The sequence below is a fragment of the Panthera tigris genome, chromosome F2 (genome assembly GCF_018350195.1).
Source record: "Panthera tigris isolate Pti1 chromosome F2, P.tigris_Pti1_mat1.1, whole genome shotgun sequence".
In the NCBI taxonomy this organism is placed as follows: domain Eukaryota; kingdom Metazoa; phylum Chordata; class Mammalia; order Carnivora; family Felidae; genus Panthera; species Panthera tigris.
Window position 1 is genome coordinate 81,781,463 of NC_056676.1, and position 256,786 is coordinate 82,038,248.

The following is a 256,786-nucleotide window of genomic DNA, read 5'->3' on the forward strand; positions in this document are numbered from 1 at the left end:
ATGGAAAAACATTCCATGCTCATAGATTGGAAGAAGAAATATTATTAAAATGTCGACACTACCCAAAGCAATCTACATATTCATGCAATCCTTATCAAAATAACACCAGCATTCTTCATGGAGCTAGAACAAACTATCCTAAGATTTGTATGGAACCACAAAAGACCCCGAAGAGCCAAAGCAATCCTGAAAAAGAAAACCAAAGCTGGAGGCGTCACAATCCCGGACTTCGAGCTGTACTACAAAACTGTCATCTTCAACACAGTATGGTACCGGCACAAGAACAGACACTCAGATCAATGGAACAGAATAGAGAACCCAGAGATGGACCCACAAACGTATGGCCAACTGATTTTGACAAAGCAGGAAAGACTATCCGATGGAATAAAGACAGTCTCTTCAGCAAGCGGTGCTGGGGAAACTGGACAGCGACACACAGAAGAACGAACCTGGACCACGTTCTTACACCAGACACAAAAATAAACTCAAAATGGATGAAAGACCTAAACGTAAGACAGGAAGCCGTCAAAATCCTCGAGGAGAAAGCAGGCAAAAACCTCTCTGACCTCGGCCGCAGCAACTTCTTACTCAACAGCAGCAGAGGAAAGGGTCTCTATCTAAGGCAGCCTGACCTAGAATGAGGCAAAGCATTCCTAAGCTCATGCTTGTCTGGAAAAGCAAAGGACTGTCCACAGGTGCTTTGAAGTGACGGAAAATACACTAGTTCCAGTGGTGGGCACCTTCCAGCATTCTGAAAAATCACTGATTTCTGTCAACCACTGCAGCCTGAGACCGAGCATCCAAGCATGGGCCACAATTGCACAGAGAGAGAGAGAGAGAGAGAGAGAGAGAGAGAGAGAGAGAAGAGAACCATTGGCTCAGTTATGATCATGTGACATTCAGCATCACATACTACTTGTATTGCAAGACGTCGTTCGTTTGTCAAGTTAAAATTTATTTGAAATGTTTGCTTGTCTTGCGGAACACTTGCAGAACAAGTTCCTTGCAACCCAAGGTTTTCCGTACTTTAACCTTGTTCTGGCATCTGCTTTGGAGGCTCTGAACAAATACACCAAACCACACATGGCCTTGGCCTGACCCTGCCTGGCCCTAGAAATGCTCTAAAGAGAGACCCCACCTCCTTCCTGCCTGAGCTCCCAAACTCGCTTTTTTTTCCTTTTAATTTTTTACTTTAATGTTTATTCATTTTGAGAAACAGACAGAGCGTAAGACAGGGAGGGGCAGAGAGAGAGGGAGACGTAGAATCCGAAGCAGGCTCCAGGCTCTGAGCTGTCAGCACAGAGCCCGACGTGGGGCTCAAACTCACAAACCGCGAGATCGTGACCTGAGCCGAAGTCAGATGCTCAACCAACTGAGCCACCCAGGCATCCCTCAAACTTGCTCTTTGACTCAAGGTAAGCCCTGAGTCACAAGCCTGGACCCTGAACCTGGCTGACCCTCATTCCTGGCTACACGCTGCCTTATCTATAACCCCAGCCTGAGCGCAATGTTGGACCAGGCCACGGTCATCAGAACTTCATCCTTGGCTCAGACCCGGTCTCCAGAAAGACGCCAGACTTTTTAAATCCACCTGTGTTTATTTTAAACACTTTCCGTAGTGGGTGGACAGGACCCCAAGGGGTCTCCAGTCTGGGGGGACTGCTCCCAGCCCCTCCAAAAGGCTGTGTGAGCCAAGGCCTCTCTGAAGTGGCTAGGTGGAGGGCCTTGAACGGCCCAGAGAGGCTCAGTCACAACAGAGGGGCTGTTTCTCTGCATGTTCGGTCACGCTCTCCTCATTCGAGCCCACACAGGGCACGGGGGAGCGTCTTGAGGGCTCAGTCTAGTGGGGTGCAGATGTCGGCACCCCACACCTGAGCCCACAGGTACCATCCCAAGCCTGTGGTGTCCCGTGGGGCGGTCAGGAGAACCTCCTGGAGAAGGTTCAGGTGAGGTCTGGCAGGCTAGCAGGGGTGAGGGTGTGGGGATGTGGGGACAGGCCGGTGATGAGTGGACACACGATGGAGGCTGATGGGCTGCCGGGCAGGGGTGCCAAGGAAGGCAGAGGAGCCCGAGCCAGGCTGTGCGCAGAGACAGACACCTGGAGAGCAGGCAGCCTGCCAGGGCACCAGCTCCCCGGGCTGGGCTAGTTTCACAGTGTCCCCAACCAGACCCCAGCTCGGGAGCCCAGGTGCCATCCAGGCTGAGGTTGGCGGAGGTGGGGGCACACTCCTGGGCGCTTGGAGAGCAACAGGTCTGGCCTGAGTGGGGACGGATTCACCCAAGCTGAAACGGTACTCGGACAGGAGGCGTCTCCATCCCAGCTCACGTGGCCGTCGTGGCCCTGGGCCTGGAGGATTTGTGTGCAGGAGAGGGGGAGGGGGCTTGCTCACAGCATCTGGTACCGGGCCCAGGGGCCCCTGGAGCGGAGCCTCTTCTGCGGATCGCTCCCCCCACCCCCCACCCAGGATGAACCACAGAGCAGTGCGGTGCCTGCCTCAGACCCAGGTACCCTGCGGGCTGGCTTGGGGTCAGGCACAGCCGGATCCCAAGCAGCCCCAGCGCCCCACGACGCTCCGGGGCTGGAATGGACTGCTCGCGTAGACTGGTGGGGGTCGGTGGGGACCCGCGCGGCGCCAGAGGCCCAGGCGGAGGAGACGCGGGAGGCGGGGCCCCGGCTGTGCGCGGGCCAACAGCGCCACCTGTTGGGCGGACACTTGAGCCGCGGCGACGACGGCTGGCTCTGGATCATTCTGCAGCTGCCCCAGGTCTGCAGGGACAGGGCGGCTCGGGCAGGGATGCAAGACTCTCAGAACCGCTAAGTACCCCAGACTCCTGGCCCTCCACCCATCCATTCCCCTCCACTCCGTCCTAGCACCCACAGCCTCTCTAGGACCCCAACCTGGCCAGCGAGCTGGGTCCTTACCCTGGAACAGGGAGTCCAGCAGGTCCTGGTTGACCCGGCTGGGGCTTGTGTGATGGACGAGGAAGCCTGGACCAAGGCAAACCAGTGAGTGCCGGCCCCAGGCCCCACCGGGGAGGGGCCGGTCCAGCTCCCAGAACTCTGAGTTCAAGAGACAGCGTGACTCCAGTCCTGCCTCACCTAGGAGCACAGCAGCTGCCCAGCGCAAGGGGTCCTGCGGGCTCCGCAGGTAGCCCTGGGTCTGGCTCAGGAAGCTGGGTATGTGACTCGGGTACTGCTGAACCTGGGGACAGACAGGCTTATGGCAGTATGGAAGGGGCAATCCCATATGGAGAGAAGGTGGCAAAGGTGAGCCCAGGAGCTGGGACCCCCTGGCAAACCCAACGCACGGCATCAGGGCCTGAGGTCTTAGACCTGCCACCACCTTGGCTGGGAGAGTGGCCCTGGGGTACACGGGACCGAGTGGGTGCTCCCCCTACTGACCAGGCAGTGGCAGATGCGGCTTAGGGCCTCAGGGCTGTCGTAGTGGGCCACGGTGACCATCTCCTCCAGCAGGCCCCAACGGAGGGCGTGATCACAGCGGGCCAGGGTCCACTCTGAACTCTAGGACGGGCGAAGGGAGCAGGGGTAGGGGTCCAGGGAGAGGCAAGAGGTGGCTGGGGTGTAGCTAGGACGAGGGGTGGAGGAGCCCAGGGCAGGTGGTCCAGGAAAGACCAGGAAGCTAGGAGCCCTTGACACCTGCACCTGACGTCCTTGTAGAACTCTTTGGAGTTGCGCAGGGTGGGGATGCAGAAGGCTGGATGGGGACAGCAGCGGGACAGTCTTGGGGGGCAGCTGACCTCAGCGGCGTCCCTGCTGGGATCTTGCAGGCGCAAGAGCAGCGGCACGAGGCTCTGCAGCACCAGCTTCCGCAGGGGGCCGCGGAGCCCCACCTGGAGCCCGCCCCGGCCCCGCCGCACCAGCGTCCCGAGAAGTCCGACAGCCGAGGCGCGGACCGAGTCCCGGGCCTGCGTGGGAGGAAGGGGTCAGGGCACACCGGGAACCCAGGTCCAGGGAGAAGGGCGGTCTGGCAGGGGGTCCGGAGAGGCCTGAGGCCGGGCGGGCTGGAGGGGCGGGGAGGCAGCCTGGCGGGGCGGGGCTTACGTCGTCCAGCAGCGGCGGGAGGCGCGGCCCCAGCTCGGCGCTCAGCAGCCGCACGGGCGCCCGAGGCCGCAGCAGGAGCCGCCGCAGCGCGCCCAGCGCGGCGTCCACGAGCCGCGCGTCGCCCTCGCCCAGCGCGCCCAGTAGCGCGGGCAGCAGCTTGCTCACGTGCCGCACCTGCCGGGGGGGGGGGGGGGGGGGGGCTCGTGGGCGGCCCCTCGCGGGCCCCGCCCAGGCCCCGCCCCGGCCCCGCCCGGGCCCCGCCCTTCACCTTCCCGCGGCTCAGCGCCAGGTGGCCTAGGCCGAGCAGGCCCAGCCAGCGCACGGTGGGCTCGGGGTCGCCCTGCCAGGCGCGGAGCCGCTCCAGGATGACCTCTTCCCGCAGAAGCCCTGCCGTGGGCCGACTCTGCAGCAGCTGAGCGGGGACGCGGGGTCAGCATGCTCGAGGTCCCCAGGCACCGCCCAGAGGCCGGGTCTACGGTCACCCCTCACCGCCCGTGTGGACGCAGGCTCACCCCGGTGAAGAAGGCCATAGCCGTGAGGCGCCGCGTGTCGTCGGCGCTGCGCAGCCGGGGCAACAAGTTCCCGAACAGGCCTCGCAGGTGGTGGTCCGCGTGGGCCACCATGGCACTGGGAATGGGGCGGAAACGGGCGTTCTCCCTCCTCTGGGCGCCTCACCCCGGGAGACGTCTCTGCCCGACCCCCCTCCTGCCCCTGCCTCTTCCCCCCCCCCCACCCCCTCCCCAGCACCTGGCCAGCAGCAGGACGCCTTCGAGGTGGGTGTGGGCTCCCACCAGCCTCCTCCAGCCTCCAGCCTGTTCCATGCACGTGACCACCATGCGGCCGCCGTCCCCGGTGAGCAAGGCCTTCAGGGCCTCCACAGCGCAGCTGGAGGTGGGGGCAGGCAGCGAGGGGGGCGGGGGGTGAGGGCCGGGAGGGCACCGGCCCAGGCCTCACTCCGCTCTGGTGTGTGCCCTCACCTGGCGTGGCTGTGTGGCGGCCCTCGGTCCGATGGGGTCCAAGCTTTGGGGGTGTCAGGGGAGGACGCGCGCCGCGCCAGCTGGTGCAGCTGGGTGACCAGCACGAGCAGGAGGTGTGGGTAGAAGCCCCGAGTGGCGCCTACGCAGCCGGACACAGCCAGCATCTCCCCAAGGGCACGAGTGGCCTGTGGAACAAGCAGCCCATCTCAGGCTCTGGTGCAGGGAGCAGGGACCAGGACAAGGGGCTGATGCTTGAGGAACATCATGCATGCGCTGGGCGCCCCCCGGGGCCCCAAGGGAGTCACCTACCGCCAGTGCCTCCGGCTCGGGCCCGGCTCCGCCCTTCAGTGCCCACAGCAGCTGTACCAGCACCTGCCCATTCACGCGCTGGTTTCGGCTCAGGCTGCGCCACAGCTCAGCAGCCACCCTGGGGGTGCGGAGCGCCCGAGACTCGGTCTGATGTGGGGGGGTCCCCGGGGCCGGGTGGGAGGTGGCCACTGGGACTCCCGCGTGGGAGAGTAGGTAAACCCCCGCCCCCCGACACTCCACCCCCAAATCCCAGAGAAGCAAGATAACCAGCATCTGTGCAGAAATAGCCTGCAACCTTAACTGCCTGGCAGGGACCGTTCAGAACCTGGTCGGGCCAGCAACCCCAAACAGACCCGATAGTGGAGACGATCACTGTGGAGAGTAAAACCAGAGAGAACTTCTCCTGGGGCAGGGTAACCACAGAGCCAGGGGCTCCAGGCTTGCTGACCCCACCTGGGAGCTTACCCCCAGGCTGGGCTCCTAGTGTGACCCGGAGGGAGAAGGCAGGCCCCCGAGGTTTTTTTTTTTGGGGGGGGGTAGGTGGAGGGCGGGAGTCACACGGAGGGAATTGAGGCCCTCTCCACAGCCTGCCCCTCCAGGACCAGACTGCTGCCAATTTGGAAGAGGGAAGGAAGCTGCGTGGTGCCTCGGGGCACGGGGCTGGCCTGGGCCAGGCGGCTTACCGGTCCGGGGGCAGCGAGCTGGGCAACAGCGCACACACCACCTCCCGAGCATGCTCCAGGGCCAGCGCACTCAGTACCCGGAGGGCCGCCTGCCGGGGCCTCCCCTCGGCCAGGCTGGGCACCTGTGCCAGCAGCCCGCGCACCAGGGCATACACCTGGCGTGAGGGAGCCCGCGTCAGTGGGAGACTTTCTGGACCCCCCTGGGCAGGTGCCACCCGAAGGGAGCGAGCTTGACAGGCTGCTCACTGGGATCCCCCAACCTGGGGACTCCACGGCAGGAGCCTGGGGGCAGGGAGGGGGTGCTGGCTCACCTGCTCCTCCAGACGCTCCCCCCGGGCCTCCAGGGCTGAGGACAGTGTGAGGGCTGTTGCCTGGGTCCCCGCAAAGCCAGCCTCTTCCAGGCAGGCAGCCGCATACAATGCCAGGTCAGCCAGGGCCCCCTCCTCCCAGGAATTTGGGGGGTCCTAGGGCAGGGTGGGTGGGATGTACGAAGTCCCCTTGCCTCTCCCAATTCTCTTCCCCAGCACCTCCCCAGCCTCCTCCCTGTGGTCCCCTCGGCCCCCCTTCCCTTACCACTCACCTGATAGAGCCCCTTGGGGGCTGGCTCTTGCACCCTGGGCAGAGAGCAGGGCACAGGGCGGGCTGTGGGGATGGCAGTGACACCCGTAGGCTCTGCCTCAGGTTCAAGTTCAGGTTCAGGCTGAGGGTCGATGGAAGAGGGTCCTGGGGGCTGCCCCTGGTTGGCCCGGATCTCTTCAGCCAGAGCTGTCAGGGTTAGGGCCCCCACAGGGCCCCCCCGAGCCCTGCCCCATACCCCCCAAGCCATGGCTGCCGCACACCCCAAGCTCCTCAGCTGGACCCAGCCTATGGCACCTGCCACTGGTTCTCCCCGGAAGTCATGCGCGGGCCTGACCTAGAAGCTGGCCCTGGGCAGACAGGACCCGGGACAGGCGTGGTGGCGCATGCCTGTGAGCTCATGCTCTGTGCGTGTGGGGGGTTGGGGAGCCGCGCTGAGGCGTCCCCGGGTGTGGCACACAGCAGGGGCTTGTGAAGGGCCCTCCTGCCCTTGCTGCTGGCAGCGAGTAGCCAGCCTGATACCTGAGCGTCTGGGATCTGGCTCAGCCCACCAGGGCCTTGGGGAACGGATAAGAGCCCTGGCATGCGGATCTGCAAGGAGAGGGGGAGAAGGGCCCTTTACCCCTGACCTCCAGCCCCTCTGGGCGGGGAGACCTCGTGGAAGTGTGCCCAGCCCTGAAGAAGCCCCAGCAGGGACCAGAAGTCTGGGCCCAACCCTAAGTTAAAGCCTTGCCTGATTCAGCCCTAAAGAAGCAGATGTGTCCAGGCAGGGCCTGGGGTCAGGGACTGGGCTGTCCCCATTGCATTCCCACGGAGCCAGACATCTGGGGGATGAGGAAGGTTGGGAGAGCCATCACCACCTCCCGGCTCAGGCAACCTCGGGGTGGAGCAGAGGCCGCCTCCCAGGTGCCCTTGCTGGTGACTGCCATTGTTGAGGTGGGTCCCCCGGGTCCTGGCGCCTGGGAAGTGCGCATCTGAGAAGTGTTGACCTGGGGAACCTGGGGCGGGTGTGTTCTGCCATGTGGGTGTTCGTGAGTCTGTCTCTCTCGAAGCCTCTTGCTCCCCAGGGCCTCTGCCCTAAATTCTGTCATCCTCACCCAGTGACATAGGCACTGCCCTAAGCTTAGGGATCCAGAAAAGCCAGTCTGGTCAGATACCTGGAGAGGCGGAAGTGTTCTAGGAAGCACCCCCGGGAAGCCCGCTCCCCTCCACACGCCCTTATCTGCCTTTGCCACCTTGTGCCGGACCAATCAGAGGCGCCCGGCACCCCTGCCCTACATCCCCCAGACCTAGAACGTCTCTCGTGAGTGGTTTCTCCGGAACGCAAGTTGCCAAAGCTGCCAGAAGCCTGACCAGCTTCGTGTGCATGAGGCAAGGCCAGCCCAGCACCCTGAATCTCTTCACGGGGTCTCATGTGCACCCCTGAGCCTTTCTCTCTGCAAGGCTGCTGCATCAGGAGACGGCTCCCCTGGGGCCCAGGCCCTGCTGACCCTGTGACAGATGCCAGGGCCTGGAGAGAGCCGGCTGGGTGCAGCCCGTGAGCCCAGCGTCCCCAGTGGCAGAGTCCTGCAGGCCTGGCCACAGCGGTGGCCTGGGACACCTGCACTTCTTTGGCTTTGGAAGCTGGGGTGCCCTGCTGACTTCTCCGGGGTGGGGACCTTGGTTGGCAGGGGAGTCTGGGGCCGTGCCTGGATACAAGACCCTCTTTCTGGCACCCGTCCCTGCCCTGTGGCTCCCCCTCCCTAGTTGCCTGCAGCAACTCCAACAACTCTTGGGTGGGCACCAAAGCCTCCCTTTCCCCATAGCCTTGTCCCCCCCACAGTCCAGCTTCCCAAGCCCTGGACACTCCCCAGCCTTGGCCTAACTCCTTGCGACCTTCAGACCTCAGCACAGGACAGCCTCCCCACCCTGGCAGAGCCTGGGCCTCCCCTGGGAGCATGAACCCGTGCTCTGACCCGACTCCAACCCACCCTTGGAGGCCCTGGGGGTCAAGTGAGTGGCAGGCTGAGTGAAGAAATGACACGGGACAAGTTGTGCAGGACGGTGAGTGACTCATGTTGATTCCAGGCAGTCTCCACCACAGTTCTCACGAGGACCCTCCTGTACTCAGTCGGTGCACCAGGGCCTGTAGCCCATCAGACAGCGCCACCTACAGGGAAAAGAGAGAATGGACGGGTGGCTGTAGGGACAGAGGGCACACAAGGCAAAGGGACAATGATGTGGGGGGGCGGGCATCTATCTACCTGGTATGGTGCGGGCTGTTCCAGCCGCTTGTGCTCAGGGTTCAGGCGACCCAGGGACAGCTGGGCAAAGGCTCTAGATTCAGCCAGAGATGGGAGAGGCCCACACAGCTGCGGGGAGAGGGAAGGGGAGAGGTGAGAGAGGCCCATGAAGCTGGGGGAGCGGGAAGGGAGAGGCTGGGGCAGGAGCAGGTGCCAGGGCTCAGTTCAGGCTCATCGTGCAGACTGAGGGAGCAGGTAGAGGCAGTTACCTGTCCCTGCTGAATGCAGAGTCTCAGCAGGGGCTCCACGTGGGCAGGCCTCACAATACAGGCTTCCTGGGCCCCTCGAGGCCAGACCCTCAGCTCCTGGCCAGGCTGGGGGGGTGGTTCCTCTGCCAGCTGCAGCACATCCATCAGCAGAGACCCTGTGTGTGCAGCAGGAATAAAGTGGGGGGCCTGGGGACTCGAGGAGGAGGGCCGTGGGGAGTGGGAGGGGCCTCACCATCGGAGCCCAGGAGCCGGAAAGCGGCCTTGCTCCCAGGCAGTGTCTGTTTCTCGGGGTCCTCGGTCAGCTTCATTCGGGGCTGACCTCCCACAGACACCAGCTGCAGAGACAAGTGCTGGGACCATGGGAATCTCCCCCCAAACCCATGACCCCTCTGGCCCACTCCACTGGACCCCAGACCCTGTCTTGACCTTATAGACGCAGCCCAGGGAAGGCTGGCGGGGGCAGGTGACCACGGTCGTGCCGATGCCAATGACGTTCACCTCGCTGCCCTGGAGGAGGAGGGACAAGGTGGCACTGAGCTTGGTTGACATCTGCAGGCCCAGAGCCCTCCTAACCACCCCTGCCCCTGCTCCCCACTGCCCGCCACCTCCTGGGCCAGCCGGGCCAGCTCTTCCTCGTCAATGTTGTTGCTGACGGCGATGGGGACTGATTCCAACCAGGGCATCTGGAACCTGTGACGGGTGGACGGCCCTCAGGTGCTCCTGCCTCACCTGGTCATTCTCCACTCTCAGTTATGCACCTCCCCCCACCCTCCCCACCTGAGAATTTGGCCTCAGCCACATGGGCTCTCCCTTCTGCTTACAAGCCCCTGGGTGAACCACTCCCCCGACCTCCCCCCAGAGCCCCGATGTCTCCACTGTGGTAGCCGCCAGATCAGAGCTCCTCAATTTGGGAGGAGCAAATCCCTCCCTCCCTCTGCCCCATCCCAACACTCCTGCCCCCAACAGGGTCTCTCGGCAGGCACAACCCCTCCCAGGGGACTCACTGGGCCGAAACGGTCCTGAAGACCCTACGAATCTCCTGGGCCTGCTGCAGAAGGTCACCGCTGTCCAATCTTATGCCCACGGCTCGGTAGCCCAGCTCCCCCAAGGCTAAGGCTACTGCCAGAAAGTTAGGAAGACCACTCCTGCCAGCAAGATGAGAAGGGTTGGTGGAGGGGCCATAGGTGTTCAGGCAGAGCCCACCCAGGGGGGTGCCTGGGCCTCACCTCTGCACACTGTAGGTGTCCAGCAGGCCCTGGAAGGCCCGGGGGAAAGCCAGGGCATAGGCCACGAAGGCTGCCCGCTCCCCCCGGTGGGGCTCCTGCACCCCTAGCCCCAGATGGGCACACACGCGTTCCAGCCATGCCTCCACACGTGCAGCCAGGTCCACCCTGGGGCCCTGACTGGCAGCTGGAGCCAACATCTATGGAAACGGGTCGGCGAAGGATGGACAACCCTTAGTGCATGAGCAGGGTGAGGGCTGGTTCCCCCAGGCTGAGGTCTAAGCAGGGGTAATGCCTGCCACCATCTGCCAGCTTCTGAGCGCAGGACTGCAGCTACCTGCTAGGGTGGCTCAGATGGGCGGGGCATGGCAGTCCCTCCTTCCCCTGGGCAAGGACTGGCTTCGGGGACTGCCCTCTGGAGGGCAGCGGAGGAGAGAGGGATGCTAACCGGGTCAGGGGGCACCTCAGCGCCCGAAAACGAAGTGACGAAAGAGTGAGCCAAGGTTCCAGCCAGGGGCACGCCCCGCAGCTGTCCTGCGAGCACGTTGCTGCTGCCATCGAAGCCTGCATCAGGGGCCAGGAGGGCGGGGGCGTCAGTCGGGCGTCAGACTTGGCTAGAGGGCTTCTGGCAGGCCTCCTCCTTCCCTGATCCCTGTCTCCCTCCTTGGGCTCTTACCGCCCAGGTAACTGTAGGTGGAGGCCGTAAGACCTCCATCGGGGCCCTGAGCTCGCCGCAGCCCCATCTCCAACAACCGCTTCGCCGGACCCGCGATCAGGCGAAGCCGCGCAGCGTTGGTGGCGATGAGGCTGTGGGGGGCAAAGGAGCAGGGGACCTGCGGTGAGGGTCCGGAAGTCACCGCGAACCCCGGCCCTCTTTGAGGCCCTCCACAGTGGGAGCCGGAAGCCGCTCTCCAGGGCCCTGCGCTCCACCCACAGAGCCTAGGGGCCCCACCCCACCCACGGAGCCACGCCCCTCCCAAAGGCCCGCCCCCCCGGAAGTCGCCGCTCTTTCTCCCGGGGCCCTGCCTTCCCCGGGCTCCTCCGGCCGGCGGGCCCCCCCCCCCACCTGGCGTAGCTGACGAGGCAGAGAAGTGGCGTCTCCAGCAGTTGCACCACCAGGAGTGGCCCTGACACCTGTAGCAACGGCACCTGCGGGGAGGGTGGTCAGCTGGGCGCCGCCCGGCCCGCTCGGTCCCGCGCCCCTCTGCCCCCGCTCACCCTGCACTCACGCTGGGGAAGGCGAGGGAGCCTTCGGGCAGGGCCCGCACCGTCACACCGGAGCAGTCGAGGGTACGAAGGTGCTCGAAGAATGCGGGATCCGTGTCGGAGGGCAGCACCGAGGCCAGAAACTGCACGTCTGGGGGTGACAGAGGCCCTCGTGGGCTGGAGCCAGCGCAGGCCGTGGGGACTCGTCGGGGCTGGGACCGCGGTAAAGAAAGGGGCCTGTAGGGGGTCTTGGGGGGCCTTTGTTGGGCCATGGAAGACTCTCGTCAGGCGAGAGTCTTGTCCGGGACTCATCAGGCCTGGGGCGGGGCGGGGGGAGCTGGCTTAGGCGGCAGGTGGCCTGGAGGGGTCGGGAACTCGCCAGGTCGGGAGTTGGGGGTGGGGTGGGGTGGGAAACTGTCCTGGCGGGGTTGGTCTATCTAGGTGGCAGGTGTCCTGGGGGTGTGGGGGCTCGCCTGGCCGGGGTGGGGTGTCCTGGCAAGGGCGGGTCATCTAGGTAGCAGGTGGCCCTGCGGGTCGTGGGGGGCTCGCTGGGGCCGAGGAGGTGGGATGTCCTGGCGGGGACAGCTCATCAAGTGGGGGGCGTCCTGGCGGGGTCGTGGGGGCGCGGCCGGGAACGGCGGGGCTACTACCTGCGTCCCGCAGGCGGAAGGTTCGCAGGAAGCGCACGCAGTCGCGCAGCCCCGCGGCCAGGGCGAAGGCGCCGCCGAAGGGGCAGCGGCGGAAGTAGAGCTCGAACTCGGCCTGGTCCCGCGCCCGGCCCGCGCGCCAGTAGCCCAGCGCCATGGTGGCTTGGTAGAGGTCGGTGAGCAGCGGCCGGGCCGCCGCGCTCGCCTCGGGGTCCCGCTCCGCCGCCATTCCGCCCCCGCGCCCGGACTCTGGCCGCGCCCCGCCTGGCCCACGTGACGCCGCTCCCCACGCCCGGAGCCTCCCCTCCCCCGCCGCGGAAAGGGGCGGGGCGGGTCAGCGGAGGGGCCCCTCCTCCCCTTGGGGCCTGGTCTGATCTGGGGTTCCCCCCACCCCATCCCACCCCACCAGCCCGCGGAGGGGTAAGTGGCGGTGTTAACTGCGCACCAGCCCAGGCCCAGAGCAGGGCAGCAGGTAGAGGGGATTCTAGAATTTGCTCCAATTGGGCACGTACGTGGTGCCACACCATATGGCTTAGGGAACCAGTGGGGTGCTGACAAAGAGCAAGGGGGTGAACGGGTAGCCTGCCGGGTCCCCACCATCAAGGGGGCCAGTCCATTCCCCTTGTGGCTCCGCACCCTGGAGGACAGCAGCCGTGACAGGCCACAGCCCACACCATTCATTTCTCCCCAACTGTGAGGATGGTGGTCTCTCCAGCCACACTGGCCAGCAGTCCTGGAGAGAAGCCACTAGTGGCCCAAATACTGCCCACGCAGGACAGTGGGCACGAATTAACCATGGGCCTGTCCAGGGTCCAGGTCTCCAGCGAGGGAGGGATCGGCCGCATCTAAGGAAAGCAGCCCAGCTTGTCCCTGGATGTGGTGGGAGGCCTGGCAGGTTTCACGCAGGTCAGACCTGGGGGGCCCATGTAGTCACAGCAGCAGGGCCCGGTCAGCCACTGGGACCTTTGTTCCTGGACAGTTTCAGGCAGACACTTTAGCCCCCATGGGGACAGCTTGGCTGGGAATGGAACCCAGAGAAGGCAGAGTAGAGATGCCTCGGGGGCCTCGGAGGGCCAGCAATCCATACAAGGAAGGAGCCACGCATGCTGTTTCTGCCTCAATAGCTTGAACCGTTCGCGGCGGCACTTGTAAGCGAGGGGAGAGGGCAGGCAGGGTTCAGTCACACACCAAAATGCGGCAGAGACGGGGCACCTGGGAGACTCAGTTGGTTAAGTGTCCAACTTTTGATGTCAGCTCAGGTCATGATCTATCAGGTTCTTGGGTTTGGACTCCATGCTGACAGCACGGAACCTGATTGGGATTCTCTGCCTCCCTCTGTCCCTCCCCTACTCAGCCCCACTCACTCAAAATAAACACACTTGAAAAAAGAAAAGAGTGCCGTGGAGAAACCGAAGAGGGGGAAGACGGCACTGGCGCCGTGGGCTCCTGGGTGTAGGGGCCTGCGTGGGACACAACCGAGGTGTGGGCCACGTCTGAGGCCTGGGGTGTAGCAGTGCTGCTCCCTGAATGTGCCCACCCACCGGGCCCAGACCAGGACAGGAGCCAGAGTGGAATCTCAGTCTTTAATGGCTGAGGGCCCCACACCCCACGGCCGGATGCTGGGGCTCAGATCTTGTTGAAAGCAGCAATGTCCACACTCTGCACCTGAGGAGGAGGAGGAGGAGGAGGGAGGCCCGCGGTCACGTGGGGCCTTGGTTCCCGAAGACCCAGCCACCCACTCCAGCACCCTGCCAGGCCAGGGGTTCCCTTGGGGGCCTGCCACTCACGTGCTCCTCGAACTTGGTGATCTCCTCCTCCAGCAGGTCCGTCCCCACCTTGTCGTCCTCTACCACACACTGAATCTGCAGCTTGCGGATGCCATAGCCCACGGGCACCAGCTTGGAGCCCCCCCAGGTCAGCCCGTCTAACTGGATGGAGCGCACGCAGGCCTCCAGCTGGGCCATGTCTGTCTCGTCATCCCACTGGGAGATCAAGGGGTGGAGGGGCTGGGTCAGGAGGCTGCAGACCCCAGGGAGTGCCCCCCCCCCCCTCACCGGCCCCTGCCCTCGCCCTCGCCCCCCAGGGCACAGAGGGCAGGCAGCTCTCCTCTCGGCTGAACCCGGCCAGCTCGCTGAGCCCACCGCGAGCCCGGGGGCGGGGTCACTCACAGGCTTGACGTCCAAGAGGATGGAAGATTTGGCCACCAGCGCGGGCCGCCCCGCCTTCTTCTCCGCGTACTGCCGCAGCCTCTCCTCACGAAGCCGGGCTGCCTCCTTGTCCTCCTCGTCATCGCTGCCAAACAGGTCGATGGCATCGTCCTCGTCATCCTCTGCGGCGGTGGCCGCCTTGCCGGCAGGGGGCTCCACTTGGCGCATAGGGGACACGTGCTGCCGAGGGAGAGGGAGGCTGAGGGCCCGCCCCCGGGGCCCCAGCTCTGCACCCTGGTTAAGAGGCTGCGGCGGGGAGGGGGACAGGAACACCCCCCCCCACACCCCCTCCCCAAAGGGCCCGAGAAGGGCGCGCACCTGGGTCTGTGGGGCTGCAGCCCGGTGGGTGGGTGAGCTCTTCTCCAGTGCGCTCAGCCGGGCCTCCAGCTTGGAGACAGCCTGCTGCAGACCTTGCACCACTGCAGGAGCAAAGGGGCCGCTGGTCAGACGGCGGGGACTGGGTGCGGTGCCCCACCCGTTAGGCCCAGGGCCTCACCGCCTCGCAGGCTCTGATTCTCCGCTTCCAGGCTGGCGATCCGGGTGGCGAGCTCACTGTGATCTCCGCCCGGCCCGCTGGAGGCCCCAGGGCCTGAGCTCTGCAAGGCAGGGGGAGAGTGAGACTCTGCACCCCTGCCTGCTTCCAGGGTTCCCCCCAGTCACAGCTACTGAGAATCAGGGCCCCGAGAAAGGTGGGAAAACTGCTGGACACTAGGAAGCAGCTCCTGTCAGCCCACTGGGTCCACCTGTGACACTGCACCCGAGGGTGGGAGGAGGCCCTGTAAGCAGGAGAGCAGTGAGTGACGTCCTTGGCCAAGCGGAAGGCACAGGGCCCAGGGCAGCCCCAGCACGGAGCTACTGCGGAGCCCACAGCCACAGTCGGGTGGGAGGAAGCACCAGGGGCGGCCTGGGCCACAAAGCAGGGCCCAGCAGCGCAGCCGGGAACTGGAAGCAGGCTGGGAGAGCAGCCGAGGAGCCACTGGGAGTCCGGAGTGCTCGTTACAGGGGGCGGCCACTCCGTGCACAGTACCCTGCCTCCCCCAGGCCACGCACCTGCCATTTGGCTCACCAAGCCTGCCCTTGAAAGGCTTGAGTGACCCGGGGTCCCATCCTGCCTGCCAGCCTCCCTCTGGTCCCTCCCTGACCGGGAATCCCTATCACCCAACTCCAGCGGTGCCACCCAGGGAGCCCCTCAGCACAGCGCCGCAGCCCACGCCCGAGTTACACACCCTGATAGAATGGTCTAGGAGGACGGAGTGTACCTGGCCCTTCCCTGAGGGCCGCTGTCCCTACCCTCCCTCCCTGTGTCCAATTATGAAGACCTTGGACCCGGAGCCCACCTGCCAAGCAGCCACAGAACGAGCCCCGTGGCTTCCTCTGTTCTATGTACCCCCGGAGCCCAGACAAGCTAAAAACCCCCAGGAAGTACAGGCAGACAGGTGCCTGGCTTCCTTGCCCCAGGGATCGGAGAGCAATGCTACCCGTTGTGACCCAGCAGCTCCCTTGTCTGGCTCCTAGTAGAGCTGGCCAAAGGTGGAACGGGATGCTGCTGTGCAGCTGGGGTCAGAGCACTGGAACCAGGGGTGGCTGGCACCACTCCCCTCCTTTCAGCTCAACTTGAGTGTCCACACCCAACCAGCCCCCCCACCTCCCTGCCAAAGGAGACCCGTGCTGGACTCGCCCGACCCTTGGCTGCGGCCACATGGCCTCCTCTCCACCTATTTCCTCAGCACCCCAGCTTGCAATGCCGTTCTCACTAGGATTTTCCAAAAGTTTCCATCAGACAGGGATGAAATCCAGACCTTCTTGTTCCCTCGAGGCCCTGACCATCCTCCTCCTGTTCACCAGGGAGTCTAGGCACCCCCTCCCAACCCCAACCTCAATAAGGCAGACCTAGGCTACCCTAATCCTAGCCTGTGACGGTGGGTCACAAGGAGCCAGCCACGTAGTAGCCTCAGAGGACAGTGCCACATGCCAGGGTTTGGAATCCAGACCTTTCCAACCCCATCTCCGACCCTGTCCCTGGCAGCATGCACGGTTCCCAGGAACCCCTTGGTTCTAAAGGCCCAGTGTCTGCTGAGCCCTATCAAGCCCAAACCCAAGCGTTGGGGCTGGGTCAGCAAGGTCCCTGGGTCAGCAAGGTCCTTCCCCGGTCCATTAGCAGTTGAACGATACTCCTCTGAATTTCGTGCCGCTCTCAGAACAGGGGCTTTTGTTTGGAAACTGGGTCTTTATGGTGCTAATCCAGTTACAACAAAGTCGGGAGAGTGGCCCGAATTCTGACTGGTGTTCTTATAAAACGAAGTTTGGATACAGACAACACACAAAAAACAATGTAAAGGCAAAGGAAAACCAGGAGAGGCCTCAGAACCTACCCACACCTGACTTTGGACTTCTAGCCTGCAGACTGAGAAAGGAATCCATTTAAGCTCTTGGTCTGTGATGCTTTGGCCTCCAGTGGTGCCACCCCCAGCACACAGGGGCTCCCCCAAGTCCTCCCAGCGGGCCTACATGGTTTCCCCAAGACCCGGAGCCAGAGGTCGACCCCAACACATCCAGGGCCCCCTGAGGGCCAGAGGGGGGGCTCCTGTGGCCCAGAAACCTCAGTGCCACTGGGCACCCTGGCCTTCTGGGGGTTGGCACCCCACGCACCTGGCGCCAGCTCCTCCCCACGGCTGCCTGGCCCAAGCAGGGACCCTCCCCCCCACAGCTGTCCAGCCTATGGCCCAAGAGCCAGTATAGCCAAAGTAGCTGGGCAGGCAGGGGTGCCCACGTAGTCGTCCCCAAGCCCGTAAAAAGGTGACCTAAATGGCAAAAAGGACTTTGCACGTGATGAAGCGGAGGCTCTGGAGGTGGGGAAATCCTCCTGGATTATGTGGGTGGGCTCAGCGTCGTCACCAGGCTCCGTGTACCCAAGAGAGAGAGGAGAAGGAAACCTAACAGAAACAGCCATCAATCAGGACTCTCTGATGGCTAGAAACCACAGGCCAAGGAATGTGGGCGGCTTCTCAAAATTGGAAAAGCCAAGGAAAGGATTCTCTCCTGAAGTCTCTAGGAGCAGAACTCTGCTTGATCCTCGACCCTCAAGGACAGGACACCATGTGTCCTAGAGAGAAGACAAGGTCTCGACTTCGCTAAGAAGGCAGAGCAGCGGTTCTGTCTCCTCCTGGGGACATCTGCCCACCCAGGCTGGGGACAAAGCTAAACATGGACCTGCTTTCCTCTCTTGTGACCCAATCTGGGACCTGGGGGCCAAACGCAGCTGGACGGCCCCTCTCTGGGCCTCAAATTTTATCATTTGGACTCCCATCCTGTGAACCCATCCCTCCAGGGAGGCAAGGCCTAGGAAGCAAGAGAAAAAGGCCTCTCCCACTCCTCCCCACACAGAGTGCAGAGCAGGGGAGGAGGCCTCCAGGCCCAGCCTGGGGATGGCGCCACAGCAACAGGCAGAGTGAGGGCAGGTGGGAGTCCTGGGTGACCACCGGGCAGCAGCACGGATGCCATCAGCTCCTGTGGCAGTCTGAGTCACCGAAGCCCGCTGGGGCGGGAACACCGTGCTGGACGACCCGCCCCAACCGTGCTCCTAAGGCCCAAATGAGCGCAGCGGTACCGGGATACTGGGGCGGCTGGGAGGCATGCAGCCAGGCCGGAGGGCAGCAGTGCCGATGCGGGCCTGCAGGTACTCACCCCAGCCAGGGATTTCTGGATGTTCTCTCTGGCTCTGGCAATGTCACGGAGGATCACACTGGCACCGTTCTCCTATAGACAGTGCAGAAAGAACCGCTTTTTTCTTTTCGTTAGAACAATTTTAGCGGAAAAAAAGGAACGAACCCTCACAGACAGCAAGAGCTGCACAGAACCGAAGGCTCAGTGGGATGGCAAGGAGCTATGACAACGGCCCCGAGGCCCACACCCCATCCTGATGGGCACCGGTGTGCCTGCTGGTCTGACACGGCGGAGGTGCCCCGTCCCATCTCGAGCAGATCCAGGGACGCGCCCGCAAAGACCCCACCACCGGCGCCTGGAGCAGAGCCGCTGGGGCCGAACGTGCCTCTGCCCGCCCCCACCCCGTGCTGGCACAGTCCCCCGGTGCCCCGAGGGCAGCCCCCACCTGGCGCGAGGAGCCAGCCACGGGCCCGTTCATCCGCTCATAGAACTGCCTCTCTGCATCATCGTATTTGAACTTGTCGAACCAGATCTTCTCGTGCGCTAGGAAGTTTGTAGCCATTTTCCTGTTGGGAAGGGAAGGCGAGACTGAGACAGCCTGGCTGGGAGGAGAGGGTACGTGCCCTAAGGCCCCAGGCCTGGCCTGCGTGAGTGCCCCACAACGGCCCAGACACCAAGGGTGCAAGGTGACGAGGGGTCCAGGTCGGAGCACAGGTGCCTTGGCACTGCCCGAACCAAATCTGTAATCCGCACCCCCCCAACTCCCGGCTCCCGCCCCTTTGGTTCTCAAAGTGTGGTGAGGAGCCCCTTAGGGTCCCTGGGGTCCTCCCTGTCCAACCACACGTTTGTGCCAGGCACAATTATGTCCATCGGACAATACACACCAACAGACTGAGTGCAGAAGAAAGTGTGACAAACCGGGTGCCTCCTGGTTAAACAAGCCACTAAGATTTGCAAAAATGTCGAATAAGGCCGCTCTGCTCACTGCATTTTTTTGTCTTGGGAACACTGCTGCTCATAGGAACAAGTCGTTATGTTAACGCGTGATCGACTTCTTATTCAACGACTGAAGAACTACCGCGTTTCTATTTTAATTGCTAACGTGACAAAAATCAACAGCACAAAAACCGTGTGAGGTCCAGAGACCTGAAGTTTGAGACCTGCTGCTCTAGAGCGGGAGCCGCATGGCTGTGCCCACCGCCCTCCACCTGGCATGGCCCCTCCCGTTCCTGAGCAACGGTGACAGAAACGGACCCGATCTTACCAATCCTCTGTGCCAAGGGCCCCAGGCTATCACTGGACCACACCGAGTGCGCCCCTGGTGTCAGGAAAGGAGCCGGGCCCCGTGACTCTCCTCCACCCACCCCCACACAGCCATCAGGTGCAGCCAGGCCACCGTGAACAGTTTTGGCTCCACACTCACCCTAGGCTGCTGACGGGGACGCTCCTGCACACGGGTTCCCACACCCCGCCGCTCACACCGAGCTAACAGGCTGCTGATGGGCATGTGGGGCCCAGGGTGGCACCGCTCCCTCGGGCCCGGCCTTCCGCACGGCCACCCACGCCCTGGACCCTCCCGCTGCCACGCTTGCAGCTTGCCCGGCCGCCTGCCTCTCCCCCTGCCCTTCTCCAGATCCTGGCGTCCAGACACCGGTGTTGCATGGAAGCATCCTGGGGCCGGAGGCAAGTGAGCCTCATGCAGTAGGTGTCCCTCAGACATAGGCCACTCGACTGACAACACGCTGGTGTGCCTGAGACACTCACCGCTCCCTGGAGGTGACTGTGGAACGGGAGGTAGGGGAGGACGGACAGAAGGGGCAGGAGGGACGGGCCAGCTCCCGCGTCTTCCCCAGCAGGGCTCGGGCCAGAAGCCTCTAACACTGGCCCTGCCCTGCCCTGCGACAGCCAGGGGCACCGGGAGTTGCCCGGCAGAAAGGGAAACCCTACCCAAGCACAGTCTGCTCTGTGCTAACCCCTTTCCTCCCTCGACAGCCCCAAACCTTGTGATCCCCAAGGGGTGGCCCTGGAGGCTGCACTGCCCCAGGAACAGAAAGCTACCTCTGCCCAACCCACTCCTGCATCCAACTTAGCCGGGTCCAGGAGTGCTGGGGAGAGAGCCGTGCCAGGGCGAGGGGGGGTGGGGAGAAGAGCAGCCAGGGCCCCAGCCCAGGGAAGCCCGGGCCGGGAACCCACGCGGCAGGTTTCTCCTACTTGGGTCTCAGGCTGGACACGGTCGGGCCAGACCGGGCACCAGGTCGGTGAGCCAGGGATGCAGCTTCGAGGCGCCAGGCCACTCGCAGGGCCTCTGCGGCATGATGGCGGCACTCTGCGCTGTCATAGGTGGGCTTGCTGAGCCAGGGGGCCTCAGCATCTTTGTGCAGGAGATACCAGTAGGGCAGGGCAGAGGAGGCCTCCCCGTCAACCCGCCGAGGCCCGACCCGTTTGCTTCCCACGGCGTTTCGGCCTCGCCGGTCTCTGCGGCCCCGCCTGGCCCCCTCAGCCTGGCCGGCTCGCTCCTGCAGGCGCACCTTCCCGGGAGGGTGGCCGTCGAACATGGCCTCGTAGAAGCCCCTCTCTGCCGCGTCGTACTGGGGCTTCTCCAGCCACACCTCCTGCACCAGCGCCTGCAGACTGCCCAGCGGGGGTTGGCCGTTGGTCAGCGGGCCAGGCTGGCGGGCGAGAGCCAGATCGGGGGCAGCTGCCTGCTGGCCCGTGTCAGAAGCCCCCCGCCTGCCACTCCCCTCCGCGGCCAACAGCGAGGCCTGCGACCGCTCCACGAACGCCCGCTCGGCCTGGTCAAAGGACGACTTATTGACCCAGATGCCCCAGGTCACATGGTGGCAGGCCACCTGGCTTCCGTGGGTGCAGGGGCCTCGGGGGACCAGGGCAACCCGCTGGGCCGCCTGGGCAGCCGCATCCGCCAGCCTCTGGCGATAGGAGCTCTCTGCCTGGTCGAACATTGGCTTGTCCAGCCACACGTGGTCGGCCGAGAGGCCCACGAGGGCCAGGTCCGCCTGGCCGAACCAGCTCTTTGGTGAGCGCTTCCTTTTCTTCTGCAGAGGCTTCTTTCCGTCGTGGCTCCTCCTGGGGTCGCTCCTGCTGCCGCTGTCAGGGGCGTCTGCCTCCTCGGCGTCCTCCCGCCCAGGCCCGTTCACGGCTGGCGCTTCAGCCAGGAGCTGCTGGGTGGCGGCGGCTCGTGTGGCCTCGTGCTCGTAGAAACGCCGCTCGGCTTCCCCATACTTCTGCTTGTCCTCCCAGACGGTCTCCAGGGCACAGGCGGCTCTCCCGCTCCTCATCTTCCGCACAGCGTTAAAAAGCAAGCACAAGAAGGCAGTTGCAACACCGCGGGCCATGGGGATGGCGCCCCGCCCCCCTCCTCAGCCTGACTTTCAGGGCTGGCCGGGCCTGGGAGTGCTCCCCGATGGGGGTGCCAGGAAGACACAAGCAAGGACCCGAAGTCAAGTCCACGGGAAGCTCAGTAAAGCAATAAGCAATTACGTGCATGCATGTGCGTACGTATGCGTTCTTTTAGCTGTAAAGCTAATCTTTCCTAATGCGCCCGGGCTCTCCAGAGGGGTCTAGAGAACGGTTTCCAAACTTCTTCAACCACAGAAGCCTTCTCCCATAGAGCCTCCACAGGGGGTTGCCAAATGAAATACACACCACACCCAGGTAACTTGACTGATACATAAACAACAAATAACTCTTAGAATAAACACGTCCCACGAAATATTTAAGACGTTTACACTGAAGGGTTATTCGTCGTTCATCTAGGATTTTAAGAGGACGTCCTTTGACTTTGCTGAATCTGGCCACCTTGCCTGAGGCACTGGTGCTTCCGCTCTCTAGAAGTATACGCGGCAGTCTCCCAGGCCAGCCCCATCACGGCCAGGCCACCCCGGGGACCTTGCCCCGTGGCGGCATACCCCTGCCGCAGCCACACCACCGCCTGCAGCGGCGCATGCTCCGAGGGGAGCTGGCAAGGGTCTCAGACAAGGGTTAGTGTCTCGGGGAGCAGCTGGGAGCACAGGGTGGAGGGCCCGGCCCTGCAGGGGCCACGCTGGGGGAGACACAGGGAGGATGCTAGTGACCATCCGGAAGAGAAGGAGCCTGGCGGCTCAGGCAGCAAGTGAGAAGCAGGCTCCGGGTCAGCCACAGCCACCTCTGGGCGCACCCGCAATACAGGAGGGACCACGTGGGAAACTCTGGGCCCCGGGGTCATTAGGGCACCCGCCTCTAGTCACAGAACCATTTGATGTGAGGGGCCCCATCCCTAGAACAGAGGGAGGCAGGTGGGGAACTGTGTGTCCCATCTGCCACTGTGGACAAACCCTTGCCGAGAACCTCAGCCTCTTCAATAGAGGTGGTGTCCCCTCCAGTCTGGAGACCACGGTCATCTGAATAGAGGAGTCTGGGCCACCACTGCCACCGCCTCTGCAGCCTCTGGCCAGAAATGGCTCAAGCCCAGAAAGCCCCAGTAGCCAGTCTGCTCTTAAGACGTGCCCAGTGGTCTGAGCTCACACTCCACAGGCCTGTTCTAGAGGAATGGCTGTAGCTGGCAGAGATCCTGTCCGGACACAGGCTGGACTCTGGCCCCTGCTCCCCAAAGCAGAAGCGCACACGCCAGATGACCAACACCCAGGACCATCCCAGCTTCTGCGGGGTCAGTCAGTAGCCTACGTGGGGGGACGCACCTGCTGGGCCCTGTCTCCAGGAGACCAGGTCTCCAGAGGGAAGGCGGCAAACCTTTCCCGTCACCTGCAGCAGCATCGACATCCCTTTCCTGACACCCCGAAACAAAACTGAAACCTGATTCTAATGACCCCGTGGGACATGCCGGCTGTGTAAGCGCCGCGTCCACTCAAGACGTGGGGGAAGATTCTCCCTTGAACTGTGAAGGGACGTGTTGGGGGCCTCTAATGGCACAAGCCACAGGACGGAAGCCCCAGGCCTGGAGAGACCCCTGGGACGCCCCCTTGTGCCTTCCTCCCCAGGCCGGCAGCAGTCCTTACCAAGGCCAGGCTGACAACAGAGGCAGTGGTGAGAGGCGGGGAGCGTGTGCTCAAGAGGCAAGGCATTGTGACATCACCCACTGTCCCCGAGGGGACTGCAGGCCAATCAGGCAGGGCTTGTCCGCCCTTCAAACTTTCTGGCAACGAGCCCCCAGCAGACCCTCAGCAGAGGAGCCCAGGGCTCGCTTGGTTCAGCCCCTTGAGCTCCACTAGGCTGACGCCCCACTGGTGAAGTCCTGTTGGAACCTACTGGCCTAAAGGCTGTCCTTGTCTCCTGACATCAGATCAGGCCCTGCTCAGAGCTCTGGGGGCCACACCTGGGGGGAGGCGGGGAGAGACTGCTTCTGAAGATTTCTCAAGAACAGGGGCGTGGCCTGTGGCAGGGGGTGTCCCCGGTGTCCTCTGCCCAGAGGGGAGGGCCAGCACGCCAGCCCCGGCCTGCTCGGGGAGTGCCCCCCACCACAGGCACAACCTGGCTCAACCCAGGGATGCACTGAGACACCCACGCGCTGCCCTGCCTGGCAGGATCAAAGCCCAACGACAGCAAAGCCAACTCCTTTGTGTTGCAGACAAGGAAAGTAAGGCCTGGCGGCCTGGCCAAGCCGGGCCCCGCACAGGCGCCGGGATGCCTCGTACGCTGTGGGCCAGGGGCTCCCTGGCTGAGGTGAAGGGAACACCGGGCACGGGACAGGTGGGTACTTACTTTCCCTCTGGTCTCCTAGGATGGCATGAAGAGAAAGCAGCAAGGTTAGAGGCAGTCAGGGCAGCACAGCGGCTGGAAGGTCTTTGCAGAAGGTGCTTGGAAAGGTGGCACGAGGTTTGGCCGAGCAAACTGAAGATGAGCACCAAAGACCCACCACCCAAATCCCCTAAGGCGACCAAGTCCACCCACTCGGGACAGCACCCCCCCCACCCCCCCCGCCCCACAAAATGAGCAGTTCCTACGGTTCGCACTAGCTGGACTGGGCAAGCCCATCTGAGCACCGCTCCCACCCGCTCCACACTCCAGCACGAGCCCTCTGGGGGGAGAGGAGCCAGCACTCAGTGCCCCCACCGCCACGTGCAGCTGTCGACGGGATCCCTACCTGGCCCCGCTGTCGTGCTGCCCTAAGTCCAGGGCTGCCGGACAAGGCACGAGACAACCAGGACCATCCATGGGGCCCAGCAGCCCTGGAGCCCACGCTGGGGCAGGGAGCCGCCACCGCTCCACACGTGAACAAAGACACAAAGCCCCCACGGTGTTCACAAAAGGACAGGGCTTTCAGTCCCTTCACAGATGGGAAAATGGGCCAGAAACACTAAGTGCCCCGCCCCAACTCCGACAGAGGTAGCAGTCCAGGAGCCATCTCTGAGAAAGCCTGCAGGGCACGGCGGACAGCCCTGCCCGCCCTGCACCGGGAGCCCCCCCAGCTGCTCACTCACCGGAACCCAGAGATCTGCCAGCCAGGCCCCTTGGCCCCCGCGTCTGCCCCAGGTCACTGACAGGGACGTCCAAGGTGCCCGCGGGTGCGGCAGACACAAGGACACTGGCGCGAGGACAGGGAGCTGCCCCCCAGGAGCACACAGCAGGCCCCGGGCAGCCGCCCTGCACACATGGCGGTGAGCCGCCCTACTGGCAGTGAAGCCGGTGTGGTGACAGGCCAACAGCACTCCGGGGACACTTGCCACAGGACCAGGCAGCCGGGTTCTCCTGCCCCCGGCCTCTCCATCTCCCAGGACAGGCGGCAGAGTGCCCCCCACCTTTACTGCCTCAATCTCCCCGCTCTCCGAGCGCTCCACGTCCCACGAGGACCTGCTGAACTGAAAACCCCTCTCTCTGGTAGAAAAGCAAATCTGAGTTTAAATGATCCCCGTTGAGAACACGAACATCCGAGCCTCCAGCCAGAGTGGGGACCCTCCTCTCTCTCCCGTGCTCTCTCCACACACACAGCATTGGCTCCATAACAGGGATGCATGAGGAACAAGGCCCCAGAACAGCAGAGCGAAGACCCGGGAGGAGGGGGCCCCAGGTGTCCCTGCCTGCTGCCATCATCTACTTGCTTGCTCACTGCAGGGCCCAGCTGGGCTGCCCGTGACCAAGACGTAGCCCCCGCGCCTCAGGCAGGCTGAGACCTCGCCCACGGGAGGGGGTACTCAGGGGCCATGCCCCACCTAGCCACCAGGGACGGTGGTGAGGTGAGCCATGTAGGAGAGCTGGTCCTGGCCACAGACGACCCCTCCCCTGCAACCGGTCCCAGCACCCCCGTGGAGACGTGCTCCAAAGCACGTGAGCTGGGAGGGCAGGTCTTACAGCGGCCCTGGCAGCGGCCCCCACAGCACACCCCTGGCTGGACGGAAGGCGAGGATGTGGCCCCCGGCACTGTGCCCACAAGGTGCCAGGGCCTGTAAGTCTCTTGGGGCCTAGCGGAATGGGGTAGGTTTCTGGGAGGAACTGGCCCCTCGCCAGACTCTGCCCTCCAACAATACCTTCCCCTGGACACCACCCCATCACAGCCACACCCCCGGACCAGCCCCCCAGTTGTCCACCCAGAGGGCAAAGGTCTGCGCCCCTTCCAGGGGAAGGGGGAACCCACAGAGCTGAATGGGGGGCAGGGTCTGCAGGCCAGCTCCGTCTTCCTCGCGACAAAGCCTGCCGTACCTGCGATGTCTGAGAGCGCTGTGACACCTGGAACCGTGAGTCACGGGGAGAAGGCACACGGAGGGGTAAATTTACCCAACGGCGCGTCTCCACGTGCACGGGGGTGATGCCACCTGACTCTTGCAGGGGGCACTCCACAGCCCCACATGCTTCCCAACCTGACTCCTGATGTCAGCCCCGCTTAGAAGTACCGGCTTGTCCTGGCAGCAGAAAGGGGGCCCCAAGCCCTCAGATTCCAGGCTCACACCACAGCTACCTAGGTCACCCCGGGGCAGGCTCAACGATGTCCGCGCCTCAGATGCCACAGCCTACCAGATCCGTCTAACCTAACCAGCCGGGCCTATGCCCCCTTCCCTCGGGGTGACCCCAAGGACTGCACGTGCTTCCTCAACCCTTCTGTGCACACGGGCCTCACACAGCTGGAGGACTGAGCGGAGAAGGGAGGCCCCCGAGTCAGGGAGGCGAAGAGCCCGGGATCCGTGTCTCCCTCCATCGCCTGCACGGAGCTTCAATGCCATGCTGCCACCTGCTTTGACCACACACCTGTCACCTTAAAATACTGGTGCGGGGCGGAGGCTCAACAAATACGCTCGCCAGCATTTCCTGCCTGCGGAACCCCAAAATACGACACCAACGCACAACCTGCTGGAGGTATTTTTCTGGTCACTCTTCAAACGCGCGCACACACGTCCCTGCAAGGACACTTCTTTCACAGAAACGCTGCTCAAGCACATTTGCCCACTTGTGCCGAACCCTGGCAGCCTCACCCTGCTCCGCAGGGGCAAAGCTGAGGGGGAGGGGGTGGCCCTGCACCAGGATCCTCCAGAGGGCAGTTGTCTCTGGCCGGTAAAAGGCTCTTCCCAGGACTGGCATGAGGCCCAGAACACTGACTGCCCCCATAGAGGTGACGGAAAAAGCCTGCTCCTCAGCTCGGGTGCCAGTCACTCTGCAAGATGACACTTTCTTGGGACTCCCTGTTCACAGGGCAGGGCACAGGAACGCTCGAATCCCATGTGAGCCAGCTCACTGGCGGCTCAGCCAGGCTCAGGGTACCCAGAGAAGGCTGGGGTGTCAGAGCTGCCCATGCAGAAGCGTCCTGAGAGTGTCCCTCCCCGCCCCCGGGCCAAGCCTGAGCCCTCAGAGAAGATACACGCCAGAGTCAATTTGAAGAGGTGTTCCCCTTCTGGCAGGGATCACCCCAAAGCTTAGCCGGACAAATATTTGTCTTGTTGAAGGGTGGCCCTTCATTCACGCAAGCCTCCACCCCACTCCACTCCTTTGGCCCCCTTCTTCCTTCCAATCACGGTGCCCATTTCTCGGGAAGACGTCACCCACCCCTACAGAGACCGGCTTCAACGTCGCCTCCTGCCGGGACCCTTATCCAAGTCAGGACTCCCGAGCACTCCGAGAACCCTAAGGATTTCTTCTGAGTCACTCAACAGTCACTCAGCAGTCACTCCCTTATTCTTTCCCGCGCTCACGAACCCTCAAGGCTCCGCGAGGGCTGGGCCCGAGCCTGTCCCGCTGGCCCAGAACCGGCGTGCAGCAGGTGCTTAACAGACGCGTGCCCGACAAAAGAAGGGCTACAGGACCGGGACCAACCGAGACCGAGGGGCCCACGCGGTCCCCGGCCTCCCGGCCGCCACCTTCCCGCCGGGACCGCAGTCGGGGTCCCGCCGGCCACGTGGCCCGCGCGCCCCGCCCCCCTGCGCCCGCCCCTAGCGCCGCGCTCGTCCCACCGTCCCTACGCCGGCACCCCGGCCGCACTAACGCCCCGGCTCGGGCGCCCGCCCCGCCCCCGCCCCGGCCCCTCCGCGGCGCGTGCCGCTCCTGCGGGCGCGGGCTGCGGTACTCACGCCAGCCAAGGACGCGGCGACCAAGAAGGAGGGCTCGTGGCGTGCGACGGTGGAGGAAAGGGAGAGTCGCCCCGGCCGCGCACGGGAAATGAAGCAGAGGGATGCACCACGCGCCGCGGCAGGGGAAGCGGCTCCCGCGCACGTCCCGCCTGGCCGTCACAGCCCTCCGCGCGACGCGACGCTCCCCGCGGCTGCAAAGACAGAAGCCAGTGGGAGTCACCACGGGGCTCGCAGTTTCCCAGAGAAGCTGGAGCTAGCAGCCGCGAACAGGACGGCAGCTGGTTCGCACCCCTGCGCTACCGGTGCAGTGGGCTCGCCGGGGTGGGGCGGGGCTGCTGAGCCGGCACGCGCCGGACGGCGCGCGGCGCGGCGCGGGGCGGGGCTGGGCGACGCACGGGGCGGGGCTGGGTGGCCGGGCCAGCGCGCCTGCGCCCCCGGAGCTGGCGAGACAAAGGGGAGGGCCCGGCCGGCCCCGCCCCCAGCGCCCCGCCCCGCGCGGCCGGCCGGGCCGGCGTGTGGCCCCCGCGCCCCCGCCTCCGCTGCCGCCGCAGCCGCCATGTACCCCGCGGGCCCCCCGACCGGCCCAGCCCCGCGCCGCGGCCGCCATCCCCTGCCCGGGCGCCCCGCGCAGCCGCCGCGGCTCACCGCACCCACCCCGGCTCCCGCCGTGAGGCCGCCGCCCCCCGCGCCCGGGCCGCGGCCCCGCGTGGCCGTGAAGATGGCCTTCCGCAAGGCCTACTCCATCAAGGACAAGCTCCAGGCCATCGAGCGCGTCAAGGGCGGCGAGCGGCAGGCCAGCGTGTGCCGAGACTTCGGCGTGCCGGGCGGCACGCTGCGCGGCTGGCTCAAGGACGAGCCCAAGCTGCGCTGGTTCCTGGAGCAGCTGGGCGGAGAGGTGGGCACGCAGCGCAAGAAGATGCGGCTGGCCAACGAGGAGGAGATCGACCGCGCCGTCTACTCGTGGTTCCTGGCGCTGCGCCAGCACGGCGTGCCGCTGTCAGGGCCGCTCATCCAGGCTCAGGCCGAGGCCTTCGCGCGCCAGATCTACGGGCCCGAGTGCACCTTCAAGGCCAGCCACGGCTGGTTCTGGCGCTGGCAGAAGCGCCACGGCATCTCCAGCCAGCGCATCTATGGCGAGGCCGAGCCTCTGGCCGCGGGCCCCGCGCCCGGCCCGCCCGTCAAGCAGGAGCCCGCGCAGTCCCCCGGCTCCAGCTCCGGCCCCCTGCCCGAGCGGGCCCCGGCCCCGCCGCCCCCCGCCGAGGGCGGCTACGGAGACGAACAGATCTACAACGCGAACGTCACTGGCCTCTACTGGAAGCTGCTTCCGGAGCAGGCCGCGCCCCTGGGCGCGGGAGACCCCGGCGCGGGGGGCTGCGGCCGCCGCTGGCGGGGCGACCGGGTGACAGTGCTGCTGGCCGCCAACCTGACCGGCAGCCACAAGCTGAAGCCGCTGGTCATCGGGCAGCTGCCAGACCCGCCCAGCCTGCGCCACCACAACCAGGACAAGTTCCCAGCCTCCTACCGCTACAGCCCGGATGCCTGGCTGAGTCGCCCACTGCTGCGGGGCTGGTTCTTCGAGGAGTTCGTCCCTGGCGTGAGGCGCTACCTGCGCCGCAGCTGCCTGCAGCAGAGGGCTGTGCTGCTGGTGGCCCACCCGCCCTGCCCAAGCCCGGCTGCCAGGACGCCCGCCCTGGAGGAGAATGAGGAGGCCCTCAGGCGGTGTCGGCCTGAGCCCCTCAGCTCCCCAGAAGAGCTGCAGACCCCGGATGGTGCCGTGCGGGTGCTGTTCCTGTCCAAGGGCAGCAGCCGGGCACACATCCCTGCTCCCCTGGAGCAGGGAGTGGTGGCTGCCTTCAAGCAGCTGTACAAGCGGGAGCTGTTGAGGCTAGCTGTGTCTTGTGCGGGGGGCTCCCCGTTGGACTTTATGCGCAGCTTCATGCTCAAGGACATGTTGTACCTGGCCGGCCTCTCCTGGGACCTGGTGCAGGCTGGCAGCATTGAGCGGTGCTGGCTTCTCGGCTTGCGGGCGGCCTTCGAGCCTCGGCCCAGCGAGGAGTGTGTTGGGCAGCCAGCGGGCCAGGCCGAGGAGGCCGCGGAGCACAGCCGGGTGCTCAGCGACCTCACGCACCTGGCGGCCCTGGCCTACAAGCGCCTGGCGCCCGAGGAAGTGGCCAAGTGGCTGCATCTGGACGATGACGGGGGGCTGCCGGACAGCTGCAGAGAGGAGGCAGGCCCTGGCCGGCCCCCGGTGCTGGCCCCTGCTGCCCCTCCACCCCCCGCCAGCCTACCCTCTGTCATGGGGGGTGGAGAGGAGGAGGAGGAGGCCGCGGTGCCCACTGCTGGGGAGGCGGTGCGGGGACTAGAGACAGCTCTTCGGTGGCTGGAGAACCAGGACCCCCGGGAGGTGGGGCCACCGAAGCTGGTGCAGCTGCGCTCACTGATCAGCATGGCCCGGAGGCTGGGAGGCATTGGTCCTTCTCCCGCAGTCCCCGAGGACGGGGTGTGACCAAGCCAGCCCAAGTGGCCCCCCAGTGGCTGTTCTCCTGCTGCACTTGGAGGGAGGGGACACACAGTCTTTCCATCTCCTCTCCTCCCCTCCCCAGACGTGGCCCACCCTATGGCTCAGGGGGCTCCAGGGACCCCAGCACGGGCTGGCTTGGAGGGGCTCTGTTGGTGAAGGGTCGTTCTGCTCACTGGTCCCCCATCTCCTGAGGGGGGAGCTAGAAGAGAGGCCTCGGGCTCATACACCTCCCTGGGCAAGCACACTCGTGGGGTCTGTGGTTCTAGCCAGGGTCCTTGCCGCACACACGACACCACGCACTTAACAGGGCAGCTGTCGGCGTTCCCGCCCCAGCCTTTGAGAGCTGAGATCTTCAGCCCTGTGCCTGTCTGTACCTCTGGCCCTCCTCCCCAGGGACCCGTCACGTGCCCTGGACGAGGGTCCAGCACTCCTGTCAGTCTGGAGCCCTGGTGCTTTGTGGCTCCCGGGCTACAGCCATGTGATCGTCTCCATGGGGAAGCACCCCACTCAGTTTTGGTGTTTAGCACATTAAGTCCATTTTTACAGATACCCCTCATGGGAGCCAGGGTGGCGTCTCACCACCCCCCCCCCCCTCCCCCAGCCTGGGGCCGGTCTTGGAGGTTGGCTGTGTCGGCTGGAAAGGGAGGATGGTGCCCGGCACTCGGGGGACCGGACGTTCCGGGTGCAGCAGGGAGTGTAGATTTCTGTTCCACTGGGATTGTTAGTTTTCCTTAGGAAGATTCCATTCCAAAATCACACCTATTCTGTGGGGTTGGCAGCCTTCTAGCCTTTCTGGGCCCTGGTGATTTGACCAATGGCTGAATGAGCTCCCCAGACCAGCCACAGCCCACTCGGTCCAGCCCCAGGGCCCAGAGCCACGCCACCTCCTCGGCACTGGCCTGCGGCACTGACAGCCACACCAGGACAATCCCACAGTGCCTTAGTGCCCTCCAAGGCTTTTCCATCCCTCCAGCACTGCCAGGGGCGTGACGAAGGAGCGGCTTCCCACAGCCCCAGGAATTGGGCTTCCGAGTGGCCCAGCTGGAGAGAGGGAGGCAAGTGTTGGTGTCACTGCCCCGCTCTGGGCTCAGTCCTGCGGGTGGTCTGGGACCCGGAGGCGCCCGGGGCCTTCAGGGACTGTCTGGGGAGCTGCTGCCCAGAGCTCTCGTGGAGGGCGGGGGCTGGGTCTGCGGTCCACACCCCCACCGCCCCGCGTGCTGGCTGGACACTGCAGAGGCTGTACACAGGCAGTGTGCTGGTGGGAGGGAGGGGCAATGCACTGGTGAGGGAGCCCCCGGAGCAGCTCCCCAAGTCTGAGAACATAAACTGCTCCTCGGAGCTGTCCTCAGTCGAGGTGTGTGCGTGTTACATACGTGGGTCTCAAATCCGAGAGCTGAGGGGAGAAGTGGAGAATTTGGAAGCTCGACCAGGCAGGGGCCCAGCTGGCACCTCTGCTCGCTCATCTCAAGCCTGCACCCCTAGAGGAGCTGGTGGCCGGCTGTGGCTGGCCCTGGGACTCTAACCCAAGCAGCTGGCACAGAGCTTCAGGAAGCCTTCCTTCCACCACCTGATGGCAGCTCAGGGATGTAGGGCTGGGAGCCCGTGGGTGCTAGGAGGGGTGCACCTGGGGCTCCAAGAGTGTCTTCAGGAGAACGGCTGAATACTCAAAGCAGCAAAGGTTGTTACTCTTAGGAAGAGGCTGTTGGGCCTGATTGGGGTGTCCGGAGGGCATGGCAGTGGGCTGCAGAAGGGGGCCCTGGGAAGTGGGTGTGTGGGCTCCTATTAAAACCACGCTTAACTTGTGTTTTGGGGAGAGTTGCCCATCCGAGACGCACGGCCTTGCCCAAGGGGGCTACGTGCTTGGGAAGCGACCCCCACACGTGGAGTGGACTGCAGGTGCAACGTCACCATGTGGGGAGGGGAACGGAGCGCCCGTTAGCTGGGGGGACCAGGGACCCCCCAGCCCACGCCTCCACCCAGTGTAGGTCAGGATTGCTATGCGGAGCCCTAGGATGGGCGCTGGGCACTGCTTGTCCCCAGACAGGGGTGTCCCCTGGTGAGGCTCATCTCCAGAGGCGTGTCCTCGAGGGGACCGTGGGCTTATGGGGTGCACGCAGTTGAGCCTTTTCACACCCATCCTTGCCGGAGGTGTTCACCCAGTCAGCCCAATGCGCTTTATAATAAAAGTTCGTGTCAACTTCATATGCATCCCTGTTCTAAAGTCTTCTTTTAATATATTTTTTTGAATTTGGGGTATATTTTATTTTTTTAAGTAACCTCTACATGAAACACGGGGGCTGAACTCCTAACCCCAAGAAACAAGAGTTTCATTCTGTAGGACTGAGCCAGCCAGGTACCTGTAAAGTCTTATTTTTATAATTTTCAATCCAATACTTAGATCTAGAACACCTCATGATGCAAAAAAGTGAGGAAGACAAAGAGACTGATGAAAGGAGAGACTAGACCCACCAGTCTCTTGAAAACCTAACTTTAGCCTTGTGGTATAAGCGGGCTTGGGGCCAGCCAATGATCAGGCTGCCGCCCCGGCCCCCAGAGCCACTCTCATTCCTGTCCTGTCCAGGGCCATCGCCATCTGGGGCGAGGCTGCCCCGCCAGCCAGGCTGGGGGCTCAGGGAGACGCCTCTCGTTCAGCGAGTGGCCTGCTCACGGCAGGGCTGGTCACAGGTTCGTCCCCTGCCCCACAAGCCAACCCGCCCAGGTGCTCGGGGACCGCGTGCGGAGATGCACTGCTGGAGCCCGCCGACACACCGGAGGGTGAGGCTGGGGTGTCGGGAAGCCAGCGACTCCGCCCGACCAGAGCTCTCCGGTGATGGTGACGTACAGCCAGGGCGGGTCGCCTCTGCCCCCACGCCATCTGCGCTCGACCGGCTCCCGGGAGCCCCGCGCCCCAAGCCTCAGCTCTGATGTACCTCTAAGCCCTTGGAATCTGTCTGGCTCTATCAGCCCAAGCATGGTCACTCAGTGCTACAGGACAGCAGCGTCTTTATTCCCATCTCAGAGAAGTCAGGTGTGGAAATGGCCTCAGGCTGACCCTCCTGACAGGCAGGAGGGCCAGTGTGCCAAGATGGAATGGGGCGGCGGGGGGGGTGGAGGGCAGGAGCGAGAGCAGGGTGGGCACTGCTACAGTGGCGGGGGGGGGGGGGGTGCCACCAGGCCACCTACAGACGGGACTGATTTGCTCGTCTCGGCCTGCAGGTGGCACAATCAGCTAGCTCCACCCCGTGACTGGCACGGTGTCGGGAGGCCACTGGGGGAGGGGAGGGGAGCTCCAGCACTCCAGGGCCTGGCCGGGGGAGGCGGGTGGGCAGTGTGGGCAGCCCACCCTCCACCACAGGCCCCACAGCCTCAGTTCGGGACCCGAGTCCCCTGCCCTCCGGGCTGGTTGCTCCATTCAGGGACATGCCGAAGAGCCACGTCCTGCAGTTGAGGCCAGGCCACGAGACCCTCCAGGACAACCCATGGAAGGGTCATCAGGGCAGATCACCCAGATCCCGCCACTTGCCAGGAGCTCCGCAGGGGCAGGGGGCCCACGGCCAGCTGAAGCCAAGTCTCTGTCCCGCAGCTGGCCGGGCCACCCTCCCAGACCGCCCGTGGCCTGCTGCCAGCTGGAGCACTGCGGCCATCCTGCGGGGGCTCTGCTCGAGTGTCCCCAAGGGAAGGACCTGGGTGCAGGTCCTCCTCAGCCAGGGCAAGGACACCCAGCCCCGTTCTCTTCTTGGGGCCTGGCAGGGTCAGGGCCCAGCTCCCTGTGGGCAGCCCCACCTAATGGCAGGTCAACCTGGGGACGAGACGGATGTGGCTGGCTTCACTGCACAGAGCAAGTCTTTGTGCAGTCTCTGCGTCACCCCCCCAGCTGGCGGTGGTTACACGGCTGTCAGAAGCGCCCGCCCAGCTTCTCTGCTCCTGCCTCACGCAGCCAGCCCACCACGTCCCAACACTCAGGCCCCCAGAACCCGGGCCACCCACGAAGGGGGCCCACCGCCACAGTGTTCTCTGCCCCATGGGGGTGGTTCCTACAGGTGAGGGGATTCCCCGCCTGCCAACCCCTCCGGTCCTGTCCTCATTTCCTCACGCAGGGATGGGGCAGCCCTGGGGATTCCTGCCTGGAGGGAGAGCTGCAGTGCCGGGAAGGGGCAGGGAAGGAGGGCCTGGGGGCGGCCACGGCCAGTGCCCGCTCCCTACTTCCCGCTCAGCTCCCTGGCCCGGCAGGTGGCAGCCTCCACGGCGCTCATGGTGGCCGCCCGCAGCCCGCCCCGCTCCAGCGCGTGGAGCCCATAGATGGTGGTACCGCCCGGCGTGCACACGTCTGTCCTCAGCTGAGCCGGGTGCTGCCCCTTCTGCAGCAACAACTTGCCTGTGCCCTGGGGAGAGGGGCACCGGCGGTGACTCGAGGGAGGCTCAGTCCCACTGTGTAGCCTGCTCGGCCTGCCATCCCAGATCCTAACTCAGGCTTCCCGGGCCTGCTGTCTCCCTTCCCGCTGCTCTGCAGACACCCCAGCCTATCCCTCTTCACACAGTCCCTGGGGGCGGCCCTCACTCACCAGCAGGGTCTGGGCAGCAATGCGGTGGGCCAGGCCACTGGGCATGCCCATCTTGATGGCACCTTCGGCCAAGGCCTCGGAGAAGGCACACACCTGCAGCAGTGAGGGGTGGGGACTGACAAAGCTGACGCTCTCCCTGGATGAAGCACCCAGTCTGGAGAAAGCGTAGAACTTTCAGAAACAAGGCCCAGAGCACTGGCCACCAGTGCAGGAACCCGGTCTGAGGCTTGAGCCCAGGGCTCCGACTGGAGGAGTCCTGAGCCTCAAAGGTGGGGGAGAGCAGAGATACAGGCAGCTCGGGGATCAAGCCATGTGATCCCAAAGGCAGGGGTCACTGCAGGGACTTGAAAAGGCTCCGCTCTGTCAAGGGCCGGCCTGGGGGGCGGGGGATGAGACAACACTCACGAAGGCCACGCCGCTGCCACTGAGGCCGGTGTGGATGTCCACGTGGGCCTCAGGCACCTCCTCGCACTGCCCACAGGCCTCCAGCAGGGTCTGCAGGAGCTCGGCGTCGCTGTTTCCAGTGTGGCGGCCGCGGGCCATCACCATAGCGCCCTCTTGAACCACGCAGGGCAGATTGGGGGAGATCCGCAGCACCCGTGTGGCCGGTGGCAGCAGCTGGCCAGAGAGAGGCAGGGGTCAGGGAACGGGTGGGGTCGGCGCTGCCAGGCAGGCCCTCGCCTCCGCCAGCTGTGGGCTCCCCTCCCCGGGTCCTGGGCGCGGTGCCAGGAGGCGCCTGAACCTCAGGCCCCTCGGCCCCCTGGCCCCCTGTTTGGGCTGTCTGGAAGGCCAAGTGTCACATGTCTCGCCCATCCCGCCTCCCTAAAGGGCTAGAGTCAGGCTGGCACCAGTCTCGGATGGCAAGGGGTGGGAAGCAGAGCCTGGCCAGCAGAACTGACTCTGGGGGCAAAGCCTCACCTCCCACATAACCACCACTCACCTCCTCCAGGGTACTCAGAGAGATCCCGGCGGCCACAGACACCAAGATGTGCTCAGTGGTTACCACGGGGGCCACCTCTGCCAGGACAGCTGGCAGGACGTGGGGCTTGGTGGCAAAGAAGACTAACCAGCAGTTCTGCACAACCTCCTGGTTGGAGTGGGTGGTCTGGCAGCCCAGAGCCTACAGTGGGGGCAGAGGGATCATGGCGGGGTGAAGTGCGGCAGCCTCCCAGACCATGGCCCTTCCTGCTAGAGGCCACCCTGCATCCCCAGGGGTCCCCAGGGATCTCTCCTCCCATTGCAAACGCCTGCACCAGCCCCCTCACAATGCCCAAGACTCACCCAGACCACGGGTTCTTGCTCAGGACCCAACCTGCACCTCACGGGCCTTGCTGATGTCAGGACCTCCTCACGCCCTCTGACCCCAGTGAGTGCCCACAACCATCTCTGCCCACCCCAATACACAGATACACGTGCACACACACACACGCCCCGTTACTCCACCCTTGCTCTCCACAACCTTGACTTTCCTTCCAGTCTTTGACCTCCTCTTTCCCCAACCCAGACAGTCTCAAAAGTTCAGCTAACTAAGCAGCATCCCCTTGCCCCCAGGAAGTGTCTCAGAGGAACAGGAGCCAAGAGCCACCATGAGCCCCCTCTCCCCCCCACCAGGATAGCCTCGACTCAGAAGAGCCGGGGACCAGCTCACCCGGAAGCGGCAGAGGTTCCTGTCGCTTGGTGCGCTGGCTAGTACGTGTTGAGCTTCGACTTTTCCTGGAGAGAAAGGCCAAGAGCAGAAGGGTCAGTGAGGAGGTGGGGTGGAAGGAAGGAACAGGGGCCAGCCTGGCCTGCCCCTCACCGAAGGGTCTCTCACACTCAGCCATGCCTGGGCCATCCTGGCCGCTGGCTGCCTGAGACTCTGCAAGAACCGAAGTGCGTGGCAGGGGTGTTCCACTCGGCCGGGACCAGGCAATCACGTCCATCCTGTGGTACTTGTCAGTCTCCACCACCCATCTGTGGCCGCGGCCGCAGGCCCCGCTAGACACAGGGGCCAGGAGCTTGCCTAGTCTCATGAGGACATGGATCTCAGGGGCCTATACCTCGAGGGACAAGAAGGCAGGGGAGGAGGGGTCCGTGGTGGGTAGGGAGGCCAAACAGGGGCAAGCTTCCAGCGGAGCTGGGGGTATATCTGTGCTGGGATGTCCGAGCTGGGGCTAAGCGCCCATTTGGTAGAAATCATCTGCACCTGTCGGGTACAGGGCTGAGGAGATTAAGTTTCTGTAAGGTCTAACAGGAAGACAGAAGTGCACCCCACAACCCAAACACAAGGCCAGTTAGTCAGGACAATGACAAGTGCCATGCATTCCTACCACTACTGTGTTCAACACTGAATCTGCACCACCCTGGAAGGAAGGAGATACTGGCGGTTTTACAGGTAAAACACTTGAGAGTTTTGCAGTAAAGTATTTTCTGATGATTTTGACCCCACTGAACCTTGACTGTGGCTGAAGGGAGAAAGCCAGCCTATAGTCTACACGTAAAGGTTTCTAAATCCCGTGGAGTAAGTTTAGGACAGCATTATCATGCCTTGCTGCAAACCAGTGGTTCACCACCCGGGAAGTCTCTGCCCCTTTCCAACCCCAGGGGACTTGTGGCAACTGCTGGAGACAGTTTTGCCTCTCACAACAGGGGATGCTACTGACATCTAGTGGGAAGAGGCCAAGGACGCGGCTAAACACCCTACAATGTGAAGAATGGAGAATTATCCCACCCCAAATGTCCACAGTGCTGCGGAGGTTGTGAAAACCTGCAGCGCGCCGCCAGAGTAGAGCCGGCAAACAAACAGGAAACAGGAGGCTCAAAGGTCAAGCAACTGGACCCAGGCAGACCAGGTAGTTAGTAGGAGATCCCAGGCTCTAAGCTAGCGCTGTCCAAGAAAAATATCACTGAAGCCACGTAGAGAACTTCACACTTTCTAGTAGTCACATTAAACAAGTAAGGAAAATAGATGAAATCAATCGTAACATATTTGACTTAACACGATATAAAGAAAATGCTATTCTTCCAAAACTTCGTTTCAGTCAGCATTAAAAGTTACCAAAATATGTTACTTTCTCTTTTCTTGTGTGCTAAATCTTCCAAACCCGACGTAGATTTTATGCAATTAACTCACGCCACATCTCAACGCGAACCATCCACATTTCCATGGTGGGCGGTCTATGGCCCCATGTGGCTCCTGGCCAGTGCGGGGACAACCAACTCTAAGCCTCCTACGCGCAGCCGTCACCGCTGTGCTCACAGGGACGCAGGGTCCCCAGGAGCAGAGTCCGCCTTCCGCCCGGGCCCACGCCCGCCGGGCCGGACCCGCCCCGCTCCGCTTCCACGGTGCCCTCGCTCCTCGCCCAGGAGCTCTGCGGGATGCATCCCTCCACGCAGAGAAACCCTTCCCTCGCACAACCGGCCGGTGTCGGACGCCCGCTGGTCCCCAGGCCCAGGGACCCACGCGCCCCCACGCCCGAGGCCCCCACCTGCTCGAATGAAGCCCTGCGCGAGGGCCTCTGCCATACGCCCGGCGCCAACAAAGCCCACGCGTAACTGGTCCAGACCCGGGGCCGCCACCACCGCCATCTCGCCACCGCCCCGCCAGGCCTTGCCCCGCCCCACGCCCTCGGCCCCGCCAATGGGCTACGCCGCCCCGCCCTGTCCTTGTCTATTGGCTGCCTGGACTTCACGCCCCGCCCACTCCCTTCCGGGCTCTGCGCCCTACCGCTCGACTAGCAGTACTGCTCCAGTCCCTCCCCGCGCTGCTCATTGGTCCGGGAGAGCGGGGCGCTGCGGCTCCGGTGGGCGGGGCGCCGCGCCCCGTCTTCCACCGCGCGTTGGAGAGTCTGGCAGAAGCGCCGCGTCTGGCGAGGTGGATGAAGCTTCCGTGGCAGGATTCTGGGGGCCTGGTGTCGACCAGATCCTGATCGGAGCTTGAGAGACTCCGTTCAGTGGCCAAGGGTTGGAAAAGGTGGGGGTTCCTCCGAGTCCTTCCGGAGGTCTGTGCCCTGGAGCGTGCCTGGTTGGGTGTCCCTCGCGTGAACGCCGCAGAGTCCGGGAAACCACTGGCGCTGGGCAGTTTGGCTTCCAGGTGAAAGCATCGTCCTGATTCCGATGAAGGGCCCGGGCGGGCGAGGTCCTGACCCTGGCCAATCATTACGACATGTCAGGAGCTAGGGAGTGGAGCCCTACCAGCCTTAGGCCGCTTTCTCTGGGTGGCAGCCACGTTCTCAGGGGCACCCAGGCTCTCTCTTTGGAACCTGGGAGTGGACTCGGGTGGGGAAGGCAGGGCTGCCTGGCCAGGGCTTGTTGTCAGCCCCTGTCCAAGCTTCAGGTCCAGGTGACAGCATAACATTAGCACTGCCAGTGAAATGTGTGAATAGGGCATGCATTGACTGCATTAACGAAGTTCCTCCAGCCAGCCTCGATCTTGGTTTTCATGGGCCTCGCAGGTTGCTGCGATAAGGCAGGAGAGGTCTTCCTGAGGCCTGGCTCCCCAGCGGAGACCTGGCCCATCTTGCTGTTGGTCCTGGGGGAGATGGGAGTGCTTGGCCACCGCCAGGGCCCATGTTTGAAACTGATGGGAGAGTAGGGGTAGTAGTACTTGTTTTTCGTTTTTCGGTTTATTTATTTTGAGAGAGAGAGAGCGAGTGAGCCTGGGGGAGGGGCAGAGAAGAGAGAATCTCAAGCAGGCTCCATGCTGTCAGCACAAAGCCCAACTCAGGACTCGATCCCATGATCCTGGATCATGACCTGAGCTGAGATCAAGAGCAGGGTTCCTTTTTTTTTTTTTATGTTTATTTTTGAGAGAGAGAACGCAAAAGGGGGAGGGGGAGAGAGAGGGAGACAACAGAATCTGAAGCAGGCTGCAGGCTCTGAGCTGTCAGCACAGAGCCTGACACGTGACTCAAGCTCATGAACCGTGAGATTGTGACCTGAGCCAAAGTCAGACGCTCAACCGACTGAGCCATCCAGGCACCCCTCAAGAGCCGGCCTCTTAACCAACTAAGCCCCCCTGGGTGTCCCAAATGCTTGTAATCTTTAATTGGCATGGGAAAAATAAAGCTTGGAGAGTGAAGATTGTAGTTTTTCTGTTTGAGACTGCATTTTAAAAACGTTTTAGGGCGCCTCACAGTTGGGCATCCAACTCTTGATTTCAGCTTGACTCTTGGTTTTGGCTGGGGTGGTGATCCAAGGCCACGGGATCAGACTCCACACCTAGCGTGGAACCTGCTTGAGATTCTCGCTCTTTCCCTCTGCCCCTCCCCGCACGTATGCTCTCTCTCTCTAAAGTAAGTAAAATTTTAAAAAATGTTTGGTTACTCTAAACTCTACTTTGACACATTCTAAACTCTTCAACAATGAAATCCCCTCATTCACTCAGCACTGCCCCTGCAGGGTGTGAGTCCTGCTCCGAGGAAAGCCATGGAGCAGCAGACTGGGCCGCAGAACCCCTACCTTGAGGACTTGTTCTGGCTGGGGACGCAGCCCCTCTGTGATGCGCATGCACACACACACACACACACACACACACACACAGAACAGTGCGGACGATGGCTCAGGACACACAGCCACTCTTTGTGTCCTGCCAGGTGTGTGCAGGTCTCTGCTCTGCAGGGGCCTCCCTCTGTATGTGCGCACGTGGCTGGCTCAAGCTCCATCTCAGGCCCCACCCCCTCCCTGAACTCCTGAGCAGAGCCTTCTTTGTTCACAAGGGCTGGAGCCCAGGGAATACAGGGCCGACCCACGTCCTAGAGCTCAAGTCCTGGGGGGAGGAGCAGGCTCCCAGGTGCTCCCAGACCAGCACACAGGAGTCCCACAGCAGAGTGAGCACTCAGAGAAAGGAACACCTCAACTGAGGCCTAAAAGGTGGACAGGCACTGACATGAGGGTCCTGGGCCAGCCCCAGCAGAGCCCTGTGGGATAAACACACAGCCTGCTGGAGAAGGGGTGGGGACAAATGCCATGGAAGACCAGCTAGGTACAGGGACAGAGGTGGGAATTTGTGTGCCTGGCACTGAGAAGACAGCCAATACTGCCTGAACAGAGGGAGGAATTAACATGGCAGGCACATCTGGGGTCAGAAGGAAGCTGGGGGCCACCTGCATGAGGATGGCCAAGGGTGACCCAGGAGAGAGGGGACCTGAGAGGAGGCGGGCCCAAAGCCAGGGAAGGTGTCTGGGTCCTGGGCTAGGCAGTACTGAGGGTTTTCAAGTTGGGTACTCCTGGGTCCACACCCCAGCACTGACTGGCTGGCTGGGGGACTCTGCTGTATTCCTGCTGAGAAGGGGGAGGCCTGAGCTGCTCTCCCCTACCCACCTTTGTGACAGGCCCTCCTTTGTGACACCTTTGCTACTGTCCAGGGAGAAGGTCGGGCCAAGCCCCATCACAAGCTGCGACCTGATGGCTAGGGAGATGAGGGGCCAGGCCTGGCTCAGCTCTCTCTTGGGGTCCCAATCACCACCCTCCCCTTGGATCCATCCAGATGCCTACTCAACCTGTCCAACTCCAGAACAACCTCATGCCCCAGGGTCCTGGGGCAAACAGGCAGGCCCCGGGAGTTCAGGCCACCCGGGCCTGCATATGACCTCATGTGGAAAGGCTAAGCGGTGGCCACAGCACCAGCTGGGACCACTAACAGGTGCTCTGCCCTGCACCCCCACCACTCGACTGTCCACTGCCTCCGCCCTGCAGCCTACCCAGGTCCAGCTGGCCACCCTGGCCCAGCAGCTTTCCGAGGAACCAGCAGGTGAATGGTGGGTCCCGGGGCCAGCCAGGCGCAGGGAGGCAGTGCCCATGGTGGGAGGGACACAGCTGGCACAGAGCTGCTGGGGGTAGGCCTGGGAAAATAGACTTTATTGGCTCCCAGGGAATGGGAGAGCAGGATCAGAAGTGGACACACTCAGGACCCAGAGACCGGCATTGGGGAGCAAGGTGCCGGGCCTGGCCAGGCCTTGGTTTCCCTGAGGACAGACACGAATGGTGGCCTCACTGCACAGCTGCTCAGAGCCGCCCTGGCAGAGGGGTGAGAATGTGGCCCCCCGGTGCTGGCAGTGCCCTTGGCTCCCGGCACGGTCTGAGGGTGTCATCTCTGGGGCTTCGGGGGCAGCCGGCACCTGCTCCCACACCGTGCTTCACTTCCGGGCCTGTTCGTAGTTGTGGGTAAACCAGGCACAGGTCTCCTTCACAGCTGCAGAGGTGGGCGGGTGACAGGTGGTGGCAAGTGAGGGCCGAGGCTGCGCTGACCTCCACTGGAGGAGATGCGGAGGGTGGAGACCCCAGGACACCGGCAGTCACCCCTTCTGGGTCCTGCCTCCCCGACAAGGGTTTGGACGCCAAATCTACAGGGTGTCTTCAGCTCCAAGCAAGGAAGCCACTGCTTAAGGAGGGGCAGGAGTGACCCAAAGCCAAGAAGGAGGGGCTGGGAGGTCCCGAGGGATGGGGTAGGAGAGCCACGGGAGGGCCGGGGGCTCACCCTGCTTGAAGGGTGTAAACCGGAAGTCGGGCAAGTAGGTCCGAAGCTTGCCGTTACTGGCCGTCTTCTTGAACTGCCCATCTGACTTGCTTGTATCAAACTAGGTGCCCAGTCAAGGCCACGGCACAAGGGGCACCCACCCCACCAGCCTGCCCTTGAACCTGCCTTTCCCAGGGGAGCTTTGGGGACAGAAGAGCGCCCCTCCTCTCCAGCCGCCAGGCGAGAGCCATTCTGCATGCATCAGCCCCACAGCGTCCTGCCCCAGAGCCAAAGGATACAGTGACCTCCCCGCGGAAGTCCATGGCCTCCACCACGGCTTCGGCTGCCTCCTGGATAGAGACCTCATCCTCCTCGCCCACTGTGGGGAGCGGGGGGGACCAACAGCCAGGTGAGGCCTCCTCCACCCGGCCTTGCAGCTACCCAGCCCCCCGCCATACTCCCATTCCCAGCCCCAGCTGCCCTCGGCACAGACGTGGGTTCTGCCCCGGGGCAGGGGCAGTGGGGCCACAGGGTGCCCACCTGACAGGATGATGGGTTCCACCTCATCGTACTCCCGCAGGACCCAGATGAAGAGCCGAGCCAGGTCCTGGAAGTCAGACAGGGTCAAAGGACACAAGTCACGGCCACCTGGAGCCACAGGCCACCTCTCTCGGGTGGCCCTGTTCGGTGAGGGCACAGCCTGGGCTCCCCGGGGGGGAAGTCTCTCCCTTTGGGCAGCTTAGCCACCCCAGCCTACCTGACAGAGAGAGTCTTATCTTTCACTGAGCTCAGAGCTGCACCCAGCGACTCCCATGGGGCCAGGCACCTATAGGGACCCAGCGAGGACCAGTGGCTGCTGCTCCAGAGGCTCAGCCTGGACCCTCACTCCTTTCTGGGGCTCCCTCACACTATGGCCTTCCCACAGCCAGCATGGCAGGCCAGGGAACGTTCTAGTAGAGAGCGAGGCCCAGTCCTGCACAAACCAGTGAGTAGATGAACTGCCTCCGTGGCTTGCCAGTGCCCCACACCGTCAGGGCTGAGCCGCTGCCTGCAGATTCAGGGAGGGGGCAGGTGTCAGAGGGGACTCCACCAGCACCCCCCCAGCCCCCCCCCCCCCCCCCAGACCTCACCAAGCAGGCACTCACTCTTAGCCAGGTGCACCTTGTGGATGAGGCCGGGCAGCACGTGGCCGTCCTCGATGTTGAAGTTGTCGTGGGGCCCGAAGACGTTGGTTGGGATGACGGCGGTAAAAGTGCAGCCGTGCTGCTGGAAGTAGGCCCTGCAGGGTCACAGCGTCTCTTGCGGCGCTCGCCTGGGACCGCTGACCCCACCACACCCGCCCTGGCCTCTGAGCGGGGGGAAGCCGAGGCCCGCAAAGAGAGGGCACGATGCTTGGGAGCTGTGCCAAGGTACCCACTGGGCCCTCCTCCCTTTTCCTGTCCGGCCTCAGCCGGGCCAGCGGGCGGACGACCTGTTCTGCACGTCGATCATCCTCTTGGCGTAGGAGTAGCCAAAATTGCTGTTGTGCGGAGGCCCATTGTGGATCTAGGGGAGCAGAGGCAGGCTTTGCTTTCCTGGCCCCGCCCCCACTGGCCCCGCCCCCCCACTGGCCCCGCCCCTCACCATAGTCTCGTCAATAGGGTAGGTGGTCTTGTCCGGGAAGATGCAGGTAGACAGGCAGGAGACCACCTTGCGCACACCCACCTCGAAGGCCGAGTGCAGGACGTTGTCGTTGATGTGAATGTTTTTCCTCTGGCGTGGGGGTGAGGGGGGTGGGCAGGGCAGATTCAAGCCCCTCTGAATCTGCTGGCAGGACCCCAGCCCTTACCTGCTCCTCCAGGGACAGAAGCAGGACACACCCTGGCCCCTCCCACGAGGGCAGCACCTGAGCCAGTTTATCCTAACTGCTCATGGGGACAAGGCTAGACCTCCCAGCGTAGACCTCCCAGCAACCATGCCCCCTCTGGGCCTGTTACATCCTAGGCAGGCAGTCCTTTGACCCCCCCCCCCCTCCCCACCCTTGGGGCCGTGGGGCGGGGCCGGCTGGAGGAGAGGACCACATTCCCTAGCTCAGGGCTGGGCCTCACCCTCACAGGCTGCTGAGGGCAGGCCCGATCTAGCCCCCAACAAGGGTGGAGACAAGGGGCCCCTCCACTCCCCTAGCCCAAGGAGACTACCCAACTTTATCAGCCGGTAGCAGTGAAGCTTTGAGCAGCCCCACCCCTCCCCAGACCCCACTTTCCCCAGACCCTGAGATGAGACCGGGCATGAGATGGCCCAGACATTTGGAGGTGGAGAGGCTTCGACCAGGCGGCTTTCTTGGATGACTGGCCTGAGACAAGGAAAGCCCTGGGGTGGGGCGCCCCGGGGCAGAATCTGATCTGAGCCTCTGCCATCCCTGCGCCATAAAGACCAGATGCCCAGCAATGGTGGGTCCAAGCCTCAGGGGCGCAGCCTGGCAGGAGCAGGGCTATAGGCAGAACCTTGCTCCCCTCCTGCCCCTTCCACCACATCCCAGGCCCCCAGGTCAGACACCTCAGACCCTGAGCCCAGCTCACACCTCTGTGCCCCAGAATGCATAGTGGGCCTGGTTCAGCGCAGCTGGACCAGAGATCCTGGGAGCAGAAGGGTCTAGAGACCTGGGGGGGCTCAGCGGGTAGAAACCAACCCTAAGCCAGCGAAGGCTGGCTACTCTCAGTTCCTCCAACCCACAGTCAACTCCATGGCTTTTCCCGTGGGGCCAAATGCCCCCACCCACCTGTACGCCCATCTGCCTCCAAAGCGAGTGTGGGTCACCGGGGACCCCATGGGGACTTGCCCCCACCAGGCTGTGCCAAGCCCTGACCCTCAGGGACTTCCTGGGGCCGACAAATGAGCATGAAAAGCCAACAAGAAGTTCCCAGTGCTCCACGGGGCCCTCTCACTTACCCAGAAGTCCAAGTTGTATTTGATATTCCGGAACAGGCCCCCCACCATTGCAGCAAGGTGGATGACATGTGTGGGCCGGACCTTTTCAAACAGGGCTCGGGTCTGTGCAGCATCCCTGGGAGGAGCCGGGGAAGGAACTAGCACCCTGGGGGTGGGGTAACGGGGGCAGGAGTAGACAGGGCTGATGGCAGGAAAGGCTGCCACAAAGGAAAGTGGCCCGTGCAGGCGCTGGCCGGTATGAGGGTGTGGACCTCCAGAAGAGATAGGAGGATGTTTGCCTAGGAACAGAGCTGCACACACCCGAGCCAGGCCAGACACCCGGCAGGGAGGACCCGGACCGGAGGCTACCAGGCTCAGGGACAGGCCTGGCCTGGAGCTCTGGGTCTAGAGAGGGTGTGGGTGAGTGTGCTCCAGGGATGGGTCCACTTACGTGAGGTCAGCATCCTTGGAGGAGACGAACACCCAGTCCTCTCCAGGCAGCCCAGCTCCATCTGCTACCACCTCTTGGATGGCTCTGCCCACCAGCCCAGAGCCACCTGTCACTAGGATTCGCACTGACCCCCCAGGCTCACTCATGTCGGCTGCACCTGTGGGGGCAAATGGTGGGAGGCATATGGAGCCCCACTCCCTGGAGATGTCCCTGCGTGGGGCACTGCCCTTGGTTAGCACTGGGCCCCAGGGCAACTGTCCAAAGGCTAGACCGGGGTTTCCTGGGGCCACTGGGACAGGATGAGACCCGCAGGGGAGGAGAGAGAGCCTGCTGGGGACCACCCGAGTCTCCCCCTCCCCGCCCCATTCCCTAGGAAGCCTTCTGCCTAGAAGCTCACAGGCCATAGACAAGGAAGAGGAGAGCCCGTGTTTGCAGTCCGGTGCCCAGTGGCAGCCAGCTGCTCCAGGAGAGCCTCTGCCAGCCTAGTTCCTCCTAGGCAGGTGGCACTTCCGGCTCAGAACTGGACAAGCCTCGGGGCGCCACCACCCTCAAGAACCCTAGCCTAGGGGCTGGAAATCTGCTCGGACCCCTACAGGACGGCTCTGACCCAGCTGCAGGGCCTGATGGCCGGCATCAACCGGAGGGGATACTGCCGCGACATCGGCTGCTCCCGACCGCGCCTACAGTCCAGCAGCAGGTCGGTGGGGAAACACCACCGCGGCCGGGACTCCTCCCACGCCCCGTTCCTCTCCCAGATCCCCGGGACACCTCCACGCCCTCGGAGTCCCCACACCCCTCAGGGTTCTGCGGCTGTCACGGAACATCGAGAGCCGGAGCCGCAGCTCGCCACGCCGGGTCCCCGCCGGGATCCTCGGCGCCGCCGCGCGGCGTCTCACCTGTGCACGGCCCCACCTGCCCGTCGCCCGAAGAGCGGCTTCCGGCAGCGGATAGAGCGTCCAGCCGCGTGCAGGGGCCAGGTGGAGGGGGCGGAACCGGGAGGGACCCGGCGGGCACTCCCGCGGCACTCTGGGAAATGCAGTCCCGGGGGCGCCCCGGGCGCTGCCGGGAAGTGGAGTCCGGGAACGCGCAGCCGCCTGGGAAATGTAGTTCTCGGTGCTCCGCCTCCCCGAGGCCTCAGGGGGGTACCGGACAGAGAGACCCCGTTTGCTCCGCCGGGGCGGGTGGGTGGTGGGAGAGCCGCGGAGGCCGCGTGTACGCGGAAACTCCGCAGCATCAGAAAGGGGGAGCGGCAGGCGCCCGGCCGCGGTTGCAGGACAGCGACCGGCCGCGGGCCGGCCTCGGGGGCTGAGGCGCGAGCTGCGGGGTCCGAAGGGCAGACCGCGGCCGGCGCGCTGGCCGGCGCCGTTCTTCGAGCGCCGCGGGGACGGGCGGGTCTCGGACGTCCGGGTATCGGGGTGAGAGGTCGCGTGGAGGCCCTCTCGCTAAATGCAGATATTTAACAGCAACCGACCTTGCTAACACACTGGCAAACAGAATGTGCTGTGCCCTCCGACCTTGACAACATATTATTATGAAAATATATTCCATTTAAAAAACATCCATAAATTTGGGGGCGCTTGGGTGGCTCACTGGGTTAGGCTGGCTCAGGTCATGATCTTATGGTTCCCCGGTTGGAGGCCCACCTCCGGCTCTGCGCTGACAGCGGGGAACCTGCTCCGGATACTCGCGCGCTCTCTCGCTCTCTCTCTCTGCCCCTCCCCTGCTCCTCTCTCTCTGTCTCTCCCTTGCACGTGCTTTTTTTTCTGTCTCTCTCTCAAAATAAATAAACTTTAAAAATAAACAAATTTTATATACCTAGAAGTCAAGAAACTATCAGAGACGGACGAATAATTAGCACTGCTAATGGGGCGCCTGGGTGGCCCAGTCCGTTGAGCTTGGACCCCAGCTCAGGTCACCATCTCCAGGATCGCTCTGCTGTCAGCCTGTCAGTGCAGAGCCGGGAGCCCGTTTCAGATCCTCTGTCTCTCTCTCTGTCCCTCCCCCACTTGCGCTCTCCCAAAAATAAAAAAAATTAAAAAAAAAAAAAACAAAACATACCGCACTTCCCACACTGCTGCATAGTCATCCTATATAATTTAGTTTTCTTGTCTGCATTTCACCAGTTACTAAGCCAGATGTTATAATCAAAATTTGTCACATAATTTGTATTCTTTTGACCACAATGCCACATCAGACGGTCTTTCCTAAGTCTTTGTAGTTTTCTGGTTTTGTTTTTTTGTTTTTTAGTTTGCTTCGATTTGGAGAAACTGCTTTGCTGAGGCCGTAGCAGCTGGAATTGACAAGAAAAATCCATAAAGCAGTACTTAGATTCAGAAATGGACCGAGGGTTTTTACATATCACACTCCCATACTCTAAGAGGGTTGCATATGGTAATGTATTGGTATTGCAGAAAATGCTAGCAAATGCTTTAATTCAGATTTAAAATCGTCCCCCGCTATGGAGTGTCATTTACTATCACAGCAATGCAATATTTCGTAAGCTCTTTCACATTTTCTGATGCTGGAATATTATAAAGAAGACAAAAAATAGCAAATGACATCCAATTTACAATTCTTTAAAAAAAAAAAATGTTTATTCATCGTTGAGACACAGACAGAGACAGAGTGTGAGCGGCCGGGGGGGCAGAGAGAGAAGGAAACGGAATCCGAAGCAGGCTCCAGGCTCTGAGCTGTCAGCACAGAGCCCGATGCAGGGGCTTGAACTCCTGAACCGTGAGATCGTGACCTGAGCTGAAATTGGACGCTCAACTGACTGAGCCTCCCAGGGCACCCCTATTTACAACTCTTCTTGGTAGTATAGTTTCATCTGTAACAATCAGAAAATCATTTCTACTAAAATTACATTTGGGCTTATTTTTGTGAGAATGTTCTCCTTGGTGGTCATGCAAACATTTTTGTTTCTCGTTGTTTCCATTTCACATATTTATTGGAATGTAACTCTTGTGTGTTTCATGTTCTGTTTCTGTCAGTTTAGAAAAACACTTTCTCTAAAAGTAAACAATCCATTTTAAAATTCCGTTTGAAAGTGGAATTATCAACCTTAGATCTCTTTAGGGTTCGGTCAGCTTTACAAATATCAGAAACAACCAATAACAGTTCATATCAAATCGCTGAGGCAGCACGAATTCAAAACTGATCTTTTCTAGGAAAGACAGTCGGTTCTTGTGAGCACCTTTTGTGTGCCTTCTCTCTTAGAGCTTCCACATCTGTTCAACACCAAACCTAATTCCTTTAGTGTTTAGCCCCAGATTCCGGGATGTGTCTTAGGCAGGGAGAGATTCAAGGTCAAAATCGATCCATATTTCATCAAGGTGTTCTATCTCTGGGCTAAATCAAAAAACACCCTGATTTTGAGTTATTTTAAGGAGCATTAACAGCACGACTGAGGCCACACCTCAAGCACAGATAAAACGATGCTCCATAGATGACACAGTAATACATCTAGTTTTCCAGCCTAAGTTCTGGCTGGTTCACCTTTTTCTATACTAACCATTTTATTTCCATTTTCTTAGGTTTGCCTTCAACAATCTTTTAAATCCGTGCATATGATTCAAGGTTTTTTATTTTTATTTTTAATTTTTTTAACATTTATTTTTGAGAACCAGAGAGAGAGCATGAGTGGGGGAAGAACAGAGAGAAAGGGAGATAGAGAATCTGAAGCAGGCTCCAGGCTCTGAGCTGTCAGCACAGAGTCCAACGTGGGGCTCGAACCCGTGAACCCTGAGATCAGGACCTGAGCCAAAGTCAGATGTTTGACTGAGCCCCAGGTGCCCCCAAATTCAAGGTTTAAAAAAAAAAAAAAACTTTTCACTTAAGTCAAAACCTGAGCCACTTCAAAATGAGTAAAATCAGTGAAATACTTACCAAGTTTTCATTTTCATTTTTGGAAGTTCATCATTATAGATAATACACATTGGTTGTTGAGGTGTCTGGGTGGCTCAGTTGGTTAAGTGTCAGACTCTTGATTTCAGTTCAGGTCATGATCTTACAGTTTGTGAGTTCGAGTCCCGAGTTGGGCTCTATGCTGACAGCATGGAGACTGCTTGGATTCTCTCTCTCCCTCTCTCTCTGCCCCTCCCCTGCTTTCTGTCTCTCTGTCTCTCTCTCAAAAATAAAAAAAAAATTTTTTTTTGAAGAGCAGGATATCTGTGGGTTGTACACGGGAAGTTGAATGGTGGAGGCACTTAGGTAAGGAAAAAGGTAAACTAGCGAGTCAGATCTTTCTTGCTTTCCTTCCTGTTCCAATCTGGGATTTTAAGAGTACCCAGAAATTAATGCAGGATTTGCAATAGTGGCTGAGGAATATTTTGCAACATCAATTCATATTTGTCTTAAATCTACATATATGTACGCATAGATGAAACATGCATTTGACTTAAGGAAAGGACTGGGAACAAGCAAAATACGGTTTTAGGGATTGATTTAAAAAATTATTGAGGGCAAGTAGATACCACTGGCACCGATATGGTTGGAGAAAATAAAAGTGAACGAGCCAGAAATGTTGGCCAAAAAAGCAGGAGCATTTTTTGTGCGACATGTCATGTCACAGGGAGACCTGACTTTAACTGTACTGATCATAATGACATTCTCTAGATCAAACACAGTATTTTCTGGATCTGCCCAAAGCTGAAACGTCTTGGAAAACCACATCACATTTGACCTTGTCATCAGCCTTGGACATGTGATAGGAGTGCTGACTATGGGCTTCACATGTATTTAATTTAGATACTGGAAGGCTGAAGACCTAAGCAAGACAGCGGAAAGTTCCCAAAGAGCAAATCATGGTTCCAAGTGGCAAACAGAGTTACTTTTTTTTTTTACTTTTTTTTTATGTTTATTTCTGAGACAGAGCATGAGTGGGGGAGGGGCAGAGACAGAGGGAGACACAGAATCAGAAGCAGGCTCCAGGCTCTGAGCTGTCAGCACAGAGCCTGACACGGGGCTTGAACTCGGGAACGGTGAGATCATGGCCAAAGCCGAAGTCAGACGCCCGACCAACTGAGCCACCCAGGCACCCCAATCTTGTCCATGTTTTAAGAGAGCCAGTCCTGTCTCCACTCAGGCATCTGTGAGGCCTTGTCCTCCAGGAAGCTTTCCTTGCCTTGCTGAGGGGGCCCAGGGGCACAGCCCCTTTTCCAACTTCTGATTGTTACATACAATTCCCTGTGAATCCTCCGCTCCCCGCATCTCACCCCTTGTGAATATCGTCCTTCCTCAACTTCCTTCAGATTTTCTTTTGCTTCCAAAACCTTGCTCTGGCTGGGCTATTATGATAGTCATCACAACCCAGACGTGGGCTTAGGGTCCACCTTGCAATGCAGGGAGGGGGCAGCTGCCAGCCGCTAAGCAGAGGGTGGGTCTCTGAGGCAGCTGACTGGTCCCCTTCCATGGCATTTCTCATCTGCCACTAAGTTCTCATGGCAACGAGGGCTCTGCAGCCAGACTCCAGCATCAGAGAGCTAGTCTGGGGGGGGGGGGGCAGCAGGCAACAGGAATTAACTCCCGCAGGAGCCTGGTGAGCAGAGGCGGGTGGCCCTCCCACAGTGCTAACCCCCCAGGCATCCTCACAGTGTCCTTCCTGGGAGCCGGGCCTGTAAGAGAAGCCATGCAACCCCAGCGAGGTTTTGGATGGAATTGAGATTAAGCATATGCTGTTTCTTGGGCGCCTGTGCTGGGTGAAGGTGGCATTTCTGGAGGCCTCAGCCAGGACAGCCCCCACTGCCCCTGCAGATCCAGGAAAGGCTCTACTCCCAGCCAGCCTCCCTCTCCTCTGCGGGGAGCCCAGGGTCCCACTGACCAGCCCTGCTTCACGGGTCCCCCAGGCCTGTGCTGAAGGTTGGGAGAGGTCTGGCTCTGCTCTGACCCCTTAGCTTCAACATCATCCTATTTCTAAGTCTCTTTGAATTCTTTTGAAGTCATCTCTACCCCCAACGTGGAGCTAGAACTCATGACCCTGAGATCGAGAGCCACATGCTCTATAGAGCAAGCCAGCCAGCCAGGCGCTCCCTAAATCTTTTTTTTGTTTGTTTGTTTTTAAGTTTATTTATTTTGAGAGGGAGGGAGAGAGTTTCAAGCAGGCTCCTTGCTGTCAGCACAGCGCCCAGTGTAGGGGTTGAACCCACGAACTGTGAGATCATGACCTGAGCCAAAATGAGGAGTCAGATGCTGAACTGACTGAGCCACACAGGCGCCCCCCCCCCACCGCCAAGTCTCAAATAGGGATGGGGGGGGTTCTGTGCAGTCCTCCTTTGCTGGCCAGCTGACAACCTGCATCGCGTGATTACATTGTGTGTAACCTCCTATGTATCATGAGGCCATCACTTCAAAGTTTACTCACACACCTCCACTCACTGTGGCTGCAACACTCATTTCTTTTCTTTCTTTTTTTTTTTTTTTTTGAGAGAGAGAGAGAGAGTGCGTGGGGGGAGGGCAAAGGGAGAGAGAGAATTCCATGCGAGCTCCGTGCTCAGCGCAGACCAGGATGTGGGGCTTGATCTCATGACCACAAGGTCGTCACCTGAGCTGAAATCAAGAGTTGGAAGCCCAACCGACTGAGCCCCCCCAGGCGCCCGTCGTGTCTTTTCAATACAATTACTCTCAAGACACTTTTCTCCGACAGGACAGTGTGTACAAGGGCGGGGTGTTTAACTCACTTTATGGGGAAACTGGCTCACCATATGGAAAAGACTCAGATTCCAACATCTCATCATATTCAGAAATAAATTCCAGATGGCTGGAAGACCTAAGCATGGAAAGTAAAAGCGTTAAACCTCCCTGAGAAAAGGGGCACCCAGCCAGCTCAGTCAGTGGAGCCAGCGACTCTTGACCTTGGGTTGTAAGTTCGAGCCCCACGTGTGTGTAGAGAGTACTTCAAAATCTTAAAAAACAAAAACAAAAACAAAAACCCTCTCTGAGAGGAACGGACAGTGAACATCACAAAGGAAAAGAGACCCCAGGGCACCAGGGTTAGTGAAGGGCACACAGAACTGTGGGAAAATAAAGGCAATACGTTTGCAGTACACGTAGCAGGCACACGATTTGTACCCACCCTAAAAAGCTCCTAGTCGCAAGGAAAGAGACAAGCTCAGCGGAAAAGCGGGCCAAGGTCATTTTAGTCCGTTAACAAGAGGCTCAAAGGGCTAATAAGCACGAGGGATTGGCCTGACTAGCAAATCAGTCGGTTCACTGAAGCAGCTGGAGGGGTGAGACCCTGGGGGGAGGAGTGCAGGGGAGCATTGGGAGGATGGAGATGTTCTGTCTGGATCGTGGAGGTCACGTAGGAGGATACATTTGGCAGAGCTATTTATCACATGTATTCATTAAAAACAAATGCATCTGCTGCTAAGTTAGGTCTCACTGAATTTGAGAACAAAAACCAGGATGCTGCTTTTCACCCCTTAGATCGGCCAATTTCAGGCCAGATAAGGGTTGGTGAAGCTGCAGGGAACGGAGTCTCCCACTGCGATAGACGGAGCGAAAGTTAGGACAGCCACTGAAAAGCCAACGTGGCAACACGCTAACACTAAAATCTGCACATTTGGATCCCGTTTCTAGACCTGTCGCCTAGAGAAATCCTTGCTCAGACACGGAAATACCGTACGCGGATGTGCTCTCTTCCATCACTCGCAACAGAGAAGAGTAGAAAACACACGGAACGTTCATCAATAAGGAGGGGTGGGGAGCAGTGTAGACACACGGCGGAATGCGGTGGGAGTGGGTGGACCAGACCCACTGTGTGTGTTAACATGGGGTGATTTTAAAACAATGCCGAGTAAAAGCAGCCAACTGCACAATGACTGGCACGCCGGTTCCGTGAGTGCTCAAAACGCACGCACATAGCGATACCAACAACTGTGCTCCTGCCGCGCCTGCCCACACTTTCAAGCGGCTCCCGGGACCGGCAGGAGATCTGCTCCTGGCTCCTGCGCGCTCCTAACGCTGTGCTCCATTCGCTACCAGGGGTCCTCTGCACCCCCTGCAGGCGGGGCAGGAGCGCCCGCGGCACCGCCGTGGCTTCGGTAGTTCCCGACCGGCCCGCCGCCGCCGCGTGGCCCGGCCCGGCCGTTCGACACCGGCTCTTCCGGGGGGGAGTTGCGGGGGCCGATTCCGCGGGACCGTGTCCGGAGGCTACTTGTGCCCCCGCAGCACGAGCCACACAGCCAGGTAAGAGCGCGACCCCGGCTGCTGCGGCTTCCGTCTCCACCGGTAAGGGCCTTGCGGCGCCGCGGCCGTCGGCTCTCACCACCACCGGCTGCCCCGGAGCGGCCGCGAAGAGAGGCCCCGGGCTCCGCCCGCTGGAGTCGGGATCCGCGCTCCACCCGGCGCCGACGCCAGCGTTTACAGCTCGCCGGCAACGAAATCCCTCGAGCGCATCTACGCTCGGGAACGGGCGGCACTAGGGGTGCGGGAGCGCGGGGACCGGACACCGGCCTCGTCTCGGCGGCGACGCGCGCGCACACACACGAGCCCGGGCGGAAGTGCGCACCAGCGAGAGTCCGTCAGCCCCGCTGCACCTAGAGCGGCCCCGGAAGTTCTCGGGGCTGGGCCTCGGCCAACTTCCGGCCGCGGCGTGCGGGCGGCGCTGCGGGCTTTGTCGGCGGGTCGTGCTTTTACCGCTGGTCGCGGGGTGAGTGGGTCGTGTCCGGCGGAGGGCGGGCGCGGGGGCGGTGGGGTCCGCCAGGCCGGCAGGTGTCGTGGGCGCCGGGCGCGGCCCGCCTCGCGCGGGAGTCCAGGAGCCGGGGCTTCGGTGAGCCCGCCTCCGAGCAGCCGTCGCGGCCTCTCCCGCGCGGCTGCCGGGGCCGCACCTTCTCTCCCTGGGGGCCGTCATGGGAGCAGATATTCGGGTCCCAGGCCGTGGAGCCTCCAGCTTCAGCGCCTTGCGCCGCAGTGCTCAAGTGGCTAGCTCCTCCGGGGTGACCTGGGGGAGGAGGTGAGGGCTGCAGGTAGCGCTGCTGTTGCGCTCTCAGCCTGTCCCCTCTCTCTGGGGCCTCTGTGCTGGTGGGGGTGCAGAGCCGGCACCCCGTGCCCTGGCGGGGGTAGGGTGCAAAGGGAATTGGGCCTGAAGAATTCTCTGGCGTGGAGAAGTGGTTGGCTGCGCTGTTCTAGCTCTTTCCTAAGGGTTCCCATCCCTCTAGAAGTCTATCAATCCCAGTGGCTGACTGCTGATGTCAGGAACGGTTTACCCTCGCCCCCTCCGTCCCCCCCCTCAGAGACTGGTTACTTCATGGTGTCGAGATCCTCGGCCGGGAGCACGCCTGAGGTTTCCCAGGAATGTTAGCGGGAGGCAGGCTTGGACCTCAGCAAGTTTGTGTGTAGAGGTTGTGCTCATAATCGCTCTTTGGCATGTCTTTTTTTCCCCGTGAGCCAGTCCCAGTGAATGATAGAGATAAGTGTCTCTTGCCCGCATGGGATCCGAGATCCTCATCTAACCTAGTCTTCAGGTGATAGCCTGCTCCCTGTCCACAGATATGGAACCTTTGACCCTGTTAGAGATGTAGTATTGTAACTGTGTTCACGACGCCAAGAACCACAGAATCTCTTTTAAGGGAGATGTGGAGAAAAATTAGGGGGAGGGATTGCTCCGTTTTTTCACAAGCCTGCACACGCAGCCCCGGCCTCTCCGGAAGTGATGGGGATGGATGGCTGACTCCTGGAAAGGTCTTGGGGGTGATGTGGAGACAGGACGGAGCTGAAAAGGCCCAGACGACAATCGCGAGCCACAGGTGGAAGGGGCGGTGGGGGAAGCAGCTGACCCAGAGCGGGGCAGTGCCATCGAAGCGGTTCAGGGAGCCGTCAGGCATGTCCACTGCCGCCTCAGGTCGTGGAAGGTGACTGGCGTAAGGTCACTGGACTTGTCGGGAGAGGAGAAGGCCGTCAGTATCCTCGGGCAGAGCCCCGGGAGCAGGAACCAGAGGACTGTGGGGTGGGGTGGGGAGGAGGGGACAGCAGCTAGTTTGGCCTGAAGCCGGTCACCAGCCTGGACCTCCTGGGTAGTTGTGAGGCGAACACGAGGAAACTAGAAACAAGACACCTTGCGGAGTGACCGGCACGTACCAGCTTCTCCGTTTCCTCCCTAATTACAGAGGTGCAGGTTCCCCAGGAGTTGTGCTTCGTGTCTCGGTCAGGTGCCCCTTGCCCCCGTTACTACCAATGGTGAAGCTCGGACAGCATAGTGCTTCCTTTCTTTAGGCTGTAAGCCGCAGACAGCGACTCTGGGAGCCCGGGGCCACGGTACCCTTGACCAGTGCCTGCCTCAGTGCCCCTCTCTTTCCACCCCAGGGCCGTTTGGGATTGCTCACAGGTTCCTGCTCCAGGTTAAGATCCCACTTCTTTTCCAACACCAAGGATTTTCCCTTCTCTCTCAACGTCAAGTGTGTGTTTACACGTGTTACATTTTACCCAGCAGATACTATGTGTTCTAACAGAAAGGTGGGCCATGTTAGCTCAGTGTGTTGTGGGGTCAAAAGCATGCTGTATTTTTACTTCCTTTTGTGCATGTCACTCAGGTTTCTTTAAGTGAAAGTGTATCGGTGTAATTTTGCTTGAATTCACAGAGGAAAACAGCTAAGCAGAAACCGAAAGAAGGCTGATTTTCAGATAAATGTTTATTCAAAGCAAGGTTTAGCTCTCTGATGTTAAGAAAAAAATATGAGGGGCACCTGGGTGGCTCAGGTCATGCTCTCACGGTTTGTGAGTTTGAGCCCCTTGTCAGGCTCTATGCTGACAGCTCAGAGCCTGCTTGGGATTATCTCTTTCCCTCCCTCTCTCTCTGCCCTCCCCCCTGGCATGCACACGCGTGCTCGCACTCTCTTAAAAATAAACGTTAAAAAAATTCTGAACACCATTAAAAAACACTTTTTTTTTTAATGTTTATTTCTGAGACAGAGACAGAGCATGAGTGGGGGAGGGGCAGAGAGAGAGGGAGACACAGAATCCGAAGCAGGCTCCAGGCTCCGAGCTGTCAGCACAGAGCCTGATGCAGGGCTCGAACTCACAAACTGTGAGATCATAACCTGAGCCAAAGTCGGACGCTTAACCAACTGAGCCACCCAGGTGTCCCCCCTTTTTTTTAATTAAAAAAAAAATTTTTTTTGAAATATTTTTATTTTTGAGAGAGAGAGAGCTTGAGCGTGGGAGGGGCACAGAGAGAGGGAGGGACAGATCCAAAGTGGTTCCAGGCTCTCAGCTGTCATCACAGGGTCCCAGGCAAGGCAAAAAACACATTTTTAAAGCTGTGTTTTTGTAGACAGATGAAAGCTTGTTTGCAGGGAGTTCAACAGTCCTTTTAAGCATAAAAATCACAGGACGTTACTTTCAAGACAAACAAAACCCCAACATTTTACTGCCACCTTTGTTAATTAGGATAAGTAAGACTTAATCTATAAGCTTACTTCTGTAATACTCATTCCACGTGATCCGAGCAAAGCATAGCATCCGTAACGGCGACAGATAGCACTTGGGAAAAAAAATCTTTTGCGTTAGGGACATGGGCGCTGGAGGAAGACAGATCGAGATTTGAACCTCAGTGCTGCCTCTTACTAGTTTAGTGACCTTGGGCAATGGACTTTCTCCCTTAGCCTCTGTTTTCTCATCTGTAAACTAGAGTAAATACCCAGGGAACACCTGCCTCATAAGGCTTAGAGGAGCGCGTGACACAGTGGGAGTCAGGTGCTCGGCACTGTGCCTGGTGGGGCTCGAGGGGCCCTAATAAATAGTGCCCCTCCTCCCCTTCTGAGCTCTGAACCAATGAGGCATTTGAGCCCACCGCCGCCTTCCCACTGGCAGAGGCTGGGCCAGAGCAACAGGCAGACTGTGGCGCCCTCTGCCGGGAAGCCCTGGCGGCTCAGAGGGGAGGGGCCCTCGGATCCTGCTGACTCCCTCCATCTCTGGGGGGCAGACAGCCCCAGGCAGGTGGGCAGAATACCTCAGGGAACGTGCTTCCTCGGGACACCAGGGGCGCAGCGTGGCACCCCAGGGGCACGGGGACGGATGTGCCTTTCGTGTCAGATCCGAATAGGGATTCAGTCACTACCTACGGTGGTGAAACCCTTCAGAGAACGAGGTGACATCTGTGTGGATGGACTGGAGCGTCGCAGGATCTGTTGTAAATGGGACGGTTGCAGATGGTGAATTCCGTTCTTATTTTTGAAAATCGTGTGTGCCTGAGTAAGTGGATATGTTTTTGCACAAGTGCACGGCATTTGTGCAAGCAAAGTGTGAGCGAATGCGTATAACCAGAACAGCTAACGGGGGCAACCTGTTGAATTGCTGGGGGTTTTTTCTGTGTCTATATCGCCTACACTTTATTATTTGAAATACTCTCACAGGATGTATCTTACGTTTGCAGTGGCTAAGAATTAAAAGGATGCAAAAGTAGAACAGGATGTAAAACTGAGCCGTATGGTCCTGATTTCATAAAAATACTAGTGCAGAAAAAATATCAGAAAATGCTAACTGGTAATCTTAGGTTTAAAGGTCATTTTATTTTTCTGTTTTCAGTCTTTCCATTGTCTCCGTTTTCTCAGTTGGCATAATTTATCTCGTACCTTTAAAAACTAACTAGTTAAAAGTAATTTTTATGAGCAGGAGCAAGATATTTTTAAATCATGTTAGTGAGCTGGCTCAGGAGAACACGGTCAGTGAGCGCCAGCAGGCCGGCCTCGCGTGGCCCGGGTCCGCGCTGTGCCGAGCGGCGCTGCTGCGGGGAACCGTGTTGGCAGACCTCACGCGGACGTAGTGCCTGACACACACTTGTGCTCAGCTCCTTGGCCTCAGTGCCAGTTATTGGTACGTGGGCTCAGTTTCTTTTTCATCATTGGGAGCACCGCGTCTGAGTTCGGCTTGTTTATTAGCGTTACTTAGGCATTATTCAAGTTGCCATAACAGAGATTCAAAAAACTTGACTTCTCGTGCGTTTCACCTACCTAGGCGGCTCTGGCCCTCAAGGGCTCTGGGAGCCTGGCTGCTTTGCCACATCCACATGTCACCATGGGTGGAGGTAGGGACCCCGCACACATCCGTTCCCTTCCCGTGTCATTGGCTGGAACCCGACCTCGGGCCTCGACCGAGTGCAGTCGTTGGCTGGGCGGCCACGTGCCCGCTCAGATGTTAGGTGGGAAGCAGGGATGCTGGGCAGTCTTCGGTCGGCCATAGCTTACCCTCTCCCCCACTGCTTTGTCCCACACACCAGTCACTTCCTCTGGCCCAGATGGGCGGGCGTGGCTTTCTCCACCAGGCGCCGGTGCAGTCGTTTGTACTCAAAACTCACGCGAGTCCTGGCCTCCCTGAATGCTACGCCTGCACGGGTTCCCAGTGGAATCTGCAAACGTGTCCTGAACAGGCGGCCACTGAAGCAGTTCTAGGACCCGTGAGCCAGCAGTCACACTCCTGGGTGTATACCCGGCAGAAGCGACCTGCATCTCCGGGAGTGTTTTCCGCAGCTTTAATCGTCATCCAGACCACAGACACCTGAGGCGTTCGTGAGAGGTGGAGAAGTGAATTGTGACCTGTTCGTGCAGCGGTATGCTGCGTGTCACTGGAGAGCGTGAGCTGTCGTTGCCTGCCGTGGTGATGACTTTCACGGGCGTGGTACTGAGCCAAAGCAGATACGTTGCTGGGGGAGCGATGGAAATGTTCTGGAGGTAGACAGTGGTGGTGGTTTTGCAATCTGAGGAATATTCTAAAAAACACTTGCTTGTGCACTTCAGGATGGTGAGTTTAGGGGTGCATAGGTGGCCCGGTCAGTTAAGTGTCCAACTCTGGATTTCCCCTCAGTCGTGATTTCATGGTTTGTGGGATCGAACCCTGCATCAGGCTCTACGCTGACAGCAAAGAGCCCGCTTGGGCTTCTCTCTCCTCCCCAACTTGTGCGCATGCGCACTCTTGTGCTGTTTCTCAAAATAACACGTTTAAGATTGTGAGCTATAACTCAAAAAAAATGGGTGTGTGCCGAATAAAAAGCAGACACAAACACGTATGATTTCATTTAAATGAAACGTCGTGTTTGTATTTTTTCATTTTTAAGTAAACTCTGTGCCCAGCATCAGGCTTGAACTCACGTGCCCAAGGTCAAGAGTTGCAGGCTCTGCTGACTGAGCCATTAAATGGGCACAGTTCTCCTTTACTTACAGAAGTGGTTGCCCTTGGAGGGAGAGCCTTTGGGAAAACAGAAACGTTCTGTGTTGGCCCGGTGTCGTTAAACAGGCGTCACAAGGAGTTCGTCGAGATGTGTGCGCTTTGTACAAGTTGCGGTTCGCATCAAAGAGAAAATCGTGTTGAAAAGACGCCCTTCCCGGGCCAGAGAGCACGTGTTGCCTGGTCGCTCCCTCTCCTTCTGCTCCTGTTCCACCCGGCCCCCAGCTTCGCCCTCAGAGGCAGGTCCTTGTCCTTGATGGCCACGTTGAAGATGGGTCTGGAGGGCGTCCCTTCACAGGTTTGCGCAGCAAGGTCTGCTTCCCACTGGTGCAGACTGGGGGCAAGAAGTGATTGTTTGGGGTCACCTTGGGTGGAGCTCCCTGGAAGTGGACTTACTCTGTAGAGTTCTCAGGTGATACATCTGTGAGAGGGGCTGGATCAGGCGGGGGGGTTGAAACTGAGGCTGCGGCCATTCCCAGTGGAGCTGTGGGGTTGGGACCACACTGCAGGTGCCCCAGATGGAGACGAGGACATACGCCCTGGGTTCCCGTGATTGGCCAAGCATTGGCTGTGGCGTGGTAGGCATCTGAGACGGCCGTCCAAGGTCCCTGGCCCCTAAGGGGCACACACCTCCTCCCAGCTGCCTTGGAGGGATTTCGCGGTTGTATTTAAGGTCCCGAGTCAGCTGGTGTCAGGTGGGGAGGCTCTCAAGGTGGACTGACCTAGTCATGCATGCCCTTGGAAAGTAGTTTTCTACAGCTGGTGGCAGAAAAGAAGTCAGGGGTTCTATGCACTGTTCCTGCCTGAAAGATTCAGGTGTCCCTGGGGGCTGACAGCAGCTTCCAGCTGACAGTTGGCAAGGACTCAGGGAAAGTCCTGGGGTTGTAAGGAACTGATTGCTACTGACATCTGAGTGAGTTTGGAAACAGGTTTCCCAGCACTTCCAGATGTGACCTCAGCCTGGCTGACACCTTGTGTGGCCCTGAACCGGGGTCTCAGTCACTCTGGGCTGCGCTCCGACCTTCAGAGGTGTGAGGTGTCAGATGTGCTGTCTTGTGCTGTGTTTGTGGCGCGTTGTCACAAGTGATGGACAGCTAAGAGCGGGCCTTCAGAGGGAGGGTCGTGACCTTGTGGGGAGGCAGAGTCCTGCCTACAGTTGGTTCCCAGTGTGAGAATTTCAAAGCTGGGGACGGGAGTGGGCATGGCACCCTGGCACCCCTGACTGCACAAGCTTTCCCACAGCAACAGACCAGCGGGACGCAGAGCTCCATGTAGGCCATCGGCACCCTGTGCCCCTGCGTCCCCTTCCAGTTCTTACCTTCTCCCTAAAGGTCATCAGGGTCTTAGTTCTCCCACACGGATCACTTTTGTCTGTTGTTTTCTTCTAACTTGATATAAACAGAACCCTACAGTACGAACTCTCTTGTGACCAGCTCCTTCTGCTGAACGTTGCATCTTGAGATTCATCTTTGCTTTTGTATTTAGCAGGTTTCTTTCATTGCTGCGTATCATTCCCTTGTGGGAGTACTCCTCAGTCTATCCATCTCTCTGTTGGTTATTTTGGAGGTTGTGAATGGTGCTGCTGTGAACATTCCAGCTCTAGACTTGTGCAGGGGAGGCTTGGTGTCATTGAGCGGATGAGAGGGGTGGGTTTTAGTGCCCAGGTAGTGCCCAGGATCAAGGGCAGTGTGACCATATAAGAAGGGAGGGCCTGATGTGGGTATAGACAGGTAGGCTGGTAGATGCAGTAGGAGAAAGTTGACACTGTCCTCTCATTGCTTCTGTCTTACTGAAATAAGCAGGGGCATCAGCTGAGAGGGAGGAGGGGGAGTATTGGACATTTGGGAAGAGAGGACAAAAGGGGTGGTCTCGTAGGAGAATAAGGAAAGTAGAGATTGCTGGTGGCTCTCAGGGCCCTGGTAGGCAAGGGGTTGTAAATGTACAGAGAGCTCAGTTGGTGTAGATGCAGACGCAGAACAGGAAGCAAGTGGAATTTAACCCACATCGGGATTTTCCCACGAAAGTGTGGTAGAGGAGGGGCAGGGAGAGTTAGGACTAATATGCAAGAAGATGGTTATAAAATATGACCAAAGAGAAACACGGTACCATAGACCATGTGATCTAAGCTGGGTACAGAGGAGTGGGAGGACAGTGAAGGGGTGGCAAGGTCAATACTTTTGTTTCTTTGGAAATATGTCTTAATTTTTTAATGGATCCAAGCCACATCCCTCCCCATTAGTCTGTCCCCAGAGTTGGGTGTTGGAGGTGGAACCCCAGAGAAGCCTTCTCAAGTGGGTGAGGCAGGTGGCTGAGATGCATGCTGGGATGTCCGCATGTTGGGTGGGGAGTGTGAGCAGGGGAAACATTCCTCCCTCCCACTCTTTGGATGTGTGTTATCGTCCGCTGCTCCAGCAGATTCCTGTCTGTTGATAAAGGGAAAAGATGATCTTTTCTCCTTTATTTCAGATTCTGACCTAGGAACTTGTGACAAAGAAGGTGACTCTGGAGCCCGAATTTCTGAGGATGGAAATCTGCCTAAGACAATGGCAGAAACACTCACAGTGATGGAGCCCCCTGCCACTGAGTCTCAGACACTCCCCGAACCCGGATTAGGGGAGCTGTTAGGAAACCCAGAAGGGCAGAACCTGCGGAGCTGTCCCCCTCAGGAGGGAGGTTTCAGGCAGGTGACAGTTACCCACTGGAAGATCCAAGCAGGAGAGACAGCTCGGGTGGGCAGTAAATCAGGAGAAAGCCCAGTTCTGAGCTCAAACCTCCTCCTCCTCCAGAGAGAGCTTGTGGAACGGGAAGCCCACCAGTGTGAGACTTGCGGCCAGACCTTCCCATTTAACGCAGACCTTGTAGGACATCAGATTGCTCATTCTGGGGAGAAATCTTGCAGGTGTGAGCACTGTGGGAAAAGCTTCAGCCAGAGCTCCCACCTTGCTGAGCATCAGAGAGCTCACACTGGAGAAAGACTCTATGTGTGCAACATGTGTGGGAAGGACTTCATTCACTACGCAGAACTCGCCGAGCACCAGAGGGCACATGTGGGAGGAAAGCCGTTCCGATGCGTGCAGTGTGGGAGAGCCTTCCATCACAGCTCAGACCTGGTTCGGCACCAGCGAGTTCACACCCGGGAGAGGCCTTTCGAGTGTAAGGAGTGTGGGAAAGGCTTCAGTCAGAGCTCCTTGCTTATTCGCCATCAGAGAATTCACACAGGAGAAAGACCCTATGAATGTAACGAATGTGGAAAGTCCTTCATTAGGAGCTCAAGCCTTATTCGACATTATCAGATCCACACAGAGGTGAAACAGTACGAATGTAAGGAGTGTGGGAAGGCTTTCCGTCATCGCTCAGACCTCATTGAACATCAGAGAATTCACACTGGAGAGAGGCCCTTTGAATGTAACGAGTGTGGGAAAGCCTTCATTCGAAGCTCAAAGCTTATTCAGCATCAGCGAATCCATACTGGGGAAAGGCCTTATGTATGCAATGAGTGTGGGAAGCGTTTCAGCCAGACGTCAAACTTTACTCAGCATCAGAGAATTCACACTGGAGAGAAACTCTATGAATGTAATGAATGTGGGAAAGCTTTCTTTCTGAGTTCGTACCTTATTCGACACCAGAAAATCCACACTGGAGAGAGAGTGTATGAATGTAAGGAATGTGGGAAGGCCTTTCTCCAGAAAGCCCATCTCACTGAACATCAGAAAATCCACACTGGGGATAGGCCCTTTGAATGTAAGGACTGTGGGAAGGCTTTCATTCAGAGCTCCAAACTGCTTCTACATCAGATTATTCATACTGGAGAGAAGCCCTATGTATGTAGTTATTGTGGGAAAGGCTTTATTCAGAGGTCAAACTTCCTTCAACACCAGAAAATTCATACTGAAGAGAAACTCTATGAATGTAGTCAGTATGGGAAAGATTTCAGCTCGACCCCAAACTTTAAAAATAATCAAAGTGTTCACCAGGAGGGACTTCCCTTGAATAAGACCACCATACATTTGGGTGAGAAGTCTGCAGGTCACGGGGAATGTACAGCTGACTTATAAAATAGCCATTCTCCAACTCAGTGGGTGATGTTTAGAAGGGAGCGGCACGAGGTCACGTGATTCCGTTCATGTGACTCGGGATGTGTCAGCATTTTCCAAAGTCCTAGGCGGGGCTGCTTTCAGAGTGGGCTGTCCCCTGCTGGCGTGCAGCGGTGCTGGGCTGCTGTCCTCAGCTAGGAATGTGTGACCTCAGGAGAGCCACGAGACTGCACAAGTGACTCTGGGCTGGAACGGTGCTGGGGGAGGAGCTGGGTCTCAGAGAAGGTTCTGTATTTTATTGCACAATTACAGGTCACCCCCGAGTTAAAGCCTTTTTAAGGCAGAATTCTGAATCTAATCTCAATACTTAAGAGAATATTACATAGTAAATTTTGATCTATTAAAAAGGCAAGTTGAGAAAGATCTTTCTTCTTTACAACCACAAATTGGCTCCCTGTCGTCCTTAGGATACTTCCCAAGCTCCCACTCCTGCTTTCTAAGACCTTTTTGCTTCCTGAAGTTGCATCCACTGCGTAACCACCTGCCACGTGACTGGTGTTGTGGCGACGCTAACTGCTCGACGCTCCCACTTGGCCAAGCTGCTCCTCGTCTTTGTCCTTGTTTGAGTGCTCCCTGCCCCACACCTGACCGACTCCTCAGGTATCGCGTCAGGCTCAGCCAGCCACTCTCCCTCTGTGCTTGTGTTGCTGGGAGCACTTCTGTTACTGCCCTTTGTTCTGTCAAAGTTACGTTGTTTATCTACCATCTGTGTCATCCTTACCCTATTGGCTCCTTAAGGACATGACCGTAGCTGACTGACTTATGTGTCCCTGTATCTGGTGCAGGACAATAAAGAGCACACCCCACATCTGCGTGTGATTGGCACCTCTCTTGCTTTGTCCTTTCTGTACTGCTATGTTTGAAATTTTTGGTTCTTGTTTCGTAACAGCATAGTTCACTGGTCTACAGGAAGTATCTTGTCCCTCAGCCCTGTTGATACCTTCTGCTTGTCCTTAGAAGTTGCAAGCAACAGCTAGTGTAAGACTAGCACGCCTCATATTTATTGCCTTTAGAGCTCACCCTTGACTTGTCCACTTGGTTTTGGGGAGTGCTGTCTTCACTTGGTTGCCTGTGTATCTTTCTGATCCGCTCTGATCCGCTCTGATCCAACGCACCGCACGAGGTTTTGTCTCAGTTCCGTGATTGACCTCATCGCTTCTGGTCTCTCCACCTGCTTTGTGGCTCACTTTGTCATTTATTTGAAAATGTAGTGATTTAGAAGGACCAGTGCTGAACCCTAGGAAAACAGATGAAGCTGTTCAGTCTGCTGGGGAAGACAGATCACACACAGCGTTAAGTGTTGAAGTAGAAGTCCCCGGTTGTGTAGGACGCAGGTAAGGAGGGGACTAGTTGGGCATGGAGGGTCTGGGACAGCTTCACAGAAGAGGTGATGCCGGGACTGAAAGAACCATGGCAGCTCGAGAAAGAGAGTGACCTGGAGAGGACCCTGCAGGACAGGGAGGTGGTGGACTCCTCTTTTCGCAGCTTTCGTGGCACGGTAGTTAACAGCGCAGAACTTGACGGTTGTTTGCCTCTGAATTTCTTTTCTCTGACATGAACCAAAACGACCGGTTTTGAAATGACCTAAACCAATTTTGTTTTGCCTGTGAGGGCAGATTTTGAGTTCTTAAATTCCAGCAACCCTAGAAGCCTCCAGGGGTAAGTGATCAAGGGGGGCATACAGCGCTGCATCTTCTGGAAAACTCCTCATCACTAGAGATGTTTCACGTGGTACAGAAGAGAGTACCGGACCACTCGCGTAACCTTTGGTGAGGTCCAGTCTGCAGACAGTAAAACGCCTATTTAAAGTGTACAGGGTTTTGAGAAACCGTATACCTGTGTAACCACCGTTAGAATAAAGAAAACTAACATTTTTATCACACAGCATTGTTCCCTCTTGCCCTTTCCCGGTTAATCCTACCCTGGTCCCAAGTGACCGCTTTCCGTCAGTGTAGATTAGTTTTGCTTGTTGTAGGGCTTCACGTTAAATGGACCCGAACAGTATATAATACTGCGTGTCTTCACTTCCTTTGCTTTAGCATGTTTTAAGGACTCGACCGAGTAGTTATGTGTTTCGGTATCTCTCTGCCGAGTAGTGTTCCGTTGTGTGGACAAACCATTTGTTCTCATCCACATGTTGATAGAAATTTGGGTTTCCAGATTTCTTACGAATAAAACTGCTATGAGCATTTGTGTAAAAGTATTTATTTGGAAATGCCTCTTTATTTCTCTTCAGTGAATGCCTAGGAATTTACTTTCTGAGTTATAAGTGTATTTTTAACTTTATTTATTTTTATTTATTTTTTTAATGTGTGTTTTTGAGAGAGAGAGAGACAGAGCGTGAGTGGGGGAGGGGCAGAGAGAGGGAGACACCGCTCCAAGCGGGCTCCAGGCCCTGAGCCGTCAGCACAGAGCCCGACGCGGGGCTCAAACTCATGAACCGTGAGATCATGACCTGAGCCGAAGTCGGACGCTTCACCGACTGAGCCACCCAGAAGCTCCAGTGTGTTTTTAACTTTATGAGACATTGCCAAAAAGTTCTCAATAGTGATTGTACCATTTCGTACTCCTGCCACACTCCTCTGAAATGTAAGCCATCCTAGTTGTGTGTGATGGTGTATTTGTGTTTCTAACTTGTATTTGTCCGCCAGTGATAGCATTGAGCATCTTTTCGTGTACGTGTTGCCATTACCTGTCGTCTTTTGTGATGTGGCTACACACCTTTTGTCCGTTTTTAAAAACGTCTTTTAATGTTTTATTTATTTTGGGGGGGGGGGGGGAGGGAGGAGCAGAGCGAGAGGAAGACACAGCGTCCAAAGTGGGCTCCAGGCTCTGAACCGTCAGCACAGAGCCGGACACGGGACTCAAACTCACCACGAGATCGTGACCTGAACTGAAGTCACGTGCTTAACCGACTGAGCCACCCAGGTGCCCCACCTTTTGCCCATTTTTTAAATTGGGTAGTTTGTCTTATTACTGACTTGTAAGAGTCTTTTCTATATTGTAGGCAAGAGTCTTTTTTCCAAATATATATTCATTACAAATACTTTTAATCTTTGGCTTGCCTTTTCATTTTCTTAATGGTATCTTTTTTTCTTTTCCTTCAAATTTGTATTTAAATTCTAGTTAGTTAACATGTAGTGTAACAGTTGGTTTCAGGAGTAGAATTTAGTGATTCATTACTCACATGTAACACCCAGTGCTCAAAACAAGTGCCCTCCTTAATCGCCACCACCCATTTAGCCCAAATGGTATCTTTTAAAGATCAGATTTAAAAACCATTTTATTAAGTCTACAGTTTACCAAACTTTTCTAGTTTGTGCTTTTTTTTTTTTTTTTCTTGAGGAGGAGGAGCTTGCTTTATTGGGGGGGAGCACCGCACGTGGCCAACACGTGAAGGCAGCCCAGTAGGCACCCTACATGTCAGCTCAGAAAGGGACACGGGAAGTTCTGCTAAGAAAGATCAGCTGGAACGTGGGTTCCTCCGGGCGGCTTCCCAGCCTCATCCCTCTGAGGAGTCGGGACGCTCCCGACCGTTTCCTTGAAGGCAAATGTGGTCACTACAGGTAGAGCCCCTCGAGGGCCTTTTTTTTTTTTCCTGATTCCTTTTTTAAATTTTTTTTAATGTTTATTTTTGAGAGAGAGAGAGAGAGCACGAGCATGGGAGGGGCAGAGAGAGAGGCAGACACAGAATCTGAAACAGGCTCCAGGCTCTGAGCTGTCAGCCCAGAGCCCAACGCGCGAGGCTTGAACTCACAAACCTGAGCTGAAGTTGGACGCTTAACCGACTGAGCCACCTGGGCGCCCCGGCCTTCTTGTTTTTTATAAAGAGCATTTTCTTTAGACTTTTTGAAGTCTTCATTTGTTACTTCCATTCTGCATTCTCTCTAGGCCATCAGACCAGCCTCCGTGCAGATTGCCTTGATGTCAACCCTGGAGAGGTCATCTTTAGCCATGATCAAGTCGTCCAGGGTCACATCATCGGCCGGCGTCGTCCTGCTCGTGTGGATCTGAAAGATGCACTTCATAGTCTTTTCATGAGGCGAGGGGAACTCAGTTTTCCTGTCAGTGCGGCCTGGTCTGATAAGTGCTGGATCCAAAGTTTCTATTTGCTCTGTGGCCATGATCACTTTCATGTGACCCCTTGAATCAAATGCACCCAATTGGTTCAGCAGTTCCAACATTGTTCGTTGAATTTCTCTTTCACCACCGGAATTTGGGTCCTATCTTTTTGTTCCAGTGGCGTCAATTTCATCAATAAACACGCTGGATGATGCGTGTTGTTCTGCGACTCAAAACAATTCCCGAACGAGTTTGGGCCCATCACCCAGGTGCTCCTGAATAAGTTCAGAGCCAACCACTCTGAGGAAAGTGGCTGAGGTTTGGTTTGCTACTGCTTTGGCCGATAAGGTTTTACCTGTGCCGGGTGGTCCATAGAGAATGACCCCCTTTGGGGGCTTTATACCCATCCCTCCATAATATTCAGGATGAGTGAGAGGAAGCTCCACAGATTCCTTAATTTCCTGAGTTTGGTTGTCCAACCCCCCAGTGTCAGCACAGGTTTCCTGGGGGCCTTTGCTACCTTCATCACTATGACCAAGGGATCTGTGTCATCGATGACCTGTACCTTGTGGTTGAGCAGGACTGAGCAGCCTGGTTCCAGGAGGTCCTTGTCTACAAAGGAAAGAATACTGACACAGTGTTCTGAGCCCACAGATGTGGACACGATGGCACGATTGCCCTTGATGATCTCTTCCAATGTTCCTCCCAACCCTGGGGTCCCCCTCAGGTCGTCCACCTTTGATTTTTTTTCCTCTCGCTTTTCTTCTAAAGGCTTCGTTTGTTCCTGATCTCTAATGAACTCATTCTCCCTGAGAAGAGAGTCATTCTCTCTCTAACCTTGGTAGTTTTAAGCGGCACTGAGTGTGATGTGTCACCGGTGGCAGCTTGCTGGCAGCATCTGGTCCCTTCTTTTTCCCCACTCTAGTTGGCACAGGAGGTTTGTGTTTCTTTTTCTTGTCCCTGTCATCCATCTTGCCACCTCCAGGGCCATGACCACCACTCTGACTGACCTATCTTGCTTTGGCCACTCGAACCGCCACTATGGAAAAAGCATCTCTTGTTTATGTTTCTTGAGTTCTGTCTCGGTTTTGAAAAATCTATTTTCCAATTGTTCTTGTTAGTGTGTGGAAATACATTTGATTTTGCTATGCTGACCTTGCATCCTGCAACCCAGGTGGATTCACGTACTGGTTCCATGAATGATTTTCTAGATTCTCTGGCATTTCTTATGCAGATAATCAAAGAATTTTCCTTCCTCCTGTATAATTTTTATAGACCTTATCCCCCCTGCTTTATTTCGCTGACTACAGCGTCTTGTACGATTTGCGTTAGAAGTGATGAGAAGACATCCTTGTTTGGTCTTGATATCAGGATAATGTTGCTTTCAAAGAGTGGCGAAGCATCCTACCCACATCTATTTTCTGAAGTCGTTTGCATAGTAATTTATTTTTTCCTTAAATGTGTGATAGGTTTCACCAGTGAAACCCTGGGGATTTCTTTCTGAGAAAATTAGAAATTCAATTTTTTTTTTTTTTTTTTTTTTTTTGAGAGAGTGCATGAGCAGGGGAGAGGGGCAGAGGGAGAGAATTAGTTACATTTTAAATGATTTCCCTCCTTCCTGGTATTGGTGATTGGTATCTTCTACTTTTTGACCAATGTGGCTAGATATTTACCAATGTTATTGCTGCTTTCAAAGAAACAGCTTTTGTTTTCCTTGATTTTTCTCTATTGTTTGTCCGTTTTCTGTGTCATCGAAATAGAATCGTTATTTGTTTCCTTCCGCTTTGAACTAATTTCCCTTTTCTAGCTTATGGAAGTGGAAGCTTACGTCATTCGTTTTAGATCGTTCTTCTTTTCTCATGTAAACACCGAGAGCAGTTTTCCTCTAAATACCATACCAGCTGCACTCCGTCAATTTTGATATGTTGTTTTCATCGTCATTCCTAGTTTCCTATTTCTCTTGGGAGTTTTTCTTTGACTATGACTTATGTAGAAGTCTGTTTAACTTCCAAATACTTGGGGCATTTTCCAGTTATTTTTATTACTGATTTCTAGTTTAATTCCATTGTCTAATCAGACAACATGTTCCATGTATTAACTCTTTTCGATTTAATACTTGTCTTGCAGCCCAGATGGTGGCTTATCTTGCTGAGTGCCCCACGTGCCCCTGTGACACACTTGCATCCTGCTGGTGTCAGGTGTTAGGATTCTGTGCACGTCGGGTCAGTCTGTCTGATAGGCTTGTTCATGTGTTCTGTATCTTTCCTGATTTTCTTTCTACTTTTCTGTCACTGAGAGAGGTATGTTGGACTCACCAGTTATAATTGTGGATTTGTCTTTCTCCTTTGATGTTGTCAAATTTTATGTGTTTTGCACCTCTGGTTTCAGTTACATAAACATTTAGATTTGCCGAGTTTTTAAAAATTTTTTAAATCTTTGTTTTTGAGAGAGAGAGAGAGAGAGAGAGAGAACGGGGGAGGGGCAAGGAGAGAGGGAGAGACAGAATCCGAAGCAGGCTTCAGGCTCTGAGCTGTCAGCACAGAGCCCGATGTGGGGCTCAAATTCAAGAACTGTGAGATCATGACCTGAGCCGAAGTCGGTCGCTTAACCGACTGAGCCACCCAGGCGCCCCCAAATTTTTTTTTTTTTAATAAAAAATAAAAAGTATCCATCTTTGGTGTTTTTTAAAAACCCAAAATTTGATGCTAATGCAGCTGTTTTAGGCTTAGGATTAGTGCTTCTAGGATACAGTTGTACTTTTTTCTTTTAATCTATGTATGTCAGTGTATTTAAAGTGTATTTCTTGGAGGGATGCCTGAGTTGCTCAGTTGGTTAAGTGTCCAATGCTTGGTTTTGGCTCAGGTTATGATCTCATGGTTTGTGACTTTGATCCCTGCATTGGGTTCTGCACTGACAGTACAGAGCCTGCTTGGGTTTCTCTCTCTCTCTCTGCCCCTCCCACATGTGTGCTCTCTCTCTCTCTCTCTCTCTCTCTCTCTCTCTCTCTTTCAATAAAGTAATAAACATTTTTTAAAAATACAGTGTATTAAAAAAAATTTTAATGCTTATTTATTTTTGAGACAGAGACAGAGCATGAGTGAGGGAGGGGAAGAGAGAGAGGGAGACACAGAATCCGAAGCAGGCTCCAGGCTCCTAGCTGTCAGCACAGAGCCCAACACGGGTCTCGAACTCACAAACCATGAGGTCATGCCCTGAGCCGAAGTCAGACACTCTGCCAACTGAGCCCCCAGGCGCCCCGGGCTTGCATTATTTCTGATGAAAATGTTGCAGTCGTTCTGCCTTTGTTCTTTTCATAATGTCTTTTTTGCCTCTAAGTGCTTTTAAGTTTTTATCAACGAGGGGCGCCTGGGTGGTTCGGGTGGTTAACTGTCTGACTTTGGCTCAGGTCATGATCTCATGGTTCGTGGGTTCAAGCCCTGGGTCGGGCTCTGCACTGACTGTGCCTTGCCTGCTTGGGATTCCCTCTCTCTCCCTCTCACTCTGCCCCTCCCCAGCTTGGGCTTCTTTCTCAAAATAAATAAACTTAAAAAAGGAAAAAAAAAAAAAAAAGGTTTCATCATGGCTTTCAGCCATTTGGTTATGACGTGCCTTGCTGTGTTTTTGTTACTATCCGGATTGGAGTTTATTGGTTTCGAATTTGTTGGCTTTGGATTTATTATTGTCGTCAAATTTGGAATGTTTTCCGTTACAGGCTCCGTGTGGTGGTGGGTGGGGTTGGGTGGTACAGCAGCTAAGTCTTTCCTGCACTGGGGGGTGGTGGTGGTGGGCACGTGCTATGGACCAAGTTGTTGGGAAGTGGCAGAAGGGGGGAGCTGAGCGCGTGTAGTCCTAGGTGGGAGAGAGGGGGTTGGGGCTAGAGTCTACGGACCCCAGGGTTTACAGGGACTTTGATCAGGACTTGGGCTAAGAGGTCTCCCACTGCGCTGGACCGCTGGAATCCAGTCATTCCTTATGCCACTGTCCCTGCACCAAGGGAAGGAGCCAAAGGCACATGCCTGAGCGTGTGCCCTCCCGGGGAGGGTCTCCCGTCTGTGAACCGGGTCCGCTGTGCTTTCTGTGTGGGGTCTGTACCCTCTCCCAGCTCTTCCTGGGATGGCTCTAGCCCTCTAGGTCAGCCCTCTGGGGGTCCCCCACTCCCCCTTGGTGGGCTAGGTCTCCCCAGCTGCCTGACGTTCGGCAAGTACCGGGATAACGGCAGCTGTGTCCCGTGCAGAGGGAACGAGGTAGAGACCTCAGGAGAAATAAGATTGGCCCTGGCTCTGGTTCAGCATCACCTGGGGGGTTTTAACAGCCCTTGGGGTGGCCCTACTGGAGCCCAGGCTGATGTAATTAGCTCAGGCATCCTCCACAGTCACGTTTTTAATCTTCTACTTTTTGCGGTAACGGTAGATTCATGCCCGTGTGTAAGACGTAATACAGAGTTTCCGTGTTCTGTTTACCCCGATGGCAATGGCAGCATCTTGAAGACCACAGTGCAACAGTACAGCCAGGAGATTGACATGGACATCTTCAAGATACAGAAGAGTTGCTTTCCAGGAAGAACTCTCACTATTTTATATCCGTACTCACTTCCTTTCTGCCTTCAACCCCTCCTTCTCAGCTAGCAACTGTTAAGGTTTTCTGTGTCTATGATTTTGTCATTGCAACAATGTTATATAAATGGAACCATACAGTATTATGGACTTGACCTGTTGGGGCCAGGTTACCTCCAGCTTCCATGGGTATAAAATCTGGTGTAGGTAGTAGCATAAACAGACATTTATTGGAGTAGAGCAAAGCCCAGAAATAAACTCTTCTATATATAGTCAGATGATTTTTACCATGGGTGCCAAGAACATTCCGTGGGGAAAGGACGGTCTTTTCAACAAATGGTGCTGGGAGTACTGGACATCCACATGCCAAAGAAGGGACATTGGGCCCTTATCTAACACTATGTAAAAATTAACTGCGGGTGGGGGCGAAAGCAACGGCTGGCTCGGAGCAGTAGCCTCGCAGTGGCCTCGAGGGGCCCTCCAGCCAGTGTTGCCCCCACCCCAGTCTCCAGCATGGGAAGTATCTTCGCAAACCTCTTCAAGGGCCTTTTTGGCAAAAAGAGAGACGTGCATTCTCATGGTGGGCTTGGACGCTGCAGGGAAGACCACCATCCTGTACAAACTGAAGCTGGGTGAGATGGGGACCACCATTCCCACCACAGGCTTCCACGTGGAGACCGTGGAGTATGAGAACATCAGCTTCACCGTGTGCAACGTGGGCGGCCAGGACAAGATCGGCCCCTGTGGCGCCACTATTTCCGGAACACACAAGGCCTCATCCTCCTGGTGGACAGCAAGGTCAGAGAGGGCGTGAAGGAGGCCCGTGAGGAGCTCGTGACGATGCTGGCGGGGGACGAGCTCAGGGATGCCGTCCGGCTGGTGTTCGCCAGCAAGCAGGTGTGTGCGCCCGTGCGCCCCGGCCATGCGGGGTGGGAGGTGGGGAGGGGTGGTCCCCGTGGACCGCTGACCCGAGGTCGCCGGGCCTCGCCCACCAGGACCTCCCTAAGGCCATGAAGGTGGCCGAGTCTATGGACAAGCTGGGCCTGCACTCACTGTGCCACAGGAACCGGTACATTCGGGCCACCTGTGCCACCAGCAGGGACAGGCTCTATGAGGGACTGGACTGGCTATCCAATCAGCTCCAGAACCAGAAGGCAGCCCCCACCCCCCCCCCCCCCCCCCCCCCCCCCCCCCCCCGTCCACATGTGCTTTCACTCCCTCAGCCTGCAAGGGTCAGGTTTGCCAACAAAACAACAACCTCTACTTTTTTCTCTCTTATTTTGATAAACACTGAAGAAGCTGGAGCCGCTCAACTTTATCTTGGGGAAATCCTCAGAACTGGTTTATTTGGTGTCGTGGAACCTCTTACTGCTTTCAATACACGATTGGTAATCAACTGTTTTGTATACTTATTTCCAGTTTTCATTTCGACAAGCACTGTAATTATAGCTACTAAAGTCTCTTAACTAGTAAAATAAATAATAAAAATAAACATCAAAATTAATTGCAAATGAATCAAACACCTAAACTTAAGAGCTAAAGCCATAAAACTCCTGGAAGACATAGGGGAGAAGCTTGACACTGAATCTGGTGATGATTTCTTGGATACGCCACCAAAAAGCACAGGCAACAAAAACAAAAATAGATCTATGGTACTTCATCAAAACTAAAAACTTGTGCATCAAAGGGCACTATCAACAAATAAAAAGGCAACCGAATGGGAGAAAAATATTTGCACATCACGTATCTAATAAAAGATTAATACCCAGAAATATATAAGGAACTCCTAAAAACAGCAACAACAAAACTGAATTTGAAAACGGGCAAAGGACTTCAACAAACATCTCTCCAAAGAAGATATTTGTGGGGCTTTTTTTAAAGTTTATTTATTTATTTTGAGAAAGCGTGAGTGCCAGCAGAGGAGGGGCAGAGAGGGAGAGAAGAAAATCCCTAGCAGGCTCTGTGCCGTCAGCACCAGAAGCCAATATGGGGCTTGAACTCAAGAAGCCGTGAGATCTTACCGCTTCTCGACCTTTTGGCTAAGATCAAGTGAAGAAGCCCTGAGATGTTGACCTGAGCTGAAATCAAGAGTTGGACACTTACCCAAATGAGCCACCCAAGAGCGCCTCAAAGAAGATACTTGAACGGCCAATAATCACACGAGAAGACATTTGATATCTTTAATCACTATGTGAATGAACATCAAAATCACAATGAGATGCTACCTCACACCCACTGGGATGGCTAGTGTGAAAAATAAGTAACAAGTGCTGGCGAGGATGTGGAGAAATCGGAATCCTCGTGCGCTGCTGGGGGGAATATAAAGGTGCGGCCCCTTTGGAAAACAGTATGGCTGGTCCTCAAAAATGTTTAAATAGAATTACCATTCGACCCAGCAGTTCCACCTCTGGGTACATAAGGAAGCGAAAGGAGGGACGTGCGGAGATACTTGCACACCCAGTCCACAGCACCGTTATTCACAACAGCCGAACGATGGAAGCCATCCAGCTGTCCTCAAGGGATGAGTGGATAAACAAAGGGTGGCTTATCCATACAATGGAACACTACTCAATCTTAACAAAATTCCGGGCACAGGCTGCAACATGAGAGGGGAGGACTTCTGCCAGGTGAAAGAAGCCAGTCACGAAGAGCCCAATATTGCACGATTCCACTTAATGTGAGGCATTTAACCATTAAGACCAGAGGGCGAATAATGGTTGCCAGGGACTGAGTGGGGGGTAGTGGCTGTTTTACGGATACAGAGTTCCTCTTTTGCGAGATCCGGAGTTTGGAGCTTAAATGCAAAACACTGTGACGTACCTAATACTAGTGCACTGTGAAGTCAAAACTAGTTAAGACGGTCAATTCTAAGTTACGTGTGTTTCAGTTAAAAATAAGAAGGCATCGGGGCGCCTGGGTGGCGCAGTCGGTTAAGCGTCCGGCTTCAGCCAGGTCACGATCTCGCGGTCCGTGAGTTCGAGCCCCGCGTCGGGCTCTGGGCTGATGGCTCGGAGCCTGGAGCCTGTTTCCGATTCTGTGTCTCCTTCTCTCTCTGCCCCTCCCCCGTTCATGCTCTGTCTCTCTCTGTCCCAAAAATAAATAAAAAAAAAAAAAAAAAAAAAAAAAAAACGTTGAAAAAAAAAAAAATAAGAAGGCATAACTGGCCCGGCGGGTTGGGAGCGCGCACCGCAGGGCGCGGTGGGCGGCGGAGCGGGCGTCCAGGTGGCCCCAAGGGAGGCGGCCACCTGCCCACCACGAGGGTCCCAGAGGGACTGCGGGCTCTGGAGACGGGCCCCGGGCTCCAGTGGGTGACTGATGGACACCGCAGGACCCAGAGGGAAGGACGCGGCCTGAGCGGCTGGACATGACCGGGGGGGGGGGGGGGGGCGCCCGGTACTGAAAGCTTCGAGAAGCGGCGCCATGGCTGTATGAGTCGCGGGTCCACGCAGCGCCACGCACACCTGGCGAAGGGGCCGGAGACGCCGGAGCGCCAGCCACTGTAGAGACGCGGCGGAGGGCTGCGGCGGGGAGCGAGGCTGGAAGGTGGAGGGGCTCCGCCGGGGGGTGGGGACAGCTGGGGGACGGGGAGGGGGCCCGGGGGACGGTCGCTGCGGCCGACTGAGCGGCCACCTCGCCCGCCTGGCCGCCCGCGCGCACCACCGAGACGCGCTTCCGGGCAGGGCGGGAGCGCCGCTTCCGGCGGCGGGAGGAGCACTTCCGCTGGGGAAGTGGGCGGTGGCCTCGGCGGGGCGGGGCGCTCCTCGGGCGCGGACAGAGGGCGAGCCCGAACGGCTCCGCCGGGACCGCGACTGTCGCGCCAAGGGCGCAGTGTCCCAAGTCCCCGGCTCTCCACGCCCAGCTCTCTGCTCCTCCCCGGCGGCCCCACCGGGAAGGTGGCTGTCCCCAGGTGGGAGCCCTTTCCTCCCGCCCGCGCTCCGCCACCGCAGACGCCTAGTGTCCTCGCGGCTGGCGCGCCCCGTTCCCGCCCTCGGGATCGGCGGCCGGCGCCTCACCGTCTTCCCCACCCGACCCGCTGCCTTCCGAGTTGTCCACCCCGAGGGACCTTTCCGAAATGGAACTTCTCTCGGTGCTCTCCGGGGCTCCTCCCTCTCCGCGCTCCTCGCCACGCCGCGGCCTGGACGGCTGCGGTGCGGGGGCCTTGGCTGCGGTTCCGGCCGTCGTTCGTGCGGTGCATCCCCTTCCCCTCTGTTTTCAGCTCACGGGGTCTCACCGGTGGTGGCGCGCCCTGGGCGCCCTGTTGGTGGGGCTGCGCTCAGTACTTCGCGGGGATGGTCATTAAGCCCCGGGGGGAGCTCAGTGTCTCCTCTAAGCTCTTGGGGACGTGGGCTTGATGCTCTGTGTCGGGCGTTTAGAGACCGTCGTGGGTCTTTTAGTGAAACCTTAAAATATTTTGCTCATCTTAAGCTTTCTTTTTATTTCTGTTATTCACTTGTAGGATTTCTAGTTCTGGATAGGAGCCTTTTCTAAGATACGTGTATTGAGACTATTTTCTCCCAGGCTGCGACTTGCTTTTTCATTGAACTGACTTTTGATAGGCAGAAAATTAAAAAATTTCTTTATTTATTTTTGAGAGAGACAGAGTGCGAACAGGGGACGGGCAGAGAGAGGGAGAAACAGAATCCGAAGCAGGCTCCAGGCTCTGAGCTGTCAGCACAGAGTCAGACATGGGGCTCAGACTCACAGACCACAAGATCATGGCCTGAGCTGAAGTTGGAGGCTTAATCGATTGAGCCACCCAGGCACCCCAAGTGTTGTGTTTTTAAGGGAATTTGTTGGCATACTTTTACTCCTCGTGGCTCTTTATGATACTGTTAATGTCTGTACGATCTATAGTGAGATCTCTTCCTTTCATCCCTGATGGGTAACTAGGCATTTTCCTCCAGGTGGTTTGTCTTTTCTCAGGGCATCTTTGGGATTGGACTCTCCTGCATCTTGGGGCTCTGTCCTTTACTTAGCAAAGACACAGGTGCGCACGGCAGCAGGAAACTCGGTGACTCCGAGGAGGATGGCTCTCAATAGAGCTGGGGGCAGAGGCTGGCACTGAGCAGACCCTGGCTGCACAGCTTAGGGGAGGCTGTGGCTGAGTCCCAAATCCAGTGAGCAACAGACAAGTTCCAGAGGAAGAATAGTGAAGAGTGACAGGCTGCCCCACCCCTGCTTTGGGAGAAGGCAGTGACGGGTCCCTGTCTGTGGGAAGGTGCGTGAGAACATTCACATGTGCAGGGCGCAGGGTTCGAGCTGTCCTGGTCCTGTCTCCGCGTGAGGACAGGGCATCCCATCTGGTTCCCACGCCGGCCACGCGTCCCCATCGGTGTCTTAGAACCCTGTGCTGACGGTGCCGTCGTGCCATGCAACCTCCCCAACTGTATTCACTCATGGGCACCGCGTCGTGCCTTCACTCGTCTACAGTCACACTGTGTGCGCTTTGGGAACGTTTGTTCCCAGTGTTATGTGGCCAGACGCTGGCAGGTGGTCAGAAAGGCCTGTGTGGGCAGGCGCCTGGGTGGCTCCGGCGGGTAAACCTCCAAGTCTTGATCTCAGGTCGTGAGTTCAGACCCCACATTGGGCCCCATACTGGGTGTGGAGCCTACCTAAAAAAAAAAAAAAAAAAAAAAAATCCGTATTAGGGACGCATTTGCATGTTGACCTATTTGTGGGTGAAATGACAAGGTGTTGGGGATTTGCTTTAAAATTCTAACAAAAAGAAGCCAGACAAAACCATATTGGCAGAATGAGCTGTTGAAACTAGTTGTGTCTGAAAAGTTTCTTCTTTTTTCTTCTTTTACCGGATGTTTATATTTTCATTTCATTAGTATGTACTGAAGATGATTGAAAACAGCCATTAAGTCCTTAAGTGACAGTGCTGGGCCATTCGGCTCGGTCAGCGGCCCGAACACAGCACCACAGACCGGGTGCTGTAAGCCACACGTTTGTTTCTCGTGGCTCTGGAGGCTGGGAGTCTGAGAGCGGGGTGTCGGCACGGTCGGGTGCGGGGAAGGCCCCCTTCCTGGTGTGCAGACGGCCGCCTCCCCGCTGTGGGCTCAGGGGGTGGGGGGAGCTCTGGTGTCTGATCTTATGAGGGCACTTAGCCCGTCGGGGGGGGGGCCCACCCTCATGACCTCATCTAATCTAATCACCCCCAAAACCCCACCTCCAAGTACCATCCCATTGGGGTTAGGGCTTCAGTGTAGGAATTTGGCGGGGGGGGGGGGCGTGGGGGACAACTCATTCCATAGCAGAATCTTCCCTGGGTCAGTCCTGGCCCGCAGACCAGCTGGGGAAGGCCTTGCTCCTGCAGGACAGGCGCAGCATGGCTACTGAAGCATAGGGCCTGGGTCCTGAGGCCCCCAGAATGAATGGAAATCCGCCCAGCGGCGTGCGTGGGTGTCTCTTGTTCATAGAATCCAAACGTTTGTAGCAGCGTTTGTATTTCTTTTCCAGTTCAGCGCAGTCGGGCAGGGGAGTGCCTGGTTTCTTGCCCCCGACCTGTGGAGCTGTAAGGGCCTTCACGGGACATCCAAGTGCAGGTTCTACCGGCCCGTTCCCCATCTTTGGGCAGTAAGCGCTAAGGCAGGCGTGCTACGGACTTGAGCTGTATCCTGCAGAAACCGGCTGGCTGTGTGTCGGGGTCACCGGTTTCTGGTTTTTCGTCTTTCACTTCATGATGCGATGGTGTGGAATTAAATACGAACAACGCAGAATTATGCGATTAGCTACAGTCCCTCTGATGACAGCTATGGACCGATCCCAGTGGGCCACCTTGGCGCTTTGTGGCAGTGGGACGGTGGGAGCGTCAGGCTCCCGGTGGCCCCTCGCTCACCTGTGCCAGCTGCCGAGGCCGCAGCTGTGGGGTGAGTCCCAGTCTGTCGTCTGTGCTGCGCTTTGGGGCTGTGGCTGGAGAGGCCCTTGAGGGAGCAGTAACGGGCACGTCGGGGGCTCAGGAGGCTGGTGCTCCTGTGCACGTCCGTGCGTGACTTCCTGAGCAAACCACCCTTCAGCACAGCTTGGGGAGGGAACCGCGGTGGTGAAGCAACGGAAAAGCACCGTGAGGTCTGCATGTCAACATCCCGTCACCGGAACCGCTAACGGTAAAGGGGCGCAAGTCCAGACGGACACAGGAGCGCTTAAACTGAACAAATTTGGGGGGCACCTGGGGGGCTCAGTCAGTTGAGCGTCCGACTCTGGATTTCAGCCCGGGTCATGATCTCGCAGTTTGTGGGATCGCGCCCCTCCTGGGGCTGTGCGCTGACAGTGCGGAGCCTGCTTCGGATTCTCTCTCTCCCTCTCTGCCTCTCTGTCTCAAAATAAACGTTTATAGTGAAGTGAACAAATGTTCTCTTCTTTTTCCTGAAGCCTCCCCCGCTCTTCACTTGTTTTCCCGTGGAACCCTGTGTTCCAGGAACTTGGTATTGATACTTGGTAGGGAGACCCCACCACGGACCCAGCACCGGTCATGACCACCTTGAAGACAGGACAGAGGCAGCTGGCAGGGCCTACCAGAGGCCCGTGGAAACGTGTAAGACCCCTCAGCCACCTACGCTGGGCAGGTGTGCGGGTTCGAAGGCATCGGCCTGTTGCAGCAAAGTCACAAAACTGTCATTCCTCTTTGTCCCCAAAGTCTGTTGTTCGAGTTGTATTTCGGCTCCGGAGCACAGAGGTCGGTTTTCTTTTTTTTTTTTTTATTTTTTATTTTTTTTCAACGTTTATTTATTTTTGGGACAGAGAGAGACAGAGCATGAACGGGGGAGGGACAGAGAGAGAGGGAGACACAGAATCGGAAACAGGCTCCAGGCTCTGAGCCATCAGCCCAGAGCCTGACGCGGGGCTCAAACTCACGGACCGTGAGATCGTGACCTGGCTGAAGTCGGACGCTTAACCGACTGCGCCACCCAGGCGCCCCCAGAGGTCGGTTTTCGATGATCACCACGTCCAGAGTGACGGGGTTCTGGAGGCAGGTGGCCCGTAAGGTGAGCCTGGCCAGCAACATGCCCCTCCCCCACCACACCGCCCCTTCTGCCTGCGCTCGTCTAGGGCAGAGGACACGAGTCCACTCGGGCAGGATAGGTGTGCCACTGGGGGCTGGCGGGTGAGCCGTGCCGGTGACCTGGCCTTCCCTCTCCGTGGGGGCCACTATTCAGAGCCGCCTATAGGTTGTCCGTGTGGAGCACAGGCTTCCCTCTGCACGTGATTCTGTCCTTGGCCCCCTTGGGCAGCGGGCCCACAGAGCCTAGCACCCCAGACCCCCCATTTGGGTCCCAGAAGGCCCAGGCTGGTGTGTTGTGTCTCCTTCATCCCTGTCCTTTGTGACACTTGGAAATCCCTTCAGCCGGAGGCCCCTGGGATCTGACTGTCCAATGTGAAGGTGCAGACGTTCACCCGTCAGGGAGGGTGGAGTGAGCTTCTGGGTCCCTCGACCAACAAATCAGGCAACTTTTGTCTAGAAAAGAGAGCCAAGTGCATGTTGCTTTAGTGAAGTTTTTTCCAAGTTACAGTTCAACATCAGCCTCACCCAATAAAGTATCTCTGTGGGAACCGGACAAAAAGCCAGAGGCCCCCCCCCCCCCAACCACCACCCGGCCCCGGCCCGACGGCTATTTGGTTAGCGGTTCAGCCTGACCCTAGCGCTCGTCCTGTGCCAGGTAAGTAACACATGATCTTGGTTTGTTTTCCTCGCGGTGGTGGACTCGTGCGGCCCATGTCCTTCTCCATGGTTTTGTCCCCATTCTTTGAACAGCCCTCCTTGTCCCCATTCTTTGAACAGCTTCATGGGGTTCCAGGACACACGTCCTGCTGGAGGACATCTCCTGGGAGCCTCCTGTATGCACGTGGGTCGTGTCAGTTTCCTGGGGCGGCTGAAACAACAGAATGTGTTGTCTCCGTTCCGCAGTCACAAGCCCGAGGTCGAGGCGTCGGCAGGGCCACGCTGCCTCAGAAACCTCGAGGGGAGGGTCCTCCCTGCCTCTTCCTGCCTCTGGTGTTCCTTGGCTCATGGATGCGTGGCTCCGGTTTCTGCCTCCGTTGTCATGGGTGTTTCCCTGCGTGTCTGTGTCTTCACGTGGCCATCTTCTTATAAGGACACCGATGCTGTTGGGTTAGGGCCACCTTATCCGGGGGACTGCGTCTGCCAGAGCCCTATTTCCAAATCAGCTCACATCCCGAAGCTAGGACTTTGGGGGACACAGTTCAATCCACACCCTCCATGCAGAATAGGGTCCCAGAATACTGCCGGCTCAGAGTAGGTCTGCTTTAATCTAGTAGATCCAAAGTTTAGATCCACCGCAATCTCTGGCCCAGCGGCCGTGGCCGCCCTCCCCATCCGGGATGAGGACTTTTGTCCTTTGGGCTTCAATGTCACCTGCCTCCCTGACACCTGGCCGGTGCCGCGGTGTTCCTTCCTTATTCTGGTGAGTGGTCGGCCCTTTTCTTTCAGCTCTTCGTAAAGTTATCCTTTTTCTACTTTACTTGTTGTAAACATTGCTGTCTCCTAATCGATGGTGTGTCTTAGCATAACGTCTTTCACGTTAATGTTTCATGTCTTTGCGTGGCGATACTTTATGCCTTGAGGTTTTCTTTCTTGTCAAAAAATGCTTCCTAATCTTCAAGATTCTGGAATGCTTGCACTACTTTGTTTTTACTTTTTGAAAAGAGTTAATGGATTTCCTATTTTTAGAGCATTTTTAGGTTTGCTGAAAAAACTGATCAGAAAGTAGTTCCCATATCCCCCCACCCCCAGTTCCTCCTGTTACTAACATCTTGCATTAGTGTGGTTTACTTGTTATAACTGATGAGCCAATACTGATACGTTCCATAGTTAACCTCAGGGCTCACTCTAGGCCCGTATAGTCTGCGGGTTTGGACAGACGTGTAATCCGTGTGCCCGATACTGAGAGTCACCCGGAGTAGCTTCACTGCCCCGAATCCTCTGTCCCTCCCGTCCCCCCGACCCCCGGCCCCCACTCGTCTTTTACCGTCTCCACGGTTTTGCCTTTTCCAGAATGTCACAGACTTGGAATCGTACCGCGCGTAGCCTTTTCGGACTGGCTTCTTTTACCTCGTAATATGCATCTAGGGTCCCTCCGGGTCTTTTCACGGCTCGACAGCCCGTTCCTACTTAGTGCCGACCCACATCCCGTTGTCTGGATGGACCGCAGGTTGTCCGTTCACCTGCTGACGGACACCTCGGCTGTTCCAGGGTTTGGGGGCTCTGAATGAAGCCGCTGTGAACACCCGTGTGCAGGTTGTCGTGTGGACCCAAGTTTTCAACTCTTTAGGTAAATACCAAGGAACGTGATTCCAGGATCACGTGGTAAGAGTGTTTAGTTTGTAAGAAACCGCCAAACTGGTCTTCCGAAGTGGCTGCCACATTTTGTGGCCCCTCCAGCCATGAGTGAGTGTTGCTGCTGCTTTATACCCTCACCTGCATGTGGTGGTGTTAGTGTTTTGGATTTTAGCCATTCTAACAAATGTGTGTTTACTTTTTTTTAATGTTTGGATCTTTAGTCACAAAGAACAACTTTCCAGACTAGCTGAAGCAGCCACATCAATAACAGACAGGCTGTAGGCAGAGGCAAGGAAGAACACAGCAAGGAAGGCAGGGTGATAAAAGGTCCCGTTTACGGGGAAGAGCTAGTGATCTAAACTTGTACGCAATTAATAATTGCTTCAAAAATACATAAAATAAAAGTGACAGAACTACAAAGAGAAATGGACAAATGCCTACTCTGATGTGTCTCATTATTTCATGGAAATCAGTGGGCTAGAGGGTCTTGAGGACGGGGTGTCTGGGCAGAAGGGACATTGGAACGTCAGTTGCCAGAAGGAATGCCCAGGACGAGGAAGTGTGGGGCATGCCACTGCTTGTTAGCTTCATAATTGCCAAGAAACTCTATCTTGATGTAACACTTCAAACTAGAATAGGGGTTTGAACGAGGTCTATATGTTGCATTTAGTGGAAATGCGTCTTAAGTCTGCTAATCCATATCAATGTCCCCTTCCTCTTTAAAAAAAGAATTACTTCCCACTTATTTCTTGGGAAAAAGCAGTCATTTGCCCTGTGGGGGTTTGGATGACTACATCCCTACTCTCTCTTTTAATATGTTCCTCTTTCCCCTGTATTTTGTGTGCATTAGTAGTCACGTCCAGAAACTTGATCAGATCAGTTTGTTTCTCATCAAGAGTGCTCTGTGTTGCATTGTGCAGGATTCAATGGCTTCACACCAGGAGGCACTTAATATCTCTTAGCAAAGTTTGGGTCGCTCATGGGTTCAGAGGGTCAGCTGAATTCTCCATTATTTTCATCAGTCTTCTACCAATCGGCTTTCACTACCATTATGATATTGCCGATTATTTCTTCTGCATTTATTAGATGGAATTCGATACATAACTTCCCTCCACCAATTTGTTTATCCTGAAATACAGTTCATAGGGGAAAGGCAGAATGGATGTATTTTTAGAATAATGGGTTATGGTACTAGCAACCTTCAAGATGACCCATGGAATGGGTGTTCATCCTGTTTTAAGCTCATGCATTTTATTATATTTGATATGTTTCTATTCAGTGCAGCCATTATTCTTTTTGATGTTGAAATTGTTGACTTGTTGGCCATTCAGAGCCTTTCACTTTTGTCACCCTGTCCCTCTGGCAGGTGTCTCTCTGGGAGCAGCCTTGCTTTGTGGCACAGGAAATCCCAAACTCATTTTGTATTGCCTCCTTCCCCAAATCTCAAAGGAGCCCTAGTTCCTTTTAAACAGAAATGGTGTACTCTTCCAAGAGTGTGTTTCCTGCTGGGAGGGGCCCAAGAGCACTGCCCACCCGGGTCCAGAACATTTAAAGTTTCATGGCGGGGGTGGGGGGCGGGAGAGCTGGCCAAAGCATACAGCTGGGCGAGGCGGGGTTTCCGCCCGCTTCCTCCGAGTGGTTCACCCTCATCGTGCACAGCCCGCGACGACTGAGAACTCCGTCTTAAAACCTGTGATCTGGGGGCGCCTGGGTGGCTCAGTTGGTTAAGAGGCCGACTTCGGCTCAGGTCATGATCTCGCGGTGCGTGAGTTCGAGTCCCGCGTCGGGCTCTGTGCCGACAGCTCAGAGCCTGGAGCCTGTTTCGGATTCTGTGTCCCCCTCTCTCTCTGACCCTCCCCTGTTCACGCTCTATCTCTCCCTGTCTCAAAAATAAATAAAATGTTAAAAAAAAAATTTTTTTTTTAAATAAATAAATAAAACCTGTGATCTGAACTCCTGCCTCCACCGGGCCCAGGTCCAGCCTGCTTCCACCCGCCCTCTCCATCCCTAGGGCCCTCCCATGCGGGCTGTGAAAATTCACAAAGGGAAACCTCGTTTCGAACGGAGCCGAATGGAGCCGGGAGGCCAGCAGGGGGAGCTCCCGCTGCCCCACCATCTTGTCAATTGCAGACCCAAGTGGGACCTGGCCGGTCACTACTTCCCAGCCCACCAGGGGCCGCCCTGCGGGGGGCTCAGCCAAAGCGCAGCCACTACGCTTTCAGCTCTGTTTACTCCAAAGGACTTTCTGTTTACAGCACCGCCCAGCTCCCCCTTTCCTCTATAAAAGAGTGTTCAGCTCCTTTGTTCTGAGGCCGCACCTGTGGTCTAGCCCTCCCCTGCTTGTGTTGGATTGCAATTCTCTGCTATTCCTGAACAAACCTATTTCTGCTGGTAAAATACCTGGCCTTTTAATTAAGGTTAACAAGGCAATCAGGGGCTGCTGTCTGGACCCATGGTCCGTGGGCCACCGTGGGGGGCTGCTCTGCAGTGCCCCAAAGGCCCCACCGTGCCTGCACCTTCCTGCCAGAAGTGCACCAGCCACCCTAGCCACGGCCACCTCCTGTTTGGGCCTCTCCAACGCTGGGCACCAATGTGCCACCAAAGACCCAGAAATTCCAAGAACCATCCCTCGGTGCTCAGGATGAAGCCCCTAGCCCTTGGGCCAGTACTGAGGGTGTGCAGGGCTTGGGCTCTCCCAAGAGCTGCTGGACACCGCCCCCCCCCCCCAACATGGCTGTGGATGAATACAAACCACAACTGTGGGACGTCTTAATAACCAGCCCCTGCACGTTGAGACTGACAGCTAAATGCGGTGTGTGGCCCTGGCAGAGGGGGTGGCTGCAAAGGACATTGTGGGGACAACTGACACCATTTCAGTGGGGTCTGTGGCTCAGCTAATACTGTTTTCTCTGTACTGAGTTTCCGGATTTGGATCACTGTTCTGGGGTAGCAGAACATCCTGTGCTCAGGAACACGAAAGGACTTAAAAGTGAAGGGACATGGCATCTTGAGCCTGATGTCAAGTGGTTTAGGGGAAAATGCAAACTCGGCTGCAGGGACTGGAGGCAGACTGCTGGTGAGTAACGGTGACCGGGGAGTTCTCTATGCTCTGCAGCTTTTCTCCAAGTTGGAAATCACGTTCAAATTAAAAATTACCCCCAAACCTCCAATAGGTTCAACATAAACCCCCTGTGGTCCCGGTGGCGCTGGAGACACCCCTCCCCCTCGCAGGCGGGCCCTCCTGACCACAGCGCACCCCACGCTGGCCCTCCTGGCTGGTGCGACTCCTTTCCTGCTCTTACACCTTTTGTCCGCGCCGGCGACCTCCGTCTCCATCAGCCCTGGTGGGAGGATACTGGTGCGGCCGACTTCTCTGTCCTTGCGGAGCAGCTGCGGTCAGCTGCGGACTAGAGGGATGCGGAATCCCCGCTGACATACAGGGCGAGGGGCGCATCAGGCTACTCTGAGGCTTGGAAGCCGGACCGAGCGGCCCCTGTGCCGCCGGAAACGCTGCAGCGGGAAAGCAGGCCGTGCCAGAGCCCGGTGAGCGGGTCACACCTTTATTGACATTGCATTCACCAAACACCTGAGCACCGCGCGCCCTCGCCTCCGCACGCCCTCCACCGCCCCCAGCAGATTCCGGCTCCCCTTGGGGCGGCTTCCCCTGCAGCGTCAGTGTCCACGGTCTCCTGCGTCTGGGGGACGGGAAGAGCCTGGCCCCGGGACAGACTTGGCAGAGGGGGCGGTATTCTCTGAGGCCCCGTATGAGGCCCGCGAAGAGACCCGGGAGCCTGGGCGCGACGGGACCAAGGATGGGACCCGGGACCCCGGGCGGGCTGGGGTCGAGGACGCGACCCGAGAGCCGGGGTGGGACGGGGTCGAGGACAGGAAGTGGGAGCCCGCGCGCAACGGGGCCTGGAATGAAGCCCCTGAACCCTCCTTCGAAGGGGCCTGTGATGGGGCCCTGGAGCCCACCCGCGGGAGCCATGTCGGGGTCTGGGAGGCCCCGCGCGATGGGGCTGTGGAGGCGGCCAAGGACCCCTGATGCGAGGCGGGCCGCGCTGGTGGCGGTGGCGGTGGCGGTGGCGGCGGCGGCGGCGGCGGCCGCCAGAGCGGCGGGCCCCCTGGGCCCCGGCGCAGCCAGCCATGCACACGCGCCAGGTCCCAAGTGTCCTCGTGCTCGCGCCGCAGCTGTTCACGCTGCTCCAGCAGCTGGCGCCGCGTGTCATGCAGCAGCTGGGCCCAGCCAAGCAGCCGCAGCAGCTCCTGCCGCAGGCGCGCGTTGTCAGCCTCGATGGCCTGCGTGTGCGCGACGAGCGCGCGCGCCGCCTCTCGCTCCGCGCGCCGCCCCAAGGACTGCACGCGCTGACGCGCCTCGCGCTCGAAGGCCGCCTTGTCCTCCAGGAAGCGCCCTTTCACACGGTGAAGCAGCTGCGTGTGATCCACGCGCATGTGCAGCAGCTCGCGCTCCAGCGCCCGGATCCGGGCCAACTGCTCCAGCTGCAGCTCCTGCGGCGGGGGCGCGGGTCAGCGCCCGGGCGCCGCGCGCCCCCACCCCTCCCGTCGGGCACGTCCGCGGGCGCGCGCGCACTGGCCTTGTAGGGCTGCAGCTCCTGCACCTGCCGCGCCATCCGCGCCGCGCGCGCCTCCGTCTCCAGCAGCTGCGCGCGCACTCCGTTCTCGCGCCCGCGGTAGAGCGACTCCAGCTCGGCCCGCTGCCCGTGGATCCGGGTCAGGTCCACGCGGTTCTGCTCTTCCAGCCGGACGACGGCGTGGGCGCAGCGCTGCGCGCGCGCGCTCATGTAGCTGGCGTAGAGCCGGTTCTCCTCGCGCAAGCGCAGCGCCTCGCGGTCCAGGAAGGCGTTCTCCTGCAGCACCTGGTCCACGCGCGCCTCGCAGGCGTCCAGCTGCTCCGAGAGCAGCGTGTACTCGCGCTGCAGGTACTGCGCGCGCTCCGACAGCGGCGGCTCGGCCCCGTCTCCCGCCGCGCCCGGCCGGCGCCCCGCGCTGGTCCCGAGCTGCTTCTTGGGAGCCATGGGCTGGGGCCTAGGGCACGGGCACGCGTGAGAGCGCTGCCCCCAGGCCGCTGCTCCAGCTTAGCCCTTCCCTCCCACCCCCTCCCCGCCCGCCCGAAAATTCTAGCGGGGAGGGACGCGTCTCAGGGACATGAGATCGGGGGAGGCAGAGTCAGGGGCATGGGGGTCCGGACATCGTCTCCAACCTTTACTCTTGGGCCTTTTCCGGGCCGTGGACGTCGGTCCGTCGGGGTGTGCCCACCTTCAGTAACTTTGGCGTTCATCCTGCACGGTCTCCGTGGAGACAGAACTTAGTCGCCCTCCCCCACTCCCACCCCGTCGCTTGGGCAACGGCCCGGCTTCCCCTTCCGGCTTCTCCCCACCCCCACCGCCCGCCACTCCCTCGCCCCAAGTGCGTGACAAGCCCGTGTGCGCGCCCTGCAGAGGTCCGATCTCAGATGGGCAGGATTTTGGCTTCCGGAGGAAGACGCAGGACTTGCTTCCGAATCCGACCTAGCAGCAGCCCAAGTAGTCCCCACTGTTCGCGTGCCGGGAGATTTGGGCCCTTCGCCCAGGGGACCCTCACCGCCGGCGCCCCCATATGGGGAAATGGCGCCACGAGTTTCCGACCTCCAGCCGTGGGCAAGCCCCCCACCCCCCACCCCGTGTGAAACTTCCATATCTTGTCGGGACAGAGCTTCCCCACAGCTTATCATCTCTCTGGAGATCCTAGTTTTCTTCGAAGCACTTCGTGATTCTTTTCCCTCTTCCTGGGGGCCTCGGTGGGAGTTAGGGTTACCGGGAAGATCGTGTCCATTCGGGTGTCCACTGTATTTCTCCCTGGGATTTCCTCTGTGGGGTTCCTAAGCCCACACGTGTGCACCTGTTCAACGCATCCCACTCACTTGCTCTTTTTTATTTATTTATTTTAATGTTTACTTATTTTTGAGAGAGAAAGAGCATGAGCAGGGGAGGGGCAGAGAGAGAAGGAGACACAGACTCCAAGGCAGGCGCCAGGTTCTGAACTGTCAGCACAGAGCCCGACGCGGGGCTTGAACTCACGGACTGCGAGATCATGACCTGGGCCGAAGTCGGACGCCCGACCGAGCCACCCAAGCGCCCCAGATACGGTGTTTTTAATAGGAAATTGGTACCTAACTTTACAGGAACGTAAGAAAAGACCGAGTAGAATCAGGGGGAAAAGCACCCGGGACCCTGCAGTGGGGGCTCCGCGGAGCCAGTGAGGATGTCTGTTCTATTTCCAGGACCTGGCGCTTCCAACCAGGGCCTCTGCTCCCGGGGCAGACGCCTGCGCTCCTCTCCCTGGCCACCCTCGAGGCCGCGCCGGGGCCACCGCCCCCATTTGCCAGATTGCTACATAGGCCGCGAGGAGCGGAGGCCTGCTCCCCCCGCCCGCCCCAGCCCCTCCCGGGCGTGTGTGTGTGCGTGTGCGTGTGCGTGTGTGTGTGTGTGTGTGTGTGTCTGGTTGGCCTCGGTCTTTTAATTTCTGGTGCGAGGCGAGGGACTCCATGCGCAGAGGATTTTAAGTCGTCCCAGCCCCCGGACTTCCCGCGGATTTGTCTCCGCTTTACGGCTGACAAATGCCTCCTCCCAGGACAGGTCCGCCGAGCGTTTTGTTCTCTTCTGCCTCCGCGTTCCTCGAGACTCGCTTCTTCCCAATTCTGCAATGTCCACGGAATAGTCTGGAGAGCCGCGGGGGCGGCCGCCCCCGCCCGCGTGCAGCCCGATCACCCCCATTCCGGGCGCAGCCCCGGCCTCGCCTGCAGCCCGCGTCCCGCTCTCCCCGCCCTCAAGCCACGCCCAACCCCGGATCGGCTCCGGCCCCGCCCCTCCCCCGCGCCGGCCCCTCCCCCGCGGCTCCCCCACTTCCGTCCCCGCCGGAGTCTCGGCCGCGGGGCGCTGGGCTTCGCCGCCCACCCGCGCCGTTTAGCGGAAAGCGAGGACCCCGTTTCCTCTGCTGCCTCGCGGTTGCTCCGCGCCGCAGGTCTCGGGGCGCATGGATGGTTCCAGGGACAGTGCCTGGCCCGGAGGCAGGCCGAGATGCACCCCCAACCAGGGGCCTTTCCTGTGTTGGCGCAGGGGTGCCTCTGGCGTCCACCGGGTCCCAGCGCCGCGCACAGAGACAGCTAACCTCCGAGGGCTCAGAGTCAAAGTCAGGCTTTACCCACGACATTTCTCCCCCCTCCTTGGGGTTCTTCCCCCCCTCCCTCCGTGAATAGGGTGGTGGGGCCAAGACTGTGTCTCCCTCAGACTCAGGCTGAGGAGGGTGTGGGGTGAGGGGTCACTCACCTCTTGGGAGAACACCGAGCTGGAAAGACACTGGGAGACAGGGGGGTGAGCTAGCTGTCTGCTCAGCTTCCGCCCAGGCTGCCCCTGCCCCAGCTCTCTGCTGGAGACTTGCCGCGGACCCCCAAGGCAGTTTCTTGGGTTGAAGCTCACACGACTCGGCAGGGTACTCAGTACCCACCGCACACGCGGCCACACCCCCCACCCGCAGGCGAGCTTCTCAAGGGCCCACTCACCTGCCCCCGTCTTGCTGTGGCTTCTGCCTTGGACGCCCTCCCTACTCAGCTTCTGAGACTTGGGGTGAGCCCCCTTCCTCAGGAGTAGCCGGTGGGGTTGGGCTGTGCTTGACCCCTGGGGTGAGCACTGCCAGCAGCCTCCGCCCCTGTTTCACAGATGGAGAAACTGAGGCACAAGGTGATTTTTGTCCCAGGACCCCTGGAGTCACGAGGGCTGTGACTTAGGCATTGGTGGCCTCTTCCCGCCGTATTACCACCTCTTGCCAAGGCTTCCCCCCACCCCTGCCCTGTGTCCTGATGCAAGGGGCAGAGCCAGCCACGTCACTGGACCCACCCCACAGCAGCCTGAGGCCGGCACATGCCTGGTGCCCACGACCCTTCTACCTGCCAATGCCAGCTGGACCTGTAGAATGGGTGGATTCAGGCGACACCAAAACCGGTTCTGGAAGCTCAGCTGTAGGTGGGAGGCTGACACTCAGGACAGCCAGATACTGAACAGTGGTCAGAGGAGGGGACCCTGGGGAGCCTGGTGGTAGGGATGCTCCAGCCCCACCCCAGCAGTACCTCCTCTCTTGACCAGAAGCACGGGGCGGGGGGGGGGGGGGGGGCGCTGACCGCAATCACCACGACAAAGGGGATGGAGGGCAGGAGCAAAGTCCAGCAGGAGAGCCTATCTACCCAGTGTGTCCTCTGGCTGGGGTCAAGCCCTGGGGAGCCCAGGCCTGGCTGTTCTCTGGGCCCTGGGGGGGACCAAATCTGTCCCCTCGCCTGTGTCCTAATTTGGGTACCACCTGCGGGCCTGCCCCTCCACCCCCAGCCCCGGGAATTGGCTTTAGGCTGGGCACCAGGCAGAGACCCTTCTTCCTCAAGTGGCCTCCCCTTCACCCCAGGTACCTTGGAACCCACGCCAGCCTCACAGTCAGCCCCAGGTGGAAAGCCCAGATCCGGGCCACGAGGTGCGTCGGCTCCCACAGCCACGGCTGCCCCTGGAGGAAGCGCTCTGCCCTCCCCGACACACGGTGCAGGTGCCGTGAGGGCCCTGGCCGGCCTGCCACAGCTTCACAGGGGCCAAGACAGGCCCGGGCCCGCAGGAGTCGCTGGTGGGTGCAGGGAGCACACAAAGGCCGGGTGGGGCTTGTGGTGATGCCGCTGTGGTGAGCCTTGGGTCTGGCCTGCTCAAGGTCAGCGGGGTCACAGCTTCGGGGCAGGCTAATGAGCTTTGAAAGGCTTCTCTGGGACCCAGGGAGGGCCTGTGGGCTTGCCCCCCACCCCCCACGCTGAGGGGGCCAAGCCAGGTAGGCTGGGGCTTGGGGTGTGGCCTAGGTCAGCCGGCATGTCCCCCCTCCCCAGGAATGCCCACTACCTCTGTTTGTGAGGAAAAGGATGACAGACAGAAGGATGCCCAGTGTCCAGAGCCCCCCCCCGCAGGCCCCAGTGGCGAAGCCCACACCCACGTCTGCAGGCTGGCTCAGAGATGCCCCTGAGAGACAGCTCTGAGGGGGAGCCCAGCCAAGGGCACACCTCCTCCGGGACCCTCATTCCCGAGTCGGGACTCGTGATCTCAGAGACAACCACATCTATACCCTCAACGTGCCTTCCTGGAGTGACCTGGAGTACCTGAGTCCATAGCCCGTGCCAGGACCAGGAGAGAGGACAGGATGGCTCTGGAGACCCAGGTGCCACAGGACTGTGCCAGGCCCATTCCAGCAGCGTGGGAGAGGCTGTGCATGGCACAGGGTGGGCAGTGGCTACAGCGGTGACGCAGGTGTGGACACAGCTGTGCTATGTCTCAGACTTTGACCCTGAGGGGTGGGGGTGGGGCGCACGCACATGGACGATGAGAGGACGCGGCCTGGGAGGTGGGGACCGAGTGAGTTTTGTCTCCTGAGCCACAAGGAGGCCGGCAACGGATGAAGCAGGAAGTTGCCGCCACATCCTTTCACCCTGGGGACTTTGACCTGCCACACGCCCGCTGCCTGCTGGCTCTGGGCCTTCTGGACAAGGCCTCCCCAAGCTGCCATGATTCTCCCACGTGTCAGCTAAAAACGAACTACACAGTCCACGTTTTAGCTAATTCCTAATAAATACTCCAGTTGACGATGCACTCCAAACGAAGCCGAGGGTTACGACCGCGTGCGACAAAATTGGTTGTCAGCTAACAATCGATGAGAAAGTAAACTCTTTTGCCCAAATTTACATCTGCAGGGGTAATGTTTGAACAAGGCACCGTGGGGCTTTGCAGACATGCGGCCCCATGAGAATACACGTAACAGCAGCTTTAAAAGATACCAACTAATGGATGAATCAAATGCCCATTGAAAAACTGTCTTAATAATTACATGTAATGAAGTTCACTCGGCAGAATTCTTTATGCTGAAGCTCCCTGATGTCGATCTGATTTTGCTTAGTGACTACACTCTCAGTGGCCAAATGGCAGGGTCAGGAACGCCTCTAGCTTGGGGTTTGTGGGGGAAGGCAAGGAAAAAAGGGACCGGCCTGTCAGTTGTCACATATCTTTGGTGCTCTGATGCCAGCCGCCCTCAGCAGGTGCGCAGGACCGGGAAGAGGCTCCCGCTAACCCAGCTCATGAAGGATCCTGCTGCCCTCTCCGGGCCTTGGGCTCTTCATCAGTGGGACCGGGTCTAATTTCCTGCAGGCTGGGCAACTAGCTATCAGCCCTCCCTCCGTGCCCATCCATGTGCCTTCTCCTCTCCCCTCAGTCCTGGTGGGCTTATAGCTTTTCCATCCGTATTTATGTTTGTTCTTGAGTATATCTGGGGAATGCTCCCACTTGTTCAGTAAATTTGCCATTTCAGCTAAGTTATCAAATCAATTGATGTGAGGTTGTTCATAATAAACTCTTGTTATCTTTCTAACGTTTGAAGAATTTGTAGGAATGTACTGTCTTTCATTCCTGACATTGGTAATTTCTTTCTTAGCTCTAATGAGTCTCCTTAGATTGTATTCAATTTACTCAAAGAATCAACTTTTAATTGTATTATTTTTTTTTCTCATGCTTATACACTTTGCATTTCAATGATTCTTACTCTTATCATTACTTCATTCTTTCTACCTATTTGGGGTTTAACTTTGTTGTCTTTTTCTATCCTTTTAAGGTGGAAACGAAAATTTTTGTCTTTTCTAACATGAGCATTTACAACTATAAATTCCCCTCTAAGTGCAGCTTTAGCTGCACCCAGCACATTCTCACTTCATGTTCTCATTATCTTCCAGCTCAAAATAGTTTCTAACTTCCCTTGTGATTTCTTCTTTGACCCACTGTTTATTTAGATGTGTTGTTTAACCTGCAAATTTTTGGGTGGATTTTCCAAATATATTTCTGTTATCTATTTCTAATTCTGTGGGATCAGAGAACATACTTTGTGTTATTTCAATAATTTTAAATTTGTTGACCTTTGTTTTATGGTACTTAGAATATGGTTTATGTTGGTGACTATTTCATACACACTGGAAAACAGTGTGTATTCTGTTGTTGTTGGTAGATTGTTGTATAAATGCCAACTAGATCAAGTTGGACAGTAATATTGTTCAGGTCTACTATATCTTTATTTTCTGCTTGCTTGCTCTACTAATTATTGAAAAAGGAGTGTACAATCTCCCAACTGACTTGATTATTTCTTCTTTCAGTTCTGTCAGGTTTCACTTTAATGTATTTGAGAATGTATTATTAGGTTCATACATTCTCAGGATTATATTATCTGTTTGACAGGTTGACACTTGTATCATGATGAAGCGTCCCTCTTTCTCCTGGTAATATTCCACGTTCTGAAGTCTACTTGGTCCGATATTAATATAGCCACTAAAGCTTTCTTATGATAACTATTTGTATGATCTATCTTTTTCCATCTGTCTTAGTCTATTCAGGCTGCTGTAACAAAATACCACAGACTGGGTGGCTTATAAACAACAGAAATTTATTTTTCATGGTTCTGGAGGCTGGAAAGTCCAAGATTGGGGCACCAGCCTGGCTGGCTCAGTCAGTGGAGCATGTGACTCTTGATCTTGGGGTCATGGGTTTGAGCTACACATTGGAGAGTAGAGCTTACTTAAAAAAAAAAAAAAAGTCCAAGATCAAGGGGCCAGAATGGTTGCAATCTAATGAGGGCCCTCTTCATGGTTCATGGCCAGCACCTCTCTGTGTTCCCACATAGTGGAAGGGGTTAGGGATTTCTCTGGTGCCTGTTTTATAAGAGCACAAATTCCAGCATGAGGCTTTATTATCATGACCTGAGCACCTCCTAAAAGCACCACTTCCTGATATTACCACAATGTCTCAACATATGAGTTCTGGGGTGAGGGGCACCAATACTCAGACCACAGCATCATTCATTTAACTTCTCTATGTCTGTATACTTAAGGTGCCTTTCTTGTAGGTTGCATATTCTTGGATTCTGATAAAAAAAAAAATAAGGTTGTGGGTGCCTGGGTAGCTCAGTCGCTTGAGCATCTAACTTTGGCTCAGGTCATGATTGCGGTGGTCTGTGGGTTGGAGCCCCTTATCGGGCTCTGTGCTGACAGCTCGGAGCCTGGACCCTGCTTCGGATTCTGTGTCTCCCTCTCTCTCTGCCCCTCCCCCGCTCATGCTCTGTCTCTCAAAAAAGAATAAATGTCAAGAAAAAAATTTAAACAAAAATAAGGTTATGCAACTGTTGCCTTAAAATTTTCTCTATTTACTTAAGTAATCTCTAAACCCAATGTGGGGCTTAAACTCATGACCCCAGATCAAGAGTCGTGCATTCTTCCTACTGAGCCAACCAGGTGCCCCAACTGCTGCCTTTTTGTTGGAGCATTAAGACCATTTACATTTAATGTAATCATTTATATGGTTGGGTTTAAGTATACCATCTCAGTATTTGTTTTCTATTTGTCTTATCTGTTTCTTCTTAGTCCTCTTCTTTTTCTACCTTTTTTCTGATTGAGTAATTTTTAATATTTCATTTTATCTAGACTATGGGCTTATTAGCTATGTCTCTTTAGGTATGTTTTTATTTTATTTTTTTTAATTTACTTTTATTTTATTTTATCTATCTTTAAATAATATTGTAATTCTTCACATGTAATTTAAGAACCTTACAATAGTATATTTCCATTTTCCTCCTTGGCATATTGATATAATACATTTTACTTTTACAGGTTATAGATCTCACAATATGTTGTTATTCTATCTACTTTAAACAGTTAACTATCTTTTTAATGTTTTATTCGTTTATTTTTAGAAAGATAGTGCACATGCAAGAGCCATGGAGGGTTGAGAGAGAGAATCCCAAGCAGGCCCTACTCTGCTAGTGAGAGCCTGTCGTGGGGCTCGATCCCACAAACTGAGATCATGACCTGAGCCAAAATCAAGAGTTGGACATTTAACTGAGTGAGCCACCCAGGCATCCTGGTTAACTATCTTTTTAAAAATTATTATTATTTTTTTCAATTTTTTTTAATGTTTTTTATTTTATTTTTGCGACAGAGAGAGACAGAGCATGAGCAGGGGAGGGACAGAGAGAGAGGGAGACACAGAATCGGAAGCAGGCTCCAGGCTCTGAGCTGTCAGCACAGAGCCCAATGCGGGGCTCGAACCCACGAACCGTGAGATCATGACCTGAGCCGAAGTCGGATGCTTAACTGACTGAGCCACCCAGGCACCCCTAAAAATTATTTTTAATTGTGGTAAAGAAAAACACAACATAAAAGTTACTACCTTAACTATTTTAAGTGTATAGTTCAGTAGTGTTAAATGTATTTATATTAAGTATATTCACATGTTCACAGATCTCCAGAATTTTTTAATCTTGCAATCTGAAGCTTGATATGCATTAAACAATGACTCCCCATTCTCTCTTCCCCACAGCCCCTGTTAACCACCATTCTACTTTGTTTCTATGAGTTTGACTACTTTATATATCCATATAAGAAGAACCTCACAGTATGTATCTTTTTAATGTTTACTTATTTATTTTGAGAAAGAGAGAGAGAGGGGGAGAGAGAGAGAGAGAGAGAGAGAGAGAGAGAGAGAGAGAGAACCCAAGCAGGCTCTGGGCTGGCAGTTCGGAGCATGGTGCAGGGCTTGATCCCACGAACCCATGAGATCACAACCTGAACAGAAATCAAGAGTCAGACACTCAGCTGACTGAAGCACTCAGGCGCCCCACACGGTGTGTGTCTTTTTGTGATTGGTTTATTTCACTCAGCATAACGTCCATGTTCACTCATGTTGTAGCATATAACAAGATTTCCTTCCTTTTTGAGGGTGAATAATATTCAATTGTATGTATAGCTACATTTTGTTTATCCATCCACCAATGGACATTTGGGCTGTCTCTACCTCTTGGTTATTGTGAATAATGTTATGAAGAAGGATGTGCTAATATCTCCTTGAGACCCTGCCTTTAATTCTTTTGGATATATGCTCACTTTTGGAAGCGAGATTGCTGACTCATAGAGTGGTTCTAATTTTAATTCTTTTAGGAATAATCATACTGTTTTCCATATTGGTTACACCATTTTATAATCCCACCAACAGTGTCCAAGGGTTCCAGTTCCACATCCTCACCACCAATTTTACCATTTTCATTTTTTGTTTGCTTTGCTTTGCTTTGCTTTGCTTTGTTGTTTTTGTTTTTGTTCTTTGCCATCCTAATAGGCATGAGGTGGTATCTCATTATGGTTGTAATTTGATTCGAGAGAGACTTTTGATTATATCGTTGAGTTATCAGGTCTAAGTGGGGCAGTCAACTATCTTTTAATGAAATTTAGTAGATGAGATGAGAAAAATGTCTTTTATATTTACCCACCTGTCTCCCATTTCCAGGGCTGTTTTTTTTTTTTTTTTTAATGTCGATCCAGATTTTCATCTAGAATTATTTTTCTTCATCCAAGAAAACTTTATTTTATTTTATTTTGTAGTGTGGGTCTGCAGGTGTTATATACTTCCAATTTTTTTTCTTTGAAAAAACTATTGTCTTCATTTTTGAAGGATATTTTCTCTGAGTATATAACTCTAGATTGGCAGTGTTTTTGTTTTGTTTATTTTTCTTTTTGTTTTTAGTTCACTAATCATGTTCTTGCTTTGTCTTCTGGCCTAAAATTATTTTCTGACAAGAACTCTGCAGTCATAGTTATTTTTGTTTCTCTGTATTTTTTTTTTTGATAATTGTAGTACTTTTATCACCTTTTCAGCAATTTATTTATCATGTGCTTATCGTGGCTTCCTTTGGGTTTTTCCTACTTAGGTTTCATTGAAATTCCTAGATTTGTGAGTGTATGATTTTTCCTTCAAATCTGCAAAATTTTCAGCCATTGCTCCCAATGATACTTTCTGCATCGCTCTCTTTTGTTGATATGATCCCACAGGTTCTTCGGTTTAGTTTTGTTTTTTTCCCCTCTGTTTCAACGTGGATAGTTCCTATTGCTGTGTCTTCAAGTTCACTGATATCTCTTCTGCTGTTAAGTTCATCCAATGAATTTTCGCTTCAGAGATTTTATTTTTCAACTCTAACAAGTTCTTTTTTATAACTTCTCATCTCATCATATTCATGTCTTTCTTTAAACCCCTGGGCATGTTTATAACAGCTATTTCTTAAGTCATTGCCAATTCCATCATCTCTGTCACTTATGGGTCTAGTTCTGTCAACTGGCTTTTCTCCTGGGTCTGGGTCATGTGCTCCTCCTTCCTCATAAGCTTTGTAACTTTTTTATTGAGGTGAAATTCACATAAAATTACCTACATTAAAGTATACATCTCAGTGGCATTTGGTACTTTCACAGTGTTAAGTAACCACTACCTCGATCTAGTTACAAAACGTTTTCATCATCCTAAAGGGAACCTGTATCCACTAAGTAGTCACTACCCATTCCTCTTCCCAACCCCCTCTGCCCCCGGGAAACCACCTATCTGCTCTCTGTCCCTATACACGTACTTATTCTGAATATTTCATATATGTGGCATTGTATGTGTGACTTTTTGAATCTAACCTCTTTCACTTAGCACAATGTTTCTGAGACTCACCACATTGTAACATGTAGCCAAACTTCGTCCTTTTTTCTAAAATTTTTTAAATGTTTATTATTTTTGAGAGAGAGAGAAAGCATGAGTGGGGGAGGGCAGAGAGAGAGAGAGAGAGAGAGAGAGAGAGAGACATGGGATCTGAGGCAGGCTCCGGGCTCTGAGCTGTCAGCACTGAGCCTGACGTGGGGCTGGAACTCACAAACTGAGAGATCATGACCTGAGCCGAAGTTGGAAGCTCAACCGACTGAGCCACCCAGGTGCCCCTTTGGTGTTTCCCTTTAAAGAGTGTTGACGTTTTTTGGCAAGCATTTAAGCTATGTTTGTATAATCTTGTTCCTTTCAAGGCTTGTTCTCCACACTCATGATGGGTGTGGAGTAGGCTTTAGTCTAGAGCTGGTTCAGTCACTTTACTGAGATGTGACCTGTCTCGGCTCTCTCCTGAATGCTCTGGTGTCCAACATGGCTTCTTGGCAGTTAACGACCTCCCTACCTAAGTGAAACCTGAGAATTGTTCAGCAACTCCCACACCTCCAGGCCCCACCCCCTGCCGCCAAGTTGTTCTTTGCCTGGACTTGATGGCAGTAGGCCAGGTTCGAGGACCCAGGGGATCCTATAGGACCAGCCAGGACTCTCCTTGGCTTCATGAAGGACGCAGGACGGAAATCAAACATGAGTCAACAGGAAGTGAGAGTAGACATTATTGAAGATACAGGGAGACCAGATACAGACAGAGCATCTGGGAGACTCAGAACGGAAAGGACCATGAGTCTCATCTTTGTCTGGGGTTTGGGTTTTCTTTTATTTAAAAAAAAAAAAAAAGATTTTTTGTTGAATGCTCAGCTGACTGAGCCCCTATTTTTGTCTCATTTAAAATAATAGTTTTTTAATGTTTACTTATTTCTGAGAGTGGAAGAGAGACAAAGCACGACTGGGGAAGGGGCAGAGAGAGAGGGAGACACAGAATCCGAAGCAGGCTCCAGCCTCTGCACTGACAGCAGAGAGCCTGATAGAGGGCTCAAACTCATGAACTGTGAGATCGTGACCCAAGCTGAAGTCAGATGCTTAACCGACTGAGCCACCTAGGTGCCCTGTTTTATTTTTAAGTAAACTCTACACCTAACGTGGGGCTCAAACTCACAACCCCAAGATCAAGAGTCACATGCTCTAACGACTGAGCCAACCAGGTGCCCCTGGGTCTGGGGTTTTCACTGAGGATGGTGGTCTGGCGTAGGAGTCCTCTCCGGCATCCAGGAACTGGTCAGAACAAACACCAGGGCATATGGGTTATTCCTGAGAGCCAGGAAGTCTTGGCCTGGAGGTCTGACTTGGAGATCTTGACATGGAGGTCTGGCTTGGTGTTCTGACTTGGAGGTCTGACTTGGAGGTCTGGCTTGGAGATCTTGGCATGGAGGTCTGGCTTGGAGATCTTGGCATGGAGGTCTTGGCATGGAGGTCTGGCTTGGAGGTCTTGGCATGGAGGTCTGGCTTGGAGGTCTGGCTTGGTGGTCTGGCTTGGAGGTCTTGGCTTGGAGGTCTTGGCTTGGAGGTCTTGGCTTGGAGGTCTTGGCATGGAGGTCTGGCTTGGAGATCTTGGCATGGAGGTCTTGGCATGGAGGTCTGGCTTGGTGGTCTTGGCTTGGAGGTCTTGGCATGGGGGTCTGGCTTGGAGGTCTTGGCTTGGAGGTCTTGGAATGGAGGTCTTGGCATGGAGATCTGGCTTGGTGGTCTGGTTTGGTGGTCTTGGCATGGAGGTCTGGCTTGGAGGTCTTGGCATGGAGATATGGCTTGGTGGTCTTGGCATGGAGGTCTGGCTTGGTGGTCTTGGCATGAAGGTCTGGCTTGGAGGTCTGGCTTGGTGGTCTTAGCATGAAGGTCTGGCTTGGAGGTCTGGCTTGGAGGTCTGGCTTGGAGGTCTTGGCATGGAGGTCTTGGCATGGAGATATAGCTTGGTGGTCTTGGCATGGAGATCTGGCTTGGTGGTCTGGCTTGGAGGTCTTGGCATGGAGATATGGCTTGGTGGTCGTGGCATGGAGTCTTGGCATGGAGGTCTGGCTTGGAGGTCTTGGCATGGAGGTCTTGGCATGGAGGTCTTGGCATCGAGATCTGGCTTGGTGGTCTGGTTTGGTGGTCTTGGCATGGAGGTCTTGGCATGGAGGTCTGGCTTGGTGGTCTTGGCTTGGAGGTCTTGGCATGGAGGTCTGGCTTGGAGGTCTTGGCTTGGAGGTCTTGGCATGGAGGTCTTGGCTTGGAGGTCTGGCTTGGAGGTCTGGCTTGGTGGTCATGGCATGGAGGTTTTGGCATGGAGGTCTGGCTTGGTGTCCTGGCTTGGAGGTCTGGCTTGTTGGTCTTGGCATGAAGGTCTGGCTTGGTGGTCTTGGCATGGAGGTCTTGGCATGGAGGTCTGGCTTGGTGGTCTTGGCTTGGAGGTCTTGGCATGGAGGTCTGGCTTGGAGGTCTTGGCTTGGAGGTCTTGGCATGGAGGTCTTGACATGGAGGTCTTGGCATGGAGGTCTGGCTTGGTGGTCTGGTTTGGTGGTCTTGGCATGGAGGTCTTGGCATGGAGGTCTGGCTTGGTGGTCTGGTTTGGTGGTCTTGGCATGAAGGTCTGGCTTGGTGGTCTGGTTTGGTGGTCTTGGCATGGAGGTCTGGCGTGAAGGTCTGGCTTGGTGGTCTGGCTTGGAGGTGTGGCTTGGTGGTCTTGGCGTGGAGTCTTGGCATGGAGGTCTGGCTTGGAGGTCTGGCTTGGAGGTCTTGACTTGGAGGTCTTGGCATGGAGATATGGCTTGGTGGTCTTGGCATGGAGTCTTGGCATGGAGGTCTGGCTTGGAGGTCTTGGCATGAAGGTCTGGCTTGGTGGTCTGACATTGATGTCTGGAATACACGTGTAATGAGTTCGTCAGGTCATTCTCACCCAGTCCTTCCTTAGACATTCTCTGTTCTAGAGAAATCATGAACTCCTTGTTCCTTACATGGAGGATGTACACTGTTTGCATTCTGAGGCATGTGTAGAGTGGGGTGCGGGCCCTACCAAGAACAGAAGCAGCGGGGCGCCTGGGTGGCTCCATCGGTTAGAGGCCTGACTTCAACGGGGGTCATGATCTCAAGGTTCTGGAGGTTCCAGTCCCACCTTAAGCTCTGTGCTGACAGCTTAGGATTCTGTGTCTCCCCTCCCTCTGCTCCCTCCCTATTCGTGCTCTCTCTCTCTCTCTCTCTCTGTCTCTCAAAAATAAATAAACGTTAAGAGAAAAAAAAAGAAGGAAGGCAGGAAAAGGAGCAAAAAGCAGATTTGTATGGAGTCCTTCAGCTTCCCCGTCTCAGCCTGGGGGGACCTTCTCCCACTCCTCCCCAGACACAGGCGGGCCCTGGAATCGGAGGACCTTGTTTGTTCCTGTTTTGCCAAGATCGCGGTCCTGCGCCGCTGGGTGCCCAACCTACAGACAGTTTCACATGTTTTGTCCAGTTTTCCAGCTGTTTCCCGGGGGAGGGCGCGTCCAGTGCTGGTGACTCGGTCGGAACGGAAGAGCGGCCTCTCTTGGTCTTTCCGGGTTTCTTTCCCCTGTTCGCTCTCCGCGTCCTCCAACTTCATACCGTGTTACGACTGAAATGGCACACACTGCAGGTACACGACTGAGACACTTCAGACCCAAGTGTGCACCCTGAGCGCGTCCGCACAACCCAGCGCTTCTGAGGCCTTGGGAAGCTCTGGGGGGCTCGCAACCGCGCCCCTCGCCTCCCCCGGCCTCTCCACGCTGTGCGAAGCATTTTCTGCAGCTCTGGAAAAACGGAATCACACAGCGGGGCTCGCGAGAAGTGTGGCCCAGTGGGCCGACCGCCTCCGAGGTCCAGCGTGTGTGTTCGCAGGCGCTTCTCCCTTGTTTGCTGAGCCCCGCGCCACCGTAGGCGCAGCCGCCTGTGGTTTATGCACTCCTGTCTCAAATTCGGGTCGTTTCCAGTCTGGGGCTGCTACGAACATCCGTGCGTGATTCTCCGTGTGGACCCAGGTTTTCATTTCTCTTGGGCAAGCACCCAGGGAAGAACGCCGGGGTCACGGTGAACTTACGCTCAAGGAACTGCAAGGAGGCGGCCGGGAGGGAGAGAGCATGCCTGGCCCCGCAGTCCGGCTTCAGAGGCCCCGGGGCCCAGCCGGGGTGGGGGGCGCAAAGGGGCAGCGGGACCAGGGAGGAGGAGGGGGCCGCCGCGGGGCGGTGGGGACCCGGGCGTGGGGGGAGAGGGGGGCGTGGGGAGCGCAGCGGGGGTGGGGTTACGGGGTGGGAGGAGGGTCGGGGGTGCTGCGGAGGCGGGGTTACGGGGTAGGGGTAGAGGCGTGGGGACCGCAGCGGGGGCCTGGGAGGGAACGGGGTGCGGAAGGGGGGGTGGGAGCGCGGCGGGGGCGGAGGCAGGGGGCAGTAAGGCGGGCGGGGGCGGGGCGGCCGGGAGGAGCTCTGGGCCTATCCGGATCGGGCGGGGCTTGGGCCGTAGATCCCGCCCCACGCCAGCGCCGCGGAGGCGCAAGGGAGGGGTATCACCACGCCCTCCCCACCCCCCACCCTCCAGTTTCCAAGGCAACCGGGTTCAACAGTTTCTGCGCTGCCGGCGTCCGGAGGCCCCCGGGCGCCCACCTGTAGGCATGTGCGCCGCGGAGGTGGACCGTCAAGTTGCCCAGAGATACCTGCTCAAGCGGCGGCTGGGGAAGGGGGTGAGCCCGGCACCTGCAGGGCGGGGGAAGGTCCAGTCGGAGGTCTGTTCCAGCCGACGCGGCCAGGGATCCCTGGGCTCACGTCCTGTTTCCTCCGTGGACTGGAGGGTGGCTTGGGCAAGCCACCGAGCCCCTCGGGCCTCAGTTTCCTGTAGGGGGGCTCTAACAGCGCCCACTGCAAGTGAACCTGTCGCCTGGTTCTAGGTCCACAGCGGCCTCAGGTCAGAGGGATCGTGGACAAACCCTTCCCCCTCCCCACCCCACGTCCCCTGCTCCCAGCTGCCTCTTCTGGGGCCCATAGAACACTAAGGAGGCCGGGCCCACCCACTCCGATCACTAAAGGCGATGGGTGGGCCCCAAGCCTGGCCCAGGAAGGGCCTGAGCGGGTAAATGGGCATGGAGCGAACCACATGTGAGCGATTGTGCGTTTGTGTGTGACAGCATGTGGGATTGTGTACAAGAGTGTTTGTGAAGGTGTGTGGCTGGGTGGGTGGTATTGGGGAGAAGAGAAAGCACGTTCCAAACAGCACAGACAGCAGGTGCAAAGGCCCTGAGGTAAGAACCTGCTGGCTGTGGGGAAACAGCAGAGTTGATGTGAACTGGTTAAGAGTAACTACGGGAGGGCTGGGATCACCTGTGGCTTTGGGAAACTGCAGAGATTTCTGGGCATGACACGCAGTGGTAGCAGACATTGGTGCCGCTTTACAAGGCTCACCCTGCCTGCTGTGTAGAGGACAGACTGTAGTGTGGGCTAGGGAGGCCAGTTAAGAGGTTAGTGTAGCGATCCAGACAAGAGATGGGGGAGAGGCAAGAGTCCCAGGTGGGGCAGCAAGAGGTCAGATTCTGATGAAGTTTGGAGGTGGAGCGAACAGGATTTGCTGATAGGCTGGATGCAGGGTGTGAAAGAGGGGAGAGGTGCCCAGAACAGGCTTTGGCTTCCACCCTGAATCTCCCTTTTGTAACCTTATTTCTTCCTGGAGCCTTGCTTCTCATCACCATCTTCTGGAAAACCTGGGGCGGGGGTGGGGGTGGGGGGGCTGCTGCAGCAGCCTTAGCAGCCCGCAGCTGTGGGGACCTTGCCCGGAGCCATAGGCCCTCACCACACCCTCACTCCCTCCCCGGAGCCTCAGGCAGCCTGCTGGGCAGGGGAGGGCTGGACAGGAGGCTGGCCCCGTGCCCAGCAAGCTGACCACCGTCCTCGCAGGCCTACGGCATTGTGTGGAAGGCAGTGGATAGGAGGACTGGCGAAGTCGTGGCCATCAAGAAAATCTTCGATGCCTTTAGGGATAAGACGGACGCCCAGGTGAGTGGAGAGGAGGCGTGAGAAGGACAAGGGCAGGGGTGCGGGGGGGACCCCTTCTGCCTTGGTGCCTGGAAGCTCCAGTGTATTTCTGAAGCCGATTCACAGCAGGTCTCTATAATTGCTCAGACATGACCGGAACCTGTGGTCCAGCAGGTGTGGGTGACGTCTGTCAATCCCTGTGGATCCTTTCGAGAAATGAGCTTCCGGGGAGCCTGGGGGGCTCAGTTAGTTAAGCGTCTGACTCGTGATTCCGGCTCTGGTCATGATCTCACGATCTGTGAGACTGAGCCCAGCGTAGGGCTCTGCTAGCCTTGGAGACGGCTTACGATTGTCTTCCTCTGCACCTCTCCTGCTCACACAGGTGCTCTCTTTTTCTGTCTTTCCCCCCCCCCCAAAAAAAGGAGGCGGGCTTCCTCCTCGCCCCATACTTATGCTCAAATTTCTGTCTCCAGAGAACGTTCCGGGAAATCATGCTGCTCCAGGTGAGCAGCCCGGGCCACCTGGCAGCCCCTCCAGGTGCAGGTTCTCCCAGCAAGGTGGGGGGGAGACCCAGATCTGTGTCCCCCCCAAAGCACACAGCCCCTGGCTCTCTCCTCAGCAACTTGGGGACCATCCTAACATCATCCGCCTCCTGGACGTGATCCGGGCGGAGAACGACAGGGACATTTACCTGGTGTTTGAGTCTATGGGTAAGTGAGGCCTTCTCACCCTCCAGCCTCACCTCAGTCCTGGTCCAGGACCCTCCAGTGGCCCGGATCCCTTTACATGTCCCTCTGCGGCCGGGTCACCGCAGTGGTCAGTTGTCACCCAGAACAGTTTCTTGGTGTGGCTGGTGCGCATGGTCAGCGCCTGGGCCTGGCAGTGACCCCTGGAGCCCACCTCCATGAGGCTCCTGCTTTTTCCACTGTTTGCAACTGTTTTTCCTTTTTCTACCCATGTTCTAAAACAAAGCAACATGAGATAAAGTATTAAAAATCACCCCAGACACTGTTATTGCTGTGCTGACAAAGACAGAGCAGGCCCGAAGAAGCCTGCGAGAGCCACTGGGAAGCGTGTGTACCCGGGACAGGGTTAGGAACAGGGCTCTGAGGGTGGCTGGTGCCACCTGGGGACCGCGACCGGGGGAGGGCTGAGCACCCCTACAAGGGTCAAAGGTGGGGCAGACTTGTCCAGTGTCCCCAGGCCCCCCAGACTGACCTGCGTGCTCCCCCAGACACTGACCTGAACGCCGTCATCTGTAAGGGCAGGCTGCTGAAGGACGTCCACAAGCGCTTCATCATGTACCAGCTCCTGCGGGCCACCAAGTTCATCCACTCAGGAGGCGTCATCCACCGGGACCAGAAGGTGCCACCCACAGTCCAGTCACGGCTGCCCCCCAGCGTGTGCACCCACCATTAGCCCTCAGCCCACCTCCTCTCCTGCAGCCGTCCAACATTCTCCTGGACGCCAGCTGCTTGGTGAAACTCTGTGACTTTGGTCTCGCCCGCCCTCTCGGGGGCCTCCCTGAGGGGCCTGAGGGCCCGGCCCTGACAGACTACGTGGCCACACGCTGGTACCGGGCTCCGGAGGTGCTGCTGTCCTCGAGCTGGTAACGGCGTCGCCCCCTCCCCCTGCAGTACCCCCTGTGTCTTCTCACCCAGCCAAGGCCCCGAGGCCTTCCTGTGCCCTCGCTTTGTGCCCTCACCGGCCCCCTCCTAGCACCCCAGGCCCTGCCCCTTTGAGTGTCTCTCCTCCTCCCTCCACATCTACCTCTGGGGTCCCCCCCCCCAAGCCTCCACCCCTTCCTGCCCCAGGTACACCCCTGGGGTGGACATGTGGAGTCTGGGCTGCGTCCTGGGGGAGATGCTTCGGGGGAGACCCCTGTTCCCAGGCACATCTACACTCCACCAGCTGGAGCTGATCCTGGAGACCATCCCGCCTCCATCCAAGGAGGGTGAGTATGTGTCCAGGGGCCTGCTGGGCACCGGGGATCCCAAGGGTCAGAGCACACAGCTCTGGGGGCAAGCACATGATGGGCCAGGAGTGGTAGGGAGGAGTCTGGGGAAGAGGGGTGGGGAAGGTCCAAAGTTTCAGGAAAACCTGAAAGGGCAGGCCCCACACATAGTAGGCCCAGGGAGGAGCTGCTGGGGGCTTTGGGATAGCAACTGGACGGGTCTGCAAGGCGGGCAGGGCCTGGCCACAGGTCCTTGAGGGCCGAGCAGCCCCACACATAGTAGGCCCAGGGAGGAGCTGCTGGGGGCTTTGGGATAGCAACTGGACGGGTCTGCAAGGCGGGCAGGGCCTGGCCACAGGTCCTTGAGGGCCGAGCGATGCTCATAAAGGGTCCGGCTGAGCGGCTGAGGGATGGGGGCCGGGCAGGGGAGGTTGGGGGTTGGGGGAAGATGTGGAGGAAGGTAGGCTGCAGCAGAGGTAGGTAGCTTAGGTGGGGGTGGGGGTGTGTGGGGGGGTGGGGGGGTGGGGAGGGTCTGTCCTTGTTCCTGGGGAGGGAGCAGAGCAAGAGAGGGGAAGGACCAGGTGGGGAAGTCGGGGAAGGGGTTCTTCCATGGAGGTGGGAGTGCCTGGATGTGGAGTGCATGCGTGGGGGTGTAAGTGTGCAAGGGCCAGCACATGGGTGGGGCACGAATCCAGATACTGAAGCCCTGCAGAGAGGCCACTCCGTGGGGCGGGAAGAACGACTGGCCCCAGACCTCCCTGGGCCAGGCCCCCCTGACCACACACCACCTCTGTCCACCCTCCCTGCAGACCTCCTGGCTCTCAGCTCAAGCTTCAGCGCCTCAGTCCTGCCCTGCCTGGGGTCCCGGTGAGCGGGGCTGCTGAGGAGCCTGGCTGGCACTCCTCCTGTAAATTTGCTGGCCAGTCTGCCCGCCCAGACCCGGGCCCTGGCCTTCTGATGGCAGGCCCAAACCCAGCGAGTTGGAATTTCCAGCACCGCCCGGCTTGGCCTGGGGGCATGGGCAGGCCGGCGGGAACTGCGCGGGGCATGGAGAGCAAGGGACCTGAGGACGAGGCAGGGAGGGGTCGCCCATCAGTGCCATGCTGCCTGGGGGTGTCGTGTGGGGAGGGGAGATGCACGGAGGCAGTTAAGTGGCGCTGGGCAGAGGATGGGGAGGGGCCCGCCCTGGAAAGGGAACAATATGCAGGCACCTACAGGCCACGGCAGACGCTGGACGCCCTCCTGCCGCCAGACACCCCCCCGGAGGCCCTGGATCTCCTCAAGGGACTCCTGGTCTTTGCCCCGGGCAAGCGGCTTAGCGCAGCGCAGGCGCTGCGGCACCCCTACGTGCAGAGGTAGGGGCGGGGTCCCCTGGCCCAGCTCCTGCTTTGCCCGTCTTGTCTTGGGTGTTGGGTCCCGGACCTGGGCTCGGCCGGAGAGGCCGTCTTGACCGCAGCCCGAGGCTGGCTCCCCGCAGGTTCCACTGCCCCGCTCGCGAGCAGACCCTGGATGCGGCTGTGCGGCTCCCGGTGCTCGAAGGAGTTCAGCTGTCAGCCCCTGAGTACCGCCGCCGCGTCTATCAGGTGCTCCGGTCCGCGACCACGATCTTCCCACACCCACGCTCACCCTCGAGTGCCCCCCCCCCGCCTCAGCGACCCCCAGAACCCTCTACACCCGCGCCGTCCACCTCTGAGCGCCCCTCGCCTCCCGCAGATGATCCTGGAGCGCAGGGGCGGCGGCCCCGGCCCGAGAGGGAAGGGCCCGGGGGGCACGCCCCCGGGGACGGAGCCCAGCGCCCCCCGGGCCCAGGCGCGCCTGCGCTCACCCAGAGCCGTCCCTCAGCTGTCCCCGGGCTCGCCCTCGCAGAAGCCCGGTGCCGTCGCCCAGAGCAGCCTGGGTCAGCAGTCCGCACACGGTGTGTGTCCCGCCCCCCCGGAGCGCGGCCCCTGACCCTTCTGGGTGGAGCCACCAAGGGTCCGCAGCGCCGGACTAACGCCGGGGTTGGTCTTCAGACCCCACAGACGTTCCCTGCGGAGCCGAGAACCTTCCCCGGCCGAACGTGGTGCCCCTGCTCCAGCCCCCGCCCCCAGGGGGTCTCGGGAGGGCGGAAAGGCCCCCTGGGGTGACGGCACAGGCCCCCTCGGGCCACTCGTGGGTAGGTTGACCGGGGAGGGCCCCTCTCACTGTACTTCCGAGGGCGGCGCCCGGTTGGGCGGTGACCCTGTGACGCGCCCCCTCCCAGGTGAAGCCCAGCGTGAAGGGGGCGGCACCCTCCCTGGCCTCTCAGGCCGCCGCCCGGGTGGCCGTCCAGGCCCTGATCCGGAGCGACTGGAATCCGGGCCGCGGGGTGAGGGCGAGCGGCCCCCCGACCGCTCCCCCAGCCCCCCGGCCCCGCCCCCTCGCGCGGCCCCCAGACTGTGTGCGGGTCCCTCGCGGGCTTCCTGCGGATGCGCGGCCCGAGCCCCGGCCGGGCCGGAGGATGTTCGGCGCCCCGGCCTGGCAGGGGGCGCAGGGCGCCGCGAGGGCCGCGCTCGGGGGCTATTCTCAAGCCTACGGTACCGTCTGCCATTCGGCGCTGGGCCGCTTGCTCCTGCTCCCGGGCCCCGCGCGTAAGCCGCCCTGCCAGCCCACGACCTAGCTCCTGTGCTCAGCCCGCGTCCCTCGCCCAGCCCTGGATCTGCCCCCGAGTGCCCCGTGCTGCCCACCCCCTCCTACCCGCTCCCCCTTTTGCCTGCCCACACCCTTGAGTTCCAGGGAGCTTGTCCAGCCGTGTCTGGGGGAGTGGGAGAGGTCCCCACCCACCCCCAGCCACTTCCTCCAATAAAGTCGTGTTTGGCCACAGTCTACCTGTTCGTCTTTTGTCCTCAGTGAGGGACTCCCTCTGAGGCCACGGAATCCACCCCCTTCCGAGGACCCAGATGTCTAGTATAGAGTCTATGAGAAGCTGCGTGGCCCCCCTCTGCCCAGCACCCAGTGCTTTCCCTCTAGGCTCACATCACCAAAGGCTGGCCCCTGGGGGGGGGGGGGCTCCTTGGGTCCAGCTTCCTGTCCTCTGTCCACAAATGCTCTGGGGACTGCGTGGTTCCCATCAGAGGGACCACGCTGTCCCCAGGGGTTCCTGGAAGGGCAGGGGCTTGTGCACCTGCTGCCTGGATGCAAGCCATCACACGACTGCATTTGTGACCCTGAGCCAGAGTAAAAGTGGAAGAGATGTTGGGGTGGTGCCCCGGGGTACAGCTCCTGACCGGCTGTTGTTGCTGACCCCAGCCACCTCTGTCACCAACAGTGACTGGCAGCTGGTTTTTCCTGGCGCAGGGGTGGGTCCAGGGTGTGGGAGCTGAAGAGATCCAAGGGGCCTGGTGGGCACCTGTCTCATGGCTCCAGGGTGCCTGGCACCACACGTGACCCTGGGCAGGGGTTAGAACACAGGGGAGGCTGTTTTCCGGCTGCCTGGTGGGAGCTCCCAGTCTAAAGGGTGCGGCCTTTGCTGTGCTGGGGGCGGGGCTGCTCGCAGCAGGAGCTGTGAGCTCCTGGAAAAGCTAGGGGCCGCTGGGGGAGGCACAGGAGGGAAGGGCCAGGAGAGCTGGCCAGGCCGGGGGAGGGGGGGACACAAGAGAGACAGAAAGCAGAACAGGATTTGGGAGGAGGCCAAGAGGGGCGGCAAGGATAAATGCTCCGGTCCAGGCTCGGAGGTAAGCCAGCCACGGAGGGGGCAGCGTGTCGGGGTCCTAGAGCCCCCGGCTGATGGACAGGGGGGCGGATGAGGCCCTGGGAAGTGGCACGGCAGCCCAGAAAGGGGCAGGCGAGGCCCCAGGAAGCCCACCCCTGCGAACACAGACCTGGGGGCCCTGAGAGGTCCAGACATCTGAGCACCCAGCGCAGGGGAGGCTGGGAAGTGTGTGTGGGCTCGGTGACCTGGATCCCTCAGGGGCGCACCAGTGAGGGGCGCAGGGCTGGTGGGAGTGGGGAGCGGGAGTAGTGGGCTAAAGCAGGTTGGCCCTGAAGGGGAGCCAGTCACGATCATGGTCACGATCACGGTCACGTCACGGGAGAGGGCTGAGGTGGAAGGAGTCTTTCTTCGAGGTTAGGGGATGTGGCGAGAGGCGTTTGCGGTACAGGCGGGCAGGTGGGGGTCTTCCGTGGTCCCCACAGGGATGGGCGGTGGAGTCCAGAGGGACATCTGACAAGTTCACAGGACTAAAGTTTGCAACGTACAACTGGGCGATCATAGGTATTTAGGAACGTGTTGGAAAATCTTGTGTTTTATTGTTAACACCGAAATGTGCAGGGTCACATCTGAGATGTTATTCGGCACGAGGCAGAGGACGCACACAGGAGGCTGCCAGGGCGCTCCTTGGCAACAGGCCGGCACCAGGAGGGTGCAAGCGGACTTATCAGCAAGTGCGGCCAGGCCAAGGGCACTGCAGCGCATCTGGTTCCTGGGGGACCTTTTCCGCCTGGCCCAAAGTCCCTGCTGTCACCTCACCTGGCTAGTGGCTTTGGTAACCAGACTGAGCTGCTGAGGAGCAACTGTCCCCCCAGCCTCCCTCTCCTGCCACGTGGAGTCATAGTACTGCCTTTGCTCAGTGACCTCGTGTGTCCAGTCCTTCCCCGGTCCGAGTGACTGCCATTTTTTATACTTAAACCCCCAAAACTGTTGCACAAACACTAATTGCACAATGTTAAAACTTACAGCAGGGGTCTTCCTCAGCATTTGGTGCCAAAATGTGTCATTCCAAACGAAAGTCACTCTCCACAGGTGAAAAAGACACAAGAAAGGTCGGCAGGGAAACTCCGATCTCGTGGGTTGGTGACAAAGAAGAAAGGAGCCAGAACGGGGCGGACTTGGGGTCGGCTGGGACCTGAACCAGAACCCTCACCCGCGAGTACTGGCCCGGCACTCCACATCCAGCCCTTCTCGGGCCGGCCTCATCCACCTGAAGGGTTTTGTGCTGCAAAACTCGGAGCTCTTACCCCTCAGCAGGTGCTGGCTGGAGCACGGCCGGGATGTGGCCAGGCCCGCCTCGGTCCTCTTGGCAGGGCAATCTCTCAGGTCCTTCGCGCCCCCATCTGCCAGTGGCCCAGCAGACAGGACAGTGCCTCCTGAGGGACCGCCTTTGGGCCTGGCTCCACCCCCATCACGCGTCACCCACAAGCAGCTCTGTCCCCACAGGGAGAGGATGGGCGGCTACGAAAGGTACCAGGAGGCAGAGAGGGAGGCAGTGAGGAGAGCAAGCAGGGCAGGAAGTGAGACCTGAGCCACCCGTCTTGGTGGGGGGTGGGGGGGGACACACCGGGCTCTGGGGAGGGGGGAGGCTGAGGGAGAGGGGCTGGGGCTGCCGGGAGCCAGCCGGGAAAGAAGGGCCGCCAAGCAGCAGCAGCAGAGCGGGGAGGCAGTGAGCAGAGGGGAACCCTGAGACACGGAAGCCCTGAGACGTGAGGCCCCCAAAGAATGGGGGGCTGAGGTGCATAGATGGCCCCCCAAGAAGATGGGGGCCGGGGCAGAAAGAGGTGGGCCCCCCAAAAGGTGGGGGCCTAAGGCACAAAGAGATGAAGCCCTGAGGCGAACGAAGGTCTATAGGGGACCTGAAGCTCAACCAGGGGGTGGAGGCAGAGGAATCTGAAGGGGGAGGCTCAGGGCACAGGGGCGGGCATGGAGCCGGAGGCGCAGGGCAGTGAGGGGCTGGAGCCCCAGAGGGGAGAGGCCAGAGGCAAAAGGCAGGCCCGCCGCTGGGTGAGCTCGGGGCGGAGCCAGGCTCAGGCTGTGCTCCGCAGGCGGCCCTGCCCCTGCCCCGTCCCACCCCACCCCCCCCCACCCCCCACCCCCCCCCCCCGCCGTGAGAGCAGGTGCTCTGCCTGGTGGGTGGCAGTGATGGCAGGCACCTGGACCTGGGCTGCTGCCGGGCCAGGAGACTCACTTCTTGCTTTTGAAGGTGCCCAGGATCTTGGGCATGAACTTGCCCACCTTGCTGTCCCTGGTGTCCTCCTCTGCAGGGGCCTCCCCTGCCCCCGTGCCCCCGGCCTCTTCCTTTTTGCAGAAGACCTCGAATCGGCTGTAGACCCGTTTCTCTTTGCGCATGCTCTCCATGCGACGCAGCAGCCGGTCGCGCTCCTCCGCGCTGGCGGGCATCGTGCGGCTCAGCCTGCCCTGTGTCCCCGGGCTGTCCGAGCGGAAGATGGCAGAACATTTGTCCTTGTCGGACATGTCCGGGGCCAGGCCGCCGGCAGCTGGTGAGAGGCCTAGTTCGGGACTGCTGTGAGCCAGGCCCGGGGCCGGGGCCCCGCGGTGCTTCTGGCCGTGGGCGCTGATCTGCTCCAGAATGGCTTTCGTGTCATCCCGCAGGTTGCTGCTGTACAAGGCATTGGCCGTGGCGGAGGTCATGCGCGCCCGCGGGCTCCGCTCGTCCCCGGCGGCAGCCTCGGCGCTATCACCCCTGCCCAGCGACGGCCGCCGGGGGCTCTCTGGCTGCCCGTTCTCCTGTGGCGCTGGGAAGCCGCCCTCATCCTCCGTGCGCCGCTCACCCTTGGGGCTCAGCAGCTGGCGGAGGCGCAGGGAGCCCTTGCGCAGGACTTCCATGGGGCCGCCGGTCGGCTCCTCCGCGGTCCCCGTCTTGGGAGACTCCCCGGAGAAGGTAAGGGTGAGGCTGCCTCTGCGCTCCGGCACGGGGGGCACGGGGGGCACGGGGCTGCCCCTGCGCTCCGGCAAGGGGGGCACGGGGCTGCCCCTGCGCTCTGGCACAGGAGGCACGGGGCTGCCCCTGCGCTCGGGATAGGCCGATGTGGGGCTCCCTTTCGGCTCAGGGTAGGCAGAGGTGGGGCTCCCTTTTGGCTCAGCGTGGGGCGCCTGGCGGGCGCCTCCCTCCAGCGGGGGGCTGTCCCGCCCTTGTGGGGAGGAGGAACGGCCCTGGGCAGAAAGGTAGCGAGAGGGCAGCCGGTCGGTGCCGCTCCGGCCCAGCGTGTCTAGCAGCTGGGTGGCAGTGAGCGTGGCCGCTCCGGGCTGCCTCTCGGCCTCCTGATGCAGCCGCTGTGCGAAGGAGTCGCGCAGGTCCAGCAGGCAGCTCTCGAGGCTGCGGCGCTCGCTTCCTGCGCCGCCCGGCGCCACCACCTCCTCCCGCCACGCCTGGGACACGACAGCCTTGCTGTGGCTGGCGACCGTGACCGGAGCCCCCGCCCCTCCGGCATCACGCGCCGGGCCCTTGTATTTCTCCAGGAGCTCGGCCACCTTGGCGGAGGTGGCGGAGCGCACGGCCTCGCCGCCGGGGCCCAGCGTCTCGCTGACCGTCTGCTCCTTGTGCAGCAGCTGCACCTTCTCGGCGGTGGCCGTCGTGGCCCCACCCGCGCCCTCGGCCTGCGAAGCGCTGAAGATCAGCGAGGAGCGCAGGCGCGAGCTGCGCTGCACCAGCGGGTTCAGGCGCGAGCGGAAGGAGTCCTGCTTGGCCAGGCCCGCCTCCTCCGGGCCGTCGCGCTCCGGGCCGTCGCCACCGCCCTTGGCCGGGAAGAGTGCGGGCCCGCGGGAGGCCGAGGGGAGCAGGTCCCCGGGGGCCACTCGTCCCCCGGGCACCAGAACATCGTCTTCGTAGGCCTCGGCCTCCATGGGTACCGGCAGGCCCTCGTCGGCCGCGTCCTCGCCATGGCAGCCGCTCAGGTAGGAGGCCAAGCGCCAGTGCCGCAGCCCGGCCCGCCCCTCAGGGCCGCCCCTGCGCTCGGGCTCCGCGTCGGGCGCGGCCTCGGGGCCCAGCCTCGCCACCGCCTGGCACGGGAAGCGCTGGCCAAGGTTGGGGCGCGGGGCCCCGCCGGGTTCCAGGCCGCGGGGCCCGGGGCCCAAGGCCGGGTCCGAGCCGTGGCGCACCTCGCGCGACGCGCTGGACGGCACGTAGTCCAGCCGCTGGTGTCCGTCCGGGCCGAGCTCGGGGAAGCGTGGCCCGCCCCCCAGCGCGAGGTCGTCGTGGTCGCCGAAGCCGGGGCGGCCGGCGCGCAGCTTCTCGAACAGGCCCTGAGGGCGCGCCGGCGCCAGCTGCGGGTCCCACTGGTAATGCTGCTGGTAGAGCTGGTCGCGGTGGAAGTGACTGGTCTGGAAGCGGAAGTCGTCACCGTGGCTGAGGAACGTCTGCCGCGACACCTGCCGCGCGGCCGCGAAGTTCTCCACCGCGCCCGCGCCGTCGGCGGCCGCGTAGCTGTGCCGCTTGAAGGCGTCCATCTCCAGATGCCGGGCCTGGAAGAAGCCCCGCGGGCCCGCGAGCTCCCCGCCCGGTCCCGCCTCGGCGTCCAGCCGCCGCGACAGCGGCCGCAGCCCCGCGTGCGGCTCCAGGGCTCCCGCGGGCATCCGCGTGGGCTCCTCCCGGCGGAAGGCCGACAAGAAGTGGCGGTCGGGGTCGAGGAAGGAGGGGAAGCCCAGGCCCTCTTCCCGGGGCGGTGGGAACAGGAGGTGCGCTCGCTTAGAGAAGGAGAAAGGGGTCGGCGCCCCGGTCACCTGGCCGCCCATAAGGGGCCCGGCCCCCGCGTACGGAGCCAGGGCGTAAGCGTCCATGCGGGCCAGCGCCCCGGCCGAGGGCACCAGCGGCTCGGACTGCGCGAAAAGGATGCGGAACTCCTCATCGAAGCTGGAGACCAGCTCGCCTTGGAACACGTGCGCCAGGCTTCGGTGGATCTTCTCGAAGGACCACATAAAGCTGCGGGCGGGGCGGGGCGGGTCAGGGGCGGGGCCAAGCAGCCGCGAGGGCCGCAGAGCCCCCACCCGCGGCCCGCCCCGGAAGCGTGAAGCCTACCCGAACCCCGGGGCGGAGGCGCGTCAGGGGCTGCGGGACCCGGGCTCCTGCAGGGGAGGCCCTTAGGTGGGGAGGTGCTGGGGCCGCGGGGCCGGGCGCACCTGTAGCTCCCACTCATGACCACGGCGCAGTCCACCAGCAGGAACTTCTCCTTCACGTGGCCCTTGAAGGACTTCCCAGTGCGGCAGTAGTAGGTGGGGCCCGCCACAGTGCGCACACGCAAGAACTGGGGAGCGAGAGGCGTTAGGTCTGTGCGCGGGAGTCTCCCACCTCCCTCCCCGCCCCCTCTCTGCCACTCACATCCACGTGGTGCAGGTTGACACGGCACTTGTCGGCCATGTCTAGGAAGTGCTGCGCGTTCATCTCATCCAGGAGGATGTAGACCGGGACGCGGCGTGCCGCTGCCTCCAGCACTTCCCCAAGCAGGTCCACGTCGGTGAACATGTCCATCACCACGGCCACCACCTGCAGGGGTCGAGTTAGGGACAGGGGACAGACCCCTCTGCCGTCCCCACCATTCTCTGGCCATACCTGCATGGCCCGCAGGGGGGCCTCTGGATCTCCCACAAACACTGCAAATTGTCCTCTAGCCCGTCCCAGAGGAGAGCAGGGACCCTGTCGGGGAACAGGGCTCAGGAGGAAAAGGCCTATCATGGGGGCTGTGGGGCTGCTGGCGGGTGGGTGGCCCATGATGGCCGGATGAGGGCCTTCTAGGCAGGCACAGAGGGCCCACCTCCTTCTGGGAAGGGGCAAAGGCAAAGGAAACCCCTGCGACAGCCCCCGCCACCCCACCCCATAGATGGCGGAGCCCAGGCTCTAGTGCTGCCCGGGGTGCAGAGGGCAGTTGGGGTCTTTAGCTGCAGGACCTGTGGCCCCCACCTCCAAGATTTACCAGGCTTCCTTTGCTGTTTGCCACCTGTTTGGTGGGGGTAAGAAGCCCTCAGCTGGGTCAAAGTTAAAACTAGAGAGACTTTTCTGAACCATAAATCCAACTGGGAGACGTGCGCAGCCATCCCAGAGCCCCTGAGTTTCTGGACACTGTCCAGGACCACCGGCAAGCAAGCCTGTGCAGCATGCAGCCTGCAATAACCAGACCTTTGGTGACCCCAAAAGTTGTCAGCCAGGGAGCCCTCGCTGGTGCTTGAAGGCTGGAAAGGCGCGGCCAGCTACCCTGGCCTCACCCTTGCCCCCGAAACTGGGCATGCTCATATTTCTTTCACCTGCACACTCCTACTCATGCTTCAGGGTCCAGCTCGGGCTGCCCTGCCCCCACGGTCCACCCAGCCCATGACAGCGCACCTGCTGGGCTGAGCGGATCATCCTTCGAGCCTCATCCTTGATGCTGGGGCTGTCGGGCGGTGGCGGCTGCACCAGGGTGGTAACCTCAGTGCCCTGGAAGCCGAAGGTCAGGGGCCAGCCTAGGTCGAGTTCGGGCACTGCCTGGTCTGAGTTCAGGGGCCAGTAGGTGCCTGAGGAGCCATCCATGTCCACATTGGGAGGACTGCCTTCAGGGGGCTCTCGAGCGACATGCTGTGGGGGCCGCAGGTGACGGCTCACATGCTCCAGCTCCTCAGGGCACAGGAAGGCAGGTGCCCCCTCGGCCGCCAGGAAGCGGCTGTAGGCCTCTGGCCCGCCCTCAGCCAGGGCGTCCACCGCCAGGCGGTAGTACTCTTTGTAGTGAGGCGGCAGGTACCCGGGTGCCAGTGGGTTGTCCCCCTGCGAGGAGCTCTGGGAGCGACGGGCCATGTCGGGGCCAGCGGCCTGGGAGGGGCGGGGAGACACGTTACTGGGGCAGGGGCTCCGTGCCCGCCCCCCACCCCCCCAGCAGACACACGTTGTAGAAAAGGGCTGGTGGAGTGCAGGCCATACCTGCAGGCCTTCCAGACACGCCTGGACCCAGACTGCCCCCCAGCTGGGGCAGCCAGCAGAGCGCCCGGGCACAGGCCCGCCCCCGGCCCGGTCTCATGTTGTTCGTGCTGGCTGGGCCCTTGCTCCGGGCCAGGACCTCAGGAGTGCTTGCGGCCTGGTTTCCCCGCAGGGGTTCCGGCTGCACGCAGACCCCGCTCGGGGTTATTTTACGAACTCTGTGACCCAGGCACCTCTTTGTGGGCCCTTCCTCCATGGAAGAAAATCAGTATTTTATGATTGTTGTTATAAGGAAAACACGATCCAGACCGGATTCTTTATTATAGTCACTTTTTCCTTCTGCCTTTGGCATTAATGTATTTTTGTGGGCCTCTGGCATTGTGTGTACCGACCAGTCCGGTGGCCCCCCGCCTGTCTGTCCGCAGTGCAGGGGGCTGAGAGGGGACCCAGGGCCACTCACTGCCTCTCTGGCTCATTATCTCCACTGGAAAATGCAGCTGTCAGGGTCGACCTGATACCACACCCGGCCCAACATGAGCTCAGCACACAAACTTGTCACTACTTTTGTCCCATGACCCGGCGTGAAGCTCAAGAACTTCCTATGGGGGACCCCATCCTATGGGTCACCGTGAGCCCCACAGCCCATTCACGGACTTCACAGCCCTTCCAACTCTGACCCCTGCCCACCGGGACCACTTGCTTCCCTCTGGCCCACCCCTCCACTGTTTTTAGCCACTATTTATTTCCAGATAAAATCTCCCGAGCGGCCCCCCCCCCCCCCCCCCCCCCCCCCCCCCGGCAGCGGTGGTCTTCCCAAGTCCCCGTGTTCCAGATGAAACCAGAGCCCTTTGCTGTGGCCGTCAGTCTCCTCCTGGGCCCCAAATGTGCCTCCCCGTCCTCACCACTTGTCCCAACCTCACACTGACACCCAAGCCAGGCGTGGCCCGCTCCAGTTCCCCTGTTCCCCAAGGGCCCGTGGGGACCTAGGCTGGGAGGAGCTACCATGAGCTCCGGAAGGCCACGTGGGGGCCGCTTTTGGATCCACAATCGCCAGAACTGCCTGGATACCCTGGAAGGAGAGCCCCACGCACTGCCCACCCCACCGAGGCTGCAACTTGGGGCTGGGACTGAGCTGGATTTCACAGCCCGCCCAGCTCACGGGTTCCTGGATGCCGGCCCTGCGAGACTCCCCAGTGTGCCCTGCTCAGCAGGAGCGGCGGGTGACGCTGACTGGATGGGGACACTGGGCAGCCAGGGAACATTGGGACCAAGACTGTTGTGTGCGGTGACCTGAGGAAACTTTCCTGTCCACCTTTGGTGACAGGCTGAGCATGATGTGAAGGTTAGGTAGGGGGGCCTGTCCACCTTCTGGGGTGGGGGACAAGCTAACCCGAAGGTGGGGGGGGGGTACTTTTCTGTGCCATCCAGTCCACGTCCAGCAGATGCTACCTGGTGTATTAACGAAAAGTTCTTCGAACACTCCCTCACGGGGCACCACCCTCTGGTGTGGTTACATACAGGATCTCCATGCTGTCCTCATAGCAGGACCACGTTAAGGAACAAGGTGCAGGCCTGTCTGTAGTGGGGCCTCCCACTGTGCCTGACCCCGGGGCTGGGGGTGGTGGTGCGTGTTTCACACAGTATCTGACAGAGGGTGGTGCTGGGCAGACACTGTGGACCTGGCTGTATGGGGTCAGTGTTGGGCCAGGCAGGGCTTGGGGGCACTCTCCTGCTCACTACATTTGAGACGGAGCACTTCCCAAGGTGGGGAACCACAGAAGGGACCCCGCCCCCTGCACTTTACTCAGAAGGGGATTCAACACAACCTGTCCAGGCTGCCTGCAATGGGGGAGGGGGGTGGTGGTGGTGGTGGAAATCCCATGATGAACAAGGAGCCAGCTCATCCGCCAGGGCCCACCAGGAAGGGGGTGCCCATCCTGAGTGACCACACCGGTGACCCTGCATGGCCTCACGCCATAATACATCCATGATCCAATGACCTTAGTCCTTTCACTTTGCACACCCCTGAACTGTGGACCGGGCAGAGGCCGCTCTCCAGCCCCCTCTGGGGAACCCGGCGTCCGCCGCAGGCCTGCCCTAAGGGAGGGAGGGGCACTATCCCACCCAAGCCCATGACTCAGCAGGGATCTGCACCTCCGCTGCTGACCTCTGACCTGACACAAGGCCGACAAATCCTCCAGGGCCCTGAGGGCTCTAGGAGCTTTCAGAGCGTGGGTCCTTCCCGCCTGGGCAGGAGGTGGGTTTTCTAAGTGACGGGTAGGAGAGAAGGCTCTGGGGCTAATGCACAGGAGGTGACCCCGGGCTCCGTGCGGACGTGTGCGGGAGGCTCACCGCAGGAAGCATGTGGAAGCGTTAGGCATGTGGAGGCGGGGGCGCGGGAGGGGGGCGGGGGTCGGCCCGATGGGACTCACAGACTGGAAGTTGGCGAGTCGTAGTTTTCGGGGTGTGCCCCGCAGGACCGAAAGGGATTACTGCACCCAAGGAGTCAGCGACCGCCCAGGCCTGGCGTCCCCTCCACCCGCCCCAGTTCGGGACTCCGGGCGCGAGGGGACGCGGGCCTCCCGCTCTCCCTACGCTCCACGCAGGAAACCAGACCGCCTGGGCCACCCCAGCCGTCCCCAGGCCCAGGCGCCCCCAGGGAAGCGGTCAGGCCGGGCCCGGCACTCTCCCCAGGCTCCAGCTAGGCCGCGAGGGAGGGAGGGAGCGAGCGCGGATGGCCTCGGCAACCCCCCCCCCCCCCCCCGGCCCCTTCCCACTCGGCCCCTGCCGGGCCGGCGTCGTGCGAGGGCGCGCGCGTCCACCCCGGCACACGCGGCCTCGGCGCCCTCCGCTCCCCGCCCGGGCCCACCTGGCCCGGCCCCCGCGCTCCCGCGGCCCCGCCGCCGGCCTCGCGGCCCCGGCCCAGGTGCGGGTGGGAGCGCCGCCCAGGTGAGGCCGCGCCGAGGGGCGCCGAGCGCGCCGACCCCGCCCCGCGGGCCCGGCCGCGGCCTCCCCCTCCCCCCCCCCACTCCCCTCCGGCGCGCCCCGCCCCGCTCGAGCCGGGGGAGGGGGCCCTACCTGGCCAGGTGCGCGGGGTCTCGGGACAAGGGCAGCAGGAGCCGACCGCCGCCCAGCGGCCTCGCGGTCCGGTCGGTCCGGCAGCCACTCCCTGTCGCGGCCCGCCCGCCGCGCGGCCTGATTCACGCGCCCGCCCCCGCCCCGCCCGCCGCTCCCGCCGCCGGCCTGCCCGGGCAGCACCTGGGGGCGGGGCGGCCCCACCCGCGGCGCGCCCGCATTCCGCCGCCCGCCGCCGCCGCCGCCCGCGCGCCCCCGGCCCCCGGCCCCCGCCGCGCCCCCCGGCCCCGCGCCCCCGGCCGCCCCGCCCCCCGCGGCCCGCCGCCCCCGGGGCCCATCCGCCCGCCCCAGCTCCGGGTCCCTACGCCCGACCCCTGACCCTCGCCCCGGAAGTCGAGGTGACTCGGAAGTTCCGGCTCGGTCGCTAGGAAACGGGTCGGCCCGACGTGCGGGGCGGGGCTTCTCGCCCGGGGTCCGCGAGTTGGGGGAGGCAGGTGAGGCAGGTGAGGTCGCGGGGGCGGTGTCGAGCCCGGGGCGGGCCCGGGCCCGGGGACCCTGCGAGCGCCGGGGGTCCCCCGCCACACTCGAGCGCCCGCTAACCTGATACCGTCACGGAGGACCCACCGCCGCCGCCCCGCACACAACACTCCCAAGTACCTGGGCCCCCACTGGCACGCAGGGACGCTGCGGTCATAGACACCCCCGCCGCCACCACACACACGTACACCGACCCTCTCCCCACACCTATAGACCCTCCCAGGCCAATGCCCCCTATGTAGGTTGGATCCCCCAAGAACAGAGGGACCCGCGTAGGGACCCTGCGGGCACAGGGGCCTCTGCACACACCCACCTCCACAAGGACGAGGGACTCTACAGGCACATGGGGTCCACACACGCTTACCTCCCTCCGCACCAATGGGGACCCACCACGGGGACCCCTGCACGCTTAGGGGATCCTACATGCACACCACCTCCACATGCCTGTTACCCAGGCACACGCCAACGTCCACCCACACGCGTAAGAGACGCCCCGTGCACTTGGGAAGCCCTCACACACCGGCCCCACACGCAGACAGGGGACCCCGCCTCCGCTGATCCCCCACGCACACGATTCCACGAGCATCGGGACCCTCCCCCACAGACCCGCGCCCTGTTCAGGACCCCACACGAACACCGGGAGTCCTCTGCCCAGCAGGCACCTGCTAGTACTACTCCACAGGACAGGGGGCCCTGGATGCACGCACTGACACCCTCAAAGCAGCCCTCGGGGCCCCTCCCCCCCAAACACTGCAGATCTTTGCCCCAGTCCCCCATCAGACTCCACTGAAGTCCCCTCACCCCCTTAGGCCCTGCCCTGTGGTCAGCCATGTGTCCGAGCCAGGTCCCCTGTCCAACTGTCCAAGGCTTCCCCCTTACCCCCCCTCCCTCCCTCTTCCTGCCGGTCTCTGCTCACCTTCCTCCGCGTCCCTCTTGCCACATGACCCCGTTTTCTGGGTCAGTTTCGCTAATTCCTTCCCCGAACACTGTGAGACACCAGCAGCGCAAGTGGCACGCACACGGGCCTGGGGTCACACCAGGGCCCATGCAGTGCTACGGTGAGTCACCTGTCCATGGGGGGAGGCAAGGGGACCCGACCCAGCCTGGGCCAAGGAGACCTCCCGGGGGGAAATCAACTCTGGGGTCAGCCGCCTGGACTAGGGAGAAAGGGATTGCTTCCAGGCCCTGACAGGAACACCTGCCAGGGCGGAAACAAGAGCCGGTTGGGGTCACAGAAGTGTCAGTGTTTTGGGGGCGCTGGGGGCAGTGGGGGGAGCACGGAGGCTTTAGCGGAGCGGGACTGAGCTGTGCGTTAGGAGGAAGCTTGTCCAGCTGGCCGCCCGGTGGTTTGGAGCAGGGACGTAGGTTCCAGACGCCCAGCACTGGGGGTGCCGGTCAGGGCCTGGGAACCAAGGATGGATGAGCCAGGGGGTGGAGACAGCAGGTGAACAAGGGCAAGGGGGTGAGCTGTGGCTGGATGTTCTTGTCGCGCACTCCCCCTGAGCTGCTGGGCGCACACAAGCCAGTGGCCAGGGGCAGGCAGGTGGGCCAGGAAGCCGGAGGGAAGCTGTGTTCGGGGCGGGGGGGGGGGGGGGGTCCACACAGGCCCAAGTCCGTGCGCGGAGCTGGTCCTTGCTGCCGCTGCCACTCTAAGCACACACTCCTTGACCTTTCCTCCCCGCCCCCCGCCCCAGGAAAATGAGCAGCAAGAAGGCGGGTGCCAAAGCTGCACCATCAGGGAAGCGGCAGACATCCGTCCCTGGAGCCAGGCCGGGAGCCCCGAGAGCCGTTGCCGGTACGTGAGTCTGATCTCCGGGCACCTCCACTCAGACACCGGCTTGTGAGACCCTCTGCGCAGCCACCGGGGATGGTCTGAGAAGACCCTTCCCCCTGAGAGTGGCTCTCAGGGGACCTCTGAGATGGGCTTGGGTATGACAGACTGAGGGTTCAGGGCTCAGCAGTCCGTTCCAGGCCCTGACCCTGAGACTTGCACCCCCGGGCCGGGACTGGGGAGCAGTGCGCGGAGGAGCACAGCTTGAGACAGAGCTCGGCGACAGTTCGCGCTGGGGATCCTCGGGCTAAGTGTGTGGCCCGCTCTGGGCCTCTGTTCCACCTGGGCCATCCGCTGCTTTTCCCTGCCTGCTGCTGCTCTCTCGGGCCACCCTCTCCATAGCCACTTCCAGGCTGAAGGGTGACCGCTGGCCCTCGGCTCAGCCCTGCCAGGGGTCGGAGGGGCACCTCCCCCCAGCCCTCGTCCTTCCCTTCCCTGAGTCCCACGTCTTCTCTGTCGTGGCGTTCGCCTGAGTTGTCTACTTAGCCGCCGGCCTTCCCGGCGGCAGTTCTGGGTCCCTCCAGCTCCCAGCCTGCACCAGGGGTCTGTGGTGGATAATGGCGCACCCACCCTGTTCCCCAGATGCGGCCCCTCTGCTTGGATGGGGGGCGGTCCAAGTCCCCGGACCCCAGAGGGCTCACAGAGCGCATGACCTGCCGGGACGGTTGGGACGGTGGTGACTCCTCTTCATGTCAAGCCGGGGTCAGACCCGAGTTTCCCAAAATAGCCCCAGCGGCGTCTGAGGAAGCAGCCTTTCTGGAATGAGGATGACAGGCTGAGGGCCGCACGCTGCCTCTGTGATCTCAAGCCCTGGGAGCACACGCTGCGGTAAACAGTGGAGGCAGGGCCGGCAGGCCTGGAGGCCGCGTTGGGGGCGTGGGGGCAGGCATGTCCTCGCTTCCGCTGCCTGCTGACTGTCCACCCGGGTCCCTGCCGCAGGTGACCCTGTGTACCCCGACATTGCCCCAGACGGCTCCTGCAGCCACCTGTCCCGGCCCAGCTGGCCAGGACACCCGGGTCCTCTGCAGGAACGCCTCTGCCTCGATTTCCCTGAACAAATGTCCCCGGGACGGCTTGCTGTCGCACGGTCTCTGTAGCGCCCTGTGCCGTGGGCGCCAGCCTCGACTTGCAAATACGGAAACGGGCCCACGGTTAGCCCGCAGCCACCCCGGCCGCAGCACACACGACAGCAGGCGGCTGGCCCTCGGCGGGTACCTGTGAGCCGCCTGCACGGTCACCACACCCCCACACGTCGTCCGGAGCCCCCCCTCCACCCCCTTACCTGGCCTTGGGTCTGCAGCACCTCAAGGCCCTCGCTCCGGAGTTGCTCCAGGGCCATGGCCAGCTCCAGCCCCTCCAGGCGAACCCAGGCCTGCTGCTCCCGCAGCTGCTCCCTCCACAGCTGCTCCTCCTGCCGCAGCTGCTCCCTCCACAGCTGCTCCTCCTGCCGCAGCTGCTCCCTCCACAGCTGCTCCTCCTGCCACAGCTGCATCTGCAGCTGCACCTGCCGCCGCCGGTCCTCCGGCAGCAGCTGCTCCTGGGCCAGGCACAGCTGCACCTCGTGGAGCCTCAGCAGCTCGGGCCCCGGGCCCCCCGCTCCACAGCCTTCCATGTCCGCAGGGGGGGCTGACACCAGCTCGGACCCCAGAGCGGTGGCCTGCACTGGCCGCTCGGCTACCTGTGGCCGCTCTGGCTCGGCCACCCTGGGGTGTCCCTGGGCAGCTGGCTTGTTGCTGGTCACGTGCCCTGCAGGGGCCACCCCCACCTCGTCCCGAGGGCCCCCTGCGGCAGGGGGCGGGGGCTGGGCCTCAGGGCCCTGCTGACCCGAGGCCTGCTGTGCCTTGCCCGCCCTCCTGGCTCGGGCTCTTCGAGCCCGACTTCGTCTCCCCGACATGGCCCCGCGATCCGGCGCCTTTTACCAGGTGTCTGCTGCCCCGGGGCCCTAGCTCATTGCCGGCCGGCCTTGATCAGGCGGGCTCAGGGGCCATCCCCGGGAGGCCACAGTGGGTCCTCCGCTCCTGCCCTGCCCCTTGGCCGGTGTCTATGATGCGGCGGCTCCGGGCCCTGGCTCTGCCTGTGGGGCTCACGGGCCCCGCTCGTTGGGCTGGGCCATGCTGGGGAGTTTATAGGGACTCCGGCGGCGTGGTGGCTCACCCAGGCGCGAGGGCTGACTAACGTGCTGACACAGGGCGCAGGACTTTACAGGCCACGGGCCTCGTTGGCCAGACTGGGAGGGAGACTGAGAAACTGGCGGAGGTGACTCGGCAACCAGATCGCGGGCTGTGTGTAGCGAGTCTGGTCCTGCCCTGGGCGGGCAACAGTGCCTCCGCCCCCCACCGCCCACCCCTGCCCCCGCCCCACCCCTGGTCCAGCTCAGGGCCGGCCTGGCCGGGCGGGGAGCTGCATCCCAGCCTGACCACAGAGAGTCCCAACCCAACTGGCATGGGAGGCTCCAGATCACAGTGAGCACCCTGGCACCCCCCCCCCACCCCCCAGCCGGCCAGAGGGGTGGCCTCTTGGGGGGGGGGGTGCTGGCACTCGGTGGGGGCTGACGGGAGAGGTGGGGCCTTGAAAGGCATTTTGTGGACTGACATGGGGTAGTAAGCAACAGTCCATCCTGCCCTGGGGTGGGGCCGTGGCTCTGGAAGCCTCGCGCTTGGGGGTCCAGCTGCCCTGCCCACAGAAGCAAAGGCCTTTGGATCCCCAGGGACGGACCTTGGCTGGTGGGGGGGTGCACAGGGCCGGAAGAGTGCTGGCGTCCCCCGGGGCTTCCTGTTGGGAGGAGGCCCCAGACGGCCTCCTCCCCAGCCCTCCTCCCCAGCGTTTCCCCAGCCCGGGGCCGCTGACTCACACCCACGCCCAGGGCCCCATCCCAGCCGGCTCTGCCACACTGGCTTGACCGGTTTGCCTCGCCCAGCCCTGCTGGGAGCACCCTCTTCGTCCTCCCGCTCGGCCCTCGCCCCTGAAGCTTCGGGGGAGCACAGGCGGACACACAGGGAGTAGGGCCTGCGCGACCGACGCGGCAGCAGATGCGGGCGGCCCTAGGGGTGGAGCAAACAGCGGCTCCTCCTCCCGGAGGCTTCGCAGCACCTGGGCTCGCGGGAGCTGAGGCCTCGAGACCCAGGTGCAGGGGCGGCCCTGCCTGCCGGGCTCACCGGCGCCCCCGCGCGGCAACCCCAGGGGCGATGCTCTGCTTTCCGTGGAGGGCCGGCCCCCGGGGTGGGCGCTCATTAACGGCGGGAGGCAACTTGCTTGGCCAGGAGGTGACTGCACTCGGTGCAGAGTCGCCTCCCGAGGTTGAGGGGAGAGGGAGGGTCCACGTCTCGAGCGCGCTGACCGCCCCCTCCCCCAGGGAAGCCGGGAGCGCACCGCCAGCCGCCAGGGCAGAGGCAGACCGGCCCGCAGGCCGAGGCCCCCGCAGGTGAGAGCCTGGGGGCCGGCGGGGAGGGGGAGGACTGGGGGGTGGGCTGGCGGGAAAGGGGCTGCCCTGGGCCGGGACGCGCGTGGCCAGCATGCACGGGAGTGCGCGCGTGTGTGCGAGTGTGAGCGTGCATGCGCGCGGGGGCTCGTGCAGCCGCGCGGCCCTCCCGGGAGCAGGCGGCGCGCGAACCCGGGCCCTCCCTCCCTCTGATGCCTCCGGCCTCCTGCTTTCCCGGGGAGGTGAGGGCTGGGCGGGGTTGGCTCCGTGCCTGCCTCCCAGGGGCGCGGCCTCTCGGGAGTCCCTCTCCCTCCTGCCTTTAACTCCCTGTGGTCGTGTCCGTCCCTCCTCAGCTCCGGCGGCCGGCAGGTGTCCCGGGGACTGGAGGGAGGCATCGCCTTAGTGTCCCACCGGGCCTCTCCTGCTCACTCTTGGGCGTCTGCGCCTGGGGCCCCGTCCCAGGCCGTCTTCCCTCGCACAGCCTCCGCTGCCGTCTATGGGCACTGACTTCCAGGGCTACGTCTTTACCAAACCGTCCTCCTGTGCGCGATCCCCTATTCGGCTCAGCCCCCCAGCCCTCTCCCGGGTGTCCTCAAACTCGCCAGCGCATCCAAGGGTAGACCCTTCCTCTCTGCTGCCCAGTCTCCCAAGACTGCTCCCTGGTGACCTGAGCCAGAGCTCTCGTGCCCACGGAGAGCTCTTCGTGTTCTCGGTTTCTTTCCCTCCCCTGGCCCTGGTCTTTTTGCCTCCCGAGTCCCATTTTACTTCTAGTCTAGTCCCCCGAGGGCGAGCGGGCTCACACCCCACACGGACTCGGTCTTGTGCGGGTGGTGCTGGCCTGGCTCCAGGATGAACTCCCAGCACCCCACCCACACACCAAGGGCCAGGACAAGGAGCCTGACCTTGTCCTGAGGACAGGGGTGGACCACAGAAGGTTTGTGAAAGCTAATGGTTTTATAAAAGCTATATATGCCCGATGTATTCGTCATGGTTCTGGATTACGTACAGAAGGAACATATTCTGTGCAGTTTAAGTAGAAATGGAATGTACTGGAAGGATATTCATTAGCTGGGGATTTGGGCTGGGAAAGAGGCAGAAGTGATCGGGAGTACAGGACGCAGGGAAGGTCAGACCCTGGACGAAGGCTGCGTAGGATGTCCCTCCTGTCACTGGAAGCCAGTGCCGGCTGGACTGGACTCTGGACCTCCACGGAGAACTGTCTCTGCTGAGCCCGTGGCCCGGTGTGACTTTTCCAAGACTCCTGGGGAGAAGCTGTCCGCACTTAGGTCCCGCTCTCAGTGTCAGGGGAAGGAGGAACAGACGTCATTCCCTGCCTTCTGTTTAGGTTTCCGTAGTGGGCAGCGGGCTCCCACCGAATCCCCCGGAACAGCACCCAGTCCAACAGGGTGGGAGTCCTGAGCCTCCAGCAGGCCCTGCCACTCGTGTCCGAGGCCAGCTGTTCTGGGGCGCGGGATGAGACCCGACGGGCCCCTGCACCGTGCCTTTCTGCTGTGAGCCGGGGGTCGGGACTGGCACTGGGGGTTAGCAGAGCAGGCGGCCCAGCAGGAGCCTCCCTGTGGGAACCCACGTCAGCCAGAATAAATGGTGTCCCCTTTGCACGGAAGTGTGTTCGGGCCCGGGCACCCGGAGGGGGAGGGTGTGCGTGGCCCTGCCCTGCTGCCGGGGGCATGTGGCTCCTGAGCCCTGGGACAGTCTCCGCGTCCGTTTGCTAAGCCAGAGCCACCTCTGCAGCGGGGGGGGGGGGGGGGGGGGGCCACAGGGGGCAGCACGGGAGTGTTCTCACGCTCTGGGTTTATTCCGAGAAGTCCCTTCGGAGGGAGTCCTCCCCAGGCTCCTTGCCGCCCCCCAAGTCCCGGACGTGAGCTGCTATGGAGAAGGCCATCGGGTGGGACAGCATCTGATCTGGGTCAGCCTCGATGAGAGGGGCTCATGCTGTTGGGTCCGAGTGTCACCGGCGTCCCCGCCACTGCGGCCACTCCGCTCACCGCAGGCCCGCACGTGAGCACTGGGCGGCCGGGCAGAGAGGCCGGCCGATACCCACGGGTCCCTTGTGCTGTCCACCTGGGTGTTTGTCGTCTCCTCCGCAGCGGGCTGTGTCTGGGCGTGTCACAGTGAGATGCAGAGCCAGCCACCCTTGTCTGGTGTCCCCAGCCTGCTCCTGCCGCGTGCCTATCCTCGTGCCTTTCCAGGCCTGCGTGTCTCTGTCATCCCAGTCCTGCTCAGTGTGTGTTCCTGAGGAGCCAGCCAAGCCTTTCACCAGTGTCCTGGGGTCCCATTTTCTGCACAGTCGCGGCCACTCTTCCCACCCATAGGGAGGGGTGACCAGGTGCCCCTGGGGGAGCCCCTCCACCGCCGTCTTTTAGGGTCCCCCTGACAGAGGAGCGTAATAGGCGGCGATCACAGGGCTGAGCCTCCTGTGCCTCAAGGCGAGACTTCGCTCCGCCTCCTGTCCTCCCAGGTGGCGAGGCTGTGATCCTGCTGGAGAGAGGACAGGACGGCAGGACCGTCTGGGTCACGGAATGTACTGTGCCTCCTCGGTGGCTCGTTGTTGTCACGCAGTGGATTGCCGCTGCGTGTGCCCCGTGCCGGGGGTCCACGGGCGAGGACCCCAGGCGGCGATTGACCGCCCAGTTTGCACGTCCTCCGGTGCCCCAGCCGGACGCCCGCCTCCCCAGGGGCCAAACCACGAATGGTGTTCTGTCCCGGAAGGCAGAGCCTTCCTCTAGAGTCTGCGGCCGTCCCCCGGCCTTGCTGACGGCATCCTTCTCCCCACAGACCCTCCGGCAGGGCGGGCCTGCCTCCGCCACAACCTCCGGGCCCTGCTGGAGCCGGTAGCCTTTTCTGGGTCTCTCAGTAAGCGGGGTGGGCCGTACTCCCAGGTATGGTTTGTGCTGCTCTCAAGTCCTCACGGGCCTGCCTCTTCCTCGAACGGGGCACAGCCATTTCTCTTTTACCTTGACATGTCCCAACGCGCCCCGGATTCATGAACCCTTAAGACTTCACCGGCGTGGTTTTGCCTCCGCTGTCTGGAGCTCCCTGGACCGGGGAGGTGCCAGGAGCATCTGGGTTCCCGTGTCCACTGTCTGCAGTTGCTGTGACAGCCAGCACTGGAGCTTGGAAGTCCGACACGGGCCTCAGCGGGTGACAGGAAGGCCACGGCAAGACCGAGATCCTTCCTGGGGCTCCAGAGGGAAATCTGTGTCCTCCCTCCTGGAGGTGCCCACGTTCCCGGCTCCTGGCCCTTCCTCACCTTCCGGGTCAGCAGTGTGGCATCTGTTTGACCTTCTTTCGGGTCACAGCTCCCTATGGCCTCTTCTTTCTTCCACTTTTTTTTTTTTTTTTAAGCTTCTATATTTTGAGAGAGAGCACATGAGCAGGGGTGGGGCAGAGAGGAAATCCCAAGCAGGCTCCGCACTGTCATCACAGAGCCCGACGTGGGGCTGGAACTCACGAACCGTGAGATCATGACCTGGGTCAAAATCAAGGGTCAGACGCTCAGCGGACTGAGCCGCCCAGGCGCCCCCTGTCTCTGCTACTTGTGAGAAGCCTTGTGATTGCATCGCGTCCACCTGCATAACCCAGGGTATCATCCTATTTGAAGGCCAGCTAATTAGTGCCTCAAGTCCATCTTCAACCTTAAGTCCTTCCTGCATGTAACACAGCACATTCGCAGGCTCCAGGGACCGGCACGTGGGCATCTTCGGCAGGGGCATCGTTCTGTCTCCCACGGTCCCTATGGGCCATAGCGGAGTAGAAGGCAGAGCGTAGCCGGGGTCTTGAGAAGACACGGTGAAGGGAGACTGCCGCCCTGGCCGGGCCCACCCGGTGATGGCTGTCGAGGGGAAAGCATGTGCCAAGTCGGTCGCCACGTACGATCTGCGGAGGCGGATCGGCTCCCACGAAGGCGCCACTTGCGGACGGCAGACCCGACCGGCCCTGCCACCCATTCAAGGTCACCGTGCTCGTGCTCCGTCACCTTCCGCCATTAGTCACTTTCTGCAAAGGCCAGATTGGTGAGTTCAATGGAGATATTCCGGGGACCCCGCTCCCGCTCTCCTCGAGCCTTCCTGCCTTCTTGTTTAAATTAAGGCTTTATTTTTTAGAGCGCTTTCAGGTTCCCAGCGGCACTGAGGGGAAAGTACACAGACTTCACATACACCCCCTGCCCCCACTCGTGTGCGATCTCTCCAGCTGTCAGCATCCCTGCCAGAGTGGTACCTGCGTCCCAGTCAGTGAACGGACACGGGTACCTGATCGTGATGCCTCGTCAGCAGCCGGCATCCACAGTTTACCTCAGGGCTCACTCTAGGCCCGTACAGTCTGCGGGTTTGGACAGACGTGTGATCCGTGTGCCCGATGCTGAGAGTCACACGGAGTAGCTTCACTGCCCCGAATCCTCTGTCCCTCCCGTCCCCCCGACCCCCGGCCCCCACTCGTCTTTTACCGTCTCCACGGTTTTGCCTTTTCCAGAATGTCACAGACTTGGAATCGTACCGCGCGTAGCCTTTTCGGACTGGCTTCTTTTACCTCGTAATATGCATCTAGGGTCCCTCCGGGTCTTTTCACGGCTCGACAGCCCGTTCCTACTTAGTGCCGACCCACATCCCGTTGTCTGGATGGACCGCAGGTTGTCCGTTCACCTGCTGACGGACACCTCGGCTGTTCCAGGGTTTGGGGGCTCTGGATGAAGCCGCTGTAAACACCCGTGTGCAGGTTGTCGTGTGGACCCAAGTTCTCATCTCCTTTAGGTAGACGGCAAGGAGCGTGACTCCAGGATCACGTGGCCAGAGCATGTTTAATTTTATAAGAACTCTCCAGACTGTCTTCCAAAGTGGCTGCCCCATTCCGTTTTCCCACCAGCCACGAGCCAACGTTCCTGTGGCTCCGCGTCCTCACCAGCATCGGGTGTTGTCGGTGCTCTGGATTTTGGCCATTCTAGTAGGTGTGTGGGCGGATCTCGTTGTCTTAATTTGCATTTCCCAGATAACGTGATGTGGAGCATCTTTTATATGATTGTTTGCCATCTGTTTATCTTCTTTGGGGGACTTGTCTCTTAAGGCCTCTGGCCTGTTTTTTAATTGTGTTGTTTGTTTCCTTACTGCTGAGTTTCGAGAGTTCTTTGTATACTCTGGATAACGTGGGGTTTTTTTTTCTTTTTTTAAGTTTATTTATGTATTTGAAGAGGGAGAGAGCAAAAAAGGGAGAGAGAGAGAGCGTCCCAAGCAGGCTCCTTACCGTCAGTGCCAAACCTGATGCAGGACTCAAACTCAAGAACCGCGAGATCCTGACCTGCGCCGAAATCAAGAGTGGGCGCCCCGTGTGACATGCTTTTACCAGATGTGTCTTTTGCCGATGTTTTCTCCCGTCTGTGGCTTGTCTTCTCACTCTCTGACACTGTCTTTCACAGAGCAGGAATTTTTTAAGTTAATGAGGTCCAGCGTATCAGTGATTTCCTTTCTGGATGGTGCCTTTGAAGTTGCATCTAAAGATGGGCAGCATACCCACGGCCATCCAGGTTTTCTCCTGTGTCATCTTCTAAGAGCTTTATAGTTTTGCATTTTACGTTCAGGGCTGTGATCCATTTTTTTTTTTTAAAGATTTTGGTTTTTTAAGTAATCTCTCCACCCAGTGTGGGGCTTGCACCCACCACCCCAAGATCAGGAATCGCACACCTCACCAGCTGAGCCGGTCGGTCGCCCCCGGTCTGTGATCCACTGTGAGTGAATTTTTGTGAAGTGTGTCCGAGTGTGAGCCTACGTTCTCTTCCCCTTTGCGCGTGGGTGACCAGCTGTCCCTGCCCGTTCGTTGGAAAGGCGGCCTTTGCTTCTTTGTAAAGATCAGTTGACTATTTATGTGGGTCCCTCCAGTCCTTGGTGTCGCGGCTGATCTCTACGAGTCCTCCAGGAAAGCACTGTTTCTATCTTGTCCACATCTTGGTCGGGAGGAAGTTCCCTGGGGCCCCGCTTGGCTCTTCCTGCCGTAATGACCCCGCTGGTCGAGGCGCCGAGGTGAGCGTCCTGCCAGCGGCTAAGCAGATCTACCCCAACGTACAGGTCGGATCCATAGACCTGCCGGGCCCGGGGGAGACGACTCAAGCCACGGCGCCTTCCTCGCGGACGCCCCTTCTGCGAGCAGAGGACCCTGACGCTGCTGCAAAGCTGCGGGTGGCGGTGGCAGTCTAGATGCCACCCCCGGGGGCCCTCTGAAGGTCTACACCCCTCCCCCCGTTGCCCAGTGTACGCTTCATTCAGCTACAGGGCACGGACCCCTCTGAGGAAGGACTGGGAGAGTGTTCGGCGTCGGGACAGAGCTTGTGGCCGGGTCCTCCTCCCAGAGCGGCTCCGTCTTTGACTTTGGCGCTTGTCTGGGACCGAGGGCGACTGTGACGGCTGACGTCAGATATCTGCTCGGCAGACCTGGGGTTATTCCGACTTTACAGATCGAACGGTGCCCCACACACTGCCACGTGTCCCATGGCACGTCAGAGGGCCCCGGCCACCACTCTGCCCTCTGCCTGACACGACGCCACCCTGCAGCCGCTTAACCGCTTCTCTTCCCGAAACTGGTCACTCCCCTCAGAGTCGCCACTGAGCTCCGCGGTCACTCACGAGTGTCTTTCTTCCTTTTGTCTTTTTAAAGTAATTTTTCAAATGAGCTTGTTTATTTTTTGAGTGAGAGAGCAGGGGAGGGGGAGAGAGAGAGAGAGAGAGAGAGAGAGAGAGAGAGAGAGAGAGAATGAGAATCCCAGGCAGGCTCCGAGCCACCAGCACAGAGGGTGATGCGGGGCCCAAACCCATGAAACGCAAGATCACCACCCGAGCCGAAGTCAAGAGTCGGAAGCTCAGCTGAGCCACCCAGACACCCCTCTTTTTTCATTTTTTCTTTTTTCTTTTCGAGTGTATTTATTTTGAGAGAGAGAGACCGAGCACGAGCGGGGGAGGGGCCGAGAGCGAGAGAATCCCAGGCAGGCTTAACTGACCGAGCCGCCCAGGCGACCCCACAAGTGTCCTTCTTACTGTTTTAGCGCAGGGGGTGCCCAAGGATCCCAGTCAGGCGGAGGCTTTACAGACTCACATCAACCGTTCCCTGCAAAAAAGAGTTTTTTGAAAGCCGGCTATTTCTTCCCGGAGCCGGCTTGCACTTCCCCGCCCGTCTGCTCGGACCCCTGGCTCTGATTATGGGCCGGTGCGGTGAGAGGTCACGGGGGCCTCGCCTCTCAGGGCGGCCGCTTTGGCGGAGGCCACCGCCTGGTTCAGAAGACCGGCCTCCTCTGACACGGAAGCGGCTGCGTGGCCGGGGCGGTGTGAGGATGCGCAGCAGAGGGGGAGAGCAAGCCCCTTCTCCCTCCTCCTGCCTTCGGCCCCCTCTTGTGCCCCAGTTCCACCATCTCCTGCCCACGAGAAGCCCCCGCTGTCACTAGAGGGCCACGGTGGTGTTTTGGGGGCCCCGGTGCTTGGTCCGAATTCTGGCCCCTGCCCTCCCTCCGGGGCCGAGTCCCCCTCGCAAACGGGGCCGTTGGGGAGCTTGGAGGCGGGTTGACTGCGAGGGGCTCAGGGTCCCCCCCGAAGGCATCCAGGCCTCCTGTTCAAGCACAGGTGCCGGTCTGGTTCGTCGCGACGCTGCTTCTTGCCACGGATCACGGGCATCTCACTTCCTGCTGGCCAGGAGCTCGGTACCACGGTCAAAGACGAGAGCGGGACCAAACTGATCGTGTGATTGTATCTTTTAGGGTCTGTTCTGGTACCAGGTACTGTCCCTGTCAGAATGCCCTCCAGGAAACAGAAGCTTGCTAAAATCAGAAGACAGACTTTAATAGGACAGTTGGTTGAACAGCTGTTGGGAGTCTAAAAAATCAGGAAGGGAACACGGAAGCCCACAGAGATAAGCCTCAGAAGTGGCCATCTTCCCTGGGCGGGCAAGGGGCTGTCGAGGGGACGGCCCGAGCTCAGGAGCTTGTGGGAGGCCGGTACCTGGGCGGCCGTGCCGGCCAGGAGCCCAGCGGCGGGCCCCCAAGAGCTGGGCTTCCGCCCCCGAGTGGGCAGCGGAGGCCCGGCCTCGGGGCACCTGCAGGCTGCCGAGGGCCGCCTAGATTTCGGAAGCGTGGCCGTCCCAGACCCCACACTCAGGACGCGTGCGAGACTCACTTCAGTTGTCACCTCCCCAGAAGTCAGAGCCTGGAATGCCTTCGCTGCACCCGCGCGGAGGCAGGGGTGGGGTGGGGGGACCCGGGATGATGGGCCCCCGCAGGGGCGTCCCTGCCTGCGGCTCTGGTTACTTCATCGGGCTCCTTTTCCAAGGCCTGCGGCAGGGGCGGGAGAGATGCCGGGCTCACTGGCTAGTCTCATGCAAATTCTATTTCACTACCCTTCTGCTTGCTCGCACCACTTGTGTATTTATGTTGTGTGATCATACCTCCGACGTTGGAAATATGTTTGTCGCTTTGAGCAGTTGTGTGCTAAAAGTAACAGTAGTGACAACCCAGAAGAACTTTTTTTATTTTTTTCATTTTTTATTGTTTAAAATTGTTTTAGTGTTTATTTATTTTTGAGAGAGAGAGAGAGAGAGAGGTGAGCAGGGGAGGGGCAGAGAGAGAGGGAGGCACAGAATCCAAAGGAGGCCCCAGGCTCTGAGCTGTCAGCACAGGGCCCGACGCGGGGGCTCGAACCTACAAACCACGAGATCGTGACCTGAGCCGACGTTGGACGCCAAGGCGCCCAGGCGCCCCAGATGTTTCCTTTTTAAAGCTTATTTAAGTAATCTTTACATCCAGGGTGGGGCTCGAACTCATGACCCTGTCCGTCTGCTGCGGTACGAAAACTGAAGAGCTCAGTTCCTCCACTGTGCCGTGAATCTATACATCGTCTTAATTATGCTATCTTTTCTTTGATTTACTCTTCTGGTAGGAAGTTCACGGCTCTCCCACTTGGCTTTTCGTACAATAACAGCGACGATGAGGACACTGATCGTCACACTTCTCGCATGCTCACTGCGGGTGAGACCCCGCCCTAAGTATTTTGTATCCGACTAACAAATACAAAGAACCAGAGCCAAAACCCCGTGAAGCAGGTGGGGACGGTGGTGGTGGTTTTCCGACGCACGCGACCGAGCCTGGAGTTGGTGCTTATCTGCCTGTCCTGCGTCTGTGAGATGCAAGAGGTCGTTTTAACAAGGTCTCGGGCAGCCCCTGAGGCCTCCATCTGGGAACTTAGGGGTGTTCATAGCGCGTCGCTCTCTCTCGAGGACCCCGTAATTCTTGAAGCGTCCGTGTTCTTCCGATCGGACCTTCTAGCGATGGGAGGATAGAGAGAGAAGCGCCAGCCGTCGGGGGGCGCCGGCGGGAGGGACCTCCACAGCCGACGGTCCCAGCCGTGCAGGACAGGTGCACGACTATGAGATAGCGCCCCCAAGCCCCACGCACTCATACAAATTTGAAGCCGTGCCAGAAAATCAAAGGAAAAAGCAACAAATCACCCACGCGCCCCGCCGTTCGGAACGAGGCAGCGTGGACACGCGTGATGTCCGGTTTTCTGCCCCCTCCCCCGCCCCCCCCCCCCGGCCCCCTGTGCGGCTCCGGACGACTTCGCGCCGGGAGCCCTGGCCGGCGGGGTCCGTCTCCCTGTCTCGCCTCCCCTCACTGTCTTTCATCCCTGTCGTTAATCGTGGCTACCTGGAGTCTACCGGGGCCGATGGGAGGGTCGTGCCCAGTCACGGGAGAGGACTCCCCAGACCCGGCCCTGCCCGCGGCTCTGTCCTCGACGCGGGGCTGAGTTCTCACTGCGCGTGTCCCTCAAACGTCCCCTCAATGTTACCCCGCGCTATCTGGGATTTGAAAGAGTTACCGTTTCCATCCGGGTGGTTGGTCCTCGAAGCGTGGGCTTGCCCGCTTTCCCCTTCTACTGGCAAAACAGCCCCTCGTGCTCTGAGCTCGTCTTTGTCAAAAGCAGCCAGGGGCGCGCTGCCAACGTGTGCTCCCGCCCGGCCTCCTGGCGCCACAAGTTCACGCGGTGCCTCGTGTGTCCCAGAGGGCGTCCTCTGCGCGCCCCCCGCCTCGGCCCGAAGCGCAGGCCACACGGTTCAGTCCGAACGTCTGCCACCTGCTTCTGAATCGGTCAGGATGGGCCGGGTCTTCAGGAACAAGTTTCTTGGTTTCAAATGGCAAAAGCTTACTCCCCCCTCGGGCTCTGCCGCGCGGCCCGACCCACGGAGGAGGCACCGCCCTCGGATAGCGCTCGGCGCCCTCTGACCGCGCGGCGGGACCCACGCGCGCCGTGAACGTTTGCTTCCACGTACTTTATCGTTTTCCTCCTCTGACGCGCGGCTTATTGTAAAACGTACTTCAGAATTTCTAAATATATGGGTATCCCTACTTGATTTTTCCTTATTTGATCTTAACCTTAACCGTGGTGACAGGTGATGAGGTTTGGGGGTGACGGTGGGGGGTCCGGAGCCCACCGCCGAGAAAGAACCCTCGAAGTCGTCTTTGGTGCAAGAAGGTGATTTTAGTAAAGCCCGGGGCCAGGACCCGAGGGCAGGGAGAGCTGCCCTGGGGTCGTGCAGAGTGACTGCTCGTAGGCTGTGCGGTCGGTGGGTCGGTCGGGGAGATAACCTCAGGAGGAAGTTTCTGGAAGGGATTTCCACATGCTAAAGAGGATTCGAGATTCCTGGAGGCCCAGCTAGTGTCACGCTGAGGTGGTTTTTCCCTCTAGCAAAGCATTAGCCCTGAGGCAGGAGGGAGTTTCTGGAGATGAGGCCATTGAGAAGACTGCCTTTTTCTTGGAATTTACTTGGAGACTCAGGCCCTGCAGGACTGTGATCTCTATCGGTTAAGCATTGGTTTCCTTTCCTCTCCTTTGTCCTTGGGCAGCCGGGAGGGCCTGAGGAATGTCCCACATAACCCATGATGTGGGGGGGGGGGGGGGGAAGGTGCTAGCTTGTGCTGGGCCCCGGCCTGCCCCGTGCTCCCTGTCAACAGGGTTCAGTGGTGACAGAGTCCCGCGGTGACGGGGTTCGGTGGTGACTGGGTCCTGCATTTTCAACATGTCGGCCAGGCAGAGTGTTAGCCGTAAAATAGACGTTTCCTGTGTCGTTACACACGTTATGGTTTTATTTATTAACGTTTATTCGGTTTTGAGAGACAGAGAGTGAGCGGGGGAGGAGCAGAGAGAGGGAGACACACAATCCGAAGGAGGTTCCAGACTGAGCCGTCAGCACAGAGCCCGACGCGGGGCTCGAACCCGTGAACCGCGAGATCATGACCTGAGCCGAAGTCGGACGCTTCACCGACTGAGCCCCCAGGCGCCCCCCTAGTGCGATTTTAGATTCGTCGGTTTCTGTTCATAGTTTTGCTCGGTGCATTTTGAGGCCTTGTCAGCAGAGGTGGACGTCTTTGTAAGAGCCATACTGCCTGGCAGACTGCTCCCTCCCCTTCTGGAATGTTCTTTAGCTCTAGAGACGCCTGTTGCCTTAGACTTTACTTACCACTCGCAGTTGGGCGTAACTTTGTGTTTTCTGTTGCTGCCTTGACAAATGGCCACAAACTCAGTAACGGAAGACAGCTCGCGTGTGCCGTGTTGCACTCCTGCGGCCCGGGCGTGTGCGTGTGCCTCCCCGTGGCCTTCTCGCGGGGCCCACAACAGCGGTCCCCGTCTGCCAAGGGGGGGAGCCCTGTAGAGCGTGGGGTAGCCGCGGGGCGCAACGCCCACCGCCTGTGCCACACGGACGGCACCCCTGTTCCAGGGGAGGGCGGACACGGGGCCCAAACTGCTGGGCGCCGCCCCAGGCGTGCCTGCCAGTGTTTCTATACTGATCCTGCTGCGGTCACCTGTCCTGGAGTCTTCAAGTCCGGTGGGACTGTCCCCCGTCCTGACAGGGCGCGGGCCTCGGCACTTTGAACTACCCCTGCCCTCCTCTGGGCACATGCCCCGGTGTTGTGCGTGTCCTAGCTCAGCTGTGTTTGCGACGGCAGCGCTGTCTGGGGAGCATCTGCCCCGCACGTGCGTTCTCTCCGTGGCCCCTGCCCCTGCCCCTGCCCCTGCCCGCACCTGCACCCCTGCTGGGCTGCTCCGCGGCTGCTGAGGCCCCTTTGTGTGTCCAAAGGTGTGTTCGTTTTGCCTTAATTTTTTTTTTATCCCTTTGAAGGCGATAGACCTTTTTTCCTTTAATTTGAAGACTTTTCTTGCCGTCTTTAGTTTTTAGCAGTTTTACCGTGGCGTGCTGTGGGTGTGAGCCCCTGTTTGTTTTCCACGTCTTTTGTTAGTTTTGAAAAGTTTTCTTTGAATGTTGCTACCTCATGCCTGTCCCTTAAGCTTGCAACTTGAGTTCGCGTGTGCTAGACCTTTCCTCCGGCCTCTGCGCCTTTAACCTGGTGTCTCCATGTGTCTCGCTTCCAGTTTTGTTCCGTTTTCAGCTGTGTCTAATATCCCATTGAGCTTGCTCATTGAACTCTCAACTTCAGGTTTTATATTTTTACCTTCTCAGATTTCCATTTAGTCCTTTATTATTATCGTTTCCAGTTCTCTGCCCCAATTTTTTTTATTAAGTTTATTTATTTTGAGAGAGAGGGAGAAAGCGTGAGCAGGGGAGGCGCAGAGAGGGAAAGAGAGAGAATTCCAAATAGGCTCTGCCCTGTCGGCCCAGAGCCCCACACGAGGCTGGAACCCACGAACCGTGAGATCATGACCTGAGCGGAAGTCGGACGCTTCACCGACTGAGCCACCCAGGCGCCCCCCATTTTTTTTTAATGTTTCAAAAAATTGTTTTTTAATGTTATTTATTTTTGAGAGAGGGAGTGAGACTGGGGGAGGGGCAGAGAGAGGGAGACACAGAATCTGGAGCAGGCTCCAGGCTCCGAGCTGTCGGCACAGAGCCGGACGCAGGGCTCACGACCTGAGCCGAAGTCGGACGCTGAACAGACTGAGCCACCCAGGTGTCCCAAAGCTTTTTAATTTGTCTTTAATTCTGAGAATGTGTCACTCAGACATGAGGTCCGCGTCCAAGAACTCCTTATTTGCTCTATCTGGGTTTATTTCTGTTGTTCATTTTCTTTTTCAGCGAGATGGTGTTTCTTCATGTGCCTGATGATTTTGGTACGTGGCACCCAAAACATTCTGGAACGTGCCAAAGCCCTGGGCAGCACCATCCTCCTGCAGGGCCCATTTGTTTGGTCTGGGGCAGGCATGGTGGGGGGGGGGCGGCTCCAGATCTGGATCCCGTCAGGGACTGATGGATTTGCTGGGGCTTCTGTTCCTCGTCCCCAAGACTGGCTCCTTCAGGGCCCCCGCCCAGCGTGGTGCCCCGTGAGAGGAGGGCGCTCACTGACATTTGCGTTTCAGGGAAGCAACGGGTCCTTTTCTTCGCGTGCGGCTCCCAAACTGCCTTCTGTATTTCCATTAGCTGAGCCTAAGCCCAAAGCCTTACGGGCGCGCTCCGGATCACATGCAGGTTTTGTCCCCCTGGCGACGCCCTGCTGGGTCTGCGGCCCCCTTCCCGGGCCGGCCGCTCCCCGTCCCCCCTTCCACTCGCACCTGCGACGCAGTCATGCTGTCCTCCTGTGTGGCGGTCTGAACGCCCCGCTCTGCCACTGGGAGAAGAGTCCCTGTGGATCTTCAGCTCCTCTTTTCCCTTCAGTTTTGTGGACACCAAGTCCCTGACCCGTGACCTTTCCTGTGGCCGGAAGTGTCTTAGGAGAAGCCCCCGTCGGCTTCTCTTTCGATCCGGAGGCTCGAGGAGCTTTCTGGCTGTTGTTTGAAGGTTCAGCGACCTAGTTGCGGTGCGCCTGATGCCTGAGGTCCGCTTCCCGGTACGTTTTTCTCGCCACCCGTAAGACTCAAGTCAGGAGATCTGTTGGTGTTTTATCTCTGGAACGCGGAGACCACAACGGGGAGACCTCCAGAGTCTCGAATTATCCTCACGTTTCGTTGTTCTCGCCTCCCTTTCTACGCCGTCTCCGCTTATCTTGTCCACTTTCCGCCGCACCAGCCTTCTGGCCGCCCGGCCTCGCTCACTGTCCCCGCCCCTCGACTCCTTGTCGCACCGAGTCCCTCTCAGGCTCTTCCGAGGCTCTGGGCGCTTTGGGTGAGCGGCCTTCGTGGCCCGACGCCGCGAGGTCGCGCTGCGGTGGCCCTGCCACACTCAGGCGTGGCTACCGCCCTGCCGCTCTGGCGCACGACTCCAGGAGCACGTGCCGAGCACTGAGTAAGTCTTGGGAGCCCGCAGGGGCCCCGTGGGGTGTCACCGTCACGGTTACCCCGTTTTGCAGAAAGGGACGCGGAGGCCCAGAGAGGTGAACCCACCCGACCTCAGGTGGGCAGGGGGCCAGGGCACGGGGTGCGGACCCTCGTCCAGTGCGGGTCGGGTTCCCGTGCTCTCTGCGGGGTGCATAGCCCCCCACGGAGGCTGCGTGGGGCCTGGAGCTCGGGCCGCAGGCACCTTGGGCTCCCTCTTCCGAGTCCCCGTGGGCTTGTGCCCGCCGTGCCCAGCCCCTGCCTGCCCAGGCGGGGCCTGTGGGGGGCACGTGGGGGCTTCTCTGCCCGAGGCCATGTTTCTCACCATTCCTCCGGTGCCAACTAGCTTCTCCGGCTGGTCTTCCGCAGCGGGGGTCTCTGGGGGTCCCAGCTGTGTCTGGGGTGGGGCAGGTCAGGAGTTGGGGGCCTAACTCTACTCTTGCCTGTGGGTCCTCCTCCACCTTTGCTCTCGGCCGGTGGATTATTCCCGAGCGGCCACATTTGCCAATCTTAAAGATTTTATTTTGAAGTGACCTCTACACCCCACATGTGGCTGGGACTTACAACCTTGAGATGGAGAGTCACTGCTCTACCAACCAAGCTGGCCAGGTGCCCCTGTGTTTGCAGACTTTAGAACATTTCTGTCCTTTGGTGGGGTGAACCTGGAGGTCTGGCACGCCTGGCGTTGGGGTCCCAGCGGCTGCGTGACCGCGGCTTGGAGGGGACCGGGAGCCCCGAGCCCTCTCTCCACCCCCAGGGCCCGCCGCGGAGGATGGAGCGGCCACGATCATCCAGTGTGCGTTCCGGCAGCTCCTGGCCCGAAGGGCGCTGGCCCGCCGCCGGCAGGAGCACCGCAACTACCTGCAGCGCGTTGAACGGCTGGAGAGGGAGGTGAGGCGGCCGGGCTGGCTGGGCCCGGAGGTCCGATCCCAGTGGCGGGAACTCTGCACAGCCGGGGTGTGACCGCGGGCCGGCCGGTGACCCGGGGCGCGCGACTCCTCGGTGCCGGTCTGCCCGCAGGCCTTCGTGGCCCTGGTGCGGAGGGAGCAGGAGGCGGCGCGGAGGCGGCGGGAGGCGGAGGAGGCGGCCGAGCGGCGGCGGCGGCGGCGGCGGCAGGAGGATCGACAGCGCGGGGCGCGGCTGCGGGAGGCGGCCTTCGCCGGGGACCTGGGCGAGATCAAGGCGGTCCTGCGGGAGGTGGGAGGTGGGAGGTGGGAGGCGGGGGGCGGGGCGAGGGCCGGGGGCGGGGCGCCCCCGGGGCCCGCGCGGTGACCGCGGGCCCGCGCGCAGGTGGACGAGCTGCTGACTCGCGAGGGCGTGGGCCACGACGAGGCGGGGTTGGCGCTGCGGCGGCGGGGGCGCGTGGCCCTGGTGGAGAGCGAGGACCGCGGCGGGAACACGCCGCTGTCGGAGGCGGCGGCCGGCGGGCAGACCCTGGCCATCCGGCTGCTGGCCGAGCAGGGCGCCAGCCCCAACAGCAAGGTGGGCGCGGGGGCCCGGGGCGGGGGGGGGGTGGGGGGTGGGGTGGGGCGCCCGCGGCCCCCGGGCCTCGCTCAGGAGCCCCTTGCGCAGGGCGCCTACGGCCGGACGCCGCTGTACCGGGCGGCCTTCGGGGGGCACCTGGAGGCTGTGGAGGCGCTTCTGGAGCTCGGAGCGGACCCCCGGGTGTACGCAGAAGACGGTAGCACCCCCGAGCAGGTGTGTGAGCATGGCTGGAGCACCGCCTCGCACCGCCCTCCTGGGTCGTGGGGGGGGGGGGGAGGCTTGAGACGAGGGGGGCGCGGGCGGTGTCCTGCGGACAGCCAAGAACGGGAACCGAGGGCTGGAACCCTCAGTGCCAAGGGTGACCCGGGCAGTGGACGCCTGCTTCTGCAGGGGGCCTGGGGAGGGAGGAGGGACTGGGGGTGGGGGTGGGAAAAGGAGACCTGTTTGGTCTTGGGAGGGAGGCCCGGAGGACCCTCGGCGGTCCCGGTCTTTGGGGGGAGCTGCACCATGACGGTCAGGGCTTCGGGGGCCCTCGGAGAGTGAGCTGTGACAGCTGCACCCTTTTCTCTAAACGGGAGAGTAACCGAGCCTCCTCCCAGGCCAGGCGGAACACAGGACACACGTGCTGAGCTCCTCACCGGCGTCGTCTGTCACTAGGTGGCCTCCCTGGACGCCGTGGTTAGTGTGCTGAGGTCCTGGGACCTAGGCCTCACTGAGGCCATGCTGCAGAGCATGGAGGCCGAGCGGCAGCGCCGGGCCGGGAGGCCGAGCGACAGGAGGAGGCACAGGCCAAGCGGTGTGGGGGGGGGGGGGGGGGGGGGGGGGGGGGGGGGGGGGGGGGGGGTGGCGGCGGCAAGGGGCGGCTCTGAGCGGGCTGTCCCCTCCCCCAGCAGCCTGAAGTCTCGAGTGCAGCAGCTGGCTGAGGAAGGGCGGCGGCGCCACAGAGAGGTGAGGGGAGCCTGGCCGGTGGGAAGCCGGGGGGCGGGGCGGGAGGCCCCCCGCAGGCTGCTGGCCCCGGAGGGAGGCGCTGGGAGGCGCTGAGCCGGTTCGCGGGGCTCCAGGCCAGCCTCCCCCGGGCCCTCCCGCCCAGCTGCAGCAGGCCTACTGTGAGCTCAACCGGAGGATCACGGAGCACGACAAGGGTGAAGGGAGGCGCCTGGGCCGCACTGAGCTCACGCTGCAGGTGGGCTTTCTCCCTCTCCGGCCTGGGGCTCTGGGGCAGGGGTCTCCTCCCTCCCCCCCGCCCCGCCCCCAACGAGGGGTGTCACCTTCCAGCAGCAGCCTCCCGGGGTGGAAGGGGGCCCGCTATCCCTCCTTGGGTGTACGGGACGCCCTGTGTGGAGGGGTAGAGCCTTGCTCTGAGCGGAGTGGGGCCCCTCCTCCAGGCCATCAAGGACGCGGAGGCCCAAGTGGACAGGCTACGTCTGGAGGCCCGGAAGGCGGAGGAGACGCTGGCCGTGGCCAGGCTGGAGCTGCGGGAGCAGACCCAGGAGGGTGGGCGGGGCTGGGGGGCGGGGCCCACTCCTGGGCGAGTGGGGGGTGGGGGCTTCGGGTCCTCCTGCCTCGCGGCCACCATCCTGCGACCCCCGCAGGGGAGGAGGAGGAGGAGGAGGAGGAGGAGGAGGAGGCGGCGGCGGCGGCAACGGCGGCGCCGGGGCTGAAATGCCAGGTCACTGAGCTGCACGACGTACTGATGAAGGATGTGGGCGACCGCATCCGCGCGGATGGCAGGTCAATAGACTGGGTTAGGTGACGGTGAGCGGAGGAGGGTTTGGGTGGACGGCGGTGACCCGGCGGCCGCTCCCAGGTGGCCTCTTGTCATCGACCCTTCGGGCCAGGCAGCCACCTTCCTGCGCTACCAGGACACCAACTACGTGGACGCGGTGAACCCGGGCCACTTGCGGCCGGAGAGGATCCGGCTGGCGCTGCTGGGGGCGCTCAGGTAAGGTGGGCGGAGGGCAGGGGCCCCTCCGCCGGCCCCTCACCCACCCGCCTGCCCCGCAGGTACGGGAAGCCGCTGGTGTTCGACCTGTGCGACGTGGACCTGTTCCCCGCGGTGCGGCAGCAGCTGGAGGCGGTGCAGCCCGGCCTGGCGCAGGAGCTGCTGGGCCGCGGGCTCCTGGAGCGGGAGCGGTACCTGTCGCTGGTGCGGCCCGCCGACGGCCCCGAGTACGGCCCGCCGGGTTCCAGGAGGCGCGCCTGCGGCACTTCCGCCTCCTCTTCGTCACCGGGGCTCAGCGGCCGTCGGAGGAGCAGCTGCGGGTGCTGCTCCCCGTGCGCGTGCAGCTGCCCCGCGGGGGCCTCTAGCGCCCGGCCCAATAAAGTCGGCCCCGGGATGCGGGGCCGTGACCCTCAGGACCGTCCCCGCCTCCCACTGTGTGCACGCCACCCGGTGTGGGGAGTGGGGCGGGGTGTGCGTGGGGGCCCCGGACGGAGGGCACGCTGCTCCCGGGGGGCACGGGATGGGGGAGGGCCTGGGGGTTCAGGGTTGTTTCCGGCCCCCCCCCCCCCCCCAACCACCATGAACCCCAGCCGTGGGGTGTGGGCAGGCAGACAGGAGGTAAAACGTAGTCAACTTTATTCTTCTTAAACCACAAAATAGAGTCTTTGGTTGTACAAACGTCACTAGTTACAGTCTTGCCAACAGGTCCCAACTGGGGAGGGGCCTCTTTAAAATGCTAACACCCAGGTTAAAAGACTCGGGGCAGGGGCGGTGGTGCTGCGGGCAGGGCCCCCACCCGAGTCAGGGGAGGTACCCAGGACCTCTAGGAGGGCACTGGGCCCAGGCCGCGGCGCCCTGGCCGGATCGGGCGGCGGCTGCTGCACAGCGTCACCTCCTCGGGGCCAGGCGAGGGCCTGCCCAGGAGCACCACGGCCACCTCTCCGTCCTCCTCCTGCAGGCCTGGTGGGCAGAGGCAGGGCAGTGAGCCGACAGGGGGTGGGGTGGCCTGGGGGCACCCCCGGGCCTCACCTGTCACTTACCAGGGCCAGGAGACGGTTCCAAGGACCTCAGCTCCTCAGCAAAATCTGGGGACTGTGATGGGGAGAAGGGTTGGGTCAGGACTGCAGCCAGGGGCTGCCTGCAACCACCCCTGAGAGCCGGGGTGGGGGTCCCCGCGCCCACGGAACAGGACTGGAGACAGGCAGAGAGGGCGGGACAGGCCTGGTGCAAAGGCGGCAGGAGCCCATGCGGCTGTCCCGCGGAAGGGCCTGTACCTGCAGGTCATAGACAGGTCTGGAAGAAGGGAGGGCTGCAAACACCCTGTAGTCAAACTTCCTCCCAGACAAGGCCTTGAAAGGACAGCGTGAGGGAGAAAGGCAGAGAGCGTGAAAAGGGTGAGGGGAGAGGCAGAGTCTGGGGAGGGGGGTACGGGACAGGCATCGACTGCTGACTCCTCACCAGGCGTCCAGGAGAGGTGCTGGTCTGGGGGCCGAGGTCTGGCGGGGGAGGGGGGACAAGAAGTGGGTGTTGGGGGAGGTGTGGGCTGCAGGGCAGACCCGCCGCCTCCCCTACCGGGACGCAGACCTTCCAACGGGGTGGGTGACGGGGTGGGCGCCGGTGAGGGGGCCTCCGCCAGCCGCTCCAGGGGCCCGCGCCTGCCTCGGCCCTCCTGGGACTTGCTGAGGACCATCTGTGCACGGAGGGCGTCCTGTTCCAGGGACTTCATCCTGAGAGCAAACGGGAGGTGGGGCTGGGCAGGCGGTGCGGTGGCCGCAGGCAGCGGGGGCAGGGGAGGCCTCGCTGGGCCGCAGGGGCCTCACCTGGCCGCCCGCCACAATGCGCGCTTCTCGGCCTCCAGGGCACGGCGCTCGGCAGGGGACAGAGCCCGATCGGGCGCAGGCAACTCGGGGCTCTGGACACGGAGTCGCTCCTGATGGCGCCGCTCCGCTTTGGCTGTGCGCACCGGGGCGCTGCCTCCCGGAGGCAGGGGGGACGAGGGTCCGAGCCTGGGAGAGGAAATGGGACAGGAGATGGGCCGGGAGGGCCGGGTGGGTGGAGTGCTGGGGGTACAGGGGCACCCGGGGAGACGCTGGGTGCTGCCCCCTCACCCTGTGGTGGGGCCGGTGGGGGGAGGCAGCTCCTCTGGCTCATCGGGGGGTTCCCCATCCAGGTCCAGGGGGGGCCCGGTGCCCTCTGCCTCCCGCATCATCTGCGCCCTCTTCTGCTGCAGCTTCCGGGCTGGGGGGGAGGAGGAAAGGGGTGTGTGTGTGGGGGGGCCGACAGGTCAGGCCCTGGCCTGGCCCCAGCCCTCCCCGCTGCCCATCCGGCCGCTCACCTTCCTCCTCCTGCATCTTGCGCAGATCGTCGGCACCCACCAGGGACACGCGCTTGGGGGGCCCCTCGGCTTGGGGCAGCCGCACCTCCAGTTCAAAGTACTTTTGCCGCTCGCGGAAGGAGAGCTGCTCCGGGGAGGCCGCGGGCCCAGGTGTGGGGGCCTGGGGAGAGTGGGTCCTGAGGCCCGGCCCCTCCGGCACGCGCCCCGCAAGCACACGCAGAGGAAGGGCGGGCCGCCCGCCGTGTACCTGGGCGGGGGTGTCCGGCGGGTGTGGGCCGGGCACGGCGGCAAAGGTCCTGTAGGCCTGCTTCACGTTGGTGGGCAGTGCGTCGGGGGAGGGCGGGGAGGGGAGCTGAGGGGTGGGGCGCACGTGAGTCATGCAGAGACAGCCATCATCAGCCACCAGCTGTCCCCACCAGCTGCCCGAGACGCCCGCACACTGGAGGTCAGAGCGCTCACAAAACGGGGATCACCTCTATCCCTGGGGGCCACAGAGTCCCCTGGCCAGGCCTCAGCCGCTTTTGTCAGCAGAGGGAAGGATCGGGGTTCAGGTAAGGTGGGGGGGGGGGGGAGTTGGTGCAGGAAAGAGACACGGAGCCAAGGTGAGCGGTCAGGTTGGGTACCCAGGGGCACGGGGCCGACACTTACCTGCCTGCCGTCTGCTGGGCAGGGGCAGAGGCCGGGAGCTGGCCTCTGAGTTGGCATTGCCAGTGCCCACCCCCCGCTGCCCTCTCATGCAGCCGACCCAGGGAGCCTGAGTAGGGCCAAGCTGGCCCCCAGGGCCTCACAGACAAGAGGACAGGCAGAGGTGAGGCAGCCCTGACCCCCGGGGGCCCCGGGGAGCCCTCACCCACATCACCAACCACCTCTGGCCAGGGAGGTGCCGGCAGGCTGTGCCCTCACAGTCCGAGTGGCAGCTGGGGGGAGGTGCTGTCCCCTCCCCCCCCCCACCCACTAGGCACTCACCTGCTGGCAGCTGGGGGAGGGGGAGCAGGGAGCCTCGGCCATCTTCCCTCCGGCTGTTCCAGACAGGACCTGCAGGCGTCAGGCTGGAGTGAGGGTCAGGCAGGGGTGGGGCCTCGCAGGGGGTGGGGCGCTTGGCAGAAGCTGGTCTTCGGCTCCTGACCTGACCCCAGTCCAGGGGGCACTCCCAGGTGGACATAAACACCTGTTTGGCCACTGTGAAGGGTCCCCCCCCCCCGCAAAGGCCACAGCCTGGAGCCCCCCAGGATCCCCTCTGCACCCCACGATGCCAGGGGGACAGGAAGGAGGCTCTGACCACAGCGAAGGCAGCTGTTCCGTGGGCAGCGCCCCCGGCTCCCCTCCCCGTGTTCTCTGAAGGGGCGTGAGCCAGGGAGGCCCGGACCCTCGCCTGCCACCCCGTGGCATAGTCTTCCTGGTCAGAGGACACGGGCCCCAACCCTGCCGTGGGGTTCCCGCTCTCAGCTGTTCACAGTTGAGGGAAGGTCTACAACCGAAGCCTCCGAGATGCCCCCCGGCACGACTCCCCACCGCTCTCGGTCATGTTGGCGCCTCGGGCAGCTGCTGGGAGGGCTGCTCCCATCTCGTGGGGGAGGGCTGAGGACCCGACGTCCGTCCCGTCCAGCACAGCTGTCAGCAGCGGGCCACTTCCCTCCGGCCCGGCCTTCATCAAGGCTGCTCAAAGCTGTCCTCCTCAATGGCAGACCCCCAGTGGCTCTGGAGGCCTCCAGCTGCCTCTGCCCGCCCCTCCCCAGCCCTCAGGCCAGGCTCAGGCTCTCCTCCGGTGGGTCTGAGGGGAGGGGGCTTCCTGGGACCCGGCCCCCAAGCCCCGCGTGCCTCTGCCTCAGGTGCCCCTGTGGGCCCTGCCTGGTCCCTGGGGTCTTGGGGGAGGAGGGGGGCTAAGGCAGGGGTGGGTCAGAGCCTAGAGGGCAGACGAGAGAGTGGGCCGGGCTGTGACCTGGACACTGACCCTCTGCGTGCTGCCAGCGCCGGGCGTGGCGGCCAGGGTGCGGTGGTCCAGCTTCAGGCCCTCCGGGCCCCGACCCTGGGGAGCAGAGTAGACAGTGGTGTGAAAGGCCGTGTCTGCACCCGAGTGTGGGACAGGTCGCTGCCAGGGGAAGGGAGGGCCTGGTGGGCACCTGGGCCGCTGCCTACTGTCCACCCTGGGACCCTGCGGCGCCCCAGGCCCGAGTGTGAAGGGAAGCCTAGTGTACAGGGCAAGGACACCTGGACACTCACCACAGCTTCCAGTCCCCACTGTGGGGTCTGTCCTGGTAGCTCCTTCTCCTATGAGCAGAGAAGACACTAGTCAGGGACCACCGGCCTCAGGCTCCGCGCCCACCCCTCCCCCCACCCCGCCCCCTGGGGCTGAACTGCAGGTGGTTCTGACCTTGCCAGAGCCCTCGGGGCTCAGCTCCCGGTCGACGGAGGAGATGCTCTCCAGGCTGTTCCGGCGGCCAATTCCTGCCGCGAAGGGGTTGGCAATGACACCCGGGGACACCTAAGGAAAGACGTGGGCTTAGGGCGGGACCCCCGGTCTCGGGGTCCCCTCCGCAGGTAGGCTGAACCTGCCAGCGACCCATACGGCTGAGGCGGCCTCTGGGGTGGGCGGATCCGTGACCGGGTACCGCCGGCACCCCGGACGTTGTGCCGTCACTGCATCCGCCTCAGAACATGGATGCACATCACGAGCACCAGAGGCCATTCTGACACGTGGCAGGAGGCAGGGGAGGCTGACCGTGTACACTCAGCCCGGGAAGCAGGTGACAACACCGAGATGGGGTGGGGATGGGGGGCACCGGGCAGGGGTGCCTGGCGGCACAAAGCCTCTTCCGACTCACAGGCTGCTTCTGGCATCTGCAGCGCGAGCGCCCAGAAAGCATTCTGAAACAAAGGACGCAATGCAGGAGGCAGCCCGGCAGCTCGGGGTGGTAAGGGGGCGGGCACCGTCTCCTGCCAGGTACCGGCCGGCAGAGCGGTGGGAGGAAGGAGGGTAAGAGCGTACGGTCTGTCCACAAACTGCGCTTTAACCGTGAGCCCCGAGGGTGAACACAGGTGGGCGGAAACACGGGAAGGGCTCGCTCCAACCCCACGCGAGACAAGAGGGAGAACTCAGCCGTGAGCAGCAGCAGGAACCGGAGGGGCGGCACGGGAGGCACGGAGACTCCCCTCGGGGTGAACGGCTCCCGCTGACGGGGGCGGCTGTCGGTGTGGGCCAAAACACCTATCCGGCTGCGGCCGACACTTCGAAAGCCCGAGTGAAGGGGTGAGCGAGGGGAGGGCAGAGAGGTGCCAGCCACATGGAGAACGAGGACAGGGGGTGCCCACAGCAGAGAAGAGGGGCTCAAGGATGGAAACAGTGGACAGACAGGGACGCTGTCGTGCCGGACGGAGCCATCCATGAGGCAGGTATGACAACACGAACTGGGTGCCGGACAGGCGAGAGGCTAGAGGGGGAGAGCAGAGTCTGCTAGGAACGCGGGCGCGACAGAAACCCTGCAGCGGGAGACCCCCAACTGGGACTGAGATTCTGGCAACAGTGGAAGATGTAACAGACGCTAAGGAGCCCACCTTCTCAACTTCTGGAACACGGCAGTCAGAAGGCCGCAGGCGGGCCTGAGAGAGGCGGGGCCCTCAGACCAGGGAGCACAGTCGCGCTCGGGGACTGAGCGGAGAGCACAAGCGGCAAGGCGGCCGGGTCCCTCGTGGCAGAGGAGGCCACGTACACAGGGAGGGGCCGGCCCGGGAGGCCACTGGGATGGTGGATGACGACGTGAACTCCTGCTTTTCCACAGTCAGAGACGCAAATGTCAACACGCACCCACTCATGGAAGAGCCCGGCCGCCGAGAGGCGCTGAGGCCACGAGCACACCTGGGGCCCAGATCTTGGCTTCTAAATACCACTTTCCGCTAAAAGGAACGAGCGCTCCTTGGAGAAATGTGCCACAGAGTCGGGCGGGAGAACATGACATGAGCCCAGAGTGACCCGTTGTGCCGGAAACTAGGTTGCTCAAAGGATCGTGGGCCAGGTTAGAGGGGCTGGCGGGAAGCCCCTTCCATCGGCCAACTCCAGGGCTCCTGGAGCACGAAAGCAGCGGCCACGGCGACAAACCATCACCGTGAAAACAACGTGGAGGCCAGTGAGTCCGCGATCGGGGCAGACGGGGGAGTATCTAACTGCAGAGAAGGGAGAGCCCCTCCTGGCAGCACAAGGCCGACCGACAAACGCGGGAGGAGCAAGTTCAGAATGTCATCATTGGCAACGACCGCGACACTGACGCGAGAGACACCTGCAGGCGCTAGGGTTGGCGGCGGACACGGGACGAGTGACTGACTTTCAGACACTCTCAACGTCCCCCCACAAGATACTAATTTCAAAGGGAAAAGAGTCACTTTACAGTGAGGACACCTGGGGACAGCACTGTGGAGACCGCGGGTGACGGGCCAGACCGCCATCTGTGCACCCTGCCAGGAGGCTCTGGGGGGACAGGGGTCAGCCTGCGGGGAGCGGCCACGGGCCACGGTGCACAAAGTCAGGGTCGGGGAGGCTGCAGAGACGCGGCCACCAGGCTCCCACCCGCGCACTCCCGCACTGAGCCCTCTGCGACGAGAGACGCCGTGGGACCGTGGGGGAGGCGCACAACACGGCCTCTGGGCGAGAGATTCTGTGGTCTGTTCTTGCCTTTTTCCAAATTTAAAATCATTTTATGTACTTGCTCATATTTTTCAAAAAGAAATCATGCAGACTAACCCCAGACCGACACACCTGGTGGCCTGCAGGGACAGAAGTCAGACTCGTCAAAGTGCTGTTTGTAGTTTTGGCTTTGGGACCACGTAAAGACTCACACTAGCACAAAAGAGCGGTTTGAAACCATCCCTAAAAACCGAGAATGAGGAAGCCCAGCTGCCTACCAGGCTGGCAGCATAACAACACGACGAGTTATTCCAAGTCACTTAAAATACAGTATTGGGATTATATACCCTAGTAAGTCTTTTTTTTTTTTTTTTTTTTTTTTAATTTACTTTTGACAGAGAGAGAGAGACAGAGCATGAGCAGGGGAGGGGCAGAGGGGGAGAGAGACACAGAATCCGAAACACGCTCCAGGCTCTGAGCTGTCAGCACAGAGCCCGATGCAGGGCTTGAAATCACAGACCGCAAGATCGTGACCTGAGCCGAAGTCGGACGCTCAACCGACTGAGCCACTCAGGCGCCCCATAAATCTTAAGAACTCGGGGAAATCTTAACTTGCTCTCAACGACCTTGGTATTAACAGCTTCAGAACTATCGAACATAATAACAATACTTAAAGTTTTGATAGAAAAGAGACACAAATATAAAATCAAACGTAAAAACCCTGCAAACTTAATTATGAATTAAAAATAACAGCACAGTGGGACGCCTGGGTGGCTCAGTTAGGCATCTGATTCTTGGTTTCGGCTCAGAGCAGGATCTTATGGTTTGTGGGTTCGAGCCCCATGTTGGGCTCTGTGCTGACAGTGCAGAGCCTGCTTGGGATTCTCTCTCTCTGTCCCTCCCCTATACTTGCTATCTCAAAATAAATAAGTAAACGTTAAAAAAAACAAAAACAAAAAACAGCACAGTGACACCTGGCTGACTAATCAATGGAACATGTGACTCTCGATCTCAGGGTCACGAGTTCAAGCCCCATGTTCAGTGTGGAGCCTACATAAAAAAATAAAGAACAGTACAAACTCATGGCTTTCCTCTTTCTAGAAACATCCACATCCTGGGCCGCACGTGCTGCAGAGACTGGGAAGCAATGAGCCCAGCACCATGAGTGCCGCAGGCCAGTACGGGGCGGGGCGGGGGTGGGGGTGCCGAAGCGCCACCCGTGGCTGAGAGGTGCCAGAGTCCTCTCAGAAATGGCCGATTCCAGGGCCGGGGGAGGAAATACCTGGTCACTCAGGAGGGCAAGGAAGCTATCGAATGACAGGTGCCACACTAAACAGAAGCCACATGTCCAATGAGGGGACGGTGTGAGTGCAAAACACAATGGGTTCAAAGACATCAAGAACACGCAGACCTGTGAATTCACAGTAACGCTAAAAACAAAAACAAAAAAGGGTTCGGTTGCTACCCTTGAAGCTTTCCGAGGCCCCAGCTTGTTATTTAAAACCCCGTCAGGGGGCGCCTGGGTGGCTCAGTCGGTTGAGCGTCCGACTTCAGCTCAGGTCACGAACTCACGTTTGTGAGTTCGAGCCCCGCGTCGGGCTCTGGGCTGACGGCTCAGAGCCTGGAGCCCGCTTCCGATTCTGTGTCTCCCTCTCTCTCTGCCCCTCCCCCATTCATGCTCTGTCTCAAAAATAAACATTAAAAAAAAAAAAAAATTTTTTTTTAAAAAATCCCGTCAGGTCAACGAGAGGGACCCGGCGTGCGGTCTCGCCTGTCCCGGGCAGCGCCTCGTCTCGGGCCCAGCGGCCGGGAGGGGCTCTCTTCCTGGAGGCACACGGAGGCGTGCGGGGCGAGTCCTCCCTCACGGCAGAGACTAAGGGAGCGCCGGAAAGGAAAGGTACCCGTGGCCAAAGCCCGAATGCCGGCCCCTGGGAAAGCCAGTAAGAGACACGCTGGCAAACGTGAGCCGGAGGGCAAGATGACAGCTGCGCCGTGAGGAAGGGACGCGACCCCACAGGGGAAGGGCCGTGGGCGCAGAGGGTGGGATGAAGGAGCCAGGTGACCGTCCGTGCGCACGGGACGGTGGGCGTGTGCCGTGCCGTTCCCGCCGCCCGATGCTCCCCGGAAGCGGACGCTACACTGCGCAGGCGAGGACACCGAGGCCGGGAAGCCAGCGCCCGCCCAAGGCTCCGCAGCAAGGAAGGGCTGTGCCCCGGGTTGCGCTGGAACAGAGGGAGCACTGGCCTCGCCGGTGGAGCCGGCTCCAGCAAGTTCTCGTGAGCCCCGCCTCTAACGAGCTGCCAGGGGCGCTGGGGAGGAAGGCGGCCAGTGCACCAGCTGGCACTGAGACTGGTTTTCAGGACCCGAAGGGGTTCAGGGGACACTCGGCAAGCCCGGACCCTACGGGGCTCAGACGGGCTCTCACACGAGCCTGACACGTGGGGTACGACACCGGGGGTGGGGGGCAGCGAGGAGAGCATTCTGAGGGCCCTGCCCCGTGCCCTGGGGCACACAGAAGTGTGTGCGGTCCACTTCTCACTGCTGGCACGGGGGCAAGGCCACCAGAGCGGACCAGAGGGGCCTGACCAGGAAAGCGAGACCCGCATACGCCGCTCAAGACGCAGGACCTCCACGCGGAGGACGGTGAGCAAAAGCAGAGCGGTCCACACGTGGGCTTGGAAAAAACACATTCTCCCGGTAGAACTCCCGAGATCAAAGCTAATTCTCGAGTCCTAATCAACTTTTGTTACAGAACTTGACAGGTTTGTTTGGAACAGAAAACGCAGAGAAATAGACTGAAGCTTTTCTAAAGTAGAAGCAAAAGGTGACTTGACCCATCGGGGATCCAAGTGCACCAGAAAGTGACCGTATTTAGGACCACGTGCAGCAGCTCTGGACACACTGAACTCTCACAGAGATGGCCCCAGGTCCTCAGACCCATGGGGAGCGACAGGTGAGCGTCCCCACTCCTGAGATGACACATCGCCCACTCAGAAAACAATCCAGGGGGACTGCAGAGCTCCGTCTTTAAAAAGTTACATTAGTACAAGCAAGAAACACACAGCGACGTTCTGACAATTCTTTGAAGCAAGGAAGCAAAGCCCAAGATCCAAAGACACAAAGGAAAGGTCAGAAAACTTAATTCACAGGAAACCTAGGTTTCTAAAACCTCAGAGAAATCACTCTTAAAAAGCAAAAGCGATAAAAACAATCGCGTCCCACGTAACAAAAAGCTGACGCTCAAAACACGAAAGAGCACGTGTCAGTCTCGAGGACGGACGGACGGTCCGGGTGCCCCCAGGCCTCCTTCCCGCACAAACGCCCCCAAAGCACAGAGACGGGCTCCCGAGCCTGCTGGCCAGCGTGCTGGAGGAAGGCGCAGACGTGGCGACCTGTGGAGGGACCGCTAGGCACAGCCACGTGAAAGGGCTACCAGCAGAACCACGTGCCCAGACGGCAAAGCCAAGTGTGGGCACCCCCGTAACTCGGGGACATGCCAGCCCCACTCCCTCGGGGGTTTGAGCCCCTCACCACGTAGCTGTTCTTTTCTCTTCAACTGAAAGGCTTTCAAGTCAGCAAACTTGTAAACTTTTCTAAACACACACGGGAAACGCACAAAAGGTAAAGCCTTCTCTGGGACCACATGGTCTAAACCTCAAGTCCTAAGAGAAACCCCTCCCAGAAGCCACCACCGGGGTTCCCGTGAAGGCAAAGGGAGGTGTGGGCGCGGGGCATCCGGCCTGGCCTGGAGTGCAGAGCGTGAGCACGGCCTCCCTTTCACGCAGCAGACGATACACAGAACCAGGGATGAGCCCCCACTGGCAGTGCAGGGACAGGGTGGCAGGGAGCCACCGTCCCCAGGATGCGCTGCAGACGGCCAGTCTGAGGGGGCCGCCCCATCCCCAGGCAGAGTAGGCAGCCACTGTGGCGAAGGGTCCTCAGAGGCCCGTTTGGGGCGCAGGCACAGCCGCGTCACCTTTTGCCCGGGGGCCCCGGGGACAGCAGTGGAGAAGGTGGGAGAGGGTGAGACAGGGGACCCTCCAGAGCAGAGGGGAAGCCGGGCTCAGAGGCCAGACTCGTTCAGACCGAGGGCCCCGCACACGCCCCACGTGGCTTCCGCTCTGAGGCAGGTCCTGGGAAGCAAGGTCCCCTGAGGGGTCCCCACGCGTGTCTGCAGGCAGAGTCCCGAGGGGCCCCAACTTCGCCGCGTGCGTGGCTCAAAGCCATGCTGTCGCGGCTCGTGGCCCTGCCCTGCAGATGCCACCCACCTGAAGGCACCCGGCTTCCTCTAGGGCCCGATCGTGCCGTCAGTTCACACGCCCTGTCCCACCCGGGACCGCAGCCCCCTCCCACGTGGACTCACAGTGGCCGAGGGCTTCCCCAGGCCTAGAGACGGAAAGACCAGCTCTCCCAGCCCACACAGGGTCACTCCTCGAACGTCTAGGCTGCGCTGCAAACAGGACCCTGTCCTTGTGGCAGGGCGCCGATGGGGGTGGGCACTGACCTCGGCAGGGGCGGCAGCGTCGGTGTCGAAGCCGTCACAGACGAGCACGGTGAGGGTGTCGCCCACGCCGCGCAGCAGCCGCACGGCCTCGCCGTGTGTCAGGCCCAGCAAGCTCTGCTGGTTCACCTCCAGCAGCCGCAGCCCCACCCGCAGCCGGCCGTCACGCCCCGCTGCTCCCGTGGGGCTCACCTGCAGAGAGACCCGGACCTCGAGGTCTACGATGGTTCCTCTTCCCCGAGGAACCCAGTGGGGCGGGGCTGGCCGAGGAGGGGCCCTCACCTTGGAAATGAAGATGCCCTCGTCTGTGGGGTCGCAGGGGTTCCCCGCATGGCCCTTGGCGCCCCCTCGGATGCTGATGCCCAGCTTCTCGCCGGGAGCCTTCTGGATACAGAGTTCCCGCATGCCCGGGGGTGGCGGGTCCCTCCTCACAAGCAAGACCAGCTCCAGGCAGGGCCGAAGCAGGGCACTGACCGCCTCCTGGTGCGTGGCCTCCCGAATGTCCTGCCCGTTCACTGCCAGGATGCGGTCCCCAACCCGGAGGCCGCTGCGTGCAGCCAGGCCCCGTGGGAGCACCTGTCAGTGGGGGTAGGGGTGAGGACCGGTGGGCTGCAGGCCTTGCTGCCCCCTGCCTGGGCCGGGCCCTCCTAGCAGAGACACACGCGGGGCCCACTCTACCTTGGAGATGAATACGCCAGGCTCCTGGATACCAAACGGGTGGCTGGAGTGATCAGAGCCCCCGACGATGCTGAGCCCCAGTGGGCCCCCGGCTCTCGGCAGGCAGATCTCCTGGGGATACCCAAGGGCGTGAGGAGCTGGTTGGAATGAGCCTGTTAGAGCAGCAAAGGGATGCTTCTCCAACCCAGAGGGTGTATGGGCCCAGGGCGGCTGCACGCAGACAGGTTGTCAGGGATGCTGGGCGGCGGCCCCGCCACGTCAGGACTGACAAAAAGACCACGTGGGGAGGTGGCCAAGAAACGAAGGCCCAGGGGCGCCTGGGTGGCGCAGTCAGTCAGTTGAGCTTTCCACTTCTGTCAGGTCACGATCTCTCGGTTTTTGAGTTCGAGCACCGAGTTAGACAGCTCAGAGCCTGGAGCCTGTTTCGGATTCTATGTCTCCCTCTCTCTGCCCCTCCCCTGCTCACACTCTGTCCCTCTCGAGAATAAGCACCAAAAAAAAATTTGTTTTTAAATAAAAAGTAAAAAAAAGAAACGGATGCCCAGTGGCCCGGCACCAGAACGGAGAGGGCAGGGCGCTCCTCCCACCCGGTGTGAACCCTCGGGACGTGGAGGGGAGCAAGGGACAGGCAGGGGGAGGGCCACGGTCTCACCTCCACTGGGTATGGCCCCTCCAAGGTGGCAGCCGGTAGGCTGGGGGCCAGCCGCAGCGGCCCAGACTCCCCAGGGGTGGCAGCGGCCACGGCGGTGCTGGCCACACTGGGAGGTGTGGGGGGGGGTGGCGGAGGGCTGGGGGGAAGGGGCCCTCCGGCCCCACGCTCCAGCAGCAGGGCGATGGTGGGGGAAGCGGCGGTCAGCAGAGAGACGGCGTGGTCGTGCCTGGCTTCGGTCATGTCCACCCCGTTGATCTGCAAGAGCGAGGCCCGTCAGGGAGCCCCGGGAGGTGGGTGGAGCAGATGTGGCGGTCAGCCGGCCCCACGACGCCCACTCACCGAGAGGACTCGGTCGCCGACCTGCAGAGTACCCGCCCGGTGGGCAGCGCCCCCCTCTGCGATGCGGGAAATGAAGATGCCCTGCGGGGGAAAGGAGAGCTGAGTGGCACGCGCACGACCCCGGCCCCGAACCCAGGCCCTGCCTCACCCCATCGCCCGCCTCACCCCATCCGTGGCCCCCGCCTCACCCCACCCCCGGCCCCTGCCTCACCCCATCCCCGGCCCCTGCCTCACCCCATCCCCAGCCCCCGCCTCACCCCATTGCCCGCCTCACCCCATCCGTGGCCCCCACCTCACCCCACCCCCGGCCCCCGCCTCACCCCATTGCCCGCCTCACCCCATCCCCGGCCCCTGCCTCACCCCATCCCCGGCCCCCGCCTCACCCCATCACCTGCCTCACTCCATCCCCGGCCCCCGCCTCACCCCATCCCCGGCCCCCACCTCACCCTATCCCCGGCCCCCGCCTCACTCCATTGCCCACCTCACCCCATCCCCGGCCCCCGCCTCACCCCATCCCCGGCCCGGTAAGGCGTGGAGCCTTTCCCGCCGGCGATGCTGAAGCCCAGCCCCTTCTCGCTGCGCACAAGGCAGGCCACGTGGCGCTGGCGGAGGGGCCCGGCGGGGTCCGGCTGGAGCAGGGGCAGGCGCAGGGCAGCTCCCCGCCATTCCCGAGGGCTGTAGTCGTCCTCCGGCCGCAGGGGCGTGACGGTGACCGCGTTCTCCGGTTCCACCATGCGCTCCCGCCACAGCCGCATCTGCACAGTGCTGCCGGCCCCCCGCAGCGCCTCCACCGCCTGGTGGTGCTCGGCACCGTGCAAGGCCACGCCGTTCACCTGCGGGGCGGGACACCGGTCAGGCCGGGGCCACGGCCGCGGGGAGGCCCCGCGCACGCTCCCTCCACAGACGGGAGACGGGCAAAAGAGCCAGCCCCGCGACTCGCACAAACCCAGGGTGAGGCCGCGGGTCGGCTGACGGACACGAGGGTGTCCTTTCTGCTGGTCCGCACCCGTCCCTCGGCCCAGCGGCTCGACTGAAGACGCCCAGGGTCGCCGGGTGTCTGACGCCATCCCTCCTCCCTGACCCCAGCCTGGTCGGGCTCCCTCTCCTCCGCTCTCCCTGCCGTACTGGCCACGGCACACACTCCTCCACAGAGAGCTGCAGTGTGGTCTCAGCCCTGCCTGGGCGAACGCCAGCCTGGCCCATAGCCTCCGTTCCCAGCCCCTTCTGGGCCCTGCAGAAAGGGCGCGTTGCCTTCAGACCTCGCCCCGGTGTGTCCCCCAAGAGCTCCCGGATGCCCCTGCCCAGGCTCGGGAGCAGGAAACCAAGCCAGCGACCCAGCCTGCCAGAGGTGTGACCACCTCCCCGACCAGCCTCCACCCCCGGCACGGCCAGTGCCCTGCACCACCCGGATTCCCTCCCTGACAGCAAGGGCTGTGTGCAGCCTGGGGAGGGCGGGGGGGGGGGGGGGGGGCCCTGACCCACCTCGAGGAGCTTGTCACCCACCCGGACTCCCGCCCGGGCTGCAGGGCCCTCCTCTGACACTCGAGAGATGAATATACCCTGGAGAAGAAGCAGAGGCTGAGCGGAGAGACAGGACGGAGACCGCGGAGGGGGTCCCATGCTGTCCCGTCCCGTCGGGGGAGCAGCTGGGCAATGCCTGGAAACCCTGCACCAGGCCGGCAAAGATGCCCGAGGGCGCAGGGCAGTCACGGGCGCTGGGCTCGCCGCCGGAAGTCCTGTGAGTCAGGGAGCTAGAAGGCCCAGGTCAATCTCTTGAGACAGTTTTCAATCCCAGACCCAACAGGGGTGACCCACGGAGGGAAAGTGGGATGCCGAGGAGAGCGTGGGCACTGCCTCCAACTAACCTCCCCGGCTCTGTCCCCGGTCAGCCATCAGGGCCGGGCACCCGGGGCCAGGGGTCCCTGAGGGTGAGCAGGCACCAGAAGAAAGCACACCGTGAGGTTGGAGAGTGCAGTGGAACAGCTCTCAAAACCACGAAAAGCCTCGCAGAAAAAAGGCGGGGGATGCAGGGAGAGGGGGCCTCGTGGGCCCTAGGTCCTCACCTCGTCATCCCCTTTGTAGGGCGTAGAACCCCTGCCACCAGCGATGCTGATACCCAGTCCCCCCGTCTGCCGCACGATGGTGAGCGTGAGCTGGAAACAGAACAGGCTGGCTGTCCGAGGGCCGCCTGGGGGCCTGCACGGCGACGGGCACTGACAGAGCAGAGCACAGCCTGGACCGTGCCCAAGGCCCTGCCCCCACCCGTAGATACTGCCTCAAAGCTCCAGGGTCCCCATGGCTGGGAAGGCAGGGGACGCCCCAGCACCCCTGCTGACACCGGCTGCCTGCCCCAGGCCCGCACCCATCTCTGTCCGTCTGGGTCAGAGGGACGGCTGGCCCCGGCACCGAGGAGGTGGGCGGGATCTGCCCAGGCGTGTGGGGGCAGGGGGGCGGGGGGGGCGGGGGGGCAAGAGGCGTGAGAGCTCACAGCCCGGGAAGCAAGACCAGCAGCCCGGGACACAGAGCACAGAGCAGAGCCCAGAGCAGGTACAGACCTCTTCCTCCTCAATGCGTGCGGGCTCTATCAGCAGGTTATTGGCCTGGTCAAACGACACCCCCTGTTAGGACGGGACCAGCGAAGGCATGCAGGTGAGCCCCGACCCTGCCCTGCCACCGCCTTACCCGGCCCCGCAGAGAGCAGAAAAGAGAAGAAAGACCACACCAAGCTCCCGCAGCCCGAGCACCGGCCCGTCTCCCGGGGCACGCGGTCCCCTCCGCTCCAGACGCAGGGCTACCACTGCCACCGCCAAAACACCAAATGGGGCAGGCTCAGCGGGTCGGGGGCCCCCAGGGCAGGCTGAGCCTGTGTCTGGCTGTCCCAGAGTACGGCCACCTAGGCCCCTCAGCTGCCACGGCATCACACCCGCTCTCCATGCACAACCTCGATGTCAGATGCACAGAAGTGCTGTGGTGCTGACGTGTCCCCAGGGAGCAGGCAGGACCTTGTGCGGGCCCACGAGAGCCCCCTGAGGGCTAGGGAGAGGACTGGGGCGCGGGTCCACAGTGGGGCCGGCAGGGCCTCGGGACCCAAGTCCGAACCCAGCCCAGGAAGACCTCGCGGTCAGCAGCCCTTGGGGAGGAGCCGAGAGCTGCCGTGAGTGCCCCGAGATACCAGCGTGGATGGAGGCCCGCTGAGGAGGAGCGTAGACCCTGCGGGGGCCAGCAGAGCCTGGGTCGACCGGGTGTGTGAGCTGAGACCCACCTTGATGGAGGGTGCGGAGACCAGGGTCGCCTCCTCCGCCGCCTCCTTCTCAGCCTCCTCTTGGTCCGGAGGAGCCGCCTCCTCCGCCTCCTCTTCCTTCTCACCTCCCTCTTCGTCCCGAGGAGCCCAGGCTGTGTGGAGGCCGTTGTGCCAGCCCCCAGGCCCTGCCGGGCCCTCCCCGTCCGGCTGTGCTCCCTGCAGCAGGGCCACGACGGCCTCGGGCTGGGGCAGCTTGGAAATCTTGAAGTGCTTCTTATAGTGAGGCGTGTCCTTGCGGATAAGGCGCTGTCTCCCACCGGGCAGGGGCCAGGGCGCCTCCGGCTGCCCCTCCTCACTCTCGCCGTCTTCCCTCGGGGGCAGCAGCAGCGTGTCCTCCGCGAAGCGCACTGTGGGCTGCGCGAAGCCGGGCGTGAGGACGGCGGCGTGGTCTGCACGGGCCCCCTGCCCGGACGCGGCTCCCGGACGCTGGGCAGCACGCCGCTGCAGACCTCCGCGGGGCAGAGGCCCGGGCTCACCTCCTCGTAAGTCTCCTCCGCAGGCTCCTCTGGGGTGCCCGGGCCGGCTTCCTGCTGGCTCGGCCCCTGCGTCTCGGTCAACGGCCCCTCGGGGTCACCCTGGGAGGCCGTGCTAGCAGACGGCTGTGAGTCCTTGCTCAGGCCAGACTCGGTGCTCAGCCTCTTCTCCTGCGGCAGGGTCAGGCAGCTGGTCGGCCCGGGCGTTCTGCTGCCCGGCCTGCAGAGCCCCCGGTGGGCTCACCCCGACGGGTAGATGGAGCCCGTCCCAGCCCCCAGGGAAGCCACGCCGCCATCAAGATGAAGAGACGGTGTGCGAAGCCACAGGTCCGTGGCGCAGCCCCTCAGGGGTCTTCCCGCAAGACACAAGACGGGGACCAGGTAGGTTCCAGAAGACCACCAGACCGACAACCGCCAGGCGCCCAGACGTGAGCACGGTTCCTCACGTAAGCCACGGCGGCTTCACAGAGCGGGTGGCCCGGCTCCACGTCCCTCCAGGCTTCAGACACCCTGCTGCACCCGAAGCGTCCCCAAGCTTTCCCCGACCCCAACGCCAGGAACCTCTAAACGAGCACCACCGGGCCCACCTGACTCAGGTCCCCGCGTGCCACGCCAAAGCCGGTCGTGCCCCTTCCGGCTGTGTGAGGACCCGAGGCAGGTGTGACCCGCTCGCCTCGCTCTCCGCCCCTACACCGCCTCTGGTTCCTACCTGGCGTGTCTACACCACACGTCCCCCTGCACTCGCGCCAGCGGCCCTTGTGTGACGTGGCCCTGCTCCGCTGGAGAGCGTGGCGGACTTGGCCCTGGACCCCTGCCCCTCAGGCTCATCTCCTCCCAGCCCCCGCGCCCACCCCTAGGCGCCCAAAGCCCCACACCCATGATGGACAAGACACCCGGGGCCAGGGTCCCTTCTGTGCCAGGCGGGTTCCCATAGGCACCTCCTCCAAAGGCGAGGGTGGCCCAGACTCGGGCCTGCAGGACAAGGCTTCGCCCCGACGTTCCTCGACACCCCTCTTCATCACCTTCAGCTCGCTGGGGTGAGGCGTGGCCCGACGTTGCAGGCCCTGCAGTGTGCAGGAGGGTGAGGGGGGGGCGGGGAGGATGCGCCCCCTCCCCCCCGGGGCACCCCCACCATACCCGCTTCTCAGCAGCAGCTTCCTCGGCGTCGTCACCACAAGCGGGGACCTCTAGAAACTGGATGACGCTGACGCGACCGAGCGGGGCGTCGCTCCAGCTCTCAGAAGGGCTCCGCTGCCCCGGCTCCTCTGAAGGACGCGGTCGTCAAGGGGATGCCCGGCCCTGCCCCTCAGACACAGCCGCCCCGGGGCCCCGTGGCCGGTCACCTACCGAGGCTGGGTGGGGGCTGCTGCGGCAGCAGGTAGCAGGTGAGGACCTTTTCGCCGGTCTGGGCGTCGTCCTCCGTCTGGAACCGGAGCATAGGCTGTGCCTGGTTCTCAGCCAGCCATAGGGCCTTGAGGTTGAGGTGGGTGAGCGCAAACGGCAGACTCCGCAGCCTGGGGGCCGGGGGGGGGGGCGGGTGGCACGGGAGGTTCAGCGGGGGCCGGCAGGCTCGGCTGGCTCAGCGGGGGCCGGGCAGGGCGAGCACTCACCGGTTTCCAGCCACGTCCAGCACGTGCAGCTCAGCCGTGTGGGCGAGCTCGGGCGGCAGGGCGGCCAGACGGTTGTCCCTCAAGGAAAGGACACTGAGAGCCACACAGCCTCCGATCTCGGGCGGCAGCGCCTCCAGACGGTTGCGGTCCGCGTTGAGATTGGTCAGCTTGGTCAGCTTCCCCAGAGAGCGGGGCAGAGCCTGGTCGGGGCCGAGGGAGGGTCACAGGTTGGTGGGAAACTGCCCCGGTCCGGAAGTAGAAGAGGACCTTTCTGCGGGGTTCGGTCTGGCACCGCTCCCTGTCCCCCGCAGGGAACCGCTTCCGGCCATAGCCTCCCATCCAAGCAGACCCCCGGGGCCTGCCGCACGGTGCTCCTCTCTCCCCGCCTCAGCGTCCCCGGTCCCACCGGGCCGGGGCCTACCGTCAGCAGGTTCTCCGTGAGGATCAGCTCCGAGAGGTTCTCGCAGTCACCGATGGCCTCCGTCACCTCGCACAGACGGTTCTGGTCCACCTTCAGGATGGACAGCTGTTTCAGCTGACCTGGTATCGGGGAGACACGAGGACACCGCCGTGTGGGGCAAGGGCCCGGCTGCCCGTGTGGGGCACAGCTCAGAGCCCTGCCCTGCTGCAGACCCGGCCCCCATCACCCAACCCACCTGCCCTCGCAGCCCTTTGAGCTCCCCGCCCTGGAGCTGAACCGCCAGGCTCCCTCACCCGCTCACCGGGCCCCTCCCCACCCCAGTTTAATTCCCCTTCTCGGGCGCATCTCTCGGAGTCCAGGTAAGTAGAGTCAGAGCCCTCCCCGAAAGGGCCCTCCTCCGGGCCGGGGTTCCCCGCCGGCCACGCCCCCCCCCAGTGCCCCGGCCGGTGCCGACCGATGCCATCAGGGAGCCGCTGCAGCAGGTTCTGGGAGAGCAGCAGGTCCGTGAGCAGCAGCAGCCCGCCGAGCTCAGAGGGCAGCTCCTCCAGCCGGTTCTCCGACACGTCCAGGCACACCAGGCGCCGCAGGTTCCCGAGCTCCTGGAGGTGGGCGCAGGGGGTCAGGGAGCAGCTGAGCACGGGCCAGGGGGTGCCGCACCCTCACTCACCGGGGGCAGTGCGGACAACTGGTTGCGGTCCAGCCACAGCTCTCGAAGATTGGGCAGAGCCCCCAGGGTATCAGGCTGCGAAAACAGACGGGGACAGGACGACAGGGTCAGGGCGAGCACCTGAGGTCCCCGGCCCTGCCTCGCCCGAGACAGCCCCGCCCTCTCCGCACCAGCACTTCCAGCTCATTGCCTCCCAGATCCAGCTGTTCCAGCTTGACCAGGAAGGACAGGGACCTGCGGAACAAACAGCAGGTGTCGCCTCGACTGCGCGGCCTAAAGCCCCGAGGGCCTCGGCCCAGGCAGGCACCGGATGAGGACCCGAGCCCACTCACGCAGGCAGAGACTTGAGCAGGTTCTCCCGGAGCTCCAGGGTCACCAGGTTGGCGAGGCTGAAAGAGAGATCAAGGTGGGGCGTGACAGAAACAGAGAGATGGTGGGGACAAGCGGAGAAGCAGGGCCGAGCCGAGTTCCCCTGCCCTGGAGGGCACTCACTTGCCCACGTCCCCGGGCAGCGCCTGCAGGGACACGTCATTCAGGGCCAGGTGAGCCAGGCTGCGTAGCTGAGTGAAGCCTTCCGGGAGCCTGCGCCAGAGGAAGGGGACCTCAGGTGTCCAGAACGGGGCTGCATAACCTCCCGCACCCACTACTGCCCCCCACCCCTGCCACGGCCATCACCCACCTAGACAAAGGGTTCCCGCTGAAGTCTGCGATCTCCAGGGCCTTGCAGAACTTGATGCTCTCGGGGATCTCCGGAATGTCTGTGGTAGGAGAGGGATCGCCATGGAGAGACACCCGTGGTCTCTGAGGACTCCCAGTCCTTCCTGCCTCCCCTAGGCTCCACCCCGGACCCGCCCTGGGCTCCGCACCGTTCCGGGACACGTCCAGCTCCACCAGCTGCATAAAGTTGGCCACCTCGGGGGGCAACCGCTGGATCTCGTTGTCACTCAGGCCCAGCTTCCGCAAGTTCAGCAGACGAAAGAAGGGCTGTGGGCAGGGAGTGGGGTCAGGGGTGCCTGGACTCTAGCAGAGGGCCCCTCCGAGAGCAGACACGAATTCACAGCTCACGGATCCCATGGGCCCCTGCCTGCTGCAGGCCCCACAGAAACCCAGGGTCCTGCCACATCACCTCAGTCTGCAGCAGGAAAAGGAGAGAAAAACGCACACCCCCGTCTCTCCAAGCTTCTAAGTTCCTTTTGGTACCTGGTCCCTTCTCGTCAACTCAGACACGTTCCCTGCCTCTCTCTTTCCAAAGCGTTCCAAATCCTGGCTGGTGAGTACTCTCACGTCTAGCTGGGTGATTCTCCATTCCTCACCCTGTGTGCTCCCTTAATGACTCCACATGCAACCTGAAAGCCCTCTTCCCCCCGTCCAGCGGCGAGTCCTCCAGGGCCCCTGCTGGCTCTGCTGCTGCACCCAACCGACCCGGCCCAGATCTGCGGCAAGGACTGGGCAGTCATGAAGAAAAGTGACAAAATCAGCAAAGTACCCCAAGTACAGTGGTTTCGTGTACAGGGGGGCCGAAGACTCCTGGAGGTGGTGAGGGACAGAGCCCTCCTATCCAAGCCCAGAACAGGGTCACCACACCCTTTGTGGCACACAGCCCCAAGCACTGGGCCGCTTAGCAACCGGTCTCCAAAAAGGAAATCCTTTTATGACCTGCTTCCTTTAGTAACCTCTTCTCCAGAGCAGCCTTAGAAGGAAAACAAGCTGACCGGGACGCACAACCGCAAGGAGAGGTAGACAGGCGGCAGACCTATCAGGGACAAGGACCTTGAGCACAGCTCCCCTACCCTGCCTCAGCTCCTAGGAGGAGAGCAGTCGGAGAACGCCGGGCTCCTCGCCTCCCGGGCAGTGTGAAAAAGTAGTCTTCACCTGCCAGACCAGGTTCGCCTACCCACCTCGAGGGGCTCCATCCCATCCACCGCCCCCGTGCTTGCGCTCCCTTTGCTCCTAGACTGTGGCTATCCCTGTCACCCCCAGGCAGGCACCCGAGGAGCACTGCCACCTGGCGCCAGCACCCGAGGTGGGTGAGGAGGGTGGGGCTGGCCAGTAAGAACCAGCAGGGCCAGCTGGAGGCTGCGGTGCCCCGCCCGGGGCCAGCGCCTGCTGACGAGCCCTGGGCGAGCGGGAGCCGCCGCGGGGCCGATCCCGCCGACCGGTGCCCACCGGTGCCCAGGGCCGGGCCGGGCGGCAGGTAGGTGCGGGCGGCCGCTCACCTTGGGCAGCTCGCGCAGCTGGTTGGCGTCGAGGAGCAGCTCCTCCAGGCTGCGGCTGTAGCGGTAGATCTCCTCGGGCACGGCCTGCAGCGAGCAGTGCCGCTTGTCCACCGACTCCACGTGCCGGTTGCAGCGCCACAGCGGGATGCACTTGAGCATGGTGCGGGCTGGCGGGCGCGCGGCGCTGGCTCAGGCGCGGGCTCGGGCGGCGGGCTCGGCCGGGGGGCGGGGCCCGGTCCGCATGAGCGCCGGGCCGGCCGGCCGGGCGGGGGAGGGGCGGGGCGGCGGCGGCGGCGGCGGCGGCGGCGGCGCTGGGCCCGGGCCGCGCTCGGAACGCTCGGCCCGAGGCGGCCCGAGAGGGGAGGGGGTGGGGGGGGCGCGCGGCCCGGCCGGCGCTCAGACTCTCGGGAGGCGGCGGCGGCGGCCCCGCATCCCGCCCAGCCCGGTCGCCCGCCGCTGTGCCGCAGCCGGAACGGCCGCCGCTGCCCGCCGGACTGCCCCGCCGACAACCGCCGGCCGCCGCGCAGCCCGCCGGGAAGCCGAGGCCCGCCCTCGCCGCCCATCGCCGCCGGGAACTGCAACCCCCACAAGGCCCCGCGGTGTCGGCGCCTCCGAGAACCCGTAGCGGTCCCGCGCACAGCCTGTCGGGAAGCTCAGCTCCGGTGCCCGGGCGCGAAGCACGATGGGACTTGAAGTCCGCACAGGGACCGAGCTCGCGACGCTGGCCGAAGGCTTCCGGAGGTTCCGCCCGGGCCCCTCCCTGGGGTGGGTCCCGCGACCACTGGCTCAGCCAGCCGCCCCTCCCACCGGGACCTGGGCTCCCTCGGGGCAAGGCGACCAGCGGAGCCGGCGCTCCACTTCCGGGCCGACTTCGTCCCGGGGCGTGAGGTGCCCCGTGCCAGTCTTCCGGCACTAAACCTGCACAGGCGATGCCAGGACCGCGGAGCAGGAGAGCCCCACTCTGTACGGGGGCTGCTCAGGGCAGGATGTAACCAAGCAGGCCTTGACGAGCACTGCAAACGCCTTCCTCCCCCGTTCTCCAGCAGGCCTGAATTCAAGGCCCCCTCTGCCCATCCCTTCCCCCAGGCTGACTTCCGGGAGACAATAAGCACAGGACCACTGTTACACAGGGACTTTTGGGGCCAACAGCAACTGCACCTTTATCCCCACGCTGGGTGGCTAGGCCTGAGACACCAACAAATCACTCTATAAAACCCAGAGGAAACAAGGAGCAAGTGCAAGTCCAGGGAATAGGGCCAAGGTCACGCAGAAAGGTCACTGTTATCAAAACGCTCCTGGTCATACACTTCAGCCACCACCTTGCGGCCAGCAAACCAGCGCCCATTGAGGGCCTGGATGGCCTTGTGAGTCTCGGAGGCTATGGAAAACTCCACAAAAATCTTGACGATGATCTCTGCGTCCTCCTCCTCGCCCTGCTTCTCCTGGTATATGATGACACGGTTCACAGCACCAAACTTGCCACACTCCTCGGTCACCTCCCCCTCCAGGTCATCGTCGATGTCCTTGGGGTCCACCATGTTACGCAGAACCATCACCGTGGACTGTGCAGGGGAGGGGACAGCTGAGAGCTATGGCTGGCTGGGTCACCCTGCCCCACCCACCCCAGTGGCCCCGGATGCCCACCTCCTGCTTTCGGAGCAGCTTCTGCATCACCATGTGGCGGGCACTACTACCGGAGATGCTCATGTGCTCCTGCTCGCTGAGCATCTCTGGCCGCTCCGACTCAGGGAAGAGCTCCTCCTCCTCCTTCTCCTTCTTGGGCTCCAGGAGACCCAGCGTCGGGGGGCTGGCCAGGATGGGGTTCACCACTCCCACAGAGGGGATGGTGACCGGAATGGGAGGCCGGGCTGGGGTCACACCTGCAGCAAACCCACCAGGTCCACTGGTCACTCCCCCGTCTCTGCCCTTCCCAGGAAGGAGTGTAGCACCACCTACCCAGGCCTGAACCATGGCCTGTCCTGGCCACAGAGGGCTATGCGCAGAGGGGCAGGAGAAGAAGGGAGGCCCTGACCCACCCAGGCTCACCTGTGATGACTCCTGGCGCCTGGGCAGCCATGACAGCCTGGGGCAAAGCCCCCAGAGGTTGGGCCAGAGTCAGTGCAGGGGACACCAGTCCAGGAGTGGCCAGGGTACCCAGCACCGCTGCTCCAGCCACTGCTTCCTGCAACTCAGAAAGCCACCACACTCAGTCCCCGATCTGGCTGCCTCCACTCAAGACCACCCAAAGAGCCAATCCCCAAAGGATGAGGGAGAGAGGCGCTGTCACCCACAAATGAACCACACAACTGCACCAGCCCTCACCTGAGCTGTGATCTTGGCTGTGGCTGCAGCTGCGGCCACGGCAGCAGCAGGTGGGAGGCCTCCGGGTGTGGCAGGTGTGAGCAGGGGCATGGGGGGTGTGACAGCCTTGCCCACCCGCAAGTACTGGCCACCCAGATCAAACAGGTTCATGGAAGACACGGCATCCTGGGATGACTGGGCCTTCTCATACTCTGCAGGGCAGAGGCAGCAGTGAGGGTTAGCCCCAGTGCCAGGTGGGCCCCACCCTCACCTCCGTCTCCCCAAACTCACCAATGAACCCATAACCCTTGTGCTTGCCAGTTGTGGGGTCCCGGGCCAGTGTGCAAGATTTGATCTTGCCAAAGGCCTCAAATACGCTCTTGATGTCATCGTCGGAAAGATCCTGGTGCACAGAAGCCACGTAGATGCGGTTGAAAGCTCGCGCCTCCTCAGCCAGCTGGTCTATGATAGGCTGGGCCTGCCCTATATTGCTGGGTCTGCCCACCTGGGAGAGAGGCAGGGGACAAAGAGTCCCCAGTCAGCCCAGGCCTGGCCACTTCGGGCTGCTCTGCGTCTCCCAGGGGACTGAAACTAGAGCACACCCGACGTCCCGGCCCCGAGGCCCACCTCCTTGGCCCCTACCTTGATGTTCCTGCCTCCTAGCATCACTGAGTTCATCTGCTCCAAGGCGAGCTGCGCAGCTTCTGGGACCTCGTACTCCACAAAGGCAAAGCCCTGGACACGTGAATGTGCCTGTCGTTAGGCCAACAGGGCCCGGGGTGGGGGGTGGGGCGGGGTGGGGAGGGGCAGACTAAATCTCACCTTGTGCTTCATGGTGACGGAGTCCCAGGACATATCAATGCTCTTGATGGGTCCGAAGGGAGCAAAAGCCTGGCGAATGGTGTCCTCCCCAAGCTCATAGTAGATGGAACCCACGTAGACCCGACACATGATGGCCAGCGCCCGCTGCCGCTGAGCTGCCATCTGGAGCAGGACACAAGGGGAGAGAGAGCCACTGGCTTGTGAGGGGTTGCAAGAGGCTGGGCAGCCCACTCCCCTCCTGGCCCACCTACCCAGCTCCGCTGTGGGGAGAGCTCCCCACACGGCAACAAGGTGCAGGCTCAGCTCCTGCAGTCAGGGGAGCAGGGGTCAACAGGACCCTACCCCCAGGAAGGAAGGCCAGGCCCAAAGGCAGGACACGGACGCACCCCGGCCCATCCAGGTCCTGGGCAGACTGGCAGCAAAGCTGACAAGCGGCTGGGAGGCAGGGCTGCACGCCCTCCCACCCTGCCCACCTTCCAGTCTGGGGGCCAGGTACCCCAAGCTGGGCTAGAAGATCCTCCCAGGGTCCTGGTCAAGTGCTCTAGCAGAAGAGGGAAGGGGAAGCCATCCAAGCTTCAGGGACCCACTGGTGTGGAGGCAAGAGAGGGGGCAGAAGACAGGGCAGCTACTGCCCAGAAGAGAGCCCAGGGGAGGAGGTCAGGAGCCCAGATGGGGGCTCCCTGCAGAGACAAAGGGCAGCTGCTCATGCAGGGCCAACTCAGGTGGGGGCTTAGCATTTGGCAAGCCCCCCAGTGTGTTGAACACCTGACAAAAAAGGGCTGGCTGGAGCTCACCCCTGCAGCCCCAAGGCCCCGCCCCCAGGAATGTCAGAAGGTGGCAGAGCTGCCAAAAAGAGAAGCCCCAGGGCTCCTTGGAGCAGGGAGGGAACAGGCCCAGCGGGCCCAGGACTCTGCTTGGGCAGACGCTGCCTCTGCGCCGCCGGGGCAAGCTTGGGCCCAGGGACCTCCCCATGCCCCTCAGGGACGGGGTTCCCACCCCCGCCACCTCACACGTGACGTGCCAGGCAGGGGGGTTCCCAGAGCCATATGCAGTGGGCGGCCAGGAGCTGGGCCCCGGGGAAGACATCAGAGGCCCAGGGCAGGCAAAGAAGATGGGATCCTGGCTCTAGTCCCTCCATAAACACGGGCTCCCCTCACCCTCAAAAGGCTCCCCATAACCAGAGGCTAGTTTCCCTCTTTAGACACCAACCGGCCTCTTATGTAGACCAGACCTCCCCCTCCCTCAAAGAGGAGCCTGAAAATCAGATCCATGTGCTCCCCCAACTAGGAATTTCCCCCAAATGGGACTGCCCTTCTCAAACTGGGCTCCTGACAAGTCGGCCTCAGGCCCCTGCAGAGACCAAGGACCAGCAAAGGTGGAACTACGTCCCCTCTCGCACCAGACACCCCACACATACACCATCTACCCCTCAGGTCAAAACCCCCCAAGATAACAGCACATCTCCTCTCCAGGGTGGGCTTCCCAACAGCAGGTGGGCCAAGAGCCCTCCTCCCTGACGTCTCCCCATAGACAGACACTCCTCAGCGAGGACGTCGGGTCTGTCTGGCCCTCGACAGGGCCACATCTCCCCTGTGAGAGCAGCACACCCAGGGATGACCCCCAGGGGATGGAGCAGTGTCTCTTTCCCAGACTCCTCCGCCCACGGCAGCCAAGGCCACAGCCACCGCCTCTGCCTCCTCCCTGGCCCACTCTGGGCTCAGCCCCTGCCTGCTCCCTGGCTGCATGGCCTCTACCCCTTGCTGACAGCCAGGCCCAGAGGACCAAATTCTTGCCCTTCCCTCTCCTGCTTGCTTGGGACCCCCCAGCCCCCCGCCCCATCCATCCATCCTCCCTCCAGGGTCTGATGGGGCCGGGAGTTAGGACTCGTCTCTCCTCGGGGGCCTGACCCCAACCCAGGAGCCCGGGCAGCCTGGAGACCGGCAGAGCTGAAGGCCCAGGCGCTGCGCCTCGTGCGTGCAGGCGACATGGGTGAAGGTGGGCCTGGCGTGGGCAGCTGCCCTCCTGGCCTGCTGCCCTCCGCAGTTACCTGGCCGGTTAGTTTTAAGGCGGGACCTCAGAGCAGATGGAGGCCTCCCCAGGGGCGGTCCCGGGTGGGTGCCCGCCCACACCACTGGCCCCGCCACGCCTGGCGCTCTGCTGCGCTCGTCCCGAGCTGGCGGGCAGGGCCGGCTAGGGGAGCAAGGTCCCCAGCACGCGGGCTGCACTGCCCCCCTCTAGCCCTGACTAAGGACATGAGCCCCGGAAGAAGTGAGCATTTCTATTGACCGATTGCAAAGGTGAGAGAGGATCTCCAAAGCCCATTGTCACTGCTGCCATCTGAAAGACAGTAAAGACAGAGTTCAGTCTGTTGGAGCCGAGCAGTCTCCCGCTCTTGTCACACCTCACGCAGACAGCGGCAAGGCCCGGAGTCCCCGCCCTGCCAGGGAGGCCCGCCTGCCTTCCCAAACTGCCGGCCAACTGGCCAGCCGCCGGCACCTGCCCAGGGGGGGCCTCAGAGCCCCAGGTGCCCCGCCCCGCAGCCTGGCCGGCGGGGCAGAAGGAAGGGAGGGGGAGGAGGGGGGGAGGGGGAGGAGGAGAAGGAGGAGAAGGAAGAGGAGGAGGGTGCGGACGGAACAAGGTGAAGAGCCAGGGCGTCTCCTGGCAGTGTGGATATCTGAGGGCCGGGCAGGGGGGCAAGGGGCTCGAGGCCCAGGCACCAGTCAGCCTCTCCCTGGCCTCTTCCCCACAGCCACTGCGGCTTCCCGTCACAGGGCCAGAACAGGGCCCTGTTGGAAGTGCTCCCAGCCTGTCCTCTCCGTCCCAGACCCCAGTCCGGGTGGTCTGGGCTCACTGCAGGGGTCGGGGCCTGACACCTCTGATCCGAGGCCGTGGGGGTGGGGAGGAACGCCCCTACATGCTGCACCCTCAACTGGGCGCAGAGGCGACCTGAGGCAACGCTTTCAAGTCCGAGAGGAGGAGCCAACTCAGGGTGCGGGGCAGGGCTACAGAGAAGGGCGGGAAGGGGCCGCGGGCACTCAGCAGATGGGTAAGGCTGGGCCACTCGTGCCTCGCGGAGAAGCCTGGGCATCCCAAGAACGAGTCCTTGAGAAAAAGAACCGCGACACCTCGCGGGGACGGCCACAGGCACAGGAGGAGGAAGAGAAGGAAGAGGAGGTGGGTGGCGGGGAGGGGCGGGCGGAGGCTCCCGGCCCGGGCGGGCGGGGCCGGCCTCAGGCGGAGCCGGCACCGAGGCCGGAGGGCGGGGCGCGGGCGGCTCACCTGCAGGTTGGTGAGCTGCTGTTGCTGGTGCGCGATGGTCTGCTTCACCAGCACGCTCTTGATGCTCTGCTCCATGGCATACTTCTTGGCCTGCGGGAGAAGGCGGTGAGGAGCACTGGGGGGCCCGGCCTGCGGGAGATGCGCTTTCCTCCGCCACCTGCTCCCCGCCCCCGCTGTGCCCTGGTTCCCCAGCAGGTACACTCTCACCTTCTGGAGGGCCTCTTGCTGCTCGGGCGTCAGAGGAGGCAGTCCCAGCTTCGCGGTTGTGTTCTGCCCGTTCTCCATCTTGATGGAGTCCGTCCCCTGGTAGTGGGGAGCGGGAAATCATTAAGAATAAGCTCAAGGCCACCCCACGTGGCTCCAGGAACCCCACCCCACCTGCCTCCCCCTGCACCTGCACGTGGCCTCGGGCCCAGTCCGTTCCCAGGGACAGACAGCTCCTAGTCACGGGCTGTCTCTGGCCTGGCCTAGATATGCGTCTGCCCCTCCGCCATCCCTGTGCCTGTCCCTAGTCCGCCCTCTCCCAAGACTCCTGAGCAGGACACACGCTGAGGAAGGCAGGTACGTCGGGGCCCGTGGACAACCCTGAACAGTTTTGGGGCCCAGGCCACAATGGCCTCCTCACGAGATACCGAGACAGGCAGCGAGTAGTAAGAGGGGCCCATCCCTTGGAGCAAGCCTGACCCCAGAACCTCAGGCCCACACGGTGCAAGAAAGCTGGCCTTAGCCATCCCTTATAAGGAAGAGGGGCCATGGTTCTCTGGATGTGCTGGGACTCCTCATTCCCGGACTGCCTGTCACCCACCTCTGCCCTCCACACCGCCCCACAGACCCAGCCATGGTCACAGACTCAGCTTTCCTGATTGGGTGGAGTACCAGGGACCACTCAAGGAGCAAGTGTGGGAAAGGGCCTCCCTCCCAGCATACCTTCAGGCAGCGCCCCATCCCCTATCCCTGCACACTGTTGAAAACCTGGACTTGCTCTCCCAGGCCACCACAGCCCCAAGGAGGACTCCAGTCTCCTGGGAAGAGAAGCCAGGAGCAGACCAGCCACAGAAGAAAAGTGGACCTGCCAGCACCCTAGCCAGGTGAGCATGGGGACCAGGAGACATTTTGGGGAGGTGGGGGGGGGGGGGGAGCAGGCACAGCCTGCTGCAGACCAGAGCGAATGCAGCTAGGATTAAGATTACATTCTTTCTGCCAAAATACATTTCTAAGCTGTGTGCAGGCGAAAGAATACAGTTCTGTGAGCAAGAAAAAAACCACAGCCATCAGACCAAAGAGTACGTGTCTCAGGAGTCAGACCACACCTGCCTGCCCAGGAGCTCAGAGGGCCTGGGGCTACCCCAGCAACCGCAAGGATAGACCACCACCAGCCCCCTCCAGAGGGGATGCTCTGCAGCTCCCAGCACAGCCTTGGGAGGGACAGCAGAGGAGACAGACAGACCCCCAGCGCAGGCATGATGAGCAAGGACATCAGAGGAGGCAGGAAGGGGCCAGCTGACCCAACCCCCAGGAATCCCCATCCTGACCAGCCCAAGAATTAGGTTTCCAGCACAGGATCAAAGGGCAGAAGGGGCCTGGAGGTCCCTACTCTGGCGACCCAGTCTGGCCCAGAGGCTTGTCCTCTCTACCCTCCCGGCTGGCCCCAAGCCAGGTTCTCCTTAGTGAGACAAAGGCAAGAGTGCCAGGGGCTGTGACTCTAGAGCAGGCTGTCACCATGGTAACCAATGCCAACCCCCTTTCAGCCCCTTAGAAACTTTTCAATCTCCTCTTTGTCTTGGTAAACAAAAGGCCCTTCTCTCATCAATCAGGGCAGGGGAGGGCTGGCTAGATGGACACCCTGGCCCCTCTGCCCATCTGCTTCAGCCCCCATAACTTCCCAGGATCCAAGCCGCATATCACGGCCAAACGTCCCCTGAGTGTGTGGGGGCCCGCAGGAGGGTCCCACTCCAGCCGGCCCCCAGGCTACCTTGTTGAGCCCCCACTGGAACCCGCTGGGGGCAGGCGCTGCCATGGAGAAGCACAAAGAACCCTACTGCCCAGGGACAAGGACTGGCTCCACCTCCCATAGGACAAGCTCCCAAGGACAAAGAAACCGGAGCAGGACGAGATCTGCCCAGACCCACTCTGAAGTCTGGCCCGAGTCCCATGGAGACCCCGTGCTCTGACTTACACATGTTCTGCTTCGCTGTTTGATCTAAATTCGAGGTCTGAAGTGAAAATCTCTGTTTCTGGCTCTTAACACCCATCACACTCTGAAAGGGCACATCTGCCCTCTTCTAGCACACCCGTGGCGAAGGGCGTGCACTCGCTCTGGGTCAGCCCCCAGCTAACCATCATCACTATCTGCCCGACGTCTGAAGACACGAGGCTGTGACCCACCACAAAAGCAGGGCAGATGCTAAGGGGAGACCCAGGCCTGAGGCCGGGTGGTGAGGGGACAAGACAGGTGCCTGCACCCAGAAGGTAGAGAAGAGTCCCTAGAGCTCCTCCCACCCCACCCCCACCTCTCTAGGCCCAGGGACACGCAGGCAGGCAGGCGGGCGGGCGGGCGGGCGGGCGGGCAGGCAGGCGGGCAGGCGGGCAGGCCTGAGGGCAAGGACGGTTAAGGTCAGTACCTGTGGAGGTTTCCATTTGTCTCCCGCTGCCACCACTGCCGCCGCCGCCGCTGCCGCCGCCGCCGCCGGCTCGGACCCCCCTCCTTGCTGGCCATTGACCTGCTGCAGGCAGGAAAGAGATGTTGTAACGGACAGTTATAAGACCCACCCACCCCGGCCCTCTCTCCCCTTCCCTAGCTAAAGGCCAAGTGTCCATGGACGAGAAAGAGAGGCAGCAGAGGCACAGGACAAGACCAGCTCTGGCTTGGCCCCTGAGCATCCGACAGTGTCCCACTCCACCCCACACCGCCCATTCCTCCAGGACACCTGCAGCTGATCAGGGTCCTGGCAAAAGGGGCCGGCCTGTCAGAGTCTAGGGCAGCCCAGAGTTGGCAATGAGTCACCAGGAAAGGACAGGACAGAGGATAAGAGCTCCTGCCCCATGTCGAGGAAAGGCATCCTTCCCTAGGTCTAAAACTGCCCTCTGGCCACACAGCCGAGGTCTTAAAGATCAGTTCCTTTCCTGCCGGCAGGCTGGGCCAGGCCACAAGGGATGACAGGGGGCACAGCTGGCCATCCCCCACATCCCCCCCTGAGGCAGACAGCGGAACCTCTCTAGCTGCCTGCACACACGTCTGGGCCGGCCCCATGGCTCAGCATCAGTCCCAGTGCCTTCCACAGGCTCTGGCCAAGCCCACACCCCAAACCCTTCCTGAAGACACCTCTGAGGAGGGCTGTTCTCCGAATAACAGGCTCTGGTACGTGGTCTGCACACACAAGCCTCCCTTCCCCCGCAGTCAAACTGTCCGGGGCTGTCTAACTGCAGGGAGGGCAGCCGAGAGCTTGGCCATACTCCACACCCAGAGGGGCATGGAGCCACTGCCAGGCAGAGATAGCCCAAAGGAGAGAACAGCTCTCAACTCAGCTCAGCAGGAGCAAAGACAGGCCACAGGCAGGAGGCAGCAACGATGGGGGCTGGGGGACTTGGTGGAAGGGCCCGGAGATCTACTCCACCTTCTCAGGCCACACAGCGGGAACTGAGAGCAGAACACACTTTCCCCACTCCCAGCTCACAAGACCCACAGACATCTAGGAACACAGGGGACAACCACGCTTACCCTGGGAGCCCTGTGCACAAAGCCAGAGGCTGGGATGACTTGGTCAGAGCTCGTCTCAGGCCCTCTAGCTCCAAAGAAGACGGCAACACAAGCCTGTCTGTGCTGGACACACGGCCAGTGGGCACAGGAGCTGTGGCTAACCCAGCCCTGCGCCTTGCCCAGAGCTGCACCACTCAGTTGCTGAGCTCAGCACCACTGCTACTTAGGAACGATGCCCCACAGAGAGCCAAAGGATGGGGGACCCTTGTGGCATGGCCCCACCGACTGGGCGTATGGCAGCTGGGGTCAGGGTCCATGTCTGGCTTGCCTCAAGCACCCTGGCACCCCCAGGAGCACATCTGGAGCCGAGGCTGCCCTCTCGAGGCTCACAGCAAGAGCTGACTTCAGGTCTGCGAAAGCAATCCAGCACCTAGGCCTGTGAACAGAGCCAACCCGAGGGCACATTTATCAACGACTTCTTGCTCTCCCAAACTAATATAATAGCCAACATAGGAAACAGGCCATTGCTGAAGGTAGTACACGACTCAGAAGAGACCTCTCAGGAACGGTCAGGCCGGCAGGGGAGACCACAAGGAACATGCCACCACCTCCTCGGACACCAAGGAGCTAGTCCCACAGAGCCCACGGTTCTGCTAAGAAAGCTTGGAGAAAACTGCTGTTTATGATCACAGATGGCCACGTGCTGTCACCCTCTGGCAATGAAAACAGGCGGCTTTGCAGTCACAAAGCTCCCTGTCATCAGGCAGCAGTGCCTCAAAGGGTGAGAAGTCCCCTCTGGGAGGCAGTGCGGCCCTGTGATTCTGGGCCCCAAACTCCAGCACTGCCACTGCTCACCGGCCTAGGCTCAAGACGAGTACTTCCATCAGAAATGCCAGAGAATTTAAAGTAATTACTTAACGTGTCCAAGACTCGGCCTCTTCAGGCCTGTGTCCCGGGGCTGGCAAGCAGGTTCAGTGAGTCACCCCGCGTAAAGTACTCAAGGCTCTCCCGGCACAGAGCAAGCAGCTCTAGGTCTCAGCCATTATCAGCACTGGTACAACACCCAGCGTCAAATCCCCAGAGCAGAGCCACTGCGGGACGCCCTCCGTCTGTTCAGTCCTCTTTACACGGTGCCACGTGGTCTACCAGACGGCTGGGCTCTGTGCTGGGCACTTTGCAGCAAAAACCAGGCAGGTGGCACCTACATAAGAAGACTGCTGTAGTTCACGAGCACAAGACGAAACCACCAAGCGAGCGCAGGATGCGAAGAAAGGCACCGAGGGTGCTCCGCTGAGGCAGCCAGGGAAGGCCGACGAGGTAGGTGCGGACCATCTTCAGAAGGAGAAGAAAGCACCGGTGCCCACAGGGAAGGGAGAGGGTCTGGCGCCCCTGCCGCATAGACGGAGACCAAGAGGAATGGCTCCAAGTGGGAGTGAGCCCAGTGGTCACAGGTAGGGAAGAACGGAGTGATAAGTCACAGACACACGATGCCACCAGAAGACCACGCCCCTAACGAGAAGGGGCCGTGGCCTGTTTCTGCAGCCAACAGGTGGAAGGCACAGAAGGGACAAGCGGCACTTCCGCATCTTCCTGCGTCCTTCCCTAGTGATCGCTGTCAGCCAAATTCGGTGCCACTCTATCCCCACGTCCCACGAGAGCTGAAGCCACATCTCAGGACAGCACCTGTGCTGCTCAGCATGCACGGACCACGGGACAGAACAGGCTCTCACTATGCCCGACCAAGACAGAACACAGGCTGTCTAGAGAGCCACCCACTGGAAAGGTCAGAAGAGGAACGTGTCAGACCACAGCCTGGACCTCACTCCCAGAATCTGACGTGAGCCTGAGACTGTACGGTTTTCGGACGCCCACCAACGTATGTACGTGTCAACCTCTTGAGAGAATTCAAATGAGCAACAAACACCCCTACGGAAAACCTCGGTTTGCGGGACTCAGACTCACTGCCCGTGGCCACCTCTACCGTGAGGTCACCTCTGTCTGGCACCACGCCACGGCGCAACTGAGCCCAACTCATCCCTCAGGGTCCGTGAGTGCAGGGCGCTGCCAGCTCCAGCCTCCAGCACCCAGCGAGGCCAGCGCTCGGTGTCCATGCTGCCGCTGCAGGAGGCTTGAGGGAAACCAGGCACCCACTCTTCACTGGCTTCTCCTCCTCCACATTCCACACTTTCCCAGGAGTCTGGGTCCTCGTCTCCAAGCCTCCCTCTCCTTCGCTGTCCAATTCTAACCACTGTCCGGGACAGTCGCCAAGTCCTCTATCTCCGTCTCTTTTCTAACTTCCTCTCAGGCAGGTCGTTTGCTCCTGTGGTTTCAACAGGGAGCGGGACGCGGTAGAAAGAGGACAGTAAAGTTAGCAAGGTCGGAGAATCACACGCTGGGCTCCCCTCACAAGCTGGGGCCTCCCCCCACCCCCCAGCCTGTTCCTGTCCCAGTGACTCCCAGTGACATAGGTCCAGCCTCCCTCATGGGTGTCGGCCCCCAGCAGAGGGCCTGGCCAAGATCTAGTTCTAACCTAAGTCCACTCCCTGACCTCAGGTGTCTTCCCCATCAGTCCAGCGTCCAGCCACCTGCAACAGGTGCCTTCTCTGACAGACCTCACCATGTCACCGTGGGTATGGATTAGGGGCGGGGGGGAAGGTAAATAAAGCAACGGAATGACGTTGTGCAAGGTCCAGGAGAACAGTCATTTAAACCGAATAGGAAGAAAAAAGGGTCAAGGGAGACTTCACCATGAAATGTGGTGTATGTAAGCGTTCTCCATCAATGCTAATCGCTCCAGGTGACTGAAAGGTAGGTGAGCACTGAGCAGGGGAGGGAGAGGCTCCTTCCGCTGGATGTCCACACCACCCTGAGCACAGGTCCCTCGAGCTCACAGTATACATGGGCCCCGTGGGTGGCAACTGGTCCTCAGGGTCCACCAGACCCCAGAAGGGGGCCGGGACTACGTCTAGTTGCCCACTGTGCCCCCAAGTGCTCGGACAGAGCCTGGGGCAAAGAAACTGCTCAAGAAACGTGATGCGAGAGCACATTCTCTCCTTCCTGAATAAGGAAGCCGGGATGGAGTCCCTGTTAGCTGGTAACCACTTCCCGCGGAGCATCAGCGGAGAGCAGCAGAGTCGCAGCTGTGGATGCAAGGAGCCAAGGCCACCACCCTTCCCACCGGGCCAAGATGCCTTCCTACAGGCCCTGCACGCCTGGCGGCTCGTTCCCACGGACAGGAGGAGACGCCATCACTGCCAGGAGCCCCGCAGTCAAGCCCCGGCCACAGGCGCACCCGTCGGCAGAAGGGTACGACAGCCGCCCGGCTCCGCCCTGAGGCTGCGACTCGGCGGCGCGACCCGAGGCCGCTCGCGCAGGCCCGGCCGGCCGCCCCCCCGACCGGGCAGCCCTGGGCGCGCCTCACGGCCCCCAGACTCCGACCGCCGGAAGCTGTAGCCCGCGAGCCGGAAGCTGCGGCCGCGGGCCCGGCCCCGCCTCGCGCCCGCCCCCGCCCCCGCCTCGCAGAACCGAGAGCCGCGGGGGCCCGGGAGCTACCGCTGCGTCCCCAAGAGGCCTTCGGCGCCCTGGCCCGGCCGACGACCCACTCCCGCCGACCGAGCGGCGGCCTGCGCTCACCGGCGGCTCACTTACGAGAGCTATGGTCGCCGTCGCCATCTTGCGTCCGTCGCGGCCGCCGCGCGCGCCACACGCTCCTGCTCCCTCCGCGGTCTCGCGCGATCTGGTTTGCCAGCGGATGCGCCCGGAGAAGGGGGGAAGTCTCGCGACAAAAAGCCCCTTCGCCCTCGACGAGGGAAGACAGAGGAATGAGCTTCCGGTGTGGGGAGGGACCGTTAAGGGCCCGAAGTGGAGCCGGCGGATGGGGCGGGGCCGGGGCCGTGTGGGCGGGGCCGGCGGCGCGCACCTCTTTCCCGGTTGCCTCACACATCTTGTCTTTCGCAGCGCTTACCCTTCGCCGGCGGAGGGCCGTCCAGACTCAGTGTGTCTGTTAGCCCCTCGCTTCGCCCTCCTGCCCCTCCTCCCGCCGCTGCTCCACTTTTCTGCCTCCTTAACAGAAAAACGGGTGATGTGTGTGTCTCCTGCGTCCCCGCTCTCACCCAAGAGGCAGGACAGAGGAAGTTTGGATCCCCTCCGGGGCTGAAGAAGTCCCATCTGCCCAAACGATCTTGTTGAAAGAGGTCACGAAGAGTCGCCATATTTCAGAGTCAGATTTCAAGTTACATCTTCTTTGCGTCGTGCCATCTCTGAAGTCAGCATGCGCCTACCAGTGAATGATGTGCCTTCGTTTAATTAGCCTCATTCTCTTTCCTAGTGAGTCATAAAACAGCAGTGCATCTTGAAACTGATGGCGTCATGGATTCAATGACATGCAGTCGGTAGAACGGGAATCCAAAAGACAGGCTTGTGAACCCATCCAGTGGGAAGGGCCTGCACCCAGAGTCCCCATCGGGGCCTTGAGCTGCCCTAGACGTCTGCCATATGTCACACCCAGCCCCAAGACCGTAACACAATGAAGCCACATCTGTAAGCTCAGTGAAATTGTCAGTCCAACAACTTCGGCCTACCTGAGGCAACAAAGTGTCTTTCCCAGTTAGGCAGGTCTCTTCTCAATCCTGGGAGGCTTTACCGTCTAGTTAAACAGGGTTGAATATTTTCTTCATACCCCTCCCCTCTAAAATGATAGAATTTTATAAAGACAAAAACCCACGAACACAGAAGTGAAATATTGTGGAACTGGAGGAAGGTGGAGAAGGGGGTCTGTTTAGCCACCTGGAGGTTAGCATCTGAGGGGTCGTGTGTGAAAATGCAGCTGCAAGAAAGAGGAGACCCCCAGGACCTCTATCCCTACTGGCAGTGGCTGGGCTGTCAGAGCAGAACCCTGTTCTGAAAGGGAGTGAGATTCTTGCCCTGTCCCCACCTCCACCCTGGCTCGAAGTCTAGCCCCCAGCATGTGCCCACCACAAAACTCAGAGCTCCTCTCTGCAGTAGCTCCTGGCTCAAAAGAAGACTGGCAGCTGGAGGGTGCTCAGGAGAATGGCCTGGCTAGATCCCTGGCCTCAAAGCTCACCAGGCAATAAGCCCCACCATTAAGATCGTATCACCCTTAAGAGCAACTGGACAGCCCAGGATCACCAGACACCTAAGGAGAATGAACAAAAATGGAAATGGAAAAGGAACTCAGAAGGAGCAGAGACAATAAAGCAAAAAGAAAAAGAAGAAAAGCTAAACTCATATCCTCAGATACTAGAGAGGATGTTGCATCCAAAATCAAGAACAAGCAATATATTGCACACCTGAAACCTAACACTGCACGTCAGCTAACTGGAAGCAAAATGAGAACTTTTTTAAAAAAGAAAAACAAAATCAAGAACAGGAGGCTATAAAGAAAGAATATTCAGCAAATGTTAAAGAGTGCTTACAAATGAAACATATGGGAGGAAAATGAACAATTCAGTAGAGGGTTGAAAGATACAGTTGAAATCTTCTAGGATGTATAGAACAAAACCAGATAGGTAGAGAAGATCAAATGTAACCATAATCACACTGATCAGTATTCTTCAGTGCTTACAACTGGACTGGCACTTCAGTGGCCTCCATGATAGAGAGGGATGGGTGAAGTAGTGAATGGGCTGGGGCTTGCCACCACCACCACTGCAGGAGAGTGGGAGGCACAAGCACCACTGTCTGGTGGCAGCTTCCCCTGTGACATTTGACATTGACGTATAAAAGGCATTCAGAGTGCTTGTGTTCTGGGCACTGTTCTCGTTACTTTACAAACATTACCTGTGTGATCTTTACAATGATCCCATGGAGTGGGTACTGTTATTATCCCATTTTTACAGACAAGAAAGTAGGGGCATGCTATCATACCTCAGGAAGCGGAATGGCCCCACAGCCTATGCCCTTAACTACCGTGTATTGTGCCTCTCAAAGCTCAACATCTAAATAATAAAAATTCCTCAAAATAAGAAGGGGAAAGTCAACCAAAAAAAAAAATTCCTAGAACCGAAGGATTGGGATCTCTGGACAACAGATAAAAGAGAAGTTTTAAATGAAGAACTATCATTGAGAATTTCCAAAGGGAGGGAGAGAGAGGAAGAGGATGTGAGAGAGACAGAAATCACAAGGGGTCAGAATTCAGAAAGGCATGAGAATTCTTGGGACTAGAAGAAAATCACATGATACTCTCAAAATCCTTGGGAGAAATAATTTTCAACTTAGGCAAACTTTTGTGCCTAGCTACACTAACAAGCAGATGTAAGAGTAGGCTAGGGACAAATAGGCAGACTCCATAACTTCCCATGTACCCTCTCTCAGGAAACTTGGAGGATGTTCCTCCTCAAACAGAGGGTGAAGGAAGGAAGATGAGAGCTAAGGATCCAAAAGAGAAAGGAGGTGCTCCAGGATGCTGGTGAAGGAACAACTAACTCATGCTGACAGCTGGGTCACAGGCCCAAGAACAAGCAGCCTGGGGCAGGCAGAGAGCTGGCACAGTGGGGGCTCTGGGAAAAGATGAAACTGAGAAGTCAGTTATGCAATGAATCTCAAGTATTGAGAGGTTCACACTTCAGTAGGAGAATCTAAGAATGAATTCATGAGACATGTATAGAAAACTAAGCAAACCAAAAAATAAGGCAATTATTAACTCCAGGCAAAACAAAAAGTTGTGCAAGAAAGCAAATATAACCCTAGGACACCTTGTTCTCTGCTGAGACCTGCAGTAATGAAGCTGTAATAATACCCACCACACTGGGATGATGCTGGGTCAGGAAACTGAGGCTAGTGATCCTGCTCTTCTCCCAGGACACCAGCCGGGGAAGACCTTAATGTAGAAAACCCAATAAAAAGCAGTAAAAGCATGTGTCGTTTTGTGGAAGATGGATTTTACACGCCCGAAGAAATAGCTAAGAGTTAAATTTGGAAACAGAGTTGGAGGCTGCATTGGTTATTTATTGTTGGTTAAAAAAAAAAATGCATTCCACTTTTAAAACGATATGTATATAACTTTGAAAAGATAAAAGTTGAAATGAAAACCTCAACATAAGCATGATTAAATGGAGCCATGATAGTATTGATATTTTTGCGTTCAGTTTAATCACGGGTACAATCTGGGGCGCCTGGGTGGCTCAGTCAGTTGGGCATCCGACCTCGGCTCAGGTCATGATCTCGCGGTCCGTGAGTTTGAGCCCCGCATCGGGCTCTGTGCTGACAGCTCAGAGCCTGGAGCCTGTTTCAGATTCTGTGTCTCCCTCTCTCTCTCTGACCTTCCCCCATTCATGCTCTGTCTCTCTCTGTCTCAAAAATGAATAAACGCTAAAAAAAAAAGTTAAAAAAAAAATCACGGGTACAATCTGTTATGCATTTGACACTCAAATTATTTTAAGGTGATAGCATTAGGATTTCCAACTGGACGTGTAAGTTATTTTAGATTTGTTATTTAAGATGGAAGATGTAAGAATTTGGATAACTTTGTAGAGTATTGGGGTGTTTAAGACAACTTGAGATTCACCATGTTTGTACATTTAATTTATTTGAGACACCTTGGTAACTTGGTTTTGGTTTGGTTTTTGGTTAGGGCAATGTGGTAGGTGGAGAAAGGACACCTTCCCTCCAAGATGTCCGTGCTGTAACCCCAGAACCTGTGAATGTTACTTTATATGGCAAAAAGGATTTTGTAGGTATGATTAAGGAACCTTGCGGTAGGGAGATTATTCTGGATTATCCAGGTAGACCCAACCTAATTACATGAGGCTTTCCTGGCTGCAAAAAACCAGACAGACGGTTCATGAGAAAGACTTAACTAGTTGTTGCTGGCTTTGGAGATGGAAGATGGGTACGTGAGCCAAGGAATGTGGTGCCTGTGGAAGCTGACAATGACCTTCAGTTTCTTTCAGGGCAAGAAAATGGGGACCTTGGCCCTACCATTGCAAGGAAATGAATTCCTGCCCAGTGCCCACAGCTTGCACCATGCCTGACACCTGCAGACCCAAGCTGAAGGAACAGAAAATGGAAACCTAGGAAATGGCTCTAGGCTCCCCTAGAACTTCCAGAAAGGAACATAGCCTTGCTAACAGCTTGAGTTTAGTCTGGTGAGACCTGTACCAGACTTTTGACTTGCAGAACTATAATAAATTTGTGGTATTTTAAGCCACTAAGTTTGTGGTAAATTCTTATAGCAACGACAGAGAACTAATGCAACAGTGGGCTTTCCTGATTTGATACTAGAAATACTTAAAAAGGAATCTGAACGCACTAAATGTATACATGCGATTTAAAATGTTCAAGAATGTTTAACTCAATTTGAAGATGGAGGGGAGGCAGTCTGGGAGAAATGAGGCCAGGGCAATGAGGGGTGGGAAGGAGTTGAGGGGGAGAGACAGGGAATCAGGAGCTGACAGTCTCAGGACCTGGGAGGCAGCCGCCATGGGAAGAGGTGAGGGAGGTAACAAAGGGGGTAATGGGTTTGAGAGGAGGCACAGTGAAGAGCGGGTATCTGCCCGAGCCCAACCCGTCCAGGCCAGGGAATGGAAGAGAAAAGAGCCCTTTGGAGGGGTGTGCAGGGACCAGAGAGTATCTGCAGAGGGCTGGCAGATCCCTGTCTCAGAGCAGTGGAAAGTCTGAAGGGGGCTCCATGGTGGGTCTGCACTGGGCAGCGGTTGGAGGGCTGTGCAGAGGCCACATCAAACTATGAACTTGGGCTCCTGGAAACTTCTCTGTCAACTGCTTCTCCTGCCAGGTTGTGGCCCTGTCCTGTGCCCAGCACTGTGCCTGACGTCTGCAGGTGTGGTGCCACTGGCTTAATGTGGGGGTTCCTCACGTGGGTCTGTGGTTCCAACAGGGGGTGGAGCATTTCCCTGGCCAGACATCTGTCCAGAACACGGGTCCCCCACCCTCAGCACTGGGCTTCCCTGAGGGGCAGCCTCCCCCATGCTGAAGGTACAATCACTGGCCGGATATCCTGGGGTGGGGGGAGAGCTCTGGCCAGGAAATGGTGGACACGGGAAGGGATTCTGAGTTGTGGAAGCTGGCTAGGTGGGGGGGGATCCTGATCCTAAGGACATGTGGGACCTAACGACTCCCCTGACCCCCAACCTAGGCTCCTTCACCCCCTGATCGTCCCCCTGTAGCTCCAAAGCCACCACCTTCCCCACCCCACTCCAGGGCCTCCTTGGAAGCTGTAGAAGGCAGGTGTTTGGTCATCAGCCCCCAGCATGTAAGCAGAGGACAGCCCCTGGTCCTCTGAACCCTGGGCCAATGCTGAGCATCCCCATGCGGGCTGCCAGGGCTGGTCCCTAGGGGCTGGGGTTGGGAGGTCACGGCTGAGCTCCAAGGTACTTGAGGAAGGTGCTTTCCAGGAAGGCAGCCAGCTTGGTCCGGTCATCCTGCAGGGTGGGAGGAAGGCGTGGGGTGACAGAGGGGTGCAGACTCTGCTGTGCCCCCCTCCCAGCTGGCCGGGCTGGCCACACACCTCGTGAACGAAGCCGTAGTGTACCAGCTCGGCAGCAAGGTCCTGGGCACTGTCCGCTGAGGCAGGGACACAGGCAGGGGCGGGGCAGAGGCGTGAGGCCACCGCCTGTGCCCACACCCGCACTCATCCCTGCCCAGGGCCCCGCCCGCCCGGCTTACTTGGGAGCAGGTCGTAAGTGAGCTGCCGGTGCAGCCGGTCCTCCAACACCAGCAGCAGAGTGAGCTGGGGAGGCAGGAGGGCGCGGTTGGCTCCCAGAGTCCACCCCATCCCCCACTTCCCTTACCCTGTACCTCTGCGGGTCCCAGCGCCGGCCCTGCTCACATGCCAGCGGGCCTTGTCCTCACTTCTCTCCAGGTTGCATTGCATCTGGATCACCTGGGGATAGGGGCGGATCAAGGTCACCCTCAGAGGCTTGACCTCAGCACCGAGTACAAGGGCAGATGCCACCTTAGGGGGCCCAGAAGGAAGAGTAAGGACTGGAAACGGGGGTAAATCTCTAAGGAGAGCCTAGAAAGCACATCTCACGTCACATCACATCACATGAGTGGTCTGGCAAGTTAAGGAAAACTTCCAGAAGAGTAGACACCGAGTCTGGGCAATGAGGGAGAAACAGAGTCTTCACAGGCGGAGAGAACACCTCAATAAGGAGCCAGCTGGGACAGCAGTGGAGGAGAGGGGTCAGGAGGAACATGAAGGAGCAGACGCAGGGGGCGCCAGCAGGGCCAGGCCTCAGAGCACCTGGGAGTCATGCTGAGGACCCCCCACCATCTCTGTGGGCCGCTTTGGACGTTAGCACATGAATCCTGGCTGCACTGTGGAGGGAAGTGGGGGGGGGGGGGCGGGGGAGGCTTAGCAAGCCAAGGGCAGGGAAGCAGAGATGCCTAGGGGTGGATGAGATTCCCAGATGGAGGCTGCTTGGAACACAGCAAGGATGGGGCAGGGATGGGGGGCTGGCAGGCAGGGGGTAGGTGGGGGGGGGGGGAGGCAGGGAGCAAGGGGAGGGGACTTCAGGGGGCAAGGAGCCTCTGAAAAGGGGGTATCCTGGCTTGTCTCCTACCCCCAACAAAAGGGTCAGCTGGGACCTGGTCTCTGGTAGCCAGGAAGAGAGCTGAGCGGTGGGGGGGGGGGGGGGGGGGGGGGGGGGGGGGCCGCTCAAAGCGCCTGAAAAGGGACCCCTGTGGGCTGTGGACAGGCCTGAGGATGGGCACCATGCAGCAGGAGCAGGGGCTCACCTTTCTGGTCTCTGAGTCAAAAGGTTCCGGTGTCGGGGTCTTGGCCTTCTGGGTCTCCTCAGGCGGTGGGGCCAGCACTCGGGGAAGCCCCAGGGGTCGAGCAGCGGCAAAGTTCATCAGCGGGTAGATCCCATTCCTGGGGATACACTGGGGTGGCTGGGGGCCCAGGCCTGGTAGCCACCGGATCCCCAAACTTAAGACAGCTCTCACCTGACATCCTCCAGGAATTTGTCAAGCTCCAGGTAGGAGACCTCTGAGTACCTGGCATGGGGGGGACAACCACGTGAGGGCAGCCGGTCCGCCCCGCTGGGGGGTGGGGGGGTGGGGACAGGACTGGGGGAGGGGCCGGCCGAGAGCGGAGGCCTCTGGGCCACAGGCACGCACCGCCACTGCAGTGGGGGCCGGGGCGGCCGGGGAAGCTCCGCCAGGACTGCATTCAGGTCCACCGCCTTGGTCTTTTCCTCCACCGCGTTCTCAGGCATGAGGTCTGCAGGCCGCAGGAGCCGTCAGGGCAGCGCACCCCGGGCCCCAGGTCCCGCCAGGGCCCTTCTCGTGTCCCGCCCCCCCCCCCCCCCCCCCGGCCAGGCCCTTGGCGCGCCCCCAGCCTGCCTGCCCCTCACATTGGTGCTGGAGGAAGCAGTGAGCGGCCAGGAGCTTCAGGGAGTGCACTTCGAAGAGCACGCGGTGGAAGAGGAGGTTGTGGGCCGAGGGCCGCCGGCTGGGGTCCCGGGCCAGGCAGGAGAGGATGAACTCCTGGGGACGTGGAGGGGAAAGGCCGCAGCGGGTGGAGCCTCGGTGCTGTAGCTCCACAGGGTGAGGAGAGGAGGCCCCTGAAGTCCCCAGACCCCAAGGGTCCCGTCCTCCAGGCTCTTGCAGGTCAGTGTAGCCTAGCATAAACCCCCCTACCCACAGACCGCCCCTCTTTTGATTGCGTCCGTTCAGGCCCGACTCCAAAGATGACCTTCACAGCTCTCTACCCTACTGCACACATGTCCTCTGTCGCCTCCCATATCTATTCCGGGCCTACTTCTCACCAGCCTCATCTAGTCCCATCACTCCTTTTTTTTTTTTTTTTAAGTTTATTTACTTAATTTAAGAAAGATAGAGAACACACACACACACACACACACACACACACACGTGTGTGTGTGTGAGCAGGGGAGGCACAGAGAGAGAGAGAATCTCAAGCAGGCTCCACACTCAGTGAGGAGCCTGACTTGGGCTTGATCTCACAGACTGTGAGATCACGACGTGAGCCAAAACCAAGAGTCAGATGCTTAGCCGACTGAGCCACCCAGGCTCCCCAAGGCCCTATCACTTCTGACCCCAGAAGCCATGTGGTCAAGCACAATCTCTAGAGAGATTGTGGCTACAATTACATCCCCCTACAGCTCCCTACTCCCCTTCTCCCTACCCCGCCCCGCCCCCCCCCCCCCCCCCCCCCCACATAAGCTGGAGCCACATTCCCTCTACCTTGTTTCCTGGAGGCCTAAAGGCAGGGATGCGGGGTAGAACACTGGGTCTGCCACTTCTCCCAAAGCCTTGGGCAAAGTACTTGGCCTCTCTGAGCCTCTTTCTCATCTCCAAGACAGGCACAACGATGGTGCTCACACGAGGAGCATCCCTCTGGTCTCCCTTCCTTAGAATGCGCCTCAGAGCCTTAGGGCGGTGGGTAAGGGCCTCCTGCGGGCAGGCCTTTGGGCACCGGGGCTGGCATACCCCTCAGCGGCACCGGCCCGCTGCACCTCCAGGCCTGCTCGAAGCACCTTCCTGGTCCTACCTGGAGCACTGAGAGTCAGCCGGGAGGGGCAAGGCAAGGTGCTTACCCGCATGTTGGGGTCGCTGAGTGAGTGCCTGGCGCGAGTGATGGCCTCCTCTGTGACCCGGGTGTCTCCATTGGCTTGGATCTCCAGCACAGCCATCTGGGAGGCAGGGCCAGGTCAGGCGTGGAAAAGAGACAGCACAGGTAAGAAGCAGGGTGAGCTAGCTGGGAGGCCACAAGGCCACCGGGCTGGTACCTCCAGTGCACACATCCCAAAGGAGAAGATGTCCACGGCAGTGCCATCAGCCACCTCTGAAAGTGGGGGAGCAAGTCAGGCTGGGTGCGGCACACGAGGTGTTCGCGGGGCACGGCCGGGGCGCCTGGATTCTGGACTCACCGCCGTACTCTGGTGGGAAGAAGTGCAGGTTCCGTGGTTCCTCACGCTCCACACGGATAGGGCTCCGGAGATCATCTGGGAGCGCTGTGGAGACAGGCGAAGATGAGCAGGCTGGCCTCTCCATGCCCTCCATCCCCCCAGGGCCCCCACGCACCATTGGAGAAGATGCGGTGCCACACTGCACCCGCCACCGCAGGGAGAAAGAGCAGGCGTCAGTGTGGTGGGGCGCCGCGTGTCTTCTGCCCACAGCTTCCGGCAGCCCCCTCCTCCCCCTGCAGCCCCCCCCCCCCCCAGCCCCGCCAGCACCAGAGCCAATCTTGATGAGGCCATTGTGTTGTATGAAGATGGTATCGCTGGTCAGGTTCCCGTGGATGATGGGGGGGTTGCAGGCGTGTAGAAAGCTGCAGGGGGAAAGGAGAGCACGTGCGGTCAGGTCAGGGGTCACCGGGGGCCGTAGGCGTGTGGCGGGGTGAGCCCAGACCCTCACCTGAGCGCCGACAGGATCTGTGTGCACCAGCGCTTCCAGGCCTGGTGGCGGATGGACTCTGTCCGACCGGTGCGGGAGAGGCAGCTGGGCCTTTGGTGCCCACCCTGCACCCTCACCTCGCATCCCTGCCCTGGCCCCGGCCTGTTTAGGTCCCCGGAGCTGCCCCTCACCCACCTCCCCAGCGCAGCCCTGTCCCACTCCCCATACCCGGGCGTTCATGGCTTTGTGGTTTTTCTTGGTCTTCTTGAGGAATTGCTTGAGGCTGCCTGACGACACGTACTCGGTGATGAAGATGACCTGTGGGGCGGGCAGGCTCCGCCAACTGCGGGTGGATGGCTGCCACCGCCCCACCCCCACCCGGCCTGTGGCCACATCCCACCCCGTGGTGTGCCCGTGGTGTGCCCGTGACCGTGGCTCACCCGTGCCCGGGCTTCCGAGGCATCCAGCCAGTGTTTGTGCAGCTTGACAATGTTGGGGTGGTCTACCAGCGCCAGCTGCTCAAACATGGTCTGGATCTTCTCCTGGGAAGGGGGGTGCGGTCACGGGGTGGTGGGGGTGGGGGGGCCGCAGTCGCTCGAGGGGTGGGCAAGCCTCACCTCATGGGTTGCGAAAGCCTTCCTGTCCCCGAAGTGCAACTCATTCCACACCACCTCCACCCCCTCCTCAGTGTCCATGGCCAGGAAGGTGCTCTGGACCCCTGGCATGTTCCCCTGGTTCACCTGGCAGTGGGGGAAGGGCGTATGAGTGTGCTGATCTGTGTCAGGAGACGGAGTGGGGGCTTGGTCTCCGCCCACACCCTTGGAGGGGGAAGCTAGCTTGGGGTGCTGGCTCTGACCCCCTCTAGGGGAAGCCGCGGGACTGGAGGCGGGTTGGGCTCTACCAGCTAAGTGGTGGTATCCAGGGGCTGGGCCGAAGAGATTCGGAGCGAGGTTCGGGGGATTCAGGATGGTGTTGGGGGCGGGGGGTGGGGGGGGCGGCTGGTCTGGTCACAGAGGCACGGGGAAGTGGTCCCGGGAGGAGGCTGGACTTTAGGAAATTGGGAGGGTCGTCACCAGGGCGTGGGGACCAGACCAGACGGGTGCAAGGGCCGCCCAATTAGGGGGCTGTCTGCGCGAAGCCGCGGAGAGGTTTCTGGCCTCCCGGCTTGCCCAGCGGTCCCACGGCCCCGCCGTGGCCTCCCGGGCCCTCCGCCGGAGGTGGGGGATGACCACCCTACCCCCCCCCCCCGCTCCCCCCTCCCCGCTCCGCCGTGCCCACCTGCTCCCGCCGCTTCTGCCAGCGGCCGCAAGGGCTCTCCTCCAGGATGTCGCTCTCGTCCTCGCTCTCATCCTCCCGCTCCCGCTCCCGCTCCCGGCCCCGCCTCGGCGCCGGCTCCGGAGCCGCCATGGCTTGGCTGGCCCAGGCCGCCGCCCTCCGTGGGATCCGCGGCCCCGAGCCGCCGCCGCCGCCGCTCCCAGCCCGCCCTGGCCCAGAGCCCAGACGCCCAGGCGGGAGCAGAGCCGCCGACTGCCGCCGGGAGCCCGCGCCCTGCTCCGGGAATTGGGAGGCGCGGGCGCGCGGCCAGCCGGGGGTGGAACCCGCCCGCCCCTCCGGAGCCGCCTCCTGGGGCCGGAGCCCTAATGGAGATTCCTGGCGGAGGGCAGAGCCGGCGCTGGCCCCGCCCACCACCGGACAAGGCCACGCCCCGGCCACACCCCAGGCCCCATGAAGGTGAAGGTCCCGCCTCCGGCCTCCCCACCCACCCCGCCCCGCTACGGCCACGCCCCATCTGAGGCCGCAGGCCCCCAGGCCCCGCCCACCCCCAGGTAAGGCCGCGCCCTTTGGCCCCGCCCCACCCGAGGGGTCGCCCTGGGCAGAGACCCCACTCGCGAGCCCCTTCCCATGTGAGGCGCCCTCCCAGGCCGTAGCCCTGCCTAAGGCCCCGCCCCAAGGAGTCCGCCCGGGCTGAGGCCCAGCCTATCCGGACTAGAGCCCGCGCCCCGGGCGTCCAGCTCCGGTCGGGGTAAGACGCTCCTGCAGCAAGCCTCCGCTCTCAGAAGAGGCCACGCCGCCAGCCGGAGTCCAGCGAGCCGACCACAGGGGGTTCGGCGCCGGCCTGGAGCCGTGTACGTCGGGTCCTCCACGGGCGCTCCGTGACCTGCATGGACCGGGCCCGGGGCTCCGGGAAACGCCCCTGTGCAGCCCTTGGAGCCGCAGGTCCTTCCCGCACCACTTGCCCACCACCCTCGCGCGGCACCGCGGTTGTCTCCAGGCTTCCGTCCCAGGGTGGGCCCAGTGTGGGCCCAGTGTGGAGCGCGGCCCGGGGGCTGCTCCCCGAGGGTCTAGGAGAGGACCTGGGATGGGGCATCTGGAAGGCCAGCTCTCCTGGCGTGTCGCGCCTCCGCCAGGGAACACGTGGGAGGGCCACTGAAGTGATAAACACACCAGCAGGCTGACCGGGAGACTTTAATTCATGATCACAACCCGCCCCGCCCCGCCCCGCCCCCGCCCCCCCCCCCCCCCCATCCCGCCTGCCCTTCTGGGCTTGCCTTTCACTTGCTCGGTCACCTTCCCACACTCCAAAATGCCAATTTATTCTTTTCTCTTGCCGTTCTGCTGATGGCTCCCCTGGCACAGAGGAGCCCAGCGTGGGGAGCCCCTCCCTCCTCACATGCAGCGCCTTTCTCTCCAGGAGGCCCCCGGTGACACCCTCTGGCCATGTCAACAAGAGACAGGCTCTCGAATTCTTGTCCAAAGGCTCCCTTTACCCCGCACCTCCCCACTGCCTTCCCATGGTTTCACCCTGTCACAGCTGCTGATCCCTCACCCCAACTTCATCATTTCTTTCTAGAGAGAAAAGTGGTGCACGCACACACGTGCCTCCTCTCACACTCGAACCCCAACCTTGAACTCTTATTTCTGTGTATAGGCCTTCAGCCCCACTGGTGTATCAGAGTCAATAGGGACACTTCTCTTTTCCCCAGATGCTGCAGTGGATGACATCTGACTGCTTCCAATATCCCTGTGGCTGTCAGGCTTCTATGACCAGCTTTGCTCACCAAGACCACCCAGCAGCTTGCTCCCTGTGTCCCAGCTTCCCCCCCAGGACCCAGCAGTACTTTGAAAATGTCACTCACCCTCTCACTACTCCATATAATGAAGAAGGAGACCAGGGAGGACTGGCCCTTTGTCCCAACTGCACACCCTTTAATTAATGACTGAATTACCAAGCTCCTCAAGCAGTCTTTGAGTATGACCTAACTACAGTGTTCTTTTATTACTATTTCATTTTAGAGAGACAACGAGTGAGCACCAGTGGGGAGAGGGGGAGAGGGAAAGAGAGAGGAGAGATCTTTTTTTAATGTTTATTTTTGAGACACACAGAGAGAGAGAGAGTGGGGAGAGGGGCAGAAAGGGAGAGAGAGACTCCCCAGCAGGCTCTGAGCTGTCAGCATAGAGCCCAATGCAGGGCTCGAACCCACAGACTGCGAGATCATGACCTGAGCTAAAACTAAGTGTCGGACACTTAACCAACTGAGCCACCCAGGTGCCCTGAGATTCTTAAGCAGGCTCCATACTCAGCGTGGAGCCCAACATGGGGCTGAATCCCACGTCCCTGGGATCGTGACCTGCGGTAAAATCAAGAATCAGATGCTCAACCAACAGAGCTACCCACGCACCCATTAGCTGCAGCGTTTTAAGAGACTATTCTAAATGTAAGTCTATGTTACCCTACATTTGTGATGGTTATTTTCCTTGTTTAACTTATTTCTACAATTAAAACATCCACCACTCAAAACCCTGAAATCAGAGACCTTTCGTTAAACACAAACATTTCTTTGTAAATTATAAAGCACATAGTTACAAAACGTGCTAGTTACCAACCCACGAGGGGACATACCTAATAGAAGGGCCACGCCAAGAACATATTCAGGCTGAGCTTTATTGAGCACAGCAATGGGAAACACGGCCACCAAAGAGGGACCCGAAATAGCCACGAACCACTGAATTGAAAACAAAACTTGATGGGAAATGAGTTAATCCACAAGCAGGACATATCTTAAAAGTGGAAAGGAAAGGGGTACCGGGATGGCTCAGTGAGTGAAGCGTTTGACACTTGGTTTTGAGTCGGGTCATGATCTCACAGTTCATGGGTTCAAGCCCCACCTTGGGCCGTGTGCTGACAGCTCGGGATCCTGTTGGGGATTCTCCCTCTTCTCTCTCTCCCCATCTTTACCCCTCCCCCCTCATGTTTTCTTTGTCTTTCTCAACATAACTAAACTTTAAAAAAGGAAAAAATAAAATGGAAAACAGAGCATTTAAAAAAAAAGAACATAAGAAACTAACGTATATACAACAACAGCAACAAAAAAGGGAAAAATTTTAACTATTTTAACTATTACTGCAACACAGTTTAATACAGAATGTCTCAACATCCATCCAAAAGACACACACATAATAAAAATTCACAAGAAAACAGGGAGAAGTGCAGACCGGTATGAGGAGTGGGGGTTATGTTATTTTCCCACAAAATGGGATGTGGGGGAACTAGGGGGATGATAAAAATTTTGGGTACCTTACCAGATACATATATAGCACGAGTGACAAAAGAAAGACAATTAACTGCAATATACCTAGAATTTTGCATTAATGACAGATGCTTTTATATCTCTACATAGCAACAAGGAGAACGACGATTCAAACTCCACTCAGAGACATAAATAACAGTCCAGTCTCAGGATCAGCAGTAGCTCTCTCCATGAGCTGCAGGTAGGTGAGGTTCTCGTGCGTGTTGGGGTCGAAGAAGCCCTTGGTGTCGTCGCTCGGGTCCGCCAGGACGCGGTTCATCTCCTCGTCGAAGTAGCCGCGCCGGTAGGCCACGTCCACGGGCAGGCGGTGGCTGTGCACCGGGTCGATGATGCCGCCCGTGGCGATCTGGGCCTCCAGCAGGCGGATGCCGTGCTCCCGCACGATGAGGTCCTTCTTCATGGCCTGGAAGAGGGAGATGCGCTCCCCGGTGTAGGGGTCGGTGTAGCCGGTGACGGCGCGCTCGGCCGACAGCAGCTTCTCCTGGATCTCGCCGCCCACCACGCCCGCCGCCACCGCCTCCTCCACGGACAGCCTCTGGTTGCGCACGGGGTCGACGACGAAGCCGGTGGCCGCCTGCGCCTCCAGCAGCACCAGGGCCGTGCCGGGCCGCAGGACGCCCTTCCACATGGCCTGGTAGATGCTCATCTTCTCCTGCCGCCCGGGCTCGTCCTTGGCGGGCACCAGCACGCCCGCGATGCAGCTCGTGCCCTGCAGGTAGCGTTTGACCGAGTCCATCTCTGTCACCTCCTGCAGGGTCTTGGTGCCCTGGGCCAGGTCCCGCAGGGTCTCGGGGCCCAGGATCCCGGACGTGTGCAGCTCGGACGCGGACACCTGGCGCCTCAGGCCCGGGAAGGACGCCTTGCTCAGCCGCTCCTCCGCCTCCTCGATGGCCTGGGTGAGGATGGCGATGAGGGCGGGCACGGCCAGGGCGCCGGCCGCGTGCTGGGCCAGGAGCTCGTCCCGGCGGGCCTGGCTCAGGTAGGAGGAGAAGAGGACGTCCCACACGGAGGGGCGCTGGCCCCGGAACTGCCCGGCGCGCACCTCCATGGTGGCGGCACGCAGGGCCCGCTCCTGGAGGCCGCTGGCGGGCTCGGCGTCGGCCCCGGCCGGGGAGGGGCCCGCGTCGCCGTCGCCGCGCCCGGGGGGCCGGGGCTCCCGCTGGCCGCGGGCGGCGTCCCCCGACGCGCCCTCGGTCCCGCCGGCCGCCTCCGCCTCCTCGATGATGGTGGTCAGCCTGCGGGTCAGCGCGGGCAGGCCCAGCGTCCCCGAGCCGAAGCCGGCCAGCAGGTGCTCGCGCGTAACGCCGCTCACGTAGCTGGACGCCAGCACGTCCCACACGGGCACCGCCGGCCCGCGCAGGCGGCCCACCTTCACCTCCATGGTGGCGGCACGCAGGGCCCCCCGAGGGTCCGGGGGCGCCGGGCGTGGGCTCCCGTCCTCGGCACGGGCCAGCAGCGGGGTGAGGGCGGCCCCCACCTCCTGCGCGGTCAGCGTGCCCGCCTGGTACCTGCGCAGCAGGTCCTGCCTCAGGCCCTCGGGCACCTCCCGGTAGAAGAGGAGCTCCCAGATGGAGACGCTCTGGCCCCGGAGGGCGCCCGCGTCCGGGGTCACGCGGGCCTCACGCAGGGCGCCGCGCAGCTCCTCGCTCAGCTCGTGCACGGCGGAGCCCCGGCCGGCCAGCTGCAGCATGTAGAGCCCGGTGCCGGGGTCCTGCACGCAGCGGCGAAGCAGCTGCACGTAGGTGAGGTTCTCGTGCGTGTTGGGGTCGAAGAAGCCCTTGGTGTCGTCGCTCGGGTCCGCCAGGACGCGGTTCATCTCCTCGTCGAAGTAGCCGCGCCGGTAGGCCACGTCCACGGGCAGGCGGTGGCTGTGCACCGGGTCGATGATGCCGCCCGTGGCGATCTGGGCCTCCAGCAGGCGGATGCCGTGCTCCCGCACGATGAGGTCCTTCTTCATGGCCTGGAAGAGGGAGATGCGCTCCCCGGTGTAGGGGTCGGTGTAGCCGGTGACGGCGCGCTCGGCCGACAGCAGCTTCTCCTGGATCTCGCCGCCCACCACGCCCGCCGCCACCGCCTCCTCCACGGACAGCCTCTGGTTGCGCACGGGGTCGACGACGAAGCCGGTGGCCGCCTGCGCCTCCAGCAGCACCAGGGCCGTGCCGGGCCGCAGGACGCCCTTCCACATGGCCTGGTAGATGCTCATCTTCTCCTGCCGCCCGGGCTCGTCCTTGGCGGGCACCAGCACGCCCGCGATGCAGCTCGTGCCCTGCAGGTAGCGTTTGACCGAGTCCATCTCTGTCACCTCCTGCAGGGTCTTGGTGCCCTGGGCCAGGTCCCGCAGGGTCTCGGGGCCCAGGATCCCGGACGTGTGCAGCTCGGACGCGGACACCTGGCGCCTCAGGCCCGGGAAGGACGCCTTGCTCAGCCGCTCCTCCGCCTCCTCGATGGCCTGGGTGAGGATGGCGATGAGGGCGGGCACGGCCAGGGCGCCGGCCGCGTGCTGGGCCAGGAGCTCGTCCCGGCGGGCCTGGCTCAGGTAGGAGGAGAAGAGGACGTCCCACACGGAGGGGCGCTGGCCCCGGAACTGCCCGGCGCGCACCTCCATGGTGGCGGCACGCAGGGCCCGCTCCTGGAGGCCGCTGGCGGGCTCGGCGTCGGCCCCGGCCGGGGAGGGGCCCGCGTCGCCGTCGCCGCGCCCGGGGGGCCGGGGCTCCCGCTGGCCGCGGGCGGCGTCCCCCGACGCGCCCTCGGTCCCGCCGGCCGCCTCCGCCTCCTCGATGATGGTGGTCAGCCTGCGGGTCAGCGCGGGCAGGCCCAGCGTCCCCGAGCCGAAGCCGGCCAGCAGGTGCTCGCGCGTAACGCCGCTCACGTAGCTGGACGCCAGCACGTCCCACACGGGCACCGCCGGCCCGCGCAGGCGGCCCACCTTCACCTCCATGGTGGCGGCACGCAGGGCCCCCCGAGGGTCCGGGGGCGCCGGGCGTGGGCTCCCGTCCTCGGCACGGGCCAGCAGCGGGGTGAGGGCGGCCCCCACCTCCTGCGCGGTCAGCGTGCCCGCCTGGTACCTGCGCAGCAGGTCCTGCCTCAGGCCCTCGGGCACCTCCCGGTAGAAGAGGAGCTCCCAGATGGAGACGCTCTGGCCCCGGAGGGCGCCCGCGTCCGGGGTCACGCGGGCCTCACGCAGGGCGCCGCGCAGCTCCTCGCTCAGCTCGTGCACGGCGGAGCCCCGGCCGGCCAGCTGCAGCATGTAGAGCCCGGTGCCGGGGTCCTGCACGCAGCGGCGAAGCAGCTGCACGTAGGTGAGGTTCTCGTGCGTGTTGGGGTCGAAGAAGCCCTTGGTGTCGTCGCTCGGGTCCGCCAGGACGCGGTTCATCTCCTCGTCGAAGTAGCCGCGCCGGTAGGCCACGTCCACGGGCAGGCGGTGGCTGTGCACCGGGTCGATGATGCCGCCCGTGGCGATCTGGGCCTCCAGCAGGCGGATGCCGTGCTCCCGCACGATGAGGTCCTTCTTCATGGCCTGGAAGAGGGAGATGCGCTCCCCGGTGTAGGGGTCGGTGTAGCCGGTGACGGCGCGCTCGGCCGACAGCAGCTTCTCCTGGATCTCGCCGCCCACCACGCCCGCCGCCACCGCCTCCTCCACGGACAGCCTCTGGTTGCGCACGGGGTCGACGACGAAGCCGGTGGCCGCCTGCGCCTCCAGCAGCACCAGGGCCGTGCCGGGCCGCAGGACGCCCTTCCACATGGCCTGGTAGATGCTCATCTTCTCCTGCCGCCCGGGCTCGTCCTTGGCGGGCACCAGCACGCCCGCGATGCAGCTCGTGCCCTGCAGGTAGCGTTTGACCGAGTCCATCTCTGTCACCTCCTGCAGGGTCTTGGTGCCCTGGGCCAGGTCCCGCAGGGTCTCGGGGCCCAGGATCCCGGACGTGTGCAGCTCGGACGCGGACACCTGGCGCCTCAGGCCCGGGAAGGACGCCTTGCTCAGCCGCTCCTCCGCCTCCTCGATGGCCTGGGTGAGGATGGCGATGAGGGCGGGCACGGCCAGGGCGCCGGCCGCGTGCTGGGCCAGGAGCTCGTCCCGGCGGGCCTGGCTCAGGTAGGAGGAGAAGAGGACGTCCCACACGGAGGGGCGCTGGCCCCGGAACTGCCCGGCGCGCACCTCCATGGTGGCGGCACGCAGGGCCCGCTCCTGGAGGCCGCTGGCGGGCTCGGCGTCGGCCCCGGCCGGGGAGGGGCCCGCGTCGCCGTCGCCGCGCCCGGGGGGCCGGGGCTCCCGCTGGCCGCGGGCGGCGTCCCCCGACGCGCCCTCGGTCCCGCCGGCCGCCTCCGCCTCCTCGATGATGGTGGTCAGCCTGCGGGTCAGCGCGGGCAGGCCCAGCGTCCCCGAGCCGAAGCCGGCCAGCAGGTGCTCGCGCGTAACGCCGCTCACGTAGCTGGACGCCAGCACGTCCCACACGGGCACCGCCGGCCCGCGCAGGCGGCCCACCTTCACCTCCATGGTGGCGGCACGCAGGGCCCCCCGAGGGTCCGGGGGCGCCGGGCGTGGGCTCCCGTCCTCGGCACGGGCCAGCAGCGGGGTGAGGGCGGCCCCCACCTCCTGCGCGGTCAGCGTGCCCGCCTGGTACCTGCGCAGCAGGTCCTGCCTCAGGCCCTCGGGCACCTCCCGGTAGAAGAGGAGCTCCCAGATGGAGACGCTCTGGCCCCGGAGGGCGCCCGCGTCCGGGGTCACGCGGGCCTCACGCAGGGCGCCGCGCAGCTCCTCGCTCAGCTCGTGCACGGCGGAGCCCCGGCCGGCCAGCTGCAGCATGTAGAGCCCGGTGCCGGGGTCCTGCACGCAGCGGCGAAGCAGCTGCACGTAGGTGAGGTTCTCGTGCGTGTTGGGGTCGAAGAAGCCCTTGGTGTCGTCGCTCGGGTCCGCCAGGACGCGGTTCATCTCCTCGTCGAAGTAGCCGCGCCGGTAGGCCACGTCCACGGGCAGGCGGTGGCTGTGCACCGGGTCGATGATGCCGCCCGTGGCGATCTGGGCCTCCAGCAGGCGGATGCCGTGCTCCCGCACGATGAGGTCCTTCTTCATGGCCTGGAAGAGGGAGATGCGCTCCCCGGTGTAGGGGTCGGTGTAGCCGGTGACGGCGCGCTCGGCCGACAGCAGCTTCTCCTGGATCTCGCCGCCCACCACGCCCGCCGCCACCGCCTCCTCCACGGACAGCCTCTGGTTGCGCACGGGGTCGACGACGAAGCCGGTGGCCGCCTGCGCCTCCAGCAGCACCAGGGCCGTGCCGGGCCGCAGGACGCCCTTCCACATGGCCTGGTAGATGCTCATCTTCTCCTGCCGCCCGGGCTCGTCCTTGGCGGGCACCAGCACGCCCGCGATGCAGCTCGTGCCCTGCAGGTAGCGTTTGACCGAGTCCATCTCTGTCACCTCCTGCAGGGTCTTGGTGCCCTGGGCCAGGTCCCGCAGGGTCTCGGGGCCCAGGATCCCGGACGTGTGCAGCTCGGACGCGGACACCTGGCGCCTCAGGCCCGGGAAGGACGCCTTGCTCAGCCGCTCCTCCGCCTCCTCGATGGCCTGGGTGAGGATGGCGATGAGGGCGGGCACGGCCAGGGCGCCGGCCGCGTGCTGGGCCAGGAGCTCGTCCCGGCGGGCCTGGCTCAGGTAGGAGGAGAAGAGGACGTCCCACACGGAGGGGCGCTGGCCCCGGAACTGCCCGGCGCGCACCTCCATGGTGGCGGCACGCAGGGCCCGCTCCTGGAGGCCGCTGGCGGGCTCGGCGTCGGCCCCGGCCGGGGAGGGGCCCGCGTCGCCGTCGCCGCGCCCGGGGGGCCGGGGCTCCCGCTGGCCGCGGGCGGCGTCCCCCGACGCGCCCTCGGTCCCGCCGGCCGCCTCCGCCTCCTCGATGATGGTGGTCAGCCTGCGGGTCAGCGCGGGCAGGCCCAGCGTCCCCGAGCCGAAGCCGGCCAGCAGGTGCTCGCGCGTAACGCCGCTCACGTAGCTGGACGCCAGCACGTCCCACACGGGCACCGCCGGCCCGCGCAGGCGGCCCACCTTCACCTCCATGGTGGCGGCACGCAGGGCCCCCCGAGGGTCCGGGGGCGCCGGGCGTGGGCTCCCGTCCTCGGCACGGGCCAGCAGCGGGGTGAGGGCGGCCCCCACCTCCTGCGCGGTCAGCGTGCCCGCCTGGTACCTGCGCAGCAGGTCCTGCCTCAGGCCCTCGGGCACCTCCCGGTAGAAGAGGAGCTCCCAGATGGAGACGCTCTGGCCCCGGAGGGCGCCCGCGTCCGGGGTCACGCGGGCCTCACGCAGGGCGCCGCGCAGCTCCTCGCTCAGCTCGTGCACGGCGGAGCCCCGGCCGGCCAGCTGCAGCATGTAGAGCCCGGTGCCGGGGTCCTGCACGCAGCGGCGAAGCAGCTGCACGTAGGTGAGGTTCTCGTGCGTGTTGGGGTCGAAGAAGCCCTTGGTGTCGTCGCTCGGGTCCGCCAGGACGCGGTTCATCTCCTCGTCGAAGTAGCCGCGCCGGTAGGCCACGTCCACGGGCAGGCGGTGGCTGTGCACCGGGTCGATGATGCCGCCCGTGGCGATCTGGGCCTCCAGCAGGCGGATGCCGTGCTCCCGCACGATGAGGTCCTTCTTCATGGCCTGGAAGAGGGAGATGCGCTCCCCGGTGTAGGGGTCGGTGTAGCCGGTGACGGCGCGCTCGGCCGACAGCAGCTTCTCCTGGATCTCGCCGCCCACCACGCCCGCCGCCACCGCCTCCTCCACGGACAGCCTCTGGTTGCGCACGGGGTCGACGACGAAGCCGGTGGCCGCCTGCGCCTCCAGCAGCACCAGGGCCGTGCCGGGCCGCAGGACGCCCTTCCACATGGCCTGGTAGATGCTCATCTTCTCCTGCCGCCCGGGCTCGTCCTTGGCGGGCACCAGCACGCCCGCGATGCAGCTCGTGCCCTGCAGGTAGCGTTTGACCGAGTCCATCTCTGTCACCTCCTGCAGGGTCTTGGTGCCCTGGGCCAGGTCCCGCAGGGTCTCGGGGCCCAGGATCCCGGACGTGTGCAGCTCGGACGCGGACACCTGGCGCCTCAGGCCCGGGAAGGACGCCTTGCTCAGCCGCTCCTCCGCCTCCTCGATGGCCTGGGTGAGGATGGCGATGAGGGCGGGCACGGCCAGGGCGCCGGCCGCGTGCTGGGCCAGGAGCTCGTCCCGGCGGGCCTGGCTCAGGTAGGAGGAGAAGAGGACGTCCCACACGGAGGGGCGCTGGCCCCGGAACTGCCCGGCGCGCACCTCCATGGTGGCGGCACGCAGGGCCCGCTCCTGGAGGCCGCTGGCGGGCTCGGCGTCGGCCCCGGCCGGGGAGGGGCCCGCGTCGCCGTCGCCGCGCCCGGGGGGCCGGGGCTCCCGCTGGCCGCGGGCGGCGTCCCCCGACGCGCCCTCGGTCCCGCCGGCCGCCTCCGCCTCCTCGATGATGGTGGTCAGCCTGCGGGTCAGCGCGGGCAGGCCCAGCGTCCCCGAGCCGAAGCCGGCCAGCAGGTGCTCGCGCGTAACGCCGCTCACGTAGCTGGACGCCAGCACGTCCCACACGGGCACCGCCGGCCCGCGCAGGCGGCCCACCTTCACCTCCATGGTGGCGGCACGCAGGGCCCCCCGAGGGTCCGGGGGCGCCGGGCGTGGGCTCCCGTCCTCGGCACGGGCCAGCAGCGGGGTGAGGGCGGCCCCCACCTCCTGCGCGGTCAGCGTGCCCGCCTGGTACCTGCGCAGCAGGTCCTGCCTCAGGCCCTCGGGCACCTCCCGGTAGAAGAGGAGCTCCCAGATGGAGACGCTCTGGCCCCGGAGGGCGCCCGCGTCCGGGGTCACGCGGGCCTCACGCAGGGCGCCGCGCAGCTCCTCGCTCAGCTCGTGCACGGCGGAGCCCCGGCCGGCCAGCTGCAGCATGTAGAGCCCGGTGCCGGGGTCCTGCACGCAGCGGCGAAGCAGCTGCACGTAGGTGAGGTTCTCGTGCGTGTTGGGGTCGAAGAAGCCCTTGGTGTCGTCGCTCGGGTCCGCCAGGACGCGGTTCATCTCCTCGTCGAAGTAGCCGCGCCGGTAGGCCACGTCCACGGGCAGGCGGTGGCTGTGCACCGGGTCGATGATGCCGCCCGTGGCGATCTGGGCCTCCAGCAGGCGGATGCCGTGCTCCCGCACGATGAGGTCCTTCTTCATGGCCTGGAAGAGGGAGATGCGCTCCCCGGTGTAGGGGTCGGTGTAGCCGGTGACGGCGCGCTCGGCCGACAGCAGCTTCTCCTGGATCTCGCCGCCCACCACGCCCGCCGCCACCGCCTCCTCCACGGACAGCCTCTGGTTGCGCACGGGGTCGACGACGAAGCCGGTGGCCGCCTGCGCCTCCAGCAGCACCAGGGCCGTGCCGGGCCGCAGGACGCCCTTCCACATGGCCTGGTAGATGCTCATCTTCTCCTGCCGCCCGGGCTCGTCCTTGGCGGGCACCAGCACGCCCGCGATGCAGCTCGTGCCCTGCAGGTAGCGTTTGACCGAGTCCATCTCTGTCACCTCCTGCAGGGTCTTGGTGCCCTGGGCCAGGTCCCGCAGGGTCTCGGGGCCCAGGATCCCGGACGTGTGCAGCTCGGACGCGGACACCTGGCGCCTCAGGCCCGGGAAGGACGCCTTGCTCAGCCGCTCCTCCGCCTCCTCGATGGCCTGGGTGAGGATGGCGATGAGGGCGGGCACGGCCAGGGCGCCGGCCGCGTGCTGGGCCAGGAGCTCGTCCCGGCGGGCCTGGCTCAGGTAGGAGGAGAAGAGGACGTCCCACACGGAGGGGCGCTGGCCCCGGAACTGCCCGGCGCGCACCTCCATGGTGGCGGCACGCAGGGCCCGCTCCTGGAGGCCGCTGGCGGGCTCGGCGTCGGCCCCGGCCGGGGAGGGGCCCGCGTCGCCGTCGCCGCGCCCGGGGGGCCGGGGCTCCCGCTGGCCGCGGGCGGCGTCCCCCGACGCGCCCTCGGTCCCGCCGGCCGCCTCCGCCTCCTCGATGATGGTGGTCAGCCTGCGGGTCAGCGCGGGCAGGCCCAGCGTCCCCGAGCCGAAGCCGGCCAGCAGGTGCTCGCGCGTAACGCCGCTCACGTAGCTGGACGCCAGCACGTCCCACACGGGCACCGCCGGCCCGCGCAGGCGGCCCACCTTCACCTCCATGGTGGCGGCACGCAGGGCCCCCCGAGGGTCCGGGGGCGCCGGGCGTGGGCTCCCGTCCTCGGCACGGGCCAGCAGCGGGGTGAGGGCGGCCCCCACCTCCTGCGCGGTCAGCGTGCCCGCCTGGTACCTGCGCAGCAGGTCCTGCCTCAGGCCCTCGGGCACCTCCCGGTAGAAGAGGAGCTCCCAGATGGAGACGCTCTGGCCCCGGAGGGCGCCCGCGTCCGGGGTCACGCGGGCCTCACGCAGGGCGCCGCGCAGCTCCTCGCTCAGCTCGTGCACGGCGGAGCCCCGGCCGGCCAGCTGCAGCATGTAGAGCCCGGTGCCGGGGTCCTGCACGCAGCGGCGAAGCAGCTGCACGTAGGTGAGGTTCTCGTGCGTGTTGGGGTCGAAGAAGCCCTTGGTGTCGTCGCTCGGGTCCGCCAGGACGCGGTTCATCTCCTCGTCGAAGTAGCCGCGCCGGTAGGCCACGTCCACGGGCAGGCGGTGGCTGTGCACCGGGTCGATGATGCCGCCCGTGGCGATCTGGGCCTCCAGCAGGCGGATGCCGTGCTCCCGCACGATGAGGTCCTTCTTCATGGCCTGGAAGAGGGAGATGCGCTCCCCGGTGTAGGGGTCGGTGTAGCCGGTGACGGCGCGCTCGGCCGACAGCAGCTTCTCCTGGATCTCGCCGCCCACCACGCCCGCCGCCACCGCCTCCTCCACGGACAGCCTCTGGTTGCGCACGGGGTCGACGACGAAGCCGGTGGCCGCCTGCGCCTCCAGCAGCACCAGGGCCGTGCCGGGCCGCAGGACGCCCTTCCACATGGCCTGGTAGATGCTCATCTTCTCCTGCCGCCCGGGCTCGTCCTTGGCGGGCACCAGCACGCCCGCGATGCAGCTCGTGCCCTGCAGGTAGCGTTTGACCGAGTCCATCTCTGTCACCTCCTGCAGGGTCTTGGTGCCCTGGGCCAGGTCCCGCAGGGTCTCGGGGCCCAGGATCCCGGACGTGTGCAGCTCGGACGCGGACACCTGGCGCCTCAGGCCCGGGAAGGACGCCTTGCTCAGCCGCTCCTCCGCCTCCTCGATGGCCTGGGTGAGGATGGCGATGAGGGCGGGCACGGCCAGGGCGCCGGCCGCGTGCTGGGCCAGGAGCTCGTCCCGGCGGGCCTGGCTCAGGTAGGAGGAGAAGAGGACGTCCCACACGGAGGGGCGCTGGCCCCGGAACTGCCCGGCGCGCACCTCCATGGTGGCGGCACGCAGGGCCCGCTCCTGGAGGCCGCTGGCGGGCTCGGCGTCGGCCCCGGCCGGGGAGGGGCCCGCGTCGCCGTCGCCGCGCCCGGGGGGCCGGGGCTCCCGCTGGCCGCGGGCGGCGTCCCCCGACGCGCCCTCGGTCCCGCCGGCCGCCTCCGCCTCCTCGATGATGGTGGTCAGCCTGCGGGTCAGCGCGGGCAGGCCCAGCGTCCCCGAGCCGAAGCCGGCCAGCAGGTGCTCGCGCGTAACGCCGCTCACGTAGCTGGACGCCAGCACGTCCCACACGGGCACCGCCGGCCCGCGCAGGCGGCCCACCTTCACCTCCATGGTGGCGGCACGCAGGGCCCCCCGAGGGTCCGGGGGCGCCGGGCGTGGGCTCCCGTCCTCGGCACGGGCCAGCAGCGGGGTGAGGGCGGCCCCCACCTCCTGCGCGGTCAGCGTGCCCGCCTGGTACCTGCGCAGCAGGTCCTGCCTCAGGCCCTCGGGCACCTCCCGGTAGAAGAGGAGCTCCCAGATGGAGACGCTCTGGCCCCGGAGGGCGCCCGCGTCCGGGGTCACGCGGGCCTCACGCAGGGCGCCGCGCAGCTCCTCGCTCAGCTCGTGCACGGCGGAGCCCCGGCCGGCCAGCTGCAGCATGTAGAGCCCGGTGCCGGGGTCCTGCACGCAGCGGCGAAGCAGCTGCACGTAGGTGAGGTTCTCGTGCGTGTTGGGGTCGAAGAAGCCCTTGGTGTCGTCGCTCGGGTCCGCCAGGACGCGGTTCATCTCCTCGTCGAAGTAGCCGCGCCGGTAGGCCACGTCCACGGGCAGGCGGTGGCTGTGCACCGGGTCGATGATGCCGCCCGTGGCGATCTGGGCCTCCAGCAGGCGGATGCCGTGCTCCCGCACGATGAGGTCCTTCTTCATGGCCTGGAAGAGGGAGATGCGCTCCCCGGTGTAGGGGTCGGTGTAGCCGGTGACGGCGCGCTCGGCCGACAGCAGCTTCTCCTGGATCTCGCCGCCCACCACGCCCGCCGCCACCGCCTCCTCCACGGACAGCCTCTGGTTGCGCACGGGGTCGACGACGAAGCCGGTGGCCGCCTGCGCCTCCAGCAGCACCAGGGCCGTGCCGGGCCGCAGGACGCCCTTCCACATGGCCTGGTAGATGCTCATCTTCTCCTGCCGCCCGGGCTCGTCCTTGGCGGGCACCAGCACGCCCGCGATGCAGCTCGTGCCCTGCAGGTAGCGTTTGACCTGTTCTTTTTCTCCGATGACATCTGAGGTGCTGGCCCCCTTGACCATGTCCTCTAGCATCTCCTGGGTGATGATTCCAGAGTCGAACAGTTCGGAAGCTGTGATTTGTTTTCTGATCCCTCGGAACCACAATTGTTTGTTGCCTTTTTCCCTCTCATCGATTATTCCTAAGATGATGTTTACTACCTTCTGTAACTCTTGGGCCGTGCCCTTTTTGTATTCACCTATCAAGTCGAGCTTTCTCTCCTCCGTCACGTATTCTGAGTTCAGGATCTCCCATAGCGATGGCTTCTGGTCCTTGAACCTTCCCACCTGTACGTCCACCTGCTCAGCCTCCAGGGCCCTCCTCGTTGGCACATCGATGTAGGCAGGCTTCTGTTGGTCCTTTACCACCGGGAAGAGCGCCCAGCCTGTCCCTGCTTCCTTTTGGCTCCTTTCCTGTAGTTGTCGGTAGGTGACCCTCTCCTGAGTGTTTGGATCCACAAACCTTTTATTCATGTGCTTCTGATCTGAAATGAGCGGGTATGTGTCCTGGTGTAGACACCCCCGTCTGTAGGCCACATCCACAGGCAGGCGGTGGTGGTGCTGTGGGTCGATGATACCCCCTGTGGCCTCCTGTGCCTCAAGCAGTCTGAGCGCGTCCTCTCTTCTGACTAAGTTCTTTTTCATGGCCTGGAATAGCGGGACTTTGTGTCCCGTGACCGGGTCTGTGTAGCCTTGGGCGGCCTTCTGGGCGTCCAGAAGCCTTTCCTGCATGTCCTCACCCACCAGGCCCTCAGCCACGGCCTGTTGCACAGAGAGCCTCCTATGGCTGCAGGGATCCAGCATGAACCCAGTGGCCGCCTGGGCCTCCAGCAGCTGAGCCGCAAAGCCCATGGGGATGAGTCCTTTCCTGCTGGCGTCATAGAGGCTCATCACCTCTTGGGTGGAGGGCATAGTCACCCCCGCGATGCAGCCACGACCTTCCAGATAGGTCTTCACATGTGCCAACCGGCTGAGATCCTGCTCACCCCGTGCCTCTCTGTGCAGTACATCCAGGGTCCTTTTATCGATGATTCCAGAGTTGAACAACTCCGCAGCTGTCACCTGTCCACCGATGCCTGGCACCTGGATCGCCTCGTACTGCTTTTCTGTTTCCTCCACGGTAGCCGTGATGAGCTCCAGCAGCCGCTCGAGGGGTAGATTCTGGGCTCTATACTCCTGGATGAGTTCCCGCTTCCTTTCCTCTGGGAAGTACTGGGAGGAAAGCAGGTCCCAGAAGGAGACTTTCTGATTGGCAAACCTCCCCACGTGCATTTGTGTAGTTCTGGACTGTAGGACTTGTTTTGTGGTTTCATCGATATAAACGTAGGTCTCTCCTTTCTTTACAATTTGTAACATGTACAGGCCCGTCTCGGGGTCCTCCACGCAGCGCTCCAGCAGCTGCAGGTAGGTGAGGTTCTCGTGCGTGTTGGGGTCGAAGAAGCCCTTGGTGTCGTCGCTCGGGTCCGCCAGGACGCGGTTCATCTCCTCGTCGAAGTAGCCGCGCCGGTAGGCCACGTCCACGGGCAGGCGGTGGCTGTGCACCGGGTCGATGATGCCGCCCGTGGCGATCTGGGCCTCCAGCAGGCGGATGCCGTGCTCCCGCACGATGAGGTCCTTCTTCATGGCCTGGAAGAGGGAGATGCGCTCCCCGGTGTAGGGGTCGGTGTAGCCGGTGACGGCGCGCTCGGCCGACAGCAGCTTCTGGTAGGTTTCCCTGCCAAACATCCCTGATGCGAACGCCTCCTCCACAGTCAGCCTCTGGTTGCGCACGGGGTCGATGAGGAAGCCGGTGGCCGCCTGCGCCTCCAGCAGCACCAGGGCCGTGCCCGGCCGCAGGATGTGCCTCCTTAGGGCCTCGGAGACGCTCATCTTCTCCTTCGTGCCCTGGACGAGGACCCCGGCAATGAAGTTGCTTCCCTCCAGGTACCGCCTCACACTGTCCATCTCTGTCACCTCCTGCACAGTCTTTCTCCCCTGATTCAGCTCGTCCAGTGTCTCCTTGTCAATGAGCTGGGACCTGAACAAGTCGTTGGCCGACACCTGCTTCCGGAGTCCTCTAAAGGCGGCCCGTGAGGGCTGTGTCTCTGCAGCCTCGACCAGGGTGCTGACTGCCGTAGCCACCTGCCGCACGGCTGTGGCCCTCCCGGACTGGCAGAGGGCCGCCAGCTCTCGCCGCTTGTGGACGCCGACGTACTCGGAGTGCAGCAGGTCCCACAGTGACACGCGGAGACCTTTGAACCTCCCGGTGCTGACAGGTACCTTCGTGGCCCTCAGGGCCACCACCGTGTGCTCATCCACTTCGAGCACCATGTCCTGGGCGAGCGGCAGCAGCCAGAGGCCGGTGTCCCTGTCGGAGACACAGCCCTCCTTGAGCTGCATGTACGTCACCTTGTCTCGCGTGCTGGGGTCGAAGAAGAACTTGTTGTCCTCGTCTTTTGAGGTCAGCACCCGGCTGACCTGCTCATCCAGGAGGCCAAACCTGCAGGCTGCCTCCTGGGGCAGGTGCACCCCGTGCACAGGGTCCACTGCGCCCCCCGTGGCCAGCTGCACCTGTAGGAGCCGGAGGCCCTCACTTTGGGGCACCAGCCCCTTCTCCACGGCCTGCCACAGTGAGAGGGAGCCTCCTGTGTAGGGGTCCGTGTACCCAGCCACGGCCCTCTCGGCCTGCTGGAGCTGCTCGCTCAGTGCCCCGCCCACCAGGCCCGCCTTCACTGCGCCTTCCACAGACAGTCTCTGGCTGGTCAGAGGGTCAATGAGGGAGCCACATGCCACTTGGGCCTCCAGCAGCCTTCGCCCCAGGCCCTCGGGTAGGAGGCCGTCCCTCACGGCCTGGCCGATGCTGGCCTTGGTCCCCGACGGCTGCAACAGCAGGCCCGCTACGCAGCCCGTCCCCCACAGACGGGCCTTCACGCTGGGCTCCTCGGCGACCTCCGCGGGTGACCGCGTGCCCCGAGCCAGGGCCGCCAGGGTCTCCGCGGTGATGATGCCGGCGTCACGCAGCCAGACGGCGGGAACCTCACCCCTGGGGCCGGGCACTGTGACGTGAGCCCGCGCCAGGAGTTCCGCCTCCCGCACCCGCTTGTGCACAGCTGCCTGCAGCTGCTGCAAGGTGGTCCTCCCCAGCCTGAAGTCCTCCACGAAGCTGTTCCGCTGCTCCTCGGTGAAGTGGCCAGAGCCCAGCAGCTCCCAGAGGGACGTGCCGTCCTCAGTCCCCTGCGCCGCCCGTAGGGTCTCCTGGACCTGCTTGTCGGTGGGGATGGCCGGAGCGTCTTCGGGCAGGGGCAGGAAGTAAAGGCCAGAAGCCTCGTCCCTCAGACACCGCTCCAGCAGCCGGGCGTAGCTGGTGTGGCCCCGGCCGTCCGGCGTGGGGAAGGTCTCGGATGAGCTGGACAAGGCCTCCTCCATCTCCTGGTCTATGTAGCCCCGCTGGGTGGCCACGGGCATGGGGAGGTGGTAGTGGCCTGTGGGGTCAATGACCCCCCCTGTGGCCAGCTGGGCATCCAGGAGGCGGGCGGCCTGCTCCTCAGGGATGAGGCCCTTCTTCATGGCCTGGAACAGGGACACACGCTTCCCAGAGAAGGGATCTCGGAAGCCAGTGACAGCGTCCTCAGCCCGTCTCAGCTGGCGATACAGCTCTGGCCCCACCAGCTTCCTGCGCACGGCCTCATCCACCGACAGGGTCTCCAGACTGTGGGGGTCCACGATGGCTCCAGTGGCCGCTTGGGCCTCCAGCAGGGCGAGGGCCACCCCTGGCCCCAGGACCTTCTGCCTCATGGCCTCGTACAGGCTGAGCCGCCGGCTGGCGGGCCCCAGCAGCACGCCGCCGAGGGCGCCGGAGCCGCGTAGGTACCTCCGGACGCAGTCCGTGTGGAGGAGGGCTTCGGGGCTGACCGCCCCCTCCAGCACCCGGTCCAGGAGCTCCTGGTCGATGATACGGGCCTCCAGGAGCTGGTAGGCCGTGACCGGGCCCCGCAGCCCGGGCAGCGTGATGTCCGCCCACCTCCCCATCTCCCTCTCCAGCCACTGCGCCACCTGCTCCAGGGAGATGCTGTGCTGCTGGTACCTCCGCAGGAGCTGCCTCCTCTGGTCCTCGCTGAAGCATTCCGAGTTGATCAGCTCCCACGCGGAAACTCTCCGCCCCTGGAAACGCCCGAACTTCCCCGACAGCAGCAGGCTCTGGAAGGCCTGCCGGGTGGTGCCGTCCACGAGCGGGGGCTGGGTGCCGTTCAGGGGCAGCAGGCGCAGGCCCGTCTCGGGGTCCTCCACGCAGCGCTCCAGCAGCTGCAGGTAGGTGAGGTTCTCGTGCGTGTTGGGGTCGAAGAAGCCCTTGGTGTCGTCGCTCGGGTCCGCCAGGACGCGGTTCGTCTCCTCGTCGAAGTAGCCGCGCCGGTAGGCCACGTCCACGGGCAGGCGGTGGCTGTGCACCGGGTCGATGATGCCGCCCGTGGCGATCTGGGCCTCCAGCAGGCGGATGCCGTGCTCCCGCACGATGAGGTCCTTCTTCATGGCCTGGAAGAGGGAGATCTGCTCCCCGGTGTAGGGATCCTTGTAGCCGGTGACGGCGCGCTCGGCCGACAGCAGCTTTGCAAACACGTCGGGCCCTACGAGGCCAGCTCTCAGTGCCTCCTCCACAGAATATCTCTTGTTTTCCTTCGGGTCGAGAATGAAGCCCGTGGCCGCCTGTGCCTCCAGGAGGATGAGGGCCGTGCCGTGCCTGAGGAGCCCCCTCCCGCGAGCCTCGTAGATGGCGAGCCGCTCCTGGGAGCCCGGCAGCAGCAGGCCTGCGATGCCGCCGGTGCCCTGCAGGAACCTGTGCACCGAGCCCAGCCTGCCCACCTCCTGGGCTGTGGTCTGCCCTCGCTCCAGCCGCTCGTACGTGTCCTGGTCGATGATCTCTGCTCTCAGCAGCTCTCCTGGGGCCACGGGCACCCTCAGGCCGGCAAAGGTGGTCCTGGCCGTGGCCGCAGCCTGCTCAAGGGTGGCCCTCAGCGCAGCTGCCAGTTCCTCCCCCGAGATGGCACCTTCCTTGTGGCGCTGGGCCAGTGCCGCCCGCTGCTGCGCAGGGATGGGCTCAGAGAAGAGCAAGTCCCAGAGTGAGGCGGGCCGGTCCTGGAACTCGCCCACGGCGACGGTGGTCATGGCCTCACTCAAGGCCTCCCGGGTGCTGTGGTCAATGAACGGGAGTCCTCGTGGCTCTTCTCCAAGGGGGCCCCCTGAGAGGGGGAGGAAGGCCAGTCCTGTTTCTGGGTCGGTGACGCAGCGGGCCAGTAGCTGCCCATAGCTCACGCTCTCCTGTGTGTTGGGGTCCCAGAAGCCGGTGGCCCGGGACAGACACTGCTGAGTCTCTTGGTCCAGGCATCTGAAGCGCAGGGCGGCCTCCGGGGGCAGCCGGAGCCTGCGGGCCGGACATACCAGCCCACCTGTGGCCAGCTGGGCATCTAGGAGTCGCAGAGCCAGAGGCCTGTCCACCAGCTCCTTCTTCATGGCCTGGAAGAGGGGCACTCGGGCGCCGCTGAAGGGGTCATGGTACCCCGTCACCGCCTCTTCCGCCACCAGGAGCTGCCTGTGGAGCTCTGGGCCGACCAGGCCCGACCTGACCGCCTCGTCCACCCGGAGCCGCCGGCCGGTGGCCGGGTCCACCAGTGTGCCGGTGGCGGCCTGAGCCTCCAGGAGCGGGAGCGCGGTGCCCATGGGGAGCAGGTGCTCGCTGATGGCCCGGAAGAAGCTCTTCTTGTGGCCCGCGGGCAGCAGGACAGCCCCCGCGATGCTGCCGGTGCCCTGCAGGTAGCGCCTCACGTCAGCCCGCGCGCTCACCTCTCGGGCCGCCAGCCTGCCTTCCCGAAGGCCCCGGGCGGCCTCGTCATCCAGGACCCCCACCTCTAGCAGCTCGGCCAAGCTCACTGCCCCACTCAGGGTGGGGAAGGTGGTCTTGAGGGGCAGCAGCGCCAACCCTGTGTCAGGGGCTCTCACACACCGGCCCAGCAGCTCGCGGTACGACAGCCGCTCCAGGGTGTTGGGGTCCAGGAAGCCAGGGGCACTGGGGCTGGGCTTGCGCTCAGACAGGCCACGCCACGTGTCCTGGTCCAGGAGACCCTGCTGACAGGCCGGCCCCGGGGCCACCCGTGTACCCCGAATGGGATCCACCAAGCCCCCCGTGGCCAGCTGGGCCTCCAGCCAGCCCCGCCCCAGCGCTCGGTCTACCACCTCCTTCCCGATGGCCTGGAAAAGTGGCAGCTTCCCGCCACCGTAGGGGTCAGGGTACCCAGCGACTGCGCGCTCGGCCACCAGCAGCTTCTCCTTTAGCTCCAGGCCCACCAGGCCCTGCTGCAGGGCCTCGGACACAGGGAGGAACCGGCCTTGCGTGGGGTCCACGAGGCCCCCGGTGGCCGCCTGGGCCTCCAGCAGAGCCAGCCCAAGCTCAACGGGCAGGAGGCCCTGCTTCATGGCAGCGTAGAGACTCTGTGCCTGGCCGGAGGCCTCCACGTACACCCCAGCGATGCTCTTAGGCTGGGCAGACGGAGGCCCAGAAGGGGTGCTGGTTCCCGGCACGGCCTTCATGGTCTTGGGGACGATGGCCGGGTCAGTGCTGTTGGTGACCAGGACATCAAGAGGAGGAGAGGCGTGGCCATTCATCACGCTCAGCCTGTTGTGTAGAACTCACTCACCCAAGGTCCACTGCGTCTGCTCCCTGTAGGGGGTAGAAAAGGCCCTGTTAGGGGCCCTGGAATGGCCCAGGTGGACGGGAGGGAGAGAGTCAAGAGGTCAATCCCAGACCCTGAATCAGCCTCCAGACATGGCTTGCCCTCCTGGGGGATGGGGGTCAGCATCCAAGTAAGGTCTTTTGCCTTGCCCCATGGGGTCCCAGGAGGGACCATGGGGGACCTCCGGCCAGCCAGGGCGGCCTCCAGGACGCGTGGGCTCTGTTTTCCTGCAGGCCATCCTCTGCTCTCCATCCCAGCCCAATCCCTCAGCTCCTGCCCTCAGGGTCCCGTGGTGGGGGCTGGGCCACCTGGGCCAGAGCCCCTCCCCCCATCTCTCACCCTAACCTCCCGTCTGCTCCCCAGGGCTCCTCCCCCATCCTTGGGTTCAGGGACATCAGCACCCTTCCCTCTTCCAGTCACCGCCTCCAACCCCCCCCCCTGCCCCAGACCCTCTGCTCTGGCTTCTGTTCCTTCCCAGATCTCCACTGGGCTCCAGCCAGAAGCCCCCACGGTGTCCCGCCCCAGGCTGGCTCTGTCTGTGTCCTCCTCTGCCCACTCCAATCCTTGTGCTCTCTGGGCTATGGCCTCTTTGTGCCCGCACTCGACTCGGGGGCCTGAGGGAACACAGACTCCGTGTTTGCGTGCCAGTCCCGTGGGAGCCATGGGTATGGCCACGTCTCTGGTCAGCTGGCTCCAAGGCTGTCCCCTCTCAGCAGACGGCTCTGTGCCCCAATTCTCTGAGCAGCAGTGACAAGTGCTTCACACCTGCACACCAACTCCTCCACCCAGGCCCGTCCCCTTCCTGGGGGATTAAATTGTGTCCCCCTGAGAGATATATCCAAGTCCTGACCGCCAGTACCTATGACTGTAGCCTTATTTGGAAATAGTCTTTGCAGATGTAACTCAGTTGAGGTCACAGAGGAGGAATGGCCCTAATCCAAAATGACTTGAGTCTCTATAGGAAGACACAGGAGAGAGCCCACGGGGCGCCGTCTGGAGCGGCCACAAGCCCAGACGCATCGAGGACCACCAAGCCCAGAAGCATTGACCTCAGATTTCGGCCCCTTGAACCGAGAAGGAGTTTCTGTCGTTTGAAGCCATCCAGGTTGTGGTAATTGTTGCGACAGCTTAGGGAGCCATAGCCTCCCTCCCGCCTCCGCCCTTCCAGCCGGCCCACACCCGGTTTCTGCAGAACCACACCCGGGCCCCCCTTCCCCCTCCCCCCGGGCGCAAGCCCACACTTCGCTCCCGCTGGCACCGGCTGTCTGCTCAAGAGCCCGAACACGTCTGTCCTGGCCTCCCAGCCAGCCCCCAGCCTGCCCCCCAAGCCTGCTCCCGTGCCCGCTCAGGCAGCTGGCTCGCCCCCGCCCCGAAGCTCTCACTAAGATGAACTCGGACTGTGGTTGCCAAACCCAACGAATGCATTTTGGATCTCATTGCCTCTGGGTCGTGGGTGTGGGGCCTTCTCGCCGGTGACAGGGCTCCGCTCTGCCCCCACTCGCCCATTACATCAGGGAACCCCTCACACCGTGTCTCAGGCCCAGCCCGTCCCGGAGTCCAGGAACCACGTGCCCCGGTCTCACGAGGTGCCTCAAACTCCACTGCACCCCCACGACTGCTGGTGTTCTGTAAAGGGTTCCCCCACACCCACTCCGTGCAGCCTGAGCCCTGAATTGCTCAGCCCCCACTCGCCCCCACCGGCCCCACATGGGGTCGCTGTTTCACGCCGGCCCCTCTCCTGTCCTACAGCCTCCGTGGCTTGCTAGTTACCTACTGTGGCGCTCAAGGCCACCTTCGTTGCTCCTGCCCTCTCCACTGACCTCCGGCCCAGGAGCAGGGTGGGATCAGCAAGTGGCCATGAGGCATCCATGGGAGGCCTCAGCGCCAGGGCGGTGCAGGGGGCAGCATGGCCCAGGGGGTGTCGAGCGCCCCCCAGTGACAGTAAGAAGCTGGGGCTCCGACAACACACACATCTGGAAGGGTGGACGCTTGGGGGCGTGACCCAGACCCCATCTGGGGCTTCAGGAGGGCTGTTGGCAGACGGCCCCCGCTTCGGCCCCCTCGGGAATTGCCTTGCCCGTCCTGGGGCTGCACTGGCTCAGGCCCTTGACTTGACATGGGGCCCGCATGTAAGCCCAGCCCCTGGGAGTGGGTGAAATCCTGCCTCACCCCTTCCCTACACAGACGAGGGGCCCTTCCCACCCCCTGCAGCTTGCGTGCTGCTCAGCTCAGACTGGTGGTGCCAGGACCAGGCAGACACTGGGCGAGGCTCTGGAGGGGCACACCGCCACCCGGCTGGCCGTGTGAGCAGGGATCGGGGAAGTGCCTCCATCTGCCAGCGTTCCGAGTAAACGGAGTGTGGGATCAGGCATCTGGGATGGGGGTTAGTGCAGAGCACACGGTGGGGGTGGGGGGCATTGCTAAACAACGAGACTTTGGACGAACACAAAAGGCTGTGAGTGACCAGCTGGATGACAAAAAGTCCTTGTGGACACCTGAGGCTTTGTCGTGACCAGTCAAGAGGCTCTGATCTCTGCAGCGCAGGGCAGGCTGAAGGCTCCATCGTGAAAGGGCCACTGCAGGCAAGCTCCAGCACCAGCTCACCGGTGGTCCCGTGCCCGGGGCGGGGGGTGGGGGGGGGTGGGGAGGGGCAGTGACCATTCTAGAATGTGATGTGTCTGTCCCTGCAGCTGGACCATATGGGTCCAGGAACCAAGCGATGGGAGCAGACGTGGCCCCCACCATGCCTCCGATGACCCCGCCACCCATCCCTGCAGCCCCGGGGTCAGTCCCACAGGATGAGTACTTCTGCCACGGACACAGCCGCAGTCCCACTGAGCTGAAGGCCACGGCTGCTCCCAGGGCACCCCGGCTCCTTGCGTCCAGGACCAAGGGTCCGGGAGTGACCCGACCACCAGGAGAAGGCAGGGTCTGGGTGGGGTGGAGGCAGGGGTGTGGCCATTCCTGCAGCTAATGGACACGTGTAGCCACAAGGGACCTCAGGGGCAAGGGTTTGCACACCCCAGGTGAGCACCAGGCCAGGCCGACGTGCGGTAGGGGTGGGCGAGGGGAAGGAGGAGTGGAGCCTTAGAGACGAGGCCCATGCCACAGCTCTGGCTGGGGGCCCACCTGTTCACCGTCCCCCGTGCGTCTCCCCAGGAAGAGAAGCCCACGGGTGCCCTGGGAGCAGGGTTCCAGGGCCTGGTTGACGGCGGTGAGTGCACGGCTGCCTCGACCTCCTTCCAGCTGCGAGCGGGGCTGCACCAGAGGCTGGCTCTCTCCTGTTTTGTGTCCTGCACTCAACAGGGGCCACCCCGAGTCCACTCCCCAATATGCTTGCCATCAGACCCTGCTTCTGGGGCCCGGCCTGGACACATGCCTGGCTGCCGGCCGGGATACTCCCTTCGCACAGGGTGCCCTGTGCCAGGACTGCCTTCAGCGGGTCTGTGAGCCCGGGACAGGCCTGCCCGTCTCGGCAGGAATGCCAGGTGACACGGCTACTGGGGCAGTTAGATAGCTAGAAGAGCGTGACTTTCCCTTGGCAATGGACAAAGGTGTGGAGAGGAGAGGGACCTCACTGCCCAGCAAAGGGAAGGAGGGACATTCGGAGCCAGCCCTTGGCCTGGACATAGCCGGCCCAGAGCCCTGACGGGGCTGTGCTGGGTGGGGAGGGGCAGCACCCAGACAGGAAAACCAGAGCAGTCACCAGCTTGGGGAGCAGGAGGTTCCAGTTCCCCGCACAAAGGGGACTCATGGGGGAGGGTGCCTGGGGGGCTCCGTCGGTTAAGCGTCCAACTTCAGCTCATGATCAGGTCATGATCTCAAGTTTCATGGGTTTGAGCCCCACGTCGGGCTCTGTGCTGACAGCTGGAGCCTGGAGCCTGCTTCAGATTCTGTGTCTCCTTCTTTCTGACCCTCCCCTGCTCTCTCTCGTGCTCTCTCTCTCTCTCTCTCAAAAATAAACATTAAAAAATTAAAAAAACAAACAAAGGGGATTCATGGTGGGAGAGGGGACCCAGGAGCCTGACGGAGTACTCGAGCAGGAAGTGGGGGCCTAAGGCCAGGACAGGCCCTGTGCCCTTGGCAGTTGGGCCACGCCCCCTATTTGGTTGGCAGTGACCTTGGGCCAGGTAGGAGCCTCTTTGGACTCTGCCCAGGTGAGACAGGAGCAGGGTTGTGGAGTGGAGACCTTGGGAAGGCAGCTGGACAGAGGGGTCTGGAGCTCGGGAGAGAAGACCATGGTATGTGACTGGTGTCCAGGGCCCAGGGAGTGGGGGAGGGGGCGGCTTCAAGGGCAGGACACCCTGGCCAGCCCAATGTCCCACAGAGGTGGCCAGCAGCAGAAGGTGGGCATGGTGTGTGACCCGAGGGGTAAGGGCCTTGGGGCTGAGCAGATTTTCCAGGAAGGAAAAGGGAATCTGAAAGGGAAGAGGGCTCTTCCTGCGGCTTCCCTGGAGGAGGGGACGGTGGGGGGACAGCCCTGGGTGACAAGGGGAGGGAGGACAATCCTAAGGAGGGTGGGTCTGCATTCCTTGGCTGTGGGCCACCTTCTGCCTCTGCCCTGAAGGACATCCCCCCTCTCCAGCCCGGGGCCGGGAGGAGGGCAGAGGGCTGGCTGTCCACCTGAGCCAGATAAGGACAGAACTAGGTTGCAGGCTGCCTCAGGCCCACACAGGGAGGCGGCAATCTTGGCTCTGCCCCATCGGGCAGCTGCGGAAGGATCCCACTCACCTCCTCGGGGCAGAGGCCAGCGGCAGAAGGAGCTTGGTAAGACAGGTGGGTACAGGGAAGGCAGCCCTCCTGAGCCCCGTCCTGGCAAGGGTCTTGAGATGACCCCATGCGGTGTCCCTGCCGCCGCCCCACGGGGGAGAGCAGGTGGCTCCCGGATTGGTCAGCGCCCCAGCCAGGAGCAGCACCGCCCTCTCAATCTGTCAGCCTGATTACCGATTACCTCCGCCCAGGGCGCCTCCACCCTCCGCCGAAGGGGGGCGGCAGGCGGAACCTGACCTGCACACCCGCCCCGGGGCCACCCCAGCCTTGCCCCCTGCCGGGAAACCGCTGGAGCCGGGAGTAACCCCCACCCCCACCCCGCCACCGCCCACCCCCACCTCCCCGGGCCGCATCTCCCACGTCCCTGCCGGTAACCTGCACCCTCGCCCCCCAGGGAGGGAGGCCGGCCCGGGGCTCAGACTGCCCGGTCCGGGCGAGCCAGAGCGCGGAGCTCCCGGCCGCTCCCCGCTCCACCGGCGCCTTGCCCCCCCACGCCCGCCCCAGCCTCCGGACCCGAGCTCAGCGCCCGTCGAAGGAGCTTCGGTCTCTGCTCCCTGGCCTGCCCGGGTCTGGCCCAGGCCTGGGTGTCCCACCTGCCCGCGCGGCGCCCCAGCGCTCCGAACGCAGTCTCTCGGCTCGCGGCTGGGCCCGCGCCACCCGAATTTAAACCGGCCGCGGCCCCGCCCTCATCTGGGGGCGGCGGCCCGGGGTGGGGGGCGCGCCCCGAATCCGGGTGGGGCGGGCGGGTACCCAGATCCCGGCGGGGGCCAGGGCGGCACCCCGGGCGCGCCCCTCGGTAGGCTGGCCACCCGTGAGCACCCCTGGTGAGGAATGGCCCCGAATTGCAGGGGGGCGGCTGCCCTCTCCCTCCTGCCCCTTTGACCCCTTCCCCAGAGTCCCCGCGAGGGAGCGGAGGTGGGCACAGGGTGCTGGGGGAGGGGTCCATCCCCCCGCCCCTCTCAGCGGGTTCAGTGGACTTTGTAAAGGAAATGCACACCTGACCGGCGGTTTCACTTTCCAAAACGCGACTGTATTGCGGGAGAGCCGGTCGGGAGGGGTTCGCACAGCTCCTCTGCTCACATGTGCGTGGGGGTGTGGGGGGAGTGCGCACTGCTGGCCACCTGCTGGGTCTGCTCAGTCAGGGGGGCTGGGGGTCGGCTCCCCCCACTGCTGCTTAGGTCCTGGGTGGGCTGAGCCAGGGTTCCGCAGGGGCTCCCCTCTGTGTGCCCCTTGGAAGAACTGGGGTTTCTGTGTCCCCAGCTGGTTCCCCTGTCTGGAAAAGATGGCCAGACTTCACCCCACCCCGGCTGAGGAGCCTCCCCCTGGGCTCAGAGGAGGTCCCCGGTGCATCCCAGAGCTCCTGGCCCTCCTCTCAGAGGCCCACCCTGGCACCGTGAGGCAGTGGCTGCTAGAGGTGTTGGGGATAGAGGCCCCGGAACCTTGGGGGCACCACCTTGGTGCCTCCCACCAAAGCAGAGCCCGAGGCTCTCTCCCATCCCCCAGTCCCTGCCTCGAGGGCTCAGTCTCTCTGCCCCCCTAGCCCTTATCTTTGCCTGGTTATTTTTTTTTTAATTTTGTTTTTAAATGTTTTATTTATTTTTAAGACAGAGAGAGACAGAGCATGAGTGGGGATGGGGCAGAGAGAGAGGGAGACACAGTATCCGAGGCAGGCTCCAGGCTCTGAGCTGTCAGCACAGGGCCTGACGCAGGTCTCGAACTCACGAACTGTGAGATCGTGACCTGAGCCGAAGTCAGACACTTAACCGACTGAGCCACCCGGGCACCCCTGCCTGGTTCATTCTTGACCACATACTTGAACAGGGCCACCCTGACAGTCACCGAAAGTGTACCTGGAGACGCCTGTGCAGGTGCAGGCATTTCTGGGGTGGAGGGTTCTGGGGTCCACCCCCGTGGCTCTGCCCTCACCCCGCCTACCAGGCCCACACTCCCACCTGCTCACCAAGGCTCCCTGGCCCCCGGGGCTGGCCTCTGGCCACCTGTGTGCCCTGGTGCACATCCACCCACCCACGCTTGACGTTCTGTGTGGCTGCCGCTGGCCACCGGGGAGCCCCGACCCCCAAGGGTAGTGAGCTCCGGCAGGGGCCCGTGTCCAGCAAGGGGCGCTGGCCCAGCTGCATCTCTGCCCGCGAGGCCCCGGGACACCGTCCGCGATGGCCTGCTGGGAAGCGTGGCTGTGCTGGCTGTGGCTTGTGGCCCAGAAAGTGCCTCAGAGTCACTCCTGCCCACGACCAAGCCGTGCAGGCAGCATCGCCACCAGGCCTCGAAACCCAGGTGCGTGCCAGCCCCTCTCGTGGGAAGGAGGACAAAGGCTGGCCCTGTCCCCGCGCCGTGCCCACTGGTCCTCTCCCGGTGTTTCCAGTTTCTTGCAGGAGCCTCCAGGTCAGCCTCCGGGACCCCCTGGGGAGCAAGCCTGGGTGACCGTCCTACCTCCCCAGCCCCCAAGCCGACCCCGATCAGGACCTCTCAGAGCCGGTGCCTTCCCAGAGCCCCAGCCCAGTGCGTCTGCCCAGCCACCCCCAGGCCTAGGCCTGCACTGCGGCACAGCAGGGAGGGCCTCAGGGAATTAGGGGGAGGGGCTGTGGTGTCAGGAGGCCAGTGGGGTGACTCCCCCTATTCAGTCCTGCCAACTGCTCTACCTGTGGCCGTCATGTCCTGAAGCTGGTGGCCCTACCCCAGCCAGCTGTCCTGCTTCCCCTAGAGGCCCTGTGGGCCAGAGGCTCCGAGGAGGGGGTCCCAGGGCCATGTTACCGTGCTGACCCTGGCCTGGTCTAGGAGGTGGCCGTGTGGGCTGCGGTGCTCGGCTACAGGCCCCACTCGGGGCCTGTAGGGCTCGGCCCGACTCAACCTATGGGTCCGTACGGCAGCTGGTCCACAGAGTGGCCCTCGGAGAGAGGCCCTGTCTCCTCCAGGAGGCGCAGCCTAGCGTGGCAGTGTGGCAGAGGTGGGCAGGGAGCGGAGCGGCCGGCTGACGTCTCTGTGGCAGCCCAGTGGCTCCGGCGGCAGGCCCGGGGGTTGGTACCCACGAAGGCAGCCCCTCCTTGCAGGGCCGGGCCCCTCCAGCAAAGGGGCAGAAGGAAGCTGTGCTCCCCGCGGCTCCCACGGGAACCCCTGTCATTAGAGGGGCCTCATGACATGCCTGCCTCCAAGAGGCGCCGCTGCCTCTTACCCCCTCAGTACCCCCCTATCCTGGGCCCCCCACCCCGTGCCTCATGCTGCTCCCTCTGTCAGCAAGGACTCACGGCACAGGCGGGCCCGGGCAGTGCAGCCGGAGGACTGGGCCATGGCCTGGCTTAGCCCAGGCGGCTGTGAGCCTCAGGACATAGCTGGGGGGGTGGGGGCGGGGAGCCTCTGCCCAGACAGGCTGTCGTGCCGGACGCTCAGCGCTGGGGTGAGCTGACAGGGTTATGCCCTGTTAGGGGTGGCATTGTGTCCCTCCCCCATGCTCATATATGAAGTCTTGACCCCTGAGCTCCTGAGAACATGCCCTCATATCGAAGGTCGTTGCAGGCGTAATCAGTTAAGATGGGGCCTCCTGAAGTCCCGACTGCCGTCCTCACGAAAAGGGGATTTTGGACAGTCGCACGAGGGAAGATACCACTTGCAAACCAAGGCAGGGGGCCTGGAGCAGACCTTTCCCTTGTACCCTTTAAAAGGAATCAACCCTGCCCATGGCTGGACTGTGGGCTTCCAGACTCCAGAACCGTGAGTCAATTTGTTTTTCCTTTCTTTTTTTTTTTTTTTTTAATTGTTTTAATGCTTATTTATTTTTGAGAGAAAGACAGACAGAGAGAGAGAGACAGAGAGAGATAGAGAGAGCAAGCGGGGGAGGGGCAGAGAGAGAGGGAGACACAGAATCCGAAGCAGGCTCCAGGCTCTGAGCCGTCAGCACAGAGCCTGATGTGGGGCTCGAACCCATGGATGACGAGATTGTGACCCGAGCTGAAGTCGGATGCTTAACCGACTGAGCCACCCTGGTGCCCCTCGTTTTTCATTTCTGTTGCTTAAACCACTCAGCCTGTGCAAACGGAGATCGTCCCCAGTTGTGAGAACCAAACCTGGCAGAGCAAGTGAAGACGGGGTCTGGGACTTCGGCACAGGGGGAGACCTGGAAGCCGCTCCTTCAGGCCCCGCCACCCCTGTGCTACAGGACAGATGAAGGGGGCGAGGGGAAGGTGCGGCCAGGGTGGACCCACCTGGTGACTCCCAGGCTGGGCATCGAGGGTGGATTAAACTAGGCAAGATGCCTGACCTGTACTTCAGAATTAAATTTCTCTGCATCTTGCTCCAAATATGTTTTCCTTCGAGTTATTGCATAAACAGGAGTCAACAATAGCAATACCGAGGTCTTAGCTGGGAGCTCTGCTTGTAAAGAAGAGGTGGAAGGTGCACCCTCCCTGACCCCACTCCCAGGACGGCTTGGCGTCTGAACGGTGGCGTCTCCAGAGCCATTTTCCCCGGCCTGTCGTTCGTGCCTCTGGAGGCTGGCCGCAGGGCCTGCCGCAGCTCCAGCCCTGACCGCTGCTGGGAGAGCGGGCTGAACTTGGCGTGGGACCTGAGGCTGCACACGAGAGGAGAGCCGAGTCTGGAAATCGCCACGAAAAGCCTCCGGTCACGGTGCCTGCCCCGGCTTTTCTTCCTCTTCGTCTCTCGAGGGGGCGGGTCTCTTCCGAGGGCAGGCAGGGCCCCAGCACGGAGCCCCCAGGTTGTCCAGCTGCTCTGGGGCCACCTCTCTTCTCCCCGGGCACCCTGCAGTGGGCTGTTCCCCAACTCCCCCCCCCCCCCCCCAGACTTCTAAGGTACCTGCAAGGCTGAGGCCCGGCTGTTCTCAGGCCAGAGCCCCGCCAGGTCTGCTCAGACGGCCCCGTGTGCCCTCCAGCCCCGTGTCCTGCTCCTGAGGCTCTGACCAGTGCCCCCCACCCCCACCCAGAGGCTTCACCTCTACCTGGAACACAGCTCAGGAGAGAGAGGACCGTCTGAGAGCCCGGCCTGGCTCCCTGCACGCCTGCCCCCACCGCCGCCAGCCCACCTGCTGGGCCTGGCCATGTGCCGTCTCTACAGCAGCCCCTGCAGAGCCTGGGATACCCAGTAGGAGGTTTGGTTCTTGAACAGACCCCGGGTGTGCCACTGCCCGGCCAGGGGCCTCTGCCCTACTGTACCAGCAGCTCCAGCCGAGTGGTCCTCTGGGGGAGGAGAGCAGCGTTATCCCAGGCAGCCCCCATGCAGCAGAAAGCCTCCGCGTCACCCCACCGTCCCTCCGCCATAGCCAGAGGGGATAGGGCAGGTAGAGACCACCCCTTCGGCCCTCCCGGCCCGCCGGGGGGCAGCCAACGAGGGCACCACGCCCGCTCTTGCGTCTTGAGCTCGTGGTGTTTGGAGGCTGCCCCCTCCGGCTCCAGCTGGCCTGCCAGGCTTACAGGGGGGAGGCTTCACGCAGCGCCCTCGCCAGTCAGCCTGGTCCTTTGCAGCTCGCGCCGGAGGCGGTGACGGCGCCAGGGATGTGGGCACCTGGAAGGACCTTGGACTGGAGGTCAGGACGTCAGCATGAGACAATTCCCGGAGGCAGTAGGAGGAGGAACTGGGGGAGGGGCTTTTCTGGGAGCACCCAGCTACGGAGCACCGAGGACGCCACGGCTGACGGGCCAGCTTGTGGGCCCAGCCCTGCCCGTTCCACTCGGCGCCCAGGCTCAAGCAGCACCTCCAGCCTCCGGCGGCCCCCTCGCACGCTCCCCGTGAGCGCTCGCACAGCGAGCTCTGGGCAGCCCCCAGCCCCTGCCCCGGGCCCTGGGCCGTACCTGTGGGCGCTGCACCGACCCTTGGGCCCTCAGGCCCCAGCTGTCCGGGAGCTGCTTGAGGAGGGGAGCTGCGCCAGGCAGGCTCCACAGACAGCCAGGTCGAGCGGCTCCGGGAGCCCCCACCTGGGGACAAGACGGTGGTCGGCATGGCCTTCCTGTGTTTGCACTGTCCCCGCCCCTACGGCCTCGCTTGGCCTCTGCCCGCTGCGCCGAGCCATCCCACGGGGCCTGGCGCTGCCCTGGGCTCCCTCCTCTCGCAGCCTCAGCTCACCCGGCGGTGCCCCCTTTGCCCTCCCCACAGGTGCCAGTGCAGCTGCCGGGCCTGGGGGCTTGGGGCACAGGCTGGCCTTCCTCCTAGCCCTCCCGCCACTGCCCTTCCCCAGGGGGCCTCCGACCCTGAGCTGCCGGCACTCCCTGCCACCTGGGGGAGGGTGTGCCGACCATCACCAGGAGCTGGTGGCTCGGCCTGGGCTGAGGGGCCCCCACCTGGCCCTGCCCCCCACGCCCTGTATCTCCTGCCCCCCGAAGCTGGGCGGCAGCCACCATGGTGTTGGGGGTCAGGCCTCCCTGCAAGGCCCGCAGCCCCTCCACACCATCCAGCCAGCTGCCGGGTTGTCCAGGGTCCCCGGGGGGCACCTGCGAGCAGGACACATTTCGGCCCCACTGGGGGAGCCCCAACATGACCCCCCCAACGCTAAGACTGGCCGCCCTCCCGGTCAGCAGGACCCCACCTTCATGGCCTCCGTCGCTACCGTCTCCATGACCTTGTCACTCTGTCACCTCCGCGGCTCAGGGACATCCCTGGTGGAAGCAGCCCCTTGGGCCCCCTGGACAGGCCAGGACGTGACTCCTCCCCTCCACCGGGTAGCCCAGCCTGGAGACCGGTGTCCCCTGGTGGACGGGGCCTGGGGCAGCCTACGGCACGAGGGACTGGCAGTGGGGTTGGGGGGAACCACGTGGACTGCCCAGCACCCCTATACCTCTGTGCCTAAGGCTGGGCTCACGCTGTGGGCTTGCCGTCTGGGCGTCCCCACTGCTGGTCGCGGCCCAAGCAGACCCAGGCTGCAGCCCCTGCCCTTAGCGGCCTGCGTGGGCGGCCCTGGAACTTCGGCCACATTTGTCCACGTGGACCTGCTGGCCTTCTCGGCACAGCTCCACCAGGCCCTGGAGCCAGGCCCAGCCCTCCCTGCTGAGCCGCGTCTCCCTGTTTCCCAGAAAACAGCCTCAGGGCCTCAGCCGTGAGGGTGGGGGACAAGCGGCAGAAAGGGGATGCAGGGCTGGAGCCTCTGACCCTAGCTCGGTTCCCTGTGTGGTGGCAGGGGCGGAGGGCTCTCACCCCCAGCCAGGCCCCATCCAGCCCACCTGCGCAGCTGTGGGGCTGAGCAGGAGCCACCGCCAACGGATACCAAGCCTGCCTTGTGTGTGACCTGGGGGGGGCAGCGGAAGTGTGGGCAAGGCCCACACTTCGGGGAAAGCATCTCCTCCGTGGCCACGGAGACCCCTCCTGAGCCTGATCCTGGGCCCTCGCCGGCCTCTCCCTCCTCCCCTAGCTGCCCCACCCTTGGGGCCTGGTCACCCCCCACCCGAGACTTCCCGACACTCCTGGACTGGCTCTTGCTTCCGGGAACCCCACACCTTGGCCACACCCTCCCCCATCCATTTCGGGGGAAACCGGCCCCTCCAACCTGGAAGTCCTTTCTCCCAGGCCTGTTGCAACAGGGGCGAATCCCCCCCAGAGGGGACGCTCCCAGGTCCTTGCCAGCCCATGGTTTTCCAATGTGCTTTTCGGTCCGGCGGTCAGGTGGGCCACCCCATGGGCCATTCACTCATTCGAGTGTCGATTCCTCTATCCGATGGCCGCTCCCCAAGCGTAGACACTGTGTCCAGCAGACAAGCCAGGGAAGCTTCGTGTCCACCACCGTGCTGGCCCCCTGCCCTCCCAGGAGCACGCCTTGCCTGGGGAGGGGTGCCCATGAAGGAGGGGAACCCCAGCCTTTGGGGGAGCTGGGGGCATCGATGGGCCCCCTCAGCGGCCTGGCCCCCCCCACCACCCCCCCCCCCCACCCGACCTCGCGTCGGTAAGCCCTCAGGCCTGCCCTTGCCCGGGTACACCCTCTTCGTGGAATCTGTGCTGCCGCTACCCTGGGAACTTTCCATCGGAAAATGTTGGGTGGGGTGGGCGGGCGGACAGGCCGGGGCAGGCCGCAGACGCACTGTGGGTGGAGGGGCTCGCCCGTCCCACACCGCAGCACGGCCTCCCTGCCCTTCACATTCTGATCTCATCCTCTACCCTCAGGCCCGGACAGTGCCTGCTGTGTGGCACCCCCCGTGCCCCCCCAGTGGCCAGGCTGTCCTCTCAGCGCCCAGGGAGTTTCCAGACCGGGTGCCCCATCTGGCCCCTGGGCCACTTCCCCTCCCCCCACTCCTTCTCAGACCTCCCGGGGGGCGGGAGGGGGGGCTCTGGGTCCTCACACCCTGTTCACGCATCTGCCTCCTGCCCAAGAGAAGGTGCCTCTGCAGAGCTAGCCAAAGGCTCATGGCTGAGGATGGGGAAGCCAGGGGCCCGGAAAGGCCTTGGAGCCGACTCAGGGCAGCCTCTGGCCCTTCCCAGGGGCACTTGGGGCCAGGGTCTGGGGCTGAGCCCGGCTCCTCCTGGGCAGGGACAGTAACAGCCACCCGGTGGGACTCCGAGATGGCCTCACCCCCCTGGTGGCAGCCTGGGCTGGCCAGGTGGCCTTCCTCCCACACAGAGTCCAGCCCTGACCTCCAGGCTGCATCACATCCCAGTCTGCCGACACGGCAGAAATTCGTAGCAAACCACGGCTGTGGGCACCGTCTTTCTCAGGACCTGTCCTCAAGGCTGCCACTGGGTTCTGGCACAGGCTACGTCCTCTTCCAAGATGTCCCTTCTCCTTGCGCATTTGAGCTGGTGCTCCCCGGGCACCCCTTCCTGAGGCCCCACCTGCCCTAGTGCCCCCGCCCCACCCAGGCCAAAGACAGGACCAGTCCTGCCAGTGCTGGCTTCTACCCCTCCAGCCACAGGCACCAGGGCCCAGGTGGTGGCGGGCTGAGCCAGAGGGTAAATGCCAACGGAGCCAGACCGGGGCCTTCCGGAAGGAACGCAGTCAGCATGAAGTCTGCAGACACAGCCCAGACTGGCCCCTCCGAGCCCCACAGCAACGACTCCCCGGCCTTTGTCGGGGTGACTCTAACTGGTGAACATGCTGTACACGCTGGGGCACGTCTGACAGGGGCAGAGAGCCCGGTGGGGCCGCGGTAGTCGGAGCCCATGTGGAGGAGCTGCCGTCAACAGGGCCTGATGCGGCCCGGAGTCCGGAGCAGCTCCCAGGTTTGGGGGGGGGGGGGCGGCAAGTCGGCTGGGGTGAGGAGGCTGAGATGGCCCGAGGGGGTCAGGAGGGAAGGAGGGAGCCCTCGGGAGGGGCCTCGGCTGCAGCTGGGAGACCAGGCCTCGCGGGGGGGGGGGGGGGGGAGCAGCTCGAAGCCCTGAGGTTCCACCTCCCGCCCCCCTGGGGCTCCAGGTGCCAGGAGGAAGGGGCTGCCACGGGACGGGGTCGTCTCCCGGGGGAGCCCAACCGGGCACAGCCCCACTTATCTCCTCCTTGATTGGCAGCAGGTGTGTGTTAAAATAAGAAGGGGAGAAGACGTGACAAGAGTCACCCTTTGTGTCACCGGTGCGTGTGTCTCTGTGAGAGAAGAGCCCAGAGTCTGGGGGAACCTGAGATCCAAGGGCCCGCACCCCTGTCCCGGCTGCCCCCCCTCCCCCCACTGAGCTGGAGGAGAAGGTGGCAGGCCCAGGCAGAGGCCCCCGCGGTCCCCTGGAGGGACGGGCACACCCTAGGCTTTTGTCAGTCACCAAAAGCCCAACTCCAACTGCCTACAGAAGGGAGCACGTCTTTCCTGAGCTGGCCGGGCCACGCGAGGAGCAAACACACACGTTCTCCGTCCATCCCAGGCTGCCTGACGCCCACCCGCCTTCCTCCTTCCGAGCACATTGAAAGGCACACTGCCCAAAAGTCACAGCATGTCGTGCTCAAGCACCCCCCCGCCCCCCACCGCAGGGTGGCCATGTGGCGTTCCAGCCGCTCACACGACCCTGCTCCCGAAGCCGTGCTCCCCGCCATCGAGTGGCCTCCTCCTCCCGTCCGGCAAGCGGTGGACCAGAGCCAGGCAGGCGGCACTGAAGTCTCGGCACGGGGCACGGGCCGCGGCACAGCCTACATCCTGTCCGACGGAAGCAGCCAGGACTCGTGTGCCGGGGACAGCCGGTGCCTCAGGGGGACCGTCGCCTTGACCTGACACCGTGAGCCGAAGATGCCCCTTCTGGTGGCCGCTCGCGAGCCGACAACTCCAGCACGTGGCTCGCCCGGTAGGTGAGCAGCTCCCAGAACCTCTTTGCCAGCCTCAGGCCTCACTTCCGGTACCGTCCCCCTGAGAGCTGGGTGGGGCCGGCCCACTGCAGCCTGTCATTCCAGGGCCACCACCAGCCGGAACTTTTTCCGGCCGTCCAGGCAGCCCACCGCCTCGGCCCAACCTTGAACGACTTGAAAGAGACACAGGGGCAGGAGGCACAGTCACTTGCCCGGGCCTGGGCCGAGTTTATCACACCTTTCCTGAGCAGGGGAGGCCTCTGCGTCCCCCGCCCGACTTCATCTGGGGCCATGACTAGCAAAGCCCGTTCCTTCAGGCTGCAGGTGACAGAATCTCTCAGAGAAGGCAGTTCGGGCAGAAAAGGAGCTTGGCAGCTCCCATGCATGAGACGCCAGGCAAGTGAGCCTTCAGGACCGGCTCGATCCAGTCCACCGGAGAGGGCCACGCTGTTTCCTCCCGCTCTGGTGGCTATCGTTTCTGCCGTTTGGTTGCCTTCTCAGGCTCTGTGAGGCACGGGTGATGGCCCTCGGTGCACCTCGTCATGACGGGAAGAAAGGAACCTACTTGCCTCGGCCACAAATTCTAGAAACGGTCACACTGACTGCCACTGGGACCTCTGCTGTTCGGGGCTGAATTGTGTCTCCAAGAAAGATGTGGAAATCCTAACCCGGCACCTGTCAATCTGACCTTACTTGGAAGTGGGGTGTTTGCAGGTGACGCGACCAAGTAAAGATGAGGTCATCAGGGTCCCTAATCCCGTGTGACCGGTGCCCCACAAGAGAACATGTGAACACGACACGTGAAGGCAGAGACACAGGCGGGGACGATGCAGTGTGGTGACGGACGCGGAGGCGAAGCGATGCGTCCCCGGGCCAAGGGTTGGCGGCAAGGCGCCGGCACCGGGAGACGCGGGCAGAGCCCGGCACACAGGCCGCAGCACCTGCGTTTTGGGCTCCGGCCTCCAGAACCGGGAGGGGACATGTTCTAATCCCAAGGCTCCCGGTTTGTGGCCCTCCGTCACGGCCGCCCCGGGAGACGGACACACGTGCGCACCTGAGACGCGATCATGGTGGCCCGGCCTCCGTGCCACGCCGGAGCTGGGATGAGGTCATGCAGCCCGAAGGCGGAGAGGGTGCGGCTCCGGGAGAAAAACCCGAGGTGTGCTGACCAGGGAGGGCGGGGAGGGTGCCGCCGGGGCTGGGGCACACGGCCGAGACTTGGGCCTCGTCGGGCGGGCCTGGGGCTACAGGTGGGCCGTGACCTCCAGGGCTGGCCGCTGGGCAGGGGTGACCCCATCTCAGCCGAGGCCAAAAGAGGGCCACTGTGATGGCGGCTCAGACGCAGGATTCCTTCCCGGGCTCCTGCCCGCCTTAGACCGCGTCCCGGAGAAAGCGGGAGCTGGCGGCCAAGCCCGAGGCTGGGGGGGGGGGGGGGCGCAGGGTTGGGGTGGGCGGGGGGGACACAGGAAGATGTGAGAGGAGCAGCGGCCGCAGATTCCACACTTGTGCTCTGAGGCTCTACTGGCTGGAGGAGGCTTCATGCGGCTGCAGAGAGCAGAGGGCAGCACGAGGAAGACGCTCTGAGCCCCTGACCCGCGGCCGAGAAAATCCGTCGGCAAGGGAGCCGATGCGCCTTCTCGTTGGCCTGAACCAGGCCTTCGTGGGCCAGCAGGGCTCGGCCCACGCCCCCACGTGCTCACGGCCTTCGCACACGCCGTTCCCTGTTCTCCGTCGTCCGTCCATCTCCACCTTCGGGATTGGGAGGTGTCTGAACAGAGCTCCCGCGCGATCACCTGGTCCCGCGCACGGGAGGTGTCGGAGGACCGGCATGGAGCTCCGTGGTCCCAGACCACGGGGGACCTGTGGGCCTCGCTGGGACCGAGGGCGGGAGCGCGCTGCCCCGAGGCAGGGTGTAATGTGCATTCCGACCCATCCCAGTGGACGCAGACCACTCGGGCTTCTCTTCCTCCAAGCGTTCCAGGGCTCAGAGGGAGACTCGCCCACGCAGGATTCTGCAGGAGACGACCTCAAACCCAGGAGCCACCTGATGGCAAAGGAGGCGACGCAGCGGGCGGGAGACGTGGGACCCTGCCGTCCTCCACACGGACACGGCCCCAGGGTGGTTGGAACCGCCTCTAGAATCAGCTGGTGAGGCCGGGCGCTGTTCTCCGAGGCGGCTGTAGGTCTCGAACCCATAACCACGCTGCGTACAGGCGGGCTGTGTGCGTCTGGGCGTGACGGGGTGGATGCGGGCATGGCCCACTCGTCACCACTCCCGTGGCCCCTGGGAGCCGTGACTCTGTGCCTCCCATCCTGCCCTGCAGGTCCAGAGGTGCTGGTTCAGGGGGGGTTGCTTCCTCCGGGGGGACAGCGGGGTCACACTGCTCCTACACCGCCGCCTGGTTCCTTTGGGGTCCGCGTGCCAGTAGGCCAGCAGGCGGAGAGAGGAGCTACCATTCTGTAGAGGGTGGTGGCTGCTGCTGGCCGGGGCCGGGGAGTGTGGCCTGGGTCCGGAGCACGGAGGGGCCCCCTGAGACGCTACTGGCGACACGGGCCGGTCTTACCTACACGTGGCAAGGACCGCCACCTTGACTCGGCGCCGGGCCAGCGAGGGAACAGGAAGACGGGCCTCTAGGGCGGAGGGGCGGAGAGTCAGCTGTGGCTTTGGGACCAAATGTGGTGCAGGTGCGCCAGCTCACCCGCCCGGCGGTTCTGGGGAGGAACCTTCCCTCCGTGTGGCAGCATCTGGCTGAAGTCTGTTTCCCTTGCCTCAAAAGCTCCAACAGAGGGACCCCTGGTGGCTCAATCAATCGGCGGAGCGTCTGACTGTTGATTTCGGCTCAGGTCGTGATCCCAGGGTTATGGGATCGAGCCCCGTGTCGGACTCTGTGCCGAGCGTGGAGCCTACTTGGGATTCTCTCTCTCTCTCCCCACCCCGCCCTCTCTCTTAAAGCAAACAAATGCTCCATGAGAAACCGGTGCAAGTCCCCGTGACTTATCATGGCACCAGGCACACAGCAGGGGCACAATTAATGTTGAGTTCATCAGTGAATCCAATTGGGTGTGGAGGCACCTGGGTTCCCGCCGGGGTACTGGGCCGGCACGTGTCTAGGATCACGGCCTGTGCTTTGCCCCCTCGGCGCCTGCCCCTGCCCACGGCTCTCCCCGCGGTGGACGAGCTCCCGTCTCCCAGCCTGGACTCCACCGTCGGCCCACGTAGTTCGGGCTTGGGCTGCCAGCCACACTCTCAGACCCTGGATGTTGAGGACGTGGTTCAAGTTGAGCAGATACACCAGGCTGTTGGTGGCCGCGGCTACCGTGGTGGGTCCGTGGAGATCACTGCCTCTGACCTCTTCGGGCCACATCTGGTCCCCTTCTTCCTAGGGCCCCCCGTTATCCTTCCAATGCAGAGTCCCGGATTGCTTCCAGGGGGAACACAGCAGACAGCGAGCCGTCCTAAACAGTGGTCTTGGGGCTGACATGGGGTGCGGGGCAGTGGGGGCCCCTCACTCTCTGGGGGGAGAGGTCCCCTGCCTCCCAGGACCCAGGACAAGCTGGCTGGCTGGGTCGACTGAGTGCTGGGGCTCCAGGTGATGGTGAACCACACGCATCTTCTAACTTGGAAGCTGGTTAAGAAATAAGACACAGGCACAGAGAGGCAGAGATAGAAAGGTCCATTGCCTGCCACTGAATTGAGGCCACAGCTCCCATCGGCTCATTTTGCTGCCCTGAGCCCCTTCCCCAGCTGGAGGTGGCATAGCATCCCGGTGCCGCCCTCTCCCCAGCTGCACTGGAAGGGAGGACACTGTGTGTCCCGCGGACTGGTCTCCCTCACCCCCCCCCCCCCCCCGGGATGCCCCCTCTTCCCCAAGGTGGGAGCCCCCCTCTCAGAGGGTTAAGTCCGCGGTGGAGTTCAGAGGCTGTGGGCCGGAGCTGTCTCTACAGCCCTGGACAGACGTCCCCCCTCCCTGGCTGGAGGCGTGGACTCAGGCTGAGAAAGTCACTAGACCGGGTGGGCGGATGATCACAACATTGACAAACGTCCCCAGGGGAGGCCAGCCCTTCCCTGAGGCTCTTTCGCCCTAAGCAGCCTGTCAACACTGCTGATGAGCACCCCCTGAGCGAGGAAGGTTCTTCCGAAGCCAGGTGCCCGTATGCCGTCCCCAACGTCCCTGGGACCTCACCCTGAGCGCTCAGAGCCGCGTCAGACCCGGGAGGCTGAGGCAGCACCCACACCCACGTGACTTTTGGAATGAACTCGAGCAGCACTGTGGATCGCACGGGGGATGGGCTGGGGCGCCTGGCCACGCTCGGGTGTGAGTGGGTCCTGCACTGGGGGTGTTCCCACCCCGCCAAGGTGGTCCCTGCCTCCTAGGCACCCTGCTGGGACTCTACAAGCTGCTGGCTCTGGGACCCAGGCCCCTGCGTGGGGGGCGTCCCCTCCTTGAGGCTGTCAGAAGGGGGCTGCTTGCTCTGGGGTCTGTGCTGTGCCGGCCTCATTTGTGGTTGGTCCCTGCCAGGCTAAGATGGGCCTCTCCCAGTGGCCACAGCCTTGCAGGGCCTCCGTCCCGGCCATCATCACCTATGACATGCAGATGGGACACCAGTTCCCAGCTTCCCCCCGGCCACGCGGCTCCTCCCTACCAGGACTCAGGAGAAGCCTTGGTCGGGTCCTCGGAGGGGGCGGGTGCTCGGAGGGGGGCGGGTCCTCGGAGGGGGGCGGGCCCTCGGACGGGGCGGGTCCTGGGACGGGGCGGGTCCTGGGACGGGGGCGGGTCCTCGGAGGGGGGCGGGTCCTCGGACGGGGCGGGTCCTCGGACGGGGCGGGTCCTCGGACGGGGCCAGTCACTTACGAAGAGGACTCGTCTGCTGGGACCTGCCTTGCCAAGGGCACCGGAGGCTGCACGCAGGTCTCTCCTTGCAGGGACAGCAGGCCCCGTCCAAGCGGCTGTGTCCTAAGGCAGAGCCAGGACAGCCTGCACAGCCTGCTCAGAGGGGTCGGTCTGAGGGACCCCCAGAGAATGGCGATGGCCTCCGAAGAAATTCACCAAGCTCGCGCCTCCCAGGTTTGTGTGCGAGTCACAGTGGTGTTTATCCTCTGCTCTAAGATGAGTTTGCCCTCTAAGATGAGGGCACGTGAGGCTGGCAGGCACTCGCTCCTCGGAGTCCTGTGAGGCTGGTGCTGTCCGTGTGTCTCACCCACCTCGCCTCGCCCTGGCGTCAGTCCTCACGGGGCAGGGCTCTTGTACCCACACGCCAGGCAGGAAGAAGAAAGAGTCCAGGGGCTGAACGAGACCCACCCCCCCCCCCGCCGCCGTCCCAGCTTTGTGTCTCCCAAGATGCAGAATGGAATAACCCCCCGAGCGGAGACACAGCAGGTTGACCAAAGTCACAGGTGCACTCAGCTGAGGTCCCAGACGATCCTGGGGGTGTCCCTGCACCCACACCTGCGCTCTTAAGCAGAGACTTGATTGAGGGTCTCTCTGCACTGCCAGGCTGGCGAGGGTGGAGGTTAGAGAGGGTGCAGGCGTCATCAGAGGCCAGTTCAGGAGCCACAGCCCATCCCCAGCACCAGGCAGCGAGCGGCTGTGGGAAGGAGGGGACGCTGGGCGGCACGTCGTGGGACCATCTCCAGGCTGCAGGCCCTGCGTGCAAAGCGGGACAGGACGGTCACAGAATGCGGCTTTTCGCCTCGTTTCCCGAGGCTGCCGTCACGATGACCACAAACAGCAGAAGTCACCCTCCCACCATCTGGGGACCAGACTCTGGACCCAGGTGTCAGGGCCGCGGTCCCCCAGACCACTCCGGGATGGGGGGACGCTGCCCGCCCCCTCCAGCTTCTGGGGCCCCAGTGTCCCTGGCTTGTGGCTGCATCCCTCAGTCTCTGCCTTGGTCTCCACGTGGCCTCTTTTTACCTCTGTGTGTCTCTCACAGTGACACCTGTCGTTGGATTTAAGGCCCACCTGGATAATCCAGGACGGGGTCACCTCAAGAGCCTCTGTCCACTTGCACCCCTGCTAAGACCTTCGTCCTACATTCACAGATAAGGGATTAGGGTGGAGGTGCATCGGGACCTCGGCTCTGCCCGGCGACGAGTGTGAGTAGGACCGGTGCCCAACTCTCGCCCGAGGCCCGGGCACTCCCCGTTACAGCCCCTCTGGGGGGTGGGGGTGGCAAAGGACTGAGGGGGCGTCCGCGGGCACCTTCCGCAGGGACCGGGCCGCGGTGGGGCTGCTCGGGCCAGTCTGTGGTTCTGATGCAAATCAGGGGGGCCCTAAGGGTTGCCCATTTATTTTAGTTCTGAGGGTTTATGGTTGAGGGGACAACCCTGGGGACCCTGGTGGGCCCTGAGGCCCGAGTCCCTCTTTCCTCTGGCCGCTGGGGTCCCACCACCCGCACAGCAGCCAGAGAGCAGGAGGGAGAGGGGGCAGGGCGTGACGAACCTCAGTTACACACTCCCCGCCACCCGCAGATCTGCGCGGGGGACAGCCTGTGCGCGCTTCCAGCCCTAAACCAGCTTCCGTCTCCGTCACACGCGTGTCCCGCGGGTCGGGCTGCTCACCTGTGTCAGCAAGCCCTGTCCTCAGGGGCCGTGCCCCCTCCCGCAGAACCGGAGGAGCTCCTGGCGCAGGGAGGGGACTGTGGACTCCAGGCACCCGCGTGAGGAGCCCTGGGGACGCGGGGGGCGTGGGGACGCACGGGTGAGCCCGGGGACTGGCCCAAAGCCGTGGTGCAGGCAGCTGGGCAGGAAAAGGAGACACAAACACAAAAGGAAACGCCAGTGCAGTGGACGTGGAGGCGAAGATCCCAACACGGAGGTGCGGGGACTCCGGAAGGCGGGATGAACGGACCCAACAGTGTTGGGAGGAAGATGGAGCTCAGCTTGCAGAGTCAGGGAAAAAGGACGGGATCACAGAAGAGACGAGGAGAAGTGGGCCTGACACACGACGGTGGGACTCAACGGTATCCAAGACAAGAGGAAGCTTCTACAGCCATTGGGAGAGGAAGACGAGGCCTTCGTGTGGGCCAGGCTCATGCGGGACGCTGGATGCCAGACAACAGTGTGCTGTTGTCACGCACGAAGCGGGGTGGGGGGTGGGGGCGGGGAGGTCTTTGGGCCTTAGATTTGCCCAAATCTATCCAGCCACTCAACTGTGGTCACAATAACGACATTCTCAGATGGCCCAGTCCTCCCATGGAGAGAGCATTTGGAGCTGACAGGAAGAAGGAAATAAGGAAAGAAACCAATGGACGGGGTAGGGGACAATGGACTGAAGATAAGGGCACGGCCAGAAGAACCCAGAGACAAGGCTCCGTGATGTTGCCCTTGAAGGTGAACGTGGGGCCGGGAGGAGGCCAGCCGCCCTGCCCCGTGGGAGGACACGCACCCATAGACAAGGGAAATGAACAGGAGTGTGAATCTTTGGTTTAATACAATTTATTTTACTTTATATTAGAGAGAGAGAGAGAGAGCGGGCAGGGGAGAAGGGCGGAGGGAGAGAGAGAATCCCAAACAGGCTCCACGTTCAGCCCAGATCCCTGACCCTGGGATCATGACCTGGGCCGAAATCAAGAGTCAGATGCTCAACCGACTGAGCCGCCCAGGCGCCCCCCATATATTTCTTTTAGAAATCAGTGAAATTAGATTTATTCAATAGGAAGCAGAGAAGTAAATAGAACAGATGTAATAACGTGGCGGAAATCAATCCGAACGTGCCAGTAGGTACACGACGCGGAGTGCGTTAAACTCACCATTAAGGGATTCTTGGACTGGACTCGAAAAAAAGCACCAACAAGATCCAACATGTGGTCTGCAAGGACCAGCCTTGAAAAGCCGTTTGAGCCAAAGAAAGCTGTCCTGATCTGTGACCCAGGCAGGGCTTTCTGGAAAGGAACGGGGCTGCTGTGTGTGCTGATTAACGGAGCAGCAGAACAGGGGGCGCCCAGCAGCCCCTCGGGATCTGTAAGAAACGCAGGGGCACCCACCAATGGCACACGTCTCGAGGAACTGCTTGTTCGGAAAGACGAAAACTGAAGGCACATACCGGAGCCTCAGCGAAACAACTAAATACGACTCGTCGGACAGATACGTCCTGTAGACACAGCACGCCTGCTTTTTGAGTCCGTAGGGAACGTTTCTGCCCAAATATCAGGCCACAAAGAAGTCTTAGAACATCCCAAACAGTCAATGACTAAAGATTTAAACAAGATTTCTTTAAAAATCAAGCCATTTGAATACCTAGATATGATGGACACATTCCTAGAGATATGTATCAAAATTGGAAAATAAGAGAGACTGTCAGGGGTGCTGGGGTAGCTCAGTCGGTTAAGCATCTGACTCTTTTTTTTTTTTAAGTATATTTATTTACTTTGAGAGAGAGAGAGAGCACAAGTTGGGGAGGGACAGAGAGGGAGAGAGGATCTCAAGCAGGCTCCAAGCTGTCAGTGCAGAGCCTGATGTGGGGCTTGAACTCATGAACCCTGAGACCATGACCTGAGCCAAAGTTGGATGCTTCACTGACTGAGCCACCCAGGCGTCCCAAGCATCCGGCTCTTGATTTCAGCTCCAGTCATGATCTCACAGTTTGCGGGTTCAGTCCCCACTATCAGCACAGGGCCTGCTTGGAATTCTCTCTCTTCCTCTCTCTCTGCCCCTTCCCTTCTCCTCTCCTCTCCTGTCCTCTCCTGTCCTCTCCTCTCCTCTCCTCTCCTCTCCTCTCCTCTCCTCTCCTCGCCTCCCCTCCCCTCCCCTCCCCTCCCCTCTCCTCTCCTCTCTCAAAATAAATAAATAAAATCTTTAAAGATAAACAAAGTCTTAAAACCCCAACTGGTTTCTCACCCATCTGATTCCAGTTAGCTCTGTGTGCCAGAGGACACGCCCTCAGATCTCTGAAGACTTGATAATCCCTTTCCACTTTGCAAATCCCGTTCTCCTTTTCTTGACTTAATCGTGAACACTTCAGCCCCATCCAGAACCTTTAGTGTCTTTATCTGGAGCCATTTTGTTACCCGAGAAGATTTACCAGGTGCTCGCCTAACCCATCAGGGATCAAGTGTGGGTACGCTGTGCTCCCCTGACTTAATCCTTGACTTAAGGCTGAGGTGTATAATAGGCTTCTGTCACTCGAGGTGCTCCTGTCCACGGCTGAGGAGCAGTTGTCTCTTGCAACTTTCTAAGTCCCTGAAATCAGGCACTGGCTTCCTTTCCCTTTATCTTGCTCGCAAACCAGCCCGTGCTTGTCTGGGCATCTCGCCGTCTCTCTCAAAATAGAATTCACTGTCATGAAAGTCACCCCTTTAAAAGCGTACAGTTGTTTTTTATTTTTTTTAGCATATCCCAAGGCTCAGCGACCATCAGGACCAGCCAATTCCACAACATTCCGCCATTCCTAAAGAAACCCCATACACTTTAGCAGGGACGGTCGCCTATGTTCTGTCTCTATGGACTGGCCTCCCCGGGGCGCTTCCTGCGAATGGGCTCGGACCATATATGGTTTGCGTCCGACTTCTTTCACCCTCCCATCGCGTTGTGAAGGTCCATCCCCGCGGTAGCAGGTGTCAGCACCCCTTCCTTTTTAAGGCTGACTAATATTCCGTTGTGTGGATCCACGACATTTCCTTTGTCCGGTCGTCGGCCGATGGGCGGATTGTTCGCACTTTTTCGGTGTTACGAATAAAGCAGCCATGAACGTTAGTGAGTTTTTGTAGGGACGTGTGTTTGCAATCCTCTTAAGTTCACTCCTCGATTCCTAGGAGTGGGACTCCTGGGTCCTATCGTCAGACTGTTTCCCCCAGTGGCCGCACCGTCTCGCATTGCCACCAGCAGCGTAGGAGGGTCCCCGCGTCTCCATATCCTCTCTAGTGCTTGTTCACCTGCTACCCTCTGTTCGTCCGTTTTAAGTTCCGGCTGTCCTCGTAAAGTGGCATCGCACTGTGGTCTTGATTTGCACTTCCCTAACGACTGATGACATTGACGTCTTCGCCGTGCTCCTTAGACACTTGTGTGTCTCCTTTGGAAAAATGTCCACTCAAATCCTTTGCCTTAAAAATCTCTTTCTGTCGAGCTGTAAGTGTTCTTTATGATTCTAAGTACAAGACTCTTATCAGACAGGCGATTTCCAAATATTTTCTCCCATTATGTGGGTTATCTTTTTCCTTTCTGGATGGTGTCCTTCAAGGCACAGGAAGTTTTCATTTTGATGAAATCGAATGTCTTTTTTCTATGGTTGCTTATGCGTTTGGTGTCTTTGTAAGAAACCATTCTTTTTTAATTTTTAATTTTTATTTGTTTGGGGGGGGCATGAGCTGGGGAGGGACACAGAGAGAAAGAGGGCGGGGGGAGGGGGGGAGAGAGAGAATCCCAAGTGGGGAGCCTGCCAGTGCGGAGCCTGATGCGGGGCTCGAACTCACAAGCCATGAGATCGTGACCTGAGCTAAAATCTAAGTCGGGCGTTTAACCGACTGAGCCACCCAGGCGCCCTTGTAAGAAACCACTGTTAATTCCAGGTAACAAAAATGTATGTCTCTGTTTCTTCTAAGAGATTAGTAGTTTGGCTCTTACATTTTGGTCCATTTTGAGTCCATTTTTGTATGTGATGTGAAGCAGATGTCTAGCTTTGTTCTTTTGCATGAGGCTGTCCAGTCGTCCCAGCACCATCTGTTAAAAGATTACTCTCTCAAGTCTTGATTATTTTCCAGTAACCAATATGTCTGTCCTTAGGCCAGGATCACACTGTTGATTTGTAGCAGGTTACTGAATCTTTGTGGTAAACTGTGGTACGGAATTCGTAGTAAACTTTTAAATCGAGAAATGTGAATCCTGCAATTTTGTTGTTTTTGAAGATTGTTTGGCCATTCTGAGTCTCCTACAGCTTCACAGGAATTTTAGGATTAGCTTATCCGTTGTTTTTAAATGTTTATTTAATAAAGAGAGATAGGGAGTGAGCACACGTGGGGGAGGGGCAGAGGGAGAGAGAGAATCCCAAGCAGGCCCCTCCCCGCCCCCCCTCCGCCGCCGCCGCCACCAGCACAGAGCCCAGTGCAGGGCTCAAACCCATGAACCGGAGACCATGTCTGGAGCCGAAATCAAGAATCAGATGCTCAACCAACCGACGCACCCAGGCGCCCTAGCCTGTCCATTTTTGCCGAAAAGCACAGCTGGAAATGTTGGAGATTGCACTGACTCTGCAGATGAACTTGGGGATCGGTGCCATCTACTGATGGGAAATCTCTGATCCCTGAACACAAGATGACTTTCCATTTATTTAGATCTTTTCTAATTTCTTTCAACAACACTTTATAGTTTCCAGTACACAACCACTTCTTTGGCTAAACTTATTACTAAATATTTTATTGTTTTTAATGCTCTTCTTAATGGGATTTTTTTCAGTTTCATTTTGGATTGTTCCTTGTTAGTATGAAACACAGCCGAGTTTTGTACGTTGATCTCATATCTCAAGTCTCGCCAAACTCGCTTCTTACAGCTACCAGTTTTCTGGCGTGCTTTCTAGTGTTTTCTATATTTAAGATCATGTCATCTACAAAGAGAAATGCCTTTACTTCTTCCTTTCCAATCAGGATGACTTTGGGTTATTTTCTCGCCTAATTGCCTGGCTGGCATCTCCTGCACAGGTTGAACAGGAGAGGTGAAAGTTGGTGCCCTTGTCTGGCTCCTGATCTTGGAAGGAAAGCTGTCCTCCCTCCACCATCAAGTATGATGTTCCCTGTGGGTTTTTCCTAGATGCCCTTTATCGGGTGGAGAAACTTCCCTACTCTTTCTGCTTTGCTAAGTGTTTTGGTCATGGACAGATGCTATGTTTTGTCAAATGCTCTTATTCTATCTGTTGATGATCATGTGGTTTCCTCCCTCTATTTATTTAATATGGCGCGTTACATTGATTAACTTTCATTTGTTGAACACAACTTGCAATCCTGGGATATTTTCCAGTTGTTACTGGGAATAATCCTTTTTAAATGCTGGTGGGTTTGGGTTGCTAGTATTTTGTGGAGAATTTTTGCATCCATGTTCATAAGGGATATTGGTCTGTAGTTTTCTTTTCTTGTGATGTCTTTGTCTGGTTTTGTTATCATGGTAATGCTGGCCTCTTAGATTGAGTTAGTGAGTCTTCCCTTTTTGAAAGCTTATGACAAACTGATGTTGATTCTTCATTAAACTTCTGGTGGACTTTGGTAGTAAAGTCATCTGGGCTTTTAATGAGAGAAGATTTTTAGATTGCGATCTCTCTTCACCTGTTTCAGGTCCACTGTAAGAGTAGAAATTTTCTATTTCTGGGGCACCTGGGGGGCTCAGTCGGTTAAGCACCCGACTTCGGCTCAGGTCATGATCTCGTGGTCGGCGGGTTTGAGCCCCGCGTCGGGCTGTGTGCTGCTGACAGGTCAGAGTCTGGAGCCTGCTTCCGATTCTGTGTCTCCCTCTCTCTCTGTCCCTCCCCTGCTCATGCTCTCTCTCTCTCTCTCAGAAATAAATAAAAACATTTTTTAAAAATTTTAAAACAAAATTTCTAGTTTATATCTTTCTAGGAATTATTTCATTTCATCCAGATCATCTAATGTGTTGGCATATGGTTGTTCATAGTATTTCCTTATAATCATTTTTATTTCTGTAAGGTCAGTAGTAATGTCCCCTTTTTCATACATGATTTTAGTGATTTCAGTCTTCTCTTTTCCTCTTGGTCTGTCTAGCTAAAGGCTTTTCTATTTTATTTATCTTTTCATTTAATGTTTATTTATTTTTGAGAGAGTGAAAGCAGGAGAGGCGCAGAGAGAGGGGGACAGAGGATATGAAGTGGGCTCTGTGCTGATAGGCTGACAGCAGTGAGCCTGATGTGGGGCTCGAACTCACCAACTATAAGGTCATGACCTGAGCTGAAGTTGGACTCTCAACTGACTGACCCACACAGCGCACCTATATATCTTTTTAAAGAACCAACTTTTGGTTTCATTGATTTTTTTTCCTACTGTTTTTCTATTCTCTGTTTCCGTTCTAATCTTTACTATTCCCATCCTTCTGCCTGCTTTGAGTTTAGTTTACTCTTCTCTACCTTCTTAAGGTGAAAGATTAGTTTATTAATTTGAGGTGTTTGTTATTTTCAGTGTAGGTGTTTAAAGATATCAATTTCTCTGAGCACTGCTTTTGCCGTATCCCATAAGTTTTGGTCCGTTGTGTTTTTGTTTTTAGTCTTTTCAAAGTACTTTCTAATTTCCCTTGGAATTTCCTCTTTGACCATTAGTAATTTAGGAGTGTGTTGTTTAATTTCCACAGAAGTGTGAATTTTCCAAATTTCTTTCTTTCTGATGATTTGCAATTTCATTCTATTTTGGTCAGAGAATATTTTTTGCATGATTTCAATCCTTTTAAATTTACTGAGACCTATTTCATGGCCTAACATGCGGTCTGTCCTGGAGAATGTTTCACATACACTTGAGAAGATTGTGTATCCTTTTGTTGTCGGGTGGAAAATTCTATTATGCCTGTTAGGTCTAGTTGGCCTGTAGTGGTTTTCATGTCTTCTCTTTCTTTGCTGATCTTCTAATTGTTCTATCCATTATGAAAGTTGGGTATTAAAGCTTCCAACTATTATTGTTTTTTTTTTTCCAACCAAAAGGTCTCACATATTTATTACTGAACCAACTCACTGGAGCAGAAGCTTAGCAACAGAGGAAATCATTTCCCTGGTAAAACATGTCTGTTATTCAGGTAGTAGGGATGTTACAGAGCCATCGGACAGGAACACGTGACGTTCCTGCAGCATAAGTATGTGTGCTGTCTCATGTGCGATCCCTTAGAGACCCAGCTTGGTTCTTTTCCAATGCCTCCTCTTGGAGTTCTGCCTGATTTAATTGCCAATTTTCATCCAAATCCACTGGGCAATGGGCCCATTCTGCTTTTGTTTCTTGGCCAGGAATCGCTTAATCCTGAAAGTCTTGTGAGAAAACATGGCGAGGAACAGTCAAGCGCACACACCACGGTGGTGGGAAAAAGGCGAGAGCTCCAACTATTATTGTTAAATTGTAAGTTTCTCCCTTTAAAGGTTTTGTCAGTTTTTGCTTCATGTATTTTGAGGCTTTGTCGTTGGGTGCATATATGTTTATAAATATCGTGTCTTCTGGATTGAGTGACACTTATATCATTATAAGATGTTATAAGACAATTTCCATATGTTTTGTGAGCATCAACTTAGAGTTACATTGCTTCTGTAGCCGTCCTATAAGTCAGGGAGGAAAAAAAGCAGTTATAAACAAAAACTACTCATATGCTGTCTTTTGTATTTATCTTTGCACATAGCTGTACTGGTGTTCTGAATTTCTTCATGTGAATCTGAATCATTGTCTAGTGTCTTTTCATTTCAGCCCAAAGGACTTGCTTTAGTATTCCCTGTAGGTCAGATCCACTAACAACAAACTCTCCCCTCTTTGGTTTATTATTATTAAGAATGTTTTAAGCTTTTCTTCATTTTTTAAGAATGATTTTGCTGGATATAGAATTCTTGGTTGACTTGTTTTCTTTTGATTACGTCATTCTACTTTGGGTACGTCAGGTCTCTGAGACGCTGTTCATTTCTTAATTTATTTTTCTTTCTAAGACTAGATAATCTCAATTGATATATCTTCAAATTCAATGATTCTTTTTTCGGCTTGCTCAAATTTGATTTTGAATCCCTAGAGTGAATTTTTTTTTAATGTTTCTTTATTTTTGAGAGAGATAGAGACAGTGTGAGAGAGGAAGGGCCAGAGAGAGAGGGAGACCCAGAATCTGAAGCAGGCTCCAGGTTCCGAGCTGTCAGCACAGAGCCCAATGCAGGGCTCGAACTCATAGACTGTGAGATCGTGACTTAAGCCAAAGTCCGACACTTAACCGACTGAGCCACCCAGGCGCCCCCTATTTGATTCTTTTTTTTTAAATGTTTTTTTTTTGTTTTTTTTTTTTAACGTTTACTTATTTTTGAGACAGAGAGAGAGAGAGACAGGGCATGAACGTGGGAGGAGCAGAGAGAGAGGAAGACACAGAATCGGAAGCAGGCTCCAGGCTCTGAGCCATCAGCCCAGAGCCCCACGCGGGCTTGAACTCACGGACCGCGAGATCGCAAGATCGTGACCTGAGCTGAAGTCGGACGCTCAACCGACTGAGCCACCCAGGCGCCCCTCTATTTGATTCTTTAAAAAAAATATTAGGACCTCCTGCCTGACTCAGTGAGAAGAGCATGTGACTCTTGGTGTTAGGGTCATGAGTTTGAGCCCCACATCGGGTATGGAGATTACTTACGTGGATAAAACTTTTAAAAATTATTTTAAAAAATAAATAAAAAAATAAAAATTTTTATATTGTGTTAAAATATGTAAAACAAAATTTCCCATTTTAACCATTGTAAAGCATACGCTTCAGTGGCGTTGAGAACCTTCACGATGTCACGCAGCTGTCGCCACCATTCGTCTCCACTTTTTGATCATCCCTCCATGAAACTCCGCATCTATTAATAACTCCCATGTACCCCCCAACCCTAGCCTCCGATAGTCACTGTTCCACCTCCGCCTCTATGAATTTAACTCTCTAGGCCTCTCGTATAGGTGGAATCCTACAGTCTTGTGTCTGGATTATTCCACATAGTATCAGGACTTTAAGGTTCATCCAAATTGTAGCATTTACCAGAATTTCATTCTTTTTAAAGGCTGAATAATATTCCCTTGTATGTACATACCAAATTTTGCTTATCCATTTATCCATCGATGGATACTTAGGATGTTTCCCACTTCCTTTCTGTGAATTTAGTCTCGCTCATAATAAGTGAGTTGGCTGAGACTCCGCTCTGCCATCTTCATTTCAGGACCCGGGCTGATGAAATGGCCATTTTCTGGAATATTTCTGGTCTTCCGGGCTGAGGGAAAGAGAACTCTGGCCATTAAATGCTCTGGTATGAAGACGCCGTGTGCCACTCCCTCTCACACCTCATTAGCCAACACCAGTCATATGGTCCCACCAGACCACAAGGGGACCAGGCAGTGCAAACCCTGCACCGTCCCCCCCCACCACGTTCCCGGGAGGGTGGAGCAGGTTGATGAACATTCACTTCAGTGAAAATCATCCTACTTCTACTTATCCCATCTACCGTCATTTTAATTACTCAGTTTTGTAGTTTATCCTCTAAGTAATGCGTAACATTATTTGGTATTAGTGATTGTTTTCTGCATAAACGATCTGGCACCATGTTACTGAATTTTGCTGATTTCTGCAAAATAAAAAATATTCGCCTTGCCCCAGGTGAACAGTGGTTCGGATGGTCTTCTGAATCTAGACGTTGCCTCATCAAAAGCGGCACCTGATACAGGCACAGCCCACAGGACATCTACGAGGCGACACTCCTGACGGTGAAGACTTCCGGGCCCTTAATGCTTACACTTTTAGAGAATGTGTAATTCTCAAATTTCTTTCTAGCAATACTTATACAGGAACACTTTATATTTACGTCCTCCCAAATCAGTAAAAGAACTTTGCGAGAATAACGTGTGGGACAATCTTGAGTTCCATCTCAGAAACGACGGGTGGATGATTGTAGTCGCGTGAACGTGTTTTGCTCGAGGATAAACAGATGGGTGTGTGTGCGCTGGGGACACGGCTGGGGCTGAAAGAAACCACATTCCTGCTGACAGGTTCGTTAACATCCTTGACCATCACTGTGTTTAGGAAGCGAAGTGTTTAGCGTTTTACATTCAGTTATACGTAAGTAAGTGTGTTACTTACACGGAAGTATTCTGCCTGTTCTTAGTTATATTACAAAGTTGATTCTCAGCTGACTTTTTGTGGAGAATGTCTAATTTTTAGGAATAGGTTTTTGACATTAAATGGAAGAGGACTGTGTATGAGCAGTTGATAGCAAATCACCTAAATATTCCTTTTAATGTTTCTTTCTTTATGTATTGAGAGAGGGTGCTTGAGCAGGGGGAGGTGCAGAGAGAGAGAGAGAGAGAGAGAGAGAATCCCAAGCAGGCTCCACACTGCCAGTGCAGAGCCCGACACGGGGCTCAGTCTCACAAACTGTTGAGCTCGTGACCTGAGCCGAAATCAAGACTCGGACACCCAACCGACTGAGCCACCCGGGTGCCCCTCACCTAAATATTTTTTAATACAGTGTCTATTCCACAGCATAGACTGTTATTTTTTTGTTTTTCAAACTTTCAAACAAACCTCTAGCGGTGCCTGGGTGGCTCAGTCCGTTGAATGTCTGGCCCTCGGTTTCGGCTCAGGTCGTGATCTCATGGCTCACGGGATGGAGCTCTGCGAGGGGCTCTGCTCACAATCCCTGCTTGGGATTCTCTCTCCCCCTCTCTCAGCTCCTCCCCCACTTGCGCTCGCACTCTCTCTCTCTCTCTCTCAAAACAAATAAGTAAACTTAAAAACAAAGCTCTAATGCTCAATATCACCACCAACGTGCACGTGTGTCTTCGCCGCGGCCACTAAGATACACCGTGTCCCCACCCTCACTCAGCCCCTGGTAGTTTTCACGCCCGAAGCGGAGATGAAAACGAAGCACGATCTCTCGAATGTTACATATAAGATAACAAGGTTCTAGGTGGCCCCCAATTTCACCATTTGGAAGAGAATGTGTTCAATAAGTTTCCCCCAACTCCCTGGTGAGGTGGCTGTCTTGGAGATCTGAAGTCTGTGTCTGAGCAGGGTCAGGGCCAAGGCCACCGCCTCTGCTTGATGTCCTCTAGGGCTCACGCCGCTCAGCGAGCGCCCACGTGTCGAGAAGCGCAGGTCGTTTGTGATGGTCTCAGGCCACGAACACCCTCCGATCTGGACCGTTTCTTCCTCGGGAGCCGCGTGTTGGCAGCCTCACAGAGGGACTCAGGTCAGAAAGCCGGACAGGCTGACTCTTGTTAGGACAAGACACTTTGCTGCCATCTGCTGGGAGATTCTCAGAGTAGATACGGACCTTTGCCACAGACGTGATCGGAGACCATGAAACCGTAATTAGAACAGTGTAATGAAAATCAACAGTTGTCTACATCAAGAAGGACGTCCGTGACATGACGCTGCCTCCTTAGAGGTCATGTTCTTACAGCCACTGTCCTCCTCCTGGCCTGGCCAGGGCAGGTCACAAAGACAAAGGAGTGGGACAGAAGAGGACCCGGTGGAGTGAAGTCCCCACAAAGTGAGCCTTCTCAACTCAACCCTGATGCAGATTTTATGTTGGGTTCATTGCCCTCGTTCTCAAAGACGTACAATCTCAGTTTCTTTTTTTTTTTTTAATTTTTTTTTTATGTTTATTTAGTTTTGAGAGAGACAGAGCACAGGCAGGGGCGGAGAGAAAGAAAGGGAGACAAGGAATCCGAAGCAGCTCCAGGCTCCGAGCTGTCGGCACAGGGCCCTATGCGGGGCTTGAACCCACAAACCGCGAGATCGTGACCCGAGCTGAAGTCAGGCACTTAACCGACTGAGCCACCCAGGTGCCCCCATCCGTTACCTTAAAAAATATATATTTTTAAATGTTTATTCATTTTTGAGAGACAGAGACGGTGTGAGTGGGGGAGGGGCAGAGAGAGAGGGAGACACAGAATCCGCAGCAGGCTCCAGGCTCCGAGCTGTCAGCACAGAGCCCGACGTGGGGCTCGAACTCATGAACCGTGAGATCATGACCTGAGCCGAAGTCGGATGCTTAACTGACTGAGCCCCCAGGCGCCCCGAGAATCTCGGTTTCCTGAGGGGACGTGAGGGGTGCACGGGTGAGTGGCACCAGCAGCTCAGCGCGCAGAGGTGAAGGGCAGGCCCACGCTTCCGCCGGCCCGCAGTCCAGACCCACCAGAGAAGCCCCCTCTCCTCGGCAGGGTAAGGAAAGGAGGCTTCCCCCCACAGCCCGGCTTTTGTCCTCTCTCTCCACTTGGCTTATGGTTCCTTAAGCTGGCGTCCCCCAGGGTGTGGCTGCCCCCTTGGGGGTGGCGCTCAAGGCCGGCGGCCCTGCTCCAGCTCCCACCACTGCCGCTCTGTGCCCGCCCCCCGGGGGTCCTGGTGGCCGTGAGGGTGGGCGTGGCTCCCCAGAAGGCCCTGAAGTGTCTCGGAACGAGACTTGGGTGAAGCGGGCTGGGGGTTTGACAAGTCCGCTAGCGGTCTGTGCGTGCGTCAGGAGGTTCACGGGGTCGACCTCTGTTCGTCAGCGAGAGTATTTCTCTGGAGAGAAGCCCCCTCTCCCGCTGCGGTTGCCCGGAGATCTGGTTTGGGTAGGAAAAGCAGGATACGCGCTTGACTCTTTTTTTCCTTCCGATCGCATGATTCTCAACTCTTAGATGTTTATCTTGTTGCCGATTTTTTATAATTATTCCCTTTTCCTTTCTTTGCTATTGTGGTAAAATACGCATAACATAAAACTTATCGGGGTGCCTGGTGGCTCAGTCGGTTAAGCATCGACTCTTGATTTCGGCTCAGGTCACGATCTCGGGATTCACGGGTTCGAGCGCCACGCCGGGCTCTGTGCTGACAGTGGAGAGCCGGCTTGGATCCTCTCTCTCTCCCTCTCTCTCCTTCTGTCTCTGCCCCTCCACACACTCTCTCTCTCAAAATAAACATTTAAAAAAACCCATAAGAGTTATCATCTTAACCATTTTTAAGCGTACGTTTCTGTGGCGTCACCTCCACGCGGAACGTGCAGCCTTCACCCCGTCCTTCTCCAGAACTCTTTTCATCTTGTCCAACTGAAACGATACCCACCAAGCACTAACTCCAAACTGTCACCTGCCCCGGCCCCCGGCAATCCCCCTTCTACTTCCTGTCTGCAATTTTGACTACGCGCCTCACACAAGTGGATCTCGTACAGTCTTCGTCTCTCACGGCTGCCTTATTTCACTCAGCATCGCGTTTTCCAAGTTCACCCGCGCGGTACACGTGTCAGAATCCCCTTCCTTTTGAAGGCCGGATAATGTTCCAGTGTAAGGATGGACGGCGTTTTGCTGTCCGTTCATCCGCACTTCCTTCCGTGTCTTGGCTCCCGTGAATGTTGCCGCCGTGAACGTGGGTGCACAAAACATCTCGAGTCCTCGCTTTCAGTTCTTTGGGGGATGTGCCCACAAGTACACCTGCGGGGTCATGTGGTCATTATCAGTATCTCGAGGAAATGCCACGCTGTTTGGCACAGCAGTTGCATCACCTCACGCGCCCACCAACAGCGCCCGACGGGGGCTCCAGTCACTCCACATCCTCGCCGACGCTTGTTATTTTTGTCGTTCTTATTTTTTGACAGTGATCCTCCTCACGAGGTGAGGCGGCGTCTTATCATAGCTTTGATTTGCGCGCCCCTAAGGCTTAGTGACGTCGAGCACCTTTTCCTGTGCTTATCGGCCATTTGCGTGTCTTCGGAGCAGTGTCTGTTCCGTGTCCTACGCCCGTCATTGAACCGCGTTGTTGTCGCTGCTGTTGTTGTTGTCGTAGAAGTAAGTGCTCTACATATTCTGGATGGTAATCCTTCATCAGAGCTATGCTTGCAAATATTTTCTCTCATTCTGTGGCCAACCCCTTTTGATGGACAAAAATTTTTTAATTTTCATGGAGTCCGATTTGTTTCCTTTTTCTTTTTTTTTAAACATGTTTGCACACTTTTTTAATTTTTTTTTTAACATTTATTCATATTTTGAGAGACAGAGCGTGAATGGGGGAGGCGCAGAGAGAGAGGGAGACACAGAATCTGAAGAAGGCTCCAGCCTCTGAGCTGACAGCCCAGAGCCCGACACAGGGCTTGAACTCACAGATCGTGAGATCATGACCTGAGCTGAAGTCGGACGCTTAACCGACTGAGCCACCCAGGGCCCCTGTTTACTTTTTCTTCTGTTGCCTCTGCTTTTGCTGTCACAACCAAGAAATCACTCCCAAATCCAAAGTCATGCATCTTTTGTCCTATGTTTCATTCTAAAAGCTTTATTGTTTTCTGTCTTTTTTTTTTTTTGAAAGAGAGAGAGAGAGAGCACGTGCACGTGTGGTAGGGGGAGAGAATGAGAACCCCAAGCAGGCTCCGTGCCCAGTGCAAAGCCCAACACGGGGGCTCGATCCCACGACCCTGGATCATGACCTGAGATGAAATCAAGGTCGGACGCTCAACTGACTGGGCCACCCAGGCGCCCCTGTTGTTTTCAGTCTTAAAATTAAATCTCTGATCCAATTCGAGTTAATTCTTGTACGTGATGTGAGCTAAGGCTCCAACAGCATTCTCCAGCATGTGGACGTCCAGTTTTCCAGCACCGTATGTTGAAAAGACTGTCCTTTCCCCACTGAATAGTCTTAGCTTCCTTGTCAAAAGTCGCTTGTTCATATAGCCGAGGCTCCACTTCTGGGTTCTCTATTCTGTCCCTTTGGTCTGTATACCTGGCTTTATGCCAAGAGCACGTCATCTCGATCACAGTAGGTCGGTTAGTATGTGTTGAAATCAGGAAGTGTGATCCTTCCAGCTTTGGTCTTCTTTTTCAAGATTGTTTTGGCTATTTGGGTCCCCTTGAGATTTCATCTAATTTTAGGATGAGTTTTGTATTTCTGCAAAAGTTGTCCTAAGGATTCTGACAGGGATTGCATTGAATCTGTAGATCACTTGGGTAGTATCGACGTTTTCACGATATTAGGTCTTCCAACCCGTGAACATGAACGTGTTTCCATTTGTTTGCACCGTCTCTAATTCTTTTACAAGAATTTCTAGTTTGCCTTGCTTTTCACCTCCTTGGTTAATTTCTGATTATTTTATTCTTTTTGATGCTGTGTAAACGAGATTGTTCTGTAATTTCTTTTTCAGATCGTTCATTACTAGTATATAGAAACACAACTAATGTGTGTGTGTTGACCTCATGTTCTGCTACTTTACTGAACACATTTACCAGTTCTAACAGAGTTTCTGTGCAACCATTAGGCTTTTCCACATATAAGATCCTATCATCTGCAAATGGAGATAAGTTGAGTTCTTCCTTTCTAATCTGGATGCCTTTTCTTTCTTTTTCTTGTCTAATTGCTTTGGCTAGATGAAGAGAAACGATAAGAGCAGATATCTTTGCCTCATCCTGGTCTTAGAGGAAAAGCTTTCAGTATTTCACCATTGAGTATGATGTTTGCTATGGGTTTTTCAACTACGCCTTTTATTATGTTGAGATAGTTTTCTTTTATTCCCAGTGTGTTGAGGGTTTTAACATGAAAGGGTGTTGATTTTTGTCTGACGCTCTCTTCTTTGTGTCGGTTGAGATGATCACGTGTGTGTGTGTGTGTGTGTGTGTGAGGGGGGTGGGTCCTTTACTGTGTTAATGTGTCCCACAGAACTCCCTGGAGCTTTCAGGGCAGGTCTAGTGGTAAAGAACCACCTCAGTTTTTGTGTATCTGGGAATGTCTTCATTTCTCCCTCACTCTTGAAGGCTCCTTTTGGTGGAAATGGGACTCGTGGTTGACAGGTTGTTTTTCCTTTTTAGCACTTGGGATATATAGGCCCACGGCCTTCCGGCTTCCAAAGTTTCTGGTGAGAAATCAGCTCATTATCTCACTGAGCATCCCTTGGGTGCAATGAACTGCTTCTCTCCTGCTGCTTTCAAGTTTCTTTTTGTGTTTGGCTCTTGAAGTTTCGATTATGCTGTGTCTCAGCATGGGTCTCTTTGAGTTCCTCTTAAGTTGGAGGTCATTGAGCCTCTTGGATGCTTATATTCATGTCTTTCATCAAATTTGGGAAATTTTTTTTATTAAAAATTTTTTTAATGTTTTTATTTATTTTTTAGAGAGAGAGAGACAGAGTGAGTGGGAGAGGGGCAGAGAGAGAGAGTGGGAGACACAGAATTCGAAGCAGGCTCCAGGCTCTGAGCTGTCAGCACAGAGCCAGACGTGGGGCTCAAACTCATGAGCCGTGAGATCATGACCTGAGCCGAAGTCAGACGCTCAACCGACTGAGCCACCCGGGCACCCCAAATTTGGGAGATTTTAAGCCACAATTTATTCTAGCTCTTTCCGCCTCTCTCCTCCTCTGGGACTCCCATAATGTGTATGCTGGTCTGCTTGGAGATGTCCCACAGGTCCCTCGGGCTCTGCTCACTGCAACCTGTGTTTCTTTTTCTGTTCTTTAGACCCGATCATTTCTATTGTCCTGTCTTCATGTTCACGGGTTCTTTCTTCTGCCTGCTCAAATTTGCCTTTGAATCCCTCTTGTGAATTTTTCATTTCCAGTATTGCACTTTTCAGCTCCAGAATTTCTTTTTGGTTTCTCTTTAGGTTTTCCATCCCTTTGTTGATATTTCCATTTTATTCATGTGTCATTTTCTTGACATTCTCCACATCTTCCTTAAGTCCTTTGGGCATATTTTAGACAATTGTTTTAAAGTCTTTGTCTACTAGTTCTGCCATCAGGTCTTTTCCAGGGACAGTTTCTGTTGACTTTTTTCCTTTGAATGGGCCTTATATGTTCTTGTTCCTTTGTGTGCTTTGAGATTTTTCTGTTGAAAACTGGACATTGAATCTAATAATGTGGTAACTCTGGAAATCAGATTCTCCTCCTTCCCCAGGATTTGCTCTTGACCATCATCATAAGCAGCAGCAGCAGCAGCCTCTGTGCTAAGGATCAGTGTCAGGGGCAAACCTAAGGTCTTACTTGGTCTTTTCTGAGCCCGTTCCTTTCAGTGGGCATGCATGGCCCCTTTCTATGTTTCCTCTTATATGCAGTTGCTTTTGGATGTCCTAGTTTGGCTCCCAAAGCGGGGGGGAAGAGGCAAATAAAGTTGGAGGAAAGGGTGCTGGCTCTTTAAATCCCCCCCGGAAGTCTCTTCAACCAGAGAGGGAGGGGCTGGCCACAGTGAGGGAGGTGCGGCAATGGCCTCCCACATCTTTGTGTGCAGCTCTGTGATTAGAAGCAGCAATCGGTGATCAGAGCACAGACCCTCACTATTTGGAGGACGGGGCGTGTGTTGTCTGCCCACGCTCCTGCAGGCTGTGTCCACGATGCCCAGGGCCACACATGCCGCTGCCTGCCATGAGAGGGGTGTGGGGCGGGTATCTGCTACTGCACTCAGAGCTCACATTGACCTAAGTTAACCACAATTTACCATCTGTGTCTTCCCCCTGGGAGTTACGAGCCTTCAGTAGACTCCAGATTCCCATAGTGGTTCGACGAGACAGATTCTGCCAGTGCGACTCTGTCTAAGTGGAGGGATTCCTGGTGCTTTGGACGCTGCATCTCCCAATGTGTGACTCTCTTCTGTGGTTTCTTTTTTATTTTATTTATTTATTTTGAGGGGGGAGGGGCATAGAGAGAACCACAAGCAGGCTCTGCATTGTCAACGCGGAGCCTGATGTGGGGCTCGAACTCACGAACTGTGGGAGGGTGACTTGAGCCAAAACCAGGAGCCAGATGTGTAACTGACTGAGCCACCCAGGTGCCCCGATTCTCTTCCATTATTTATCAGTTTTTTTAATTAACATTTATTATTGAGAGACAGAGAGAGGCAGAGCATGAGCGGGGGAGGGGCAGAGAGAGGGAGACACGGAATCGGAAGCAGGCTCCAGGCTCCGAGCTGTCAGCACAGAGCCCGACGCAGGGCTCGAACTCACAAATCACGGGAGCATGACCTGAGTCCAAGTCAGACGCTTAACCGACTGAGCCACCCAGGCACCCCAGTCAATTTTAAAATATATATAGTAAGTTGGTTCCCAGTATCCTCTGAAGTTGAGCAATTCGGGGTTTTTTTCTAACTTATGGATTCAAGCTGCTATTTTCTTGGCTGCTACTTGCACCGTCCCATCTTCCAGACCTATTTCTAATACTGTAAAGTCTCACATCCCGAGACCAGAGCAAGAAGCCCCTTCTCGGCAGGTCACAGAAGTCCCACCCCTTCTGGGGACAAGCTTTGTGGAAGCCACTAAGATCGGCTGCCGTCCTCCTGGACGTGGGTGCCCAATGTGGCCTGCCACCCTGCCTAGCTTGGGTGCCGCTTGATTCACGTTGGGTCTTTAACAGGTGCCTCCTAGACGTGCTGTTGAGACAGGAGCTGATGTCGCTGGGGCCTGGAGCCCAAGGACAGGCTTCCCCGGGGACTCTGCCCTCTGCCCCAGGCTCTGCAGCTAACGAGCCAATGGGCTCCCCGCCTGGAAGGAAAGTTGGCAGCTAACCCCCTTCCCCCGACCCCGGTCCGGGCTCACAGCGCGGCCAGTTACAGGGTGGGGACTGCGGGAGAGAGGGGACAGGCAGAACACAGGGGTCAGCTGGAATCCGCTGAGGCCCCAGCAAACGAGGACGGCTCAGTCATGCTGAGCGTGGGCACGGTGCCGTCCCCGGACCCCGGAGGGCGAACGGGAAGCGGTGAGAGTTTAGGGGAGAGGACACCTGGGTCCTTCCCGCCTGTGCACAAGTAGGGCACGCCAGTGCTGCCACCGAGGCCCCACCCACGTGTGCTGGAGCTGCCCAGGGAGACGCTCAGCCGGACCCCGTGCGCTCAGCGTGTGGAGCCGCCCCCACCCGCGGGCCTCCCCCCTCCACGCCAGGCCCTGCGCTGTCAGCGCGCACGGTCCCCACAGGGCCTCCCCCCACGACTGATGGGCTCCGCTTCAGGCCAGGGGACGCCGCACCGCCTCATTCCCTCCACCATGACACCCAGATGTCCCGGGGGCTCTGGGCCCTGTCCGGGCCCGCCTCCACCGTCCCTAGCATGGGGGAGAGTTACCTGCTCCCGGAGCCCAGTGGCGTGGGACAGCCTGCCTGCCCGACCAGGCCGTGCCCGCCGGCAGCCTGTGTGAGGATCACTGGGCTTCCAGAACTTCCAGGTGACTGCACGTTCCCTGACGGGGGTCAGCTGTTTTGACCATGAATTTGTCATAGCGTCACCTGGGGACTTGATAGAACCAGGCAAATAACCAGCAGGAAAAACACTCCAGGAAACAGGGGAAGGAGACACTCGGTCTACGGAAACTGGCTTGGCGGTTTTCAGCCTGAGGCAGCAGCTGCAAGCTGCTGGTGGGTCAGAGGAGCTCCCCTCCCGTCCCCCCCACCCCCCGGGCCCGCCTCCCGCCTCCCCTGCCCACATCTTTATAAAGGATCCCTTTGTTAAGCTCTTCTCACCCCGTCTCCTGTCAGGACTCCAACTGGCAGGCGCACTGTTTTCATTCTCTAATTTTTTTTAATGTTCATTTATTTATTTGTTTGGAGAGAGAGAGAGAGAGAGAGCAAGCCAGGGAGGGGCAGAGAGAGAGGCGAGAGAGATTCCAAGCAGGCTCAGCGCTTCCGGCCCAGCCCGATGTGGGGCTCGAACTCCCCAACTGCGAGATCATGACCTGAGCCCAAACCAAGAGTTGGACGCTTAACCGACTGAGCCACCCGGGTGCCCCTCGCTCTCTCAAGTCTGAATTGTGAGATCACGTCTGAAGGCCTGGGCTTTTCCCCTGGGCGTCCTGTGAGGCCCCGGGGGACGGAACCTCCGGAGAAGATTCTGTCGGCTCGTGCCAGGTACCAGCTCGTAATCCATCTGGGACCACGCTGACTTCGTTTCTCTGCGTGCGGTTCCCCCAGGTGTGCAGGGGGAGACCTGAACTCTAAATGCCCAGCGGAAAGTTTTCCTGCAGGGTCCAGGCAGAGTCGGTGGGTTTCCTTTCTGGCGCCGTCCGCCGGTGCGCAGGACTTCTCTGGCCTACGTTGCCACTTCGCGTGGCCCCCTGAGGACCCAGATCTCACACAGAGCCTCTGCTCAGGCAGGTCCTCATCCTCGTTTCCTGCGCCGCGGACCCGTCCGAGCCCGAGGCGTTGGGCCCCAAATGGCTCAGGTGCGCGGCGGCGGCCGCCGCGGGTTTCCTTTGCTGGGTCGTGACCCCGGTACCCGAGCAGGCACGTGTTGGGTTTTACCCAGGAAACCTGTGGCGGGAGGGTCTTTCGGGGTATCTAGGTCTCTCACGCTGCTGCTGCTGCTGCAAAACCGTCATTGTTAAAGCAGATGCCGTGGGCGAGCCGCTCCACCCCCCTCTGGGGGCCGGCGTGCCCCCCCCTTCAGGGCCGCAGAGTCGCACAAGCCCCCTGAGCCGGAGGCCGCCCCGGGCTGGCCAAGCTGCCGGCGCAGAGGTGCCCGGGACCACCCGCCCCTCCCCGAGGGCAGCCCGCGGCCAACGGCTGGTGTGGGGGTAGCGGCTCAGACCCCTGTCGCTGGAGAAGGCACCTCTCTGGTGAAATCCGGACTCCTGGGCACCCCTGGCTATCAGACTATGGCCCGACTCGAGCTGAGCGCACCGCTTCCCCGGCTGCCGTCACACCCTCTCCCCACAGCAGGCTTCCAGACGCACGTGAGTCACCGTCACAGGCTCTGCTTCTGGGGAAGCGACCAGAGACGTGGTGCCAGGTGTGGTCGCAGGAGGCACACTCCACGGGTAGGGTGCCCACTGGCCGGCGGGCCACAGGACTCACTCTGCGGGCTGCCGGGTGGGTGTTCCCAGCCCCGGCGTCTTGGCAGCGCAGCTGGTGCATAGGGAGCGGGAGCACAGGGGGCAGGGGAGGGCGCGACGCACGGTCACGTGCTGGGCTGAACCGTGTCCCCAGAGCCACCTGCTGAGTCCCACCCCCAGGGCCGCAGGGTGACTGTACTCGGAGGTGGGCCTCGGCGGAGGTGACTGAGGTAAAGGAGGGCCCCGGGGCCCCCGATCCAGGCTGACCGGTGTCCCCACCAGAAGGGGTGACCGGGGGCACAGACGGGCACTGGGAGGGAGACCACGTGAAGACACGGGGAGGGGACGCCCCCCACACGCCAGGGAGAAGGCTCAGGAGGACCGGCCCTGCCGACAGTTTGAGATGTCCGTGTGAGATGAACAATATGTGCGCTTTGCTCTGGACCTCGTCAGCTTTCTGGCTCTGTCCCAGCGTAGACTGACCAACGCCCAGAAAAACACAACCGTCCGCTCGCTGATAACCTCCGCAGGCCTAATAAGCAGGAAGTGGCAAGTATTCCGAATGCCCTGGTAAGACACGTGCACTCAGGAGCGTCTGATGCACGTCCGGGTGCATGCAGGGACATCCTCTCCTGGGGTATGGTGAGACATTCTCTCCGAGGAATCTGGGGCATGCTGGGACGTCCTCTCCAAGGAGCCTGGGGCACACTGGGAGTTCATCTCTAGAGTCTGGGACACACTGGGACATTCTATTCCAAGGAGTCTGGGGCATGCTGGGACACCCTCTCCTCAGGCATGTTGGCATACCCTAAGGAGCCTAGGGCATGCTGGGACGTCCTCTCCAAAGAGTCTGGGGCATGCTGGGACATCTTCTCCTCAGGCATGCTGGGATACTCTAAGGAGTCTGGGGCATGCTGGAACATTCTATTCCAAGGAGTCTGGGGCATGCTGGGACACCCTCTCCTCAGGCATGTTGGGATCCTCTAAGGAGCCTAGGGCATGCTGGGACGTCCTCTCCAAAGAGTCTGGGGCATGCTGGGACACCCTCTCCTCAGGCATGTTGGGATCCTCTAAGGAGCCTAGGGCATGCTGGGACATCCTCTCCGAAGAGTCTGGGGCATGCTGGGACATCTTCTCCTCAGGCATGTTGGGATACCCTAAGGAGCCTAGGGCATGCTAGGACATCCTCTCCAAGGAGCCTAGGGCATGCTGGGACACCCTCTCCAAGGCAACGGACAAAGTCTGAGCCTCCCCTTTCTTGCCTCTAAGGAAAAAGCCCTACACCCGGTCGGCCTCTGTGAATTTGAGATACCAGCTGACACACCAGGAACGTGACCTCGGTCGGCTTGTTGGCCTTACGGAGGCTCCCACCGGCGAGACGATGGAGGACAGAGCCCGGTCCTGGTTCGCGACGGCCGGCGTGGTACGTTGGGACGGACAGACCCCCTCGCGGTGGCGGGGGGTGGGGGTGGGGGCACGGGGGCTCTGGGCCGGCGGAGGATGGTGCGGCTGGCTGCTCGGGGCCTGAGGGGCCCAGGACGGGGGCGGGGGTCGCGGAAAGGAGGCGCTGGGGGACAAGGAGCGTGGTCTCGTGCCGCACGCTGGCATCCACCGAGCCACCAGTGGACAGGACAGCTTGGCAGGTGGTCACCGGCCACCGGGGCTCACGCAGGCTCACGACCCGGTGCCCAGATGCGGAGATGGGCCCGGCACGGGCCGACGACACAGCTCCCCTCCCCGGCCAGCCCCGCTGCTCTCTCGTGCGCCGTGTGACGCTGCACGTCAGCCCGGCGGCAGAGACCCCAGAGCCGGCCGGCCAGTGGGGGATCCGTCGCTTCCGACTCCCGTTCCAGGTGCCACGCTCAGGCCTGCGGGGTGGACTTCGGCGGGACATCGCCACGGCGCTCAGGCCCCCTTACGGCAAGGGTGTGCGGCAGGGCCCGGGACCGCAGGGGACGGCATGCCTGGCAGAGGCCGCCGGCCTGGCGGAACTGGGGCGCCATCCCCCAGGACACGGGCCTTACCCGGAGTCCGTGGGCCCCGCGGGTGGAGACAGGAGTCTGGGAACAAGGAGTAGAAGCAGTGGCCAGCCCAGGGAGCGAGCCTGCCACGTCAGGGTGAGGAGCCGCCAGTCCCGGTCCCCAGGAGGAAGACCCCGCCACCTGGCCACGGAGACTCCTTGTTCCGGATCCCATCCTGGTGGGGATCCTGGTTATTTCTGCCGTATGCGGCAGTGGGCAAAGGAGCGGAGCCCGATAAGGACACGATGGCCAGGATTCAGGCCCCAAAGACGAGGCTCTCGGTCACCGCCCCCACCCTGGGCAGAGCAGGCAGGTGGGCCTCCGTCGTGGCCTCAGGGCGAGCGGCTCAGCAGGGCTGCGGCCGGCCCCGCGCAGCCTCCTCTCGTGAGTTTCCCCAGAGAGAACCCGGGAGGCCGGACAAGCCCGATGTAAGGAGCGGTGTGTGGACTCGGGGCGACGGGGGCGGGAGGACCGCAGCAGAGACCCTGATGCCTCGCTCACCGTCCAGCCGCCGAGGCTCGCGACCACGGCCTTCCCTACGGCGTTAACCTTTGCTGACCGAACCGGCTTACCCGGGCTCCCTCCGAAGGCTGGGCCGTGAGGGGCACAGGCAACGTTGGCTGCCAGGAGAGCACGGACCCCCCCTCAGCAGCGCCGCCTGCGAACTGGGCGTGTGGGCCCGGCAGAGTGACAGGCCATCAGCGGGACGAGCGGCAGGGGCTGAGGGCCGTACAGGAGCAAGCCTCCGCCCTGCCCTCTGCTCAGCCTGGGTCTCTCTTACTGGAAACACAGGCCTCAGGCCAGTCACGGAGGCCCTGCTCCCCTGCCCTTGGCCCAGATGCCCGGCCAAGCTCAGAGCCTGGGGCTGCAGCGTTGATCCACCCTGCCCCCAGCACACACCCGACCCGGGGATGAGAAAACAACGCAGGACCCACAGGAAGGTTGGAATTGCTTTTATTGGGGTGAGCGCT

General features: G+C 60.5%; 19 protein-coding genes, 1 long non-coding RNA gene and 2 pseudogenes across 47 annotated transcripts; 7 read left to right on the forward strand and 15 right to left on the reverse strand.

Moving 5' to 3' along the window:
• Window positions 1-2,443: 2,443 nt before the first annotated feature.
• On the reverse strand, window positions 2,444-7,198 carry MROH6 (maestro heat like repeat family member 6). Its single transcript, XM_042973253.1, has 14 exons — window positions 6,613-7,198; window positions 6,344-6,496; window positions 6,033-6,187; window positions 5,350-5,467; window positions 5,041-5,225; window positions 4,811-4,948; window positions 4,576-4,690; window positions 4,332-4,475; window positions 4,064-4,237; window positions 3,760-3,927; window positions 3,404-3,523; window positions 3,101-3,203; window positions 2,924-2,989; window positions 2,444-2,767 (listed from the first exon to the last, which is right to left on the reverse strand). Exons 1-14 carry the CDS (start codon window positions 6,856-6,858, stop codon window positions 2,529-2,531), a joined length of 2,124 nt encoding a protein of 707 aa, XP_042829187.1. The 5' UTR covers window positions 6,859-7,198; the 3' UTR covers window positions 2,444-2,528.
• Window positions 7,199-8,611: 1,413 nt separating this feature from the next.
• On the reverse strand, window positions 8,612-12,476 carry NAPRT (nicotinate phosphoribosyltransferase). The gene is made up of 13 exons (XM_042973252.1): window positions 12,179-12,476; window positions 11,552-11,679; window positions 11,389-11,471; window positions 10,999-11,129; window positions 10,771-10,886; window positions 10,326-10,522; window positions 10,104-10,244; window positions 9,705-9,789; window positions 9,526-9,606; window positions 9,332-9,434; window positions 9,100-9,254; window positions 8,852-8,959; window positions 8,612-8,757 (listed from the first exon to the last, which is right to left on the reverse strand). Exons 1-13 carry the CDS (start codon window positions 12,402-12,404, stop codon window positions 8,695-8,697), a joined length of 1,617 nt encoding a protein of 538 aa, XP_042829186.1. The 5' UTR covers window positions 12,405-12,476; the 3' UTR covers window positions 8,612-8,694.
• A 1,268-nt stretch (window positions 12,477-13,744) lies between these two features.
• EEF1D (eukaryotic translation elongation factor 1 delta) lies at window positions 13,745-27,650 on the reverse strand. 4 transcript variants are annotated; one of them, XM_042973006.1, is made up of 10 exons: window positions 27,031-27,118; window positions 23,761-23,775; window positions 20,257-21,341; window positions 18,491-18,611; window positions 18,067-18,138; window positions 14,879-14,978; window positions 14,701-14,801; window positions 14,344-14,562; window positions 13,963-14,157; window positions 13,745-13,840 (listed from the first exon to the last, which is right to left on the reverse strand). In XM_042973006.1, the coding sequence occupies exons 3-10, from the start codon at window positions 21,339-21,341 to the stop codon at window positions 13,802-13,804; spliced, it is 1,932 nt and encodes a 643-aa protein (XP_042828940.1). In that variant the 5' UTR covers window positions 23,761-23,775; window positions 27,031-27,118; the 3' UTR covers window positions 13,745-13,801. The 4 variants fall into 4 exon arrangements, with proteins under 4 accessions (XP_042828940.1, XP_042828939.1, XP_042828941.1 ...); XM_042973005.1 differs by lacking the exons at window positions 23,761-23,775; window positions 27,031-27,118 and adding an exon at window positions 23,058-23,136; XM_042973007.1 differs by lacking the exons at window positions 23,761-23,775; window positions 27,031-27,118 and adding an exon at window positions 22,740-23,022.
• A 457-nt stretch (window positions 27,651-28,107) lies between these two features.
• On the forward strand, window positions 28,108-32,274 carry TIGD5 (tigger transposable element derived 5). The gene has a single exon (XM_042973232.1). It carries the CDS (start codon window positions 28,108-28,110, stop codon window positions 30,055-30,057), a length of 1,950 nt encoding a protein of 649 aa, XP_042829166.1. The 3' UTR covers window positions 30,058-32,274.
• Window positions 32,275-33,230: 956 nt separating this feature from the next.
• On the reverse strand, window positions 33,231-38,215 carry PYCR3 (pyrroline-5-carboxylate reductase 3). Of its 3 annotated transcripts, none has more exons than XM_042973235.1 (6): window positions 38,102-38,215; window positions 36,283-36,347; window positions 35,575-35,754; window positions 35,040-35,252; window positions 34,635-34,727; window positions 33,231-33,871 (listed from the first exon to the last, which is right to left on the reverse strand). In XM_042973235.1, the coding sequence occupies exons 1-6, from the start codon at window positions 38,199-38,201 to the stop codon at window positions 33,773-33,775; spliced, it is 750 nt and encodes a 249-aa protein (XP_042829169.1). In that variant the 5' UTR covers window positions 38,202-38,215; the 3' UTR covers window positions 33,231-33,772. The 3 variants fall into 3 exon arrangements, with proteins under 3 accessions (XP_042829169.1, XP_042829167.1, XP_042829168.1); XM_042973233.1 differs by having other exon boundaries at window positions 33,782-34,454; XM_042973234.1 differs by lacking the exon at window positions 38,102-38,215 and adding an exon at window positions 37,747-37,842 and having other exon boundaries at window positions 33,782-34,454.
• Window positions 38,216-40,222: 2,007 nt separating this feature from the next.
• Window positions 40,223-47,024, forward strand: LOC122235022 (collagen alpha-3(IX) chain-like). Of its 3 annotated transcripts, XR_006213104.1 has the most exons (5): window positions 40,223-41,364; window positions 42,195-42,478; window positions 42,650-42,756; window positions 43,221-43,478; window positions 45,801-46,327. XR_006213104.1 is itself a non-coding variant. In XM_042973335.1 (2 exons), the coding sequence occupies exon 2, from the start codon at window positions 46,051-46,053 to the stop codon at window positions 46,885-46,887; it is 837 nt and encodes a 278-aa protein (XP_042829269.1). In that variant the 5' UTR covers window positions 43,342-43,478; window positions 45,801-46,050; the 3' UTR covers window positions 46,888-47,024. The 3 variants fall into 3 exon arrangements, 2 of the variants coding, with proteins under 2 accessions (XP_042829269.1, XP_042829270.1); XM_042973335.1 differs by lacking the exons at window positions 40,223-41,364; window positions 42,195-42,478; window positions 42,650-42,756 and having other exon boundaries at window positions 43,342-43,478; window positions 45,801-47,024; XM_042973336.1 differs by lacking the exons at window positions 40,223-41,364; window positions 42,195-42,478; window positions 42,650-42,756; window positions 43,221-43,478 and adding an exon at window positions 44,408-44,498 and having other exon boundaries at window positions 45,801-47,024.
• GFUS (GDP-L-fucose synthase) lies at window positions 41,449-46,404 on the reverse strand. Of its 2 annotated transcripts, none has more exons than XM_042973333.1 (11): window positions 46,324-46,404; window positions 45,428-45,584; window positions 44,998-45,112; window positions 43,693-43,821; window positions 43,541-43,614; window positions 43,215-43,348; window positions 43,053-43,117; window positions 42,610-42,676; window positions 42,369-42,448; window positions 42,091-42,190; window positions 41,449-41,805 (listed from the first exon to the last, which is right to left on the reverse strand). In XM_042973333.1, exons 2-11 carry the CDS (start codon window positions 45,571-45,573, stop codon window positions 41,750-41,752), a joined length of 966 nt encoding a protein of 321 aa, XP_042829267.1. In that variant the 5' UTR covers window positions 45,574-45,584; window positions 46,324-46,404; the 3' UTR covers window positions 41,449-41,749. The 2 variants fall into 2 exon arrangements, with proteins under 2 accessions (XP_042829267.1, XP_042829268.1); XM_042973334.1 differs by lacking the exon at window positions 46,324-46,404 and adding an exon at window positions 46,196-46,217.
• Window positions 47,025-54,002: 6,978 nt separating the features above from the next.
• ZNF623 (zinc finger protein 623) lies at window positions 54,003-65,878 on the forward strand. Its single transcript, XM_042973283.1, has 2 exons — window positions 54,003-54,074; window positions 62,048-65,878. The coding sequence occupies exon 2, from the start codon at window positions 62,125-62,127 to the stop codon at window positions 63,634-63,636; it is 1,512 nt and encodes a 503-aa protein (XP_042829217.1). The 5' UTR covers window positions 54,003-54,074; window positions 62,048-62,124; the 3' UTR covers window positions 63,637-65,878.
• LOC122234906 lies at window positions 64,969-72,477 on the reverse strand (annotated as a pseudogene).
• A 13,657-nt stretch (window positions 72,478-86,134) lies between these two features.
• CCDC166 (coiled-coil domain containing 166) lies at window positions 86,135-87,925 on the reverse strand. The gene is made up of 3 exons (XM_042973201.1): window positions 87,812-87,925; window positions 87,186-87,636; window positions 86,135-87,099 (listed from the first exon to the last, which is right to left on the reverse strand). The coding sequence occupies exons 2-3, from the start codon at window positions 87,624-87,626 to the stop codon at window positions 86,263-86,265; spliced, it is 1,278 nt and encodes a 425-aa protein (XP_042829135.1). The 5' UTR covers window positions 87,627-87,636; window positions 87,812-87,925; the 3' UTR covers window positions 86,135-86,262.
• A 12,521-nt stretch (window positions 87,926-100,446) lies between these two features.
• On the reverse strand, window positions 100,447-100,980 carry LOC122234907 (extensin-like). Its single transcript, XM_042972899.1, has one exon. It carries the CDS (start codon window positions 100,978-100,980, stop codon window positions 100,447-100,449), a length of 534 nt encoding a protein of 177 aa, XP_042828833.1.
• A 976-nt stretch (window positions 100,981-101,956) lies between these two features.
• MAPK15 (mitogen-activated protein kinase 15) lies at window positions 101,957-108,931 on the forward strand. 4 transcript variants are annotated; one of them, XM_042973538.1, is made up of 13 exons: window positions 101,957-102,143; window positions 104,069-104,167; window positions 104,620-104,649; window positions 104,766-104,856; window positions 105,381-105,511; window positions 105,592-105,755; window positions 105,961-106,100; window positions 106,910-106,967; window positions 107,318-107,455; window positions 107,578-107,683; window positions 107,814-108,015; window positions 108,113-108,255; window positions 108,343-108,931. In XM_042973538.1, exons 3-13 carry the CDS (start codon window positions 104,638-104,640, stop codon window positions 108,736-108,738), a joined length of 1,581 nt encoding a protein of 526 aa, XP_042829472.1. In that variant the 5' UTR covers window positions 101,957-102,143; window positions 104,069-104,167; window positions 104,620-104,637; the 3' UTR covers window positions 108,739-108,931. The 4 variants fall into 4 exon arrangements, with proteins under 4 accessions (XP_042829472.1, XP_042829468.1, XP_042829470.1 ...); XM_042973534.1 differs by lacking the exon at window positions 101,957-102,143 and adding an exon at window positions 102,721-102,864 and having other exon boundaries at window positions 104,569-104,649; XM_042973536.1 differs by lacking the exon at window positions 101,957-102,143 and adding an exon at window positions 102,721-102,864.
• Window positions 108,932-111,938: 3,007 nt separating this feature from the next.
• On the reverse strand, window positions 111,939-119,939 carry FAM83H (family with sequence similarity 83 member H). 4 transcript variants are annotated; one of them, XM_042972975.1, is made up of 6 exons: window positions 119,810-119,939; window positions 116,735-116,977; window positions 116,165-116,626; window positions 115,166-115,480; window positions 114,967-115,091; window positions 111,939-114,769 (listed from the first exon to the last, which is right to left on the reverse strand). In XM_042972975.1, exons 3-6 carry the CDS (start codon window positions 116,609-116,611, stop codon window positions 112,015-112,017), a joined length of 3,642 nt encoding a protein of 1,213 aa, XP_042828909.1. In that variant the 5' UTR covers window positions 116,612-116,626; window positions 116,735-116,977; window positions 119,810-119,939; the 3' UTR covers window positions 111,939-112,014. The 4 variants fall into 4 exon arrangements, with proteins under 4 accessions (XP_042828909.1, XP_042828911.1, XP_042828910.1 ...); XM_042972977.1 differs by lacking the exon at window positions 119,810-119,939 and having other exon boundaries at window positions 115,166-115,330; window positions 115,397-115,480; window positions 116,735-117,474; XM_042972976.1 differs by lacking the exon at window positions 116,735-116,977.
• Window positions 119,940-120,340: 401 nt separating this feature from the next.
• IQANK1 (IQ motif and ankyrin repeat containing 1) lies at window positions 120,341-143,675 on the forward strand. The gene is given in 16 exon segments (XM_042972979.1): window positions 120,341-121,401; window positions 122,038-122,138; window positions 125,527-125,595; window positions 140,593-140,726; window positions 140,856-141,032; window positions 141,126-141,317; window positions 141,408-141,533; window positions 141,978-142,074; window positions 142,077-142,116; window positions 142,214-142,268; window positions 142,411-142,503; window positions 142,706-142,814; window positions 142,913-143,051; window positions 143,128-143,262; window positions 143,325-143,497; window positions 143,500-143,675. Coding segments are annotated over 15 exon segments (1,764 nt in total). The 5' UTR covers window positions 120,341-121,401; window positions 122,038-122,041; the 3' UTR covers window positions 143,628-143,675.
• LOC122234915 (histone-lysine N-methyltransferase 2D-like) lies at window positions 123,329-124,525 on the reverse strand. The gene has a single exon (XM_042972980.1). The coding sequence runs from the start codon at window positions 124,066-124,068 to the stop codon at window positions 123,409-123,411; it is 660 nt and encodes a 219-aa protein (XP_042828914.1). The 5' UTR covers window positions 124,069-124,525; the 3' UTR covers window positions 123,329-123,408.
• Window positions 143,676-143,881: 206 nt separating the features above from the next.
• On the reverse strand, window positions 143,882-165,292 carry SCRIB (scribble planar cell polarity protein). Of its 4 annotated transcripts, none has more exons than XM_042972609.1 (37): window positions 165,071-165,292; window positions 163,721-163,838; window positions 163,534-163,612; window positions 163,347-163,436; window positions 163,187-163,243; window positions 163,025-163,088; window positions 162,855-162,929; window positions 162,642-162,786; window positions 162,188-162,306; window positions 161,767-161,966; window positions 161,504-161,670; window positions 161,294-161,421; window positions 161,095-161,220; window positions 160,160-160,327; window positions 159,645-160,037; window positions 158,938-158,982; window positions 158,446-158,535; window positions 157,865-157,942; window positions 156,892-157,215; window positions 156,383-156,463; window positions 156,044-156,298; window positions 155,392-155,502; window positions 154,996-155,289; window positions 154,717-154,905; window positions 147,969-148,079; window positions 147,818-147,865; window positions 147,549-147,623; window positions 146,564-146,632; window positions 145,845-145,949; window positions 145,598-145,757; window positions 145,371-145,500; window positions 145,083-145,268; window positions 144,847-144,989; window positions 144,721-144,758; window positions 144,537-144,611; window positions 144,303-144,354; window positions 143,882-144,222 (listed from the first exon to the last, which is right to left on the reverse strand). In XM_042972609.1, exons 1-37 carry the CDS (start codon window positions 165,227-165,229, stop codon window positions 144,086-144,088), a joined length of 4,884 nt encoding a protein of 1,627 aa, XP_042828543.1. In that variant the 5' UTR covers window positions 165,230-165,292; the 3' UTR covers window positions 143,882-144,085. The 4 variants fall into 4 exon arrangements, with proteins under 4 accessions (XP_042828543.1, XP_042828542.1, XP_042828546.1 ...); XM_042972608.1 differs by having other exon boundaries at window positions 158,938-159,000; XM_042972612.1 differs by lacking the exon at window positions 165,071-165,292 and adding an exon at window positions 164,341-164,503 and having other exon boundaries at window positions 158,938-159,000.
• LOC122234845 lies at window positions 164,522-173,677 on the forward strand. Of its 3 annotated transcripts, XR_006212766.1 has the most exons (4): window positions 164,522-164,738; window positions 171,944-172,033; window positions 172,463-172,560; window positions 173,359-173,677. It is a non-coding gene; the product is annotated as an uncharacterized LOC122234845 (long non-coding RNA). The 3 variants fall into 3 exon arrangements; XR_006212765.1 differs by lacking the exon at window positions 164,522-164,738 and having other exon boundaries at window positions 171,772-172,033; XR_006212767.1 differs by lacking the exons at window positions 164,522-164,738; window positions 173,359-173,677 and adding an exon at window positions 172,691-172,826 and having other exon boundaries at window positions 171,772-172,033.
• Window positions 166,205-178,997, reverse strand: PUF60 (poly(U) binding splicing factor 60). Of its 9 annotated transcripts, none has more exons than XM_042972619.1 (12): window positions 178,803-178,997; window positions 174,094-174,195; window positions 171,680-171,775; window positions 171,473-171,562; window positions 170,480-170,530; window positions 168,194-168,355; window positions 168,014-168,106; window positions 167,663-167,876; window positions 167,393-167,583; window positions 167,117-167,252; window positions 166,715-166,950; window positions 166,205-166,632 (listed from the first exon to the last, which is right to left on the reverse strand). In XM_042972619.1, exons 1-12 carry the CDS (start codon window positions 178,839-178,841, stop codon window positions 166,333-166,335), a joined length of 1,710 nt encoding a protein of 569 aa, XP_042828553.1. In that variant the 5' UTR covers window positions 178,842-178,997; the 3' UTR covers window positions 166,205-166,332. The 9 variants fall into 9 exon arrangements, with proteins under 9 accessions (XP_042828553.1, XP_042828549.1, XP_042828548.1 ...); XM_042972615.1 differs by having other exon boundaries at window positions 174,094-174,192; window positions 178,818-178,928; XM_042972614.1 differs by having other exon boundaries at window positions 178,818-178,927.
• A 3,463-nt stretch (window positions 178,998-182,460) lies between these two features.
• NRBP2 (nuclear receptor binding protein 2) lies at window positions 182,461-189,972 on the reverse strand. The gene is made up of 18 exons (XM_042972622.1): window positions 189,789-189,972; window positions 189,128-189,250; window positions 188,951-189,052; window positions 188,739-188,828; window positions 188,532-188,572; window positions 188,351-188,445; window positions 188,199-188,222; window positions 188,045-188,128; window positions 187,904-187,959; window positions 187,712-187,807; window positions 186,506-186,638; window positions 186,270-186,372; window positions 186,096-186,146; window positions 185,886-186,021; window positions 184,975-185,028; window positions 184,812-184,875; window positions 184,654-184,709; window positions 182,461-184,567 (listed from the first exon to the last, which is right to left on the reverse strand). The coding sequence occupies exons 1-18, from the start codon at window positions 189,915-189,917 to the stop codon at window positions 184,499-184,501; spliced, it is 1,506 nt and encodes a 501-aa protein (XP_042828556.1). The 5' UTR covers window positions 189,918-189,972; the 3' UTR covers window positions 182,461-184,498.
• Window positions 189,973-192,999: 3,027 nt separating this feature from the next.
• On the reverse strand, window positions 193,000-211,382 carry EPPK1 (epiplakin 1). Its single transcript, XM_042973442.1, has 3 exons — window positions 203,550-211,382; window positions 197,322-202,043; window positions 193,000-195,815 (listed from the first exon to the last, which is right to left on the reverse strand). Exons 1-3 carry the CDS (start codon window positions 211,380-211,382, stop codon window positions 193,209-193,211), a joined length of 15,162 nt encoding a protein of 5,053 aa, XP_042829376.1. The 3' UTR covers window positions 193,000-193,208.
• Window positions 211,383-214,169: 2,787 nt separating this feature from the next.
• On the forward strand, window positions 214,170-220,467 carry LOC107180508. Its single transcript, XM_042972900.1, has 7 exons — window positions 214,170-214,385; window positions 214,610-214,664; window positions 215,581-215,691; window positions 216,036-216,217; window positions 218,611-218,737; window positions 219,739-219,943; window positions 220,256-220,467. Exons 1-7 carry the CDS (start codon window positions 214,170-214,172, stop codon window positions 220,395-220,397), a joined length of 1,038 nt encoding a protein of 345 aa, XP_042828834.1. The 3' UTR covers window positions 220,398-220,467.
• A 19,756-nt stretch (window positions 220,468-240,223) lies between these two features.
• On the reverse strand, window positions 240,224-240,379 carry LOC102968893 (annotated as a pseudogene).
• Between the last annotated feature and the right edge of the window lie 16,407 nt (window positions 240,380-256,786).

What these genes read in the sequence shown, in the direction of transcription:
- MROH6 (XM_042973253.1), bottom strand. Translation starts at nt 6,858, where the DNA reads ATGGCTTGGGGGGTATGGGGCAGGGCTCGGGGGGGCCCTGTGGGGGCC. An exon ending in CCGAGCCGGAGGCACTGGCG is followed by an intron (nt 5,226 to 5,349) that starts GTAGGTGACTCC and finishes CTTGTTCCACAG; the next exon opens with GCCACTCGTGCCCTTGGGGA. An exon ending in TCCCGCCGCTGCTGGACGAC is followed by an intron (nt 3,928 to 4,063) that starts GTAAGCCCCGCC and finishes CCTCCCACGCAG; the next exon opens with GCCCGGGACTCGGTCCGCGC.
- NAPRT (XM_042973252.1), bottom strand. Translation starts at nt 12,404, where the DNA reads ATGGCGGCGGAGCGGGACCCCGAGGCGAGCGCGGCGGCCCGGCCGCTG. An exon ending in GCTCCCTCGCCTTCCCCAGC is followed by an intron (nt 11,472 to 11,551) that starts GTGAGTGCAGGG and finishes CCCTCCCCGCAG; the next exon opens with GTGCCGTTGCTACAGGTGTC. An exon ending in AACAGCCCGCACCATACCAG is followed by an intron (nt 8,758 to 8,851) that starts GTAGATAGATGC and finishes TTTTCCCTGTAG; the next exon opens with GTGGCGCTGTCTGATGGGCT.
- EEF1D (XM_042973005.1), bottom strand. Translation starts at nt 23,123, where the DNA reads ATGCCTTGCCTCTTGAGCACACGCTCCCCGCCTCTCACCACTGCCTCT. An exon ending in TCCAGAAATCCCTGGCTGGG is followed by an intron (nt 14,979 to 18,066) that starts GTGAGTACCTGC and finishes CCTGCCTTGCAG; the next exon opens with AGCTCAGGCCCTGGGGCCTC. An exon ending in TCCTCTTGGACGTCAAGCCT is followed by an intron (nt 14,158 to 14,343) that starts GTGAGTGACCCC and finishes TTGATCTCCCAG; the next exon opens with TGGGATGACGAGACAGACAT.
- TIGD5 (XM_042973232.1), top strand. Translation starts at nt 28,108, where the DNA reads ATGTACCCCGCGGGCCCCCCGACCGGCCCAGCCCCGCGCCGCGGCCGC.
- PYCR3 (XM_042973233.1), bottom strand. Translation starts at nt 38,201, where the DNA reads ATGGCGGTGGTGGCGGCCCCGGGTCTGGACCAGTTACGCGTGGGCTTT. An exon ending in GGAACCTCTGCCGCTTCCGG is followed by an intron (nt 35,755 to 36,282) that starts GTGAGCTGGTCC and finishes CCCCCACTGTAG; the next exon opens with GCTCTGGGCTGCCAGACCAC. An exon ending in GTGGCAGCGGCGTGGCCTTC is followed by an intron (nt 34,728 to 35,039) that starts GTGAGTGTTGTC and finishes TCACTGCTGCAG; the next exon opens with GTGTGTGCCTTCTCCGAGGC.
- GFUS (XM_042973333.1), bottom strand. Translation starts at nt 45,573, where the DNA reads ATGAGTGAGCCTGGGGGGTCAGTGCGAATCCTAGTGACAGGTGGCTCT. An exon ending in AATACAACTTGGACTTCTGG is followed by an intron (nt 43,822 to 44,997) that starts GTAAGTGAGAGG and finishes CCCCCACGCCAG; the next exon opens with AGGAAAAACATTCACATCAA. An exon ending in ACCCTATTGACGAGACTATG is followed by an intron (nt 43,615 to 43,692) that starts GTGAGGGGCGGG and finishes CTGCTCCCCTAG; the next exon opens with ATCCACAATGGGCCTCCGCA.
- LOC122235022 (XM_042973335.1), top strand. Translation starts at nt 46,051, where the DNA reads ATGGCCGGCATCAACCGGAGGGGATACTGCCGCGACATCGGCTGCTCC.
- ZNF623 (XM_042973283.1), top strand. Translation starts at nt 62,125, where the DNA reads ATGGCAGAAACACTCACAGTGATGGAGCCCCCTGCCACTGAGTCTCAG.
- CCDC166 (XM_042973201.1), bottom strand. Translation starts at nt 87,626, where the DNA reads ATGGCTCCCAAGAAGCAGCTCGGGACCAGCGCGGGGCGCCGGCCGGGC. An exon ending in AGGAGCTGCAGCCCTACAAG is followed by an intron (nt 87,100 to 87,185) that starts GCCAGTGCGCGC and finishes CCCCCGCCGCAG; the next exon opens with GAGCTGCAGCTGGAGCAGTT.
- LOC122234907 (XM_042972899.1), bottom strand. Translation starts at nt 100,980, where the DNA reads ATGCCAAGACTCCATGCCAAGACCACCAAGCCATATCTCCATGCCAAG.
- MAPK15 (XM_042973534.1), top strand. Translation starts at nt 102,796, where the DNA reads ATGTGCGCCGCGGAGGTGGACCGTCAAGTTGCCCAGAGATACCTGCTC. An exon ending in TCATCCACCGGGACCAGAAG is followed by an intron (nt 105,512 to 105,591) that starts GTGCCACCCACA and finishes CCTCTCCTGCAG; the next exon opens with CCGTCCAACATTCTCCTGGA. An exon ending in GTGCTGCTGTCCTCGAGCTG is followed by an intron (nt 105,756 to 105,960) that starts GTAACGGCGTCG and finishes TTCCTGCCCCAG; the next exon opens with GTACACCCCTGGGGTGGACA.
- FAM83H (XM_042972976.1), bottom strand. Translation starts at nt 116,611, where the DNA reads ATGGCCCGTCGCTCCCAGAGCTCCTCGCAGGGGGACAACCCACTGGCA. An exon ending in TGATCCGCTCAGCCCAGCAG is followed by an intron (nt 115,481 to 116,164) that starts GTGCGCTGTCAT and finishes GTTCCCCGACAG; the next exon opens with GGTCCCTGCTCTCCTCTGGG. An exon ending in GTCATGAGTGGGAGCTACAG is followed by an intron (nt 114,770 to 114,966) that starts GTGCGCCCGGCC and finishes CCCCGCCCGCAG; the next exon opens with CTTTATGTGGTCCTTCGAGA.
- LOC122234915 (XM_042972980.1), bottom strand. Translation starts at nt 124,068, where the DNA reads ATGTCGGGGAGACGAAGTCGGGCTCGAAGAGCCCGAGCCAGGAGGGCG.
- SCRIB (XM_042972608.1), bottom strand. Translation starts at nt 165,229, where the DNA reads ATGCTCAAGTGCATCCCGCTGTGGCGCTGCAACCGGCACGTGGAGTCG. An exon ending in CTGGACGTGGCTGGAAACCG is followed by an intron (nt 161,671 to 161,766) that starts GTGAGTGCTCGC and finishes CCCGGCCCCCAG; the next exon opens with GCTGCGGAGTCTGCCGTTTG. An exon ending in AGGGCATCTTCATTTCCAAG is followed by an intron (nt 154,906 to 154,995) that starts GTGAGGGCCCCT and finishes GTCTCTCTGCAG; the next exon opens with GTGAGCCCCACGGGAGCAGC.
- PUF60 (XM_042972613.1), bottom strand. Translation starts at nt 178,285, where the DNA reads ATGCTCCGCGGGAAGTGGTTACCAGCTAACAGGGACTCCATCCCGGCT. An exon ending in TACATACACCACATTTCATG is followed by an intron (nt 174,196 to 177,916) that starts GTGAAGTCTCCC and finishes TCCTGCCTGCAG; the next exon opens with CAGGTCAATGGCCAGCAAGG. An exon ending in CTCTCTCACCTTTGCAATCG is followed by an intron (nt 168,356 to 170,479) that starts GTCAATAGAAAT and finishes GTCCTGCTCCAG; the next exon opens with ATGGCAGCTCAGCGGCAGCG.
- NRBP2 (XM_042972622.1), bottom strand. Translation starts at nt 189,917, where the DNA reads ATGGCGGCTCCGGAGCCGGCGCCGAGGCGGGGCCGGGAGCGGGAGCGG. An exon ending in GCACCGCATCTTCTCCAATG is followed by an intron (nt 188,129 to 188,198) that starts GTGCGTGGGGGC and finishes CTGTCTCCACAG; the next exon opens with CGCTCCCAGATGATCTCCGG. An exon ending in CACTTACGACCTGCTCCCAA is followed by an intron (nt 184,710 to 184,811) that starts GTAAGCCGGGCG and finishes TCCCTGCCTCAG; the next exon opens with CGGACAGTGCCCAGGACCTT.
- EPPK1 (XM_042973442.1), bottom strand. Translation starts at nt 211,382, where the DNA reads ATGAATGGCCACGCCTCTCCTCCTCTTGATGTCCTGGTCACCAACAGC. An exon ending in GCGACGCGGGCCCCTCCCCG is followed by an intron (nt 202,044 to 203,549) that starts GCCGGGGCCGAC and finishes GCCCGCGGCCAG; the next exon opens with CGGGAGCCCCGGCCCCCCGG. An exon ending in GCGACGCGGGCCCCTCCCCG is followed by an intron (nt 195,816 to 197,321) that starts GCCGGGGCCGAC and finishes GCCCGCGGCCAG; the next exon opens with CGGGAGCCCCGGCCCCCCGG.
- LOC107180508 (XM_042972900.1), top strand. Translation starts at nt 214,170, where the DNA reads ATGGGAGCAGACGTGGCCCCCACCATGCCTCCGATGACCCCGCCACCC. An exon ending in CAGGAGAAGGCAGGGTCTGG is followed by an intron (nt 214,386 to 214,609) that starts GTGGGGTGGAGG and finishes GCGTCTCCCCAG; the next exon opens with GAAGAGAAGCCCACGGGTGC. An exon ending in GCTCGGGAGAGAAGACCATG is followed by an intron (nt 215,692 to 216,035) that starts GTATGTGACTGG and finishes CCCCCTCTCCAG; the next exon opens with CCCGGGGCCGGGAGGAGGGC.